Here is a 243,793-nt window from a genome sequence, read left to right as displayed (position 1 = left end):
AATATTAAACAATAAAGGAGACAACGGACATCCTTGTCTAACTCCCCTCTGTAAGTCAAAACATTCTGAAAAATTATCCTATATAATAAAAGGCTAACTCGCGCATGCGCAGTCCTATTTTCGTGTTCCGTGCGCTGTAGGTCTGTGGCCGAAGGAGTGCGCATGCGCACGAATACGTCACCACCCGATCGCCTCCACAAGCCGGACCGCAGCCAGACGACGTTATCCGTTTCTCCTGTCGCCGCCGCCGATCTCCGTTTCTCCTTTGCCGCCCACCCCCTTCTCTTCCCGCGGGTCCGAATGGCGATTCCAGCAGCGTGTACATCAGTCTCCACACGCTGCTTCGGGCCCTTCTACTGCCCTGATTTGCTCTGCCGCGTCTCTGATGATGTCATCAGGGACTTGCCAGAGTAAATCAGGGCAGAAGGGCCCGAAGCAGCGTGTGGAGACTGATAAAAGCGCTGCTGGAATCACCACCTTTGTAGTCCGGCCCGCGGGAAGGGGAAGGGGAAGGGACAGGGGCGGGTAGAGGAAACGCTAATGCTGCTGCACAGGGAACTGGGGGGGGGGGAGGGAAATGGAGGGGAAGGGAATGCTGCTTTGGACGGACAGACAGACAGAGAGAGGAAGGGAAACACAAAGAAAATAAGAAATACACAGGGGCAGGTGCTCAGGGAACTGGTGTGGGGGGAGGGAAATGGAGGGGGATGGAATGCTGCTTTGGACAGACAGAGAGAGGAAGGGAAACACAAAGAAAATAAGAAAGACACAGGGGCAGGTGCACAGGGAACTGGTGTGGGGGGAGGGGGATGGAATGCTGCTTTGGACAGACAGACAGAGGGAGGAAGGGAGACAGAAAGGAAAGAAGAAAGACACAGAGTCAGGGAGATACACAGAAAGACAGACAGGCAAAGGGGGCCAGGGACAGAGACAGACAGAAAGGACAGCGGGAGCCGCGTCAGGAGGGGTGCGGGATGCGGCAGTGGGAACTTTTCCAATGGGTGCAACTGGGCAGCTGTCGGGAACCTCTGATCAGGGGCAGAGCAAGGTAAGAGTATCATAGGGATAAGAAGGAGGAGGGAGGATAAAAAAGGAAGGGATGCCTACTGCTGGACAGGGGGAGAAGGAAAGAGATGCTGATGGACAGGGGAGGTGAAGAAAAAATAACGGAGGACTAATGTTGGACAGGGGGAGAAGGAAAGAGGTGCTGCTGGACAGGGGGGAGGTAAAACAAAGGGAGAAGGGCTGCTGCTGCATAAGGAGAGCAGTGAAGGGGTGGTGGTGGACAGCCAAGGAAAAAGAAAGGCAGAAAGAAAGAAAGCGGCTAAGGAGAGAGAGAGAAAAAAAGACAGACACACACACATATGTTCTAGCACCCGTTAATCTAACGGGCTTAAAGACTAGTTATTAATATACAGTTTAGCAAAAGAGGAGCTATACAAGGCCTGAATCATTTGTACAAATCCTGAACCAATTCCAAACCAGTTCATTGTCTGGTACATAAATGTCCATTCCACACGATCAAAAGCTTTCTCTGCATCAAGTGACACAGAGAAAGCTGGATCTTTTAAGGTTTTTGATAAGTTTAACATATGAAACGCCAGTCTGGTATTATTAGAAGAATGCCTTTGAGCTACAAATCATGTCTGATGCATTCCAATAATATACGGGAGTGCCTTGGCCAATCTCAAAGCAAGAGTTTTTGCCAATAATTTCCCATCCACATTAATCAATGAAATAGGCTGTAGTTTGAGACCAAAGTAGGATCTTTATTTGGCTTAGGCAATACTATAGTTAAAGATTCCGCCATAGTACCTGTAATACAACCATTATTTAGTTGGTCTTGATATAAATTTAATAATTGGGGTAGTAATGTGGTTTGAAATGATTTATAAAACTCAAAAGTGAAACCATCTCCACCTGGAGCGGATCCAACTCTAAGAAATTTCAATGCTGTCTGTATTTTCTTCAATGTAATCGGTTTTTCAAGAGATTCTTTTATATGATCAGGAATTTTAGGTCGATTGGCTGGTGAGGTAAATGCTCTGACACTCACAGAATTCCTATGAGCATTTACCTCGCCGACCCACAGTAGAAACCTCTACCGCACCTTTGTAAAAGGGAGCCTAAGAGCTCCTTTTACAAAGCCGCGCTAGCGGGGTTAACGTGAGTGACTTTTCATCACGCGCTAACCCCCGCGCTGGCCAAAAACTACCGCCTGCTCAAGAGGAGGTGATAGCGGCTAGCGTGTCCGGCGGTTTAGCGCGTGCTATTATGCGCATTAAACCGCTAGCGCGCCTTTGTAAAAGGAGCCCTAAGCGTTGAGTGAAAAAATTTTTCTCGATTTGTTTTAGTATTCAAGCAATTTTATTGATGAACAACACTATAAGATAAAAAAGTACAGCTCAGCAAAATTCAAATGACCGAAACAGAAATAACAGCATTGAGCCAAAGAATGTGCTAAATAAGTGAAACTGTAACCAACATATTTTACATACACATAAACTCCATACCACATCACCACCACAAAACCCCTCAACAAACCCACAACCCAAACCCATTCTCTCAGCCCACAAGCAATACACCAAAGGTTCTCTGATTTGTTTCAAATGTACTACTATATAACTTCATAATATGTCTTCTAGTCTCTTTATATTAATGAAATTATAAACAATTGATTTCCATTTACCTGTTCAGATCCACTCAGGATTTTAGAGACCTCTGACATATCTCCCTTCAGTAGTCTCTTCTCCAAACCGAAGAACCTCAACTTCCCTAGTCCTTCCTTATATGACAGTTGTTCCAGCCCCTTAATCATTTTGGTCACATTTATCAGTAACTTTTATAAATTTACTATATTTTACTCATTACAGTAGATATTTATAAAATTGTCTTAGAGAAATGGTACTCATATACCTTGCAGGCAATGAATGGATCAGGTTTTCAGGATATCCTTAATGAATGTATGAGATGGATGTGCAGACCTCCATTGTATGCAAAATTCTGTTATGCATATTCATGAAGGATATCCTGACAACCTGCTCAGTGAGTGGCCTTCAAGGACTGAGAGGGAGATTCTCAAAACTCACTAGTAAAATCCGGTGAGTTGATGTAGTGATGGGCGATTCTCAGCATAATAGCATGCAAATTATATGCACACTATTTGTGCGGAAAATTGCTGGTAAAGAGCGAGAGGAACTGTGCCTGGCGCTTGCTAGAAAAGCATAGGAGGGGCCTTAGGCATCTGGGAACGGGAAGGCCTGTCATTGTGAAGAGGCAGGGCTGCCGGACAGAGGGAGTAGACATCCTTTCAGCTGGCCTTTGTCATAGAGGTATGGGATGCAGGGGTTGTCAGGGGAGTAGTGGACTCTGCCGATGGGAGTGAGTGAGCATCCCTCCTGCAGGAGTGTCAGCGGGACTGTCAGGGGGGAAGACAGGGAACTCTGGTGGTGGGAAAAGTGGGCATCCCACCTTCTGGAAGTGTTGGGGAGCTGTCAGAGGGGTGGGGGACCCTGGTGGTGGGAGGGAGTGGGCATCCCTCATATGGGAAATGTTGGGGGTTGTCAGGGACCCCAGCGGTGGGAGGGAGGAAATGGTATCCATCCTGCCATCCTTTGATTTTGGAGTCTTTTTTTTTTTTTTTGTGAGGGGGGGGGTCTGAGCTGTCAAGCCTTACTTTCCTGTACTAACAGAAGCCAATCAGCACACACACGCTGACTGGAAAGTAAGGCAATGACAGCTCAGACACTGCAGGAAAATTTTGCCTGCAAATGTGCCACAACGAGGTTAGGGAATCACCTGGTGATGATAGAGAATCGCTCGGAGTGCTCCTTTAAATATTAATGAGTCAATTTTAATACCATTTTAATATTAATGGCCTCATTGTACTACATTTGCATAGCAGAGTTGGAAACTGCTAGGAATCTTGGAAAAGGCTGTTCTGATAAACAGGCGGTAAAATACTGGTTGGAACCAGTTTAGTGACCATTGTTAAGGGCACAGTAAGTTTTGAGAATCTGGCCCTGAGGCTGAATATTTTATTTATTTATTTAAGGCCCTCTTTTGCTAAGCCACAGTAAAAGTTTCTACCACGGCATGGGGCGCTAAATGCTCCAATGCTGTTCGATGCTCATAGGGATTATGTGAGCAGCATCAGGACATTTATTGGTCTGGGCAGTGGTAGAAACCTGTACTATGGCTTATTAAAAGGTGTGTGTGTGTGTGGGGCGGGGGGAGGGGGGTGTAAAGTTATTTATATACAGCCTATCAATGGAAATTGTCTAAGTGGTTTATATTCAGGTACTCGAGCATTTTTCTTTAACTGATCTAGTGGACTCACAATCTATCCAATGTACCTGGGGGGCGATGGAAGATTGAGTGATTTGCCCATGGTCACAAGGAGCAGCATGGGGCTTGAACCTACAACCTCAGGGTGTTGAGGCTGTAGCTCTAATCACTAGGCATTCAGAAAATATAATGCATATTTTAAGCATTATGAAGTTAATTTTCTAAAACTGTGCCTATTTAATACAGATTTCACAAGCCTTTTTTATGGTAGTATTGCAAGTCTACCAAGAGCTTATAGCATTCATTTTAATACATGGAACTGCTAGGGGAAGGAGTGAGAGGAGATTGTTCCTACTGTCTTCCTTTTGCTGGGCCTTGAGCATCTGCACGTGCTCAAGATTTCTAGTCTCACTGTCTCTGAGATTCTCGGAGATCTCCGAGAATCTCGGAGAGAGTGAGACTAGAAGGCCTTAAGCATGCGCAGATGCTCAAAGCCCAGCAAAAGGAAGACGGCAGATCTTCGGGCACCGGCACTGGCATGTCCTTTGCGTTGGTGCTGGTGCCATATGGGGGTAAGCCAATGTGTTTGGGTGGGTGGGTGCGTGGGGGATGCCAAATCATGGCGGGGGGGGAGGGGGGGACGCAAACGGGGAGGATGCCGTATTGCGGGGGGGATGTGGAGCAGTGCCGGTGGCCTTGGGGGGGTTAAGGTGGAGCAGCGCCGCTGGCCTTGGGGGGTGGGGTTGGGTTGGAACGCATCAAGCGAATTTCCCTTTCTTCCTATGGGGAAACTCGCTTTGATATACGAGTAACTTGGTTTACGAGCATGCTTCTGGAACAAATTATGCTCGTAAACCAAGGTTCCATTGTACTTCATATTTTGCTTTAATTATTTTTAACAATGAAATGATAATTTGGCTTTTTTTTTTTTTGTAAAGCCGTAAACTGTACTATTCAATGTGTCATGAGCATGAACATTTATCTGTTAGGTGTGTCACAACAGAAGAAAGGTTGAGACCCACTGGGATAGAATGGTAAACATTGGAGTCAATTCGTTCATTTTAAGGTCAAAGAGGAGCAAGGTCTTCTAAGTGCCTGAATAACGATAGTCTATCCTTGAGAAATGTCCCATTGAAAAGTGTGGTAAATAAGCATACTCGGTTGGAGGAGGGTGGGCTTTCTCACATATGGATGGAGATTTCATGTTCCTTAATCATCAAACTTATTTATTTGGATTTATTAACGGCCTTTTCATGAAGAGAATCACCCAAAGTGGTTTATAATTTATTGAACAGTAATCAGGTAATCTTAAGTATTTTCCCTATCTGATCCAGCAGGCTCAAAATCTAATTGTGATATCTGGGACAATGAAGGGTTAAGTGACTTGCCCAGAGTCAGAAGGAGTAGGCTGGGATTGTACTCACAACCTCAGAGTGCTGAGGCAGCAGCTCTAACCATTAGGCTGCCCCACCACTCCACTCCACCTGCAAGCTAAGGAGCCCTTTTAAAAAGGTGCACTAAATCCCACACAGCCCATTAAATACTCTCAAATTTAATTTTTTGCTGGTTTTACAATTTTATAATTTCAATTATAATGTGCCGTGAAAAACATTTGCTCCGTTTAGTGTGCTGGAGCTAAAAAAGTTTGAGAGACACTAATCTAGGAATTAGATCAAGGCCACATAAAAACTGGCTCAACTCTTTCTAAACCAACTCTTTCTAAAACCATGGAGTTCTAGGTTTATAAATGCTGGCACTCCTAACACCACTCTATTCTTCAGCTACAACCAAAATCCCTCCCTATCTCTGAAGTCTTACCAAATTCATCTTTAAAAAGTCATGCTTTTTAACTTTCCAAAACATAAATGATTATTCTCCTCCAAAAAATGGGATACATTTTTTATGAGGTTGTAAAAGCATGAATTAGCAAGCCCAAAGTATTAATATACATGTTAGTACTGAGGCCAGAGGGTTGAGAACATGTTTTCTTTGCCCCTTAAGTTTTTTTTTGTATATATATTTTTTTAATATTCTTTATTCATTTTCAAAATTACATTAAATGTAAAATATATTCATTCACAGTAACAATAAATATATCACTTATAAACAATCATTGATACATTATATACATTTTTATCCCTTCCCCTTTCCCATCCCTCCCATCCATATCTTCCATTATTATATAATATATGTAATAATAAAAATACCCCCCTCCCTATATCCTGAACTGATAATCAATTTTTTTTGTATTTTATGTCACAAGAAATTATACAGAGGTGTATCATAAAACCGTTTTATAGCAAGTTGTATTCTATAGGTGACAGTATGTTATACTGATATGAGAAGATTCTGTCGGAACCATTCGACATATTCTATTTTTACACCATAAACTTGGAGAAGAAGCATGCATAATTCGTATGCTTGAATATCCAAAGTGACTACTGAGGTGCTGCAGTATATTGAAATGGTATGCAAAGTGATAGCTAATCATATTTCATTTGCTTGCTCAAGGTATTCTCCTATTATGTACTTATGAGACGAGCTCATTGGATAGGATGTGTATTTCTTTTCCATGTATAATAAACCATATATACTAGTAAAATAATGAATGTGGATGAATAATAAAGTTTTGCTGCAGAGTCTTATGGGTAATGGATTACTAGTTCATAAATCAGCTGACGTTTAAATTTTACACGTTTCATTGTTCTACCTGTGCTTATTAGATCCTCCAGTAAACAATGTGACAGTGTAATGCTGTTCCAAACATTACTCTAATAAAAGATGACACAACACTGAAAGTTCTAAGATTGATGAGTAATTAGTTAATGAACATATTCCCATCTATCAGTAAAGAGGAAGATAAGAAATCTGTTTTCTAATTCCATGATGCTAGAAAATGCTGATTATATGTGTGCTGACAGCTGAATGAAAATAGTGCTTTGTGATGCAAGAGTGTTGTAATTATTAGAGGGTAGTTAAATTTATGGTTGCCTTCTATGTCAACTAAATCTTTTCTATGCCATGCACTGTCAAATGAAAATTAATTTCAGAATGGAATGTTTTTTCCTATACCAGTGTTATTGCAAAGCTTTTGACTTGTATATAGATTTCTTTTACAATGTCTTGGTTAGGTACAGAATAAAAACAGGTATGGCAGTGATTTAAACATTTACGGGTCAATATTCAGCCACCACAGCTTTTTTTTTTTTTTTTTTTAATGCTAGCTGTGGTGAACAAAAACATTTGGGATATTTAGTGCCATTAACAGGATCCCATGCTGACTATCTGGATAAGGGGGTGTGCACCAGAGCTTATTCGGTCAGTGGCAATATTCAGTCTGCTATCTGGATAACATGCCTTCTATCTATCCTAAATTATCAATGTAATTTATCTGCATAATGCTGAGTAGGGTAGAACAGGTAAACTTGGGATTATACATCATCCATTGTATCATGCTTCCCCACAGATCTTACAAGAATTTTTTCAGATCTATAAACCGAGAAGAGAGCTTACAGATGTAAATGGGATGAAATTAAGGGCTCCTTTTACTAAGCTGTGATAGCGTTTTAAGCACACGCAGCATTTTAGCACACTCTAAACCCGCGCTACGTGGCTAGAACTAACGCCAGCTCAATGCTGGCATTAGTGTCTAGTGCGTGCGGCAATTCAGCACGCATTAAGTGCGTGCTAAAACCGCTATCACAGCTTTGTAAAAGGTGCCCTAACTTTGGAGGGAAGAATGTCAACTATGCATGCTAGAATCGGAGCATCAATGATATCTGTGGCTGGCGTACAACAATGAAATGCCTTGTCTGGTATCCTGCAGTTTTGTATGGAGAGGATGAATTTTATGAAAATGCTGAAAACTCAATTGTTTGATAATGCCTTCTTATGCTAAGATGTGCTTCAGTTGATTATCGCCTTCTAGAATTTTTCTGACATCGAAGGATGATTTAAAGCTTGTTTGTACTTCTGAACTGATCGAATTTGTGCTCTATCCCTATTATAATAATAATAATAATAATTTTATTTCTTATATACCGCTATACCATAAGTTCAAAGCGGTTTACAACAAGATTCACGCAGTGAGAGTATGCGATGATTAATGATGTTGTCTTGACATGTCTATGTGATAATTGGAGGGAAACAAGATTCTATGTTTGTCATATGGAAACCGCTTAGTTGTATGCAGTATATAAAGTTTTTAATAAATAAATTGTTGATTCTTTCAAAAAGTACTAAGACTTAGGGGACACTCAATGAAGTCACATTGCAATTCTTTTAAACCACATAGGAGAAAATATTTTTTTGCTCAGGGCCGGATTCTATAAACGGTGGCGGTATCAGCGGCTGCCAATCGTGTGTCAATCGTGCATCGGCACCATTTATAGAATTACGGCTGTTTTTAAAACAGGCGCCTTAAATGTAGGCCAGCATTTTACAGGCCTACATTTAAGGTGACTGTCTTGCACCTATGGAAGCATATGGGGCTGCCTAAGGCCACTTCTGGTGTAAATCACACCCATGCCAGCCTCAGGCATGCCTAGACGTACGAATGGCATGCCTAGGTGTACAAATGGCACCTTCAACATAAGCGCTGTTCACTGCATCAAATTTTTTTTTTTTTTTAAATCTGTGTTCTGATTGGTTAGTTAGACGGCAGTAGGATGCCGTTACTAGAATCTGGGCCTCAATGAATAGTTAAGTTTGGAAGTTGTTACCAGAAGATATGATAATAGTGGTTAGCATATCTGGGTTTAAAAAAGGTTTGGACAAGTTTCTGGAGGGAAAAAACTCAGTCTGTTATTGCAGTGGTGTACCTAGCATATGTGAACCAACACTTTCAATTGTCGACTGCTGTGTTGTTAGGACATTAAAAGATAACGTTTTGCTGAAACACAGAAAAACGTTGGTAAGCCATCTCCTTTGGACTCAACAGAAGCGGTTGTTTCCGCTCTTCTAAGACTGATCGGTCGGGTCACACCCTGATGCAGCTAGTCGGTGAAACGCTGGCCTCCGTCGGTGTGCCGATCAGTTTAAGATAAGTGGCTTTATTCCTCTATCTTTATTATTACACAAGTGAAGCATAAGTTCTTTGCTCGCACCATTCATTTTTGAAGGTTTTGCCTGTGAGGTTACCGTCTAACCACCTTGAATTCCACGTTTTGTGGTGGTGGGAGGGCCTTTTCTGAGGCTTTTTCCTTCTTTTTGATTGAATAGCGAGGTGACACCTGCTTCACTGTGTTTCAGCAAAACGTTATCTTTTAATGTCCTAACAACACAGCAGTCGACAATTGAAAGTGTTGGTTCACATACATTGGTTTTTCAATATATCTGTGTCTTCATAGTACCTAGCATATGTGACACCCGGGGCCCATCATTTTTTGACACCCCCCTATCTGTACGAAAAACATGATTTTTAGTAACAAGTCACATGTCACACATGAGTACCTAGGAAAAGGCAGCATCTTACATACTGCAGTGAGCAGTACAACATCAATACACCCATTGTAAAACTAAACAAGCCAAAATAGTACAGATCAATCCTGCAGTCAATCCTAACAAAAAACCATGTCTTTTGAACACACAGAAAACAGAAAACACCTTCGCCTAGTATGGAATATGTAATCACAAACTAACCCCTCCCTCTTTTACAAAACTGTAGTGTGGATTTTAGTCACAGTGGTAACAGCTCTGACGCTCATAGAATTCTGAGCATCAGAGCTGCTACCACCACGGCTGGCACTAAAAAACGCTCCACAGTTTTGTAAAAGGAGGGGATAAAATAGAAATACATAGACAAAGGTTAAATTGAACCAGTAAGAAGCTGGACTCTGCATACAGTGCACAATAGAAATAGTGACACATGTCTCCTAAAGCAATAAATAAATAGAAAATTTTTTTCTACTTTTGTCTTCTGTGGTTTCTGCTTTCCTCGTCTTCTTGTAACTCTCTTCTTTCCATCCACTGTCTGCCGTCTCTCTTTCCCTATATGGCATCTTCTCTCCTTCTATGCCCCTTCCAGAAACTGTATGCCTCCCCCTTCCATCTCTCCTTTCACCCCCATTGGTCTGGCATCTCTTTCCTCTCCTTCCCTCTCCCACACTCCTCTGCAATCCCTTTCCCTTTTTTCCCTTTCAATTTATTTTCTGCATCTGTCTAGATTACGTTCTTACTACCCTCTCATCAATGTCCTTTTTTACTGTGTACCTAAAGCTTGCCACCTCTTTCCCTCATCCCTCCAGTGTTTCCCTAACTCAATCCTTTTCTCCCCATCATGTGCCCTCCCTTTATTTATCCCCTCTTTCCATCATGTACCCTCTTTCTTCAACTCTTCCATCTAGTACCTTCTCTCTATGTCCACTTCCATCCAGCGTCTGCTCCCCTCTTTCTCTCCTCCCATTTCCTTCCTGCATTTACTCCCTTATCTCTCCCATCTGCACTTCCATCCAGCATGGGCTCCCCACTACCATCCAATGTCTGCTCTTTCTCTCGCCATCCACCCCTCTTCAATCAGCATCTTTCCCTCCAATATCCTTCCCTCTTATGTCTCTCCCCTTTCTCTGTACATCAATTCTATCAGCACCACCTTTCCATACCACCTTGCCCCCTTTCTTTCCCTCCACCACTCTTCCATTCCAGCAATCTTGCTCCTTTCTCTCTCTTCATTCAGCAAGGATGACTGTAGCTGCCAGTCCACCCCACTCCGACGTACTTGCTCTGGAGTGGACTCAGCAGCCTCATGCTGGAAGGGCCTGTGATGACTCGTCTGCTCCAGAAGAAGTAAGTTACGTCGGAGGGGATGGACCTGGCAGACGCAGGGAGTTGTGGCAAAGTCCCGCAATGACTGCGTCTGCCGGGTCCACCCCTTCCGACGTAACTTACTTCTTCCGGAGCAGAGCCGGCAGATGAGTCATCACGGGACCTTCCTGCACCTCAGTGCAGCTGCCGACTCTGCTGCAGAAAAAGTAAGTCAGAGGTAACGTAACCATTTATTTTTTTCATCAAAAGGGGACATCTATTAATTGACTGTGTATCCTTTCTTTCATTTCTTTCTTTCTGCACTCAGGCCCAACAATTGTCACTTTCTAGTGCCCCCAGTGCCTCCTTTGTGCCCACAGTGCCCCATCTTGTGTCCTTAGTGCCCCCTTCTCTTGTCCATAGTGCCCCCAGTACCTCAAATCTGATATATTCTAATGACAAAATAGAAATAAAATTATTTTTTTCTACCTTTTGTTGTTTCTGGTTTCTGCTTTTATCTTCTTTTCACTCTTTTCCTTCCAGCGTCTGCCCTGTGTCTTCAGTCCAGCATCTGCCTGTTCCATCCACTGTCTGCCCCTTCCAGAAACTGTCTGTCTCCTCCTGCCATCTCTCCTCTAGACCCCCACTTTGGTCTGGCATCCATCATCTTCTCTCTGTTCCCTCATGGTCTGACATCTTTTTCCTTTCATCTCTTTTTCCCTCCCCCCCGTGTTTTTTAGCATCTCTCTCTTCTCATTTCCTCCGCTCAGATCTGATATCTCTGCCTCCTTCTCCATTCTCTGGCATCTCTCTCTTCCCTTCTTTAGTCTTCCTTCTTTATTTTCTGCCTCCGTCTAAATTAAATTCTTTTTTACTATGCAGTCCTCAGTTTCCCTCTTTTCACTATGTCTATCCACAGCATTCCACCCCTTTCCTTCACCCCTCCACTATCTCACTAACTCTATCTTCTTAACCCATCCAGCATATGTCCTTTTTCTTTATCTCTCCTTCCAACCAGTATGTGTTCTCTTTTTCCACTTCCATTCAGCATTTGCTCTCCCTTCTCCCCACTTCCATCATATTCCCTCTTCTCTCTCCTCACTTCCATAATCTGTCCCTTCTCCCTCCCCTTTCTCTCCACTTCCATCATCTGCCCCTTCTCCCCACTTCCATCATCTGCCCCTTCTCTCAATCTCTCCATCCACCACAGGCCCATCTTTCTCCCTTCCTCACCTTTCCAATTTTGGCAACAAGATCCGAACCCCCCTCACGGATGACACTTAAGATCGGCAATGGGCCTCCTTCTACCCCCAGCATCAACAGAACTTCAGATTGGCAACGTGGTACTCAGTCAAAAGCGGAAACAGGAAGCTGAATCAGAGGGAAGCTTTTACGAGAATGACACAGGGAAAAACTCTGTCCCCGTCACTGCACCGTCCCCTTCACCGCTCTGTTACCACCATTCCCTTGACCGCCCCATCACCGTCCCCGCAGCATCCATATAAGTTTCAGTACTGCAATATTTAGCTTATTCCTTCCTTATAAATCAAAGTTCTGGCTGCTGAACTGGAGAAAGAGATGTTCAGCTGGCAGGACTTTGTTTATAAATTTTTATCAACACAACTAATATACTACTTTATCCTGAAGCAAAAAAGAAAAGAAAAAGAAATATAATTTTTTTTCTACCTTTATTGTCTGGTTTCTGCTTTCCTCATGTTTTCATTCAATTCCTACCATCCACTGTCTTTCTTCTCTCTGCGTCTTCCATTTGTTCTGTTACTGTGCCTCTCCCTTTCTCCCCCCTTCCAAATTGGTCTGGCACCCATCTTCTTCCCTCCTCTCCCCCCTCATAGTCTGGCATCTCTGTCTTCTTCCCTTCCAGCATCTTCTCCCCACTCTGTGTTCCCCATTTCTCTTCAGCGTCTTCTCCCCACTCTGTCATCCCCATTTCCCTTCAGCGTCTTCTTCCCCTTTGTCTTCCCCATGTGCTTTCAGCGTCCTTCTCCCCCTCTGTCTTCCCCATGTGCTTTCAGCGTCCTTCTCCCCCTCTGTCTTCCCCATGTGCTTTCAGCGTCCTTCTCCCCCTCTGTCTTCCCCATGTGCTTTCATCGTCCTTCTCCCCCTCTGTCTTCCCCATGTGCTTTCAGCGTCCTTTTCCCCCTCTGTCTTCCCCATGTGCTTTCAGCGTCCTTCTCCCCCTCTGTTTTACCCATTTCCCTTCAGCGTCTTTTCCTCTCTACCCCACCTTTCCTCCCTTTCTCTCTCCCTACCCCTTACCTTCGTGGCGCTTTCACCCCCCCCCATCAGGCCCGGGCCGACAAACCTCCCTGCCCTGTGGCTGGCGGTCTAAACTGTCTTCATACGGCAGCCGCAGTGTTGTAGTTGCATATGGCTGCCGTAAAGGTTGTTTCTGATTCAACTTCCGGTTGCATCAGAGACGACCTTTACGGCACCCATATACAACAATCGCTGCCTGGCTGCCCGGAACGTCCTGTCCGACGTTAGAATTGACGTCGGGCAGCGAGAGTTGGTCGGCCCCGTGGAGATCTTGGGCTGTTCCCGATGGCGCCAGCAGCAGCCTATTCCTCGGCGGCGGTGGCATGGGGGAGGGCAGGAAGGAAGAAAGAAAGAAGGGGGGGGGGGCAGGGAGCCAGAAGGAACAAAGAAAGAAGGGGGGGACAGAGAGCCAGAAGGAAAAAAGAAAGAAGGGGGGGTGACAAGGAGCCAGAAACAAAGCAAAAAATGGGACAAGGAATCAGAAAAAGACAGACATAGAAAAAGAAAGAAAAAGTTGGGGGAGGGAATGAGGTCTGGAGGAGAGGAAGCATACAGGAGGCTGAAAGAAGAGAAGAAATATTGGATGCACAGTCAGAAGAATAAAGTGCAACCAGAGACTGATGAAATTACCAAACAAAGGTAGGAAAATGATTTTATTTTCAATTTAGTAATAGAAATGTGCCAGTTTTGAGAAAGAAAAGATATTAAACTTTAAATGTGAGTGCTGCAGAAAAAATAGAGTACTTGGAGGGCCGCAGAAAAAATAGTTAATGTCTTATTAAAGAAATGACAATTTTGCATAAGGTAAAACTCTTAAAGGAAAGTTTTATAAACTATAAAGAGTTTAACCTCATGCAAAATTGTCATTTCTTTAATAAGACATTAACTATTTTTTTCTGCGGCCCTCCAAGTACCTACAAATCCAAAATGTGGCCCCGCAAAGGGTTTGAGTTTGAACCCACTGCAGTATACTATCTTTAATATTAGACATAGCAGTGCTCTGTAAACTACCTACAGATTTATCTAATTTCTCTAACTTATTTCCTAGCCCTGCTATATGACTTTCATGCTCATTCATTTTTATAGTTGTCTGAGAAAAATTGGCACAATTTCAAAATAGTAGTTTGTAATGAAGACTCAATTCTATTAACAATTAACCATACATCATTTAAAGCAGTGGTCTCAAACTCCAACCCTTTGCAGGGCCACATTTTAGATTTGTCGGTACTTGGAGGGCCTCAGAAAAAATAGTTAATGTCTTATTAAAGAAATGACAATTTTGCATGAGGTTTATAGTTTATAAATCTTTCCTTTTGGCTAAGTCTTAATAATAATATTGTAATTTATAGCTACAGAGACATATGATCAAGAAACTGTTTTATTGTACTTTTGTGATTATGATAAACATACCGAGGGCTCAAAATAGTGCCTGGCGGGCCGCATGTGGCCCCCGGGCCACATGTTTGAGACCACTGATTTAAAGTGATATCTTTATCTTTAGGGAGAACATTTGGATTTGGCTCCGTAACCATTTGTATAGGAGTCAAGCTTTTTGTTCCCGTCACTCAAATTTGTTCTAAAACATTAAGTCCAGCTGTATCAAGAAATTGTGACGAAGAGGCTACATTCTCAGTCTTAGAGGATGTCTCTACACTTCCAAGAAGATATAATGGCTGGGGTGGTGGTAATGGTTCCCCAGAGGAGAGGAAAGCAGACTGTGTATCTAAAGTTACCTGGTCTTCCACCGGTGGTAAAGTCAAAGCCATAAGATGACGATCCATAGGACCTATATCTGGAACTAAAGAAGTAATTTTCGCTTTTCTTTTACCCATGGTAGAAGGAAGAGATAGTGGCCTGCTCCCGACTCCTCATGGGCTCAAAAGGGGCCCCTTTGGGCACGTCCCTTTGGACTAGTGACCGCGGGCCACATACCGCAGCTCCCTGTTCTTTTTATGAGGCCCCAAAGGACCCCACCTGGAAGCACTGGGTGCCAGGTTGCTGCGAGGGCTGCCTGCTCCGATGTTGTAAGTAGTGCTGCTGGCAGCACTGGCTGGTCAGGCTGTCTGTCACCATTTATGGATTTAAATAGTAGATAGTAGAATTTAAATAGTATTTTTGCTTGAATTGGGAGCCAGTGTGAGTCAAGGTATGCCTCGGTGATGTGGTTGTGTTTTCTTAGTGAATAGATTAGTCTCAGGGCTGTGTTTGTATTGTTTTTAATTGTTTTATCATTGTTGTAGAGCAGGGGAGATAGAGGATGTTGCAGTATCAAGGAGACCTAGGACTAGGGACTGGACCATGAGCTGGAATTGTTTTCGGTCGAAGAATTTTCAAACTTGCCTTAGGTTTCTCATGACCGCGGATGATTTCTGTATTGTTTTTTTGATTTGTGGTTGCATGGTGCAGTACTCAGTATCTTTCTAGGACAATTTGAAAATAATTGCTAACTTTGCAGGCATTTTGAGGGTATACTGTATACCTCATGTGAACATTCCTAGATAGATAACCAATGTGATTTCTTTTTGAAAATTCACAAATGTAAAGCAGTTGTATACCCCTTTTTTTCATGCTATTTGTATGGATGCTGGGAGGGAGAGGGAGGCAAAATAAAAATAAAAAAATCAAATATTTTTGAATGTTTTCCTCCAACATGCCTACAAATCACCATTTTGTAAATACATGCTGTTGTTTGAAACAAAATAGAAATGTCAACAAGGTAGAGAAACAATTGGCCTCTTAGAAAGCCATGCTAGCAGCTGCGCTGCGCTAACAGCCCCGAAGCCCATAGAGATTTTAAGGGCTTCGGGGCTGTTGCTGCGCGGCAGCAGCTAGTGCGGCTTTGTAAAAGAGGCCGAATGTGTTTTTTGGTGAATTGATTATACTTAAAATAAGAATATTCACATGATCTATAATTAAGAAAATGGCCAAAGGTCTGAGAAAAAAAGTCAGTTGAAGATAAATAAGAACACCACTTGAATCAAGCAAATAAGACCATTCCATCAACATAAGATCCTTTTATATGGAAGGATGCCCCTTTGCATAGTTCCAGATGGGTGCAGAGGGGCCTGCTCACACCCAGGATCATTAGACTATCAGGTAGATCTTGGGGAGGGACGCAGGTTGGTGGGGCAGGGAAGAATCAGACTCTATGGTGGTTGGACCTTATATGTTTTTGGTCTGGGAAGGGTGAATCAAAGGAGATGTGACCTCAGGAGGAAGGGGAACCTTGAGGAAAGATCTGAATTGGAATGAGCTCAGAGGGGTAGGAGTGACCCAAACTGGAGTGACCTCAAGAAGAGATTGGAACAAGAGGATGTCAGGGGAATTTAGAGACTTCATGGTGAATCAGAACAGAGGGATGACTAGGGGAAGGGGTTGTACCACCATGGCAGAATTTTATATAATTGTTTCAGATCCATGCTGTACTGTCTTACATGTTGTGGCAGATGATGTGGGTCAGCTGAAATCTGGTATAAATACCATCAACTCATGGCATTTACATGCAAAAATGGTGCTATTCTATAGCAGTGCAACCTTTCAGCATTACCTGACCCACCCATGCCCCTCTTTGGTCACGCCCCCTTTTGAGTTGCATGCAATGGGATTTAGGCACCCAGTGTTATTTAAATAGTGTGCAGGCAGGTGTACATGCAAAAATAAATTTGTGCCAATTTAACTTCAAAATTTGCTAAAGTCAATGGCTCACTAACCAATTTGTTTATGTGCACATTGTATATCCGTGCAGAAATTTGGGTGCCACATATAAAATCTGGAGTATGATTATCTGCTGGCCAAACGTTGACTGAGAATATGTGACTAGCTTGAGTCAGTAATGACTAGGCCTAACTCTCCTCCTCTTCCATCTCAGGAACCAGAACTCTTCCTGGTCACTATACAAGATATGATATATTTCTGAATATTTACAATAACTTTTTATGAAAGAGGATATGGACAATGAAATATACTTTCTCTTCTCTTTTGCAGAAGGCAATGCAGACCCTTTCTCTGTCCTACTGTCCTTGTAAACAAATGGTTTTCTCTGACTCTGTCTATACAAGCAAGACCAAATGAGCTCTCTGTCTGCAAGCAAGAAAGAACCATCTCCAATGCCTCAAATATAGCATACTGACCAATATAACACGGAAGAGGACATCGGGACATATGAATTCACTGATCCAATGTATAAAATAAAATTAAAACAATAATTTCTCTTGATGCATATTCTCTTTGCAAAGATGCGTAGAGAAAAAATATATATCTATGTATGTATGTTGACGGCTGAGTACTGTAATCATATCTAAACTATAATTGCATTGAAATAAAATTGCTCTGCACCTTAAAGAAAAACAGCTTATTGTTTTCTTAACTTTCTGATTGCATTGCATTCATAAATCTACTACAGTACAGGCTCACAATGAAGGTTACTGCATATTACTCAATCAATATATATTAAATCTTTTCATTGTATGAATTTAATTTATTTTAAACTATTTATATTATGAAATGGAACAAAGTGGAGGCTGGAGGATATAGTTGAGTACCCAATGGTTAGAGCAGCCAATTATGAACCCAAACAAAGATCCTAAGGTTGCAGGATCAAGTCCCACTATAGTTAATTTTTTTTTTTTTTTAAGAGAGAGAACAATTGTGAACCCTCCAAAGACAGAAAAGTACATACTTCCTTTATACATCCAGTATATACTACTTAATCAGAGCACCCTTCTGTCACCTGGGCATGCCAAGTACCACGTATAAATATGGATGTTCATCTTTTGACTGGGATATCCCTTTCCCTTCTGCAACACTGGACAACAAAGTTTTTGCTTCTTCAACACTTTCGGGTGTATCTTACAGATTTTTGGCTGCTGATCATGAAAATCACATACTGTTTTAACAAAAAGAACATTTTTATAATTTCTTGTTATACTTTCAAGTTAATGCAATTAATTCTTAGCCTAATTCTTAATATAACCCCATTGTTCATGTTATACCTTCCTGGATAAAGTGTGGGCATGTCCAGGCGTACATTCAGGGCAGGTTGCATAACGTCCATGAAAACAATGCAGCATGCTTGCATCAGGTGATGGAAATGATGCATGAAATGTAATGATGCATGGAATGCATGAAATGATGCATGGAATCAGGTGATGGAATGATGCACATTCATGGAATTGATACAGCAGATTGCATAACGTCCATGGAAATGATGGGCATGCTTGTACATGGGCTTGATGGATGCTGTCTGAAAAGGCTATATAAAAACATATGAAAACATGGAACTGCTGTTAAAGCATATCCAGTACACAAAGAACAACTCGAACATCTGCGATGATCTTAAAGTACTGTGCTACTTGGAATGCAGCTTGGATATGCATTACATTCAAAAGAACTGGCCACTCTATAAGAATTTGGTTCCAGGACAGAAAAATGTGGTACATGAACCACTTGTTGACCCAACAAAGATATGTTTGCCTCCTCTTCACATAAATCTTGGACTGATGAAAAATTTTGTAAAAGTGATGAACAAGGAAGGCAAAGGTTTTCTGCATCTAAGATGTTTCCAAGAATAGATAAAGGTAGGCATTTTTGTCGGTCCACAGATCAGACACGTCATCAATGATTAGAGATTTGAAGATCTGTTAGTCAGGCCAGAGAAAATTGCCTGGAAAGCATTCAAGGATGTCGTAGAGAATTTTCTAGGCAGTTACCAAGTTTCCAAGTTTATTAAAATTTTACTACCTCACACTTTGGGAAAACCATCAGGGCAGCTTACAATCTAAAATATACTAATGTGCATACATTAGACACAATAAAATCATATTTGAAACATAACGGATGGACATGACATAAAGCACAGGGGGAGGAACTACATAATATAAAAGAAAAAGAAAGAGAGGGGGAGGGGATACATTAGTGAGCATCAAATTATATTCAACTGGTTGACAAATTTCTTAGAGCATACAAAACCATGAAGTGCAACATGCCACTGAAGATGCACTTTCTACATTCACACTTGGACTTCTTCCTTGCAAATCTTGGTGCAGTCAGTGACGAATATGGTTAAAGGTTTCACCAGGACATTGCCACTATGGAAAAAAGATATCAGGGCAACTGAAATCCATCAATGTTGGACACTACAGCGAGATGCACTGGACACTGAGTACAAATGAAAATCAGCACGGTGAACTATCACATCATTTCAGAAACTTTGTGCATTAAAATATGTTATAGTCAATTAAAGATGCCATCGTGTTTTTCAAAATTCCTACATGATATAGTCAGTGGAAAATTATATTTGTGTTTATTTTGAAGGGGTCTATCATAATCACCAGTTTGTTTTATGGAAGCAAAACCTTTGGAAAAATTTGTTGTCCAGTGATCAAGTTTTCAAGTTTTATTTAAAATTTGATTGATCACTTAACAAAATTCTAAGTGATTAATATGATTAAAAGAATATTACAATATTCAAGGGGATCCAACTGGCAGAGTTGGTTGTCCAACTTTAGCCCTCTGTACTCCCAACAAAACACCCAGACTATCTCTTCTTGCCATTTGGAAATACAGCAGTTTTAGACATCCATATTCTGTCTTTGGACATCCACACTTATTTCAGAATTGACTGTTTTAGAATTTTGTTGTACCGGCAACATTTAACAATTAGATATGAGGTTCAAAACTGAAATGAAAATACGTCTATAAACCCACCTAAATTGGTACTTGGACGATCAGAAAGACAGGTCCGTCCCAGTATTGATAATCAAATATGGTTTTAGACATATCTAAAACCAGCTTAGGCTTTTTGACTGTCACAGCACAGTGGCAGAACTGTGGTATTTGGACTCTTCAATAAGGGACTCTCAATAGATGTCCTTTTCTGAATTGCAAACCTATTACAAACTGCCTCTGCATCAACAGTATCGCTGGATACAACTAAGACACTGCCTGAAAGCTCTTTTCCTGGATATAGGACACTTAAAACATACCCCTGACTTGCCTTCACAGACATCATTAATCAATAAGAATCACAAAGGAGAAAATCTTCAACTTCCTCATTAACAAGTATGATGAGTGCTTGGCACGGTGATTTGGGAGTTTCAATAGAGGAAGAGTGTGGAAGAGGTCTGGAAAAACATGTTTAGATCTGCCCGTTTTGGCAGTGTTCTCCAATCTCTATTCTTCCTTCCACATAGAACATAATAGGAAGGGAGAGAGAAATGTACTTCAGGGAAGTTATAGAATGGAATTGGAATGAGACTCCTAGTCAAGCTTTCTAATTATCAAATGCATCATTAAAAAGAAAGCTTTTTAATTTGCTTTTAAATTTATCCAAATTGAGTTCTTCCCTTAAATAAATAGGGAGGGAATTCCATGTTTGAGGGGCTGTGACAGAAAAGATGACATACCACCGTGTGTTAATAATTTTAAGTGAGGGAATAACTAGTAAATGTTGATCATTAGACCTCAATAATCTAGTTGAGGTATAGGGAATCAGTAATTTATGAATAAAGCCGGAGTTTTGTATAGCAAAGATTTGAAAGTAAGCAGATTTAGTTTATATATTATACGGTGCATGACTGGGAGCTAGTGCACTTTCTTAAGAAGAGTCACATGATCAAATTTCTTAGCTTTCATTATAAGTTTAATTGAAGCATTTTGGATGATCTGTAGATGTCTGATTTCATTTTGGGCTATTCCCTTGAATAGGGCATTACAATAATCATTTCTGAGTGGAGTTTCTTGTGGAGTTTTTTTATGCCAATGAGAAAAAAGTTAGCAGCTTGAAATCTTCTTTGATTACTGCGTTAATGAACTATTTATTGAGGCTTTTTCTCCACTTGTTAGAATTAAATGTGGATCTCTGGGAACCCACCCACCTCTGGTGAGTAACATTTTGTGATTTTTGATACCAAAAATTGTATTCCATAAAGCCTTCAAAAGTTTTTTGTTGTTATAAATGGAGCTAAACTTTGAGGTACTGTATAAATATCCTGCTTCACATCTCTGTAATGTTTAATCATTGGTTGCTTAACTTTAAAATGAAACAGTCTGTACCAAGGCACCAATGTAATTATCTATTCATTTTTTTAGAAAGAAAATATAGCTATGAAAGAGCAGTGATGAAAGGGTTGAATGTTGGGGATCCTTACAGTTCGGTTCTCTCTAATCAGTTTCAGATTTCTTCTCTTTCCTTTTAAAAAGGTTGAAGCATTGTCTCATGATGTTCTAGGTGTTAGATTAAAATAGAAAAAAAAATCAATGGTATAAAAAATGAATGCTAGATTTAAGAGGACAAGACTTTTGTCTGTACCTTGGCTCTTATTTCATTTTTGTGCATATAATCCATGGATTGCTGGCAAAGTAGTCTCTTTTCTGTACCTCAGGAGAAAACCCAACCTACATGAATCCAAAACATATCATAGTTTATTTAAGTTTTGATTAAACGCTTATCCAAAAGTACAAAGCATTGTACAAAGTATTTAAAAATAACTGGGAGATGAACATTTTTAAAATATTGGACATACACAACTAAATAGCTGGGAGACGGACATTTTTAAATTAATTAGACATACAAGAACTAATTATTAGAAACACACGAACTAAACAAACATACTTATGACTTGAAAACAATGGGAAAAGAGGGAAGAACGACAATTTTATAGAAAGAATACATAAAAGGAAAATGCAACAGGAAAAGGCAAAAAGTTAAAAATAGCTGGAGTAGATACGTGTATAAAAATCAGTTATAAGCATCTTTAAAAAGCAAGCATTTTAGGCTGCTTTTGAATTTCTGCAAGTTCCGTTCAGCTCTAAGGTATAGAGGGAGAGAATTCCAAATTAAAGGGGTGGTGACTGAAAAAAATGAGGGTACGACGAGTACCAATTATCTTTAGGGATGGGACATTAAGGGAATGCTGTGAGGTTGATCTTAAGGTTCTGGGAGGGTCATAGGGGATCAGTAGTCTATCTATGAATGTCGGGGCATTAGTTTGCATGGTTTTAAAGGTCAAGAGGGCGATTTTATAAGTAATTCTATTTAGAACAGGAAAACAAAGGGGTGATGTGTTTTGTATAAGTTGAAGACGTTTTATATCTTTTAGACATATCCCTTCATCAAGGGCTCCTTTTACTAAGTTGCGCTAGTGTTTTTAGTGCATGCTGCCAATTAGCGCCCGCTAAACCCCACACTATGCATAAAAACTAATGCCAGCTCAGCGGTGGTGTTAGTGTCTAGCGTGCGCGGCAATTTAGTGCGCACAAAAAAAACGCTAGCAAAGCTTAGTAAAAGGAGCCCCAAGTGTCTGACAAAAATGATTACAACTTGCTCTATAGATTTTCCTAAAAAATGAAAGTTTAGATAGGGCAGTAATTTTCTATGATGTACAGATTCAAGTTTGGTTTCTTTAGATCTGTTGAGTGCTGTGTCACAAAGGACCACATTCAATCATTTCCATCTCTGGATTAGCTGCTGGTGTGCGCAGGGCAAATATAGCGAGTTCATTTTTGGCTAATTTGTGCCTATGGCCTGATTTTTGGACTTTTTTCAATTTTTTTTCACAAATTCATTTTAATTAAAAACATGTAAAAGGTTAACATGCATTACATTGATTTTGCATACATTATTTTTTAAGGCACACTACTGAATATAAAGTATACTAACACACTATCCAGTATGAGCTAAACCCTCTCCCTAAAAAGCATTTCCTTCCCTACCAGCTCAAGAAACAAGCACAGATAATCTGTTGACTGAGAGATTATTCTTTATGGATAGATGGTTTATAGCTGCAGCATAAATTAAATATACAAGGAAATTTAACAGAGGCATCAAACTCAACAGCATCTTAATTAGCTGCTATAGCTCAATTACTGGGAAATGGCCAATATCTTGGCAGAAGCACATAGCTCACATGACCAATGCTATCGTTTATGTCTCATGATAGCAACATCCTGCTCGCAGGCATAAAGCGCAAAGGCTGCCTTATTTTTCCATTGCAAATGCACTGGGACAAACAACCGTGTAAGCCTTGCTGTTGACATTGTCTGGCATTCTCCTCTTTGACTGCCATGACAAGTAACTTGTTTGTGAATTTTCACTCCTGTGTGAAAAAGCAGGACTGGACCACTCTTCAACTTCAACCAAACTGTGATGAAAATAGGTTTAGTAGGGCTACAGCACCCGACACTTGCATATTATCTTGCCACCATTCATTCCAAACGTTTCTTTTTCTACTACTACTATTACTACTACTGAGAGTAGCAAGCAACGGTCCTGGTTCTTAAAGAGCATAAGAACAAAGCTAAGTACTCTAAGCTCTATGAGGTTTAAAAGTTTACAGCACGTATGCACTTTTTGAAATGGCACCTTTAAGCCTAGTGCACTTTTGCACTAGTGTACTTTCTGTTGGTCCAGAGTCTCTCAAATGAACTGTGAGGTTTAAATAGTCTGTATTATGAATGAATTACATAGTCCCTTTAGTATCAAACAGTATTAAATAGCAGTTTTAATGAAAATTATTGAAGAAATAAAATTTATACTTAATGTTAGAAAAAAAGGTAGGGAGGATGGGTTCAAGCCAGTGATGTGAATGTGAGTAAGAGAAAAGAAATGTCTTTCTCTTTGAAAGAACCCTGAAGGGGTAAAAATCTAATACTCAATATTCTGAGGCTTGTCCCCATCTATAAACAGAGAAAAAAAAGAGAAAAGAAATTATATCCAGTGTCATTTTGGTTTATTTTAGTGGTTCTATATATTGTATTTAATTGATAGGTAACTATCAAGTTTTTTTCTACTTTTGTTTTTGTGTGCCTCATGAGAATGTCGGAGCTTGAATATTATGATGGACTCGACACGATCGTGCCACAGGAGTCTTCTTGTAAATCAAATCGTACAATATCCACAGACTATTCAACACATTCCTCTCCTTGTTGAACTAAACATATACTGCTGACTGCAGCGCAAATGAACAGCATCTGCTGCTATCCGCAGTCAGCAGTTTATGTTTAGTTCACCAAGGAGAGGAATGTGTTGAACAGTCTGTGGATATTGTACGATTTGATTTACAAGAAGACTCCTGTGGCAGGCCCTTGTGGGCCGAAACACGATCGTGTCGAGTCCATCATAATAAAAGAGACTGAAAACCAATTAGTCACCTTTGTTGTTTTGTTTGATGTTCCCTAGGGCTTCCCATTGTCTCCAATCTTATTTAACATCTACATGAGTACTTTGAAATACCATGACTTGAATATTCGGGAAACTCTATTAACTAATGCTGATAACATCTTCATATTACTTGAGGTTGACCCAGATCTTGTTAATCTAACACCCAATATTATCCATTGCATTGCTAAGCTTCGGTCCTGGGCGATGATGGCCCAGATGAAATTGAATGCCGCTAAGACCAAACTTTTATGGATCGGTCCAAAGTTAGATTCTCTTTCCTCAGCTGTGACCTTAGACTCAGAAGAATCTCTGAAAATTGAGTTTTCCTCGCTAATATTGCATATTGTTATTGATTCATCTCTTACATTTAAGGATCAACTAAATTCTCTTGTTAAAAAAGTGTTTCTTTAGTCTTCGTATCCTGAGAAGAGTGAGTGCGCTCTTTCATCAGCAACACTTCTGGTTCAGTCAATTATTTTATCAAGGTTGGATTATTGCAACTCAATGTATTTGGGTCTCTCAAAGATCAGTCTGCAGAGACTTCAATTGATATAGAGTACCGCTGCTAAGCTCATTTTTGGTAAGAGTAAATTCGATTACGTAACCCCATTGCTCAAGGAATTACATTGGCTTCCAGTGTATCTTAGAATTCAATTTAAGTGCATTTGTATTGCATTTAATATTCTCTTTGGCATTTTTATTACTTTGGTTCCTTTAGATTGGAATATACACAGATCTTATCTCGCTAGGAGTTCAGATAAATTAAAGCTTACATTTCCTTCCCTTAGAAGTAAAAATAGAACTTTCAAGAGATTCAGCCACTCTTTCATTTTCAAACTAACTGAGCTCTGGAATGATTTACCGCTTTCACTTATAAGTCTAGGCCCCTTTATTTTATTTTGGAAAGCTCTGAAAACTTTCTTGTTTACTAAACACTTTGGAAACTAAGACCCTCTTCTATCAAACTGCGATAGCAGTTTTTAGCATGGGGAGCTGCAATGAATGGCCCGCACTGCTCCCATAGGAACTCAATGAGCATCAGGAGCAGCGCGGGCCATTCAGTGCAGCTCCCTGCGCTAAAAACTACTATCGCAGTTTGATAGAAGAGGGCTTAAGCAATTTTAGATTACATTCTTCTTTTATACATTACTGTAAACCGAGTCGAGCACCTTTTTGGTTGAAGACCTGGTCTATAAAATTAAGTTTTAGTTTAGTTTAGGGCAATTTTTATAAGGATGCTGATGTCAACAAAAAGGGGCCAATCCTGACATTTTGTCAAGATTTCTTTGAGTGTGAAAGGTGTTTTAAAGCTATGAAAATTATTTTTACGCGATTTTAATGGTGTGGCATTGTGGCTGAATCCTCTAATTCTATTGGGTGATCTGCAGTTATTTTCCGATGCATTTGGTTCTGTGGGATTTAGGATTTATTTTGCAGGGTCATGGTGTGCAGAGGTTTGAGAAGAGTTGGATGAGCAATTTAGGCTCTCTGGAATTATTTCCTATTTGGATTACTTTTACAGTATGTTGTGAAGCGAAAGATTGAGGGTGGTTATTAGATTAGATAAGATGGCTATTGTTTTGCAATTAATAGGTAGATGGTGCATTGTAATTTGAGTGTTAAGAATACCCATTTTGTAATGTATGTATTTAAATGTAATGCTTTGGATGGGTTTGGAAGGCTTACCATTCAATATAAGGGGGTTATGGTAAGATGTGGACATGGACTTTTTATGTGAAGTTCACTGCAGTGCCTCCTAAGTGCCCCCACTGCTCTGCAGGGATATCTGTTTGGCCAGTCTATTAAAATGCTGGCACTTCCTGCACCTCAATGGCTTCATTTGTGAATTTTTATTTTGGATGTATTTTTTTCCCCAAAAATGGTTCAGAAAGATAGACACACTGAGGGCAAACATATCTAGGAAATGGTCATTTTTGGAAAAAAAGATAGACCTTTTCCTGATTTGAAAATGATCATGTTTACCAAAGAATTTTTGGATGTTTTCCACAAAATATGTTTGGGGTGGGACTAGGGAGGGCCCAAAATTCCGATGTCCAATAGGGATAATTGAAGGTGAAGAAATATCAAATTCTAAAAAGGAGGACATTTTTATCTAGACCAGTGATTCCCAACCCTGTCCTGGAGGAACACCAGGCCAATCGGGTTTTCAGGCTAGCCCTAATGAATATGCATGAGAGAGATTTGCATATGATGGAAGTGATAGGCATGCAAATTTGCTTCATGCATATTCATTAGGGCTAGCCTGAAAACCCAATTGGCCTGGTGTTCCTCCAGGACAGGGTTGGGAACCACTGATCTAGACCTATTTCAGTCATGTCCAGGGTATGGATGGAGTTGGGCCAGAAGAAGGCTACTAAAATGTGTGTGGACTTCGTGATAAGGCGTATGGGGACAGACTTAAGGATCTCAGTCTGTATACTTTGGAGGAAAGGTGGGAGAGGGGAGATATGATAGAGTCGTTTAAATACCTACGTAATATAAATGCGCATGAGTCGAATCTCTTTCATTTGAAGGGAAACTCTACAGTGAGAGGGCATAAGATGAAGTTAAGAGGTGATAGACTCTGGAGTAATCTGAGGAAATACTTTTTTACGGAAAGGGTGGTAGATGCATGGAACAGTCTCCTAGAAGAGGTGGTGGAAACAGAGACTGTGTCTGAATTCAAGAGGGCCTGGGATAGGCACGTGGGATCTCTCAGAGAGAGAAAGAGATAATGGTTACTGTGGATGGGAAGACTAGATGGGCTTTATCTGCCATTATGTTTCCATGTTTCTATACAAAAATGCTCTAATAGAGCAGCTGACCACTGGAGGGATTAAGGAATGACCCCTCATGAATCACCCAATGGTTGCTATCTCCCTATCTCTCCCCTGAAAGTGAAACCCAAAGGAATACCAGGAGTTTTGATAGCATCAGGTATTATGGGCATTCTAAAGGAAACAGAAAACACATATGAAGAGTAGCTAGTGGTCAGTACAGTGGACTGTAAATTAAAAGACCCAAGTTCAAATCCTACTTCAGCATTCTTTTTTTTTTAACTTCTGAGCACTCCAGAAACACAGATGTACCTATTGTATCTAAATATTTATGACACCTGCAAACTTGAAGGCTGTTGAAGTGGTGTATCTCCAAGTACAGTATTTCCCTGTCTTTGGAGGACTCACCATTTAAAATAACAGAGTTGTAGAGGGATTTGAACCCAGGTGCCCTGGTTTACAGTCCATGCTCTGACCAGTAGGCTGTCCTTCTGTTCTGCAAGAACATCTGTGTAGCCATTTTTGGAAAAAATGCTGCCAGACAGATGTCCTTGTGCCTGTTTTTTGGTATTCATAATCTATATGTTTCAGTTTTTGAAATTGCAAGTCATGTTGGGCCTTCGCACATATTTGAACAGGAAACCCCGACATATTTCCTGTTCAGCAATGGCTGTGAAAAGGACTTTTTTTCTGGATGTTATGAGCAGTAAGTCCCAATTCTGAGTTAGACATTCTTTCAAAACATCTTCTTCATGTTACTATGTTTTTCTTTTTCTATTACTGTTGTGGTATATAAAGATATAAGGCTTACCTCATTTTCCTTATCTTTTCATCTATTTTTTTAGTAAATGACAGTTAAATACATCAAAATGCATTATGAAGAATGTATACAAAGCCAGTAGCATAGTAAGGGGGTGGCAGAGGGGCGCCGGTACCTCTCCATCCCTTTGCCACAATTGCACCCTCCTTTCCTCTTCCCCACCCCTATTTCCACCCCCACCTTTTTAAATCTTTGATAGAATGAACAACTTTTCCAGCCTGCTGCTTGCACCGGCCTGGCTCCCCTCTGAAATCACTTCCGGGTCATGGGGCCAGGAAGCAATGTCAGAGGGAAAGCCAACGCCAGCATGAGCAGCAATCTGGAGAAGCTGCTTGCGCAGATGACAATTTAAAGAGTTACGGGGAAAGGGAGGGCACGGGTATGTGTGTGTACCACTGACCCGGGCACCTCCTACCCTTGCTACACCTCTGTAAAAAGCAAATAATTTTAAGTGCAAAGGAAGTTCTAAAACAAAGAAGTCATAATAAGAGGACTCAGTTACTAAAAACATTAATATGGGGCTCTTTTTAAAATTAATTAATCATTAGCAGCTTTTTGTATATGCCATAGTTCATTTCACCTTTTACAGAAACCCGATTTCTTATTATGGGTGCTGAATTTTATTGCCGTGTCCTCCATGGCAGCTGTGCAGTTTGGGCTCATAAATATGTAAATGTTCCCAGGATGATGTTTGCGCTAGCAGGATTACAACTGCAGAGACTTAAGTAGATAATGATGTTTCTGCTCCTGCTGTCATAACAAATGTCAGCAAACCGCATTACAAAGTCTCCCCCAAATATCTATCTGTTTGTCTGTCTATTTATCTTTACAATGTTAGTGGTATAGCAGGTGACTTACATTAAATTTTAAAGCACTGCTTCCAGTTAATAGGTATTTAGTATATTTCAAAGAAAATCTAATTCACAGTACCAAAGTAAAAATTATTTCCTGACATAAATTATTCAGAAACTTGACTTTTTGCCAAAGATAATGGAGGATAAAAACAGATGAAGAATTTCTACCACTGAAGCTATAAATGTATATAGTGTTATTGTCACCCTAAATGAGTGACCTGTATTCAGAAATTTTACTGTTTTACCCATACTATGAGCTGCCTTTTATTATTGCAATTCAAAACTTTAATCATACATACAACTGCTACGTGAAGCAGAACTTCCTGGCATTTGTCCTGGGCTTGTCCCCCCTCAGCTTCAGTCCATGACCTCTTGTCCTGGTCACATTTGAGTTATTTACGATATCAAATATGACCAGGACAAGAGGTCATGGACTGAAGCTGAGGGGGGACAAGCCCCAGATAAATGCCAGGAAGTTCTGCTTCACGCAGCGAGTGGTGGACACCTGGAACGCTCTCCCGGTGGAGGTTACTGTGGAACCCACCGTTCTAAGATTTAAGGGCAAGTTAGATGCACATCTCCTCGAAAGATGCATAGAAGGATATGGGTGACTAAGTTTTCGCCAAGTTACACCTGGCTGGGCCTCCGTGTGAGCGGATCGCCGGACTTGATGGACCTAAGGTCTGATCCGGAGATGGCAGTTCTTATGTACACATTTCAGAACAGCAGCCACAATAGGCACTTGGGTCCATATTCTGTACATGGCGCCGTAAGCTTGGTGCCAGTAGGCGCTTACATTGTACCTGCTGATGCCTAACTTAATTGCTTTAATTGGCATTAATTGGCAAAGTAATTCACCAAACCACAAAAAAAAAATGAATTAATTAAAATCTCATTAAAGTAGGCGCCGGGAGGTTAGGGGCGGAGATGACCTTACGTGCCACTCCCAAATTCTCCCAAAAACTTAGGCGCGGGTAATATAAGCCTTTAAAACCCTGGCCTACATTACGGCCCCTAAGTTTTTTCTTAGGCGCCAGTAGCCGTGATTCTACTAACGGCCCTTAAGCATGACTGACATGCGGCTGGTGCCATTTTTCTAGGCGCCAGTCGATTTAGGTGCCGTTAACAGAATCCGGACCTTAGGAAGCAATTCTGTAACTGGGTGCTTCCAATTAGACACTCGAAGAGCACAAGTTAGGAGCCTATTCTATAACAGAAGGTAGGTGCCTACTTTCAATTATAGAATACTAGTGTAACCAGTGCTTAACATTTACATGCTTCTACTTACACTAGGCATAGAGCTGATGTAAGTATGCGTGCCTATGTGCAGCAGGTGTGTGAGTAATTTAGGCTCAAATTCTGTATATGGCATCCTAAGTTGCATACACAAATTGGTGCATATAGCAGATTTGTGGGCAACTTGTTTCACAAACCAATCTGCGCCAATAATTGGCATTAAACAACAAATAATTGTTGCAGTGTGGCACTAATTAGAAATTATATATGCAAAACTTTAGAGGCATATTCTGTACAATAGTGCATGAATCTCCAATGAGTGGCCAGGGGTGGAGCATGGATGGAACATTGGCATCCCTAAAAGTGCACTGTTATAGAATATGAATCTTTAAACAGCGTTTAATCCAAGAGAAAGAATAACAAAATAGGTAACTAATAGAAAAATACTTCCCCCTCCTCTTCTCAACCCTCCTACCTCCCCCTCCCTCTCCTCCTTCTGTCTTCCCCCCTTCTCCTAATCCTTCCTCTCTTGATGACGCCTTGAGCCTGAATAGGTATGTGTGACGCACAAATAACAGATTAGGTGCAAAATTGCATAGATCATAAAAATTATGTTTAAATATATATATAAAGGTCCTCAGTATTCACTAATCTCAAATCAGGACAAGCCTGCAATATTTTCCTGATTTGAGAGTAGTGAATACTGAGGACCTTTATATATATATTTACACATAATTTTTGTGATCTATGCAATTTTGCACCTTGACTCCCCAGTAGCAATAATATAATATAGAAAGTATTTTTCTATTAGTTAATAGAATATGAATCAGCACACAATTTAGGTACAGGTATTTAGGCCTGATTTTCCTTAGCTTAAATGCTATGCCATGTAAGGCCACTAACCACGATTCTATATATAGCAGATGCCGTTTATAGAATCACAAGTGATATACAATAAAACCTTGGTTTGCACACATAATTCGTTCCAGAAGCATACTTGTAATCCAAAGCACTCGTATATCTAATCTAATCTAATCTTTGGTTTATATACCGGGTCATCTCCCAGTGGAGCTCAACTCGGTTCACATATAATTAAGACTAGAGTACATAGCAGAAAACATAGGAGAAGGAATAACTAATTAAAAACTAAAGTACATAAGAAAAATAACTATTATCATTTCATTGAGGCTGTAGTTAAACCATTTAAAAATTGCGAGAACAACAAAGCGAATTTCCCCATAGGAAATAATGGAAACTTGGACGATTCGTTCCCCAATCCAAAAACTTTAATACAAAATACAGTATATATTTATCCTGTTATGGTTTACCTTTTCTAACAATGCTGCATGGTAGATATTTATTTTGATTCTGGACCATCCTTTTTCCTTTTACAATGCTACAGGGTCAAAACTAGTTGGGACTTTTATAATAAAGATCATTTACACAGATGGAAGTTTGCCGGTTCGTTTGACATCTCATCTGTCTCTCTTTCGTACATTTAAATTTAGGTGCAGCCATTTGCACCAGGGAAACCGTGGTGCAAATGCCTGTACCTAAATTTATAACAATCTATGGCAACAGTGTATGCTCTTCCAGTCACCGCATGTTCAGTATAATAATCAAATATAGTCGGGGCTGGATAAATTCCTCTTATATCCTCAATGCTCCTTGATTTTATAGGAAGCCTCAGCCCCACCACTCCACCGCTGTATTATCTTATAACCGCGGGAAGAATTATGTGGTGCCTCATCATTGGCTGTCCCTTCAAGTATTTATAACGTGTCGTTGTGCCAGTTTTGATCCCATACGAAATAAATACAGGATAAATATCTTGTCTATATATATATATATATATATAAATGTAAAGTACTTAAATACTTAGCTCCATATCAGCCAAAAACCTGGGAGTCTGACCCAACATGTTTCGCTCACAAAGAGCTGTATCAAGGGTCTCCCTAAACAATAAACAAGTGTAAAGAGAAGAAAGTTGTAAACACAAACATTTCTGTCCAACTAACCCCCCTATATGCAAACTCAACCTCTATTATCTCATATCTCAGACTCACCGAGGTTGCTGCCGTCATCCGACTCCACTTTTCTTCAGTTGTAAGAGAAAGATGGCGGCGGCCTTCTTGCCCGGATTTAAATACCTCCCACCAACTTAATGAACATACACGCCCCCTGGGTCCCATTCGCTCGAAAATCAGCCAATCACAGTCGTCCATTCGATCTCACAGTTCAAGCCCCTAGGTTCTACTGTATCAAGGGTAAAAATATAGCGTTGTTCAATATTTTTACCCTTGGTACAGTAGAACCTAGGGGCTTGAACTGTGAGATCGAATGGACGACTGTGATTGGCTGATTTTCGAGCGAATGGGACCCAGGGGGCGTGTATGTTCATTAAGTTGGTGGGAGGTATTTAAATCCGGGGAAGAAGGCCACCGCCATCTTTCTCTTACAACTGAAGATAAGTGGAGTCGGATGACGGCAGCAACCTCGGTGAGTCTGAGATATGAGATAATAAGTGTTGAGTTTGCATATAGGGGGGTTAGTTGGACAGAAATGTTTGTGTTTACAACTTTCTTCTCTTTACACTTGTTTATTGTTTAGGGAGACCCTTGATATAGCTCTTTGTAAGCGAAACATGTCGGGTCAGACTCCCAGGTTTTTGGCTGATATGGAGCTAAGTATTTAAGTACTTTACATTTATATATATATATATATATATATATATATATATATATATATATATATATACAGACAAGATATTTATCCTGTATTTATTTCGTATGGGATCAAAACTGGCACAACGACACGTTATAAATACTTGAAGGGACAGCCAATGATGAGGCACCACATAATTCTTCCCGCGGTTATAAGATAATACAGCGGTGGAGTGGTGGGGCTGAGGCTTCCTATAAAATCAAGGAGCATTGAGGATATAAGAGGAATTTATCCAGCCCCGACTATATTTGATTATTATACTGTACCTAAATTTAGACATGGATGCCCTTATTCCATAATTACAGATGTAACAAAGTATCACCCCTGATCTATCCATGACTTGTCCATTTCCACATCCCCTTTCTTGACTTGCACCTAAATTTATGCATGTAAATTGTAATTGATTTTAATTAGCACCAATAATTGCTTGATAAAAAGTAAATTATTGGCCCTAATTGGCTTGTTCAATTAAATTGTGTGTACAGTTTGGGTACATGACCCAAATTGCATGTGCAATTTGTAGTGCTTTTTATAGAATTCAGGGGTTAGAGTGTGCTATGGATTTTGAATTGTAGATTTTAGGTGGGCAGTTATTAGCGTGGGCTACTGTAAAGTTAGGTTATTTTACCCCTAAGTGGTTTATTTTAGCACAGGCCTCATTGCATAAAATGGGACCCTGTGGTATAATACCCAACTTAACAGTAGTTCATGTTTATAATAGCTCCCATTAAGACTTACCTTTTGCCAAAACTGTGCTCAAGGCAAGTAACAATTAGGTATCCCCATGATTTCCTTGCCAAAATTGGCTTATAGTCTAAGTTGTACTTGTAATAACAGAAGGTTAAATGACTTGCTCAAGATTGCAAGACATATCAGAGGGAAATGCCTGGCTTCTCTGCTTTTTAGGTTGCAACACAAATGCTCCTCCACAATACTGAAACTTGCAATATTTCTTTAAACATATAAAACTCATCTCGTCAAAATGGTATTCCAGGAGAAGATCCAGCAAAGCACTAAAGCAATTATATGACTCACTTCAATTACTCATCAATCATTCTATATACTCACTATTTGTGTAAATTTCTCAACATTTTAGCCAATTAAGTATATCCTGTTTCCTTTAACTAATATGAGCCATATTAAATAAATCTATATTTTTATATTAGCATTTTCATGCTACGGTTTATGGAAAGCTATTTCCTAGTATTTGATATTTATAGTAAACTAGTCTTTAAGCCCGTTACATTAACGGGTGCTAGAGTAGATGTCTGTCTGGGTATTTATTTCTTTGTCTTTCTCTCCTTGCATGCTGCCTGTCTGTGAATCTCCCTGTGTCCTTAGTGCCCTCAGTGCCTCCTTCCTATGTCCTTAGTGCCCCTTCCTATGTCCATAGTACCCCCAGTGCCCCTTTCTATGTCCTTAGTGCTCCCAGTGCCTCCTTCCTCCCCTCACCCCCCTCCGATGCCAGCCTGCCTGCCTCACATCCCCCTTCCATTGCCCCCCCCCGATGGCAGCCTGCCTGCCTCCCATCCCCCGAGCAGCATATTTCCATGGAAACCACCCCACCGCCCCGATGCCAGCCTGCCTGCCACTGAAACCCCCCCACCCCCCTCCGATGCCAGCCTGCCTCCCATTCCCCTTCCTTTGAACCCCCCATGCCAGCCTGCCTGCCTCCCATCCCCCTGAGCAGCATGTTTCCATGGAAACAACCCCACCCCCCCAATGCCAGCCTGCCTGCCTTCCATTGAAACCCCCCCACCCCCTCCGTTGCCTGCATCCTCCTTCCATTGAAACCCCCCCCCATGCCAGTCTGCCTGCCTGCTTGCAGCATGTTTCCATGAACCCCCCCCCCCACCCCCCTCCGATGCAAACAACCGTGCTTTATTGTTCAGGTCAGTACTATAAACTACGATTTGTTTTAGCACACAGCCTCTAGAGTATCAGGAGAACCACAAACACAGACTAAGATCTGGGCTTATGTGTTTTAGGCAGAGTTTTTATTGTAGACTCTGTCATTGGAGGAGGGGGATTGCAACTTCACATACACGCATAGCTGGGCTCAAAGAAAACAGTTATTTTGCTTTTACCTCTCTCCCTCTGTGAAATCAACGTATCTTCTAGTTTTCTACGTTTCTGCACAAACAAAGCAGAACTTTCCTCCCTTAAAAACGAAACCCTCCTCTAATTCTTTTCCATTCCTCTGGCAACTCCCTGCATCAATCCCCCAGGTGTCCTTCAATCAGGAAATAACACCCCATTGGTCCTGGGGCAGGAAGTAAATTTGCATCAAAATTGCAGCCTGCTCTCCTTTTTTCCTCGCAGGTTCAAATTTAGATAACTTTGTTGGCAAGACAATTTCACAAAGTTTTGCTGGATTTATACTGAGCTTTTCCTGCTCATCGTGAGAGGTCTGTGATTCTCTCTGTTAGTTTTCCAATTCTTCAAAGACAGCTTCAGTTCACATTAACCCTATTGCTACTGAAAATGAATTAAACCCACATTAGGAATTGCAGAGGACTGAAGAATTTGAACTTTTACCTACATTTTTTAAATGCTAGTAAAAGGAGCAAGCAAATTTGTAGAAGACCCGAAGCGCTAAGAGGAGCGGCAGCAGGAGGGAGGAGTCGTTGGCGCAGGCGCCCTGAGGACTGACACAGAAGCACACCTCACGCCACCAGGACTCACGATCGTTCAACAGCGCATGCGCGCTCTAGGGTTTTATTATTATAGATGTTCAGTGAAACTAATTAAACAAGTTCTTCAGTAGACTACAGTATTTCATTAAATAAAGTACCTGGAAGACTGAGCTTCACTTGGAGAAGTAGGGTGAGTGAGCTGCAGGGGAGGAGGAAGAATAGTTACAGAGACAGTGCCTTAGCAACTTTCAGTCCTGCCTTTCCCTGTAGCCTGTTGTGTGGCTAAGCTTCCTTAAGAATAAGAGCATAAGAATAGCTTTACAGGATCAGACCAATGGTCCATCTAGCCCAGCATCCTGTCTTCGCAGATGCCAATTCAAGTCACAAGTACCTGGCAAATATCCAAATAGTAGCAGCATTCCATTCTACTGTCCAATGTCTGTCTCTACAACAAACTATGGACTTTTCCTTCAGGAATTTGTCCAAACCTTTTTAAAAACTGGCTGCATATCAGGAATTTGTCCAAACCTTTTTTAAAATTGGCTGCATTAACCGCTCTTATATCCTCGGTAAACGCATTCCAGAGCTTAACAATCCTCAGAGTGAAAAATTATTTCCTCCTATTGGTTTTAAAAGTATTACTCTGTAACTTCATTGAGTGCCCCCTAGTCTTTGTAAATATTGATGCAGTAAAAAATCAATCCACTTATATCCGTTCTACACCACTCAGGATTTTGTAGACTTTAATCATATCTCCCCTTAGCTAATGGATATAGCACACCAACACCTCAGCAAAGGGAACAGGATACTACTTATCCAACTAGATCTTTCAGCAGCTTTCGACCTAGTGGATCACAACATACTACTCCAGATACTAGACGCCATAGGGATCACAGGTTTGGTACTCAACTGGTTCCAAGGCTTTCTAAAAACTAGAACTTATAAAGTAAAGACAAAAGACCACATATCTGACCCTTGGTCAAACCCCTGTGGAGTACCACAAGGATCTCCATTATCACCCATACTTTTCAACCTCTACGTATCCTCACTGGGCACCACTCTAGACTCCCTAAATATAGTCTCATTCAGCTACGCAGACGACATAACAATCCTTCTCCCCTTCAATACCCAAGACCCCAACTCATCAGGACGACTGAAAATAACTCTGGAAACGGTAGAAACATGGATGACCAACCACAAACTGAAACTGAACACTGATAAAACCAAATTCCTGCTGCTAGAAAAAGACAAAGAACCTACCTTAACTGATCTGACGACAAATGCAATCACATACCCAATACAACCAGCACTCAAAATCCTGGGAGTAACAATAGACAGGAGATGCACAATGCAGACTCATACTAACAAAACCATCCAAAAAGCCTTCTACACCATGCGCAACCTGCGAAAAATAAGAAAATTCTTTGACAAAATTCAATACAGGATCTTAGTCCAATCACTTGTACTAGGACTTGTAGACTACTGCAACAGCCTTTATCTACCCTGCCCCGCTTACATGACCAAACAATTACAGACAGTACAGAACACAGCACTCAGACTTATCTACTCGCTAGGAAAATACGATCACATCACTAATGCCTATCTCGACTCACACTGGCTACCGATACAAGCAAGAACTCAATTCAAACTATACTGTTTATTATTCAAAGCACTAAACGGAACAGCACCTCTCTACCTAAACAGCCGCCTAACCCGAAACCTCTCAACTAGAGTAAGGAGAACCCAGACTCCATTCACCTACCCCTCACTCAAAGGCACAAAACGCAAAAAGCTATATGACAACCTACTTGCTACACAGGCCGCGAAAATTGACCCCACCATATCCAAGCTGCTGACCACAACTACGGACTACAAAGCGTTTCGAAAAGATATAAAAACCATACTATTCAAAAAACACATCCCAATATTATAATCTACCATCATCTTCTCTCCCTTCATAACCTACTGCAACTCACAACCAACTGCAACTTCGTCCCCATAGGCAACATCTAATCTAGCTGCATCGGGCGTAAAGCCAATTCATATCTAGAAACACAGTCTCCCCAAATACCGAAAAAATCAGATATAGCAACCTAGGAACAGACGATTTTTGGTAACATAAGATTATGCGTTGTAATATTATGTAAATTAACATAAGGTTATGCGTAGTAATATAACATAAGGTTATGCTTTGTAATATCATGTAATGTAAGTTATGCAATGTACTGGAATAATAAGGTAAAATAACATAAAATAACTCTACGTAAAGTCTTGTAAAGTTATGTAAGATAAATTATGTAAGATAAATTATGTAAACTTAATGCAAGTTATGCAAGCACGGTAAGGATAATGTAAAGTAACACAAAGTAACTCCACGTAAAGTTATGTAAAGTTATGTACGTAAAGTTATGTAAAGTTATGTACGAAAAGTTAAGTAAAGTTAGGTTTGCAAAGTTTGTAAAGTTATACAAATAATTGTATTGTCATCGCCTGGAAATGTCCAGCCATCTTCTAATGTAATCCGCTTAGAACCGCAAGGCACAAGCAGAATAGAAATCACTAATGTAATGTAATGTAATGTAATGTAATGTAATGTAAGCTGTCTGACCAATGGGCTGTAAAAGAAGGCGGGAGCAGCTGCTATATAAACAGTGCTTTATCAACATTCAGTCCTGCTTTTCCCTGCAGTCTATTGGTTGGCTAAGGTGACCGGTCACTTGAGTCTCTTCCAGTTACCTTAGCCTCTCTTAGCTCACAGAAAAATGATGTCAGCATGTTCAGAAATGTTTGAAACTTGCTTTTACGCTTGTACTATACATTTGTCTCTCTTTGCAAGAACTAACAATAGTCTCCCATCATACTGGGATTAAACTTTCCCTGATATCTGCTTTCCATTACCTTGCTATCTTGATGAAATCTTTCCCCATGCTTATCGCTGACATCACCAAGATTGGGTAGGAAGAAGTCGAGGTGAGAATGTAAGAAGTGCATTTTAAGTGACATTCTGGCACCCATTAGCTGATATGCTATCAGCATATTCTCCACAAGCTCATCATAATTCTTTGATCTGTAATTACCAAGAAAATTCTGAACAACCAGCACGAATGCTGTTAATTCAGAATAGCAGACAGTGCAACACACATGAGTTGCCTACGCTTTATTTTGGTCACCAACTTTACAGCCAAAATAATGCTTGTATGCACTTTGAAGTCTGCTGGACAGATTCTTTCGCTGATCTTGTGCAAAAAAATTTCTACAGATATAACAGAAATTATCAGGATGGTTAACAAACACAACCTTGTCTGTTCATAATAATTATAATATCTTAGACATAAACAAACAAAATATAAAAATTCACAGGTAGAAAAAGCAGTACAATCACTTTTTAGTATAAACCAGTGGTTCCCAAACCTGTCCTGGAGGACCCCCAGGCCAGTCGGGTTTTCAAGATAGCCCTAATGAATATGCATGACAGAAATTTGCATATAATGGAGATGCCAGGAATGCAGATCTGCTCCATGCATATTCATTAGAGCTTTTTTGAAAACCCGACTGGCCTGGGGGTCCTCCAGGACAGGTTTGGGAACCACTGTTATAAACTTTCAAATTACTGGTATATGTGATTGATGAGCTGTCGTAAAATGCAATATTGTGTTACAGAAACAGTAAACTACCGACGCTTCACGGTAGCAATATTGACGAAAATGATAGAAACACAAACTGATGCATAACCTAAAAACAGGATGTGATAGACAAAAACTGTTTTCAGATTTAGAGTCAGCATGTGGCATTTAAGGTACAGGTGACATGCTTGTTGACCAGTGTTATCATACAATTATTTTTATTGTTTTTTTGACCACCACCCTCTGAAGTCTTCCACTCAGCCAATCATTGCATGGGTGCAGTTTATGATTAGCTTTTGAATGTAACTCCTTCTTCCTCAGATCAGAAATAAGCAAATGTTGGCAAAATTAGCATACAGTATATAAAGGAAACATGAAAGCATTTCAGTGATAGTTGGAGACAAAGAGGTGTCAAAGCAATTTGAATTTCTTTGTAGTGGGAAAGTTAGTTATGGTCTTTGTTAAGTAGGAGACAGAGAGATGACAAAGCAGTTTATGTTTCTTTGTAGTGGGAAAGAAAGCCGAGGTACTTGTTGAGTCCTGTCTGGTAGGTATCAAAATATTTTATCATTTTGATTTCAAAAGCCTTATGTTATATGATTGTCTTAAAATTTCCTTTTAGTATTCTCTTCATAAAATTTTTGGGGCAGTGGTCAGTTTTTCCAAAGTGCTGTCCAACAGAGGTGACATTCTGATTGGCATAGTAATTTTTAATATATCTTTGTAAGTTGATCCTAGTCTTTAGCATCTGGCCTGTTTCACCAATGTAGCAACCTTCTTCGCACTTTTTGCATTGAATGATTTATACCACTTTGGAAGATGAGCACGTGAAGGATCCCTTTATGTTGAGTGACCATGGAATCCTTTGAGATGTTCTTGCACATTTTTCAGCTTGCCACACCGCAAGGATGTGTGCCATTCTCTTCTTTGAGGGTTTGTGTAGGGAGTTTGCTTACCAGTTTCTGTTTCAGATTAGGTGATGTAAGGCTAGCACAAGTAGAGCTGGGAATATTTCTTTTAGTAATTCATCTTCTTGGAGTAGTGGTTATAGTTCTCTTATAATTTTTCTTAGTTTTTCCAGCTCTGGATTGTATGTCACTACCAAAAGGGTCTTTTCTGTCATTTTCTTGTCCTTGTAGTTCAATAGGTTTTCACTGGGCATTTTAAGGGATGAGGCAATATTCTTGGAGATTATTTTGGGGTTGAAAATAATGTCTTGGAAGAATTTGAAGAGTTAGACATTACACATGAATAATAAGCTTTTATTGCTGCTCTCAGCTAGGAGTTATACGTTCTACATTCCCTACAGTTTCACAAAGTTGATGGGGATCATTGTTTATGCCATAGGCATTCTGCAATCCTTAGTTGCCTTTTAAGAAGATGAAACCCTGCATGGAGCCATCTATTTTTATTGCCATGAGATTGAGAATATGAATGTTTAGGGGCTATATTATCTAGAGTATCAAGTAAGACTGAGTCCCAGCAAGATGACTGATCCTTAAGAGACCAATAAAAAAAAAGTCAGAAGGGAAAAAAGAAAACAGAGGTGGCAAGATGAAATATCAATATTGCTAAGATGTCTAAGTACCTATGTACCTCGGGGTGATGAATCAGTGAATGTTGAATCAGTAGAAAATGGACAGTGATAGTGTATTGTAAAGGACATTAAGAAATGATTAGACCAAAGTACAGAATCATACGAAAATAAAGACCAAGTCACAGAGTTCAAAGTTGGGGGGCAGAACTAAGTCTACACAGTTCCTGCACAATATTCAATTCCTTGACTAGATTATTCCATGTACTGTCATGCATCATAATGCACTGCCATGCTCTATTATGTGCTGCCTTACCACGCTTTGTAATATCAGGCACTAAAATATACTGTCAAGCTCTATTAGTTATCGCAATGTCATACCAAACTCATAACATCACCACCCCATGCTGTATAAGTTCTTGTTCTGTCATATCCTAGTAAGCATTGCCATGCTTTTGAGTGCTATCATGCTCCCCTATCTATTGTCCTATCAGGTCATGATCTAAAATGTACTGTCATGCTCTATATTATAAGAACATAAGAACTGCCATACTTGGACAGACCAAAGGTCCATCAAGCCCAGTATCCTGTTTCCAACAGTGGCTAACACAGGTCCCAAGTACTTAGTTAGATCCCAAGCTGCTTTTCCTAGGAATAAACAGTGGATTTCTCCAAGCCATCTTAATAAGGACCTATGGACTTCTCTTTTAGGAAATTATTCAAACCTTTTTTAAACCCTGTTATGGTTTATTATGTATGTAAACTAGTAACCCATCTGAGCTCTTCTGGGAGAATGGGTTATAAATAGATTAAATAAATAGACTAAGAAATAAATAGACTAAGAAAAGGATTTGCCCTAGAATCATAAGGATTATTCATAAGGACATTAAAATCTCCTAAAATAAGGGGTTGGAAAATTTTGAAACCATGTTAGCTAAAGTCTAGCATAGATTGTCCCATCTTTTTGGCAGATAGAGCTTGAGGGTAGTAAAGTAAAAGCATATGTAGGGGAATTGGAAAAGCAATTTTTAAGAGCAAGAGTTCTGAAAAGAAAAAACTTGTGTCTAATAACTCAATGAGAATCTATCAGAACAGATAAAAGCTAAGCAATCACCCCTACGAACTAAGCAAAAAGCAGAAAACACAGTATAATTTGGGGGAAGACAGGCATACAGATGGGAGTCCTCGCCTGATTTAACCTAAGTTTCAGTCAGACATAAAAATCAAAATTCTGTAAGGATAAAAGGTTGTAGATATAAGGGGATTTGGATCTAATAAATCTACGATTATGTAATTAAATCCCATTTAAGAGGATGTGAATAACATGAGGAGAACCTAGTAATAGTGCAAGAGACCAAACTAAGGAAAAGAGCACAGGGGAAAAATCCTTCTTACAATGGAGAATCAAAGAACAAACAGTGAAGGTGACCTCTGTATTCAATGAATTTTTGATTTAAAGGCTCGACACGTATGTGTTTCAGTCTAACCTAATACTTTACCAATTCCCCAAAACAACCTCATCTACTCTGTATCTCCTCTAGAAATTACTAGATATCTTCTACATGTAATACCTTTGTTGTAATTCTTTTGTAATCCGCCTTGAACCGCAAGGCAATGGCGGAATAGAAATCTCTAATGTAATGTAATGTAACCGGTCTGCATCAGGAGTCTGCAGATAAATACATATATAAAAGTACTTAAATCATGTACAACTTTAAAAAACTAATAAATACAAATAAAACATTTTTTAAAAACAGTCACCAGAATAATGTTACTCATGACCAGCAAAGGTATTGTGACCTCATGCTAAAGTGCAAATAATGCATAACATCAAGTTTCAAGTTTATTAAAAAAATTTTGATCGAATCGCAATTTCAAGAAATTCAAAGCGATGTACAATAAAAATGGGGAATACAGACAAAACGATTAATAACATTGGCATAGACGATCACAACTAGTAAGCTACTAATTAAACAGGAGGGAGGTGCAGGGGAACTACAATTAGAATAAGAAAGATAACAATAAAAGGTCAAAACATGACAGGAAGAAATGATAAACAAAGCCTCGTATGAATCCTATGTGTCGAATGCATCTTTATACAAAAAGCTTTTTAATAAACCTTTGAATCTATCTAATGACTGCTCTTCCCTCAGTTGTTTCGGCAGTGAGTTCTAGGTTTGAGGGGCTGTAAATGAAAAGATAGTATCCCTTTGAGTATTTATGTTCAAATCTGTTTTATTATGCAAGAACAACAGAAAGTACAACAGTAGGAAAAAAACATGTTATATGATGTCACCCAACCATATCCGCGGAGGACTGGACTCTGATGTCCCCCACGAGCGAACCCCACCCCCACCCCACGGAGAGAACACCCCCCCCCACCCCACCCACCCACCCCCAATGAACATACAACTCTCAGGCAGGGAACAGCATTGAGACAGAAAGGCACTGACTCACAAATGGAGTCTATTCAATATGCGGCTGCGACTTTCAGGGGTTAAAATGTTCAAATACGGAGTCCATGTGTGAACAAAGTCTCTGCTCCGGCGACGGGACAAACAAGCTAAGCGGGCTGCATCTTAGAGATGGGATGGACAAAAGATTTTTGTCCTCAGATCTTAATTCTCTTAAGGGCACATAAGGAATTAATAGAGGAGATTTACAAAATAGTACTTTATAGTTAGTAAGGCTGTTTTGAATGTAATTCAATGATTTATTGGTAACCAATGAGCATTCTTTAAAAGGGGTGTAAAATAAATGAAATGCAAAGACTAAACAAACAATTATGAAACGATTGTGAAAAACAGATGATCATTAAAAGACAATACTACAAGTATAACAACCTGATGATTGCTTATGATTATATTGCATACATGTGTTAAGGCTAAATAAACTAAATATGCAACCAAAGTAATATCAGTCACCATTATTGCACATCTGTTTGTTTACAAAACCTGTGTTTCCCATTATTGTTATTATTGATTGTGTAAATGTTTTAAGTAAAAATCATACCTTGATAACTGATGGATTTAATTCAATAACCCACTGACATCTTATGAGGTTGAACAATCTGTAAAGTAGCAAATGATGGGTCAAAGAATGTATCAGAGATCATAACAATTTAAAAGGACAAAGAAAAAAGAAAAGAAGAAAAATGGAAAAAGACAAAGACAAAAGAGAAAAGAAGAAAAAAAGAAAAAGAGGGGGGGGAGAAAAAGGATAAAGAAAAAAGTTGGGGGGAGGGGGGAAGAAGGGAGAGGGGAGGGGAAGCGGAGGGGAAAGAGAGGGAGGGTTGGGAGAGGGGAGGGGGAAGGGGGAATGGGAGGAGAAGGAGGGAGGAAAGAAAAGGGGGGTCTGCACTTTTCTTTGTTGTTACCTAGCTCCCTTGTTGCATCCTTGATTCTTCTCCAAACTTGGTCTGCACGTTTTTCATTGTTGCCTAGTTCTCTTGTTGTATCCTTGATTCTTCTCCACAGAAGCCTTCTCAACCTTGTATCTAGTTCTAGCTTTGTAGCAATTTCATGCCCTCTTGTTACTTTTTCCCTGAGAAAGACAATACTATTGCCGAAACTCTGATCCAAGTTGGGACTTTTTTCTGGGTATATCCTGATATATATGTTTAAGTACTTTGGTTGGAACATTTGTTTATTTGAACTAATTTTAATAAATGTAACTGTTGGGTGGCTTTAGACATCTCACTTGCCTCATCAAGTACTCCACCGCTGCTCCTAAAATTATGAAGCTATTCTGCAAAATGCACAGTAGGTGTTTGCTTGTAATACAATTGCTCTTATACCAAATACAGTACTTTTTTTGGCAGAAGTATAAACAGTCAATAAGATCTATACATGATATTGCAGCTAAAATCATTATTTTTTTTTCTTTAGGATAGAATAAAGAAGTATACACACATCAGAGTTATTTGTGTAACTAGTGAAATCTGCACAATATTTTCTGTGGGGTTTTTTTTTTAGTTAGATCTTTGAACAACCTTTCATACCACTGATCATAAGATATTGCTCAAAAGACCACTGAGGACTCTCTGGGATAGCCGAATTGATGGCAAATTAACTAAGCTGCAGGAAATTTTCAAAATTACTCCAAATGCTCTCTGTGCAGTACCATAATGTTTGATATCATTTGCAGTTATATTCCTTGAATATATAAGGTTACTCAGAGAATCAATTAGACCTTTTGGGGGTAAGTTTATAAATCTTGAGCATTAAGTAGTAATAATAATAGCAAAAATAATAACTGTATTTATAATCTGCCCATACCTTATAGTTCAGAATAGCTCACAATATGTCTAAGAAAACTGGAACATATCCAGGAATTATAAAGATCTAAAATAGAAGAAACAATTTATCCTCAATGCCTACAAATTTATATAATATCACTCTAAGGGCTAGATTCACTAACCTTGCGATCCGTGTCCAATCTGTGGGCTATTGGAGGCAGGCCGACCGATTCACCAACCATCTTCATGCAAATGGGGGTGATCGGAGGCACACCCCCATCTGACAACACAAATCGTTGGTTAGCGATCCCGACGCATGCTCAGACCATCTACTTTGCCTGTAGATGGTCTGCGCATGCGTTTGCTGTCTGATTTTTTTGTGGGAGTTTATAATTTTTTACTCGCCCCCGACTTTCCTCCAAAGTCCCTGCCTTCCTTCTCCTTCTTGCCTCTGGTGCTGTTCTAATCCTGTGCACAGATCATCTTACTTTTAACTTTTTATAGCGAGCCCGTGGTTTTAATCCGCTTTAAACCCACGGGTTAAAACCACGGGCTTGCAGTGCAGGGGAAGGCCGGGGCAGAAGCAGAACAGCGCTGTGCGGCAACTCGTAACTCCAGAGTTGGGGAGGCAGAGAGCAGGTAGAGGCCGAGAGAAGGAGGGCCGAAGGAGGCACAGAGAGAGTCGGGGAGTCAGAGAGCAGGTCATGGCAGAGAGCAGGAGAGCCAGGGGAGGCAGAGAGAGAGTCGGGAAGGCAGAGAGCGGGTTTATTTCAGGGCTGCAGGGCTGGCAGGACAGTTGGAATGGAGGTGAGCGACTGGTCCCCAGCAGTCGCTTCTTGTTGATTGGCCAGCCTAATCGGTGTTCATGATTTTTGTTTAGTGAATCGCGTCCCTGCCTACTTTGCATGCCATTTCCTCTTATTTGCATGCACGGATTGGAATCGGATCGGTACACAGGTTAGTGAATCGGGTCAGAGGGAAATCGGGTCGCAAAGGGCTCACAAACCGATCGGTACACGATTGGTTTGCTTAGTGAATCTAGCCCCAAAAGAACAAACTTCATAAATAAATAGGCTTTGATATTCCTACAAAACATCCGGTAAGACAAAGAAAATTGAATTATGATAATAATCCCATTGCTTAGTTAAGCTGCCTGATAAGATAGTAATTGATCAAAAGGTTTTGATCTTTTCATGCCTTTAGGTGAAGAATAACAGAAAAAAAGTATTTGATTTCCTTGAAACACGATCTTCCCTTTTTAAAATGAACTGATTATGAAAATAAATTGGAACTAGCCCAAGTAGAACTTTATAAAGCAGGGGTTTCCAATCTTTTGGCTTCCCTGGGCCGCATTGACCAAAAAAAATGTTTCTGGGGCTGCGCAAATGCTGCAGCAAGATAGAGGAGGGAGCCGGCAAGATGGTAAACACCTGGGGGCAGCAGAGGAAAACACTGCATTGCCCGCGACCGGGGCCACACAAAATACTTCATGGGGCCGCACAAAATACTGTTATAAAGGAAGCAATAAAATTTAAAAATTATTCTCATTTAACAGGTAGCCAATGAGATTGTAAGAAGTAAAGAGATATGTACTATCTGATTTCTTTAATAAGTAAATCAGACATAAAGCCAGGACAGATAGGGAAATGCTTGAAGTCCTGGGCCCGATCCTATTCAACATCTTTATAAGAGACTTGGCAGAAGGGCTGCGAGGTAAAATAACATTATTCGCCGATGACGCCAAACTAAGCAATGTAGAGGGCAAAAGCACAACAGACGTAAATTCAATGTCCGACAACATGATGCACGACCTACTCCTACTGGAGCGCTGGTCTAGGTCCTGGCAACTCAGCTTCAATGCCAAAAAATGCAAAGTCATGCACCTGGGCATCCAAAATCCATGCAAGACTTACACCCTTAATGGCGAGATCCTAACAAGAACTGAAGCAGAACGAGACTTAGGGGTGATCGTCAGTGAGAACATGAAGACTGCCAATCAAGTGGAGCAAGCTTCATCCAAGGCAAGGCAAATCATAGGTTGCATACGCAGGAGTCATTATGCCATTGTATAGATCCATGGTGAGGCCCCACCTGGAATACTGTGTGCAATTCTGGAGGCCGCATTACCGTAAGGATGTGCTGAGACTGGAGTCGGTCCAGAGAAAGGCCACCCGGTTGGTCTCGGGATTCAAGGATCTCCCGTACGAAGAACGGCTGGATAAGTTGCAGCTGTACTCACTCGAGGAACGCAGAGAGAGGGGTGACATGATCGAGACATTCAAGTATCTCACGGGCCGCATCGAGGTGGATGAAGATATCTTCTTTTTCAAGGGTCCCGCAGCAACAAGGGGCATCCATGGAAAATCAGGGGCGGGAAACTGCACGGGGACACCAGGAAATTCTTTTTCACTGAAAGGGTGGTTGATTGCTGGGATAGTCTTCCACTTCAGGTTATTGAGGCCAGCAGCGAGCCTGATTTTAAGGCCAAATGGGATAGACATGTGGGATCTATTCACAGAGAAAGGTAGGGGAGGGTCATTGGGGTGGACAGACTAGATGGGCCGTGGCCCTTATCTGCCGTCTATTTCTATGTTTCTATGTTACCTGTATGTAAACCGCTTTGAGTGTGCCTGTAAAACTACAAAAAGGTGGTATACAAGTCTCAATCCCTTTCTCTTTCCCAAAGTCTATTCTGAACTGTCTGTAATGCTAGGGTTATTATTAAAGAACACCCTAGATAAGCAATATTATATAGTAGTCAATCTGACTTAGAATTATTGATTGTACCAAAATCTTAAACTGAATTAAATTAAAATATTTACGAATACTTCTGTTTCCTATGAAAAATCTTTCTTGTTAAATAATGTAACTTATGTTCCAATTTTAATATACTAGCCCCCTCCTTTATAAAGCCATGCTAGCATTTTTAGCACCAGCCTTGGCGGTAACAGCTCAGATGCTTATAGGAATTCTATGAGCATTGGATCTTTTACCACGGAGGTGGTATATAAATAAAAGCCTAATATAGTAATAGATGATTTCACCTTATATACCATGTAATTTTAATTTAATTTATTCAATTTTTCTATACCGTTCTCCCAGGGGAGTTCAGAATGGTTTACATGAATTTATTCAGGTACTCAATCATTTTCCCTGTCTGTCCCGTTGGGCTCACAATCTACCTAATGTACCTGGGGCAATGGGGGGATTAAGTGACTTGCCCAGGGTCACAAGGAGCAGCGTGGGTTTGAACCCACAACCCCAGGGTGCTGAGGCTGTAGCTTTAACCACTGCGCCACACACTCCCTCATCTATTCATGTAGTTAACATGAATAGATGAGGGAAGATCAAAAAAGTTATTTTATCAGAATTCAGTTTCAAATGTTATGTTTATACAAGGGGCTGTTGAAAAGTTCTCAGCCCAACCAACAAAGTTGGGACAGTCTCCATCAAGAGCTATACACTAAGGGCTCCTTTTAAGAAGGTGCACTAGCGTTTTTAGCGCGCACTACACTGCTCCATGCGCTACACGGAAAATACTAATGCCAGCTCTATGGAGGCGCTAGCGTCTAGTGTGCACTAAGCATGTGCTAAAAACGCTAGCGCACCTTCGTAAAAGGAACCCTAAGAGGCCGATTCTATAAACAGGCATCCTGATTGTAGGCAGCAGTAGGCATCCTATCGCCGTCTGGCAGCCTATCAGGATGCATGTTTGTTTTTTAAAAACCCCTAGGCAGGCTGCCTACACTGTAGATATTTGTTGTGGATCCTCAGTGAAAAACAGTAAAAAAAAAAAAAAATGTACATAGTCAATGGAACTTGTATACTGCTTTTTTTGTGGTTTGTGAAAGCAGTTTACGTAGATACAGGTACTATTTTGTATCTGGGGCATTGGAAAATTAAGTCACAAGAAGCAGTGCTGGGATTTGGTCCTACAACCTCAGGGTGCTGAAGTAGCAGTTCTATGCCTAAGCTACTCCTCACCTCCAGATTCAAGATATATAGAAACATAGAACATAGAAAGATGACGGCAGAAAAGGGCTATAGCCCATCAAGTCTGCCCACTCTACTGACCCACCCCATTAAGTCTGAGTGCTAGTGACCTAGTTCCTTAACTCGACCCTCGTAGGGATCCCACTTGGATGTCCCATTTATTCTTAAAGTCAAGCACGCTGGTGGCCTTGATCACCTGCATTAGAAGCTTGTTCCTGTGATCTACTACCCTTTCTGTGAAGAAATACTTCCTGGTGTCACCATTAAATTTCCTTCCTCTGAGTTTGAGCGGGTGCCCCCTTGTGACCGAGGGTCCTTTGGGAAAGAAGATGTCATCTTCCACCTCAACACGTCCTGTGATGTATTTGAATGTCTCAATCATGTCCCCCCTTTCCCTTTATTGGTTAGTCCAATAAAAGTGTATTATTTCTTTCTTTATGTTTCTACATACTACAGTTATTAGAACAAACTGAGCTATTCTCCTCACAATTACATTCCTCCTATCCCAGTCCTGACTTGTTACATTCTATTAGCTCACAGTTACAATCTACCGTATTTTCACGCAAATAACACGCACCCGTATAAAACGCGCACACGTGTATAGCGCGCAGAAATCACGATGATAAGCACAAAAACTTTGGTATAACGCGCTCACGATTATACCGCGCATGCTGCCCGACTCTCCGTTCACCCCCCTGACTTCCGTGCTCTGCCCCGCCTCTCCGTGCGCTGTCCCGACTCTCCGTTCACCCCCCCTGACTTCCGTGCACTGCCCCGCCTCTCCGTGCGCTGTCCCGACTCTCCGTTCACCCCCCTGACTTCCGTGCACTGCCCTGACTTTCCGTGCGCTGTCCCGACTCTCCGTTCACCCCCCTGACTTCCGTGCACTGCCCCGCCTCTCCGTGCGCTGTCCCGACTCTCCGTTCACTCCCCCCTGACTTCCATGCACTGCCCTGACTTTCCGTGCGCTGTCCCGACTCTCCGTTCACCCCCCCTGACTTCCGTGCACTGCCCTGACTTTCCGTGCGCTGTCCCGACTCTCCGTTCACCCCCCTGACTTCCGTGCACTGCCCCGCCTCTCCGTGCGCTGTCCCGACTCTCCGTTCACCCCCCCCCGACGTCCGATTCATCCCCCCCCCCGGCAGGACCATTCGCACCCCCACCCCGAAGGACCGCCGACTCCCCGACAATATCGGGCCAGGAGGGAGCCCAAACCCTCCTGGCCACGGCGACCCCCTACCCCCACCCCGCACTACATTACGGGCAGGAGGGATCCCAGGCCCTCCTGCCCTCGACGCAAACCCCCCTCCCCCCCAACGACCGCCCTCCCCAAGAACCTCCGACCGCTCCCCCAGCCGACCCGCGACCCCCCCTGGCGACCCCCACGACCCCCCCACCCCCCTTCCCCGTACCTTTGGTAGTTGGGCCAGAAGGGAGCCCAAACCCTCCTGGCCACGGCGACCCCCTAACCCCACCCCGCACTACATTACGGGCAGGAGGGATCCCAGGCCCTCCTGCCCTCGACGCAAACCCCCCTCCCCCCCAACGACCGCCCCCCCCAAGAACCTCCGACCGCTCCCCCAGCCGACCCGCGACCCCCCTGGCGACCCCCACGACCTCCCACCCCCCTTCCCCGTACCTTTGGTAGTTGGCCGGACAGACGGGAGCCAAACCCGCCTGTCCGGCAGGCAGCCAACGAAGGAATGAGGCCGGATTGGCCCATCCGTCCTAAAGCTCCGCCTACTGGTGGGGCCTAAGGCGCGTGGGCCAATCAGAATAGGCCCTGGAGCCTTAGGTCCCACCTGGGGGCGCGGCCTGAGGCACATGGGCCCAACCCGACCATGTGCCTCAGGCCGCGCCCCCAGGTGGGACCTAAGGCTCCAGGGCCTATTCTGATTGGCCCACGCGCCTTAGGCCCCACCAGTAGGCGGAGCTTTAGGACGGATGGGCCAATCCGGCCTCATTCCTTCGTTGGCTGCCTGCCGGACAGGCGGGTTTGGCTCCCGTCTGTCCGGCCAACTTCCAAAGGTACGGGGAAGGGGGGTGGGGGGGTCGTGGGGGTCGGCCAGGGGGGTCGCGGGTCGGCTGGGGGGGCGGTCGGAGGTTCTTGGGGGGGGGACGGTCGTTGGGGGGGAGGGGGGTTTGCGTCGAGGGCAGGAGGGCCTGGGATCCCTCCTGCCCGTAATGTAGTGCGGGGTGGGGTTAGGGGGTCGCCGTGGCCAGGAGGGTTTGGGCTCCCTTCTGGCCCGATATTGTCGGGAAGTCGGCGGTCCTTCGGGGTGGGGGTGCGAGTGGTCCTGCCGGGGGGGGGGGGGATGTATCGGACGTCGGGGAGTCGGCCGGGCAAGAGGGCTTGGGCTCCCTCTTGCTCCGATCGTGGATGCGGGTGCGGGTGGGAGCGCGTGCGAGTGGTCGTTCGGGGTGGGGGTGCGAGTGGTCCTGATGGGGGGGTGAATCGGGCGTCGGGCGGGGTGGGAACTATGTTTTAAAACTTTCGTATACCGCGCTCACGCATATAACGCGCGAGGGGTATGCGCGGTAGGTAAAAACGCGTATAACGCGCGCGTTATATGCGTGAAAATACGGTAATCACTGCCTCCTATCAGTTTGCATTTCTGGACCTCCTTCTCTTTATCTTCTTTTACAATTTTATCACACACTTTCTCTTCAATAAGGATTACTACTTGTTCTGCCCCCACTTTATATGAACTTAAATCCCCAGAGGGCTTTGCTTCTCTCAGAGAGCTAGGCTGCATCTACAGAGTTTAAGCCCACCTTATTCTTCAGTTTGAGAGGGAACAGATGACATATTTATAGACCACATGGCTGTATGAGAACCTGAGTTTAGCATTGTTCTCCCACCAGGTTTTCTGCTTTTATTTCTAATGATCTAACATAGTTTAGTTTTATATCTATATCTGGAGAACAGTGTTATTTCCACAAGATATAGACACACTCCCAGCTCCCTTTTTGAATAGGAGGAGCTGGTAGAGTAAGAAGATTCTGTGACAAAGTTGAATTGCCTTAAAGTCATCAATTGAAAGTGTTTATTCTTTGTTTTATGTTATTAAAAAAGAACTTGTTCAAGAACTACAGAGTCTGGCTGATAACACTAAGATTACAGAAATAAGGGTTAACTTAATAAGAGCCTCATACAATTGCCAATATAACTCAGAGTGAGTTCAATAGTGTTTAGCCATTCTGACGAGTCCTGAGGAGATTTCAGTGAAGAAATCTATAAAATTGTACGTTATAAGAAGTTGTATTGCATTGTATTGTATTGCTTATTTTTCCAGCAATACCTCATTCTATTAATTTACAGCCTCTTCAAAATTGTTTACAGAAGGTTGTTTGGTCAACAGATGCTAACAAACTAGTGTTAAATATATTCAAGACTACTGTGTGTTGGCTTTTTAGGCATCTAATTTCTCCAGCTTCTCCTATTTTTCTTTGGGATTTTCCAATTCAACCAGTCAAAACATTTAAGTATTTGGGGTTTTACTTTGATTCTGAACTATCATTTAAACAACAGGTCTCTTCAGTAGTACAGATATGCTTTCAGGTCCTTAGATGTCTTTGAAATGTAAGACATTTATTTGACTTTAATCACTTCATTCTCTCATTGATTTTTACATGTCTAGATTACTGTAATATTGTCTTTGCAGATATACCTCAATATCAGATATGACTTTTGTGGAAATCTCAAAATACGTTAGGTTGTTATGTAAAGTAATGCTTATGTTCCACCAACTCCCTCTAAAAAAGACCCCCAAATGGATTATACTGTAGATTACAAATAATTAAGCTATGAAAGAGTTAATAATAGATGGATCATAACAAATATGATGGACCATTAGCCTGACACAGTAAGGCTATTCTTATGTTCTTATGTATAATTGTAGTAATTTAGTTGAAAATGTTGAAAATGCAACATAATTTTTGAACCAGAAAAATGTCTATATTTTGTTTCAGAAATTGCTATTTTACAGATTTTTTGTGCTTAATTTGTATTTCTTTAGGTACCATAAAAAAAGACCTAGAGAAAAATACTGATTTAAGTGGTCACAGCTAAATTATATATGCATATTTATACTATATGATGAAGCCCTTTGGCCAACAGTGACTACAGCTGCCATGTTGTGTTAGGGGTCCCAGCTAGTAGTCTTGTAGATCAAGAGTGGGAGGACTTTATCACTACGAAAAAACTCAGAGATAGTCAACTTCCATCTTCTAGTTTAACTGCAATAGTCCACTGTACCCTCAGTTATCTCTAAAATCTCTTGATCAGGACTTCCCTCCATTCTGCACTCTTTCTGTGGATCAGGAATGAATTCCTTTACTTCTAGAGCCTTCTATGTCAACAGGAAATAAGTATAAGTAGAGAGTTTGAAGAATATGCAAATTAGGCCAAACCCAGCCCATGTGCCTAAGGCCCCGCCTACTGGAGGAGCCTAAGGCTACTGGGCTGATTCCGGTTGGCCCAGGTACCTCAGGTCCCACCTGTGGCCGCCTGGGCCAATCAGGCCCTAAGGCCAGCCATTCGAGGGATGGCTGGCTTGCCGGACGTACAGGCTTGGGACCCGTCTGTCTGGCCAATGTGTTTCAGGTATGGGGGGGTGTCGTAGGTGGGGGTGGGGGATAGGGTGGTCGCCTGGGCAAGAGGGGTTGGGCTCCCTCCTGCCCGATCTTGTAGGGGGGGGAACGCGTGGCCAGGAGGGCTTGGGCTCCCTCCTGGCCAGATCGTAATCAGCGGGGAGGGGGGGTTGCGGATTGGCAGGGCCAGGAGGGCTTGGGCTCTCTCCTGGCCCCGATCGTAATCAGCGGGGGGGAGGGGTGGTGTCACAGATCGGCAGGGCTTGGCCTCTCTCCTGGCCCGATCGTTGTCAGTGGGGCCAGGAGGGCTTGGGCTCTCTCCTGGCCTGATGTTGTATGTGTGTGTGTGGGGGGGGGAGGGGGGGGGAGGGGGGTAGATTCTGTAACCGATGTTGTTTTTGACAGACACCGGTTACAGAATCCAGCTTTATAGGTGAAGGACTGGATCCTCCTTCACCTAAAAGCTCTATTGTTGGGCGTTTGGGACTTAGGCTGTTTTTGGTTGATTATATGTTGTTAGTGTAGACATAGTGGTGGTCTGGGCATTTAAACAACTGAAGGTAGAGGCAGGCCATTATAAAAAAAACCCTCCTTTTGGATGTTTTTTTTGAGAATGGACATTTTCCCTACTTCTACTTTCAATGTTTAAGGCCTTAGGACAAAAGGGGACTTAGATGTTTTTTTTTATTATGCCCCTCCATGCCTTTTTGTTTTATAGTAGGGACGCAGTTGAACAGTCATCACTCCTTTGATAGGACAACACTCTACTTGACCTTACGGTCTCAGTTCCAAAATAAAAATATCAGTATTCACTTAGGGGTCCTTTTACTAAGGCACACTGGCCGTTTTAGCCCGCGCTACATATTAACATGCGCTAAATGCTAATGCATTCATTATATTTGATGGACGTGTAAGTGTTTAGCGTGTACTAATATTTAGCGTGCGCTAAAATGGTTAGCGCTCCTTAGTAAAAGGACTCCTTAACGCTTAGTCCAAAAACAGATTAACAACTCCCCCACATGATAATATATTAAGGTATATGCGTCTTCATTTGCCCCAGCTTTGGGCTCCTGCTTAGGGGTTTGTGCCCCATGATTCTTAGCCTGATCTATTTATCTGTTGTGGCTAGAAACTGTTCTCTTCCCCATGCTTCTCACTCTGCCTGCCTGTTTTCTGGGGAGAGCTTTTATGAGGCCCTTTATGGGCAATGTTTTCTGTGGGTAGGGCTACCAGATTATATGATCATAAAATACGGAGCCGTGGCCCCACTCCCCAAACCTGCCAAGTTCCACCCAGCCCCTCCCTGTTCTGCCCAAATCACACTCTGTTCCACCCCAACTCCACCCCCTCTTCTCATGCTTGAAGCTGCATCAGGAGGACATTTGCGCATGCACAGATGTGATGAGATGATATCACATGCATGTGCGCATGCGTGTGACATTACCGCATTGCATGCGCAAATACCCTCCCGATGCGGACAAAGTGCCTGATTTTGAAAAGCCATCTGGATACCTGGACAGCCCTCTAAAAAGAGGACATGTATGGGTAAATCCGGTTGTGTGGCAACCTTACCTCTGGGGCTAGCAAGATTTCCCTGCTCTCATTCATCTAGACCAGTGGTCTCAAACTCAAACCCTTTGCAGGGCCACATTTTGGATTTGATAGTACTTGGAGGGCCTCAGGAAAAAATAGTTAATGTCTTATTAAAGAAATGACAATTTTGCACGAGGTAAAACTCTTTATAGTTTATAAATCTTTCCTTTTGGCTAAATCTTAATAATAATATTGTCATTTATAGCTAAAGAGACATATGATCAAGAAACTGTTTTATTTTACTTTTGTGATTATGATAAACATACCAAGGGCCTCAAAATAATACCTGGCGGGCCGCATGTGGCCCCTGGACTGCGAGTTTGAGACCACTGATCTAGACTCTTCCTCTCAGAGCTCTTTTAGTTGGTGGGCTAGCTTTCCCTATTTCTTTCTCCCCTTTCTGGATTCTTAGAGGCAACAAATGTAGCCCTGAGTCTCATGGGAGTTGTAGTTTCCATCCATCACCTATGTACTTTGTTTTCATACATGGTCAGTGTCCAGAGCTCTCCCTGTGGTCTTTTCCTGACCTGAAACAACCTGGGCCTATTACCTAAGTAATCAGGGAGCCAGAGCCCTCCCTTGTGGCATCCCATGGAGAGGGCTCAATTTGTGGAGGTTTACAGGAGTTTCTGCCCTCACCTTGGCTCACTATATTCTCTGTGCTGGTGTAAGGTCATATGGGACATATAGGAGCAAATTCTATAAATGGCGTCCCAATTTTAGGCAGCCTATGCTGCCTAAAAGCCAATCGAGATGCACATGAAAAAAAAAAACCTCCAGAGACTGGCCTCCAGGAAACAAGTGAGGTGCGAAGGGCCACATAACCTTGCTAGGCATAGGCATAGGCATAGGCATGGTTTCACCCGGAAGTGGCCGCTGAGCTGACCGGCAAGGGAACCTCCCTGCCACGATCAGTTTAGCGGCTGTGGCAGGGACCATTCCCCACAAACACTATTAGCAGCAGGGATGCCCAGTTCCTCTGCCGAGATCCCCAAAGTCAGTCCCCCACCTTTGAATGTCTGCGGCAGGAGGAGTGCCCAATTCCTCCTATTGCCACCCTGCTGACACATCCTCCGGTAGGATGGATGCCCAGTCCCTCCTGCTGGAACTCCACTCCACTGTAAAGACTGCGGCAGGAGTGATGCCCAATCTCTACTGCTGGAACCCCCCCCCCCCAAAAGTTTGCTCCCAACCCCCCCAGGACCCCCTCAGACCTCCCCTCTAACCTTGAATTGTTGGACGGATGGCACCTTCCTGCATCCGGCTGGTAGGCCCGACTCTACTGCAATGGTAGACCTGCCCCTTCCTGGTGCATCATGGGATGCACCAGGGAGTGGCCTAAGGGCCTGATTGGCCCAGGCACTTAAGACTCCTCCTATAGGAATTGGGCACTTCTCCTGCCACGGACATTCGGGGGTGGGTGGAGGCTGGGTTTGGGGGTCCTGGCAGGTGGGAATGGGCATCCCTCCTGCCGGTAGTCTTTGCATAGGGGATGGGTCATGGTTGCTAAACTGACTGTGGCAGGGAAATCCCTTGCTGCCATCAGTTCAGTGGCATAGAGATTCTCTAACCCAGGGGTGCCAAAATGGTCGATCGATTCGCGTTGCCTTTGCAATCTTTTTCTCCCTGCTGCTTCCCCAAGCCAGGCATGGCACGTACAAATGTCGGACTCACAAAACTTCACCTTTGAAGCCAATTCTGACATCAGAGAGGAAGTTCTGGGCCAGCCAATCGCTGCCTGGCTGGCCTGGAACTTCCTCCCCGATGTTAGAATTGATGTCGGAGGTGAAATCTTGTGGGCCCGGCACTTGTGCGCGCCAGGCCTGGCTCGGGGAAGCAGCAGGAAGAAATTGCGTTGGTGGCTTGGGGTTGGGGGTAGGGAAAGAATCGGGGAAGTGGAGAAATCGGCACGATGGCTTGGGGGGGCAGGGGGAGAGAAAAAGAAAGGCAGAAATAAAGAGGGGGAGCCAGGGGGAGAGAGAAAGAAAGGCAGAAATAAAGAGGGGGGAGGGCCAGGGGGAGAGAGAAAGAAAGACAGAAAGAAAAAAATATTGGCTTTACAGAAGAAGGACGTGCAACCAGAGACTCATGAAATCACCAGACAAAAAGGAAGGAAAAATGATTTTATTTTCAATTTAGTGATCAAAATGTGTCCGTTTTAAGAATTTATATCTGCTTTCTATATTTTGCACTATGGCCTCCTTTTATTAAACTGCAATAGCGGTTTTTAGCACAGGGAGCCTATGAACATCGAGAGCAGCGCAGGGCATTCAGCGCAGCTTCCTGTGCGAAAAACCGCTATCACGGTGTAGTAAAAGGGGAGGGGGTATATTTGTCTATTTTTGTATAGTTGTTACTTAGGTGACATTGCATATTTTAAAATCATCTGCCTTGACCTCTGAAAGAAATCCTGAATACAAATGATAATTAACATTTTCTCTGCGTACAGTGTGCTTTGTGTTTTTTTAAATTTTATTGTTAGTAGGTCATTTTGACTTGGTCATTTTAAAAGTAGCTCGCAAGCCAAAAAAGTGTGGGCACCCCTACTCTAACCGGTGCTTGTAATATGGGTGCCGGTTAGAGTGGTGGTTAGGCGGTTTAGGATGATTCAGTATAGGGCACCCGTGTGCAATTCTCAAAAACTGCTTAGGTGGCTTCTGTGAACAGGTGCCGTATTCTGAATCTGGGCCATAGTTCTCCCGCCTTTTAAAAGAAAATTCCCTTTCACAGTCTGAAACGGTCCTGGACCTGCCACAACTGCTACATTAGTATTCTGTAAAAGAAAGTAGGCCACTATCAGAGATCAATGATTCATGGCTTAAGGTTTCGATATTCTATCATCAGACTGTGAATTGGGGAAAGTGGAGACACTCTTTATCTTGGTTTGAAAGAATGTCTTAGTTCCGAGCATTATAGCTCCCATCTAGCCCATGTGAAGCAGCAAATGTTAAATTTTTCAGTATGCCAGCATGAGATTAGCAATTTAATTTTTGAAAGATATAGCCTACAGTAGGTGCACTGTTCCTGTTTCACAGTGCTGTGACAGCTGCTGGAACTATTGATCTGATCTTGGGAATAACGACAGACCATTTGAATGTGTCAACTCCAAACGATGTTGCTGAAACTATTACTGCCATTGTAAAAAGAGCTTCCAAATTATTTTCTACTAATTCATGTATACACATTATGGAAACAGCTAGCCTAAATAGATGAATGAATGAACAAACGAAAATAGATTCCTAACAAGTCACCATCTTAGCTTTGATTAGGGATAACCTTCATACATAACAAATTACTGACTTTCAAAAACCATATAAGTCAGTACAAGATTTCCTAACTTCCCAAAATCCCCAAACATTAGAAAATACTTCCATTGCCTAACAGACCCCCCTCCCACCCCCCAAGATCCCCCCCCCCCCAATCATTAAAAGCGAGAGAGATCTACTAAGGCTGGCCTGCCATTCAACAGTCAGAACTTCATAGGTCTTTGAAGGGCTCTTTAAAAGGATCTACCCTAATGATCACATTTCTAGTGTTTTTATTCTTATATCAGGAAATGCATTTTGGAGATTATTGCAACACAAAAGCGAATTATTCATGGGTCAGAAAATCTGAATTTTCCCTAATCTTTTTCAAGTTACTCCTAATAAAGGAAAAGATTTTCTTTCTATATGCCTAGAAGCTTTTGCTGAGCTTTTCCTCATGCAATAACATGGGATATGGCATTGGCATTTCTTATATCATTACAAAAGAATGCAGATTTATCCAAGGCTAATCTAAAATGATTGCAGACACTTCAGAATACCACAGCTCACTTCCTGTGTAAAACTAGCTGTCATGATCATGTCTCTCCATTATTACATTCTCTTCATTGGTTACCTGTACACTCCTAGATCCAGTTTAAAATTTTGACTCTGGCCTTTAATGCATGTCGTGAAAGCACTTCTCCCTATTTAGCTAAACTAATACTTTATGTTCCAAATAGATATTTACACTCTCTCAATGTCTGTTGATTAGTTCTTCTGCTCTTAAATAGGTCTATTGGGAAACCACTAGAGGCTGGGCTTTTTTCTTTCTGGATCCATTTATGTGGAATAATTTGCCTTTGATCTTACAGTTTGAGGCTTCCTTTGACAAATTTAAAACAGGTCTAAAAACATAATCCCCCCTCCTTTACAAAGCTGTGTTAGCGGCTGCCGCATGGTAATGGCCTCAAAACCCCTTAAATCCCTATGGGCTTTCGGGCAGTTACCGCAGTGGCCCACAGTAAATGGATTTGTAAAAGAGGCCCATATTTATTTTGGGGGCATTTGAGAATGAATAGTGCTGATGGATGAATGGCAGTAATTCAGACATGAATGTTATGCTTACCTTTCTATGTGTGTGTTCTTTCCTATATGATTATGGAATTCTTTTCTTGATTTTAGTTGATATTTTATCATTGTAAATTGCCAAGACTTGGAAACCCAATTTGTGTGATTAATTAAGTTCAGAATAAATATAAACATCTCCGGGTTGTCCGGGTCTCACTGAGTCTGGGTAGTTAGAACCAATGTTTCAGCCATCATTTTGTGGTTTTCTTCAGGGCATGATGGCTGAATGTCAGTTCTACCTACCCAGCCATGGTGAGACCTGGACAACTGCAACAATCATGACTCCAGTCGCAGAAGCCTAAGAGAACATCTATATTATATATTGGCCTTCTTAGGAAAATTATTAGCAGTCTCCAAGTTCTTCAGAGCATGACTGCCTGTATTGTATTGGGCAGAAGTAGATATATTGTCAACCTAGCATTTCCTTCCATGTCCAGCAACTTGTGCTCAAGGTTTTCTCTATATGAGGGGGTGCTGAAAAGTTCTCATCCCAACCAACCAACTTCCTAAATTCTGAGTTATTTTGCTACTGTAGCTGAAAAGAGTATTTTATTTCGTTAAGTACCAATTTGCAGAAACAAAATTCTATGTTTTGACTTGGTTTCAGATCATTGATTGAACTTTATCCACATCATGCTCTTCTTGGTTGGGCTGAGAACTTTTCAGCCCTACCCCCCCCCCCCCCTCTCGTAGCAGGGGACATTCAGGGCACCAGCCTTAAAAAGCACCAAAATCCCCAGCCACTAATGTCACTGCCAGTATCTCACCTGGTGCAATGTTTAAGCATTTCTGTCTCATCCCTCCCAACAGATTTGGCTTTTCTGGCCTCTCTCTCCCCCCTACATGCCAGTCACTCCCTCCTCTTCCACTCCTTGCTCTTTGTCATTAACATCAATCAACAGCTAATTAAGTTATTAATTTACACACACAGTTGACATAATGCTATAACTTATGTGTGCCACCTTGTGTGTTAAGTATATAATTATGCATACTGGTTTATAGAATTATGAGGCATATGGAAAGTGCTGGTCAGAAATCCATTTCAGCAGCCTGACATTATAAAATAGGACAAATTTCTATATATGGTACCGAAAATTGATACCAAAAATTGAGCGCTAGGCTCCAAGGCGCTCTTAGTTGGGCACCATTTATAGAATATCACTTAGCTCTAGGAGCCATGCCTAACTTTTAGGCGTGAGGATTTAAACCAACTTGAAACCAGGTATAAATCCTCACACCTAAATTAGGTGTGGATAGGGTGCATTCTATAATAGTGTGCCCAATTTCTTGGAACACCTATGACCTGCCTGTGTCTATCCCATGGCCACGCCTTTTTCTGAGATCCACACATTAGAATTTGTGCATTCATTTCATGGAATATACTTAGTAAGGCATGCATAAATTCTAATTATTGCCAATTAGCTTTGATAATTGAATATTATTGCCCTAGTTATTGGTGCTAATTGGTTGATTATTCAATTAAATTGTACATAAAAATTGGGCAGTGCACCCAGATTTCCAAGTGCAATTTTGAGCACCATAAATAGATTCTGGGAGATAGTGAAGAGGTGAAGGGAGAGTGAAGAAAAGACCATAAAACTATTCGGAAAATGGCAACATTCAGCTGGTATCCAGATAGAGTATACATTCCGAATAGACCTATTAAATTGCAAATCTAAATAAAATGAATAGCAGCAGTGGCACTGACTGCATGATATGTATATTTAGTGCCACTGTCTATATGTATTTCTGTGCTGAAAATGTGCATAATAATTTAAACATCAGTGCCAGCATTTGCAGTATTATAGGGGGCATTTGATAGGACGTTTAAGTCTGAGTTTGGACGTTTTGGAAAAGATGTCCCTGAAATCCAATAGAGAAAATGTTCATTTTCAAAACAGCAAGACATCTATGTTTTTTTTAAATGACCTATCTAGATCTTTTGGCCCTTAGTATATCTTTTTTGGCCATTTTCGAATACAAAGATGCCCACTTGAAAAACGCACAAAAACAAGCTATTGGGATGTTCAAGCAGCCAATGTTCTTAGCAAACTGGACGCAGACAGCTGAGCACAGCAGAGCAGTGCAGAGGGGCAGTCTATGGGGTACTGCAGTGAATGTCACATCAAAAAGTCCCAAGTACACATGTCACTGTAATCCGCTTATAACTTATAGTAAGCCATACAAAATTCTACCCAAAATTCACTGTACCCACCTGTACAGCAGCCCTTTTACCTACAAGTGTCATGTTTATGTAGGTATAGTACGTTTTGGGTGGTTTTTGGAGGGCTCACCATACAATATAAGAAGGTTACAGTGATATGTTTACTTGTACCTTGGACCTTTTATGCGACGTTCACTGCAGTACCCATTAGAGTGCCCATCTGCTCTGCTGTTCTTGGCTGCTTGTGTGGCCATTTTAAGCTATGGGTGGTGGGAGGGAATCAGTGACCACTGGGGGAGTAAGGGGGTCACGCCTTAATCCATCCAGTAGTCATGTGGTCAGTTTGGATATCTTTTTGACCCTTATTCATTTTTAAAACAGGTCTAGCCCAAATGTTTAAATGGTGTCCTGGGCATTTTGTTAAAAGTTTGATAATCCCTGCAGAATGTCCAAGTCCTAAGCCCACCGAAAACATGCCTATAACACTTCCCCTCAAGAATTTGATGAACTGGAGACAAAATGACCAGAAAGATCTCTAGAAAGTTGATTTTGAAAATGGCCACTTAGACGTTTTGACTAATAAGATGTCCAAGTGCTGGTTTATGCTGTGTTTTGGACATCTATCTTTTTTGGAAATAAGCCCCATAGTCACTGCTGCCCCTTAATAACATCACATCCTTAGAGTTTAATTGCGTAGAATGACAATAAAATGCTTTCTGAGGAGATATCATTAAAAGACTACATAGATTCAGAACACAAGATAAAAATAGCAACTGCCAAATTATCAGCTCCAGGCCAAGGCCCAGAAATGTATCATCTCTGAAATGGCTTCTGAGAAGAGAAATATTTAGAGAAAATCAGAGAATTAAGCATAATTCTGATACTGTTAGATAAAGTTTCTTTTTCCATAATAAAGTAATTAGAATGATATTAAAATCTTTTGCAAGAATCATGGAAAACATTGGCAAATCTAATAATGTATTTCTTGATCCTTGAATGTTGAAAGAACTTCTTGATGCTAGAGTGGTTATTTCTAAACCCCTTTCCTCATGGGAAGGTGTGTCTCACTGGTACCCAGAGGTTATGAGATCAAATCCCAGTGCTGCTCTTGTGACCCTAGGCAAGTCACTTAATCCTCCAGTGCCTACCACTTTGAAATGTCAAAGCTACAAAAATGTGGCGTACAAGTCCCCATTCCCATATAAGGGAATTTTCAAGCTGTCCTTATTGGGACAATTTCCATTGCTAACTTTTACCTGTGAATGATTAATAATTTTCAAAGCAATAATATAAATGCATTTTTACTTTGAATCTGGCCATGATTACAAAGTATCTCTAGATGTTGCACCTGCATTTTTTCTGAATATTTATTTTCGGGGAAAATAACACTTGTGGTGGCTAATTTTATAAAAGTGTACCTATGTGAAAAATCCAAAAAGAAGCCTGTCTTACAACCATTTTATAAAGGCAACATAGGAACTTATCTCCTTGATTCTATCTATAGTGCCCTGATTTGTATGCGGGCCTCAGAGGCATGTACAAACTACTTGAATAATGAGCTCAATAACATCAATAATTTTGTGCTTACACAATCAATTGTTCGGATTAATTGTCAACCGTTAAAAATGTGTGTGCATTTTGCTGCATGCTGTTCTGTATGGTACCTAACTCCCATATTCTGTAGCTCAAAAGGGGGTAGGCCATGGGAGAGGCATGGGCATGTCAAGGAATTTCCAAAATGTTATTTGCTTAGTTATAGAATATTGCCTCAGTGTCCTTGACTTGAGTGCCAGCATTTACATCAGGTTTCAGCACTTAAAGGTTTAGGCATGGGAATTGGCACTTAGCGTGATTCTACATGTGTCCTTTATAGAATTAGGCCTTGCTTCCATGATAACACTTTTCTGCACCCAAATATCAGTATGGAAATAGCCCACAATGCTAGGCACCATATTTAGAATTCCCTAGCTAGTGCCTGATCTGGCATTGCATGTGGCACAGTGCCTGTGTAGAAGCAGATACACTTATTGCTCCTTAATTTTTGAAGTTTAGTAAATATGCTCCTTAGTAGCATTTTCTACAAGAAATTTTCCAAATGGATAGAATACAAGAAGACAAATCAATTTCCATTATAAGAGGAAACACCAACTAGTAAGACAAGGTCTGAGTTGTAAAACTGTTCTCCTACACTACTGAGATATTCTAGCCAGCTCAGGAAAAATGATTATCCTTTGGCTATAAAAAGGAACATTTTTATGCTTAAAGAACAATTTCAAATTAGACATGTTCTCTGATTTATTATGAAAGTTAACAAGTAATGTGGAATGAAATGATATGAGGGGGGCCGCTGAAAAGTTCTCAGCCCAACCAAAAAGAGAATGATGTGGAGCCATGAAACTTACAAGTTAATGATGTGGAGCCATGAAACTTACAAGTTATTCCACACTTTTCTTGACACTTTTTGTTTCATTTCACATCATTGAATTGAAAATTGTCAAGTAAAGTGTGGAATAACTTGTAAGTTTCATGGCTCCACATCATTCTTTTCTTGGTTGGGCTGAGAACTTTTCAGCGTTCCTTCGAATGATATTACATCGTGAGAAGACTGAAAATAGATGGCTCTAAAATGTTAACTGAATTAAGGTGATTTAAGCTCCTCCCCCTCCCTCTCCCTTACTTGGTTCCAATTTTATCTGTTCTGATTAAATGATAAATGTTTATCACAGTCAAAGTCTCTGAATGAGGAAAGTCTAATATCTCACTCAAATATTTCTGCAGTACCTTAAGAGGAAAATAGAAAAACTTCCTTAGACCCAACAAACTAAAGACAAAAATTCTCTCGTTTGGCGACTATGGAGCACTGCCAAATACCAATCTACCGCTGGTGACAGGAGAAAAGGTAAGGATCAAGAACATTTCAAAGATACTAGGGGCTGTTTTTACTAAGCTGCATTGCTGCGTGCACCAGACGCTAACGCCAACATTGAGCTGGCATTAGTTCTTGGCATGGGGTTAGCGTGCGTGGCAATGCAGCGCGTGCTAAAAACTCATGCGATTAAGAGCAATAAGATCCATTTTAACTCAGACCAGTATCAGAATAGTTGTGCAAGCAGTATCATTCCCATACCTATTCTACTCTAACTCCTTATATTATTGCATTACTGAAAAATAATTTAAGAGGCTACAATTGCTACAAAATACAGTGACTAGACCTATCTTTTGAGTAAGGAAATTTGAAAAAGCTAGTTCATTGTTAGCAGATCTATACTGACTTCCAATGAAAAGAGTTCAATTTAAGATTGCTTGTATAGTTTACAAGGCAATTTATGGAGAGAACTCAAACAAACTAATATCAGTTATTAAGCTCATGCATTCCTCTCACACCTCTAGAACAATGCTGCACCTTAAAGTGACATTACAGAATCCAAGCCAGAGGGCCCCTTTTACAAAGCCGCTACCATGGCTTTGTAAAAGGGACTGAAAGAGTGCACATTACTAGGGAGAGAGTCACAACCAAATATTTCAAGCTCTTCAAACACAAACTTGTTCCAAACATGGGGCTAGATTCGGTTTGCGACCCCTTTGCGATCAGATTTCCCTCCTGTGTTATTCACTAACCTCTCCTGCGATCCGCTTCGAATCCGTGCATGCAAATGAAGTGAAACGCATGCAAAGTAGGCAGGGACGCAATTCACAACACAAATTTCGCAATCCGACTGGGCTGGCTGATCAACTGAAGAAGCGACTGCTGGGGACCAGTCGAAAACGTCTTTCCGACTCTGGAAGCCCTGCTGTCTGCCCTGCTCTGCAATCTCTCCTGCCTACTCTGCCCTGAATTGCTGCCCTGCTCTGCCCAGATCTCTTGTCTCCTGCCTGCTCGGCCCGAATATCGCCTTGCTCTGTCCCGCCCTGCGAGCCCGTGGTTTTAACCCGTGAGCTTTAAGAAGGTTAAAACAACGGGCTCAATTAAAAAAATAAAAACTAAATCTATGCCGGGCCCGGCTTTCTCTGCTAGTACACCAGTTTTACATTCCCCTTCCCTCTGCCCTAGATAAAAAGAAAGAAAAAAAAAAACTCGGCCGGCCCGGAGGTCCAGCGCATGCGCAGACCATCTACAGATGGTCTGCGCATGCACTGGAATCGCTATAGAGCAATCCGGGCAGGCAGATGGGGACGTTCCTCTGATCGCCCCCATCTGCACATTGGTGTTTAGAGAATTCATCAGACCTGCCCAGATCGGGCCCAATTGGGCAGGTTCGTGAATCTAGCCCATGGTCTTTAGTCACACATACCCCCTGTTTTACTAAGGTGCGCTAACTGATTAGCGCGCGCTAAACACTAACTCGTCCATAGACTAACATGCACATGTTAGCGTTTAGCACGCACTAATTGGTTAGTGCACCTTAGTAAAACAGGGCCATAGTCTTTCTTAACCAAAAGTATCTAACATGCATCATCTGTCTGTATTCATCAGTTTGACGATGGTGCAGGAACAGTGGCAGTCTTTGTAAAGATTTTTTCCAGTGTCATCTAATTAATAAAGGTTTCTGTTTCAGTAGTCTCTCTTTGATCGAATAGAGTACCATAATTTCATGCTCACTGATAAATGCAAATTGTTCCATGCCAGCAATTAGCAATTAAAACATATTTTGTCAGAGTAGTATTTAATGAACTCTTGCCATAAATGCAAGTTGTTCCATGCCAGCAATTAACTGGTCACACATTTTCATCATATCATCTGTAGGGATTTTTTCTCCGGTTTTCACAAGGTCTTCATCATCACTACTATCCTCAAGTTTTTCTTTAATACCATTTCAGCAATCTTACCATCACTGAAGGAATGCACAAGTGCCTCTTTGTCAATATATTCAGCACTTCATCAATATCGACTGCCTCTAACTTATTAACATTTTCTGATGATAGACTTCTGACATAAGCAATGAGGTTTGATATCATCACTGACATGGAAACCTTCAAAGTCTTCCTCTACAGGTTCATATTCATCAAACATAGTTGATGGCCAAAGTTTTTACCTAGCATTTTTTAATGCTGATTTGGTTACATCTTTCCAGGCACTGGGAAGTGCATAAATGACATCCTTAAGACTGAACTCCTTGAGAAAGTCTTGAATTGTTATGCCTCAGGCCCCGCCCATAGGAGGGGCCTTAGGAGCCTGGGCCATTCAGGCCTTAGGCTTACCGGGGATGGGCCGAAAAGGGGCAGGCCTGCCTCATTTCAATGGAGGTGAGCCTGCCAGCTGGATGGTAAGAAAACACATCTGTCTGGCCAATTTTGAAAGGTTAGTGGGGGAGTCCTGAGGGGGTATGAGGAAGAATCAGGAGTAAGACCTTCATGAGAATGAAGGTGAAGACCCATATGAGACCCCAAAAGTTATATTTGTAAGAGAAACACTGTACTTATGAATTCAAGTTTCTGAACAATCAGCAAGAAAGAATATGCTCTGTAAGAGATTCATCTTTGCCCCAGAAAGCTGGCAAGCATCTTCTGACTATTACAACATTGGTTATCTGCTGACAGTAACAGCCTTGGACATTTTGAGACTTTTCAAGAAGACAAGTCCAAACGAGAAGATAAACTCAAGCAACAGTACAGGACAAGATGTCCTACCAAAATGTTATCTGAACTGCTAACGAAGAACATTCATGCTCAGGAAGGGAGGGGGCTTACTTTCAGAAATTATTGAAATTAGTATTAAGAATGCATTGTCAGGGAAATAGAAAGGTCAGATTTGACAGTGGGTGATATCATGCTTCAAAATTGCTCCGAGATAAATATGCAGACTATACAATCAATAGATATGACAGATGTGTCAACCCAATAGAAAGTGAGTATGTAATCTGTAACTAGGCTAGTCAACTAAATTAAAGTATATAAGTAGTATACTGGCTGGTCTAAGCTTCAGGATGGATTCATGACAGGAGATGGCCATTCTGTGTATGTTATCCATTGGCTCAATGTGCTGTACTTTGTTGTTTCATGAAATCTGACTTTTGTCTATTGCAAATAAACATATTTATTTACAGCAATTGGGTTGTTGCGAGGTCGAAAAGGTTTGCAGCCACCTTCTCATTTGGTGACCCAAGCCCTTTGTCTGTCCAGATCCGACTGGTGTGACGTGAGCGGAGGTTTATACTATTGGTTTCTCAGGAGCAGGCTGGTGGGACTCCAGAAGCACTTGTAGGAATCTATTTTGACTTTTGCTTCTCTGTATTGTAGGACAATACGTCTAGGGATCATAGTGTGCATTTCTTTTTGTGCTAGCTTTGTATGATAAGTTTGACGTTATGGTCCTTGAGACTTTTCTATGTTAGAATTTGTGCCCATGAATTCTTTAGTGCTTTGATGCTGTTATTGCTCAGTTCAGGGGCACTGAGCTTGTCTCCTGTTCTTTTGTGGTTTACAATACAGAAAGAAATTGCAAGGGAGTTCTGTGAGGGAGTATCGTATGGATGCTGGAGAGGGGGTGTCCAGAGGGGGGACATCTTGTGGCAGGAGGGGTTGGGCACCCTCCTGCCAGTGATCATGTGTGTGGGGATCTTCATCCAGCAGGAGGGGTTGGGCACCCTTCTGTTGGCAATCATCAGAGGTGGGGGTGGGTCTTCTGGGCAGGAGGGATTGGGCATCCCTCCTGCCTCGTTCGGGGGGGGGGGGGGGGAGACAGTGAGCATGGTTAATTGGACACCAGCGCACTCATAAAGCTGCAGACCAATTAAGCTGCTAGCTTCCACTCAAGGTGTGCAAAATAACAAAAACATGGAAATGACGCATAACGCAAGATTCACCAAAATAATTTTATTGCTTTTATTTTTCCATCATGGAACTCAAAAGACCAGTTGCATTAGCGGGAGGTCGTTATAGTTGCCATAATGCTGGCCTTCTGATAACGAACTCAACCCGCTACTTTGAAACTCCCCAATATATACCTTCAGTCCAGTGTGACATCATTGGCCATGGGCAAACCAAAAACAGAGGTGGTCTTTAAATTCAGACAAAGAAAATTCCTTTACATGTTTAAAAGTTTCAGAAATCATATTTTTTTTGTTTACATTCATTTCTGAATATACATTAACATTTTATTACATATCCAATATTCTTTTTGTCCTTTTCAAAAAGGTATATTAAGAGAACCTGCATTTGTTAAGTGCTGAGATATTCTCAGCCCTTCCTGTCAGCCTTAGAGAAAAAGGAGAAGGAGGGGCTGTTTCCCCCTCTCCCTGAGCTGACAGCTTCATGTTACACCTACACAGCCCTAAGCGTGGGCTTCCAATGCCCCCCTTCCTATGCTTGAGACTGGAACAGCAGTCTCTGACTAATTATTTCCAGATGCTGTGTTCAGGAATTTTCCTTAGTATGCTTTTTATAAACCATTTCATTTTAAGTACCCCTTCTTTTACAAATCCATTCATATCACCACATATTCAGGGGCCTCTTCATTCATTCAGACCATGTATTTCATTCATATTTAATGCATATTATATCTCAGTTTAGAATATGAAATCTAATATACTTTGCCTAACCAGCCGAAGGCACATTTGGTATCAATTAGAACCATGAGACTAGAAGCGGGAAATCCCTGAACAAAGACAGGGAAAAAGGCTGAACACAAAATGGAGTAAAACCAAGCAGAAGATACAGAAACACAGAGAACCCAAAATGGAGTCACCACCTCAAGATGGAGGTCAGGTACATCCTGATTTCCTTCATGATCTAGCCTAATAGCAAAGTACATAAAAATAATATTATTATGCTTTTCCTTAATATTAATCTGTAGTGTGTTTTTCTGGCCCTGGCTACATCCATATTCAGATTTTTATTCACCAATTTTTCGTACGCTTCTATTGGGTATGGCCTTAACTAACACATATGCTTGTATCTAATAGGGTTACCCAGAATCATACGAAAAGCAGGCACTTTTGTAAAAATTCCACAAAATACTGCACTATCATGTCCTGACGTCCATTTCATTACCGTCCCATAGACATCACCCTCTACTGGCCACGAGCCACTACTGCTCAACAGGCAGCCATGGTTGCTATACCTATCATGGCAAGGAGTATAGCGGCCGCGTCTATTTACAATGTAAGCCAGCACTTTGCTGGCCTACACTGTACGAGTCTCCCACTGGCCTAGGGAGATGCATAGGGCCACCTACGTTTGCCTAAGGCTACCGCCTAGACTTAGGAGAGCTTAGGCAGGCTTTTGAGCTTCCCTAGGCTCCCAGAGGTACCTTCAATATAGGTGGCTTGCCTGGGAAGCATTATTTTAAAAAACGTGCATCCCGATTGGCTGATTAGACAGCTGTAGGATGCCTACAGCTGCCTACAATTGGGATGCAGTTTGCAGAATCAGGGCCTGTTTTTCTGATTACCCATGCTTTCTTGTTAGCATAATAGCCCACAGGTAGATAATGTATACCCTTGAAACATTGTGAATGTTGGCTTTTTCCAATCACTGCCAATTTTAATTTGTGTGTACTGTGACCAGTCAGGCTCCGGGCCTGTGAAAGCTGGGAGAAAGGGTGGAAAAAGGCCCAAAAAGGGGATTGCCAAGGCCAGATCCCAGTACCAACCTGACCTGCTGAGGGAGCCACAGACCCAGAATGGGGGGACAAGGAAACCCTACACAGTCACTATCATCTATAAAAGAATTGCTATGGACATAGATTTTAAACCTATTCCTAGGAATAGGGAGCAAGGCTAGTGCCCTAGTGTCTACCTGGGGAGCCAGAGAGAGGCCCAGGTTAGAGCAGGCTCAGTCAGGGCAGGGTGTGGCTCCCCTCATGAAAAGCCTGTGGATCTGACTAGGGTGTTAGGGAAGCTAGGGAGGAAGCACAGGTCTCTCCCTCAGGAAGAGGTTGTAGGCTCAAGTGAGGGTAATGCCTTAGACTTGATGGAAGTGGAAGAATCTGGGTCCACTCCAGAGTTTGCAGCACCAGACCAAGAGAAGCCGATGGAGCTTCAGGGAGAGCTGTTTTCTGAAGAATTGTTGGCAGCACCTTAACTGATGGAGGTGGGTTTGGCTGCCATTTGCAAGGACTGACTGGAGAACTGTGAGTTTTTGCTTTTGCCTATTTTTACTGAGTATGCTTTTGTTTGCCTTTTTCATGGAATGCCAAAACTGTGGGGTTTTTTTGCTGTTTTTGTTCTCAGCCCAAGCTTATAAAAAGAGGTAGTCTGGAGTCAAATGTAGCCCCTCTGGGAGTAAAGTATAGAGCGTGGAGGTGGGCTACTCCTGAGAAGGCTCACTGGTGGGTATTAACAGTTTCATAAAACTCATTATGTACTACAGGTATCCTCTTTCTCTAGGAAAGAGAATATAATAATTAGTTCTTGATAAAAAAAAAAAAAAAAGAAGAGAAAGATCCCAAAACAATTCAGTACAATGAGAAATTACTTGCTCTCTATTCTATATTAATCACCATCAGTGGTTTAAAAGCTCTATGGCAACCTTTATACCCAAAAGAAATGCATGATACTTGCCTTCATTGAAGCTACCTTTCACCCCTTACAGAGATTTAGACATATTTTGTCAGAGTGATATTTAATGAACTCTTGCTTGTTATATAAAAATGAACTCTATTTCTAAAGAGTCCTTTCTATAAAAAAAAAAAAAAAAGAGAAAGATCTATGTGTGCTCTGAAAAAATAGCAAAGATTTCAGGTTGTTTAGTCCATGGATATAACATAGAGTTATTTAAATTCATGTAATGTGCTTTAAACACTAGGAAAAATGGAATATAAATACAATTTAAATAAATAATAAATTAAAGTTGTATCTGTAAATATCATGACATTTAAATGCATAACACTGTGGAAGTTCAGTTCTAATCTATAACCATGCCCTTAGAAATGTTGCCTGTTCTTGCATACAAAATTATCTCCATAATGATTCTGCATGTATATTTTATGACTGATAAATATAAACATTGGCAGATAGTAAGGTCCGGATTTTATAAACAGCACTGGTATTGGCAGCTGACTAAAAACGGCCACCGATCACGTGTCAATCATGCATCGGCACCATTGATAGAATCACAGCTGTTTTTAAGACAGGTACCTTAAATGTAGGCCAGCATTTTACAGGCCTACATTTAAAGCACCTGTCTTACGCCTAGGGTTGCCTAAGGACACTTCTGGTGTAAATCAAGTCCACGTCATCCTTAAGACTTCTGTAGGTGTGTGAATGGCGCCTTCAATGTAGATGGTGTTCGCCGCATCAAATATTTTTAAAATGGTGTGTCCCGAATGGTTAGACGGCGGCAGAATATCTATCATTGCCTAATTTTGGAACACCGTTACTAGAATCTGGGCCTATATGGCTATTTTGGGCACACAAGGGATCAGATTCTATAAATGGCACCCTAGTTAGCACCACTAGGCACCCGAATTGAGGCTGCCTAGCAACGCGCAACTAGAATTTGTCCTGTCCTGGTTTGTCTCCTACCTTTCCCAACCCACCTTTAGTGTATGTGTTGGTGAGTCCTCTTCTGCTGCTACCCCACTAGTGGTTGGTGTACCCCAAGGTTCTGCCTTAGGTCCTCTTCTCTTCTTTCTCTACACCTCTTCCCTTGGTGTCCTGATCTCCTCCCATGGCTTTCAGTATCACCTATATGATGATGACTCCAAGATCTACCTCTCTACACCTGAAATTTCACCTAAAGTCCAAGAAAAAGTCTCTGCTTGCTTGGCTGACATTGCTGCCTGGATGTCCAGCCATCATCTAAAACTAAATATGTCCAAGACTGAGCTGCTACTCTTTCCTCCAAAACCCTACTATCTCTTCAATATCCCCAAAATTTGCCCCTTCCTCTCTGAGTACACTACCCAGACCCTTGTTCAAGCTCTCATAACCTCACACTTAGATTACTGCAATCTACTCCTAACTGCCTCTTCCCCTTGCAATCTGTGGAAAATTCTGCTGTGCAACTCATCTTCTCTCAACCTTGCTATGCTAATGTCACCCTTCTTAAGTTACTTCACTGGCTCCCTATCTGCCATCGCATATAATTCAAGATCTTATTGTTGACCTACAAGTGTGTTCATTCTACTGCCCCTCAATATCTCTCCTCGCTTCTCTCTCCTTATACACCTCCTAGAGAACACCGTTCCTCAGATAAGTCACTCAGTGTTACCCTTATCCTCCACTGCCAATTACAGACTTTGTTCCTTTCATTTAGCTGACCCCTATGCCTGGAATAAATTACCTGAGTTTGTCCATCAAGCCCCTTCCCTTGTTTAAAAGAAGACTGAAATCCCACCTTTTTTTGATATAGCTTTCAATCCTTAACCCTACTCCTCTGCCTTCCAACCCAGCCCGCTGATTAACCGTTTCCCCTTAACTGTATCCATGACATCCTGTTTGTTTGTCTGTCTTGCTTGTTTAGATTGTAAGCTCTTTCAAGCAGGGACTATTTTCTTACTCCTTTGTGATTCTGTGCAGTGCTGCATGCATCTGGTAGCGCTGTAGAAATAATTAATAGTAGTAGTAGTAAAATCCACATTTATCCTAAATTAGTTCAATTAGCTTAAATGGCGTGGTAATTGATTGTGCCATTGAAGTTAATTGAATAAGCAATTTAAAAACACCTAAAAGTTAGGCATAGTTTTCAGTGCTGCGCCTACCAACGTCTAAGTGGAGGTGCCTTCCAATACCTAATGAGGCCTTCCTGAAAAATAGGCATGGCTAGGGGCGGATAATAGGCATGGTTAAGTTAAGCATCACTAGGCATCTGAGTTAGGTGCTAGTAAATTAGGACCTGTAAAACCCGGCTTAATATACAGTTACCTACCTCTAGGATGTCTTGCAATGCTTAAGTATGCTTAGGCATCGCTAGGTGGGATTCTATAAACAGCAGTGAGCAGCGCTTACAATATAGGTGCACTTCGGCGGAGTTTATGGAATTTGGCCACGGTGTATGATAGGGGGCATATAACAAATTTGAAAAACATACCTAATTTATCAAAGTAACCTACACATACATGTGCCTTTTAAAAAATAATCCCAGAACTAGCACCCTAGCACAAATGGACTTGCACAAAGTTATATCTGCTCCACTGTAATCTATGGGGCTCATAATCAAAAAATATAAATGTCTAAAAAGCATCCTTAACTAGCACTTGGACATCTTAGTCACCAGAACGTCCAAGTACTGATAATCGAACTTCGAGTCAAAAATCAAACTTTTTCTAATGCCGCTATATCTTTTTTTGAGATAAGGAGACCAGAACTAAACGCAACAATCAAGATGAGGTCGCACCACTGAGCACTACAAAGGCATTATAACATTCTTAGCAAAAATAAATTACTGAATGTTTTTTCTCCTTCCAATGAGCAACCAACGGGGCAGACTCCTGCCCCATATGAATCTGAGTTTTGTGTTCCGTCAATCTAAGGTTCATTGGTCTTGTTGTTACGTAGTAAAATAGTAGATGATGGCAGATAAAGACCCAAATGATCCAGCTAATCTGCCCAACCTGATTCAATCTACAAATTTGTTGTTGTTTTTTTTCTTCTTCTTAGCTATTTCTGGGCAAGAATCCAAAGCTTTGCCCGGTACTGTTCTTAGGTTCTAACTACTGAAATCTCTGTCAAAGCTCACTCCAGTCCATCTACACATATAAAGACACAGACCGTGCAAGTCTGCCCAGTACTGGCCTTAGTTCTTCAATATTTACTATTATTTTCTGATTATAGATCCTCACAGGTAACAAGACATTCCAATGTTTATGAATAATTTGAATAATAGTCAATGATAAACTTGTATGAGGTAAGATAAATATTAATAGGTCTTCTGTTTGTTTTTACTGATAAATTCAACAATAGTTCTTTTTTCCAATAAATTTTATTGATTTTTAGATATTACAAGAAAAAAGTATAGAATAATTATAGTAACTTTTAACCATCAAAAACAGTTGTACATAAACATGAATGCTTATTAGGGTAATAGAATAACAAAACAAGCTGTATTAAAGATTTAAGGATTAAATAATGAATAGATCATTTATATTGTATTATGTTTATTGCAGAAGTTGTCTATAAGTGCCCATACTCTATTAAAATGTAATAATGTATGTTTTTTTTTAATAGCGATGACTTCATAATTACGTATGGAACATATGTAACTCCACCATCCTGTGAAGCTGAGTTTTGTATTATCTTTCCAGTTACATATGATTAAATGAGTAACAATAGCAAGTAGGATATTGAAAGGTTTTGTTTGATGATCTAGAATGGTAATGTCAGGGTTGGAAGAACGTAAAATGAGAATTTTATATGTAAATGGAATAGATTTATCTAAATCTAATATGAATAATTGTAGATTAGAGCAATGAAATAAAAGTTGAGCTAATGTAACAGGCTTGGGCTTTAAAATCCTCCATGGTAGTATAGTAACTGTTTGGAACAAGGAAGAGTTGGGTAACTGATCAATGCTTATGTATATGAAGAAAATAATAAGATTCCATGTGCACCATTCCAGTCATTATAGATAAGATATACTGGGAAAAGTAATGTTTATGATGATTTACTCCTCTCTCCCCTTTTTTTTTTTACAAAACCACAGAAGCAGTTTTTATTGCAGGCCAGCGCTCTGAATGCTCTGTGCTGCTCCTGACACTCATAGAATTCCTGTGAGCGTCGGGAGCAGCACAGAGCATTAAGCGCGCTGGCTGACACTAAAAAACACTTCTGCAGTTTTGTAAAGGGGGGAGGGTTGTTTTTAATTATTTAACTTCCCCACAATACTACAGAATTATCCCCCTCTTTTACTAAGGTGCGCTAGCTGATTTAGCGTGCGCTAAATATTAGTGCACGCTAAATACTAACGCATCCAAAGAATATACTGGGCACGTTAGCTAAATCGGCTAGCGTGCCTTAGAAAAAGGACCCCTATATGCAGTATTTTATAAAGTATGCATGTAAAAGGAGCCCTGTATTTAGTCCTTTTTGGTACATACTATTTGTAATTAAATGAATGGTAAATTAATTTTTAGAGTTTACATTGATATATTCACTAGTATTGGTTATACCAGCCATATAGTATTTTTTTTATTTCAGCAGTGTTGAGGACTGACCAGTTAATCTACTGTAGAAAATCATTTTTTCCCAACTGCTTTCTTCCAACAGAATGTTGAAAAACTGTTTTGGAGAGTAATTTGAAATATTTGAAAATAAAATAAGCATCTCTTTGATTGAGATACAATGTCTGGGGATGCCATTTCATGCAAGAATCACTAGAAAAACACCTTCTTGGTTAGTATTACATTTTCTACATTAAAAGGTACAGTGTACTTCTTAAACATAGCTAGTTATGTTGATTTTCTCGCGATAGCATGGACTAAACACTCATATTTTACTTTTTATCTTGATATGTTTAAAACACTTTCTCCATTTACGTTTCTGCCTCTTTTTTGAATAAATGATTTTTCAGATCATATAGGGCAAAGAATATCTGGACCTGAACTTGATAACATTCAGAGGATTATGTCCCTTCAGTAGGCTAATTCATCATTCCTTACAAATTAGAGTTTATTGGATACTTATTTATTTAATTTTCTATACTGTTCTTGCAGGGAAGCTCAGAACGATTTACATGAATTTATTCAGGTACTCAAGCATTTTCCCCCTGTCTGTCCTGGTGGGCTCACAATCTATCTAATGTACCTGGGGCAATGGGGGGATTAAGTGACTTGCCCATGGTCAGAAGGAGCAACGTGGGTTTGAACCCACAACTTCAGAGTGCTGAGGCTGTAACCACTGCACCACACTCTAAGTAGAGTGGTAAGCTCTTACCCCCACATTATTTACCAAATAATTGCTAAGGTGCAAACATTTTACAATTGCCTTTTGCTAGGTGTTAAATAAGGATAGCAGGGAAAAACAAAACAAAACATTGTTATATAGTTTCCTGTATTGCTTGAAAGTTTTTTTGCTTTTATGATTTTGTTTTATTTCACTTGTTTCAGGGCAGTTTTTGTTAATTGAGGTAGCTGCTCTCCACTTGTGGCAAACCATCCCGACCTTCCTGATCACAACCCAAACCCCCAGTAACATCCTATGCCTGCTAAAAGCATCACTTGAGCCCTCCCTAGTACCAGAATTAAGAAAAGTATTATCTCCATCCCCCACCAAAGAGGCAATCATTCCTCTGGCACCCACCAGAGATATCAGTGGTATAGTGTCAGGGCAGGAATATACCCTTTCACTACCTGTCTCATTGCATTCTAGTACCTTGGACAGGAACACCAGGAGCTTGAGTTTAAGAAGTATCACACACTAGGGATGGGCTATTGTTTGAAATGAATGTCATCCATAGATAATAGTGTACACTGTACTAAACTAAACTAAAACTTAAGTTTATAGAACAGGTCATCTCAATGGAAAATGGAGCTCGACTCAGTTAACAATCATGAACTAATAATAACAACAATAGTGTTAAAGATTAAATAAACCGAGAAGAAGAAAATAAACTGAAAGAAAAAAAAAAAAACCCGATAAAGAAAGTTCAGAGAAGCGAGATGTTAGATACTTAGAGAATATTAATGTTTTCAATATTCTACGGAATATTTGAAAATAATTTAAGTCTCTTATTACAAGTGGAATTACATTCCAAATCTCCATTAGTTTGAACATATAGGAATTCACCAGTCACGCAGTGCACACTCCTTACACATAGGGTCAGATTCTACATATGTTGCCTAAAAAAATCAGCACCGAGCAGTGCAGTGCTAAGCATGATTCTATAAAAGTTAGACTTGCTGTATAGAATCACGCTTAGCACTGCCTAAGCAGCATTGGATGTCACTAGGTATCTTAGCGTTTAGCACTGTATTTATACCAGGGTTTTCTTGGTCTAAATGTGTGCGCCTAAGTTAGGTTGTTAGAAAGGTTTGGACAATTTCCTGGAGAAAATGTCCATAGTCTGTTATTGAGACAGACGCGGGGGAAGCCACCGCTTGCCCTGGATCGGTAGCATAGAATGTTGCTGCTCTTTTGGTTTTGGCCAGATTCTAGTGATCTGGATTGGCCACCGGGAGAACGGGCTACTGGGCTTGATGGACTATTGGTCTGACCCAGTGAGGCTATTCTTATGTTCTCATGTGTATGTATGGGTGCCTAAGTACAACAAGACCACACCCAGCTTACAGTTTTCTCTAAATTGCACACATAAATGGAAGCCCCGTCCATGTGCTGCCTGTGTTTCACACCTGTGTAAATCTCCCTTGCAAATATGCCCCATGCAAGTCAAGTGTAGAATCGCACTTAGCAACTCTGCTGGCAATTTTATGGGTTAATGCACACTTACATGCATATGTGCTAGTAGTCTAGCATTTATGTCTACAAAGGGCATGGAATTGCAGGCGCCTAGATCAGGGGTAGGCAATTCCGGTCCTTGAGAGACAGGTCAGGTTTTCAGGATCTCAACCATGAATATGTATGAGATGGATTTGCATGCACTGCCTCCTTGAGATGCAAATCTATCTCGTTCATATTTATTGTGGATATCCTGAAAACCTGACCTGGCTCCAGCGCTCCAGGACCAGAATTGCCTACCCCTGGCTTAGATGATAGAATTGCTCTTAATGTGGATAAGTACCTTAACTGCAAATATTAAGAGGTGCTATTCTGAAAATTCTTACAGATCAATTCAGCATTAACTACCTATTGCTGGGTCACAGCAAAAGCAGAATTTTGGGTATTCCATCCAACTGTACTAGAAAGTGGCTAAATATTGCTCTTATCCGTAGAGCTAGTGATAGTCACTGATGCATATGGTTATACAGTGCCCCTTGCCATCCAGATAGCAGTTCTGATATATTGAATAGATTTAAACACTACAGTCATTGCATTAAAGACACAACAAATGCAGCACTGAATATTAGCCTGGCGGATTTCAATTTCTTTTGTGTTTGTTGTAGATTTAATGAGTGTATGTATAAAAACACAAAACCATTACCCGATAGCCTCAAAACTGGGAGCACCCCAATTTATTTATTAGGGCACTGTGACATTTTGCTAAGAGTTCTGCATCCTTTTCTATCTGAAGGATTTCTTGTGAAAGTTTTAATGCCTGCAACACCATCAGCACAAATGACTTTTGTGCAGCATAAAATCTGCTTTGTAAAAATTCATAGCTTTACTGCTTTATGAACCAAATGTCTTAGACATCTGACTTTTGGACCATTAACTCTTTTAAATGCTAGTTTTTAGATTCCTAAACATCATGAGCTGCTAAATATTCAGTTGGCATCATCATTTGTAGCTAGTACGAAGTGGCAATAAGCAGTTTCAGTCCTTTGTACTCAGCACTTTTTCAGGATAATCAATCAATCATAGTTTAAGAGTGTTTTAAGACAATATTGAGAGAAAGCATTGGGACATTAAGTGATGATGTACACAAGGTCACATAGTACGCAATATTGATGAAAATTCTACAGTACAATAAATCGATTGTATACTTACAGTCTAACACAATGGCACATTTTCCCTTCCTCCACACATGCCTACATGGGGAGATTTAGGGCCTGATTCTGTAAGTGGTGCATTAAAAATAAAAAAATTGGTGTCGATCAGAACGGTGCTTAGCATGATTCTATAAAAAGGCACACACTCTTTTATAGAATCGTACTTAACAGCTGAATGTGCCACTAACATTTAGGCACATTAATTTAGGCCAGGAAAAACTAGGCCAAAAGACCTGCACCTGTGTGTAGATTGGACATATTCAATAACACTTTTTGGAATGCCCACAATTCGCCCAAGCTCTTTTCCTGGTCACGCCCCCTTTTGAGATTCAGGTCTTGGTGGAGGGTGGAATTGGTGAGTAAGTTGTTCATTGGAGAGCTCTGAAGAAGCCGACCATTGGGAACAGGCAGAGACTAAAGATTGAGGGAATATGGGGATGCAGGGGGGAATGAGTGGTGCCTGAGCATGCCCAGAGGGGTCCCAGAACCACAAATGCTCAGAGAGAAAAAAAATCTCTCTGAACTATTGGAGAGCTTATCTGATGAATGGAATATTACCCATATGTGTTCGACTCATCCTGCTTGTTCTAGGAGAACAGTAATATAAAAGAAACAACAAAGGTGCTCAATAACTTTATTGCATTAATCAAGACTTTACACGTATGTGTTTGGGCCACTATGGCCTGCCTCAGGAGTCTGAATCTTGAACTTATGGTAAAAACAAATATCAGCTATATTTATTTGACTTATTGTTGTAGCACTAAATAAATGAGAATAAAAAAATAATAATGTGTCCGTTGGTCAAAGTAGAGTATCAGCCACTGGAAACCATACCAAAGTAGAGTATCAGCCAAGTAGAGTATAAGCCAAGAAAACCATACCAAAGGATAGGACTGCCAAGAGGTCTTGGGCTGCAGATCGCAGGGATCAGGAGACTAAACAAGAAGGAGTATAAACTTGAGGACTGAATCTGATGACAGAGAATATTCTTTGTAAAATACTGGGAATATGTTTGTGGAAACCATGAGTGGAGTGACACGATCAAACTTCTTACAGCTATGTAGGAGCTTGACAGCAGCATTCTGTAGTGCTATGGTGGGGCAAAAACAACACTTATGTGTTTCTTCCCTGTCACCTCCTGAGTTTAAAATGGCATATCTGACTTTTAATGTCACTCCTGATGTTGTTACCATTTATGTTCTTCTATACTATAATCATTGTAGTTATTCCCGGTTTCCATCTTGTACCGGGCATCTGCCAATATGTTACTATATTACTATGTCCTAGTCCATGTTAATGTCTGCTCTAACACACTGTGGAGCTCATAATCGAAACAGAAAAACATATAAAAACCAGCCTAAAACAGCACTTGGACGATCAGTAACATAAGTCATCCAAGTGCTGATAATCAAACTGGGTTTTAGATGTATGTAAAAATGACCTAGGCCTTCACAGTGCTGCTGAACGACCAGAGCTAAAAGGGGCATTTCAGGAGAAGTGTCGAGGGCGGGATTTGGGCGGGATGTGGGCCGTCCTAGACTTATTTGTACTGCATGTATAACCAAAAGTTTTACAACACAGCCAAGACGGAACTTGGACGTTGTGACTTAGGCCATCTAAAACCAGGTCTAAGTCACAAGAAGGCATCCAAAGTGACCAGATAAGCACTGCAGACACAAAGTACAGACCCCCACACACTGCCCCAGTAATCACTAACCCCCCACCCCCATAAAAAAAACGTAATAACAACTTTGCATATCTGCCTCCAGAACATCAGCACCTGGCAGCATGGCATAGGAAAGCCTAGTAGAGCTTCACAGAGGTGGCTTAAGTGTTCTTGGGGGTGGGTTAGTGAACCATGGAGAGGAGGACCCAGGCCCATAAGCCACTGTAATCACTGCATTCATGGAGAAACGTGCACCCCCCAAAAAAAACCCCCAAACCCTTTTGTATTGCCATATAAGTGGCTCCTGCAGCCATAAGGGCTATTGGAGTAGTAGATAGGTGGGTCTAGTAGATTCTGGGGGTGTTTTGGGGAGCTCACCATGACTTAGATTCCTCAACAGAGCTCTTGCTTTCTAAGCAAGTCAACAGAACGGCTGGCTAGGTAACATCATCATGCACTCTTCATCCTACCTTAACTTCAGAAAACTAGTCCAAACCAACCTGTTTAACCGATTTGTAACCTAGAACTCTTAAAGCCTTACCCCAGTATTGTACTTGCATGTCTCCTGGTATTGTACTTACATGCGACTCTTACTCTGTCTCTCTTCCTCCCCACAAATATTCATGTATTCAAAGACTTCATTGTTATTTTTTTTTTTCACTGACTGTCCAGCTCTTCTTATTGTAAACCGCCTCAAACTACTTTGGCGGTATATAAAAATAAAATTATTATTATTATTATAAGGGAGCTGTTGTGAGATGTTTATGTGGCACCCTTTTTGTGAAGTTCACAGCAGTGCCCGTAAGGTGCTCCACTACTCTGTTGCCATATCCGGGTGTCCAGTCCCTTACTTTTCTGGCTCCTTCCATGCCCAAGAGGTCTTTTTCTAAGTGTTTTTGAGTTGGATGAATTTTTGGTCGAAAATGGGGTATAAAGATGGATGACTTAGTGGTCTGGTGATCAGACGCTGGACGTACAGTTGGACGATTTTTGAAAAAATGCTAGACATATTTTTTGAAAATGCCTTGTAACTTAGGCCAAATCGGACTTAGACGTTTCTTTTGATTATGCCCCTCCACATGTCTTTTCCCCTTTTTTTTAAATTGTAAATTGCTTAGAAGCTTGATAAGCGGTCAAATCAAATTTTAAATAAAACTTGAAACTCTCAAATTACTGAGAAGTCACGGTGAAGGAATATAAACTGGTGCTTTAGAAGCAATTTTTTAAAAAAATTGTTACATTCATTTCTAAAATGAGATTTGAGTTTGTAAAGTACTATGTTAAAAAAATCTAAACTCATATATTCAGATTGCAATTTGGACTTTACTCTATGTGAATGGAAAAAGAAAAACAGATGATTCTTTAAATATAAAACTTGGCAGCCCTAGACAACTATATAAAAAGTCATTGGTCACTCTTGGTGAGTTCTGAACCTCAGAAGCATGAAAACAATCAAGATAATAGAGAGACTGTTTATTACCTACAATGTCTCTGTTCATTAATTCTGGCATCTGCACTTCTTAACTTTTGTACTACTGATCTTCCTCAAACTGTGTTCAAAGAAATTATCTGTCTTCTAGAACTCAGAATGTGAATAAAAAAGCTATTGTTTTCAATGCACATGAAGGGCAATTCTATAATCTAGATGCCTGCATTTATTTGCCCCTGCGCATGTAAATGTCTAGAATTTTGTACACTTAACACATGAAATGCCAGCATGGTGACAAAACACCACTATATGGCATACCTAACTTATATAGCCTGCAAATGAAAGAATGCACATAGATGGATCATGGACATAGTTCCCATTTTTTATATGCGTAACTTATAGACTACTATTAGTTATATGCCACCCTGATGCAGTAAGGTACCCAGGCTTACACAGCTCTATGCTTGGTGTAACTGTGAGTACATATTGGTTCGGCCTGTTGATGCTGCATTATGCTAGTATTCTGTGCCACAGAGGTTGGCAGTTGTGGTCTTCGAGTGCCGCAACCAAGTTGGGTTTTCAAGATTTACTTAATGAATATGCATGGCATATTTTTGTATACAGTGGAAGCAGTGCATGCAAATCAATATTATGCATATTGATTTGGGAAATCTTGAAAATCCAACTGGGTTGTTGCCCTTGAGGACTGTGGTTGCCAGTGGCATGGGGGGGGGGGGCGGACTGCCCCAGGCGCCGTCTTGGTGGGGGCGTCAGCACCTCTCGGCCCCCCCATGCTACACTCATGCCCTCCCTTCCCCACCCCCCAGTACCTCTTTAAAATCTTCGCCAGTGCGAGCAACTACTCTATCCTGCTGCTCACGCTGGCCTGGCTCCCTCTGACATCACTTCTGGGTCACAGGGCCAAGAAGTGATGTCAGAGGGAAAGCCAATGCCAGGGTGAGCAGCAGGCTGGAGAAGCTGCTTATGCTGACGAAGATGTAAAGAGGTATGGGGGTGGAAAGGAAGGGCGCAAGTGTGGCATATTAGAGCTGAAGGAGCGAGAGGGGGCACAGAAGGAGAGGGGGTAGAGGAGAGCCACTGGTGGTTACCTACCCCTGCTATAAGAACATAAGAATTGCCGCTGCTGGGTCAGACCAGTGGTCCATTGTGCCCAGCAGTCCACACCCGCGGTGGCCTCTAGGTCAAAGACCAGTGCCCTAACTGAGACCAGCCCTACCTGCATACGTTCCAGTTCAGCAGGAACTTGTCTAACTTTGTCTTGAATCCCTGGAGGGTGTTTTCCCCTACGACAGCCTCCGGAAGAGCGTTCCAGTTTTCCACCACTCTCTGGGTGAAAAAGAACTTCCTTATGTTTGTACAGAATCTATGCCCTCTCGTTCTCTCTACCTTGGAGAGAGTGAACAACCTGTCTTTATCTACTAAGTCTATTCCCTTCATTATCTTGAATGTTTCGATCATATCCTTTCTCAGTCTCCTGTTTTCAAGGGAGAAGAGGCCCAGTTTCTCTAATCTCTCTCTTTACAGTCCTTACCCAGATACTAACGCTGAATCTCTGGGTATGAAGAAGCCATCAGAGGTTTTCCAGGTACCACTGATATAAATTTTCAGTGGTCAGATAAGAATCTCAACAAGTTAGGATGACGATTGTCGAAACAGTGCAAACATTTAAGGGTAAATTCTATAAGAAGCGCCCATAAATTAGGCACTGATGTAGGCACTTTTCAGCACGATTTAAGTAAAATTGGGTGCTGTTTAATGAATCATGCTGAGCGGCACCTATTTTGGAGGTACCCAATAAATAGGCCAGCTCTGGGCACAACTAAAAGTTGGGCGCCTATATGAGTGCTTAAGCTTGTTTAAGAGCAGTGATTCTGCAACAAGGCACCTAACACGTAGCCACGCCCACGCCTAACATGCATAGCACCTATTTTTTTTAAGGCCGTCTAAATTTTTAGAGGCGCCTTATTGCAGAATCGCTCTTTCTTGCTAGGTGCCTAAGTTTAAAATATTGCTGATTAAAAAGCTTAATTGAGCTTGTTAACCAATTTAGTTAGACACCTGTCTAGGTGGGTGCCTCTGAAATAGGTGCCTAACAGGCGCCGGTTACAGAATTTGGGCTTTAATACTGGTACTTAGGTAACTATCTAGTTGGCTGAATTTTGATGGTACCTGGATGATTTTTAGCTTTACCTTGGCTCTAACCCAGACTACCCTGGCATAACCCAGATAGTACCAGGGCAGTCATTCAAGATTTTCAGTTGCAATTTTCGGACAAAGTTACTTTTATAACAGTGCTCCTATGCAGAGCTAATAAACATGTGTTTCAAATGACATAACAGGGGTAGGAAAAAGCCTCAAAATGTAAGTGGCATTAGTAGACAAGGGTCACATTCACTTCAATCATTGGATCAAAGAGCCTCCCTCAGATTTTTAAAATATCAAATCAACAATAAAGACCCTCTTTTATTAAGCTCCAGTAGAGATTTCTATCATGGCCCAGGGCACTAATGCCCAAATTCTGTAACGTTATCACACTTATCTGAAAAAGTAATCTTCATAGTGCTGGGCAATAGAAGCAGGAAAAACCTCAATAGGCGTTGAAGCTGGATAATTAATGCTCATTTCCCTGACAAAGCTTTTTGCAAAACAGGGAGCCCTGTTGGAAATCGTGGTGACAATGTGCAGGTGGTGGGGACTCAGTGGCCTCTTTGCACTTTGCTCATGCTCCACTTTGTGGGTTTTTCTTGCTTCTATTGCCCAGCACTATGAAGACTACTTTTTCAGATAAGTGTGATAACGTTTTGATATTTATATTTATGTAACAGTGATTGAATTAAGAAGAGTAAATTTTCCCACTTATCTTTGGAGTTTTTTGACCGAGGATGTGTCTTCCTGTTTCAATGACTGTATATTGAGGCAGGTTTGTCTATGTGGGAGTTGTATTTTTTTTGAAGATACTCCTATTAGACACTGAGATCTTTTCTCCAATTTTGAGTATGATGGGGTTTGAAGGTATTGATGTATGTAGTGCTGGGTAGATTATTGGATGTATACTTTTGAAGATACTATATTAACATCCTCTCTTGTTCTTTGTGCTTTTTCTATTCATATTAGACATCATAAGAACATAAGAATAGCTGTAAGGATTAGCGACTGCCCAAAATGTAAGGTTTTGGAGGGGTAATGTTGAAACAAACAAGCCCCAGTGATATAATGTGGTAGCCTTACACACCGCCTGGTCCCGGACTCAATACCCTCGTAGAAGATTCCGTGGGAAGTGAAATCAAATGACAAGCACAGCCAAGAGTGATTGCATAAAGAATATATTATATAGAAATAGCTTACAGATATATAGAAAGAAATAGAAATAAGCTTTGCAAATACATTGTGGATTCAGAGACTGCTTGTGTGTGTGTGTGTGTATGAGAGAGAGAGAGGACAGTTTACCTGCAATATAGTCAAGATGAAAGAGAAAGGGAGGGGGCAGGGGGTTGGTCCAGGCTTCAGGTTCTAGAGAGCGAGTGGTCTAGAGCACTGTTCTTCAACCGCCGGTCCGCAGATCGTGCTGGAACGCAGGAAATTTCTGCCAGTCCGCAGAGGGCTGACAAGATTGCTGCTGCTGCTGCTAAACCCGACAGGAAATCTTCTTTCCGACGTCAATTCTGACGTCGGAGAGGACGTTCTGGGCCAGCCAATCGCTACCTGGCTGGCCCAAAACGTCCTCTCCGACGTCAGAATTGATGTCGGAAAGAAGATTTCCTGTCTGGTTTAGGCAGCAGCTGCAGGGCGGTAAGAGCAGGGGAAAGGAAGGAGGGAGGCTTGTTTTTTTTTTTTTTTTGCCGGCAAGGAGGGAAAGGAGGTAGTCAGGCAAGCAGGCTGGCTTTGGCCAGGGAGGGAGGGAGAGAGGTAGAACAGGCAGACAGACTGGCTTCGGGGATGGGACAAAGTGTGGGAAGGCAGTGAGAGGGGACATAGGAAGGAGGCACTGGGGGCACTAAAGACAGGAAGGAGCACTAAGGACATGGGAAGGAGGCACTGGGGGCACTAAAGACATAGGAAGGGGCACCAAGGACATGGGAAGGAGGCATGGGGGCATTAAGGACATGGGAATGAGGCACTGGGGGCACTAAGGACATGGGAAGGAGGCACTGGGGGTACTAAAGGCATGGGAAGGAGGCACTGGGGGCACTAAAGACATAGGAAGGGGCACTAAGGACTTGGGAAGGAAGCACTGGTGGCACTAAAGACATGGGAAGGAAAGAGGGAGGGAATAGAAAGGGACAATTGTTGGGCCTGAGTGCAGAAAGAAAGAAATGAAAGGATACACAGACAGAAGGAAACGCAACCAGAGACTTATGAAATCACCAGACAGCAAAGGTAGGAAAAATAATTTTATTTTCAATTTAGTGATCAAAACGTGTCAGTTTTGAGAATTTATATCTGCTGTTTATATTTTGCACTATATTTGTCTATTTTTCTATAGTTACTGAGGTGACTGAGCGGAAACGAGGTTTTTTAATTTTAGTCCTAGTAGTATGCCGGTCCACAAAATAATTCTTTTATTTCTGCTGGTCCACGGGTATAAAAAGGTTGAAAAACACTGGTCTAGAGAGAGAGGGGGGGGGGGGGGGTTGCAGAGAGGAGGCTTTTATAGGTTTGAATCTTATTCTAAAAATACAAACTATTGTTTTTCCCAGTATCTTTCTGTTTATAATTTGTAAATTGCTTGAAACAATGGTTAGTTTAATTGATAAGGAAGGTGTAACACTTACAGGAAAGGTAGATGGGATTAGTTTCGGGCTTCTTTGCACCATTCAAGTAGCCTATCTTCTTGATAAACAATCCAGTATGGCCTGATGCTTAATGCATGTGAATTCTGTGCAGGAACATTTAGCTGGGGCTAGTGTTCATCTTAAGTACCAGACCACATCTTTAGAATCTTAGGTCTGTTAATCACTGATACTTTAGTGGTAATTTTCTGAGGCTGTCTGCACTGACATGCCCCAAGATCAGATATGAACGATATGATCTCCCATAGGCCAATGGTCCATCATGCCCAATAGCCTGTTCTCAAGGTGGCAAATCCAGGTCACTAGTACCTGGACAAAACCCAAAGAGTAGCAACATTTCATGCTACCGATCCAGGGCAAGCAGAGGATTCCCTCACGTCTTAATAACTATGGTCTTTTCCTCAGGGAATTTGTCAAAACCAGCTATGCTATCCGTTTTTACCACAACCTCTGGCAATGCGTTCCAGAGCTTAACTATTCTCTGAGTGAAAAAAAATTTCCTCCTATTGATTTTAAAAGTATCTCCCTGTAACTTCATCGAGTGTCCCCTAGTCTTTGTAATTTTTGACAGAGCGAAAAATCGATCCATTTGTACCCATTCTACTCCACTCAGGATTTTGTACACTTCAATCATATCTCCCCTCAGCCTTCTCAGATAAAACTCCTAAGCAGGAAAAGAACCTGACCAAGACTGCAATTAAAATCAATCCCTGAAATAACTGTCTCAGCAAACTAGTTTGTACGTCATGGGGGTAGAAGCCCAGACTCTATGAACCTCTCCTTCTACCATTATACATTCAATTACTCTGATTAAATTAGCTGGACAAATTTCCATGGTAGAAATTTGCTCCTGTTTCCATTTTAATTTCAAAGTGCATAGAGATAATGAATAAAATAGAAATAAAGAAACAATAAAAGGATAATATAATAATACCTATAGGAAGCTAAAATTCCCATGATATTTTTATTTAAATGTGATTCTATAACCTGCTCATTTTGGTTCAGAGAATAGTGCAGACCATTATTCCGTGATAGTGAATATATTTTTGGGATTGTTCCCTCTGTGTGTGTGTGGTTGATATCAACTTTTAAGAATACATCACCTATCTGAATATTGCCCTTATTATTGCCAACTCTTTCTCCTTGCATGTATTGCTTAAGTTTGCAAGACTAATATTTTTAGGATGTAAATGATGGCTGGCACATTTTTTTGTATAACCATAATGCTTCATAATTTTATCTTGTAAATGAATTCCTAAAAAATGAAGGTCAAACTCAAATAAGCATGCCTTCTCCCACATAGTTAGAAATGAGGTTCATTCCTGTCATGATATGTGCAAAACTAATTCATTTGTAGAATGGCCCGAGACAACTATTTTAAATCTTTAATTGTCTATGAATAGTTTGACTCAACAGTGTTTCAATAGAGTTAAGATCAATCTAATTTTAATCTAGCTGCAGGGCGTTTTTTTTTTTTTTAACTAATGGGTTTTATTGCTTATATTTTTAAATGTATTTGATATACATACTACCCTTCCTTTTAAACAATCACAAAGCAGTTAACAAAACAATAAAAACACAGTTAAGAGGATAAGAAAAAGAACTCCATTATTAACAGAAAAGGAAAGGGGAGAGTAGTCTAATAGAATAGAATGTAGCACTAGTAGACTCTTACAGAAGCCAAAACAGTGTAGTTTAATCAGGCAAGAGAAGCTCCATGGTTAAACCCATGAAGGCTGTCCTGGGAGATGAAATTCAGCAGCACTTAACTGGAGAATACTGATGAATGCCTACTCTGACTGCCAGGGCAGTCTCTGGTTTATGTTGAGATGGGCAGACTGAATATTTTGTGGGTCGATAATTTGTAGACTCCTGAGGCAGGCCATTTGGGCCGAAACATGTGCATGTCGAGTCATCGCATTAATAAAGCAGAGTATTGAAATAATCAAGTACACTGTTGTTTTTGGACATATCCACTCTTTGCCTGTTATTGTCCCATGGAGATGACTCTCCTGGTTTTGTTTGCTACATTGACTTTGGGGTCACCATGTCATTTGGTCCTTGGGACAATGTACTGAGTTATACAGAGAAATGTCTACAGAGACTTCTACAAGATATTCCTGAAGCTGATGTATAGGCATCCCATACAGAAACAATTTTTGATAAATGGACTGATGTTATAGATCTTAAAATGAGTATAATACAAAATGAGTTACATTATGCCACGATTTTGCAGTACTGTAGAGTTAAAAGGAACCCAAGAGGTCTTAGAATCATGAAGGAACCTCGCCTCTATCTAGATGATGAATCTTTTTTTCATGACTTATATTGAGATGGTCCAGGAGCAGGAGCAGTCAGGGTGAAGATAAGAGTTATCTGGGCACTTCCTATATTCAGTGATAGTGCATAGCAAAAAAGCTATCCTAAGTTAACTGGGTAGCTATTTGGAAAAGAAGATGAAGGAGAACCTGAGAGAAACATAAACACATAAGAATAGCCTTACTGGGTCAGACCAATGGTCCATCAAGCCCAGTATTCCGTTCTCATGGTGGCCAATCCAGGTCACTAGTATAGGGGTTGTTCCTTCTTCTCACACCTGGAGTTAGGCATCTATGATGTCACAAAGCCTGAACCATCTTTTGCAAGAAGAGAAAAGAAGAAATCATCTTTGCTGCCTGCCTGGTACATTCTGGACTTGTTTACAAGAACTCTTTGTTTCTTCAGTCAAGGACATCTGCCCGGCTCAGCTCCTGAGAAAGTTGTAGGAGGAATTAGCTTCCATGATTGGTATGTGTCTCTCTCTTATCTACTGAGGCATCTCTCTGGAAGGCTGGTACACGACGATATAGAATGGCTACTAATTGGTGAAAGACTACTCATTGGGATTGTTGCCGGATTGGTCAGAGGGAGGTCATCTGATGAGAACTAAGTAGAAGGAGCCTAATTATGATTATTCTGTGCTGAGGTGTAAGGGAGCTTGCATCTTAACATAGTTTTCTCTGCACACCTTCTATTACATTACATTATATTACATTACAGATTTCTATTCCGCCATTACCTTTCGGTTCAAAGCGGATTACAAAAAGAGTTATGGAAGAAGGATTACAATGTTAGATCAGAGAAGGTTTGCAAGAGAGGGAAAAGTAGGATCTGGAGTTAGGGAGGGGATGGTAAGAGGGGGGTTAAGCTTTATCATGGTATTAAGCTTTATTAAGGGATTTCTTGAAGAGTATAGTTTTTATTTCCTTCTGAACATCTTGTAGTCTGGGGTTGTTGTCAATAGGTTGGAGACTTGGTTGTCTATCTTCGCTGCCTGAGTGGCCAGTAGTCCGTTTGTATAGTTTTTTTCCGTTTTACTTCTTTGATTGGGGGGTAAGTGAATGGGGTATGTGTTTTTCTATGCCTGGTAGAGGTGGTTTGGATGAGGCGGTCGTTTAGGTAGGTTGGGATGTCTCCATTTATAGTTTTAAATAGTATACAGTAGAATTTAAATTGTATTCTTTCCTGGATTGGAAGCCAATGAGAATTGATGAATGCCTCAGTAATGTGATCATGTTTTTTCAATGAATAGACGAGTCTCAGAGCTGTATTCTGAATTGTCTGTAGTTGTTTAATCATTATTGCAGGGCAGGGGAGGTAGAGAATGTTGCAATAGTCTAGGATACTTAGGATTAGAGATTGTACTAGGAGCTGAAATTGTGTTTTTTCAAAGAATTTTCGGACTTGTCTAAGGTTTCTCATAACTACGAAAGATTTCTGTATTGTTTTATTAATTTGTGGTTGCATGGTGCAGCCTTTGTCAATAGTACATACCTAGAAGTTTTAGGAGTGGTTTGCAAAGGGTAGTTGATAGAGTTGATTTCTAAGTTGGTTATGTTGGATTTTGTTATTTTCTAGGAGGATGAATTTAGTTTTCTATAATAATAAAATCTGATAAGTTACCTCTTGTGACTTAGCTCTCTGACTGAGAGTGAAGAAAGAAAAAAAGAACTGCTTTGAAACAGATCTGGTTTTACCTCACATAAGGAAATTGTGAATAAACTAATTTACAGCTTTTCCAATGGACTTACAGACTGTTCTTAATTAGAAGAATTTTCACATCTGCTAAGCGGAGGAAAGGACGAGTTCTCATCTCCCTGTTTTGAGGAGGTACGACCTTCAAGTGGTGAGAATAAGGAATTATCTATCTTATCAAGCTGGGTCAGATAAAATTCTATTGTCCATGGATAAGGTTATTTGGGGTCCCATGGGTGATAAGCTATTTTTAGGGTTGCTGCTATTCAGAATTATTATTATAAGGGAATTACTTAGTGTGTAAAATAGTAATTTGCTCAATTATTTAGGGATTATTGATTGTAATAATTATGTATTGAGATATATGTATGTACAGAGACATTGTGAAGAATAATTAGTTATTATTTACTGCTGGCCTTGTGAATTATATTTTTCTATTTCTATAATAAAATATTCATATAGTCCTGGTCTTTATTCTTAGTATAAAACTGGCAAAATAACGAACCTGTGATAAGGAGTTTATGGTTTCCCCTAGAACACTAGAGATATGCATGTAACTTGTTTATGTAGCACTAATGAGTTAGACCCATAAATCTACCTACACTAGTACAAAGACAATTTGGCACCACAAGCAGAGCTTAAATCCTCTTTGAGGGTGTAACGTCTGCCACTAGAAACACATCCTTCAGAAAATCCAAGAGCTATTATGGCTTATAGTTGGGCCTAATTCCAGAAATTACCAGAAGCCTTGACATGAGCCCCTGACAGCTACTGGCACCATAAAATCTGCTAAACTAAAAATCCCCTTTGAAATTTTCTGTTCCAAGCAGGTGCAGGAAACTCAAACAGGAAAAATATGAGGTCAAAAGTGTAACTTTAATTACCAGGACTGCAGGTAGCTGAAAAAAATAAAAGTACAGCACTAATAATGAGCTTTTGCAAAACTGTCAGCTAAGGAAAAATCTGCAAGCTATCACTGGAAATGAAACTGATTGGTTTGGAAATAGCCAAGAGCAAAATATATACAGAAATAACTGTATATTTTCTCTTGCTGTTACAATTACTTTTTGGTGGGTGAATCTTCTTATGATTCAATAAATATGAATGTGAGGCTGCTATAATTATTACTACTATTTATCATTTCATTTCTATAGCGTTGAAAGGCATACACAGCACTGTACATGTAACATTCAATAGACTCTCCCTGCTCAGAAAAGCTTACATTATGATTTCATTTGATTTAATATACACATATAAACTAAACCAAACTAAACCTTAAGTTTATATACCACATCCTCTCCATAATTATAGAGCTCAGCATGGTTTACAAAAGCTTAATATAAGGAAAGAACAGCATAATGGGGTTGGAGGATGAGGATAGGGGAAGAGAGCCTTGATTTTTGTGAATAGCCTAGTTTTTAGATGCTTTCTGAACAGTTGGAAGGAGCCCAGATTCCTTAGTGAGGCAGAAAGGTTATTCCAAAGCCCTGTGATTCTAAAGAAGAGAGATTTCCCTAATTTTTCCGCATAGAGGATACCTTTTAGCGAGGGGAAGGATAGTTTAAATTTCTGGGTGGACCTGATGGTATCAGAACTCAAGGAGTTCCAAGATAGTGGAATTAGGGGAGGGAGGATGTCGTGTAAGATCTTAAAAGCTAGGTAGGCACATTTAAAATGAACCCTGGAAATTACTGGAAGCCAGTGAAGTTTGGACAGAAGTGGGGAAACATGATCAATTTGCTTTTTTGCGAAGATCAGCTTGGCTGCAGTGTTCTGAATTCGCTGAAGTCTTTGAGAGACTTTTTGTTGGTTAGACTTAAATAGATGGAGTTACAGTAGTCTAATCTGGAGAGGGATGATAGATTGTACAAGGATGGCAAAATGTTGGTGGAAGCAGGTTCTCACTTTCCTTAGCATGTGGAGGCTAAAAAAGCATGACTTTACCAAGGAGTTGAGATAGTCATTGAAGGAAAGAGAAGAGTCAATAATTATGTCTAGAACTTTGCTTGAGAACTCAAGCTGCAGTGTGGCACCAGAAGGCAGTGAGATGAGGGTGGGTAGCTGTTCTAATTTTGGGCCGAGCCAGAGTAGTTTCATTTTGGACTCGTTCAGTTTTATTTGTACTGTGAGGGACCAGGAATGGAGTTTCATTATGCATGCTATTATGTTCTCAGAGAGGTTGGGTAAGGTTCGAGTCTCTCTCGAGAAGGATGAGGATGTCATCAGCATATGTGTAGTGTTTCAAGGGAAGATGATGGAAGAGTTTCAGGAAAGACATATAGATGTTGAAGAGAATAGGGGATAAAGGTGATCCCTGTGGGACTCCGCAAGGTTGTTTCCAAGGAGAGTGACGTGGGTGCTATTTGTGTTACAGTGTAGGAGTGAATTGTAAGAATTTCGAGAACCACTCTAAAACTGTGGAGTCAATTCCTATCTCAGAAAGTTTATAAATTAGAATATCGTGGTGGGGACAACATCAAAAGCTGCAGAAAGATCGAATTGTAATAGGACAGCAAACTTATTACGAGAATGTAGTTTGTCGCACCTTTGAAATTAATGATGCCACATATTACTGATAAAATTTGGGTCTTCTTTAAAAATTCACACACAACAACCATTTGCCGTCTAGTTATTTCTCTATTTTTATTTGTAATCTGTATATAGAATTCTTCTTACTTATATTACCCTCATATTGTGTTGTTCCTAGTAGATATACCTGTTAATATTGTTTCATTAATGATATTTTGTGCAATATTTGTTATTGTATCTTTCCCCTTTAGTTATTTCTCTGTATAAAGAAGATCTGATCCCCTATTAGTAGTTGCACGAGAATATCAGGGTTGCCATTTTGGAGCTGGCAAAGGACTGGGTAGGAGACACTGAGCATCGCTTCTGCCCAAAGAGCCCAAGAGTAACCCTCGTAGCCCTGGAAGATCCTACCCTGACCCACCAGTGACAAAAATATGGTGAGGGAGGGGAGTCATGGATGGGGAGGGGCTTCAAACTGAAGATGGGGGCTTGAGTCAGGGGGACTTGAGGCTTGAGTCATGGGGGTCTCTGATCTAGTGGTCTGGGAGCATGAGGCTGCGGCTTTGTGGCTCAATGCTCCCAGATGATAAAATAAACCCAGTTAAAAGCTAGGGTTATTTTACCATGGTTTTGGGCCCTAACACAAATCGCATTAGGATATTTGCATAATAATGAAATGCAAAACACACATTTGCATATTTTACTTCTCATTTCTATCTAATCCATGGCAAAGTATTTATTGTCATAGTATCTTAGGTCAGGCAGCTTTAGGGTCTTTTAAGTTGCGTTAAGGCTCAATTAATGTGACTTAAGGCCCTAATACTGCTTAATGAATTCCCTTTAAGTCTCTATAAACACTAATTTGCAAGATGTAGGAAAGCTTTATATCACAACAATATACAGAGTGGAGGAGTAGTCTAATGGTTAATGCAGTGGGCTGAGAGCCTGGGGAACTACATTCAATTCCCTCTGCAACCCAATTGTTAGTGCAATGGGCCAAGAACCTGGAGAGTTATAGTAGATTCAATTTCCACTGCAGCTCCTTGTGACCCTGGATAAGTCACGTAACCCTCCATTGCCCCAGGTACAGAACTTGGATTGTGAGCCCACAAGGGACAGAAATAGTACCTACATATAGTATATGTAAACCACTTTGATCGTATCTACAAAAAGGCAGTATAACAAGTCTATGACATATAACAAAATTCTAAATTCAAGTTGCAATCCTTCTATAAGAAAAGCATAGGACCTAAAGCAAGAATCACATTGGCAAATGGAACTGCTATAACATGGAATTTAAAACTGTCATAGTCTGAGATTTTTCAGTAGATATGATGGCCTACCATTATTTCAGTAATAATCTTATCTACACATGGGTAATGTCTAATATTCTTTTGCGGATCTGAACAATAAATGAAGCACAAACTCTGCTATTTAAATTATACATAGTATCTTAGCTTTTTTTGTATGTGCATGCTTTCATGTACATTAACCCTCTAATTCTGTATGTAATTCTAAATGTAAGTACGATTTGTGCATTAAGATTATAGAATAATAGCCCTTGTGTGATGAATGTAATATTCGTATATGTAAGTGTGATGTGCATGCACAGTGGTATTCTAGCATGTGACTGAACTGGTCACATAGAGAGGCATTTACAATAGGATGTCTAAGTCTAAGTTTGGATGTTTTGGGAAAGATGTCCAGAAATCTAGTAGGGAAAATGTTAATTTTCAAAACTGCAAGACATCTATCTTTTTGTTTTGAAAATTACCTATCCAGACATTTTGACCATTAGTATGTCTATTTTTTGACCATTTGTAAATACAAAAAACATCTAAATAAAAAATGCACAAAAACAAGCTATTGGGATGTTCAAGCAACCAGCATTCTTAGCAAACTGTCCATAGGCAGCTGAGCACCGCAAGCAGAGCAGAGGGGCATTCTAAGAGGTACTGCAGTGAATGTCACATAGAAAGTCTAAGGTACCCCTGTCACTATAACCTGCTTATATTGTATGGTGAGCACTCCAAAACCCACCTAAAACTTACTGTACCCACCTGTACACCACAACAATAGCCCTTATGCCTGCAGGTGTCATCTTTATGTAGGTACAGTAGGTTTTGGAAGGCTCACCATACAAGTTATAGTGATATGTGTAAGCAAGTTATAGTGGCACGTGTACCTGAGACGTTTTATATGACATTCACTGCAGTACCCCTTAGAGTGCCCCTCTGCTCTGCTTACTGTCCTCAGCTGTCTGTGTAGCTATCTGAAGCTGTAATATAGGCTGGAATGTATTTTTTTTTCACATCTCTGGATGGTGAGAGGGGATCAGTGACCACTGGGGGAGTAAGAGGGGGGTCATGCCTTAATCACTCCAGTGATCAACTGGTCAATTTGGGCATCTTTTTGACCTTTATCCGTTCTTAAAACAGGTCTAGCTCCAAACATCTAGATGATGACTTGGATGTTTTGTTAAAAGTCCTAACCTGCCCAAAACACACTTCTAACATGCCTCCTTAAGATTTAGACACACTGGAGACAAAACAACTAGAAAGGCATCTGGAAAGTCAGTTTTGAAAATGCCCACTTAGATGTTTTGACTAGTAAGACATCCAAGTGCCAGTTTTTGCTGTCTTTTGGACCTCTATCTTTTTTGAAAATGAGCCCCATAGCATAGCAGGGGGCATTTCCAAGAAGAGGGGTCATGGGTGGGTCCACACTTACATAGTTTCAAGTTTCAAGTTTATTTAGCATTTGATGAATCGCTTATATAAGATTTCTAAGCGATGTACAGTTTAAAAGCCACCAGGTGGTGGTCTCACATACAATTTGAACGAATTAATCGTAAGACAAACAATTTACATCAATTGGCATTATAACAGTTGAATTAAGGACAAACATGAGTGAGTAGGAAAGGAGGGGAAAGTTACAGTATCATTATCTGTTGAAGTTTACATAAAAGGGAAAACACAATAAGGAGTAAAGGGGATTAGTGAGTTTAATAGTCACAACAGAATGTAAAAAATTAAGGTGTGCCATATTACGTATCAAACGCGTCTTGAAATAGAAAGGTTTTTAAAATTTTCTTAAAGGATAAAAGATCTTTTTCCATTCTAATATAGTTTGGAAGGGAATTCCATAATGTAGGGACCTTAACGGAAAATATATCATTTCTTCTTGTGCCTATAATTTTCAATGGAGCGGAATTGATAATAAGTTTGAGTAGGATGATCTTAACGAGCGAGAGGCATTATATGGGATAATCATTTTTGACATAAATTGCGGTTCATTGAAATTAGTGTTTTTCTATACCAAAAATATAATTTTTAAAGGTAATTCGGTGGAAATGGGAAGCCAATGTGATTTAATCATTAATGGTGTGACATGATCATATTTTTTTCGCTTTATGGATTAATTTTATTGCAGTATTTTGAATTAACTGAAGTCGCCTTTTTTTCTTTCTGAGTTATATTGATTAGAGAGAATTACAATAATCATTTTTGGATATGATCAAAGAGTGGACCAGAATATTGATCGATTTTAGAGTCTAGGAAAGTAGAAATAGATCGGATAAGACGTGGTCTATGAAAGCATGATTTAACTATTTCACTGATATGATTGTGAATGATAAGTCTTCGTACAACTATAACCTCCAAGGATTTTCAGTTTAGGTACAGATTCCAGAGGGGTGTTGTCTAGAATAAATGGTGAGATTGGTATTAAGTTTCTTTTCCAGGTGAAAATCATGGTTTTAGATTTTTGAATATTCAGTGCCAGCTTGTTACAACTTAGCCAGTTTTTTATTGATTCTAGTTTTTCATTAATGGCTTTTATTTCTTCATCTTTTTCTGGGTTGAAGGGATGTAAGAGTTGAATATCGTCTGCGTAGGAAAAAGATGTAAAGCCTAGTGATTGCGAGATGGTAAGAAGAGGTGATAGAAAAATGTTAAATAAAAGAGGTGACAGTATTGAGCCTTGCGGCACTCCATAGGTTGAGGTGTAATTTGAAGAATAGACGTCATTAAATTTGACTCGGGAGGAACGGTCTGATAGGAAGGAAGTTAACCAGTTTAGAACTTGACCACCTATGCCTAATGATTTCATCCGATTTAATAAGAGTTCGTGGTCAATTGTATCGAATGCGGCAGATAAATCTAATGAGAAAAGGGCTACAGATTTGTGGTTATGCAATAAGGTACAGCATTTACGCTTGCCCTTTTAAATGGTATAAGTGATTACCCCTAAATGTTGGTGTGCAAATACCATCTGATGCTCTATTCTGTATGGAATCTGGGCACCCAAGTGCCTTTATAGAATTCACACTCAGTGCAGTACATTTTGGCACCCAGATTTGGTTGGCCCTTATACAAGTACCCCTGGATTCTCTCCATTTTTTGATCGAAAACTTCATGAGAGTGACTTAATATTTATTAAAGTTAAAATTTTAAAATACAGTAAAACCTTGGTTTGCGAGCATAATTTGTTCCAGAAGCATGCTCGTAATCCAAAGCACTCATATATCAAAGTGAATTTCCCCATAGGAAATAATGGAAACTCAGATGATTCGTTCCACAACCCAAAAACTTGAATACCAAAATACAAGACCTTGCTCATTTAGAACAGTCACTTACACTCCTGCAGCGTCAGAGAAGAACTATCGGACTCAGTTGTTGATAATTGTGATGCGTGTATAATACTTTATAGACTCGTATTGCAAGACTTTGCTCATTTTGAACAGTCACTACACTCTTGCAGTGTCAGAGAGAGAAGAACTATCGGCTCAGTTGTGATGATGTGATGCGTGTATACTGCATATACTCATATCGCAAGACCTTACTTGTTTAGAACAGTCATTACACTTGCAGCGTCAGAGAGAGAAGAACCATTGGCTCAGTTGTGATGTGTGTATACTGTATGTACTTGTATTGCAGACATTGCTTATATATCAAGTTTAAAATTTAATCAAATGTTTTGCTTGTCTTGCAAAACACTTCAAACCAAGTTACATGCGCTAATGCTAAGAAGACATTTTATTCCTATGGACTTCTTAGCATTTAACGTGTGTTAACAATTAGCATTAGTTAAATGCTAAGAAGTCCAAAGGAATAAAATGGGCTTAGCATTAGCACAAGTTTGACTTGCTAATCAGTTTATGGAAAATGAAGGCATGTTTTTGGTGCAATAAAATATCTGTTCTACAGATGATAGATGCACTTGCTGAAGATGAGGTCAGCTGAGTGTGCATGATGGTAGTAAAATCCTGGCTTTTATAGCAGGTTGACTAAATAAATGTGCTTTTGCAGATAACCTTTGTTTGCATTACAAGGTATAATAAAATGATTTCTGGTATGCACATATTTTTTATGGCTCTTTTGCCAGAATGACAGAAACTTATTTGTTATTCAGACCATTTTTTTCTCATTAAGAATATAGGTCTCTCGCAAATGTTATTTGCAACAAAATTTCCCCAAAATAATCTTCATTTGCCTTCTTTGTCTAATAGTGATGATGCAAAGATTAAACAGGTTAGTGGACAAACGACCTGTTCTAATAATGAGACAAGAATGATTACAGGTCATTATTCTGAATAAACACTTATCATTCATTTTGCCATTTTGCTGTATGAAATAATGCAGGGAGATGTTTCTGCAGAATCATATGCAGGGTTTAATTTACCAATAATAATATTTTTATCTCACAGGGTGAATAGTGGGAGTTATTTGGGACATTAGTAAATTAAGTATCAATTTGATACAATTGACAATTGAACTGTGTTTGTGGCTTAATTAGGAATGAATGGGCTCCGGATGGAAAACTTGAGATAGGACCCCCTTATAACACCATTGCTCCTAAAGTAACGGGGACTAAGAGGGTGGGGGGGGGGGGAAATACACATTTCCTACAGCTGATATACTGTATAACAATAAATTTTAAAAAATACCTTTTTCTACCTTTGCTCAGTGAGTATTGCTTTGGTCCTAGTATCTCTCATCTGCTTTTTCCTTAAGTTTAAAGTTTATTATAGATTTGATATATCACCTTATCATTTATTTCAAGGTATTTGTACAATCTAAAATAAGGTAAAAAACAAGTAATACAATTAACATTAACTTAACAAAAGACTACAGGGCTCCTTTTACGAAGGTGCCGGTAGGGCTTTAACGCGCGGAATAGCACGTGCTACTTGCCACGCGTGCTAGACCTTAACACCAGCATTGAGCTGGCGTTAGTTCTAAAACGCTAGCACACCTTTAGTAAAAGGAGCCCAATAGTACACGGACTGGACAACAGGTACGAATGGAAAGAGGGGAAGAACTACAATGGGTTAATAGGATAAGTGAGGTACAAAGGGAAAAACAAAAGGACGGGTTCAAAAGCAAATAAGTCCAATATTAAATGAATTAGTAAAAGATATAAGTTTTAAAAACCTTAAAAGGACACTCAACTTGAAAGCATCTTTAAATAAGGAATGTTTTTAACTCTCTCCAGGGTTGCCTCTCCTTTTGATATTTCTTCTCTACGTCCCACCAACCATTTTTGTTATGCGTCTCTATCTGTCTTGTCCAGCAACCCCCTTCTATGTCTGTGTTTCTGTCTCTATGCTTCTTTTAGAGCAGAGGTGTCAAACTCAATCACATTAAGGGGCCGGAATCTAAAACATAGGCTAAGTTGTGTGACAAATTTTTTATTAAGATACTTAGGGGTCCTTTTATTTAAGGTACGCTAAGTGATTTAATGTGCGCTAAATTCACACCTTAATAAGGGACTTTCCCTCTCTCTTTTAAGTCCTAGTTACATAAGAACATAAGATAGTTGCCTCCACTGGGTCAGACCAGAGCGTCCATCGCGCCCAAGCGGTCCGCTCCCGCGGCGGCCCATCAGGCCTATGACCTGGTGAAGTGGTCCCTGGACTATTCCTATAACTACCTCTACTTCTATCTGTACCCCTCAATCCCCTTATCCTTTAGGAACCTATCTAACCTTCCTTGAACCCCTGTAGCATGCTCTGGCCTATCACAACCTCCGGAAGCGCGTTCCATGTGTCCACCACTTATTGGGTAAAAAGAATCTTCCTAGCGTTTGTTCTAAACCTGTCCCCTTTCAATTTCTCCGAGCGCCCCCCTTGTACTTGTGGTTCCCCACAGCCTGAAGAATCTGTCCCTGTCTATTTTCTCTATGCCCTTCAGGATTTTGAAGGGCATAGTTCACGCTTGCTGTCTAACACCCAGCTCTGGCAGGATACATATTTCAAATCTGACATATTATAATCACAAACAGAAAATAAAATTATTTTTTCTACCTTTTGTTGTCTGGTCATTAATTGAAGTCATGTTGGTCCCAGGCTCTGGTTGTCTTCTGATAACTCGCTTGCCAGGGTTTTCTGCCCATTTGTTGTTTTGTTCTTTCTCCGTGCTAACCATCCATCTTCCATCTCTGTCCTTCCCCTTCTGTTTCCCTTCCCTCCCCCAGAGGTCTGGTATCTTTCCTTTTTTCATCTCCATCCCCATTAGCTGCATCAATGGACCCCACCATCCCCAGATCTACCATCTCTCCTTTACTCAACTTACCCTTTCATCCAGCATCTTTCCCTCCTTCCCCACCCACCCCAGGGTCCACCATCTCTCCCTTTCTCTTCCCAACTACCCTCCTATCCAGTATCTCTTTCTATCCCTCCACACCATCTCTTCTGCCCAACTTCTCTCCCTTTCTGTTTCTTCCCTCTCTCCATCACATTGTCCACCATCTCTCTCCCTCTCCTCTGTTTTAGACCCATTATTTCTTCCCTACCCCCCCCACCATCAGTCCGACATATGCACGTCTGTTTGGACCCCTCCTTCCCATGTACTTCTATACCAGGGCCCACTGTTGTCTCACCCCCCCCCAAGGCCTGCATGTTTTCCCCCTTCTTCTTCCTGGTCTCACCTTCGAGATTTGGCCTGCCGTTCCTTCCCTCCCTCTATCCCGGCTTCCCGATCTCATCTTCATAGCAGCCTGCCGAGGATCGCCAGTTGGCTGTAGCGATCCTAGCAGGCTGCCTCGGCCTCCGCAGCACATTCCATTTGCCGTGGTCCTGCCCCTCTGATGTACAGGACCGCAGCAAAGGGAACATGCTGCTGAGGCTACGGCAGCCTACTAGGATCGCTACAGCCGACCGGCTCTTGCCTCCGGTCCTTCTGCTGATGGGGGAGGGAAGAGAAGAGAGAATAGTTGAACATAGGTGCTTGGAGCAGAAAGGAAAGAGATGGTGTACAAGGGGAAAGGAACAAAGAAGAAGAATTGTTGGACATGATGGTGGTGGAGAGGAGGGAGAAATATTGGTTTCTTTTCAAGCAAGGAACAAAAAAACAACCCAAAACCACTACACCTTCTATTGGCTAAGTTACAGTTTTTTGGTTCCTTGCTTGAGAATAAACCAATGTGATATATAGAACTGGAACTGTGTTGGTGGAGTTTTTTTTAAGACCCATGATGCTGAACTGAGGTCTTTTTACTCTACAAATCTTTTCTTACAAGGTATTGTGAAAAGTTGGAGGAGCTAAATAGTGGTGCTAGTGCCTCTGTTATCATTTGAGCACATCTATCTTTGATCTTGTGATTTCAATGATCCCAACATTGACTGGATGAATATTAAATCAGGGAGTGCTAGGGACATAAAATTCATGGACATTCATCATAAATGACTGCTTCTTGGAGCAACTAGTCCAGCAACCAACAAGAGGGGGAGCTATTTTAGATTTGGTCCTTAGTGGAATGCAGGATATAGTATAGGAGGTAACTGTGTTGGGTCCACTTGGAAACAGTTGTTATAACGTGATCAAATTTGAGCTGATATCTAAAGAAATCTACTGTAGTGGGACTTAATTTCTGAAAGAGTGCCTATGATAAAATTAGGAAAATGGTTAAAAAGAAGCTAAAAGGATCAGTGGCAAAGGTTAAGACTATAAACCATGTGTGGATATTACTTAAAAATACCATTGTGGAGGCCCAGACCAGATGTATTCCACATATTAACAAAGATGGAAAGAAGATGAAATGAGAGCTGGCATGGTTAAAAGGAGATGTGAAAGGCTATTAGACTCACAAATCATCCTTCAAAGAATGTAAAAAGGATCCAAATGAAGAAAATAAGAAGAAACATAAGTATTGGCAAGTTAGATTCAAAACATTGATAAAGAAAAGCTAAAAAAATAATATGAAGAGAAACTTGCCAAAGAGGCAAAAATCATAGTTATAGTATTTTTAGGTACATCAGAAGCAGAAACCCTGTGAGGGAATCTGTGGGACCATTGGATGATCAAGTAGCAAAAGGGGCGCTCAAGAAGGATAAGTCCATTGCAGAGAGACTGAATGAATTCTTTGCTTCAGTCTTTACGGAAGAGAATGCAAGAGATCTACCTGATCTGGAAATGTTTTTCAAGGGTGATGATGTGGAGGAACTGAAACAAATATCGGTGAACCTGGAAGATGTTCTAAGTCAAACTGACAAATTAAAGAGTGATAAATCACCTGGAATGGATGGTATACATCTCAGGGTAATGAAAGAACTCAAATATGAAATTACTGACCTGCTATTAGTGATCTGTAACCTGTTGCTAAAATCATCTGAAGTACCTGAAGATTGGAAAGTGGCTAATATTATGCTGATTTTTTTAAAAGTTTTTCAGGAGAGATCCGGAAAATTACAGACCAGTAAGCCTGACTTCAGTGCTGGGCAAACAAATTCCACATGAGAGGCTCCTGAGAAAATTAAAGAGTCATGGAATAGGAGACAATGTTCAGTTGTGGATTAAGAATTGGTTATTGGATAGAAAACAGAGGGTAGGGTTAAATGGCCATTTTTCTGGAGTGCGACAAGGATCTGTTCTGGGACTAGTGTTGTTTGGCTTATTTGGAATGATGAGTGAGGTGATTATATTTGCAGATGACAAACTTTTCAAAGTTGTTAAAATGCATGCAGACTGTGAAAAATTGAAACACTGGGCATCCAAATGGCAGATGACATTTAATGTGGACAAATGAAAAGTGATGCACATTGGGAAGAATGACCCCAATTATAGTTACCAGATGCTAGGTTCCATCTTGGGTGTCATTGTAGACAATACACTGAAACCATCTGCCCAATGTGCTGTGGTGGACAAAAAAGCAAATAAGATGCTAGGAATTATTAGGAAAGGGATGGTAAACAAGACTAAGAATGCTATAATGCCCCTGATTTGCTCCATGGTGCAACATCACCTTGAGTATTCAGTTCTGGTCCCCTTATCTCAAAAAATTTAATGGAACTAAGAAAGGTTCAAAGAAGAGTGACCAAGATGATGGAACTCCTCATATGAGGAAAGACTAAAGAGGTTAGGGCTCTTCAGCTTGGAAAAGAGGCAGATGAGGGGAGATATGATTGAAGTCTACAAAATCCTGAGTGGTGTAGAATGGGTACAAGTGGATAAGTTTTTTACTCCATCAAAAATTACAATTCCTGTGGGCTTCGGTTCATTTGCTGTGCCAGGAATTGTTACTGTGGCTTTGCAAAAGGGGGCCTAAATTGTGGGAAGCTAAACAGCACTTTTCTTTTGTCTTCTGTACTTTTTGAATGGCAAATGCTAAAAACAGAATCACAGTAAACTAAAATATATATATAGTAGTAAGATTTTATCACTGATCACAAGTTGTTTAAAAATATATATATTTAAACAACTTGTGATCAGTGATAAAATCTTACTACTTCAGCTGAAAAGAACTGAAATGAATGATTTTGGAATAAAAGATTCTGGTTATGGTGTAGCAAACAGAAACATGACAGACTTCTTATTCCACTTACTTTACTGAAAAAATGTTATCTATTTGTAAGTGAGATGGGTTGTTAACATGTCTGGTGGGTTTTTTTTTTTTTCTTTTGCTTAGAGATAGACATTTATTGATTTCTATCAGTCTTTGGGTTCTTAATCATACTTTTTTTTTCTTCTTCAGGAAAGACACTTTATATTATTTATTTCTTAAACCCTAGAAAGACCTTTTTTTGTCTTCTTCACCCCCCCCCAAATCTTTCTGAACATTCTTTCTTTCTTTACTATAGAAAGACTCATTTATTTAAATTTTCCTTGAAGTAGTAACATGACATGTATACCCCACTTTTCTATAATAGTCTCTGCTCAGGTTTCTACTGCATAAGATCTCTTAAATCAATTTGGTTGTAAGCTCACAAACATTTTTTTAATGTTAAAATATTTAGGATTTATTGATGCATTGGGGAGATTATACTCAAGATTGAAGAATATGTTACTATTTCCGGCACAATTTTTAGCTTGTGGAGATCATCAATTTTTAAGGCACTGACCCTTATAAGCAGAATATGACCCAGATAATCAATGCTGGACTTAGTCCAAACATCAGCACTGAATATTCAGGGCTTGCCTGGCTGCCTCAATTTATCTGTATGCTGGCCAATATTCAGATTGGTTTTACAGAGTTCTTACTAGTTGATCAGATTTTTTGACTTATGGGACTAGGTTTGATTCTCATCACAGCTCCTTGTGAGCTCACTAGGTACAGAGAAAGTACTTACATATGAGAAATGCCCCCCCCCCCCGAACACTCCCTCTCCCCCGGCAGTGGGAGAGATGCCCACTTTTTCCCGTCACCAAGCAATGGTTCCTAGCATTTAGTGCACACTAGTTCAGTAGGCACATGTTACAGTAAGCTTTAGTGAAAGGGCCCCTAAATTTGTTTCCATCACATCTTCAGAGCGGGCATTCCAGGCATACACCACCCTTTTGCAAATAAATAGCTAAGAGATTCTTTTACTAAAGGGAGTTAAGACTAAAATGCGATTAGCCTGTGCCAACAGGCTACCACAGAAACATGTTAAAATGTTTTATGGATTTTGCCTGTTGATGCATGCTAACCTATGTATTACTGATTTTTGAAATATATTTTTTAGAGTACTATACTTGTTTTGGGCAAGAACTGTGTTATCCAGTTATGCAAAGTTAACGCTGGAGCACTTATTGCCTCCTGACTCTATGCAAGCACCATATGCTAATGACAACATTTGCAATCAGCCTGCAATAGAAAAGCCTATAAGTGCTTTGCAAAATATGGGCTTAGCAAGCAGTAAAATACTGTTACCATATGTTAAACCTAGATTTGAATACGATTTTCAATCTGCTAAGTAATTGCATAAAACAGGGGGCTTGAAATCCAGTTCTCAAGGTCTACAACTCAGCCTGGTTTTCAGGATTTCCACAAAGAATATGTATGAGGCAAGGTCTGAATATCGGTCGGTGCCCAGTGAACTTCTAGGTTGGCGGACATATCCAAATATTCAGTACCTGGAGCTACGCTGGCTGGAAGGACTTACCAACTTCTTACCACTATGGACTGAATACTGGGCTCATAGGGGCTTATTCTATAAACGGCACCTAAAAGAAAGGTGCCAGCTGCGTGTCAATCAGGCTTAGGTGCTGTTTACAGAATCACGTCAAGTGGCGCCTATGTAAAAATTTAGGTGCCTGAAATGTAGGTGAGGGTTTTAAAGTCCTAAATTTCAGTTGCCTAAGTTATTGCAGAATCACGCTTAGTGGCACCTAACTCACAATCTGCCCTTAGAAACATCCACTTTGACATTAGGCACTGTTAAGTGCATTGCGATAGGTGCCTATCTTTTATAAAATTGAATAGGCACCTATCACACAATTACATTTTATAACATTGCATTACATTACATTAGTGATTTCTATTCTGCCATTACCTTGCGGTTCAAGGCAGATTACATTATTACAGTTTACAGTATTACATATTACATATGAGGTATTAGGTCAATTGGAGATACATAAGAAGTAGTCTGGAAATTTACTAAGATGGCAAGGATCAGGGAGTGTTGCAGGTGGTGCGCATTTGGTTGTGTTAGTTTAGTTTAATGTATTTTTTTGAATAGTAGGGTTTTTGTTTCTTTTTTGAAGGTTTTGAAGTCTGTGGTCATGATTAGTAGGTTGGAGAGTTGGTGGTCCAGTTTTGCAGCTCTAGTAGCTAGGAGGTTGTCATATAGTTTCTTTCGTTTGATGTTTTTTGTCAGCGGGTACGTGAATGGTATGTGGGCTCTCCTGTGTCTGGTTGAGGAGGATTGATTTAGTTGATTATTCCAGTATTCTGGGCTGTCTCTGTTTATGGCTTTAAATAGTAGGCAGTAGAATTTGAAGAATACTCTCGCTTGAAATGGGAGCCAGTGTGTTTCGAGGTAAGCCTCTGTGATATGGTCGTATTTCTTCAGCGAGTAGATAAGTCTAAGGGCTGTGTTTTGTATTGTTTGAAGTTTTATCATATTTGATGGGCATGGGAGATATAGTATGTTGCAGTAGTCTATTAGTCCTAGGACTAGGGATTGTACCACGAGTCGAAATTGTTTTCTGTCGAAGAATTTTCAAACTTGCTTTAGGTTTCTCATAACTGCAAATGATTTTTTTTATTGTTTTGTTGATTTGTGGCTACATGGTACAGCGTCTGTCTATCAGCACTCCCAGGAGTTTTAAAGTGGGTTGAATGGGGTATGAGATAGAGTTTATGACTAGGTTTGTTATGGTTGTGGTTTTGCTGTTTTCTAGTAGAATGAAGTTTGTTTTGTCAGGATTTAGTTTTGTAACCAATTATTGAGGCTGCTAAGGATATTTTGCCAATTAAGTTAGGGGCCTAAGAGATGCATAACTTTAGGCACTTTTTATAGAATCAGTCCCATAGAGGGGCATTTACAACAGGACATCTAAGTATGAGTTTGGATGTCTTGGGAAAGATGTCCAGAAATCCAGTAGAGAAAATATCCATTCTGAAAAAAACAAGACATCTAGTTTTTTTTTAATGACCTATCTAGACGTTTTGGTCCTTAATACATCTATCTTTTTTGGCCATTCTCTAATAAAAAGGTCCACATGAAAAATGCTAAAATCCAGTTTTTTCAGACGTGCTAGTAGCCAGCATTCTTAGCAAAATGATCACAGAGAGCTGAGCATAACAGAGGAGCACTCTAGGGGGTACTGCAGTGAATGTCACATTTCAAAGTCCCAGAAAAGGACACCAGAAAATTCAAGACAGGGATAAAGACTATCCTTTTCTAAGACTACTTCAACTGAAACTGTGAGCAGATAGAGGGAGGAAGCAACATAGTGGAAAATAACAAGCTCCCCCCTTCCACTAGGAACACTATAGAGGACAGGAGATGCTATGTTACATATAATAGATCTTCATCTCCAGAAACATTTAAGGTACGAAGAATATAATAATGTTGTACATAGTAGATTTTCTTCCCAGAAACATATAAAGTATGATGGATATAGTAAATGGACATTAGTATAACAGTAAACTGTAATCCTATGCATTACATGGCATCCCTGCCAAGCAACTGGAGGCTGACAACAATCACAGTGGAATCCATCTGAATCTGTATTTAAAATCCTTTGCAGATGCCTGTGAAAACTGCTCTAAATTGACCCCACAGTCATTAGTAGCAGTATAGAAGCTTCCAATAAAGATAAATATGCTCCATGAAGACCAAGTGATTTTTTTTCATTGTCTGGTGACTGGAGATGAGACTTGGGTCCATCACAAAGATCCTGAGTCCAAAATGGAGTCAATGCAATGGAAGCACAAGTCATCCCCCACCCTATAAAACTTCAAGACAGAAAAATCTGCAGGCGAAGTCATGGCAACTGTCTTTTGGGATGATGAAGGACTTTTGCTTCTGAGGTTCATGTCACACAAGACAACCATAACCGGGAAGAGTTATGCCAACACAATGATTGCTTTGTGGCAGCTATTCAAGGAGAAAGGACAAGGAACACTCACAGCAGGCATGTTGCTTCTTCATGACAATGTGCTGGTGCACATGTCACGACAATCACAGGCTGCCATCTGAGAATGTGGGTTTCAGCAGCTGAATCATCCACCCTACAGGCCTGACTTGGCTCCCTCAGATTATTTCCTGTTATGAGTTTGAAGATATAATCTGAGAGATTTCCTGTTATGAGTTTTGAAGAAATCTCCCTATGGGCAGCAGTTTTCAAATGATGAAGACGTCAAGGAATCTGTGACATCCTGGTTTGAAGTTTTGACAGAAGAATTCTTTTCAAAGGGGTTAAAGTCATTGCAAGAAAAGTGGATGAAGTGTATGGAGTTATCAGGGGACTATACTGAAAAATGAAACAAACATTTTTTTTTTAAACTCTTTTCTATCCTACTGAGGTAGATAAATTATTGAATGCCTTTTGTAGATACTTAACAGGTGGCATATATATCCGTTGGCTAGGAGTGAAAAAAATATGTTCTGGAATCCACTACTTCCAATGATGAGTTTATTTTTGCTATGCTTATTTGCAAACCATGGTATTTCCCCTTATTTAAGATTAATATGGCCTGATATTTTTATTTAATTAAAACATTTCTATTCCCCTCCATGCCTAAGGAGATTACAATAAAACACACATATCTTATCACATCAATAAAACATAAATACATCACAAACATTACAAAACTACTACAGAACTGTTAGCTGCCAGAATATCCTTTAAGCAAGAAAATACAAATTTACATTTCAAAGAATCTGCTAGAAAGATCATCCATTCTAATAAAATGCTTTTAAAAAACAAGAGTTTTTAGCAGCATTTTAAATGATTTCAAATTATTGCATAATCTTAAACCTCATAAAGCATTCTATAACTGTTGACCAGCCACCAAAATAACTGCAGACCATTTTATCTAGTTGTGAGTGGAAAGAAGCTAGAATGATGAAAATGGTGAATAAGCTTAAGAGCAGAATTGGGAAATTTTCATATTTGTGCATTTTCTGAGAGGTTTGATAGTAGTTCATGATCATAGCAGATTGTCCTATTTTGTATTGCTCTGACAGTATTCATTCATATGATATTAGAATGGATATTAAATGCATGTCAAGATATATTCAAGATCATTGTGGGCAATCTGGAATCCCAGCTGTAGGGCAAAATAGTCACTGTCTTCACATTTGGTGGATATTTAAAAAAAATATGCCCCTCAGCTAAGATGATTTTGTGTCAGTCAGATTCTTTGAGTCAGACCACAGAGCAGGGATTCTCAAATCAGTCCTTGAAACTAAACTAAGGGCTCCTTTTACTAAGCTGCGCTAGTGGTTTTAGCGCATGCTTAGCGTGCACTGCATTACTGCACGCACTAGACGCTAATGCCACCATTGAGCTGGCGTTAGTTTTTGGTGCATAGCGCAGGGGGAAGCGTACGCTAATCTGCAGAGTGCTAAAAACGCTAGTGCACCTTAGTAAAAGAGGGGGTAAATCTTGGACTTATATACCAAGTCATTACTGAGAAACAAGGCTTGACGCGGTTAACAATAATTGTATTTATTTCAATATATTTATTAATTTTGCACTAGAAAAAACAGAACACTCAAGGTTACATAGTGTACAAAATAATGCATGAATGCCAATACTCTCCCACACTTCACTATTTACCTGAGCTCCCCCCCACCCCACTCCTAAAACAACAAGAAAAACAGAAAGCAAGAAGCATATTCCATTCCAGTGTAATCTATCTAAAGGAAAAAATCAAACATTCAACAAATGACTACGAGCTCTGGATGTCAAAGTATGCCAAAAGAGTTCCCAACAAATGCTAAAGGCTCGTCCCAAAGCTGTATCCAAAGATGAAAACTGTAAACATTCCATAGAGGCCTGTTGTAACATCAACATGCGCCAATGGGAGAGTCTGGGAGAATCCAATGAGATCTAACAATGAAGAATCACTTTTTTCCCTCAACAAAACTGAGTGTTCCAAAAAACTCTGGAACCCCTTCGGAGCAGAGCGCGGAAGAGGGTCCAAAGTAAACAACATTACTGGGTGAAAAACAAATTTGTAATTCCACATAGCCTGGATATGGCGACATACAAGCTGCCAGAAAGTTTGTACAGGACAATAATTGTATTGAAAAGAAAGAAATAACCTCATGGAAATGTATCTGCTAGAAAATGCTGAAACAGAGTAGTTTTCAGGATTTTTCAATAGGATCTTATTTGAGAAGGTAGGCCATTTCAAATTGCTGTTAGTAAATAGGGGAAAGAATGAACAATTTTACTGATAGATCTGATACCTTTAACAGTGAGAAAAGAGAGTTTAAATGAATGGATAGTTCTGCATCTTGAAGATCTCGAAGAATTTAAAGCTAGAGGGACCAGGGAATGAAAGATACAAAGTAAGATTTGTAAAATTATGTGCACACATTTAAACTGACCTCTCAATCGAAAAGGAAGCCAATGTAAACTCCTTAACAGAGGTGACACTTGGTCATACTTTGTTTTACTAAAGATCAATCTTGTGGTATTATTTTGAATTAGCTGGAGTCTTTTTTCATTTCCTTTACTCAAACCCACATAAATGGAATTATAGTAGTCATACCAAGACAGTCAGATTTCAGGACATCCACAATAAAAAGGCATTAGATTTTCATGCAATGGAGGCAGTTCATGCAAATGTATTTAATACATATTCATTATGAATACCTTGAAAACCTGATTGGTTTGGTGTATCGCAAGGAATTGGTTGACAACCCCTACTTAAAAAGTAGAATCCTGTAACTATGCACAGTTTGTACAGAGTAGGGACATTTGGGTAAGTTCAGCATTATATCAAAAGTTGAGGGGAAAGATATAGGAACTGCAGGGTAGAACTATCTCATTTTAATCAATTAATTATTGTTACAGTTGAAATGCTTGTGTTTGTTAGTTCAGCTATTTAATAAACCTATGAGCTTTATTGTTGACGTCTGCGAACCTTGAAAAAGTCTGAGTGCCAATGTTGGATGATGCAACTGGTATAATTAGTTATCCTGAAAAGTCTTCCTATTATGAATTTGCACAACAGTATATTAAAATGCCTATACCATCACTTAATGCCTTAAAAGATCAACCAAGTTTGCCTATTATACTTAAGGTGACCATACGTCCCGTTTAGAATGGGACTGTCCCATTTTTAGATCCTCTGTCCCGTTGCACTATATTTGTCTATTTTTCTATAGTTACTGAGGTGACATTGCATATTTTAAAGTCATCTGCCTTGACATCTTTTAACCCCCCCAAATATAAATGATAATTAACATTTTCTCTGTGTACAGTGTGCTTTGTGGGATTTTTAATTTTATAGTTACCATTATGAATCAATAAGATATTATGTGTACATGAAAAATGAATGGGAGAAATTGGGGGCGGGTTTGGAGGTGGGGCTAGGGTGGGATTGGGGGCAGGACTGACAATTAATAGATGTCCCGTTTTGATGAAAAAAATAAGTGGGGGTTCAAGGACTTGAAGCTTCAAGTTGGTATAAGATTTTATGCTCATACCTACATAAGAAACCGCTTTCTAGACTTCAGTCTATGTGGTCCAGAGAATTACAAAGTTCTGTTCCATCTGAAAACTGGAAGAAAATATGCACTCAAAGGCTTCTGCATATTAAGACAAACTCTGTACTTTGTGCTCCATAGAACATTGTGGAGCCCGGTCAAGTTACAAAAATTGGATGCTAATAAATCCAATGCATGTTGGAGCTGCAAGAAAAAAGTAGGTACACTTGACCATCTTTTGTTTTACTGTCCACTGGTTCAAACATTCTGGCAGGAAGTGTGGAACAAAATACAAAACATATTGGAAGTTTGAATACCTCTTTCTTATGGTATGGTGATTTGTGGAGCATGTGCAACATCAACAACCTTACTGACAGTAAATAAAAACAAATTGTTCTTGATATTATCTAGAGTGGCAATACAGTCAATAATTAAGAATTGGAAGGATTTTACGTTGTTATATTTTCATTTTATGGTGGGAAACTGCGTGTCTCTTCCATAGGTATGAAGTTAATTTAGCTGAAAGATTTGGAAATATGGCCTCATTTAAGGAAATTTGGAGCCCTTTAGAGGGTTTCGTTAATCAGTGTGTGTGATAGAATGATTGATCTGCCAGACAATTGGGAGGGAGATAGGGTGGGGGTTTGGGATAGGAAGGGAGGGATGGGAAGCAAATGAGATGCTTCTGTTAAGAATTGTCTAATGTATGTTTACATATGTTTATAATATATTTGTGTGTTGCATTTCTTTGTAAGATGTTAAAAATTTAATAAAAGACTGAATTTAAAAAAATGCCTATACCAATACCACCACTCAGAGATCATCTTCACACACCATATATCTCCATTTCGTCTTAATGCCCACCTACGCTAAACAAAAGCAATGCAAAGTCTTCACTTGTGCAATTCTCTTTAGCTTCAACAAACACATCCCCTGAACACTGTGGTCAGAGTTGACTTCAAACACTGACCACAGAGTTTAAAGTTTACCTGGATATTCAGTGCTGAGCCATATACAGATACTGGCACTGCATATCCGGGTTTAAGGTAGCCGTTGGAAATTATCCAATACTGCCAATATTCAATGATCGGATTCAGATACCTGTCTTGACAAATTAGGATAGCTATTTTGCTGTTCTAATTTCCTCAGGTAGATATCCAGATGTCAGTGCTGAATATTAACTGTTCCCCAGATAACTTCCACAGTTCTGCCTTGGCTCCACCCCCCACCTCCTGGACAACCCTACCACCATCCAGATAGTGCTGAGATGTTTAGGAAAGATTTTTAGTGGCATTTTCTGTACAAGGCTCCATTGAGTGGCATTTATCTGGGTAGGAGCTGCTTCTACCCTGAGAAGTGCCACTGAATATATCAACCCCCCACAGAATTTTAGAATCACTACACATGCAGCTTCAAATGATTTTGTAACTGTTTTGTATATCTTTTCTCTATTTCTCTTTCTCTTCTAGTACATAAGAATCATTTCTATTATCCAGAAATATCAATATCCAGAATGGCATTGATCTGATTAAAATAGCTTTCATTGTGCAATAGTATTATTTTCAAGCCTACTTCTCTATGAACTCTCACGAATACTATTAACTAGTGGTTTCATTTTTTTAAAAAATTTATTTAAATACCACTTATATCCTAAGTGGTTTACATTCAGGTATTTCATATTTCCCTATCTGTCCCGGTGAGCTCAAACTCTATCTAGTGTCCCTGGGGCAATGAGGGGATTAAGTGACTTGCCCAGAGTCTCAAGGAGCAGTGAGGGATTTGAACCCACAACCTCAGGATGCTAAGGCTGTAGCTCCAACCACTGCAGCCACACACTCCCCACTTATACAAACATCGCTATTGACTTAATAAAACTGAGATGAGCAGACACAAGGTGTTCTTTCAGTGATTTTGCAGAATGAAATTAGCAGTATATCAAGCATGTCACTTGTCCAACTCCTTCCTGACTGGGTTGGTGAAGTCTGCTTCTCTGTTGCATCCTGCCTTTAGAGCACAATGATAGCATCTTGTATTTGAAAAAGGAACACAAAAACTCTGGTACTGCAGAACATTAAACCTTAATGATATCTTAGCCTACATCTAATAAAGTGGACTCTTAATACGGTGCTGCCAGCACCTATGCTATTTTTCCTATTATAATCTACAATGGATACCATATAGACATTTGCAACATCAGTTCTGAATTCATAATGCAATCAGGAGTGGATTAGACCAAGAGGCAGAAAATGATACGTATGTGACAACACTCCAACAACATGAATTGTTGAAAGGTTATCAGCATGCTAACTTAATAGTGTAGCATTGAAAAAGTCAACCCTTAAAGTAAAGGCCATATTAGTATATATCAGGGTTGACAACTGCTTGGAAATCTAGAGCTGGCAAAAACAAATAAAAAGGAAAATATCCAATTTGCCTGTAGAGTTCATAAATTAGTTTACTTATTTGTAACTCTTATCGACTGTCACTTCTCTTCTACATCTTCAGGTGGAAAGCAAGAGCTACCACTAAGCCATGAATCCTTTCTTTCTCTGCCAACAATGGTATATGGGAGGGAGACAAAAGTCATACATAGAGACCATTTTAAGAGACTATTCTGCCAGGTAGACTAACCAGACAATCCAATAAGTATGTGTTCAGTTATTGGAGGTTATGGCAGCATGGATTAATGGTTGGTTACAAGTGCTCACAAAATGTGACATGCATAGGTTACAGGTAAACATCAAAGCACCTTATTTATGTAAACATAGAAACATAGAAATTGACGGCAGAAAAGGGCCATAGCCCATTGAGTCTGCCCATACCAATGACCCACTCCCTGATTCTTACTCCCCTATAGATCCCACATGAATATCCCATTTTCTCTTAAAATCTGACACGCTGTTGGCCTCAATCACCTGCTGAGGCAGCTCGTTCCAATGATCAACCACCCTTTCGGTGAAGAAGTACTTCCTAGCATCACCTTGAAATTTCCCTCCCCTGATTTTCAGCGAGTGTCCTCTAGTTGCCGTGGGCCCTGTAAGACTGAAGATATCATCTTTCACCTCTATACGCCCCGTGATATATTTAAAGGTCTCAATCATGTCCCCCCTCTCTCTTCGCTCCTCCAGTGAGTACATCCGCAGTTTTTTTAACCTTTCTTCATACGTGAGATTCCTGAGCCCCAAGACCATCCTGGTAGCCATTCGCTGAACCGACTCAACTCTCAACACATCTTTCCGGTAGTGTGGTCTCCAGAATTGAACACAATACTTAAGATGAGGTCTCACCATGGATCTGTACAGTGGCATTATAACTTCAGGTTTTCTGCTGACAAAACCCCTACGGATGCAGCCCATCATTTGTCTTGCCTTGGACGAAGCCTTCTCCACATGATTGGCAGCCTTCTTATCATTGCTAATGATCACTTCTAAATCACGTTCCACCGTGGTCCTGGACAAGGTTTCACCATTTAGTGTGTAAGTTCTGTGTGGATTTTTTTTGCCTAGGTGCATTACTTTACATTTTTTAGCATTGAAGCCTAACTGCCAAATTGATGACCACTGTTCTAGCTGCCGTAGGTCCTGCGTCATAAAGTCAGGCACACTGCTTTTGTCTACTATGTTGCATAGTTTGGCGTCGTCAGCAAACAGTGATACCTTTCCTCTAAGCCCTTGGGTCAAATCTCCTATGAATAAATTGAACAGAATCGGCCCTAAGACGGAGCCCTGAGGTACTCCACTCGTCACTGCTGACGTTTTGGAGCGGGTACCGTTCACCATCACCCTCTGAAGCCTACCATCTAGCCAATCCCTTACCCATTTAGTGAAAGTATCCCCTAATTCCATTGATTTTAGTTTGTACACCAAGGGAAATAGTCATAGTTTCAATAGCGCATTTGACATGATTCCACACTTGAATGTGCAATAAGCTTTCTCAGGCAGAATTGTACAGTAGCTCTAATTGCCTGTCCCTGGCATAAGTTCACAGTTCCTACAGCCAAGGGATAATTATCAAGTATATTTAGTGCTTGCACATGGTTCCCCACTCCCTCGATCATGTCAATATGCACTCACATTGGTACACAACCCTACTCTATAGCATAAATGTTGGAGAGAGACCCATGCAACATGATCCTTATCTAGTCTTCTATAGCCCTGCCCTCTACAAAATGACTATTTCTTTATTGCGCTTTATGGCTTCTCTAGACGTACCACTGCTAGACGCACGCAGCATTGTACACTAAACATGTAAGAGACAATCCCTGCTCAATAGAGCTTGCATTCTAATTAAAACAGACAAACAGCACAAATAAGGGTTAGGAAATTTCTCAAAGAGAAACATGGACCCATCACAGGCCTCTCCCCGGGCCCACCTCAAACCCCGCTGGTCCAGTGATGAGTCAGGGAAAGAGTGACATAACAAAAAGTCTAATAAAAATAGCAATAAAATATGTGCAGCAGTGTGGATCAAAACTAATCTCATCTATTTTAAAATGTCACCCTCCTTGTTATGGACAGATCCCATACTTCCAGTATTTCCATTATCAACAGTGAGATCATTTGCATTTTCCAGATCTAGCTTACACTATTTGTCCACAGTTGTTCATTGCCTTTTATGTCTTTGATTTCTCTTATAATTGTAATGATTTTAGCATACATATATGTCTTTTTATTTCTGTTTTTAATATTTGCATCCATAGTTATAAATCTGGTCTATTTATATGCTTTATTTTCTGTGTATTTTAAATTATGCATGTTGGATGATGTTCAGTCCATTTTAATATTTTTCCAGTATTTACAAGCTTTTGTTTATATGCTTTTTGAATATGATTGTTGTTATTATATATAAACATATTTATAAGTTATGTCTTTATTTCTGTTTAGTGTCCATTCATCTCCTGATGAAGACATCTATGGATATCGAAACTGGGATCCTATTTGGGACATTCTAGGTATTCCTAGATTTAGCCTACTTTCACATCACAGGTTTTGGATCTCTTCAAGTGACTTAATATCCAATATGGACATTAGGATATAGACTTTGTTTTTAGTTTTTATTATTTGTGCAATAAAGTAACTGAACGGTTGAATATCTGACATCTCATTTGTCTCTTTCCATTGTACTTTTGTGCTATTTTTGAGGCAAAATCCTTCTTTCCCTTGTTTGTCTTTTCCACTGTCTACCATCTCTCTCTCTCCTCCCTCTCTCTCTATCTCTCTCCCTCCCTCTCTCTCTCCCTCTTCTCTCTCTCTCTCTCTCCCTGGGTCAAACCTCTCTATTCCCCTCCATGTAGCATCTCTCCTTTCCTCCCCTCCATTGTCATGTGCAACATCTCTCTCTCTCCCCCTCTCTCCCTCTCCCTGGGTCAAACCTCTCTATTCCCCTCCATGTAGCATCTCTCCTTTCCTCCCCTCCATTATCATATGCAACATTTCTTTCTCTCTCTCCATGCACTATCTCTCCCTGCTCTCCACCCTATGTCCAACATTTCTCCTTTCTTCTACATGCATGTCTCCCTCCCCTCCACCATATTTAGGACTTCTCCCTCTCACCCCTTTGTATGTTGCATCTCCCTTCCTCTTCTTCAGCCCATGTCTAACAATTCTTCCTCTCTCTTCTCTCCCCCCATGTGTAGCAGCTTTCTATCCCTCCTTCCTATCCCCCTGTCCAGCAGTTTTTCATCCCTCCCAGTCCCCTGTGCAGCACTTCTGGACCCAACCAAACACTCCATCCCATCCCACCATATCCAGAAACTGCTGCTGATTATTGCTGTCTGGCCTAAATAATTGTGGGTGGTCAGGGGTGGTACAGGGGGTGGTATTAGGGAGGAGCCAGTGGTCATATGAGTGCCAACAATATTGAGGACCTGTCCTAATTTGGCTGAAATAGCTATATGGTTCCTAGCACTTGAGGACGAATAGGGAATAAGACCGTCATAAGAATGAAGGTGAAGACCCCTATGAGACCCCCAGAGGATATTTTTAAGAGAGACATTTTGCTATTGAATTCAAGTTTCTGAACAATCATATCTATCCCTGTCAGCAAGAGACAAAAAGCCTATGTAAAAGGTTCAACCTTGTTCTAATAACTGGCAAAATCTGCTGACTGTATATTTCAGGAGTTTCCAAAAAGACAAACCCAAACAACAAGATAAACTCAAGCACTAGTACTGCGGGACAAGATGTCCTACCGAAAGTTATCAGAAATGCTGACAAAACAACAATCAAGCTCAGGAAGGAGGGGGCCTACTCTCAGAAATTATTGAACTTAGTATTAAGAATGCATTGTCAGGGAAAATAGAGAGGCATGTCGGATTTGACACTAGGTGACATCATTCTTCAATGTGGCTCCATGATAAGTATGTAGACCATACAACCAATAGAAATGATGAATGTGACAAACCAATGGAAAGTGAGTATGTAATTTGTAACTAGATGGTACTGTAAGCTACTGAACTGAAGTTTAAAAGTGGCATACCGGCTGACTTAATTTTAGGATGGATTCATAACAATAGCAAGCCACTTTGTATGTTATCCATTAGCTCAATGTGCTGTGATTTGTTGTTCCATGTAAACTGACTTTTGTCTATTACAAACAAACCTATATTATATACAGCAATTGGGTTGTTGCGAGGTAAGGTTTATGAATAGGTCTGCAGCTACCTTCTCATTTGGGACCCACATAACTTTCCTGTATTACTTCAAATCCCCCACCAAGTTCACCAAAACTGTTTGCATCCCTTCCCCCTCCCATCCCATTTCACTAAGCAGAACTCCCCCCCACCCCCAGAACATTCCTCCACCCTCAAATCCTCCCCAAGTCTAGATAGCCCCCTCCCCTCTCTCCAGGCCTTCCTGTATCTCTGATAGTCCAGTGGGGGCGATAGGGGCTGGAGCAAAACCAATTTGCTGCTATCCCTTGTACTCAGCTCACAATGCAGAAACATTTAATACTTACTATTTAGGATACAGTAAGTGGTCCTGCACTAACTCAAGATAGTCAGTTATAATGCTGTTTGTGCAAAGCATTCTGTGTCCATGCCTATTTTCTAGCCATGTCCTTCTCAGTTTTGTCCCTTCCAAAAAATGGCTTTTGATACACGACTTATTGCACGCTAATTGTAAATATGTCATGTTGACTGTTAATGCGTTTGTGCCAAATTGTGCATTAGCAGCCTAATGAACTTTAGTACAGTATTATCATACCAACTATAAGAAAGGGTTATTATTTTTTTTTAAAACCAAAACAACGCTACCTTTCCAGGAGATCTTAGAACATTAAGCCTTGATTAATTAAGATTTTCTTTCATTCTAGTACGTGGGGAGGAGCTTAGTAAATGATAAGGATATTTCATTTTACACTGCTGAAAATATAATCAAAACTTCAAACTATCTGGTTAAAATGATTCTTTGTTAAACTTAGGTAATATTGCTGACAGTAGTTATAGCCTAGTATCTAAAGGCCTCCTTTGGGTTAAATTTCAATAATGTTTTTGCATCTTCAGCCTCCTTTCTACTGTTTCCATACCAGCAATCACACTGATCTCTGGTTCATACATTTTCTTGCTTCCTATAATTTTATCTTCTCAGTCCTTCTGTTGCCTAAATTTAAAGAAGCATTTCTACAAGAAAGAATTCCCTTAGTCCCCATCAATCCTATCCTTATCTACCACCATGTTCTTTAGCCACGTGTTTTAGCCTTTCATATTCCTTTGGATCACAATGTAGAGATAACCTGAAGGCAATCAACAGAAGATTGAAGCAGATGAGTTCTGCCTCCCTTTCATCCTAATGACCCGACCACAGTTCTTGTAATTTTTCCTGTGACTTTCATAGATAGGTGTTTTATATCCTAAAACGTATTAAAGCTGGCATGGTAATGCATATTACCTGCTGGTTCTAACACCAGCATTATATCAGACTTTAACACCGACACAAAAAGTGATAACAGATTCAGTAGTTTTACCATGGCCTCATTAAAGGCAGAGCAACCAAAGCAACACTGCTGCATTAGAAAGCACAGGTTTTGCTTCACTAACCAGCCCAAAATAAAATACTGGGTAGCTCAGGGGATCTACCTCGCCGTTGCATAACCTTCATTCTATAAACTAGTAGCTAAATATAGGCATCAATCACATACCATGTTATAGAATATTAGCATTTACGTATACAATTGATGCCAATTGGCAGTTACACATGTAAGTGCTAGTTGCTTGTGACAGCATGGATCAACAGCCAGGTATTTAGACCTCAGAAATACAGCCACCACTTCTAATACTACTGATACAAACACTATTTATCACTTATATAGCGCTGAAAAGTGTACGCAGCACTGTACATTTTGGCATGTAATAGATGGTCCCTGCTCAGAACAGCTTACAATCTAACCTGAACAGATAGACAAGGAGTTAAGAGTGAGGAGTTAGGAGTGAGGAGTTAGGAGATGAAGGCAGTCTCAAAGAGGTGGGCTTTTAGCTGGGCTTTGAACATTGTCAGAGACAGAGCCCTTAGGGATTCAGGCAGCTTGTTCCAAGCATATGACGCAGCAAGGAAGAAGGGATGGAGTCTGGAGTTGGTTATGTAGGGGTGATTCCTGCTTCACCTAATGCTAGACCTCAGACTCATGTCAAGCAAGTCATGAACCATCTTTTCTGCCTGAAGCATTCTGAATGTGTTTACAAGAACTGTGTGTGCAGTCAAGGACATGTGCTCATCCCAATGTCTCCATCTCCAATGTGAACATGGAGGAGTTATGAACTATGCTTTGTACTCTTTATCATCTGTGGTGTATACCAAGGCCTCTGCACAAGAAGAAGACTATTCATTCTTGCTGTTCTGCTTTGATTGGTCCTGGAGGGTCATCTGACATGATCTAAGGATTTTAGGTGCTTTCTCAGAGACAGACAATTTTGGATTAGGGTGAATTCGGATCTAAACTTGTGTTTCTCCTACTTTGCACCATTTTACAATAAGAACTGATAAAAGGTTCCCTCTTGTGACCAGCTCTTGGAGAGGGAAGACGCAGAACTGTCTTTTGGACATATCTGAAAGTGCTTTGGTTTACAGCACAAAAAGGAACTCTGACAAATATATATTACAGCTGCACCAGTGATAAAAGACCTTATCTGACTGGACGACGATCTACAACCTGCTAGAAGCTGAAGAAAGAGAAATTCCATCTCTCGGATTCGCTGAAGCTCTACCAGTGGTGAGACCGGAATTATCTTTTGCAGTCGCTGAGTTAGATAGAATCATGTTTGCCTGTGGACAGGAACGTTAGGTCCCCTTTGGTGATAAGCTCTAATAAATTGCTGCTAACTTATCAGGAATTAATATTGTAAGGAAGTATACATTTTGTGTGTAAGAATAGTCATATTTACTAATTTACTTAGGGCTCCTTTTACTAAGATGCGCTAGTGTTTTTTGTGAGCAAACCACACGCTAAATGAAAAATACTAACGCAAGCTCTATGGAGGCATTAGCATTTAGCACGCGTGGCATTGTAGCGTGCGCTAAAACTACTAGCGCACCTTAGTGATTACTGTGTACTAATTGTGTGTTGAATTTTTAAAAAATCGTCGTAACATTGGCCACCCTCCAGTCTTCTGGTACTGCACATGATTTTAGTGACAGGTTACAGATCACTAACAGCAGGTCAGCAATTTCATGTTTGAGTTCTTTTAGTACCCCGGGATGTATACCATCCAGTCCAGGTGATTTATCACTTTTTAACTTGTCAATTTGGCTTAGTACATCTTCCAGATTCACAGAGAATTATTTCAGTTCCTCCGCATCATCACACTTGAAAACCATTTCTGGATCAAGTAGATCTTTTACATCTTCGTAAAGACTGAAGCAAAGAATTTATTCATTCTTTCCACTATGACCTTATCCTCCTTGACTGCACCACAGGCTCATTAAGCATTCCTATTCACTTTAGGGTTCCAAAGAAAATTCTCCTACCTCAATACCTCAGGGCTTTATATTATCCCCTTCTTTGTTTAATATCTGTTTGAGGGCTTTGGGGAACATATTTAGCCAGTTAGGTCTGTTTTTATATTTTTATGCAGATGATTTTTTTTTTATTGTGTCCTGTGAGAGGCAGATTCATGTGACATTGACCTTTCTGAAGGATATGATAGAAGAATTAAGTAATTGGATTCATTCTAATTTCTTGAAGTTGAATAAATTAAAAACAAAGATACTTTGGTTCAGATCCTAGTAAAGAACTGATCTTGATGTCTGGTGAATTGCTTAAGATAGATAATACTGCTAAAGTGCTGGGATTTATTATTGATTCCAATCTGACCTTAAAACATCAGGTTAATGCTTTGATTTAAAAAATATATATATATTTTTTTATCTAAGACAACTTAGAGCGATAAGATCTGCATTGTCTCCCATTAGTTTCTGTACTATTGCTCAGGCCATATTATTTTCTTGTTTAGACTACTGTAATTCTCTTTATAAAGAATTATATCTGAAAAATTGTATAACAGACTGAAGCTGCTGAAAAATACAGTTGCAAAATAGTTTTTTTGTTCTAGCAGGTTTGAGAGGATTACTCCATTATTGCAGGATCTTTATTGGCTTCTAGTGGAAAAAAGGGCCTAATTCATAAGGCTATGCATAGTAATAGTTCTTTTGGATTAATTCATATGTTGAATATTTCTATTTCTTGTATTCACACTCATAAACCACAATATTACAGGTTAAATTTCCCTTCAGTTGTAAATGTTCAATGTTTTGGCCTCTTTGAGCTACCTTTTGTTTATTTAGGTCCTAAGATTTTGAACAATCTGCCTTTTCATTTGAAGCAGATCAGTTCTTATTTTCAGTTTTGTAAGAAACTGAAAATGCATCTTTTCAAAGGGATTTAAATGCTGTGATAAAAATATGGTTTTAATTTTACCAGGCTGAAAGACGTGTCTGTTATCCATAAAGAATCTTGGCTGATATTGTAGGCTATAAGAAATAGAATAGACATCCAAAAAACAGCACTTGGAAGTCTTACTAGTCAAGTGAGCATTGTCAAAACAGACTTTTTAGATGTCTTTCTGGTTGTTTTGTCTCCAGTGCATCTAAGCTTAGGGCAGACTTAAAACATGGATGTTCTGCAGGCACAATCAAACCTTTAACAAAACATACAGGGCTTTTTTTTTAGACGTTTGGAGAGAGACCTGTTTTAAAAGCGTCTACATGCTAAAAAGGTGCCCAAACTGGCCAGATGACCACTGGAGGGATTAATGCATGACCCTCTCTTCACCACCACCACCACCCACAGGAGGGGCCTAAGGCTACTTGGCTGATTACGGTTGGTCCAGGCGCCTCAGGCCCTACCTGTGGGCGGGGTTTGAGCCACCTGGGCCAATCAGGGGGATGGCTGGCCTGCCGGACGGATGGGCTTGGGACCCGTCTGTCCGGCCAAAGTTTTTTTTGGGTCGGCGAGTGGGGGGAGGTTTTCGGCAGGCCTATTGGGGGTTTGGGGGTGGTCGTGGGGGGGTTGCGTCGGGGCAGGAGGGCTTGGGCTCCCTCCTAGCTGATCTTTTAGGGGGGGGGGGTTGCGTGGCCAGGAGGGCTTGGGCTCCCTCCTGGCCCGATTGTAATCAGTGGGGGGAGAAGGGGTTCGCGGATCACTGGGGCAAGAGGGCTTGGGCTCCCTCTTGCCCCGATCATAATCGGCGGGGAGAGGTGTCGCAGATCGGCAGGGCCAGGAGGGCTTGGGCTCTCTTCTGGCCCAATCATTGTCGGCAGGGTCAGGAGGGCTTGGGCTCTCTCCTGGCCTGATCGGATCGTAGGGAGGGGTGGATCGCAACAGGAGAGATGCCTCATCTCTCCTGCCGCTTTAGTTATCCCAAATGCCGCATTTGGCGGCACTTCGTGGTATCGCTATTATGGCAGGGGAGATGAGGCATCTCTCCTGCCCCGATGATTGCAGTGGGGGGTGGGTAGGTCGCCAGGCTGCTGAGCTGATAGCACCAGCGGCCATCAGCTCAGCGGCCCCTTTTTCGGCACTTATACCTGTTTTGACTTGGTCTAAGTCAAAACGTATAAGTGCCGACTAGGCAACCTGCCTAAACTTTTGGTTATACCTGCTGTACGCCTAGGTCGATCCACCTCCTGCCCTTTCCCCTCCTCTAAAAATGCCTCTTTAAGCTCTATGCATTTAGAGGCAGGGGAAAGGCCTAAGCTGATTTTAGATACGTCTAAAACCAGCTTTGATTATGGGTACTTGGACGATCAAGGCAGGCGTTAGCAGCTAGCACGGCCGGCGGTTTAACGCACGCTATTACGCGCATTAAACCACTTGCGCGGCTTGATAAAAGGAGCCCTTAGTCACAAACTGTAAGCTTGCTTATGAGCACACTCCAGATGGAACACCTTTGCAGAGGGGACAGAAAACCGTCTCTCTTGTTATGAATGTAAAAATCACTTTGGAGAGTATACTGTACTGTATACAGTAGGTAACTTCTCTAACATATAATTTGGAATATCATGAAAGACCTTAAAAGCCATGACCAAGGCTTTAGAAATGCATCTTTTTTTTTAACTGGGAGCCAATGTGCTCTAATTAAAGCAAAAGAGACATGGTCAAAAGGACAAAGATTTTTAAAAGTCTCACTGTAGCATTTTGTATCCTCTGCAATCAACATATTTCTTTATCTGCTATCTTTACAAACAAACCATTGCAGTAATCCATACGCGATAATACAAATGCGTACAACAATTGCGCAAAGTCAGAAAAATTGCAATCGATGTTAAGTAGTAAAAGGTAGTAGACACTACTTGTGAAAAGTGATAGGATAAGGCCAGCATCTAGCACAATACCCAAACTGTGAACTTGGTCTTTGGTTGCCAAAGTAAATTATTTACCTTCACACTACCAAGAAAAGGTTTACCATGGGTTACCTCCATTTTTCTGTATAGTACCTGCCCCTGTGACTCCTGCTGTGCAATGGAACCCAAGTATTACTCATAAATGGGGAAAACATTTACCACAGCTATCCCTCTACCTTGCAAGAGGCTCTAAATTTCCTCCCTGTGACTTGCTACTATTTAGGATCTTGCCAGATATTCATGAATTGGCCACTGTTAGAAACAGAGTACTGTGCTAGATGGAGCTATGGTCGGATCCAGTACAGCAATTCTTATACTTTTGTTCTTTTAATGCGACTCACTACAGTGCTCATGAACCTCTAGATAAATGAATTAATTTCAGTGACTATCAAGTTGTTGAAAGAGTTTGCATAAGATTTTCATACATAAGGCAAGTCGGAGGAAGCTTTTTCAGACCTGTGATTGATTATTTGCATAGAAATATGCTAGTATTAAGCATATTTTAGGTCTTGTTTCTCCTATATATTACATATCTAAATGCTGTGAAATAGTTTGGTGGCTGTGTTAGTCCACTATTCAAGGTAATATGTAGAAATAAAACAAAAACAATACCTTTTTTTATTGGTGTAGTTTATGATTAGCTTTTGAAGGTAACTCCTTCTTCCTCAGATCAAAAAGGAAGAAAGGGTTACCTTCGAAAGCTAATCATAAATTACATTAATCCCCCCACTCCTTTTACAAAACCACAAAAGCGGTTTTTAGTGCAGGCCGGCACGCTGAATGCTCTGCGCTGTTCCCAACACTCATAGAGCTCCTATGAGCATTGAGAGCAGCGCAGAGCATTCAGTGTGCTAAAAACTGCTTCTCTGGTTTTGTAAAAGGGGGGTAAGTTATACCAATAAAAAAGGTATTTTTTACCCTTATGTTTTGTTTTATATCTGAATGATGTACTCTTGTGGTTTGTTGGGAATACCTCCTGCCGCTTTCATTCGGAGAGGGGGTGTGTGTGTTCCAGGCAGGAGGGACTGGGCATCCCTCCTGCCACGTTCGTTAATGGGGGTGGGGGGACTGTCGGCCACTAAACTTATCGTGGCAGGGAGATCCCTTGCCACAATAAGCGTAGTGACCATGTCTACTACAACCCGATTCTCTAACCAGTGTCTGTAACATGGACGTCGGTTAGAGAATTGGGTTCACTGTGGGTGGGCTTAGGCCCGATTCTATATAGGATGCCCGTTGGCTTCTGAGACTGGGCGTTCTAAACAGAATCCGGGCCTAAATGATCTGTGCTACTTTGATGGTCATAAAGTTTCTATGAGTGTCGGAGCAGTGCACAACATTCAGTGAGCTGGCCGGCACCAAAAACTGCTTGTATATTTTTTTTAGAACCAATTATTTCTTAAGTGTAATATTTTCTCTGTTTATAGGGCTGAGTATTAGAAAATATTAATATAATAAGTGGTAAATATATTCAGGTCTATATTTATTCATAGTGGTCAGCAGGTTCTTTTAAACACTTTCTGTAGTATATGAAAAGCATATATATTCAGTGGCACTAAAGGGCTCCTTTTACAAAGGCATGCTAGCGGTTTTAGCGTGCACTTAGCGCGCAATAAAATGCCGCTACGGCCTCCTTTTAAGCAGGTGGTAATTTTTCGGCTAGCACGCGCTAAAAACACTAGGGCACCTTAGTAAAAGGAGCTCTAAATATATATATAGATCACTGAAAAGCAACAGCTTTTAATTTAATGTAATTTAAAATTCATATTTAAAATCCAATCTATACCCAGCACAGGGATTTAGTACAATGCATGCAAATAATATCACACAAACAAGATAGTAAAATACAAATATATATAGTGGTGATATCCAGCCACTATGGTGTTCTATGGCTGGCATAAACATTAATGTCTGAATGCCACTTGCAAGCATGCAATTTACGCGCTTAATGCCAGCCCCGCCCTGTTCTGCCTATGTCCCTTCTCTGGGAATGTCCACATAATAATTTTGTGTTGAGCCATTTTTGTGCATAGATGTACAATAGTGCTTATGTGTGCCACTGCCAGTTATGCACTTAAGTGTGTGGTTATCCACATAAATGCCAGTATGCTTTGAAGGAAAATGTGAAAGAGGTGCTTGAATTTGGGTGCCCTGTTATAGAATGAGGGGGTATCTGTACAAGCTCTTAAGACTTACCCTCTATAGATGCACTCATATTCTTGCATTCACAGCCATCATTCATACGCACATCAATAAATCTGCGAAAAACAAACAAACCCAACAATCAAAATTAAAATAAAACATGCAGTGGAGGAGTAGCCTAATGGTTAGCACAGTGGGTGGGGAGCCATGATTGTTTCTATTGTGTCCTTGTTACCCTGTGTAAGTCATCTAACTCTCCATTGCCCCAGGTACAAAGACTTATTGTGAGCCTACTAGGGACAGAGAAGGCACCTATATGTACTACTACTACTTATAAATTTCTATAGCGCTGATAGGCATATGCAGCGCTATACAACAGCATATTTAAGAGATGGTCCCTGTTCAGTAGAGCTTACAATCTAAATTAATAGACATCAGGACAAGTAGGGGCTTAGGGAGTTTCTCAACTGCTTTGGTTGCACCATAGAAAGGTGATATTAAGAATATTTTATTTATTAAAAATTTATATACCGCTTATACTCTAAGTATAAAGTATTTATTAATATAAAAGTATTATTATTTTTTCCCTTTCTCAGTGGAAGTTTGTGAAACACAGCACTGGGTGAATGGTTTTGAAAGACTCAGAGGGGAGTTCCTACTCTTCCTCAAGCATGTCTTGGAGAAGTTGAAAGAGAAAATAAAGGCCAGTGACTCAAGATACTAATTTTAGCAATATTAGCAATCAGCTGGTGCAAAGCATAAAAAGCATAAAAATAGTAACATACTGCATGCGAATACTTTCTAGGATACGGCCAATGTTATCTGTTGCAGATTTCTGGACAGTGATACAGAGCCTTGTTATCACAAAACTGGACTTCTGTAATGCCTTGATATTGGGATTGACGAAGTAAAAAATGCAGGTGTTGCAGAATTCAGCTGCAAGAATGATCACCGGAGTATCTCGATATCAACATATATCCCCAGTGTTGAAACAACTACATTGGTTTCCTGTAGCATTTTGCATTGAATATAAAATCTTGATGATTCTACATCAAGAAATTTATGGAAAGGTGCCTTGGTACCTAAGAAAACAAAAAAAAACCTCTGTGCCTTGGTACCTAATACAAGTTATATGAAAATATTTACTATTTCGTTCTCTGAGACCCGAATCTACTGTAAAGTTGGGTTTGTTTTCAAGCAATCGTCACAAGGATTTTCTGCTTGATTTTCCCTATTTATCTCTATTGAAGTTTGGCATCACTTTTGTGAGTTGACACTACGCCAATTTTTATTGGCGTTGAAGGCTCTTAAGACTCCTGATGCAGGCCCATTGGCCGAAACATGTACATGTCGAGTCATTGAATCGTTGGATGAACTTTTATGTTATTGGATGAATAAAGGCTTTGTCACCATCAAATGAGTTGGAGGATACTTTTATTTGTGCACATCATTCTGGTTTGGACAATTCCATTCTGTCTTTGGTGTACATTACAAAAAAACATGGAGGGCAGCAATCTCAGTAATGGAATAAATTAAATGGGTCATTGAGACTGTGCCAAGATCTGAAGAGTTTAAAAATATCTCTGAAAACTCACCTTTTTGTTAAGGATTTTTCAGCTGACAGCTTTCTGATGATGTTAAAACTGTATGTAACAGATTTGGGGTAATAATAAATTATTTAAATTAACTTGGAGTTCATTGACAAATTTTGTTAAAGTCAATTAGCTAGATTATTCTCCTGATTTCTCATTTGAGTTACACATCCAGGGAGGGTGGGTGGGTAGGCAGAGGGGTATTATATTTTGAGGTCATCATTAATCAATAAGTTCAAAATAAGTTCACTGAAGTAATGCATTTTGTTTTTGTTCTCCTATTGGGATGGGCGGGGGAAATGTTTTTGAAGAAATTGAAAATGCAATTTTGAAGTTAATTATATGTATTTGTATATTTTAATGCATTGTTCTTGAATGAAAAATCAATAAATAATTTTTTTTTAAAAAAGAAACTGTATGAATGATTAACTTTTTAATGAGTTTATGGTACTGTCTTTTCTACTTTGTATGTCATTTGTAATCTGCTTAGGTGGTTAAGCGGAATAGAAATGTTTAAAATATATAAATATACAGGCATAGCTGCACCTCCTATAGGGAACTTCACTTGAATTAACACTTCACTGAGAATAACCAGCCCTACCCAACCAATTGTTTCCCTCTTTTCTCTTTTCCCTTTTTTTTTCTTCTTAATGTACGATGTACTCCCCCCCTCTCCTATTATTTTCATGTTAGTTAAGTACTGTCCGTGAATACCCCTTATATTTTTATTTTTTTTAAATGGTTTTAATATATTTATTTTTATTATCAATTTTATTGTAAACCATTTAGATATGTTTGATTGACGGTATATCAATAAACTTGAAACACTACAGATAATGGAATGAATGCATACATGAATCAAGGGATGGCATGATATGTTTTTAGATACCAAGTAATGAGGACAAAACTGTATTAAACGGATTTTTTCACTAGACCTCAAACACCCAAGATAATACTTTAAATTTCCATTCGTACCCTTACTGGGGTTGTGTTTTCATCATTGGTCTTAGCAAGTAGCATGTACAACAAAATCCTTTAATCTTTTATATGGATTAATTTTCCTCCGGCTCTGCATAAATATAAAGTGCATAGAGTTCTGTAAAGGAAAGGCACTTATCTTTATGCCCGATGGCTGCCCAACCGTTTCACTCCTAAGTTTCGTCAGGGGCTATAACTCCTTTAATATAGACACCATTATCTACAGAAAAAAACATAAATCCCTCCAAAGGCCTGACCCCTCTTATGTTTTTTCTGTAGATGATGGTGTCTGTATCAAAGGAGGCATAGCCCCCGATGAAACTAGGCAATTTAAAGTGGTATGGACAGAAAGCATTGTTTTATTTTCTTTGACTATATGTTGGCTTTACATGGTCTATGTGTTGATAATTTCACTACTGATTCCCACAAAACTAATATAATTATTTCAGAGTAAACAAATGAGGTAGTATGGATATTGGCAAAATGGCAAGCACTTTTGTCTTCTAGACCTTAAATAGAGTAATACTGACCTCACAGTCTCCATATGATCAATGCAATATTTCTTATTTTTTCGATAGGAGGCTATCATCCAAATGACACTGTGGGCACCTTTAACTAAGCTGCGATAGCGGTTTTAGTGCGCACTGCAGATTAGCGCGCCAAACCCCGCGCTAGGTGGAAAAACTAATGCCAGCTCAATGGAGGCGTTGCATCTAGCACATGGGGCATTGTAGCATGTGCTAAGCGCGTGCTAAAACCGCTAGTGCAGCTTAGTAAAAGGAGCCCTGTATATTTTCAACAATAAGTATCATGTATAGATGGCTCAGACTAAGATGGATTTGAAATGCTGATTACTGTATAAACGTGTTACCATCTTTTTCACCATTACTAAGGGCTCCTTTTACTAAGCTGTGTTAGGGTTTTAACGTGCGGAGTAGCGTGCGCTACAGTGCCACACACGCTAGACGCTAACGCCAGCATTGAGCGTGGGGTTAGCGTGCGCTGAAAACGCTAGCGCACCTTAGTAAAAGGAGCCCTAAGCTTCTGGTGCAGGTTTGAATACTAAACCTTTAAATTCAACAGCTTACCTGGAGAGCTACTGGCTTCAAAATGGGTGAATGAATTACTTTTCACTTACCTACAGAATATGAGTACGATCTGAATTTGTTCAAACAAAGGCTTATGTTTATATCATTCATGTGAATGAAATGAGAAACTTAATAGGTATGAGGCAAATCCTTACAGTATTTTGTTTTTTTAAATAATTCTTTATTAATTTTTAAAATAAAGACAAAGTGCAATAAAATATACAAACCAATAGTACAATAAAACAGCACTTTTATCTAACAGAAATTATAAAAGTATATTTCCCCCTCCCCTTCCCGCCACCCGCCCTCCCTGGATGTGTGTGAACCTCCTTTTAGAAATATTATATTGAAATTTCTTTTAAAATGTGGCTAGGAATGATCAGATAGATTTTTACTATACCTGATATAGATATTCCATTTCACTGTTATTGACATAAAAATAATAAAATAATATAAAAGCACAATGGTCAGCAATATCCAAGTACATCTCAAGCTAATACTCAAGAAAGTTTAAATTAGGCAATTAGCAAGCTGCCTCAGGTTCATAAAGTCTTATTAATTTCATTTCAAATCTTGTTATATGACAGCAACCATTTCATGCTCATATAAAATGTATCTAAATGGCATTGGAATTGCTAACAGCAATACTCACAGTCAAGGTCGTACAGAGCAGAAAAGGCATCAGCTAAATTTTCTGAAACTGCAGTCTTGAAAACTGACAAGATACTAAAGTAAGTTTCTATGTTTCCAATAGAGAGTTGTAGGCCTTTTAAAAAATGTTTTCCAATGTATAAAATATTGGAAAGAATTATATAAAATGGATTCATGCCTGCAGACAAAAAATTACTATCTAAGAAAGGACCAGAAATTTACCAAATTTGGCATGCAATTTACCAATTTGGGCTTTTATAAAGCTGCGGTAGAGGTTTCCACTGTAAGCTGATGAGGTAAATGCTCCAACGCTCATAGATTTCCTGTCAGCATCGGAGCATTTACGTCGCTAGCCTGCAGTAGAAAACTCTACCACAGCTTTTTAATAGCATCCCTAAATATCTCGTATACTTTTGGAAACTAAAATGCAAAGACTAAAAAAGTTCAGTTTATTTTAGATTTCTTTTGGGGTCCCCCTCTTCCCCAGTTTTTGAGCATTTCAAAAATTTGTTCCATACATTCACTTCAATCATTTTTAATGAATGTTAAAAAGTGCAAATCAATTGTATATGTGTTAATGTATAAGTTGTTGTTTTAGATGCCATCGACTCATGTTCGAGTCCTAGCAACTTGATGAATTGCGGATCTAAAAAAAAAAATTGGTTTTGTGCTAGTCTGGAAAGGTCCTCCAGCGTCATCCCCGTGGTTGTTTTCAACGTGTCCAGCCATCTGATTGCAATGTATAAGTTAGCATGTGTTAAAATGATTTTGCATATATCAGATTTTAAGTCGTATGGAAAGGGGAATTCCCACATGTGGACAAATGGAATTATCATACTACGTTTTGTACAAAATGCTCTACCAAACATAGAACTCTTATAAAATATAAGTAGAGCTGCATCTAAGCACCTCTATAACTAGAAGGAACAGTTACTTTACAGAGCTGCATATGGGGATGTGGGAGCAGCTTTGTAACATTGCTGCTTTTTCAGGAACCTGTCTCCTGTGGCATCTGTCCCCCCTGTAGTATCAAACACCCCCTCGCATTGCAGGATACTTCAATGTATACAGCTCTAACTATGGCAGCAACCCCCCAGCAGAAGACCCCCATGAATTCTTCTCCTCCATAGTATCCTGCTGCTGTAGCAACCCTCCCTGACAGAAGACATTTGTTGAACTTCCCTGATATAAATACCCTGATCTCCTATGTGGTGGGCAAGCACACACCATATACTACCTACCTTCTTGAGTCTCAAACCCCCACCCCTGACCCACTCCTCAGTACTATTGAGGGCTCTCTGGGGTCTAGATGGTAGGATTGATATCCACTCATTCCTGCCTTAATGATGCTGGCCTCAAAATGGCCACTAAGATCCTTATCAGTATTATTGTGGTCTTACCTCTAGGGGGTCAGGATTTCTTATGTGGGCAAAATGAACAACACCAAGATGCCTAGCAGTAACATTGTGGTCTTCTAATTGGCCATTTTGAGGGATGACATCATTGAAGTGCGAGCAAGTGGCATTACTTCTAGCCCATTAGACTCCAAGGATCACTTGAGATGCCCAGACAATGGGTTGAGGGGTGGAGCTGCATTTAGAGAAAATATTTGACCCTTCTGTCCTTGGGAGATGCCACAAGCTACTTCATGAGATTGGATGTCAAAGGTGTTGTGTGGGGAGAGTGGGCATTGGGGGTACTCAGTTGGGAGGTCCAAATGTCACCATTTATCTCTTACAGCAGGCTCCTAGACATGCCTTGAAGCAGGTATAAGTAACAACATCTTTCTCTCTCTCTCTCTCTCTCTCTCTCTCTCTCTCAATAGAGACATGGATTCCCTTTGTGAAATGAGGAATGTACATTTGTATTGTATGCCTATCCAAAATACTCCCTCCCCTTGCCCTGTCCATGCTCCCTTGTAATTTAGATAAAGGAAAATCCTCACATGAGAATGGCATCTGTTCTGAAATGGCATTTAAACATTTAGGCCTCAACAGATGTTTAAATAATACTATTTACACATGGGGTACTTCTAAAAGAAGGACATTAACAGACAGAATTTGTGTTAACAAAAATACATTCTGGAGAACTGAGATTCTGGAAAAGTCACCTTTGCTTTTATGAAAAATATTTATAGACTGTAGGATACTGATGTGCTCAGTTTCAAAATCACCCTTTTCTTCCTGCAGCGTAGGTATTTAAATATCTCTATCATATCTCCACTCTCCTGCCTTTCCTCCAAAGAATACATATTGAGATCTTTAAGTCTGTCCCCATACACCTTCCTCTGGACCAACTCCATCCTGTTTATATCTTTTTGAAGGGTTGGTCTCCAGAAATGTACACACTATTCTAAATGAGGTTTCACCAGAATCGTATATAGAGGCACTAATACCTCCTTTTTCCTACTGTCTACACATCTCCCTTTACACCCTAGCATCTTCCTAGCTTTTATTGTTGCCTTTTCAACCTGTTTGGCACCTTTAGATCATCCATCACATACTATCACACCCAAGTCCTGCTTCTCTTTTGTGCACAAATGTTCTTCACCCCCTAAACTGTTCTGTTCCCTTGGGTTTTTGCAGCCCAAATGTATGACCTTCCATTTCTTAGCATTAAATCTTAGCACTTACAAGTGTAAGCTCTCAGGGCCTGATTTTGTATAGGACGCCTGGTCTCAGCAGCCACCTAAGCAGCTTTTGAGAATTGCACATGGGTGTCCTATATAGAATTGCATCTGTCCGTTATAGAATCGCATCTGTCCTAACGGACAGACGCCTAACCCCACTTAACTACCATGATTCTCTAACCGGTACATGTCAAAGACGCCGTTTAGAGAATCGCATTGCCACTGTGCTGATTCCGGCACGGGAATCTTCCTGCTGCAATCAGCTTAGAGGCAGTGGAAGGAACCCCTGAACCCCCCCATCTGCAGCAGGAGGAATGCCCAATCCCTCCTGCTGCAAACCCCTAAAGAATCCCTGGCAGTAGGGATGCCTACACCCTTCTTCCAGAACCCCCTCTAACATCCCCAGCAGGAAGGATTCCCAATCCCTCCTGCTGGATCCTCCCCCAACATCGCCAGCAGGAGGGATGCCCATGAACCCCCACCCTGCAAAGCCTACCTGGACCCCCCCTATCTTTAACAAGAAGGCCAACAGGAGGGATGCCTACTCCCTCGGGCCGGTAGACCCACCTCTTCAGAATGGTGGGCCTTCCCCTTCCCGGAGCATCCTAATTGGCCCAGATGCCTAAGATCCTTCCCATAGGAGAGGCTTTTTAGGCCTTTCCAGTGCATTCTGGGATGCACTGGGAGTGGCCTATGATTCCGATTAGCCAGATACCTAAAACTACTCCCTTGGGAGTGGCCTAAGGCTCCTCCCCGGTACATCCCTGAATGCACCAGGAAGGGGCCTGCCAGCCTTCCTCTGGCCAGACCTTCTATTTATAAGGTAGGGGGCAGTTGGGAGGGGTGATGGACCCATTTTAGGGTGATCGCTGGTTGGGTGGGGTTCAGTGGGCAGAGGGTGATCACCAGGTTGTTGGGGGCTGGTTGGTCTCCGGGTTGGGGAGGTATTTCAGGGGTTGGGGTTGGGTCCGGGTTGGGGAGGTGTTCTGGCAGGAAGGAGTGGGCATCCCTCCTGCCTATTGTGGTAGGGTGGGCAACTCCTCCTGCCGCAGCTTTGAGATTTCTTTGCTGCAATCAGCATAGCGGCCATGCTTATTTGAAATGTAGACCAGCTTTTTGTTGGCCTACATTTCAGGCACCTATTGCGGCCTCAGGGAGATGCTTAGGGCTGCCTAAGCTTGCCCAAGACCACTTCCTGGCAAAACCACAGCCACGCCTAGCCTTGGGCAAGCTTAAGCGTCCCTACGCTTCTTCTTCAACCGCGACAGATGCCTACGGTGCCATGTGTGACTGCTCCATAGATATGTGTTAATATTCTAAATCAGCAGATCCTTTCTAAAATAGTATTGGATCTGGACATGTCTCAGTGTCTGTTTGTTCTATGTAAAATTGTCCTTTCTGTGTGTTAACACCATTAATGCATGAGAATGGAGCAGCACATGCTAGTAATTGTAGCTCATTGTTAGAATATTTCTGGTGTCTCCCTTGCAATTTTTTTTTTTGTTTGTTTGTTTTGGTTAACATATTTTCCCCAGTGAATATATTCTGAAGCATGATATTTAAAAACGTCTATATTATCTCCATATATTTCAGTCAAATTTTTAAAAAAATAATTAAAAAAATTGGTTGACAGGACTAAGCCCAACTCTTTCAAGTCTAATCTGAAATCTTGAAAAAGAACATTTACTGTTTGACTAATAGTTATGTTGCTATTGCTTTGTACAATGTGTCTGATTATAGTCTTGCTAGAAGGCAGCTCTTCTTTAAGTGGTTTGAACTCTATTTATAAAATTGTATTGCAAAAGAAAATTGTCAATCAAATTGTTCTATTTTAAAAAAATTTCATGCCATTTTGAGATGGTAGTTGGTGTGTTCTGCATTGAAGAACACATTTTCTTCAGCAAAAAACTGTTTAGTTATAAAAACAATATTCAAAACACCTTCTACTATTACTTAGGGCTCCTTTTACTAAGGTATACTAGCGTTTTTAGCGCACGTAGCAGATTAGCGTGCGCTAACCCCATGCTACACGGCTAGAACTAACGCCAGCTCAATGTTGGTGTTAGCGTCTAGCGCACATGGCATTGTAGTGCGCGCTATTCCGTGCGTTAAAGCCCTAACGCAGCTTAGTAAAAGGAGCCCTTAGATCAGGGCTGCCCAAGTCTGGTCCTCGAGATCTACTGGCAGGCCAGGTTTTCAGGAAATCCACAATGAACATGCATGATAGAGATTTGCATACTAAGTGCAGGCAAATCTCTTTCTCATGCATATTCATTGTGGATATCCTGAAAACCTGGCCTGCCAGTAGATCTCGAGGACCGGACTTGGGCATCCCTGCCTTAGATTCCATAACTGGTCTTTAAACATGATTTTATTCTAATTGTTCAATGGATATTGTTTTAGATTTTGTATTTGCTTGCATCATGTATTATTAAATAGAATGTTCAGTGATTATTACAGGTAGACTGGAACATCACTGAGTTTTTAGTGCAGAGAGCCGCACTGAATGGCCCGCGCTGCTTCCGACACTCAGAGGAACTCTATGAGTGTCGGGAGCAGCGCGGGCCATTCAGCGCGGCTTCCCGCACTAGAAACTGCTAGCGCAGTTTAATAGAAGAGGCCCTTTGTTTTCTAGCAATACATCTGTTTCATTGTTTAAACATTCTGGATTGTTAGTGTCAATTTTTAAAATATATTTCTCAGGGCCCATTTTAGATAGACTATTGAAATCTGAATTAATTGAAAACGCTGGAAGGGAGAGGGGTTTTTATTCTTTCTATATTGTTACTGATTATTAATATATGTATGTATATTGTTTGCACTTTTTGTTAGCTTTGAAAACTTAATAAAGATTAAAAAAAAAAAAGAAATCTGAATTGATATGTTCAAGTTTGGGCAAGTCATTTCCCATAGTATTTCAGACAAGGATCTGCCAATCAGGGCCTGTGTTAAGGTAGGGCAGACAGGGAACCTTTTTCCTCAGCACACCCGATATAGGTGGCCAGCAGCTTTCCTCTCGCTCGCTAACCTACTTTAACCGCTGCCGGCAGCGATTGAAGGGAGCTGCTCCGGGGCCTCAGTCTTCCGCATGACATGTCCTGCCTACACAGAATAGTTAGTTGCATCTGAAAAAGCAGGATGCATCACAGGGAAGGCTGAGGCTGTGGGGAAGCTCCTTTCAATCACTGCAATGTCTCTGTCGGCAACGATTGATGTAGGTTAGAGCAGTGGTTCCTAACAAGTGGATCCTGTCCTAGATTGCTGCCAATTGCAACAGTCCACTGATTCCTACAAGCAGACTCTCAACCTTTGGCTAAGCTGTGCTCAGCTCCGCCTCCGAGGAAGCAGGAAGTTGCATTGAGGAGGTAAGAAGTCTCCCTGTAGGAACTGCTGGGCTGCTGCTACCAGCAGCGATCCAGGACTGAATGGAAGAGGTGGTTCTGGCTCAGGGGAAGAAGTCAGGAGGGCTGCTTGGCAGAACTGGTTGCTTCGGCAAGTGAGGAATGGATGGAGGGGGAGTTCAAGGCACAGGACCACTATCGCTGCCTCAGGGGTGGAGGGAGGGCTGGAGATCACTGTTACATATCAGAGAACAAGTAATAAGAAGGCACATACATGATAGGTGCTGCCACTTGTCAATCATATTTAGGCACCATTTAAAGAATCATGGCTAGCGGTGCCTATCACAAAACTTAGGCACCAGAAATTTAGGCCAGGGTTTTATTGTGCTACACTGCAGAAGTCTATATTCTTTTGAGAATTGCCTAGCAGCACCTACGGCAGACATGGGCAACTCCAGTCCTCGAGGGCCAGAATCCAATCGGGTTTTCAGGATTTCCTCAATGAATATGCATTGAAGGCAGTGCATGCAAATAGATCTCATGGATATTCATTGGGGAAATCCTGAAAACCCAACTAGATTCCAGCCCTCGAGGACCGGAGTTGCCCATGTCTGACCTAAGGCCATCTCTGTCCCTAACCATGTCTACTTTGACCTTAGGCACCGCTATGCACCTTGCTGCAAATAAGATTTTTATGTCCACTTTTTTAAACAAATTTTTAATTGATTTTTAAGGTGCTGTCAACTACTGCACCGATTAAAACCAATTGAAGTAATTAAGTTAGGTGTCGGTAGGTCGCCTACCACTGAATAACTTACGGCACCATTTACAGAATCAGGCCCTGAATGAAAAGCCTAATATCAAATGCAAATTAATTCCAAAACTCCCTACACTAATAAAGATCATGCAACTGTTACTTGTAGGACAGGTTTATCTTGAAGAAAAACTTGAGTAGATCTGAAAGACTATAAGATCATGAGAACATAAGTGTCGCCATACTGGGACAATCAAAATGTCCGTCAAGCCCAGTATCCTGTTTCAACAGTGGCCAATCTAGGTCACAAGTACCTAGTAAAATCCTACAAGAATAAAACATATCTGTTGTTTTCATACGGGATCAAGCATTTGCATGGAAGTCTACAGAAAAAAGTAGCTCCAATTGTTACAATTCTATGTTTCAGCTGAGGTAAATGTCTTCTATTTATTTATTCATTCATTCATTCATTCAGTTTTATATCCCATCCTCCCAGAAAGCTCAGTACGGGTTACAAGTTAACATACATAGATCGCACATATGAAAAGTATGAAACTCAAGTTTGCTTAGCTACAGTATATAAATAATATCAGTTTATCACAAAAGGGAGCTCTTATGAAAATATAGCTTCAAATATCCTTCATAATAGCTTCAGACTGCAATGTCACCAATAAAGTGGCACATATGGATATAACTTCCTGAGAAGATTCTAAAATTTGAGATATGTCCAAGCTGTCAGGAGAAGAAATTTGATCTATACATCCCTCTTCTCCAGAAACCCTAGAATCTCTAGGTATATAATAAATATTCTTTACTAAGCTGCGCTAGCACATAGAAACAAAGAATATGACAGCAGAACAGGGCCTTCGGCCCAACAAGTCTGCCCACTCAAATAACCCTCCCCCCTAAGTTCTTCTTTGAAGTGAACCCACATGTTGATCCCACTTGTTCTTAAAGTCAGTCACGTTATTGGCCTCAACTATCTGAAGTGGAAGATCATTCCAATGGTCAACTACCCTTTCGGTGAAGAAGTACTTCCTAGTGTCACCATGAAATCTCCCGCCCCTGATTTTTAGAGGATGCCCTCTTGTCGCTGTAGGTCCTATAAGGAAAAAGATGTCTTCTTCCACCTCAATACGGCCAGTAACGTATTTGAACGTCTTTATCATGTCACCCCTCTCTCTGCATCCTCGAGAGAATATAGCTGCAACTTACCAAGACGTTCTTTATATGGGACATCTTTGAGTCCTGAGATCATCCTGGTGGCCAACCATTGAACCGATACTATTCTCAGCACATCCTTCTGATAATGTGGCCTCCAAAATTGCACACAGTATTCCAGATGTGGTCTCACCATCGACCTGTATAGCAGCATTACCACTTCAGGCTTACGGCTGACAAAACTTCTCCGGATGCAACCCAGAATTTCTCTAGCCTTGGATGAGGCTTTCTTCACTTGATTGGCTGTCTTCATATCTTCACTAATGATTACTCCCAGATCCTGTTCTGCAACAGTTCTAGTTAAGGCCTCACCATTCAGAGTGTAGGTCCTGCATGGGTTTCTGCTACCAAGGTGCATAACTTTACACTTCTAGGCATTAAAATTCAGCTGCCAAATAATAGACCAGTGCTCCAGTAAAAGTATGTCTTGCGTCATAGTGTCGGGCACGGTACCTCCGCCCACTATGTTGCATAATTTAGCACGCGCTACAATGCTACGCACGCTAGACGCTAACACCTCCATTGTGCTGTCGTTAGTTTTTCTGCATAGCACGGGAGTTAGCACGTGCTAATCTGAAGCGCACGCTACAACTGCTAGCGCAGCTTAGTAAAAGGAGCCTCGAGAGTATGCCAACTTGGGAATATTGCAGATCATCCCTGAAGTATATTTCAAAAGTTCAAGAGGAGCTAAATACTGTGTAAGAGGAAAATTTAGAAATCTAAGATATTTTTTAGCTTGATAGATGTTCTCCACTGTTTCAATTTTGACATGAGTAGATAAATTTTCTTTAATATTTAAAGCAACAGCAGTCTGTTATGCTGTAACTGAAGAATCAGTCTTTTGTGCTATTTACTCTCAGCCATCTTGTTCTCAAATTCAATCATTTTAATCACATAAGAACATAAGAACATAAGAACTGCCATCTCCGGATCAGACCTTCGGTCCATCAAGTCCGGTGATCCGCACACGCGGAGGCCCTGCCAGGTGTACACCTGGCGTAATTTATAGTCCACCATATCTTTATATGCCTCTCTTAAGGAGATATGCATCTAGTTTGCTCTTGAAGCCTAGGACGGTCGATTCCGCAATAATCTCCTCTGGGAGGGCATTCCAGGTGTCAACCACTCTCTGAGTGAAGCAGAACTTCCTGACATTAGTCCTGAACCTGTCTCCCCTTAGCTTCATTACATGTCCTCTAGTCCGTGTCAAATTGGACAATGTAAATAATCTTCTCTGCTCTATTTTGTCGATTCCTTTCAGTATTTTGAAGGTCTCGATCATATCCCCACGCAGTCTCCTTTTCTCAAGGGAGAACAATCCTAGTGTTATAAGTCTATCCTCGTATTCCAGTTTCTCCATACCCTTTACCAGTTTTGTTGCTCGTCTCTGCACCCTCTCCAGCAGTTTTATATCCTTCTTTAGGTAGGGAGACCAATGTTGGACGCAGTATTCCAAGTGTGGTCTGACCATTGCCCTATAAAGCGGCATTATAACTTTCTCCGATCTACTCGAGATTCCTTTCTTTATCATGCCCAACATTCTATTTGCCTTCTTTGCCGCTGCCGCGCATTGTGCCGACGGCTTCAGGGTCCTATCTATCAGTACACCCAGGTCCTTTTCTTGTTCACTCTTCCCCAGAGTTGCACCTGACATTGTATACTCGTATTCCTTATTTTTATTGCCTAAATGCATTACCTTGCATTTCTCCACATTGAACTTCATCTGCCATTTCTCCGCCCATGTTTCTAACCGACACAAGTCGCTCTGGAGTTCCTCTCTATCCTCCTGCGATCTGATTGCCCGGCATAGTTTAACCACCTGACATACTTGTATATCTTATAGTTTAACCACCTGACATACTTGTATATCTTATAATGTAACTGTATTGTCCTGAGAGGTAGCTCTCTTATCAAATGGCAGTGATACCATTTAGACAACTGTAGGTAATGGAGCCCTATGTAACGCTGTGAAAGCTAAGGTCCATTCGTTCTTATTTTGAACCTTATCCATTTCAACTATTGTTTGTTAATGATTGTTTTGTAGTGTGGCCTTGCAAGTATTTTGTGTTTTTGTATTTTTATATTATGTATGGAATGTGATCTGCCTTGTATAAGGGTAGAATATAAATAATAAATAATAAACTATAAACTATTGGTGCAATCTCTTTTATTAAGGGCTCCTTTTACAAAGCCACGCTAGGGCCTTAACGCACGGAATAGCACGCACTAGATTGCCGCACGCGCTAGCCGCTACTGCCTCCTTTTGAGCAGGCAGTAGATTTCCGGCTAGCACACGCTATAGCGTGCGCTAATCCAGTGCATGTGATAAAACTGCTAGCGCGGCTTTGTAAAAGGACCCCTAAGTATCCTTGATTATTGCAATATAATATACTTAGCGGCTTCCTATAAAAAATTTCTAAAAGTTACAAATTATTCAAAATTCTTCAGTGTGTCTGATTTTCTGAATAAATTTGATGATTTTTTCTGGGGGTTTTTTGCCAGAAAATATATTGGCTCCTAATACAGATCAGGGCATTATTCAAATTGGGATATGTTTGTTATAAAAGTTCATGTTTGGTTTAGTTACTTCTTACTTAAAAGCTCATCTTCCATTTTCTTTACCAAAACAATCTTTATGGAATATTACTTTCTTGCAAGTGGCAAAATGGAATTCTATAATTTGACCGTTAATTTCACTATCATTCTCATATATTGATTAGCGATTAGCGCTCGTGTGCTGCGCTCTGCGCCAAGCTCGAGGTGCTTAGGAATAATGGCACTCACACATATATTACCAGTTCAATATTATAATTTATTTATTAATGTTAATCTTACATATCTCAGAAATCGTATGTGTGATGGAGTCCCATCAGGTGTGAAATTTGCATCTCTCCTGATGGTCTCTCCGAGTCTATACTGGTCCGTTCCTTTTATATTTTTCACAAGGCAGTATGACATCACACTTGTCAACCAATCCATTAACAGAGGCTGTCCTTAGATTTAAACAAAGAACTTCCTTCACATAGTTTTTCACACTCAAAAGCAAAGTTTTTAAAATCATATTTTTGTTTACATTAATTTCTGAATATGCATACACATTTTATTACATATCCAAAGAAACTTTGAATCCAAAACTGCTTTCGGTGTCAGACAAAAACTTGCTTTGGAAAACTGACAGTTTCAAGTTTCACTGACACATACAGAGAAGACCCAGATCCCTTCCTATGCTGGAGACTAGTACAGTGTCTCTGATTCTAACTTAACAATTTCCAGATGTTGCCTCAGGATTTCTCCTTAAAGTTTCTTGCATCTTATATATATATATATATATATATATATATATATCCTATATAATAAAACCCTAGCCACGCATGCGCACTCTTAACTGCGTGCTTCCATGATCTGTAGGTCTGTGGCCGCAGGAGTGCGCATGTGTGCGTGTATGGATCGGCCAGGTAACAGCTGTGACTCCCCCCTCCCCCCTCCCCACCTCCCCACCGCTGTCAACCCTAGGCACACCACTAACACGCGGCAGAGGAAATTAGGCCAGTAGAAGACCCAAAGCAGTGTGTTTAGTGTGCCTGGGATCCTGCTGGAGCTGCCAGGTTTGTTAGCCATCTAGCGGTGGGAGGGTCGGTTGGGAGGGTCAACGGGGGTTTCTGTTGTGCCGGGTAGGGTCAGTGGGGGGGGGGGGAAGTCACGGCATGTTAGTGGTGTGCCTAAGGTCAGGGGGGAGGGGGGAGTCACGGCGTGTTAGTGGCGTGCCTAGGGTCAGCGCGGGGGGGGGGGTTAAAAACACGCTGCTCAGGGGTTGGGAGGCAGGCAGGCAGACTGGCATCGGGGTGTGGGGTGGGGGGGAGGTTCAGTGGAAGGGGGATGGGAGGCAGGCAGGCTGGCATCGGAGAGGGGGTGTGGGGTTCAATGGAAGGCAGGCAGGCAGGATGACATCGGGGAGGGGGTTTCCATGGAAACATGCTGCTCAGGGGGATGGGAGGCAGGCAGGCAGGCTGGCATGGGGGGGTTTCAATGGAAGGGGGAAGGGAGGCAGGCAGGGAGGCTGGCATCAGAGGGGGGTGGGGGTTTCATGGAAACATGCTGTGGCCAGGCAGGCAGACTGGCATCAGGGGGGTGTTTCAATGGAAGGGGGATGCAGGCAACGGAGGGAGTGGGGGGGGGTTCAATGGAAGGCAGGCAGGCAGGCAGGCTGGCATCGGGGGGTGGGGTGGTTTCCTTGGAAACATGCTGCTCAGGGGGATGGGAGGCAGGCAGGCAGGCTGACATCAGGGGGGTTCAATGGAAGTTAATGGGAGGCAGGCAGGCAGGCTGGCAGCAGAGGGGGAGGTGGGGGGTTTCAATGGCAGGCAGGCTGGCATCGGAGGGGATGGGGGGTTTTCAATGGCAGGCAGGCAGGCTGGCATCGGGGGGTGGGGTAGTTTCCATGGAAACATGCTGTTCAGGGGGATGGGAGGTAGGCAGGCTGGTATCGGGAGGGGTTTCAATGGAAGGGGGATGGGAGACAGTCAGGCAGGCTGACATCAGAGGGGGGTGAGGGGAGGAAGGAGGCACTGGGGCACTAAGAACATAGAAAAGGGCACTGAGGGCACTATGGACATAGGAAGGGGCACTAAGGACATAGGAAGGAGGTACTGAGGGCACTAAGGACACAGGGAGATTCACAGACAGAAAAAATGACAGACAGACAGCGTGCAAGGAGAGAGAGACAGAAAAAAAATACCAGACAGACATCTACTCTAGCACCCGTTAATGTAACAGGCTTAAAGACTAGTATATATATAAAACCTTTAAATATAAGTACAAATCATTTTCACACATCATTCATAGCATCCATCATTCATTCGGGGCCCCATTCATACATCCAACACAGTATATTGCATTCATACTTAATACAAGAAGGCTTTCTCTGTTATACCCCATTGGAATGTGAAATCAAGCTACCCAGCTCAAGCACATCTGTTATCAATTAGACCATAAAGCTCAAGGCGGGTAAATCTGAACAAAGAAAACAGAAAGACAGAACCCAAAATGGAGTCATTAGAGTATTTTACCTGATTTCCTCTATGATTCTGGCCCACCTAACACCTCACACAAAGTGAATTCCCCTTTTCCTATGCTATATATCGGTTTCCTGATCTTTTGTTTATTATCCTGACTTTTTCAAAGTTTTAAATGTGTTTGTATGTATATAAGACCCTCTGATCAAGACTAGGAAGGTCTCTGTCACGCCCTGCTAACGCTTCTGCGTAGTATGTGCCAACCCAGGCCTATTCATATATGCATTTTAGCAAATTCAGAAAATGAATTTTTGAATGGTTTTGATTGTAAATTCAACAATTAATATACTGGTTTTATCTCTTGGAGATCGCCTAGGACTGTGTATCTATGATTCATAAAAACTCGTATGTTATATTATTTATTACTTGCTCCAAAGAGAAAACAGATCCTACTGAATTTACAACCTACTGAAAGTATGCTGATGAAAAATTTGCCAGATTGAGGAGTAGTTTCTTTTGCCTGAGGATAAAGAAGCAGCTGTTAGTAGAATATTACTCATGGTTCCTGAAGTTCTTGCACTCATTTGAGGCTGAACATGTTGGTCTATAGGTCCTTTAATGGTGGACACAACCACCTTAGCCCTTCTGTTCCCCATCTAGAATTGAGGATCATTTCCTACTTCTGGATCCTCAAGGCTGCAAAGGAGCTCAAAAGGAATGTGCTCTTTTGGCCCTGCTCCTTTAGACATATGCCCACTAGCATGCATCCACAGGTCACATACTGTGGTGCTTACTGGTTTAAATGCAGTCTCAAAGGACCAAATGTGACATCACCTGTTCAGCTGATAGAATCTGGGAAGCTGTCTTCAATCAGTAGTCCAGCAAACTCACAGGTAATATTCATAAGCAGCAACAATTTCTTCAAATCACAACAAAAGCTGGTTTAAATGTAGTTTCTAGGAACTGGATATGAGGTCACTTGCTTAGCTGATGAAATCTATGAAGTTGCCTGTCAATCAATGTTATAGCAAATTCACAGATGATGCTCTAAAGTAGCAACAGTCTCCTCCCTAACTGAATTGACACATGGAGGATCATTTTTGAGAGGACATCTAAGTTCAACTTTGGAAGTTTCCCTCATGACGTTCTAAGCTAGAGACAGACAAATGGCCATTTTTAAATTCTACAGTACCACAAAACATCCAATTTTTTTTTAAATCACTTAGGCTACTTAAAACACCTGTGTGATGCTGTACTAGGATTTCCCATACCAGGTGTTGCTGTTCTAGATACAGGTATGTAGAGTTTCATTCAGATTTTTTAGGGTGGGAGGGGGGTCAGTGACCATTAGGGGAATGCTCTCCCTTAGCATGACACAAACATTTATGATTTTATCCTGTTGGCATCTGTCTGATGTTTTAATGACATTGTGATACTTATTGTTTTCAACAATAATAAAACTTTGACATTTTGACTCCTGTACGTCCAGGACTTGGTTCCACTATTTTGTTCTCAATCAATTGACTTCTGTGGTAACAAGGTCCATTGCTGTAGGAGGCAGGACCGACTTTGGGGCGTAGACTACCCCACAGTGTTTTTCTTTGTTCAGAGGGGTCATAACTTTATCCATCCAGTGGTCATCTGTTAGGTTTGGGTACCTTTTTGGCACATAGATGCTTTTAAAATAGGTCTAGCTCACAACATCTAAGTTCTGTCCTGGACATCTTGGGAAAGGTTCAATTATTACTGCAACATGCCCAATGCCAGTCCAGAACATACCTCCAACATGTCCCTTTTAGTTTTGGATGTACAGTGGATAGGACGCCTTGCAAGATGTCCAGAAAGATAGTTTTGGAAATCGGCATTTGGATATCCTGGCGATTAGGACATCCAAGTGCCAATTTATGCCTGTAACAATGAAAGCTCACCCTAAGTTCTTTTCTGTTTCTAATATTTCTGAATTCTTTAGAGGTTCAGTTGACAATTTCCATCTTGACATTATATCCAAGTGGAGGGGCATTTTCGATAAAATGTCCAAAGTCGCAGGCAGAGAAATGGCCATTTTCAAAACCGGCAAAACTGCTAGACAGCCAAATTTTTTTGAAACTCACCTCATAGATGTCTTGACTGCTAGGACATCAAACCTTAGGATCTCCAACTTTGTTAGCCAATTTTGACCACAAAAATGTCCATGTTCAAGGCATTCAAATACAGATCATTTGGTCATGGGAGGGCCCAACGTTGTAATGGGCTGGCTACATAGACATGCCAACAAAACAGTAAGGCATCTTAGAGGGCTGCTGTGAATTTCACATAAAGGGTGCCAGAAGTATATCTCATCATAACTCCCTTCTAATTTATGCTGAGTTCTCCAAAACTCTCCTAAATCCTATTATACCCACCTATCTACTACCCCAATAGCTCTTATAGCTGCAGGTGGCACCTATACTGTACTGTATAGCAGTACAGTAGGATTTTGATGGCCTCACACTTTCCACTAGAAATGTACTAATTATAGTGGATTATGGGAATGCACATACCTCACAAATTCCTTTTTTGTCCCAGTGTCAGAACAGTAGTATCCAGACACTCAAACACATTGGAAACAGTGGTAACTTATCTAACTATAAACTTTTATGCAAAGTACAAAACACTTACAGAGAAAATTCCCTTTTATAGTAATGGAGATGAAACACATATTTTATCTCTGATGAACTGACTGGAATACAGCATATCTGTTAACAGGATATACAAGGACTTTAGTATTCCATCCCTTTCACTTAACATCTTTCATTTACTTCTATTTTCAATTATGTGAACAGTAATGAGGGAAAAAAGTTATTTTATGAGAGAAAAAAGTGAAATTCTTAACAGCAGCATTGTGAGATCATCTGTAGACATCACTTCTAAATACTTATGGCATCAATAGTTATCCATGGAAATAATTCAGAATGGAAAATTGAATAGGAATTATTAATTTTGAGCAATCACTGTAGCAAGATGAGCAGAATTTATGTTTAAAGTGATTTTAGCTTTATTCTTAACTCATTTTTCAATCTTTCTTTATATAAGAACTGCTAAGATTTATTTTCTCTTTAGACTTTATACATTTCTATAAGTTCTAAATGTTTATATTTGTATCGTCAGTCCTCTAGTGTACTTTTTCTTTCAATACCCACTTTAGACAAATTCTTAGTTCAAACATTAATCATTTTCTTTCTAGAAAAGGAAAAAGCACCTGCAGTACCTCAATTCCAGATGTCTTGCATGGTTCAGGATGCTTATAAGGAATACGGATTAGATATATTTGCATAAGTGAAATCAGTTCATACAAATACATCTTGGTGATAATTCTATACAATGAAACACTCCATTTTGGCATCCTGATAACATAGTGTGAAGGCCTAATCTATGAGTACATAGATTCATGGGTACCCAAATGTCTTTATTGAATACTAGCAACCATTTGGGTGCCCGATTTTAGTGTACATATGTGTACCTACATTTATACCTGTCATAGATCTGACTTAAATGGGGGCACCTACAAATGTAGCAATAATGTAAGTATTATCTGGCATTCCCTACCCGCTCATTTAAGAGAAGAGGAAATGGCCATTTTCAAAACCGGCAAAACTGCTAGACAGACAAATTTTTTTGAAAATCACCTCATAGATGTCTTGACTGCTAGGACATCAAACCTTAGGATCTCCAACTTTATTAGCCAATTTTGATCACAAAAATGTCCATGTTCAAAGCATTCAAATACAGAACACCTGGAACACTACATGTAACACCACAAGGCTATCCACTAGACCTAGAGTTATGCCATAATCTGTAAAACTAAGATATATACTTAAACAACTCAAAAAGAACCAGGACATTACACATAGCCACATACAGATATATATTGTAAATGGTCAAAGTAAGAGTAAGAAGAGCAGAGAGGGAGAGAGGGAGAGATGCCAAGAAGAAGGAAATGGTCGGGGGGAGGGATAGAGAGAGGGAAGGGAGAGGGGGCAGAGGAGAGGTGAGGGAAAAATGTGGAAGCTGAAGTAAGGGTGAGAGAGGGCAGAGAACAAAACAGTATGAATAGAAATATTCTCTGATCACGAACTATTAAGAAAACCTCCTGCATCAACCACTCCTTTCTTTAGCAGATCACAAATGATAATTGTTGTCTGTGCTTGAATTACTTATAACAAGTATAATAGTAGACATCTACTTGTCATGATAAAGGCAAATAATTACATTCCAAAATACATTGTACATGCCCAATTTTTTTTATTTTTTTTAAATAATAGTATATATACAATAGAGATAATGCTAGGGATGTGCATTCATCATCATGCTTTATTTTGTTAGCACATATAAAAAACTTACTGGTCAATATTCAAAATGATTTAACTGTCCAGAAATGGCTGCTGACTGGTTAAATCAGTTATTTGAGGCTATCTGCTAATTTTCAGTAACAGAGGTTATTGCTGTAGAAATTAGCAGTTAGGCACATTTATAGAATCAGGGTATAACTCATAGGCATTGTTAGGCACTATTGTCCATCATCTTCTAGGCACCGTTTACAGAATCACACCTAGTGGTGCCTAGGCAATCTTAGTCACTTGTAGGCCTTGAATCCTTAGGCATACTGCCATTTAGGTCAGCGTTTTCTTGGTTTAAATGAGTGCACCCAAGTCAAATCACACCCAAAATGCGCCCAGAATCCACCCCAACCAAGCCTACTTGATGGTAGGAGCCTATCAGTCAATATTTTTTTAAATGGATTTTTGATTGGTTTTAATAGTGCTTTCAATTATCAGTGCCAGTTAAGCCAATTAAGGTAATTAAGTTAGGCACCTAGATCGGCTAGGCGTGTTGATCTAGGCACTTAACTTTAGGTGGCTTTTATAGAATCAGGGCCTTAGGGCTGGATTTTGTATACAGTTCTGTTATTGGTGGTCGCCTAAAAAATGGTCTTCGATCACTTATCAGTCATGCAATGTCACCATTTACAGAATTGCGGCTTTCGTCAAATGTAGGCATTGGAAATTTAGGCCAGGGTTTTAAAGGCTTACATTTCAGTTACTTATCTATGATGATAATCGGGTCTATGGAGTCACCTTAGAATGCCTAAGGTCATTTCTGGTGTTAACCACACCTATGTTGACTTTAGGTGTTCTAAGGCGTCTCCGTAGACATGATGAAGGCACCTACATGTTATTAAAACAATTTTTAAATCTTTTTTTAATGGCTTTACCAATTAAGTTAGGTGCCTAACTTAAAGCACCATTTATAGAATATGGGCCTTTGTGCCTAAGTGAAAACTAGCTATTTTGGGGGGCATTCTGGGTACATTGGGCTTGTTAAATGCTGATATACAGCACATTAAATGGAACCACATAAAACACAGACTTATCTTTACGTGACAACCACTGTTCCCTCTAAGCTGAGCAGGAGTCCTCTGTCTACAGTCCTGCCAGTAGAGGATGCTATTTCACTATTACATTTTCAATAGTGAGGGACAGGCAAGCTCTGCAGGATTCCAGGGAACCTGCCTGCCCCTAGCAATTGAAAACACAATACCGAAGCACCACCCCCTACTGGCAGCAATTCATTTGGAGGACTCCTGCTCAGCATAGAAGGAACAGTGGTGGCAATCCATTACCACTTAAGTTCTGAATATAAAATTAAGAAGCCATATGCTAGCCAGCAGTGCATAAATTATATTCAGTGCTCAAGCCTGGATATGGCCAAACATTGAATATCTGGGAATAGCGCCAGCAGCAGTCAGCAAACCTCGCTGTTGCCGGCTGAATATTTACCCCCTAGTGTCTCTAAATTGATTTAACTAGCATCAACCTTTGAATTAAGGCATGCTAAATTGATTTGCACAGGTTGAATAGTCCAGTGTGTATTTAAACATTATTTACAAAAAATCTAAAAATGAACCCAAAATATTTTTTGTGCACATCTCAAGATAACATTGAACTGTAGACATGTTGAGGACATATTTATGAGATATATACATACTCAGTGGCATAGTAAAGGTAGGAGGCACCTAGGGTACTGGTGCCCCCCACCACCCACACTCTCCTCTCCCCACTCGTGCTATCCCTCTTCACCCGTACCTCTAAATCTTCACCAGTGTGAGTAGCTTCTCCTGCATGCTCCTTGAGCCAGCGTTGGATTTCCCTCTGACGTCACTTCCTGGCCCTGTGACCCAGAAGTGATTCAGAGGGAACCAGGCTGGCGCAAGCAAAGATCTACAGAGGTGCGGGGTGGGGGGAGGAATAGCGTGAGCATGGCGTGGTATGGTGGGACGGCATGAAGAGATGCTGGTGCCCCCAATGACATGGCACCCGGGGCGGTCCGCACCCCCTGCCTTACCCTTAATGCACCACAGTGCATACTACAAATTTGATAAACTCAGTACATGCATACATCAAAGATGAATGTGCCACTTTTATACAACAGACCCGTCTTTTGTGATGAGAATGGATGGATGGATTTATGCTGGAGAGTTGTTTGTGAATCAGGTCTGATATTATATACTAGTATATGACAGGGCAGAAACTGAAAGGGGTTCCTGAAGCTTATTGACATGCTGTGCCTCCTTCATCTTTGGGCAGGCTTGAGTAGGGTTACTAGACATGCGGATTTACCCGGATATGTCCTCTTTTCAGAGGAGTATCTGGGTGTCTTGACGGCTTTTCAAAACCCGGCACTATTCCTGGTCCTTGTCAGTCTAAGGCATTTCAAATAGGCAATCACCAAATGTAAAGACCTGCTAGAGCAGAAGGATCTCAAAGGAATATAATTAACGAAGGGTTGGTAGACTAGACCAACTGCTCTAAGACCCTAAAAGCTAGACAAATAATTTTAAATCTTATCCTTCAGCTTACAGGAAACCATTGTAACATACAAAGAAGTGGAGTAATGCTGTCCAATTGTTCACTCTGGGCCTGATTTTATAAATGATGTCTAGGTTAGGCACCACTAGGTGCCATAATCAAGAATGCCTAGTAATGCCTAACCAAATTAGTGTGCTAATTTTTAAAAATTGGCTTAATTGACATGGTAATCGACCACACCATTAAAAACCAATAATAAAAAAAGTTAATTAGGGTTGTGCACAGAATCCTGTGTAGTTCTTAGTGATGCCTAAGTTGAGGCACCTGCCAGCATCTAGTGACGCCTACCTGAAAAGTAGGCATGGCTAGCGGCAGAGAATAGGCATGGTTGACTTAGGCATCACTAGATATCCATGTTAGGCACCAGTAAATTAGGCTAGGAAAACCCTGGCCTAATATATTGGTGCCTACCACAAGGAAGGTTTCATCGTCATTGTAGACAATATGATGATTCCTTCTGCCCAATGTGTGGCGGCGGCCAAAAAAGCAAACAAGATGCTAGAAATTATTTAAAAAAGGGATGGTTAACAAGACTAAAGATATTATAATGTCTCTGTATCGCTCTATGCTGTGACTTCACCTGGAGTATTGTGTTCAGTTCTGGTTCCTTTATTTCAAGAAAGATATAGCAGCACTAGAAAAGGTTCAAAGAAGAGCAACCAAGGTGATAAAGGGGATGGAACTCCTCTCATATGTGGAAAGACTAAAAAGGTTAGGGCTCTTCAGCTTGGAAAAGAGACGGCTAAGGGGAGATATGATCGAAGTCTACAAAATCCTGAGTGGAGTAGAACGGATACAAGTGGATCGATTTTTCACTCCGTCAAAAATTACAAAGACTAGGAGGATACTAGATGAAACTGCAGGGAAATACTTTTAAAGACAATAGGAGGAAATTTTTTTTCACTCTGAGAATAGTTAAGCTCTGGAATGCGTTGCCAGAGGTTTTGGTAAAAGCAGATAGAGTAGCTGGTTTTAAGAAAGGTTTGGACAAATTGCAGGAGGAAAAGTTCATAGTTATTATGACATGGGGTAGCCTCTGCTTACCCTGGATCGGTAACATGGAATGTTGCTACTCTTTGGATTTTGACCAGGTACTAGGGACCTGGATTGGCCACCGTGAGAAGGGGCTACTGGGCTTGATAGACCATTGGTCTGACCCAGGATGGCTATTCTTATGTTTCTTAGTAATGCCCAAGCATATCTAGGCACTGCTAAGTGTGATTCATTAAGTGCCACATAGGCCCTGTTTTATTAAGGTGCGCTAATCAATTTAGTGCACGCTAAATGCTAACGCGTGCATGTTAGTCTATGAACGTGTTAATGTTTAACGCGTGCTAATTTGATTAGCATGCGCTAATTGGTTAGCGCACCTTAGTAAAAGAGGGGGAAAGTGGTTGATAATTGCACCAGCTGGCACTTACAAGTTAGACACTGTTTATAGAATCCTTTTAATAGTTAATATTCAGGGGCAATGTTAGGAAATTCTACTTTACGGAGAGGGTGGTGGATGCCTGGAATGCGCTCCCGAGAGAGTGGTGGAGAGTAAAACTGTGACTGAGTTCAAAGAAGCGTGGGATGAACACAGAAGATTTAGAATCAGAAAATAATATTAAAGATTGAACTAGGCCAGTTACTGGGCAGACTTGTACGGTCTGTGTCTGTGCATGGCCGTTTGGAGGAGGATGGGCAGGGGAGGGCTTCAATGGCTGGGAGGGTGTAGATGGGCTGGAGTAAGTCTTAACAGAGATTTCGGCAGTTGGAACCCAAGCACAGTACTGGGTAAAGCTTTGGATTCTCGCCCAGAAATAGCTAAGAAGAAAAAAAAAAATAAAAATAAAAAATAAAAATAAAAATAATTTAAATTGAATCAGATTGGGCAGACTGGATGGACCATTCGGGTCTTTATCTGCCGTCATCTACTATGAATGATATATCAAGGATCTAAATAAATGCTATTGACCTGGTAAGTCAGATCTTTACAGTGAGCTCTGCAACAACACTGAAAATGAGGTAAACAGAATCCTGGAAGTTTTAGAGGATACTATGTGCTAAAAGTTCCTTTGTTGTATAAGTAGGTTTATTAAAAAAAAGAAAACTGCATAATTCTAAAAGGGAAAAATGAGTGCTTACATGTTTGAAGAATTTTAAGTGTGTTGGCCTTGCGTATTAGCTTAATGAATATATAATGGTACTTAACCAAGGTAATTAGCAATGGTTATGTTGCCAATGTATTTATGAAAAACAGCAGTACCTTAAGGTATTTTATGACATATTTTACTTATTTTCATAATTTAATCATGAATGAATCGATATTGGAATAAGCCGTCCAATAACTATTTACAGTTCCCTGCCAAGAAAACAAACCAAATCAACAGAAGGCCTCCCTTGGGTAGTTTGTGTCACTCAAGTGGGAAGGGTAAATAATACATGGAATAGTTGCATCTGTTCATATTAAAATGTTATTATCCATAATTGCATGTGTGACATGCTGAACTAATTGGTCTGGAGGAAAAGATTGTTGTCAGTATTAGTAAACAGCTTCTAGTAAGCACTGATTGACCCTTAACCATTTGAATTTGCTCCTAGGCAGTTTTTTTCCCCATTATTGACACTATTTTATAAATTTTATAGCATTTGCATGCTCCCTTCAGTACTTACATTTATTTTATTTATATACTACTTATAGTCTAAGTGATTTACATCCAGGTACTCAAGCATTTTTCCCTATCTGTCCCAATGGGCTTGCGCTTTATCTAATATACCTAGGAAAATGGAGGATTAAGTGACTTGCCCTGGGTCACAAGGAGAAGTGGGGAATTTGAACCCACAACTTCAGGGTGCTGAGACTGTAGCTCTAACCACTGTGCCACACACTCCCCAATGAAGAGCAAATCCAGAAGCAGACTGTGTTTAAATGGTTGCTTTAATAGTACATTGGTTGCACTTTGAGTTTTTACTGGACTATACTGGGGTCTGTATTTAAATGGCAGTTATTCTATATGCTTCATATGTAAGTGGGCTTATGGTCTGCCTCTGGGCTGCTTATGCCCCACCCATCTGCACATCCTCCTTCCAAGAACAAGGAACTGGCGTGGCTCACTGTAGTGGTGAAAGAAATGATCAGAGACAAGAAGACTCCGTTTAAGGAATGGAAAAGGTCAAAAATGGACAAAAACTGGAAAAAGCACATACAACATCAAAGCACATGCCATAAGGTGGTAAGAGGGGCCAAAAGAGACTACAAGGAAAAAATAGCCGAGGAGGCAAAAACCCTCAAGCCGTTCTTTTGATATATTAAGGGGAAACAACCCATGAAGGAAGCGGTGGGGCCGTTGGATGACCATGGAATAAAGGGAGTGCTAAAGGAGAACAAAGCCATTGCCGACAAACTGAACACATTTTTTGCATCTATATTTACTGAAGAGGATATACACAACATATATCCAGGAAACGAAGATGGGAAACTGACTGGGTTGACGGTCAATCTAGAAGAGGTATGCAGGCAGATTGATAAGCTTAAAAACGATAAATCCCCTGGACTGGATGACATCCATCCAAGGGTAATCAAGGAATTGAAAGGGGTTATAGCTGAACTGCTTCAACTAATAACCAATCTGTCGATCAAATCAGGAAGGATTCCGGAAGACTGGAAAGTGGCGAATGTTACGCCGATCTTCAAGAAAGGATCGAGGGGAGATCCGGGAAACTACAGACCAGTGAGTCTGACCTCAGTACGAGGAAAGATGGTAGAGGTGCTGATAAAGGACCACATAATTGACCACCTTGACAGGCACAATCTGATGAGGACCAGCTAGCATGGCTTCAGCAAAGGAAGATCTTACTTGACGAATTTGCTACACTTCTTTGAGGGAGTTAACAGACAGATAGACAAGGGTGACCCAGTTGACATTATAAAAGGCTGTGGCATGATGGTTGCTATAGGTACAGTTGAGATGCATTGTTGATATTGGGATTGCAGCCTTTCAGAGACATTCTATGGCAGGTGAGGGAGTGAGTGTATTTGAAAATGTTATTGAATAAATGCATTATAAAATTAGGAATAAATAAGTCTATAATTGGCTAAACTGAATAAATTCCCAGGGGGGACTGTTTGGCCTTGACAAAAATATAGATATAAACTAATTAAAAGTATTCATGGACCTCAGTATGAGCTCTCGGAATGTAAACGAGAGATTTTGAGCTCAGGCAGCAACTCATGGGTGACCAGCACCAGACTGAAGTCTAAATAAGCACTCCCTCGTACATCATTTGGTCTTAAATGTGCAAATCACGCAGATGAATAAATTGCTGAAAGGATCAAAGTCAAACAGTCACACCTGGAAAAATATATAACTTAAAACTATATAAACTCCCAAGAATCTACCTTATGAATATAATAAAGTGCCAAAGTGCAATTAAATACAAAATGCTGTTGGTGATACAACCTGAAGGATTTAATAGAAAGTACACTCTAAAATGAAAAATAAATAATAAATAATAAAAAAAACTCTCAAAGTTTCTTAGTATCTTACAAGATAAATTAACGATGTCACATAAATCAACTATGAATCTTAATAAATAAGTTAATGGTATCATATTAGTGACCTATAAATGCATAAAATACTTAAACACAAATTCATAAAAATGGTGAGAAGATCAAAACACAAAAATATAAAAACATCCTATGAAACATTTAAGTATGTTCTAATAATTCATAAATAGTTTATAAATTCCTCAAAGTCATTCATGATACTTATAACAATCCATCTTTTTAAGAGCAATTCATAATGTTACTTCATTTGTAGAACATTAATCGCAATACGCTATCTTATATAAGAACTGCTACCACTCAAGGAGTACTTGATAATTCAATTTGAGAAAAAAAAGGGTACTGCCACTTGACAGAGTTCTGTTTCGTCATCTTCGTCAGGAGCGGGAAGTACTTAGGTTGCATTAGGTTGCATGCGACAGAAGATTATTTCAAACTGTCGACTCCGAATTCCGTAGCGTGAGAAAATTAAAGCTATTGCTGCGGAAGAGTTGAAAATGATTGCAATGGCATCTCAGGAGTGTAAGAATGCCTTGGAGAATCGGCGAGAACAGCGTACTGAATAACGTGATGACGTCAAAAAGACGTACAACGTTGGGGCGTACCAAAATCTTGAAAGGGAACGTCACAACCAACTAAAAAAGAAAACTCAACAGAAACGAAAAAAGGGGGACTGAAAAACACCACAGGATTATACTCTTTTTGTGCTCATACTTATAAAATTAGGAACAGATACACTTATTATAACTTCTTATGGAAGAGTACTACTCTCAGAAACTGATGTTAGTGCTTTTTTTAAGAGGTCCTTTTTAAGAGGGCACTAAGCCCTTAACATGCGATTAATGCGCAGAAACAGGCTACCACATGACTGTTAAAGGGTTTGTGATAATTTGCCTGTTTTCAGGTGTTAAACTGCTAATGACCCCTCTTGACTCTTATACTTCTAGGTTTCTTACTTTAATATCCATATTCAGACTTCAGCTGTGCTCTACTACTCCAATGCATCAGAATGGTCACTGCCTTGATGTTTTATTCTACAACTGCTCTATCGTCAATTTCTCAATCTCAGTTCTTTCCCTCTCTGACAATCATCTGATAACTTTCACAATTCATCACCCTCCCCCTCCAGACCTGATCAATCTCCACCAATACATTTAAAAATCTTCAGGCTATTGACCCTTGCACAATCTCCACCGCTGTCTCACCCCTGCTCTCAACCACTATGGTATACAAGTCTGTCCTTTAGGCTGTCTCTTCCTATAATACCATTCTCTCCTCTGCTCTAGATACCTCGTTCTTCCCATTTCATATTCTATAAGTTGTGCCAAACCCCAGCCCTAGCTGACCTCTAAAATCCACTACTTATGTTTCTGCTGAACATCTTTGGCTCAAATCCTGTACTCATGCTGACTTCATACATTTCAAATTCCTGCTCTTTCATTTGCCAACAAGTCTTCCATCTCTCTTGGCTCCAACCCTCACCATCTCATCGCTACACTGAGCTCTCTACTCAAGGTGCCCTCACCGCTAATCCTCCTCTTCGCTTTCTCCCCAGACTATGGCTGAGTACTTCTACAACAAGGTTCACAAGATTAACCTTGAGTTCTCACCTCTCCTCTCCTTCTTCCAGTTCATTGTCAACTTTCCTTCAACCCTGCCACCTTTTCTTCCTTTTTTTTTTTTTTTTTTAAATCATTAAAGAGGAAAGTCACTTCATTTACTCCCTTTTCACTTCTGCATACAGTTCACACTCATGGTATTGACTTACAAGTGAATTTACTCTGGAGCTCCTCGGTATCTATAATCTCTCCTTATACTCCTTCCTTGGAACTCTGTTCATTGGGTAAGTCTCTCTTATCTGTACACTTCTCTACTGCCAACTTCAGACTTCATCCCTTCAATTTTGCTGCACTGTATGCCTGGAATAAGACTACCTGAGTCAGTAGGTCAAGCTCCATCTCTGGTAGTATTCAAATCTAGGCTAAAAGCCCACTTTTTGAGATTGCTTTTAATTCCTAACTCCCACTCAGTTGTAAAGTACCCATGCCTGTTTTATCTTTCCTTCTGTGAAAAATTTCCTAACCCTTATTTGTCCTTTCTGTTTTAATTAGATTATAAGCTCTATTGAGCAGGGAAAAGTCCATGGTCTGCTATTGAGAGAGACATGGGGGAAGCCATTGCTTGCCCTGGATTGGTAGCATGGAATGTTGTTACTATTTAGGTTTTTGCCAGGTACTTGTGACCTGGATTGACCACTGGGCTAGATGGACCACTGGGCTAGATGGACCATTGGTCTGACCCAGTAAGGCTATTCTTATGCTCTTATGATCATCTCTTACATGTTTAATGTACTGTACAGTGCTGCATAGCGACATTATAGAAATAAGTAGTACTAGTAGTAATATATTACTGCATTTTTCAGATTTTTTTTCCCTGAGGGGGCATGAGATAGGCAGAGAGTGAGCATGGAAGCATTATCCGGTCAACACATTACTTTCCAGCTTACGTACTGCTTACTAACCAGCTAAATAGGAGGCAGTAAATTGACCTTCATTAATTCACAGCAGGAACATTAATCCAGAACCAGGAATAAAAATAGTGGGAATGCCTCAAAAGGTGCTGAATAAATCCAGCATTAAATCACAGTAACTACAAATTTTAGTGCAGTTTAATAAAAGGGTCTCTAAATGTTCTTGGTTAATGCTTTAATGGACATTAGCATATGTTAAGTGCCATGTGACCCATAGGTATAAAATAGGACATGCAGCATTTAGTATTTGTAAAAGGGCACCATAGTGATTTTGGAAATAAAAAAATGAGCCTGTTTCTATTATGTTTAACTGTTTTTTAAATTTTTAGAAAAAAAAACAAAAAACCCAACTAACATAAAGTGCAGACAAAATACATAATAATAATATCACCTCAGCACTTTTATACTATGTAAGTACAAACAAAGCAAGAAGAAAGAAATCCCTCCCTCCCTCCCTTTAACTGGAAGTGTATAAGAAATGAAGTATGGTAAGAATTAATAAACATCATACCTTCTAATTTACAAAAGCAAATTTCCTTGAATTTTCAGATTTCACCCTTTTGTCCTGCCAGTATTTTCTCAAATTTATAGTATATACATAGGGCTCCTTTTATTAGGGCGTTAGGGCTTTAACTCATGGAAAAGCGCACGCTACATTGCCGTGTGTGCTAGATCTTAACGCCAGCATTGAGCTGATGTTAGTTCTAGAAGTGTAACATGCAGTATAGCGTGCGGTAATTTCCTGTGTGCGCTAAAAACGCTAGTGCACTTTAGTAAAATGAGCCCATGGGGTTTCCCACCAGAATGGTACATTTAATCTATCCCATTGCTTCCAATTCCTTATTATCATTTACAATGTGACTCCGGTCATAATCAGGAGGAGTTTATCCATTTGTTTTTTAAATGGACTCTTCTTCATTATTGAAGTTCCAAAGGACATGGCGGTACTTGAGAGAGTCCAGAGAAGAGCAACTAAGCTAATAAAGGGTATGGGGGACCTCTCATATACTGACAGACTGAAAAAGCTGGGGCTTTTTTCGCTGGAAAAGCGACGACTTAGAGGAGACATGATAGAAAACTTCAAGATTATGAAGGGCATAGAAAAAGTAGATAGGGACAGATTTTTCACACTATGGGGAACCACAAGCACAAGGGGACACTCAGAGAAATTGAAAGGGGAGAGGTTTAGAACAAACGCCAGGAAATTCTTTTTCACCCAGAGGGTGGTGGATACATGGAACACGCTACCAGAGGATGTGATAAACAGAAGCACGCTACAGGGCTTCAAAGAAGGTCTGGACAGGTACCTGGAGGACAAAGGGATAGAGGGGTACAGATAAGAGTAGAGGTAAGGTTATAGGGATAGGATTAGAGGTAAATTATAAAATTAGTCAGAGACCACCGCTCAGGCAGTGGGCCTGATGGGCCGCCGCGGGAGCGGACCGCTGGGCGAGATGGACTTCTGGTCTGCCCCAACGGAGGCAACTTCTTATGTTCTTAAATAATATTATTCTGTAAGACAATGAGCCTATTTTGATGGGACTACTAAAACAATGATCCAGAAGGATTAGGGTGAGTGTGTGTGTGTGTGGGGGGGGGGGGGGGGAAGGGGTAGTAATAGCCTAATTCTCATTTTTGAAGTGATACTTTAGTCAGTTAAGAGACAGAAGAGGGTAGAACCTGTGCTAAGACAAGTGGCCAAAAAGCAGTTTAGGGCCTGGCTTAAAAAGACACGATTTAGAAAATTGCCTTGTCAGAGTTATTGCTGTTATTGACTAAGGAGAGCTGTCTGTAAACATTTTAAAGTGAAGCCATGAATTTTTTTTAGTTGCTGTGTGTGAGCTGCGAAAAATATCCTAAATCAAGGTAGGCATGTACAAATGACAAAAACAATTCTGAGTAGCTGCACACCTACTGCTCCAGGAATATATGAATTAATGATTAAGCAAAAAGTTCAAATGAACAGAACTGTCTTCAAATTGAAAAGTAAGGCACAGAAGGCTGAGAATATCACAAGTGACATATTTATCTAAGAGCAATAAACAGAGAAAGAGCCTTAAAAGGTTCATTTTTAAAATAATTAGCAAGGTTAAAGAAAAATCTGACAGGGAAATGCCTCAGTAGAAAGGCACTCATTCTGATTTTGGGATTTCATAATCTGTCAGTTGTTAGACTGACATTTTGGCTGCATTTAGCTTAAAAATCAATATAGGATTTTACCTGGGAAGCTTCTGCTGGATGGGATTGTCAGTGGAATGTCTGCAGAGTGCTAGAAATCCAGACACTGATAGACAAGTGTAGTGCTAAAAGAAGAGATGTTCTAAATTCAAAATAATTTTTTATACTGAGCTTTACTTGACTCCTGAGACAGAAAGTGCCTCTGGTTATTACAAAGTACCACAGAAGGTAATTTCAGCTTTGGATAGAGTCCTGAGATGGTTATGACAAAAGAAAAAGTTAGGGAAAAAAATCCCTGCTGTGGCCTGAAAGCAGGGTGAGTAAGAATATGAATATATTAAAGAATGGAAATTTAGTTACGAACACGTGATGTTATTATATTATCTAGATTTCCATGTCCACTTTAGAAGTTCCTGTGGATGACGCATAGCTATTAAACGAGAGGCACTGCACATTGCAGAAGATGGATTGTGTAAAGGGAATTAAACTGTCTTTTTGAATTTTTCAAGGCAGAATGCCAGTGAAATAAGAGGTTGGCAATCAATAGTGAGGGAATGTACCCCAGCACTGGATACAGTACAGCCTTATAAAACCAGCAACACCAGCGCCTACACTGAAACTATTAAACTGATCTCAACATATTATTTATTTAATTCATTTTCTATCCCATCCTTCCCAATGAGCTCAGAACGGGTTACAGGATAACATACCCAAGATACAGTCAGATGGGTTACATTTTGTCATATATACAATACAATGTGATTATCATACATTTTGCCATATTTGCAGTTCAATGTGTTTATTCTGACCACTGTAATCTGTACAGAGAATCTTCTTCCAATAGGCAATAGGCAGGGGATCAGGTGAAGAGGTAAGTTTTAATTGCTTTCCTAAAGTTCAGGAGTCCTTAAAGGGATCTGATTTGTGGGGGTAGTTGATTCCAGTAGCTTGGCAAGAAATTTGAGTAGGATCGTCTGGCAGTCTGTAGTTGAAAGACACGACCAGGGGGAATTTGGAGGCGTGTTTCCTCCTGGGAGCAGAATAGTGTGTTTGGCATGTATGGCGGAAACTTGACTGACATGTAGCTTGGCAGTATGCTGTGTAGGGATTTGTATGCTAGCATCAAGCCCTTAAAGACACAGCATTTGGTTATAGGTAGCCAGTGTGCTGATGATAAGAGCTTCGGAGACAGTCGTGGGCCTGAAGGCTTTTTAGAAGTCTGATTGCCGCATTTTGTACACATTGGAGACGCTGTATATTCTTTGCTTTGTGGCCATTGAATAGTGTATTGCAATAGTCCATGTGAGAGAGGACGAAGGCATAGAAAAGTTGGGTGAAGTCAGATTCCGAGAAGTAGTTCCTTATTTTGCTGGAGTTGTTGTAAAATGAGGTAGAGACCACCTGAGAAAGATGATTAGATAGCGATAGGTTGGAGTCAAGGAGTGCCTGATTTTAAGACAAAATGGGATCGTCACGTGGGATCTCTTCACAGAGAAAGGTAGGGGAGGGTTATTGGGGTGGGCAGACTTGATGGGCCGTGGCCCTTATCTGCCGTCTATTTCTATATTTCTATATTTACTAAGCTGCATGCTTGATCCTTTGCAATTATGGTGGTTGATTCCCAGAAGATGGAGGGGCGTTAACACTGAAGGACTGATTCAATATATAGCACCCAAAAAATTCAGCACTGACTAGAACGGTGCTTAGCATAATTCTATAAAAAGTACATGTACCTTATAGAATTGTGTTAGTGCATTACATACATTTTAGGAAAGCAACTAAAAAAAATTCATGGCTTCACTTTAAAATGTTTACAGACAGCTCTCCTTAGTCAATAACAGCAATAACTCTGACAAGGCAATTTTCTAAATCGTGTCTTTTTAAGCCAGCCCTAAACTGCTTTTTGGCCACTTGTCTTAGCACAGGTTCTACCCTCTTCTCTCTCTTAGGCCAAGGAAAACAAGGCCTAAATCCCTGCATCTAACGTGTGTGTATCTGGTATATTCTATAAGTGTACCTAACTTTTAGAAATGTCCATGAGCCACCCATACCCCCATCCTGGCTCTCTTTTCAAATTCTAGCGCTAGAACTGGCACGTATCTTTTATAGAATTAAGCTAAGTTGTGCATGTACCTTAATTAGTGCCAATTAGCATCAATTACAAGGCATTGCCAATTATTAGCATCGATTGGGCTTGTTAAACATTTGTGTGCACAAATTAGCCGTGCACATTGATGTGTGTGCACAATGTAAGGCAACGTAAGGCACCATATACAGAATTTTGGGGTTAGAGTGCAAAATTGCATGCAAGATATAGAATACTGCAAGCACATGCTTAATTAATACTGACTGGATCGCCGTTGGCCGATTGTGGACCAGTGATTGATGCGCTACCATGTTTGCATGCAAATGATTTGCATGGAGGTGCAAATCATTTGCATGCAAACCTGACAGATCAGTCGCTCAGTGAGTGATTGACACATGTGCAGAGCCCTAACAGCAGTGACAGGGGAAGCATTTGAGGCACCAAAATGAGTATTGGCCAGCGTAATTGGCTACATTTAGAGTTAATAAGTACTAATTGGCACTGATTTATAGTTATGCATTTAATCAGTATTTGTATATTCCTCAAGATGGGCCTTCAGATTACAGAGCCAGACAAGGTTGCAAAGGTAAAACAAAACTCTTTATTAACTCAAAAAGCCAAGGCATGTTACTTCCCAGGTACAGAAAATGAAGGGTAAAGTCTCTTTAGATTCAAAGGAAATCTGAACATAGGCCTGTGGCTGAAAGACTTTTTCAGTATTCCAACATTGGTCTGGCTCCACAGGTATTCAGATTATTATGAGTTTGTTTTACCTCAGCCAGATTAGGGTAGCTATACATAGGCAGTGAAGGTATATGCTGTGAAACTTCTTTTTTCTTCCCTGGGCTTCCTTAACCTAACTCTGGACCCTCCTTTTATACTTCCTGGCAGCTATCTTCCTGGCTTCACCCCTCCATGACACTTCTTTGGGTGGGACTATGGGGCTTGAGGTGGTCCTGACTCTGTGAGGGAGAACTTTTAGGGGAAAGGGGCAGTGTCCTATATACAGTGAGGCCCGGATTCTCTATAAGGCGCCAGTATCGGCGGTTGCCTAAAAGGCAGTCACCAATTGTGTGTCAGTCATGCAAAGGCACCCTATAGAAAATCAAGTTTTCTTTATTTTTTATATACCATTTATCAGACAGGCATCTAAACGGTTTACAATAAAATGAGATTTAAAAATAAAATGTCAAAATAAAAAAATATATCAGAAACTAAAAAGTACGGGGGCATAATCACGCCTCTGCAAAAGATAGGCACCAAGGTTTTCTGGGCCTACATTTCTGGTGCCTATCTTTGCCATGAATTACACCTTTGTAGGCACTTTAGGCTCCCTAACACCATTTCCAGCGTTAGGCAAGCCCATGGTGGCATTACGCATGTTCTACCCCCCATGTTATGTGGGCATTTGCTCAGTTTCTTGTATAAGAACTAGTTAAGTGTTTGTAATAGATGTATAAGTAATATGTACTCTGTGGACTTAAATTCCTAGAGGGCTTTGCTTTTCTTGAGAGCTAAGCTGCTTCCACAGAGCATAAGCCCGCCTCCTTCTTCTCCAGTCTGGGAGAGAGCAGTGGCCATATTGCAGAGCACATGGCTAAATGAGAACCTGTGTGTAGCATTATTCTCCCACCCTTTAGTTCTAATGACCTAACACAGCTTACGTTTTTATCTGTCTGGAGAATGATGTCTTCTCCACAAGGTGGACACTCCCAGTTTAACTCTGAACTGCTACTATTAATGATTTCTATAGCGCTACCAGACAAAAGCAGCGCTGTACAGAGTCACAAAGAAGAAATCAGTCCCTTCTCAAAAGAGATATGCTGTCAAAAGTTCAGATGGTTATCAAGAATGACTCTGAGAATTTTTAGAGACTTTGCTATATGAATAGGAAGATCAGCAAGTAAAGATACTGTATATCTGAGTTATGAGAAAACATTTATTGGTTATTTTACTAAGTTGTGCTAAAAAGTGGACTGCAGTATCAGTAGTGCAGAGCTTTCCTGTGCTGTGAGGCCACTTTTAACTCAGTCTTAAAATGGCCTCACTTCCTATTGCTCTATTAATGACCAGGTGCTAATTTCCTAATTAGTGTCTAGCCTTTACCGACATCTATTTACTAAGTGGTATGGGCTTCCGTGCTATTAGTATTACAATTATAGTCCCTGCTCGAAGAAGGTTACAATCTAAACAGACAAGACAGACAAACAGGATGCTAATCACATGTTAACAGGTTAGTGAGGGCACGTCTACTCTCTGTCCCCATACACCCCACCAGCGCTATAAAACATTTTCTATTTTTTTAGCGCAGTGGTATCATGTAACAAACACAAAACTACTGCGGGATGTCTCAGTGTGCCCTGCGGTAGTGGATTTTAACCTGCAATAAGCACACATTAGTGCTTACTGTGTCTTAGTAAAAGAGCAGCTTAGGCTTTGCTTTTGTCAGCATTAAGCTTTAATTAAACTAAACTAAACCTTAAGTTTATATACCGCATCATCTCCATGGATGTGGAGCTCAGCATGGTTTACAACAGTGGTCTCAAACTCACGGCCTGGGGGCCACATGCGGCCCGCCAGATACTATTGTGCGGCCCGCAGTCTGTACTAGTGCTGCCCGCTCTTTGTAGTGTCCTCCGGCTTCCCCCCTGGCCTCACACTCTTACCTTCAGATAATTACCGCACCCTGCAGAGAGGACTGCTGGTGCTGTAGCGATCGTTGCAGGCTGCTGTTGTCCTCAGCAGCACGTTCCCTCTGCTGCGATCCTGCAGGCTACTTGCGGAGGCCGATGGCAGCCTGCAAGGAACGCTACAGCACCGGTGATCGACTCTGCAGGCTGCGGTAATTAGCTGAAACTAAGACCGGAAGGCCAGGGGGAAGATGGAGGACGCTGCAAAGAGAGGGGAACATGCAGGCCTTCAGGGAGGGGGGGGGGGGGGGCGAGAAGTTTATAAACTATAAAGAGTTTTACCTCATGCAAAATTGTCATTTCTTTAATAAGATATTAACTATTTTTTCTGCGGCCCTCCAAGTACCTACAAATCCAAAATGTGGCCCTGCAAAGGGTTTGAGTTTGAGACCACTGGTTTACAAGAACTTAAAATATAGGAAGAGAAGGAAAAAAAAGGTTTACATGAACTTATAAAGAAGAGAAGAGTAAGGGGGGATAGAATTGCATTTTAGTGAAAAGCCAGGTTTTCAGTTGCTTGCGGAATAATTGGAGGGAGCCCAGGTTCTGCAGCGGGGTAGTAAGGTCGTTCCAAAGACCTGTGATTCTGAAGAAAAGGGATTTTCCCAGTTTGCCTGCATAGCAAATACCGTGTAGAGAGGGGAAGGATAGTTTATACCTTTGTGGCGGGTCTGGTAAAGTCAGGACTCGAGGAGTTATAAGATAGTGAGATTAAGGGAGGAAGGATGCCGTGAATGATCTTAAAAGCCAGGCAGGAGCATTTGAAATGGATTCTGGAAATCACTGGGAACCAGTGAGGTTTGGCTAGGAGTGGGTCTGGAAAGCATCTGTGCATGTGTGGGTGTGGCACAATGATGTCACATGCATGCGTGTGACATCACCGTGTCTCATGCACAGATGCTTTCTAAACACGGCCCTGAGCTCAAAGCTTTTCAAAACCCAAAGTGCCAGGTTTTGAAAAGCCATCCAGACGCTTGGACAGTCCTCTAAAAAGAGGACATGTCCAGGTAAATCCAGATATCTGGTAACCCTAGACATAATTGACATCATGATTTTTATGATGGTGGCAGAAATTTCATTGGGATACCAGGAAGTACTTCTTCACAGAAAGAGTGGTGGACCATTGGAAAGAACTCCCGGAGAAAGTGATCACGGCCAGCAGCATACAAGATTTTAAGAAAAAATGGGATGCCCACGTCGGATCTCTACGAGGGCAGTGTAGAGGTGATGCCACCTGTGAGTGACTCCTTGGGGAGTAGTTTGGGGAAGGTTAATAGAGTGGGCAGACTTGATGGGCTATGGCCCTTTTCTGCCGTCATCTTCTATGTTTCTAAGAGACACCTAGAAGAATGCTTTCCCAGACCACTGCTCTTCTTTAGCATACTTTGCTACCATGGAAGTAATTCTGTATGCAGTAGAGAATGACACGGGGACAAATTTGTCCCCGTCCACACAGAGTCTATCTACATTCCCATCCTGTCCCTATGAGTTCTGTCCCTGTTTCTGCCCCATCCCTGCGAGCTCTGTCCTCATCTGCACAAGCCTTAAAACACTTAAGTGTTTGAGCTTGTGCAAAAGAGGACAGAGCTTGCAGGGATGGGGTAGTGGCAGGGATAGAACTCATAGGGACAAGACGGAGACGGAAATAGATCCTGTGTGGATGGGGACAAATTTGTCCTCATGTCATTCTATACCGCATACAGAATTAATTCCATTGCAGTTCATTAGCAAGCATTTGAATGCAAAGATTAGCACAAGAGATTACTTCCAGTTTAGATTTTTTTTTAAATGTGCTTTGATCCATACCACATTGGAAGTAACTGTAGAGTACAAAAAAAATGCATGGTAAACTGAGAGTAATTTACTGCACTAAGAATAATGCACTGTGTTACATTAGGCCTTATCTTGATTTTCTAAATTGCCTGCATCTTTATTCCTAACAGAGGTATAGGTGCCAGATCTGTTTAAAAACCCTTCATCTTCCCATTTATCTCAGTCATTTTGAAAACATGAAAAATTTTGAACTCCTTTCCTAAATAGTGTTTTTGGCTTTTTATTCTGTTTTCCATTGAAGCACAGAATAGTATGATGTTCTTCTTCTTAGGTGCCATTGACTCATGCTCAAGTCCTAGCGACTTGATGAATTATAGATCTAAAAAGAAATCTGTTTTGTACTAGCCCAGTAAGGCCGTCCAGCATCATCCCCATGGTTGTTTTCAGCATGTTTAGCCATCTGATTGCAGGTCACCCTCTTTGCTTGATTCTTTTGATCTTTCCAAACATGATGTCCTTCTCCAATGGTCTTTCTCTTCTGACAGTATGACTAAAATAAGAGAGTTATAACTTTATCATTTGGACTTCTAGTGACATAACTGGTTTGATCTCTTCCAGAATCAATTTGTTAGTTCTTCTGGCAGTCCATGGCATGCATAAAATCCTTTTCCAACACCAAAGCTCAAATGAATCAGTCTTCTTTCTGTCTTGTTGTCATAGTATCCAGCTTTCACATCCATAACTGACCACTGAGAAAAGGAGTACATGGATAAGTCTGATCTTCATTTGGAGTATTATTTCCTTGTCTTTGAACACTTTGTCAAGAGTCTTCATTGAAGAGTAACCAAGTGCTATTCTGCAGAGTATTTCCTTGTTCATGGTCTTTGTCTTGTTTATGGTCAGTTCTAATCCCATATATTAGTTTTGGCTTTGACGTTTCTCAGTAGATACAGCATGTCTTCTTTGCTGTTCGTGATGAGCGTTGTATCATCTGCATAGCACAGGTTGTTTATATATAAGGGGTGCTAATGATTAGCATGTGCTAAATGCTAAGATGCCCGTTATATTTCTATGAGCATCTTAGCATTTAGCTAATGTTAGCATGCACTTAATTGGTTAGCACCCCTTGATGAATTCACCCCTAAATGTTTAAATAATTGCAAAGTATTTTGAAACTATGCAAGGAGGGAGGGGGGTCCTGCTTTATTCTGGGCACCATATATGTTCTTTTTATTGATCTTCCTCTAGATGTGATTATCGTCTTTGCTTTCCTGTTTGCTTGTGGATTAATTTTGTGCATTTTAGTATTTTTGTTCTATTATTAAATATTTTTGTAATATTTTGTTTTAAAAACCCCCCTAAATCTCAACAGTTACCTTTTTTGATATAAATTTTATGAAAAGCAAGTAAATAAAATACTCATCGCAGATAACCCCTCAGTCCTTTTGGGCTGCACTGTGGTAACTCCTGTAGGTGCTGCAAACTTTTCCCAACTTTCATTGGCTCTCATTCCAGCCATGTAACACCTCTTCACCCCACCCACCCTGCACTGGATCATCTTCTCTGCTTCTCCACCCCCTATCCTACATCATATCCCTTTTCGAACCATATCCCGTGATGATCCCCTGATTAGTAACATCTCATCCTGACTCTCATTTCTCACTCCCTTTCCTGCAACATCCCACTGACCCCATGGTAAGCAGTATGGTTCAGTCCTTTCTCCTCCTACTCAACTGAAGATTTATATCCTCCATTGGGAGGTTTTATAGACAATGAAGGAAACAAAGTCCCCGTACTCATAGATTCACAATATTAATGACTTTTCATTATAAGTTATAGAATGACCTAATCCTAGAAATATTTTTTTTTTAAATGAAGCCTGATCTAATAACCAATATTCTTTCTTAGTTTGAAACACTTTGTTATTGCCTGAAAGCTTAAATCAAAGGAGGTTTTGATTTTTTTTAATAACATATCCAACTTTAATGATAATGAAATGCTGTCTTTCAAAAGGTCAATACTATATACTAGAGTACCACAAAAGAACATAATACAGATTTTTAATCTTCCATATGAAAAATGTCTCTGTTCCCAGGAAATCATTTTTTTTAAAGTTCTTTATATATTAGGTATGGAAAAGAGATGTAGGAATGCATGCTTTATCTCAAAGGACCATGGTGGCATTATCTGCACCTAACATCTTATTTAAATCTCTACTGAGACCCAAACCAATTTCTAGGAAATAATCTCTCTCTGGTATTTGGACCTGTTTTAGACACTTCATTATCTTCTTTCTGACTCAAACTCCATGAACAGTTTAAAGGAAGTAGAGAAAAGCTGTACCTCTTTTTGATGCGATCTATCAAACTTAGCAGGGGTTGAAATCAACAACATCCCCAAAGTAACCAGTAACTGTGGTAACCATGATGAATGTCTTACTATCTTGTCCCAAAGCTCAAACATAAATAGGGTCAATCTTTTGACAGATGTGTGAATGTATTTCACCAGCACATCTCCTGTTTACTGAAACATTTTTATTTTATAGTGCACTATTGTCAAATGGTGGGTCTGATTTACAAAGGGTTATTTTCCTATTTGCATCAGCGAGGAAAAGCTTTGTAAATGAGATCTATGAAACAATCTGAAAAAAAAAATGTTGAATTGTGTTCTTTTTTTAAACTTTATTTAGTTCTTTATGTCAACAAAAAGTGCAATACAGTTTATATACAAATAATGGTAATCAACCAATACTTATAATCAATCAGTATCTATACAAAAGATAAAAATTCCCTCCTCCATCCATCATTTCATTGACAAGTAGGTGCTGTAAACTATCCCCAACTTTCATTGACTTCCATCCCTGTCATGTAATACCTCTCTACCCCACCCATCCTGCCCTGAATCGCCTCTTCCATTTCCTCACTCCCAATCCTAGCCAATATCCCCTTCACTGATCTGTTTAGTAACATCTCACCTTTTGCCTCTCATATCTCACCCACCTCCTTCCCTGCAACTCCTCTCTCTAGCTCCTTCTCACTCACAAGTCTCCTGACTTTTTTCTCTCTTTCTTAATTTAGTATCAATGCTTATCTTCTGCTCTTTCAGTCATAGAAGTACATAACACAATACAACTAAGGGCTAGATTCACTAAGGGCATGGATCGGATCCGATCCGTGTTTGGGGGGGTTGTTTCACAAATTGCCCTCATGCAAATGAGAGCTATCGGAATCACACCCCCAACCGAGCGCCCGGAGCGCTCTATAGCGATCCCGACGCATGCACAGACCATCTGTAGTTGGTTTGCGCATGCTTAAAGAGCGACCTTTTTTTGTTTGTTTTTACTCTCTGTGCCCAGCAAAGCACTACTATTTTTTTCTTTGCAAGCCCGTGGTTTTAACACGCTTTAAAACCGCAGGTTAAAACCACGGGCTTGCACTGTGGAGAAGGGCAGGAGAGATTCGGGGCTTGCAGAGAAGCAGGATCGTCGGAAACGATATGAGCGACTGATCCTCAGCAGTCACTTGTTTTTGGATTGGTCAGCTCAGTCGGTGTCCCTCTTTTATTTTTAGTGAATTGCTGCTTGCCCCTCATTTGCATGCGCGGATCGGAGGATGATTGGGACAGAGGTTAGTGAATTGGGTCAGAGGGAAATCGGGTCACAAATGGATCGCTAAATGGTCAGAAGTTAATCGGTGGGCTTAGTGAATCTAGCCCTAAATTTTTCTTTCATCCACACAATCCTTGGCCTGTGACATCTCCTCTTTCACCCCACCCGGTCTCCCTTTGCCTGACAACAGCTCTTTCTCTCTCTCCTTTTACACACCATCTTATTTGAAACTGTGGAATGATGTAAGATTGTTTGTTTGTGTGTGTGTGTGTGTATGTATGTGAAAAGAATGGCCTAAGAAAGTAAAAGAATTGAAAAAGGTGTAGAGGGTTAAAAGACAAGTAATTTCCTTTTTCATGTATCCCTGACAGTCTTAAGTGCATTCTATTTAACTTCTTTCTGCTTATAACAGTGAATTTTGCTCCATAATGAGATGTTTCTATATTCATTTTCTTTATTGATTTATATGGAGTTGAGATATGGTTGGATCTTTATATAACAGATATTTTTGTAAAAGCTCCTAAATTTTTGAAGAATAAAGATCAGTTTAATAAAAAATTTATAAGCCAGAGGAAAAATGGATATTGTCTCTGGCAAAATGTGATGGAGAATTTAAAGGATGATGAAAATAACATAAACACAATGGCTAAAGACTGGAATTGATTAATTCTAACAACTTTACACAAGGTTGCACCGTTTAAAGAAAGGAAAATTAAGAGGCAAAATGTTTCTCTATGGTTTAGGCTCCCTTTTATCAAGTGTTTTAGCGTGGCCATTTCTAATCTGGGCAATTTCTCTTGGAAGTTTATTGAGGACAGGTTCCTGAAGCAGGATTATTTCCAAAACGGAATCAGCTGAACCATCTATGTTTCCTGGAGTACAGCTTCTGCAATTGGACACCTTGGGAAACTCATTTGGGGAGCTCCTGCTTTTGCAGGCCGTCCACTTAAGTTAAGTCTTTTTACTGCTTTTTGGATAGACTGTGCAGTTATTCTACCTTGTTGTCAGTTAATGTGTTACTGCAACTTCATATTATTTTGTATGATTTATCACGAGTGTTTTTGTGCACTGTTATTTTGATTCACTACACACGAGTAAGATTCTATGATGGTGTGGTGTGCTGAGTTGGTACCTGCGCATGGATTGAAGGATTGAACGGCTTCCGTTCACTTGACTGACCAATCCACACTGAGATCTTCTTTTTCAAAAAATTCTCTTTATTACTGATATTAGTGTTACATACACATATATATTTATTGTTGCAGTATACATTTTTCTGCCTCAAGCTAGTATTATCTAGAACTTTTTTTGTCCACCATAGGAATTGAATGAGCATTGGAGCATTTACCACAGCTTGATTCAATAACTTACCAAATCTGTTTCAACAATACATTCTCAATCACTCACAAACCATATCAGGAGTACTTTAGGGATCTATTATCTTGCCTCTGTTATTCAATATCTTTCTTAGACTTTTGCTCACGATCATCCAAAATCATGGAGGCATCCCACTCTGTTATATGCCAATGACATTCAGATTTTCTATCATTGTTTGGACTTTGCAGCTTCCTCGCAATGGCTCAAAACAAATCTATTTGCTTTAAACATCTCAAAATGTAAATGCATCTGTTTCCCAAACTCAATTGCTCATTTATCTCCTCCACTGAGCATTGCTGGTTATACTTCAAACTTCTTGGACAATCTCAAGATTCTAGGCTTCATATGAGATAATCAACTTATCTTTCAGTCTCAAGTTAATGCAGTAGACCTCTTCTTCTTTTTTCGCATTACATAAAATCAGATTAGTACAATCGCTCTTACCTTGTGAACTTTTGCACCTGCTGACACACTCGCTAGTAATTTCGGTGAGACTACTGCAATTCTCTATATACAGAACTTCCTTTGTCCTTACTCAAAAGATTATGCAACTAATTCAATCAACAGCAGTCAAACTTTTCTATTCCACACACTTTCGATCAAGTAACACCCCTAATCAAGAAAGAACATTGGCTCCCTCTATCAGGCTGTATCAAATTTAAATTACTTATATTTGTCTACAAATCCTTCTTGCAGTCAGCTCCTCTTTATTTGAAAAAACTTATTATACCCTATCATCTTAACCGCTGCCTCTGTTCAAAAGATAATTTTGCTTGCCCTACCTCCCCCTTCAGAAATACATATTTCTTCCTCTAGTCTCTCTGCTTTCCATTATGTTGGTCCAAAATTATGGAACAAACTCCCTCTTCATATCAAGAATCTCCCTATATTACAGGAATTAAAAAAGGCATTTAAGACACATCTTTTCATACAATCCATTTCTGCATAACATCTTTTATCCTCTATTCTCCCTTAAATTTCATGTAAATGACTCAGGTTTTTTTAAAAGGGGAAAGTCTGGTTTTTTTTGCTTTTATATCTTTTGTTAATTTACAAATGATGGTACAAATGTCTCCCTCTCCCCCTTTTTACAAAAGCATGGAAGAGGTTTTTTTTAAAAAATAAATCTTTATTGATTTTATTAAGCACTAGCTGATGCCCCGGCGTTGCACGGGTATTTAATTATAGCAATAACACTGTAAATGGATTCAAATAAAGATACTTTATAATGGTAAATGAAATTATTTTTTTACAGCTTAATAAAAAGTACAATATTCAAATTATAATGTGAAATATTTGACAAAATGAATACAATACAACTAACGCAAAACGTGATTATAAACAACATTTTTAGTTTCACCTCCTGGAGCAAGAACATATAAATTCTTGGGTGAACCCAGCCTTGAGCAAGCAACATAGAGTTGTGGGCTGCGAGACCCCCAGAACATATCACCCCAGGTAGTGAGGGATCTGCATACCAAGTTTCGTTCAAATCGGTCAAGCCGTTTTTGAATTACTGTGAGAATGGCAGCTTTTACATTTTTTCCATTGACATGAATGGGTGAAATCTGATTTCTGTTTGTAGCTCCGCCCATGTGTGCAGGTGGGCCGCGAGACCCCCAGAACATATCATCCCAGGTAGTGAGGGATCTGCATACCAAGTTTCGTTCAAATCGGTCAAGCCGTTTTTGAATTACTGTGAGAATGGCAGCTTTTTACATTTTTTCCATTGACATGAATGGGTGAAATCTGATTTTATGTTTGTAGCTCCGCCCACATGTGCAGGTGGGCCGCGAGACCCCCAGAATGTATCACCCCAGGTAGTGAGGGATCTGCATACCAAGTTTCGTTCAAATCAGTCAAGCCGTTTTTGAATTACAGTGAGAATGGCAGCTTTTTACATTTTTTCCATTGACATGAATGGGTGAAATCAGATTTTCTGTTTGTAGCTCCGCCCACATGTGCAGGTGGGCCGCGAGACCCCCAGAACATATCACCCCAGGTAGTGAGGGATCTGCATACCAAGTTTCGTTCAAATCGGTCAAGCCGTTTTTGAATTACTGTGAGAATGGCAGCTTTTTACATTTTTTCCATTGACATGAATGGGTGAAATCTGATTTTATGTTTGTAGCTCCGCCCACGTGTGCAGGTGGGCCGCGAGACTCCCAGAACATATCACCCCAGGCAGTGAGGGATCTGCATACCAAGTTTCGTTCAAATCAGTCAAGCCGTTTTTGAATTACAGTGAGAATGGCAGCTTTTTACATTTTTTCCATTGACATGAATGGGTGAAATCCGATTTTATGTTTGTAGCTCCGCCCACGTGTGCAGGTGGGCCGCGAGACCCCCAGAATGTATCACCCCAGGTAGTGAGGGATCTGCATACCAAGTTTCGTTCAAATCGGTCAAGCCGTTTTTGCGTGATCGCGGCACATACACACATACATACACACATACATACCTCCGATTTTATATATATAGATATAAAAAATGCAACACATATATTCAAAAATTCAATAAACAGCACTTACATATTTGCAAATTACTGAAACAATTTACCCATCCCTCCCCCTCTTTCTGGATGCATGTGAAACTAAGATAAAATCTGGTAGGTGAATATTAATCATTAAGGTGTTTAAAAAAATGACTCCGATGGACTCCAAATTTCTTTAAAATTCCTAATTTTCCCGCTCCGCTAACATTCTTTCATAATGGTAATATAAACAAATTGTTTCCCACCAAAAAGTAAAATTCAGTCTATCCCAATTTTTCTAATTTCTGGTGATTAGTTGTAAGGCCACCTCAGTCATTATAAGAAGAAGCCAATCTTTATTTTTGTCAATTGGACTTTTAGGTTTCAACGATATTCCAAATAAAATCACATCATATGACAATGGGATAAAGACACCTAAAACAAAATTAATTTTACCCCAAATTGATTTCCAGAAATTAACGGCCTCATTTACAAAGCCGCGCTAGCGCTGCCGCGTGGCAACAGCCCCGAAACCCTATAAATCTCTATGGGCTTCGGGGCCATTAGCGCAGCACAGCTGCTAGTGTGGCTTTGTAAAAGAGGCCGTATCAACAGACAATAAAATAAAAGATGATCCAATGTCCCCACTTCAAGATGAGAGTGCCAACATCTATTCGATTTTGTGTTAGCCAGTTTTTGAAGTCTGACTGGATTCCAAAATAGTCTATATAATAGAAAAAACAAAGTTTGTCGCATAGATGGTGAAGCTGTGCAACACATCCTCCGAGTCCAAATCCGTGGCCATTGAGTAGTAGAAATGTTTTGTTGTGTTTCCATACACCAGATATCTCTTAAGCTTGTTCTTGGTTGTTTTGAGAGGTACTCATATATTAATTTATACCATTTGGAGGCTTGATGTCCTTGAACATCCACTTGGAAACATATGACTGGCAGACTATGCTGACTTACTAAAGAGCGCCATTCAGGGAACTCTTTCTGAATGGCTTGTTTTAATTGCAACTCTTTATAACCTTGAGTTCTTGGAATATTAAACGATTAAGAACATAAGAACATAAGAAGTTGCCTCCGCTGAGGCAGACCCTAGGTCCATCCTGCTCAGCGGTCCGCTCCCGCGGCGGCCCATCAGGCCCATTTCCTGAGCAATGGTCTATACCTATCTATACCCCTCAATCCCTTTTTCTTCTAGGAATCTATCCAAACCTTCTTTGAAACCATTTAATGTTTTCTTGTCTACAACAGCCTCTGGAAGCGCGTTCCATGTATCCACCACCCTCTGAGTGAAAAAGAACTTCCCAGCGTTTGTTCTAAACCTGTCCCCTTTCAATTTCTCCGAGTGCCCCCTTGTACTTGTGGCGCCCCTTAATTTGAAAAATCTGTCCCTGTCTACTTTTTCTATGCCCTTCAGGATCTTGAAGGTTTCTATCATGTCTCCTCTAAGTCTTCGCTTCTCCAGGGAGAAAAGTCCCAACTGCTTCAATCTTTCGGTATATGGAAGTTTTTCCATTCCCTTTATCAGTCTAGTTGCTCTTCTTTGTACTCCCTCAAGTACCGCCATGTCTTTCTTGAGGTACGGCGACCAGTACTGGACGCAGTACTCCAGGTGCGGCCGCACCATTGCACGATATAGCGGCATGATGACTTCTTTCGTCCTGGTTGTAATACCCTTCTTAATGATACCCAACATTCTGTTTGCTTTCCTTGCTGGATTTGAAGTAAAAGACACCAATTTATCGTCCCGTATTACATCATTTCATGTTCGAATGCCTGCCTTTAGCCAATGTTTCCATAGGATTTTAGAATTGCCTATCATTATCTTGGTATTCAGCCATAGGATTAACATTTTGTTTTTTTGTATTGGGACTGGAGTTAAATAAGCTATAAATTTTAGCATTGTCCAAGTTGAATGAAAAATCATATTATTTTTATAAATTCTAGGAAGCTTGATGCTCAAAACATGGCTACGATGAAGTGGAAAATATAACTTCAATATCATATAATCCACTCTATTGGGGGAGTCTAGAATAAACACAAATTTAATGTATTTATTTATTTGTCCATATATCTATCTTGTTATTTCAGGAAAAATGCCTCAGAGTTTGGAGCTCTACACCAAGTTTTATCATAGACTGACACTGTTGGTGTAGAGTCCATCAGTTTGCTCCATCATTCAATCATTGGCCAAAAAGCCAGATTCTGTATATTTTTTATTTTTGTTTTGTATTTTTTTCGTTTTATAGCTTTCAATAAATTAAAAAGATTATTCTTGGTTATTTAAGACCTTGTTTCGAAACTTCACTACGTTTATAAACTTGTGCAATAGACCACCCCAACGATTTGAAAAATACAACAGGTGATTACTTATCTTTAGCACTCTCTTTTCTCATATGTGCCATCTATTAAACAGCCAGAGTCAAAACCGGAGCACACAGAGACCCAGCATTAGATTAATTCTGGGCTCCTTTTACAAAGCCACTGTAGAGATTTCTACTGCAACTAGCTGAGATAAATGCTCTGGTGCTCATAGGAATTCTATGGAAGTACTTCCTGGGTAGGTTCTTTATCTGTATGAAATTTTAATAGTACTTGTGCTTCATCTTTCATTATACTGTATATGATTATTTCTCCATGTTCATTGCTTTGTGAAAACCATTCATCCAATACACGTTTTTCTAAATCAGGGGTGCCCAGACTTTTTGGGCTTGCGAGCTACTTTTAAAATGATCAAGTCAAAATGATCTACCAGCAATAAAATTAAAAAAAACACAAAGAACACTGTATGCAGAGAAAATGTTAATTATCATTCCTATTCTGGGGTTCTTTTTGAAAGAGGTCAAGGCAGATGACTCTATGCACTGTCACCTTAGTAACAACTATACAAAAATAGACAAATATACCCCCTCCCTTTTTACTAAACCACAATAGCAGTTTTTAGTGCAGGGAGCTGCGCTGAATGCCCCACGCTGCTCTCAATGCTCATAGGCTCCCTACGCTAAAAACCGCTATTGCGGTTTAGTAAAAAGGGGCCATAGTACAAAATATAGACAGCAGATATAAATTCTCAAAATGTACACATTTTGATCACTAAATTGAAAATAAAATCATTTTTCCTACCTTTGTTGTCTGGTGATTTCATGAGTCTCTGGTTGCACTTTATTCTTCTGACTGCGCATCCAATATTTATTCCCTTCTTTCAGCCTGCTGTATGCTTCCAGACCTCATTCCCTCTGCCAACTTTTTCTTCCACTCTTCCTGCCCCCCCCTCCCCTTTCTTTCTTTCTGTCTCTCTGTCCCCCTTTCTTTCTGTCTATCTATCTTTCTTTCTCCATGCCCCCTTTCTTTCTGTCTTCCTGTCTCCCCCTTTCTTTCTGTCTTTCTTTCTTTGTCTCCCTGCCCCTCTTTCTTTCTGTCTTTCTCTCTCCTTTCTCCCTTTCTTTCTGTCTCTCTGCCTGCTCCCAAGCCACTGCCGCCGCCATCGGGGAACAGGCCTCCAAACCGCCGCCACCATCGGGGTACAAGCCTCCAAACCACCACCTCCCTTCCTCCCCCTAGGAACCACAAACACTACCTGTCACAAACTGCTGCATGGAACGGGAGTTTTCTGCATGTATTTCCAAGGACGGTCCCCCCTGAGGACATCAATGAAGCGAAGAGGCGTTCGATCGGTTCTCTCCTCCCCCCCGAATCCTTCCTTCCTCCCTCTTCTACCCTCCACACTGCGGTCTCCGAGGGTGCTTGAGACTGATACCCCGGAGCTCGCACTCTCTGCCGCTTCCTGCTCCCCAGTTCCCCTCACTTGACGCAACTTCCTACTTCCGGTGGGGCGGCCCGTGGCAGAGGGGACAGCTCCAGTGCTGGCCTGGGAATCCCTGAGTGAAGGTAGGACAGAGGGGGGAGTGGGAGGGGGAGGGAGGCTGACTTACTGACTGGCGCCGTTCCGTGCAGGTAGTGAGTGGAGCTGCTGGGCGCGCGAGGACCGCCAGGATGGTTCGGGTCCATCTGGCTCTTGGGAAGCAAGTAGAATGTGAAGGCAACGCGATCGACTTGTGTTGCCTTCGTGATCTACCGGTCGATCGCGATCGACCTTTTGGGCACCCCCATTCTAAATGATCACAGATGCCACATTTTAAATGAAGCTCTTATAATACCATAAGTATCACTTTAGTTGCAGATTAATTCTGTGAAGAATTCTTGATCATTTACAACTTGGATATAAAAGATGCAAACTTCATGTAGACGACCCAGCATGTCATGGGCTACACTCCATGGGCTACATAGTCTTTGTTTATAGCAAAAGCAATAATGCCTTTATTCTTCAATAAACATCAAAAGAAAACACCCGAGCTTCTGCCTAAGTCCACGGAGCAGGAGACAGGCTCCCATAGGTAGCCAACACTCTGTCAGATAAAACATACAACATAGTTCCTTTTTATAAAACTATAATATTCTTCTTGGCAATTTTGTACAGTTCCTAAAGGTGGTATGATTTCCACCCTCTGCCAAGAAACCTGGGCTTTGCACTAACTCCGTTCTTTTTCTTCATCAGGCCCTTCTTCTCGGCCTCCAAAAACTAATACAGCATACAAAAATACAGTTCATTTAAGTCCACTGGCATTGCCTGGGTTAGAATAGGCAGTTCCCAATTCCAGGGAGTAGGGGAAGGAGAATTGCTGAATCCACAATTGTGAATTTATTTTTAACAAGCAACCCACAAAAACAAATTAAAAAAAACCCCAACCCAAGATCTTCAGTGGAATCTGCCTCACAATTCCAAACTCCTACTGTGGCCTCTAGTGTGATTAAACACCAAAAAAGGAAAAAACAAACAGTTTGAACCACTAGTCAAGCTGTGTCCTTCTGAGCAATGCTCTGTAATTAACACCTGTACACAGATTCTATGTTTTCTCCTTCTCTTCCTTTTCAAAGAAGAAGGTAAAACATTTTTTTTTCATAAACTTTGAGACTTTTGACTTCAGCCTAAACACTCTTAAGGCTGGCTTCACATTGAGGCAATAAAATTACCACTTCATCACAGCTATACTTTTGCGGTAACCCTTTTCCCATAACAGAGAATCCAAATGGAAAGTCACTGGCAAGCCAATGCTAGACTTATGTCCATGGGCTCAGGTGCTTCAGACTCAGGCGGGCTTAAGCATCAGTATGCGTCTCCTTAGATGCAAGAGACACACCTTAAATGTAGGCCTGCAAAATGCTGGCCTGCATTTAAGGCATCTGACTAGGAGTGTAGACATGATTCTGAATAAGACGATGCATGATTGACATGCAATCGGCGGCTACATTTCTAGATGGCTGCCAATATTGGCATCCTATACAGAATCAAGCCCTAAGAGTGTGTTAGAGAAGCTTTATGCCTTTCATATCACCAGCTATATTCTCCTGCTGTCAGCTTGGAATGGGTGGCTCTGAACTGAGGGGGGGGGGAGGGGAGGGGAGTAAAAATTGCCCTGCTAGAGATTCTCGTGTAAAAAGACCAGTCCATCTTTTTTTAATAAGGGAAATTGTCTGTGGCCCTGGCCTTTTCCCCATGTTTCCCATTCCAGTATTGCTGTGATATCCTCACTCATTCTTTCTACTCCTGTTAAACTGACATTCCCTTGGGAGGGTAAAATTAGAAATGTAATATGTCTGAAAATGACTATGGATTATTTGATACAGTTTGGGGCAAGATAGCTGAGCCTTGGCAGCACAGGATGAAGGGGTGGGGTGCTAAGGTGGATCAATACCAATCATTTTAAGATTGCTCAATTCACTAGGCTTCAGTGTGGCAACAGGCTGGCAGCTCTGACTATACAATGTACATGTCTGGGTGTAGAGCGCTGGTAATCCTGCTTGAACAGGGCTGACTGCCCTGGAAAGACTGGTCCTTGATCTCCCTCAGTAAAGTCACAGTCTTGCTTATTTGGGTAGACTAGTGATCTGCGAGCCGCATGTGACTCTTTAGCCACTTGAGTGCAGCTCGCGGCTCAGCTAGCTAGAGCAGGGGTACCCAACCTGCTTCCCTTCCCCATAAAAAGGATGCTGAAGTGCTGGGCCGACTAACCTCCACCACCTGATGTCAATTCTGACGTCAGAGAGGAAGTTCTGGTCTAGCCAATTGCTGCCTGGCTAGCCTGGAACTTCCTCTCTGACGTTGGAATTGACGTCGGATGGGGAAGGTTAGTCGGCCTGGTGCTTCAGTGTCCTCTTTACGGGGAAGAGAAGCAGGGAGAGATCAGAACTCAGCGGCAGCCTGTTCCCCGATGGCTGCGGTGGTGGTGGCAGCCTATTCCCCAGCAGCGGTGGCGGCCTGTTACCCTGCGGCAGTGGTGGCCTATTCCCAATGGCGGTGGCTTGAAGGAGGGCAGGGAAAGAGAAAGAAAGGTGAGGAGGGCCAGGGAGATAGAAAGAAAGAAGCGAGACAGGAGACAGACAGAAAGGGGGCATGGAGAGAGAAAGAAAGAAAGGGGGTACAGAGAGAGAGAGAGAAAGACAGACATACAGAAAGTAAGGGAGCATGGAGAGAGAAAGAAAGAAGGGGGCAGAGTGAAAGAAAGAAAAAGTTGGGGGAAGGAATGAGGTCTGGAGGAGAGGAAGCATACAGGAGGCTGAAAGAAGGGAAGAAATATTGGATGCACAGTCAGAAGAATAAAGTGCAACCAGAGACTGATGAAATTACCAGACAACAAAGGTAGGACAAATGATTATATTTTCAATTCAGTGATCAAAATGTGTCCGTTTTGAGAATTTATATCTGCTGTCTATATTTTGCACTATGACCCCCTTTTACTAAACCGCAATAGTGGTTTTTAGCAGGGAGCCTATGTGCATCGAGAGTAGCACAGGGCATTCAGCGCAGCGGTTTAGTAAAAAGGGAGATGGTATATTTGTCTATTTTTGTATAGTTGTTACTAAGGTGACATTGCATAAATTCATCTGCCTTGACCTCTTTGAAAACCCGCGGAATATAAATGATAATTAACATTTACTCAGTTTTTTAAAAATTTTATTGTTGGTAGATCATTTTGACTTGGCCATGAAGGTAAAGGGAAGGGAGGGAAGGGAGCTGCTGAAAGACATCTAGTAATCCTTGCAGTCTTGACTGTGCAGGGAATTATTTTTGTAAAATCATGTTTTGTTATGTGACTGGCATTATTTAGACTTTAATTTCTATGAATTAATAGAATGAAAATGGTATAAAATTGCTTGCTTGTTTTTATGTGCATGCGCTGAAGGGAAGTGGAGAGAGAGAGTGGGCTGAGGACACTGAAGGGAAATGGGAAAGAGAGAGTAGGGAGAAGACGCTGATTTATAAATTGACAATTATACAGAATATTGTTTCTTTTTATACTATAATATAATAAGTTCAGTATAAAACTATTTGAGGTTTATGTGGATGGGATCAGATGGTTTGCAGGGACGGGGCAGGGACGGAGCCAATTTTTTCCCCGTGTCATTCTCTAGGCTCTGCCATGAATTGATTTTGACTATGTGCGGGCGAGCGGGGTGTCAGTCAGGTTGACGTAGCCATCGTAGCACAAGCAGGCGCGGGGTATGGCTCTCAAAAGAAATCTTAATTGTTGTACTGCTGATCTTTGGCTCTTTTGACTAATGAGTTTGCCTACCACTGGGGTAGACAGGTCAAGAGATACCCCCCTCCTATTCTGGTATATGGATGAATGCTATTAGATTACAAAAGTCCATTCAGAAAAATAAAATTTACTAAGCAATGATGCAGCACTGATAGCACTTGAGACAAGATTCAGAATCTAGTCACAGCTGACAATTTTCAGGCAGAATTCCTTCACAGCAGCTGGGCTTATGCATATGGTAATGTTCAAAGCTACTTTGACAGAGGGAGTTCCTTACTATAAGCCTTTAAAGGTCAAAAGGCTTCCTCTAAAAAGGATATTGATAACATTTTCCTATGGCAGCCTAATGCATTAAAACTGGTTAAAAGTAATGACTCTTATGCTAATTCTTTGATTTATTTAACCAAAGAAGAACATGCATATTCTTACATGGCAATGCCTGTTTTTAAATCAATCACAAACATTCATTTACGCAAGGGAATTTCCTTATGGGCTTAAAAATATTTATTTCACACTAGTCATAGAATTCAAATATTGAAAAGGCACATTTATCAGGGGGTGCAAAAAGAGTGATGGTGCTTATAACCTGTAAATCTCTCTCTAATACACTATAAATTGAATGGTTCGTAACTATTACTAGATTGGGGAAATATCTAGAATTTCCCTGTCTCAGTTTAGATAAAAGCCCATCCCTAATCTCTTCTTTGACTGGGTAACAAAGAAGCTGGATATAGGGGAGTCCCTGGACATCGTGTACCTAGACTTCAGCAAAGCGTTTGATAGCGTCCCACACCGCAGGTTATTGAGCAAGATGGGTTAGAAGGGATTGGGTGAAACATTAACTGCATGGGTTAGGGACTGGCTTACAGGAAGACTTCAGAGGGTGGTGGTAAACGGTACCCCCTCCGATACGACGGAGGTGATCAGCGGAGTACCACAGGGCTCAGTTTTGGGCCCGATCCTCTTTAACATCTTCGTAAGAGAGTTGACTGAGGGGCTTTGAGGTAAAATTACGTTATTCGCCGATGATGCCAAACTATGCAACGTAGTAGGCAAAAGCACAACAGACAAAAGCACAGTGCCCGACAATAGCTCAGTGCCCGACAGTATGACGCAGGACCTACTCCTGCTGGAACATTGGTCAGAGACTTGGTTTCAATGCCAAAAAATGCAAGGTCATGCACCTTGGCGGGAAAAATCCATGCAGGACTTACACCCTGAATGGTGAGATCCTAGCAAGGACTGTAGCAGAACACGACTTAGGGGTGATCATTAGGAAACACATGAAGTCTGCCAATCAAGTGGAGAAAGCTTCATTCAGGGCCAGACAAATCATGGGCTGTATCTGTAGAAGATTCGTCAACCGTAAGCCTGAGGTGATAATGCCACTGTATAGATCCATGGTAAGACTCCATCTGGAATATTGTGTACAATTCTGGAGACAGCATTACCAAAAAGATGTGCTGAGAATTGAGTCGGTTCAGCGTATGGCCATCAGGATGGTCGCAGGACTCAAGGACCTTCCGTATAAGGAACGGCTGGGCAAGTTGCAGCTATACTCACTTGAGGAACGCAAGAGAGAGGAGACATGATCGAGACGTTCAAATATGTCACGGGCCGTATCAAGGCAGAAGAAGATCTCTTTTTTCTTAAAGGACCCACAGCAACCAGAGGGCATCCGTTGAGAAGCAGGGGAGGGAAATTCCATGGTGACACCAGAAAATATTTATTCACCGAAAGGCTGGTTGATCGCTGGAATAATCTTCTGCAACAGGTAATTGAGGCCAGCAGCGTGCCAGACTTTAAGAAAAGATGGGATTGGCATGTGGGATCACTTCATGGGCAAATTTAGGGGGTGGGTCATTAGAGTGGGCAGACTAGATGGGCCGTGGCCCTTTTCTGCCGTCATTTTCTATGTTTCAATGTTTCTATGTTTCTAGTTCAGACATGCATAGTCGCAAGTTCAGCCTTATTCCTGAAACTCCATAATCTCTTTATACTTTGTATTTTCTTCTGAAGAGTTAGTTAAGAAATGCAGAATATTGCATATTCCTTAAAATGAAGCATAGAAATGTTAACTTTATTACATGACATTACCGTTTTGCTTAAGAAGATTACATGCCTATAATGGGGTTAAGGGTATTTATAGCAGGGGCAGAATAATTAAGTTGAGTGGACTAGAAGCACGTTTAGCTATTTTGAGATCATGTAAGTTAACTTTTATGGTACATGCATTGATCCTTTAGCTGACTAAACCTAGCTGCACAAGAATCGCTAGCACGGCTTTGTAAAGGGAGTCCTATATCAGAAACAGTAATGTGGAACTATTTGTTTTCATTTTCAGGAAGCATTGTTTGCAGCGCATCCAAATTCAGTTGGATTGAAATAAGACTGTCTATCTATTTAGGTGCTTCCTAAAGGAATATAACATAAAACCTGACCTTTGTGTTCTCTATATAAATCTGGTTTCTGCATTTGAAATATCGAGTCTGTAAAAAAATGTACAAGCAAAGCTATTGTGCACTGAAAATAGAATGTGATTTATGACAAAGACCACTAAACAATTTTGTATCAGCCCTCTTAACTGACTCCATCCTATTTATATCTTTTTGAAGGTGTGGTCTCCAAAATTGCACAGTATTCCAAATGGGACCTTACCAGAGACTTATACAATGACATTATCACCTCCCTTTTCCTACTATTTTTCTCCTTAAGCACCCACACATCTTCCTGGCTTTTACCACTGCCTTTTCTATCTATTTTGCCAACCTAAGATCATCATATTTTTTTTTACCAAATATATCCAAATGCTGCAAAAGATACTTCAAAAAACGTTGATACAAACAGCTATTGACAATGGATCAGAACAGAATGGCACAACTGTATCACACCTCATTCATCTGGTAGCAATAAACTTAAATTAAATATTAATAAGTGTGACGTGTTCTCAGTGTGGGGGAGTAAGCTTAAGGAGTTGCAAAAATGTCAACTCTCCAGCACTTAACAGCAAAGGCTGATTAAGTGAGAGATTTAGCTTACTTCACAACGGCATAAAATTCATAGGGCACGTAAGTTTGCATATAAATCAAACAATGATAAAATAAACATTCATGAATAAACTTTTTTAACCAAAATGTGATTAGTTCAATTAACCAGTATAGCACTCTGTAATAGTCAAGCGTCCTCAGCGTATACATGAAAAAAGTTCAAGAGCACTTAGCTTACATCTCCAAACGGTTTAGCATAGTATTGATGGAAGCTACACCAATTTTGGTAGACCTCATTAAAGTGGTTTGACCAGGCTTGGTTTCAGGGACTCAAAGTGCCCCTTCTTGGGAACCCGTAGCTAAACTGCTATACTGACAAAGGATGCTGCCGTTGATATGAGCAAATGCCCTAACAGGATGGAGCCTCAGCTTCATTTTATCAGGTCTTGTTTTATCTAAAAAGGTATCCAAGCATAATCACCCCCTAATACAACTGGTTCAGATGCAACAATATCTGCCTGGGAGATTAAACATCTCTAAAAGTCTGGATCATCCACAACCGGTACAGAAATGGATCCAGACCTGACCTCTCGCCAGGACTGCCTGGATGCTTAATAACTGGCTATTCTTCAACAAATCTATCGCTTAACCACAGATAAAGTTAGTCTTTGTGTGAGTACTTCAAAAATCCACCATTTTGTCTCCCCATACCCTATGGAATTATTTATTTATTCAATTTTCTATACTGTTCTCCCAGGGGAGCTCAAAATGTTTTAAATGAATTTATTCAGGTACTTAAGCATTTTCCCCTGTCTGTCCTAGTGTGCTCACAATCTACCTAATGTACCTGGGGCAATGGGGGGGGGGGGGGGATTAAGTGACTTGCCTAGGATCACAGGGAGCAGTGTGGGTTTGAACCCACAATTTCTGGGTATGGAAGCTGTAGCTTTAACCACTGCACCATACACTCCCCATATCCCATACCAGTCCTTGATTCCATACATTATCTCAGATTGATCCTGGACTCACAACTGACATTTCATTCCTATATCTCATCCATTATTAAATCCTGCTTTTTCTCAATGTTACTCATCTGTTCCCTCTAAAGCAGGGTTCTCAAAGTCCCTCCTTGAGGGCCGCAATCCAGTTGGGTTTTCAGGATTTTCCCAATGAATATGCATAAGATCTATGTGCATGCACTGCTTTCAATGCATATTCATTGGGGAAATCCTGAAAACCCGACTGGATTGCGGCCCTCAAGGAGGGACTTTGAGAACCCTGCTCTAAAGCTACATTGATGATACCACTTGTGCAAGCCTTTTCTACTCTCCAGTTGCAACTCGTCTCAACTATTGCAATATTGTCTTCTCTGTCCTCCCTATCAGCTCCTTGAAGCACCTTCAAACTATCCACTATCAGGATTCTTTCTCATGCCCATTGCCATAATCATGTCACCTCTCTTCTTGTACAATACCACTAGTTCCCCATTTCATTTCGTATCCAGCAAAAAATCTTGACTCTAACACACAAGTTATTGTGTCTTAGCTCTCCTATTTACCTTTCCTCTTTAATTACTCCTTACACCTCTTGTTGTGCCCTTTGTTCTGCAAACTCTCCCCCCATCTTCTGCTCTCATCTTGAATCAACCAGTTATTCTGTCTTTATCTGCCAAGTTCCTATACTTTGGAACTCATTTCTTCTTGAACTTTGTGCTGAATCCTCCTATCCCAAATTCTGCTCTGCCTTGAAAACTTACCTTTTTCTCTTACTTTTCCCTCTAGGCTCCTCGGCTAGTTCAAATACCCATTGGAACAGTAGGATGATCTTTATCTTTACCAAGATAAGAACATAAGAGTTGCCATACTGTAACAGACCAAAGGTCCAATAAGCCCAGTATCCTGTTTCCAACAGTGGCCAACCCAGGTCACAAGTACCTGGCAAGATCCCAAAAGAGTAAAACAGATTTTATGCTGGTTCTTATCTTAATAATGGCTTATAAACTTTTCTTATAGAAAATTGTCTAAACCTTTTTTAAACCCTGCTAAACTAATTGCTTTCTCCATATTCTCTAGCAATGAATTCCAGAGTTTAATTACACGATGAGTGAAGAAATATTTTCTCTGTTTTTAAATCTACTACTTAGTAGCTTTATTGCCCCCTGGTCCTAGTATTTTTGAAAGAGTAAACAAGTGATCCACATTTAACCCACTCAGTATTTTATAGACTTCTATCATATCTCCCCTGAACTATCTCTTCTCTTCCTTTTCATCCCTTTTATAATTTTCATCACCCTTCTCTATACCTTTTATAATTTTGCTATATCTTTTATTTTAGATGCAGGGACCAGAATTACATACAGTATTTGAGGTGCCTTCTCATCTTTTATTTTCATTCCTGTCCTAATTCCTAACATTCCATTTTTCTAGACGCCACCGCACACTGAGCTGAAGGTTTCCACGTATCCTCAACAATGATACCTAGATCCTTTTCCTGGGCAAAGACTCCTAATGTGGAACCCTGCATCACACTGATATAGCTTGGGTTCCTCCTTACCACATAAATCACTTTGCACTTGCTCACATTAAAAATCCTCTGTCATGTTGAAGCTCAGTCTTGCAAGGTCCTCTTGCAATGCAACAACTTTGAACAACTTTGTGTCATCAGCAAATTTAATTGTCTCACTAGTTATTCCCAGCTCTAGATCATTGATAAATATGTTGAAAAGCAGTGGTCCCAGCACAGACCACTGGGGAACCCCACTATTTATCCAATGTTGTATGCCTCTCAGTCATGAAATTTTCAAAAATAACTGATACGAAAAACTATTCGTGAAGAAACCTTTCTAACTCAATATCTTTATGTATTAACTTTCACACTTTAAGTCAGAGACAAAGGTTAATAAGAAATTCTCTTGTGGCCTGGCCTATAGGAGGAAAAAGCCTCAGATCCCCATTTGCCGCCAGTGAATGAACTTATACAAGCTATACTAGAAAGGGAAGCTACGTCATCGGCTTCAAAAAAACCTCCTAGTTAAACAGTGTCTAGCGTGCAAAATCTAAACAAAACTTTTGACAAGTATTTAATACTGCTTATTCAACTTCTTCTTAAATATTGGCTCTGACTTAAAGTGTGAAACTTACCCCCTCTTTTACTAAGGTGTGCTAGCGTTTTTAGTGTGCGCTGCATTGTCGCGTGCGCTAACCCCCTGCTACGCGCCATGAACTAACACCAGCTCAATGATGGCAGTAGTGTCTAGCACGTGCGGCAATGCAGCATGCGCTAAGCACGCACTAAAACCGCTAGCGCAGCTTAATAAAAGGAGCCTTTAATACATAAAGATATTGAGATAGGAAGGGTTCTTCATGAATGGTTTTTCATATCAGTTATTTTTGAAAATTTCTTGACTGAGAGGTATACATCATTGGATATAATTTGTTCTCTCGGGATCCTGCATATTACAACTGTGAACCACACTATTTATCCTTCTGTATTGAGAATATTGACCATTTAACTCTCTCTGTTTTCTATTTTTTAACCAGTTCTTAATCCATGATAGGATATTACCTCTTATCCAACTACTTTCTAATTTCCTCAGAAGTCTTTCATGAGATACTTTGTCAAATGTCTTTTGAAAATCCAGATACACAATATCAACCGGCTCACCTTTATCCATATGTTTATTCACCTCTTTGAAGAAATGTAGTAGATTGGCGAGGCACAATTTCCCTTGACTAAATCCATTTGTCTCATTAATCTATACTCTCATCTATTCTCTGTAGTTTTGATCTTTATAATAGTCTCTACCATTTTGCCTGGCACCAATGTCACTCAACTCTGGAACCCTTTTTAAAAATTGGTGTTGCACTAGCCATCCTCCAGTCCTCTGGTATCATGCTGGATTTTAAAGATAAATTATTAATTATTAACAATAGCTCTGCAAGTTCATTTTTCAATATTATCAGCACTTTGGGATATATACCATCAGGTTCAGGCAATTTGCCAGATTGCCCCGTTACATCTTCCAGTGTTGGATAGTTGTTTTAGTTTTTCTGACTCAACACAGAATACCATTTCAGGGACTGGTAACTCCTCAGTGAAGACCAAAACAAATAATTAATTCAACTTCTCCATTATGGCCTTGTCTTCCTTGAGTGCTCCTTTTTACCTCTTGATCATTTTGTAGTACAACTGGTTCTTTTCCTGTCTTTGTGCTTTTAAGATACCTAAAAAAGATTTCTACTATATGTTTTTGCCTGCAATGCAATCTTCTTTTCAAGGTCTCTTGTTGCCTTCCTTATCAGCGACTTGCATTTGACTTGCCATTCTTTATGCTGTTTCCTATTAATTTTAGTTGGATCTTTTATATACTTTCTGAAGGATTTTCATTTATCTATAATAGCTTCCTTCACCTCACTTGTTAACCACACTAGCTGCCATTTGATCTTCCTTCCACCTTATTTATACATGGAACATATTCAATCTAGGCTTCCAGGATGGTATTTTTGAAGAAAATACCCATGCCTTACATAATTTTTTTTACCTTTGCAGCTGCTTCTCTAAGTTGGGTGTTGTTTTGTGAGGGTTTTTTTTTACCATTCTTCTCATGTTATCAATCTCCTTTTTTCAAAGATTTGATTGATAGATTCAGAAAGTTTTCTGGATATAAAATAAATTGGAGTAAATCAGAGGTTCTTCTGCTAAACATACACTGTCCAAAAGGATTATTTGACACATTCCCTTTTCTTTGGAAGGAAGAGGGTATAAAATATTTAGGTATTTGGATTCAGAAAACGTTGGAAGAGATGATGAAAGTAAATGAAAGCTTCCTATTGCTGAAGGTCACAGAAATGTGTGAGCAATGGAACCCATTACATCTGTCTTGGTGGGGGAGAGTACAAATGGTTAAGATGATGATTTTGCCTGTGGTTTGCTACCAAATGGAAATGTTGCCAGTGTTTTTTCAGGGGTCCTTTTATAAAAAATTAAATAGTATTCTTACTAAATTTATTTGGCTGGGTGAAACTGCTCAAATTGCTTTAGTATCTTTACAAAAACCAATTGTGGTGGGTGGGGTAAATTTTCCCAATTTTTATAAGTATCATCAGGCCTATATATTGTGTCAGGGTATATATTGGATCCTCCCTGAGCTCATGGAAAATCTTCCCGATTGGTTGTAATTAGAGTGGCAACTTATGTCCCTATTACGACTGTTTCATGTGTTGAGTATCAAGTTGCCCAGATGGGTTAAGAACAATAATATTTTATTGGACACCTGGAAAACTTTGAAATTTATTAATAAATTAACAGATGTTCCAGTAGAGGAATCCACTTATCAATCCTTGTGGTTAAACTCCAAGATTCAACTAGGTGGATCTGGGATCACCTGGAAGCACTGGATGCAGGCAGGCATATGTACACTAGATGATGTTCTATCAAATGGGAAAATGCTTGATTTTTCACAACTGCAACAAACATTTGGTATTGCAAAGTCTCAAAATTATAAGTGGTTGCAGTTCAAGGAAGCCATTCAGAAGGGGTTTCCTGATTGGCAAAATTAAAAAAAATTATTACAGCTTGCAGGTCCTATGCTTCTACACAGATTCGTTAGGACATCAGGCTGCCCGGTGGTATAAATTAATATCTGATTTCTTGAATAAAAAAACAAAAAATGGTCTTAGAGACATTTGGAGCATTGAGATTAAGCAGTATATTTCTACATCTTGATGGCCACAAATTTGGACTTGGAGGATGAGATGTACAGCATCAGCATCTATGAGACAAACATTGTTTTTTTCTGTTACATAGATCTTTTTGAACCCCTGTTAGGTTACACAAGTTAGACAGTTCTAAATCTAATAGATGCTGGCACTGTCATCTGGACATAGGGACTCTGGATCATCTGTTGTTCTATTGCCCTTTGATACTTAACTTTTGGAGGTCAATATAGGGTAAGATTGACAATATATTGGAATCATCAATTCCATTGATGTATGAGATGGTCATATGTGGACTGTTATTACATGTTAAACCCCCTATGGATCGATATAAATGCTGTTTTTTCTTGTCATGACTGGGATAGCCATGCAGATGGTAACCCGAAATTGGAAAAACTATGACTGCCTAAATTTCCCTTTCTGGTGGGCAAATTTATGCTACAGCTATAGATATGAAAAAATGAATGCCGATAGTTTGGGGCACAGTAATTTATTTAGATTGATTTGGGGCCCGTTGACATCATATATTACTTCATTATAGTAGGTCTTTCATTATGAGTCAGTTTTTGTTTATTTTTGTACACATCCAGGGAAAGGGGTGGGGGGTGGGATTTCTGTCCTAATTTTGACCTTTGAGTATTTACATTTGGGGTGGATGGGAGGATGGGAGGGCATTATTAATTAGAATAGGGTAAGGCTATTGGAAAAATCTATGTTTCTGTGTTGTATTGAATAATCACTGGGTGGGTGGGAGAAAATGGTTTGGTTATGTATATTTGTAAGTTGAATGTGCTTTTGTTGACTAATTGTATGTTATTCATCTGTATATTGCACTATTGCAGTTTGGAAAATCAACAAAGATTTTTTTTTTTAAATAAAGTTAAATGCTATTGCATTGGCTGTGTGTACTTACTCCAGAGATTCTATCAAATCTCATCATGTTATGTTCACTTTTATCAACTGGCCCCCCATCATCAATTCAAGTGCTCCACTAAGAACTAGGTCTAGAATTGCTTCACCTCTTGTCGATTCCTGAATCAACTGAGCTCCATAAAGCAGTCCTTGATTTTATCAAGGAATTTTATCTCCCTAGCATGCCCTGTTACCCTGATATTGATTGAGTAAATATAATTGAAATCACCTATTATTTTACCCAGTTTTTTTTAGCCTCCCTAATTTTTGATAATATTTCAGCATCTGTCTGTTCAAGAGGACTGCAGTACACTCCTATCACTAACCTTTCCCCCTTTAAATATGGAATTTCTACCCATAGGGATACCAAGGTTATCACTGTTGCTCCTCTCTGCCCTTTTTTTTATTCTATATCTTTCTTCTGATTTTGATGCAGTTCTTTTCCGCTTTACCAGTTTGTATTGTGTTCTGCCTTGTTTCTTTGAAAGATGGTATATCAAGTATGAATCAATATAAACATATTAATACAGGTTTTAACTTTCGTCCATTTGCCTTCTCCATCTGATTTAAGTTGCAGCAGTTGGAATGTAATATATACAAGGTGTTTACTGACAATTTTCAACAAGACAAAAACCTATACCCCACAAGGCACCCATAAAAGCTAAGCTCCCATGCAATTTTGTACAACAGATTGACAAATATCCAACACACCCTAAATCCTTTGAAAATTTGGCAAATGACAACGTTTCATTGCAGCTAACTCCTCATACTTCCATACCATACAAAAACCATTCCACCAGGCACAATATGCTGAAGTGCTAACCCCATCAGCTTTACTCAATATAGTAAGCAAGGCCACAGAACGCAAAATAACAAGCTTATAAATAAGTGGAACATGAAATTTAAAGGTAGCGTCAACTCTTCCCCACACAGACTCCCAAAACAACTGCATGCAAGGACAGGTAAACATTTGCAGCAGAATAGTATACATCTTGCACCTAACTGTGTTTCACTGTTTGAGATTTTATATAATTAGATGGGTTTCTTGTAATAACACAATAGAAGGTTTTAAGGTAACAAGATAAATAAGAATACTTTTCCTCTTAATAGGATTATTAAGGCCATTGACATTAAGGGCTCCTTTTATCAAGCCGCGCTAGCGGTTTAACGCACGTAATAGCACGCATTAAACCGTCGGCTGCGCTAGCTACTACTGCCTCCTCTTGAGCAGGCGGTAGTTTTTGGCCAGCGCAGGGGTTAGCGCGTGATGAAAAGTCACGCACGTTAACCCCGCTAGTGCGGCTTGATAAAAGGAGCCCTAAGTAAAATGACATTCAATGCCATAGAAACAATAAAATAATAATATAATCAAAGGTACCCTAAGCATCAAATTAACACCTTAATGTGCAGAAAAGTAGCTCCCAATGGAATAAGATAAATCAACAAACATAGCGGCTCATTTTGAAAAGACAAAAATGTCCCAAAAATGGCATTACATGACCACTCTGCTACAATGCTTGTCGCTTCTACGTCCCAAAAGCATCTTTGTGTACATTTTTCTTTTAGACATTATGTTTTCGAAAATGATCCTAAAAGATAGATGTACTAAGCTCCATAACGTCCAGGAAAAAGGTAATTTTCAAAACAAATGGTTGCATTAACATGAAAATTCAATGTTCATTTACCTCCAGGCTCATAGTAGGTGCTGAACATCCCCGGTATTGAACAAACTCCTTCATTGTGTCCAGTCTTTGAATTTTTTTTTTCTGTAGACATCTAGTTGAGGGTCAGAGGGTAAGTGATAAGGAAAAAAATAATCCATAAGAGAGAAATGTTTAATTTAGTGACTTGATGGGGGAGAGGGGGGACCCACATTGGTCCTGTGGGAGATCCTGCAAAATGCATCTGCAATATTACAATATGCAGAGAATATGTTGATTTTGCCCTTTGATCATGCATGTCCAGGGTGGGTGGGTGGGAGGGAGGGTTGGAAAATATTTTTAATTCTTTAATTTGAGTGCAATTTTTTATATAAGTATGGGGGGGTGATATATCTTTTTGTCATAGATTACAATTTTGGTTGAATTTAAGTGCTTTTATAGTGTAATATGATTGTATAATTTGTTGCACTTATTTATGGCTTCAAAATGAATAAAGCTATATATTGTGACAAACCCAGCACCAGCACTAGTCCGGTCCCTGATAGGATCGGATGCAGAAGAGCAGACCAGATTGATTCTGGCACTCACCTTGAGGCTGACCTCCCTTGCCCCCATAACCAAAGAGATAGTGAACTGGAACAGAGGCAGGCAGATTGGCAACAGCAGCCTCCTGGCTTTAGAGCAGCTAGAGAAGCCACGAGGAAGGTAGCTGCAGTAGAAAAGCCTAGGCAGAGAAAAACTGCTGTAGAGCCAAAACCCATCCCCCGCTACAGGCTGAAGGGGATTGGCTCTGATCTGTTTAAAAGCAGGCTGAGTCAAGCAGGAGGGGGAGGAGCGAGTGACCAGGGCGAGTCACTCCCACAGCTCAAGGCAGGTGAAGAGCTGTGGAACAGAGCAGGAGAGGAAAACGTGCTGGATTATCCCATGCAGGATTTGGAGGAAATCCTGCCTACTTCAAACTACCAGGTTCTAGATTGTGTGGAAGGCATGGAGATAGAACTGGCTGGCCCTATGTTAGAAAGCCAGACGGAAGGTATGGAAGTTGCATGAAAGAATGCAGCAACTGAGAAACCATTAGTGGTTTGTGTTTCTTTCTTTCTTTTGCTGATGTTTGGTTTGTTTCTGCTGTGCAAACTATGCCTGCAGAAGTTAAGATATGTTTGAACTTTATAAGTATTTTGAGAGTAAGAATAATACTTGCTTCAAACTGAGGAATGGATTTAAAAGCAAGTTTATGAACCTGAAGCTCAAACTGACATAGTTAAGTTTGGTTTTTTGGAACTTTAGAAATCCTGCTGTGACTCCCGTTCTTGAAGCTAATTAGATTATCTGTCTCAGCTGTGTGATTTTGCCTGCATGTGTGAGCTGAGAGAAAAGCTGAACTGTTACCAGAGTTTGCTGTGGCTATGTTTGCCTAAGGAGTTTTGATTTATTTTGAATTTGCAGTAAAGCTTTATTTTTGCAAATCTACTATTTTTGTTGAATGACCTGCAAAAGTGATGTTTGTTTTCTGTTGCATACTTTTGACCTGTGGGTCAGAATAAACAACTTATTCTTTCCTAAAGAACTTGTGTTGGCTGGTGATATGGTGAAACCTTGTTACTTACCTTGCATCTCTTAGGCCCAGGCAATTGCCCAGGGCCACCTGAAAAAGTCCTGAAGGTACCCCTGGTTGTAGGGGACACGCCAGAATCCCTGTGTTTGTCACCCGGCAGCCCTACTCTGCGGAGGGTTGGTGACAATATATATATATATATATATATATATATATATATATATATATATATATATATATATATATATATATATATATATATATATATATATAAAACCAATATGCAAACACAGGTATCTTATTAATGATATCTCTTAAGTGTCAGGAGTCACATTTATGGGTTTTGTAATTGTTATACGCCAAAATAAAGTGAGATTCTTTTTTCAATATATCTTTGTAGAATCAAAATTGATATTTAAAATTACATACATAAGCCTAAAATCTTTTGGTGGCCCCTGGAGCTTTCTCATGTTCAGTTTGCTGTCCTTTACATGAAAAAGATGGGAGACCACAGACCTAAGTGCTACAAATACACATGTAACTGACAGCATTCTATAACTCACACTCCTAAGTTTGAGCTCTGGAGCGTAGAGGAATAGCTTAGTGGTTAGTGTAGGGTTCTTAGAACCTGGAGAACTGATTAACTACTGCAGCTCCTTGGAACTCTGGGCAAGTCACTTAACTGTCCATTGTTCCAGGTACAAAATAAGTACTTGTATATAATATGTAAACTGCTTTGATTGTATCCACAAAAAGGCAGTATATCAAGTCCCATCCCCCTTTCCCTTTGCCCCTTTGTAAGCCCTCCTTGCAAATATGTGTTATCTAAATTATTTATTTATTTTTAGCAGTTCTATATCCATGTATAAATGCCCTTAATCTTAATATTTATATAATCAGCATTAAATGTTAGTGCCATTGATACAGAATTACCCTTAAGTGACTTGCCTAGGGTCCCAAGGAGCATCAGGGGTATGTTAACCCTAGCTTCCCAGGTTCTCTAACCTCTAGCTTACTCCTCCACTCTGTCCAGCATTGGTAGCACTTTTGAAATACTAAGTAATAGCAGTACTGGTAATAGTTATATTCTATTTCTGAAATTTTGCAGGCATTCTTTTGCCCAACAGAATGGTTGGCTGGGTAACATCATTAAGCACGCCTCATCTTATCTTAACTTTAGAAAACTAGTTAAAACAAACCTGTTCGTGACCAAGAACTCTGTATATGGCCGTTTGGTGGAGCATGGGCTGGGGAGGGCTTCAGTGGCTGGGAGGATGTAGATGGGCTGGAGTAGGTTTAAACGGAGATTTTAGCAGTTGGAACCCAAGCACAGTACCGGGTAAAGCTTTGGATTCTTGCCCAGAAATAGCTAAGAAGAAAAAATTAAAAAAATTTAAATTGAATCAGGTTGGGCAGACTGGATGGACCATTCGGGTCTTTATCTGCTGTCATCTACTATGTTACTATGTTATGTACTCTTCCTACATGTACTCAATGCCTCTACTCTGTGTCTCACTCTGACTCACTCCCACTCAACTTGTATCCGCCCTTCTCCACTTGTACTTGACGACATCATTGTAATTATTTTTGCTGATTGTCCAGCTTGTTGTAAACCACCTTGAACTACCATGGCTTTGGCGGTATATAAGAATAAAATTATTATTATTATTTTAGTAGTATAACCATTGCAGCAAAATCTATATAACAGTTTGTAATGAACATCATAATTATGTAAATCAGTTCATTGCTTATGTCTATGTAGCAAAATAATGCACATTTAAATGAGAGAATGACAATACAGAGTCCTTGTGGCAAGAAAACTAACTACGCCTTAGGGAAATATTGTTCAGTTAGTTTGCAGAAATGGTTGCATTAACATGAGAAAGCAATGTGCATTTACCTCCCAAGCTTATAGAAGCTGGCTATGTGGGTAGCAGTGGGTGCTGAACATCTCCAGTATTGAGCAAACTCCTTCATTGTGTCCAGGGAGGGGTAATTATTATTTTGTTTGGCATCTCTGATCATCTTGAAAGTTAAAACCTTTTTTGCAGAAGATCCACTATTACCTGATATCTAGTGAAATTTAGCAGAGGAGCATAGTCACTTCCCTGGTCCCTGAAGTCACATCTCCCCAGTCTGACTCCATCACCTCTTGTGCTAAATATTTTGCTTCTCAATTCCAGCTCCAAGCAAATATGAAGCCAGACTTTTCTCTTAAATTCTATCTTCTTGTTCTCCACTAGTCTCTTTCTCCTCTATCCTTATCTTCACTGGTCTCACCCCCTTTCTGCAATTCCTTCCTTCTCTCCAGATATCCATGTGTCTCTCACTCTCCCCCACCAGGCCCCCCCTCTTTGTCTCTCTCTCTCTTTAGATTTTATAAATGAAATCTAATGTAATAGCTCCATACAGTTAAATTAGTGGTCTTGAGCTTGTCCCCTTTACAAGTTTCAAGTTTATTAAAATTTTTGATTAATTGTCTATCATGGTTTCTTGGTGATGTACAAAAAAGGGAATATAACAATCATCGTTAAAAATAAAAAATAAAACTTGTGACATGGACAATGACGGACTTATAAAAACACAAAATGGACAAGGTGGAACTCTAATAAATTCAGAAAAGTAAACATAAAGAGGTTGAGCCAAAAGGAAGAGGAAGAAGGGGGTGGTTGATCGAGCTTATGGCTCAGGCCACGAAACAGAGTTAAAATGGTTTAACTAGATTGAAAAAACCAGGAGGGTGATCATAGCTCAAAATGCAGTTTTGAAAAAAAAATTTTAGGTTGCAAAAAGCAGTTTTTCTTTTATTTATATTAGCCACATAAACAGTGAGATAAAAGCAGAATACTTACTTTGCAATGCAAGGAGTGGATTGATTGCATTTAATCCCTAAAGGAAATGTCAGCGCTGTTAGAGCAGAGTCAGATAAGGTTGTTCAAAGTGCAGCTACAGGTCCAGGTGATCGATGCCCGTAGCTATGCTCACTGTAGGGCTCTATCAATATCATTAAATTAAATTGCTTCATCACACCTTTGATACATGAAGGGTCTGTAGACTGAATAGTTTTGATACATCTAAAACTGAAAGAGAGGTAAAGCTTATGGAACCTGAATGAATAGAATAATTCTCTCCTTTATCTTCCTTGTCTTTTAGTACACCATCACTGCAGAAGATGTATTGTTTTTCATACTTGAGGAAGAAAAAAGGCACAGTCCATATCCCGACAAGCTTCATCTTTCTCAATTTTAATAACCACAATATGCTTTGCATGCTAATGAGCAAATGTGATTGTATTAAATGCCTATATTAAATGCATTGAATAGTTGTTAGGATTATAGCAAACATTTGTTGCCTGTTTGGCATATAAACATTTTTTTAAGGAAAATTTTCTGTGATCGTTTTTACTTAAAAATGGGTCTTTGTACTACATATCTGAAAGATTTCAATACTAAGTAGTAAGTATATTCTTGAAGAGATAAAGGAGAGAGAGTATGAGAGAAACATGTATTAATACCCCATGGGGTCCTTTTATCAAGCTGCGGTAGGGGTTTAACACGTGGAATACCACGTGTTAAACCACCTGCTGCGCTAGCCGCTAACGCCTGCATTGAGTAGGCGTTAGTTTTTTAGCCTGCCGCGGGGGCTAATGCGTGATAAAATTTCCGACACGCTAACCCCGCTAGCGAAGCTTGATAAAAGGACCCCCAAATCTATTAATGCACAAGAAGCAAAGATTTTTCAGAGGAACAGAAATTCTAAAACAATAGCAACAACATTATCAATGGGTTATCTTTTAGATGCATTATTTTACTGTTATTTGCTGAAAAAATGGCTGAACACAGGACATTCCTCCCATGGGTCCAACATCTCTCCCTTTTGCCCAGCTCCCTCTTCATCCCTCAAGTTCTCCCATCCATAAGTCCAGCATCTCTCCCTCTTCTGCCTTCAGCTCCTACCTCTCCTGAGTTTAGCACCTATCTCTCTTCCTCCCTCAGCAGCCCCTTCATGAAACCAGCATTTCTCCCACAACAGTTTCCTCATGAGACCAGCACCTCTCTTTTCCTCTCTTGGCAACCCCCTCATGAGATCAGCACTGCTCCCTCTTTTTCCCTCAGCTCCCCTCAAGTTCTTTGAACCCGACTTCTTTAATGGCAGCAATAATGTGCTGCTACGCCAGCTCCAGATCTTTCCTTCTGCTGTATCCCATCCGTGTGATGCAACTTCCTGTTGACACAATGACAGGACATGACAGAGGGAAAGATAAGAACATAAAAACATAATAGCCATACTGAGTCAGACCAACAGTGGCCAATCTAGGTCATGAGCAGTAGCATAGCCAGCTGGCTGATTTTTGGGTGGGCTTGAGCCCAGGGCAGATCCACCCATGAGTAGTACAATTTGTGCCTGCACACGTGTGCCATCGAGCCCTCTCTGCCCCCACCTCTGAAGCTGGAGCTGTGGTGGGCAACAGGCAATGACTCACCCTTTGTCAGAGGAAGAGCCCTGGGACGCATAGAGGTGTGTCACTGCTGTAAGCAGGACTGGTGCTGCAGACTGGCCCTGGCATCACCACATACTCATACCATGACAGAGACTTGGTGGGCCTGAGCTGAGATTGAGCAGGCAAGACTTGCCTGTAGCTTTACCCCTGGTCACAAGTATCTGGCAGAATCCTAAATAGCAGCAAGATTCCATGCTACAATTTCCTGGGCAAGTAGTAGTTTCCCCCATGATTATCTCAGTGGCAGACTATAGACTTTTCTTCTAGGACTTGTCCAAACCTTTTTTAAACCCAGATGTGCTAACCACTGTAATCACATCCTCTGCCAATGAGTTCGAGAGCTTAACTATTTATGCGGAAAAATATTTCCTCCTATTTGTTTTAAAAGTATTAACAGGTAACATCATTGAGTGTCCTCTAGTCTTTTATACTTTTTGAAAGAGTAAAAAAATAATTCACTTTTATCTGTTCTATACCACTCAGGATTTTGTGGAACTCTATCATATCCCCCCTCAGTCATTTCTTTTCCAAGCTGAAGAGACCTAACCTCTTTAGCCTTTCCTCCTATGAGAAGAGTTCCATCCCCTTTATCATCTTGGTTGAACCATCACTAATTCCGCCGAGGCTCGTGTAATTTTTAAACTGGGATGTCTCTGTTATAAAGTTGCCTTTGGTTTAGCCCCGCTTTATCTAGCTAACTGATTTCATGTAGCATCAAATAAGAACAGCAGAAGATCACATGCCCTCTTCACCTTTTCATCTGTTAAGGGATGTTAAAGCAAGAAATATCTTGATAATATGCTTTCGTACCAAGCAGCCTTCCATGACAAAGGGCTCCTTTTATGAAGACGCATTAGGGCCTTAACGCACAGAATAGCGCAGCTAAAATGCTACGCACGCTAGCCGCTACTGTCTCCTCTTGAGCAGGTGGTAGTTTTTGGCTAGCGCATGCTATAGCACGCGCTAATCCGGTGCGTGCGCTAAAAACACTAGCACACCTTTGGAAAAGGAGCCCAAAGACTTTTGATTCTTGCTGATTACATCTTGTTCGTACGAACATTTCAGAAATCAGTTGAAAACCTTTCTCTTCAAATAATATCTGATTGATTAGACTTCATTATATTTTTTTCATTTCATTTTATAACTTTTGTAAACCACATTGAATTTATGGTTATGCAGTCTAGAAATCCGATGTTATATTATGTTATGATGTTGTTATTTTTTTTTTTTAAGTGTTCTAGGGGGGAACCAAGAAATTACAGAATGATAAACTGACTTCAATGCAGGGCAAAATAATGGAAACTATTTTAAAGAATAAAATTACTAAACTCATAGACAAACATGGTTTGGAGTCAGAGTCAGGTTGGAGTCAGCATGGATTCAGCCAATGTAAGATTTGTTCATTTTTTGAAGGCATGAATAAACATTTCCTATGCTCCAGCCAGTTTTTAATCCACGTGAGTATTTCACCCTCGATTCCATGGCTCGCAGTTTTCCGAAGTAGTAGTTCATGCGGAACCTTGTCAAACGCCTTCTGAAAATCCAGATATACAATGTTGACTGGGTCGCCCTTGCCTATCTGCCTGTTTACTCCCTTGAAGAAATGCAGCAAGTTCGTCAAACAAGATATGCCTTTGCTGAAACCGTGCTGGCTGGTCCTCATCAGACCGTGTCCGTCAAGGTAATCAATGATGCGGTCCTTTATCAGCGCCTCTAACATTTTTCCTGGTAGCGAGGTAACCTTTATTCTGCTATATAGTCCCTCATACTTGCAACCCCTTTGATATTTTCTTCTTAAGTATATAGATCTTAGGACATACTGTATTTTTTAGCTTCTGGGCATTCTTTTGGTATTCATCATAATATACTTATAACAAGTTAGGTGTTTTAAAATAAATTTTTTGTTCCATTGTAACCTATCTATTCTTAGATTTTCCTCTGGTTTTCCTTTTCTCATAGTTTTGGCTCAAACTAACTAAAAGTTTCACAACTCTTAATACATTTTCAAACTCTGTTTGACTATTTACTGATATGTTATATTCAGAATCACATTTCATATATCTGGTCACCACACTGACTTTAAACTGCAGATATGTACAAGACGTAGGCTAATTTTATTAATGACAAAAAATGATATGCAAAAAATAATAATATGCAAACCCTTTTACCAATTACCAATCAAGGGACCCGACACGGTCCGTGTTTCGGACACACCTTCGTCAGGGGTCCTAATTAGTACAAATATAACATAGAATTAATTATTAATAATGGGTAACATAAAATATAATAATAATAATACAATAATACATATGATAAATTAAAATATTAATTAAAAACAATCAAAGGGTATTACAGAAAATGGTATATTAACCAGATTTCATAAAAGGTGCCGCACATCCGTAAAGAAAGAAAGAAATAGAATGCAAAGAACAAAGATAAAATACAAAACATGCAAATTAAGTGACATTAATTGAACTAAAAAATTTTTTTAAAAATATATTATCATATATGAAAAAAGGCAAAGATGAACACACAAAAGAAAAGACCCGTAAAGGAAAACCACAATGTGAAAAAAGAAAAAGAATTGGAAAGAGAGTCAATATATTATAGAAAATAATATACATACCATGGTAAAGGTAGAGGGAGAAAACAAAAAAATCACAGAGAAACTGTATAAAGGCAGCTATAGAAGAAAATAAAAGAGCAAAATGATCATAGGCATATGAAATATTATACAAGTTGCAGATTAAAAAAATTTAATTAAACACATATCATAAGATAAAATTAAAAATGCCAAAAGCATATTAAAAATATAAAAGTCATACATAAAAGCCTTATACACAGAAATAGATTTGAATTAATAAAGGTGAACTAAAATGACAATGGATATAAATGGATAACAATAGGAAAAATAATAACAACAATGAACCTATTATAAAGCTTATATAAGGAACAGACAAAATAGATAATAAATATATATTAATACAACATCCAGCCTTAAATACAAACAGAAACAATCACCTTCATAAAAAAATGATGCAAGAAGCCAAATGAGTCAGATATGGAGCTAGCATACAAAGAGGAAAGGATTTTGAATTGAAAATTAGAAACAGTACAAATAAATAAATCTATTAAAAGATTAATCTGCAACTTGTATAATATTTCATATGCCTATGATCATTTTGCTCTTTTATTTTCTTCTATAGCTACCTTTATACAGTTTCTCTGTGATTTTTTTGTTTTCTCCCTCTACCTTTACCATGGTATGTATATTATTTTCTATAATATATTGACCCTCTTTCCAATTCTTTTTCTTTTTTCACATTGTGGTTTTCCTTTATGGGTCTTTTCTTTTGTGTGTTCATCTTTGCCTTTTTTCATATATGATAATATATTTTTAAAAAAATTTTTTAGTTCAATTAATGTCACTTAATTTGCATGTTTTGTATTTTATCTTTGTTCTTTGCATTCTATTTCTTTCTTTCTTTACGGATGTGCGGCACCTTTTATGAAATCTGGTTAATATACCATTTTCTGTAATACCCTTTGATTGTTTTTAATTAATATTTTAATTTATCATATGTATTATTGTATTATTATTATTATATTTTATGTTACCCATTATTAATAATTAATTCTATGTTATATTTGTACTAATTAGGACCCCTGACGAAGGTGTGTCCGAAACACGGACCGTGTCGGGTCCCTTGATTGGTAATTGGTAAAAGGGTTTGCATATTATTATTTTTTGCATATCATTTTTTGTCATTAATAAAATTAGCCTACGTCTTGTACATATCTGCAGTTTTGTTTTGTTTGCTTTCGGTTGTTTTTTCTGCAGTTTTAGGTTGGAACTCCTTTTTGTTCTTTTGCACCACACTGACTTTAGCATGATTCACATCATTATACATAATACAACCCTTATGTCTTCCTTTCCCTAAGAACTCCTGAGGAAGTATAGGCTGCAAAAACATGGACCACTCATCTGGATTTTGCTGCCTTATTCTTTATAGCATTTTTAATAAAGTGATTTTACGTATTTTGTACTCCTGCTCTCATCCTGGTGATTTGTGTGTTTTCCAATACTTGCATTTGTGGTTTGAATTTTTGGGTTTACCGCCCCTTTGTTTGTGGCAGGTAGATAAGAACATAAGAATTGCCGCTGCTGGGTCAGACCAGTGGTCCATTGTGCCCAGCAGTCCACTCACACGGCGGCCCTCTGGTCAAAGACCAGCACCCTAACTGAGACTAGCCCTACCTGCGTATGTTCTGGTTCAGCAGGAACTTGTCTAACTTTGTCTTGAATCCCTAGAGGGTGTTTTCCCCTATGACAGACTCCAGAAGAGCATTCCAGTTTTCTACCACTCTCTGGGTGAAGAAGAACTTCCTTACGTTCATATGGAATCTATCCCCTTTCAATTTTAGAGAGTGCTCTCTCGTTCTCCCTTGGAGAGGGTGAACAACCTGTCCTTATCTACTAAGTCTATTCCTTTCAGTACCTTGAATGTTTCAATCATGTCCCCTCTAAATCTCCTCTGTTCAAGGGAGAAGAGGCCCAGTTTCTCTAATCTTTTGCTGTACGGCAACTCCTCCAGCCCCTTAACCATCTCAGTCGCTCTTCTCTGGACCCTTTTGAGTAGTACTGTGTCCTTCTTCATGTACGGCGACCAGTGCTGGACGCAGTACTCCAGATGAGGGTGCACCATGGCCCGGTACAGCGGCATGATAATCTTTTTCGATCTGTTCGTGATCTCCTTCTTTATCATTCCTAGCATTCTGTTCGCATATTGCTTCTTCTTAAGTAAAGACTGAAGCAAAGAATTCATTCAGTCTCTTCAGTATGGCCTTGTCCTCCTGGAGTGCCTCTTTAGTTCTTTGATAATCTAGCTGTCCTCTGGATTCCCTCAAGGGCTTTTTGTTTCTGACGTGCCTGAAAAAGTTAGTACCATGAGTTTTTGCTTCTGTGGCAAGTTTCTTTTCATATTGTCTTTTAATCTTCTTTATCAATGCTTTGCCTCTATCTTGCTAGTAGTACTTATGTTGCTTCTTATTTTCTTCATTTGGATCCTTTTTCCATTTTCTGAAAGATGTTCTTTTGGCTCTAATAACCTCTTTCACATCACCTTTTAACACGCTGGTCATCGTTTGCTCTTCTTTCCATCTTTATTAATATGTGGAAAACATTTGGTCTAGGCTCTCAACATGGCATTTTTTTTAAACAATGTCTATTTCTGATCTAAAATCCTAACCTTTGAGGCTGATCTGTTTAGCTTCTTTTTAAAAATTTTCCTCATTTTATCATTGCCATCCTTTTGAAAATTAAATTCTGCTACAGTAGGTTTCCTTAGGGCTCCTTTTACTAAGGTGCGCTAGCGTTTTTAGCACACGTAGGAAATTACCGTGCGCTACACCGCACGCTATGCTTCTAGAACTAACGCTAGCTCAATGCTGGCGTTAAGGTCTAGCACGCACGGCAATGTAGCACACGCTATTCCACGCGTTAAAGCCCTAGCGCACCTTCGTAAAAGGATCCTTTAGTGACTTCACTCCAAACAGCTCAATGTGATCATGATATGACTGCTGTTTCCTGGCAGATCCAGAACCATTACCATTTCCTCTTGCACCAAACCCTAAATTCCATTAAGGACTAGATCTAAAATGGTTTCCTCTTTTGTCGGTTCCTGGGGCAGTTTCTCTAAGAAACAGTCATTTATTACACCTCTCTAGCACTCCCTGGATACTTCCTGCAAAAATAGACCAGGAGGGATCGAGCTAGGGATAAGTGGAGAGCTAAAAGACCTTTCAAGTGCAAGAAATTATTCTAGGTATGAAGTACATAAGTATACATACAATAGCATGTACTTTTATGTAATGCACATGTAGGTGGACAGTGGATTGAGTCTTTATAAAACACATGTCTTTGTGCACATTTTATATGCCAAGGTTTACAGCTGCTCTCAAGCAAGCAGAAATGTCTGTAGCTTCAATCTAGCTGCAATATCTATTAGTTTACCTCTAGTGTTTTAAAAAGACCCCTGCTTTTCCTTGAAAATTAGGCAACTTGTATCATCCACAAGCATTACATGGTGTGGAGTAGGGTAGATCTAAAATATTTTATTCTTCATTTGCGTCCAATTTGCCCTATTTTGTCTCTTTCACAATTTTGAAAAAAACACTTATTTTTATTTATTTGCCTTTCTGTATAGCTATTTGTCTTGGTTCAGAGCTAGTCAGATATTAAGTACCATAGTAATATTTTTTATTGTATCACCTTCACATAATTTTCAGAATCCTGGCTCTATATACCAAGATTTTTATAATCTTTTAATAATCATCATGACACCAATACCATCCCTTCTATAATAATCCAGTAAAAAGGACTAAAGGTCACGCTCTGCAATTTTAAACTGTTTCCTAATAGTGCACACACTGAACCATCATGCATGCATGAATAGTATGTGAATACATGCACTGTTGAGAACGTGTGCACTCTTACCAACATTGTTCCTGTAACAAAAAAATTCCAATCCCCTCCCCCAAAACAAAACAAATATTGCTGGAAATGACATGAGATGTGGTAGACATAATAGAAGATCACACAACCCCCTTCTTTTACTAAGGCACGCTAGACGATTTAGCGCGTGCTAAATGCTAACGTATCCTTAGAATATAATGGACGAGTTAGCATTTAGCGCGCACTAAATCGGCTAGAGCGTCTTAACAGAAGGACCCCAATATCTTTTGGCAAAGTTTTATTCACTACACTAAAAGCACAAGGCAAGTCCGACACTGGCTGTGTTTCTCCTATTCAAGGGCTATGACTAGAAGAGCTAGCACATTTCCACAATAAATTGTAATAAAATGCATAAGCCACAAAAAAGTATGGCCAGTGCTGGGCCTGCCTTGTGCTTTTTTGGTGTAGTGAATGAAACTTTGGCAAGAGATATTTTGTGATCTGGAATCATCATTTCCTCTATACTGGTATAGGTTCTTGTGGCTCATAAGAACATAAGAATAGCCTTACTGGGTCCATCATGCCCAGTAACCCATTCTCATGGTGGCCAATCCAGGTCACTATTACCTGGCAAAAAACCCAAGGAGTAGCAATATTCCATGCTACCGATCCAGGGCAAGTATTGGCTTCCCCTATGTCTTTCTCAATAACAGACTATGGACTTTTCCTCCAGGAAATTATCCAAATCTTTCTTAAAACCAGCTATGCTATCCGCTCTTACCATAACCTGTGGCAATGCATTCCAGAGCTTAATTATTCTCTGAGTGAATTTTTTTAAATTCTCCTATTAATTTTAAAAGTATTTCCTTGTAACTTCATCGAGTGTCCTCCTAGTCTTTGTAATTTTTGACGGAGTAAAAAAATCGATCCACTTGTATCCATTCCACTCCACTCAGGATTTTGTAAACTTCAATCCTATCTCTCCTCAGCCATCTCTTTTCCAAACTGAATAGTCCTAACCTTTTTAGTCTTTCCTCAGAAGAGAGGAGTTCCATCCCATTTGTCATCTTGGTCTCTCATTTGCCCTGTTTCCTTGAAATGACACAATATGAACATTTTTGAAGTGTCATATGTCTGGGTATATGGGCTATTTCAAAATTTCCCATGATTAAAATTACTTGTCAAGTCAATGCTCCAGCGCAGTGTTCCCCAACCTTATCCTGGAGGACCACCAGGTCAATCGGGTTTTCAGGCTAGCCCTAATTAATATGCATGGAGCATATTTGCATGCCTGTCACTTCCATTATATGCAAATGTATCTCATGCATATTCATTAGGGCTATCCTAAAAACCCGATTGGCATGGTAGTCCTCCAGGACAGGGTTGGTGGACCACTGCTCTAGCAGTAGTACAGTAGAGTGGTCTCTTATTTGGTAGGGCAGTCCTACAGGTGCTGTGGTAGCCATGTCAAATCCATCTGTACAACTACTTGCTGATAGTTTTGAGCATGTCAGGACTTATTGGTTTGCTTTGCAGTTGTTCCCCCAGAAAACACCACCTCAGATGATTGCTTATCCCACCTTAAGGTTAAGTCAGACCTATCCTGATTTCCTTCCTGACTTCAAAGTTGTGTATGAACACCATAGAGATTAAATAAATATAACTCTTGTTATTATGGTCTGACTGCTTGATCTTTTCTGATCTCGTGAAGAAGCCGTGCGAAACGGGTCCCGTTAAGATCTGGAATTAGAGATTGAACCCTCTTTCCACAGCTAAGGGCTCCTTTTACTAAGCTGCAATAGCGTTTCTAGCGCACGCAGCATTTTAGCACGCGCTAGACCCACGCTACGCGGCTAGAACTAATGCCAGCTCAATGTTGGCATTGGCATCTAGCGCACGTGCCAATTCAGCGCACACTAAGCGCGCGCTAAAACTGCTATCGCAGCTTTGTAAAAGATGCCCTAAGTTTTCAGTTTCTTGCTTTTTGAAAATGGATATATAAGCACATATTTAATATTTATTCATGGAGGAGGTAGTTTGACCGTTGATTATAAGACGTCCCATGGAGCAGATTAGCTCTATAATGAGTTTGGACTGAAAATTACTGAGGTCTTTCATTCCCCTTATATGAGTATTACAATGGTAACAATCAAATAGTTTAATCAGTCAATGTATTTATATATATATTGAATGAATGAAAATATTTTTAAATAATTTTATACACCCTCTCCACATTTTTGGGATTTTTTTTTGTGTTGTCTTTGCTGACTTCTTTTGTGGAATGTATTGTCTACATTATTGTTTTTTGACTACTTGATCTCCATGGTTGAATGATTTGTGGTTTCTGAGAGATTGTCCATCTTCTGATCTACAGGACCTTTGTTTTTACCTGTTTTCTGCAAATATATCTGAAGCACTAAGTGCAGTGATCCTTATTCATCTCTTCATGGTTTCCATTTAGCCAGAATGCATTGCCATTACTCGTGAAAAGCATGAGCTGACTACTGAACAATGAAACAAATTGAGCGATTTAGACTTTTTTCTTTTCTTTTCTTAAAGAGCTAATGAATGTTTGAATAGTGAACGCTCTTTTGTACTTTAAGATTCTATTGAGGTAATCGAACTGTCACTAATTTATGATTAGTTTGTTACCTCGCCTGTTCCTCAAAAGTAGCTCTTCTGTCTTTATATTAGGTATGCTAATCGAAACAAATGCGTCAGTTCCCGGCAAGCTAAGAAAAATAAGGCAATCTTGACAAGAAAATAGTGTTCAGATATACTTTAATGATCAAATGTTTGCATACCGCATTAAAATTTGTTAGTTTGTTGCTGAGTAACATGTTTTTTAGTGAGAACACAGCCTAGAAGCTAATGATGGATCTGGTAGAGATATAAAATATCAGCAGACATTTTTGTACAGAAAGAAAAATAGAATGATGAAATCACAAAGCATTTCTTTTTGGGGTTTTTTTTAAATTATGAAAAAGCAAATTATACAATTGTACATAGTATTGTATACAAACAAAATACATTTTATTCCATCTGCTTAGGTTAGTGTGCCCCTTAATTTTACCCCCTCCCTCCCCCTACAGATTTAGGCAAAGTACACAAAATGAGCCAAGGTAATGACTCTTGCAACCTCAACTCTTAATGATTTGCCAATAGATATATATTATCCCACCCCTTCTTCCCCTTCCCCAATCTCAAGGAAACTCACAGTAGTTGTAAGGGCTCAGATGAACTCTGCAATATGTTCAGAATTTGACTTCCCGCCGTGGGTGGGAGATGATCCCTAAATATGATTCCCATATTTTCCTGAAGGCTATAATGTCTGCAACGGGAGAGATAAGGTGCAAGGCAGAAGATGTTGGACTCTTGAAGAAAGAGAAAGAAATGTTTGAATGGGGAGGGCAGAAAGAAGGGAATGAGAATTGGCACATTTAGGAGAAGGTCGAGAAAGCAGAGAGTGAAAAAGACTCAAGGAGGGAGAGGGAAATATATTGGTTGGAAGAGGGAATGCAGCAGGCCGAGAGGAAGAAATGTTGGATTGGTGGATGGAAAAGAAGGGAGAAATGTTGGATTGGGAGGGTGGCCAGAAAGGAGGAAGGGAGGGGAGATGTTGGACTGCAGGGGGCAGAAAGGAGGAAGGGAGGGAAAATGTTATACTGAGAGGTAGGAGAGATGACTCAAGGAAGGTAGAGATATCAGATTCCAGAGAAGGGTAATGGAAAGAGGGAGATGTCAGACCACTGGAAGGGGAAGGAAAGAGAGATGCCAGACCATGGAATGGAAGGAAAGGAGGGTGGAGATAGATGTCAGGCTGTGGAAAAGAGAGGAGAGAGATGCTAGACTGCAGGAATGGGGAAAGGGAAGGAGAAAGATGTTGGACCATGGGAAGGGGAAAAGGAGAGAGGGATGCCAGACCATGGGAGAGATGCCAAGCTGTAGGAAGGAGAGGAGAAAATTGCCAGAATGAGGAAGGCAGAGATGTTAGACCACAGGAGAGGGAGAGAGAGGGATGAGATGGTGCACAGGAATGGAGGGAAAGGGTACAGAAAGAGAGGAAATGGTGCACAGGGATGAAGGGGAAGGGAAGAGAGAGGGAAAATGGTGCACAGCGATAGGTGTGGAAGGGAAGAGAGAGAGAAGAAGAAATGTTTCTTATGGATAGATGGGAATAGAGGAGAAGAAAGAAGGAGGAGATGTTACACATGGATCAATGGGAAGGGAAGACATGGAAAAGTAGATAGATTTTGAGAAGAAAGCAATAAAATGGAAAAAAATTGAATGTTAAAATTAATGCCAAAGATGGATATAGCTTCGTTAGAAAAACATACAGGGACTCATATGTAAATACTAGTCAGTAAAATGAATATAATAATAGGTAAGAGACTGACTGTAATGGTACTATATACCAGTGGGGAGAGAGCAAATGACTCCTAAAAACGCTCAGAAAAGTGAAACTCTGAAGGGGAGGTGGATGCCTTCCCTTGGGACAAGAGTTTACCGTCCAGTCATTGCATTTACTTTGTAGAACTTCACTTTCTGACCACTGGTAAAAACTGTAATTTGTTTAAATGTTTTGTTAAATCGACAAAAATTGTTCAAAGATGTTATGCACAAAAAGACTCTTGCTCATTGGAAAAGTGATACCATACACTTATCTGTGCAAGCTTTGAGGTTTGTGGTTGTAAGGGCTCTTGGGGGTCTCAACGCGGCCCCGTTTCGAATATTCTGCTTCAGGAGACCCGATACTACACACTGTTAAACCTCTGTTATAACCACATTTCTTTCCAAGAGATGATCTAAAATCACAAATAAATGTTTTATAAATACCACACACACCGCAAAAGAATTCAAATATAGTGCGATGTGGGGAAATTGTACTGCCTTTTGGCAAAATAGGAGAAGGAAGAAAGCACAGCAAAACTCACATACCGTTTATCAACTTCAAAGATTTCAAACGACGGAGACCGCTGCTCAACCCACCAATTTTATACTACAGTGGGGAGGAGGGGTGACCTCCGACGAAACGTGATGACGTCATGACGTCAAAAAGGTTATGAATGTAAGTGAATCACTGTCAATATAAATAAAGACTATTGAAAAAAGAAAAAATTGAAGAAAAACCAATACTGTTGTTAAAAGTTGAAAAACCAATATTATTATTGAAAATTTTTTTTACTAATAAAGTCTTTGTTCAAGAGATATGATGAGAACTAAAAACTAAAAAATGAAAACTGTCACAGGAAAGCTACCCACTCGATCTCATTGTTCAGTCCATTGGGGTGAAGGGTGTTCAACTCAAAGATCCACCTTTGTTCTTTACGCCAGAGAAGTTTAGATATGTCACCCCCTCTGGTGATGTTTACTGTATCTAACACTGAAAATTTCAGGTCAGCAATCTCGTGTCGCTGTTGAGTCCAATGCTGCACAAGAGGAGCTTCAAGTATGCCCGAATTGATTCTACTGATGTGCTCACCTATCCTGGTTTTGACACTTCGAATTGTGCAGCCCACATACCTCAGCCCACAGGGGCATTGTATTATATATACAACTTGTTTAGTGTTACAGTCTGAAGCAGATAAAGTAAATCTCCTTTTGGTGGAGAAGTTCATATGTTGTAAAGACACACTATACTGGCACAGTTTTTATACCCTTCTCAAGAGACTACTATCAGCATAAGGGGGCATACCGCATGTGGGCATTGTAAAATGTGCCAGTATAGTGTGTCTTTACAACATATGAACTTCTCCACCAAAAGGAGATTTACTTTATCTGCTTCAGACTGTAACACTAAACAAGTTGTATATATAATACAATGCCCCTGTGGGCTGAGGTATGTGGGCTGCACAATTCGAAGTGTCAAAACCAGGATAGGTGAGCACATCAGTAGAATCAATTCGGGCATACTTGAAGCTCCTCTTGTGCAGCATTGGACTCAACAGCGACACGAGATTGCTGACCTGAAATTTTCAGTGTTAGATACAGTAAACATCACCAGAGGGGGTGACATATCTAAACTTCTCTGGCGTAAAGAACAAAGGTGGATCTTTGAGTTGAACACCCTTCACCCCAATGGACTGAACAATGAGATCGAGTGGGTAGCTTTCCTGTGACAGTTTTCATTTTTTAGTTTTTAGTTCTCATCATATCTCTTGAACAAAGACTTTATTAGTAAAAATTTTTTTCAATAATAATATTGGTTTTTCAACTTTTAACAACAGTATTGGTTTTTCTTCAATTTTTTCTTTTTTCAATAGTCTTTATTTATATTGACAGTGATTCACTTACATTCATAACCTTTTTGACGTCATGACGTCATCACGTTTCGTCGGAGGTCACCCCTCCTCCCCACTGTAGTATAAAATTGGTGGGTTGAGCAGCGGTCTCCGTCGTTTGAAATCTTTGAAGTTGATAAACGGTATGTGAGTTTTGCTGTGCTTTCTTCCTTCTCCTATTTTGCCAAAAGGCAGTACAATTTCCCCACATCGCACTATATTTGAATTCTTTTGCGGTGTGTGTGGTATTTATAAAACATTTATTTGTGATTTTAGATCATCTCTTGGAAAGAAATGTGGTTATAACAGAGGTTTAACAGTGTGTAGTATCGGGTCTCCTGAAGCAGAATATTCGAAACGGGGCCGCGTTGAGACCCCCAAGAACCCTTACAACCACAAACCTCAAAGCTTGCACAGATAAGTGTATGGTATCACTTTTCCAATGAGCAAGAGTCTTTTTGTGCATAACATCTTTGAACAATTTTTGTCGATTTAACAAAACATTTAAACAAATTACAGTTTTTACCAGTGGTCAGAAAGTGAAGTTCTACAAAGTAAATGCAATGACTGGACGGTAAACTCTTGTCCCAAGGGAAGGCATCCACCTTCCCTTCAGAGTTTCACTTTTCTGAGCGTTTTTAGGAGTCATTTGCTCTCTCCCCACTGGTATATAGTACCATTACAGTCAGTCTCTTACCTATTATTAAAGATGGATATAGGGCAGAAAGTAAAGAAGGAGAGAAAAAAGCAAATGGATAAGAAGGCCCTGGTAACACAGTTTAAGAGTACAGACAAAAGAAAGTGCAACCAGAGACAGTGAACAGGTGATTAGGAAAATAAAATCACAAGACAACAAAGGTAGGGGGAAATGATTTTATTTTCAATTTAGTGATTGAAATGTGTCAGTTTTGAGACTTAATATCTGCTGTTTATATTTTGCACTGTTCAGAAATAAATTAATTTCTTTATATTGCTCTGGTGTTGTACTGCATGTAGAGTCTGGCATCTTAGGGTTTCACTTGTGATCCTGTATTTGCATAGGGGTTATCTGTGTTCTGCATGTATGATCAAGGCCAGGTGTTCTGGCAGAAATAAATGTTGAGAAGCATAAAGTGTGCTTTGTTTAGTCTACCATTATGTATTGCTAATAAGATTATATTGTGTGTATATATGAAAAATGGCATTACAATTAGTGCTATTATAATGGAGCAGTTTCAGGGGTGGAGCTCGGGTGAGATTTGAGGGCGGAGCTTTTCCCCCCACCAAACAAAAAAGTGTTCCACTGCTTATAGGCATCACACGTGAGTTCTCATGTTGAACAGTTTTTTTTTGTTTTTTTTATGGAGCATTTGCAGAATTTCCACTTTGTGGCTGAAATTCAGGATCTTAAATATCACCACCCTCAGTCTACTGGGGAGATCTCGTTTCTGCCCCAGCCTTTGGGCCCACTTGATACAAAACTGCCCTGCTGTATTGGTACACATAAGTTGTAGAGTAGACATCAGCCAGGATTCTATACAAGTTTACAGGTTTCTATCCATTTCCATTTCAGGGAGGCTTACTAATTGAAGGTTATTTAATCATGCTCTATTTTCAAGAACATGTTACTTTTTAAGTTGCTTTTGATTTTCCATAATTTTTTGGATGCTGTCTTCCACTGTGTTTATGTGGTGTTGCATATCATAAGCCCTTTAGTAATTGCAGTAAAATGCTGGTCTGTGCCTTCCAGCTTATCCAAAATCTGCTACAGCTGATTACTAATCAAATGTTCTAGCACTGCTTGATCATCAGATATCACCTCCTTTGCCAATTCTGAGCTTGGGGATGGCAAGGTGGGAGATGATGCGATCGCCATTTTGTCTTCACAGCCTGGCCTTTCTTCACAATCCTTTTGAGGAGGTTTTACAGCCATTCAATTTATTTTCTGGGGGCATTAGCCTCAGGACTGGCGCTTACTAGAGTCTTTCCGATGTTGGGAGCTGCCGATAAGTTGCTGAGAAACGTGGATTTGTCAAGAGCTACACGTAGATTTGTCCAGACTGCTTCACAGCTCCATGGCTCCATCAGAAGTTCACAATGTTTTCTTTTAAAGCACAGGAGGCAGGTATCAAAAAATATATATTTTTATATAGTATTAAATGAGATATAGACTTTTAGAAATCAATTATGTCTTGGGCAGCCATTTAAATCTGTACATTATGACTACATGTAGATTATAATGGTTTAATATATATACATTTTTTGCAAGCTCACTTTGGTGTAAAGATGACAGCACATAAATATGTTAGAAAAATCTGTTTTAAAAAGCGGATGCCTTGCTACAGGAAGCTTGGCAACAGGCCAACAGGGGCTCTAGGGGCTTGGTTAATTTTAAGGTAAAACAGGGGTTGTTGTATAGGCAGAGCCCAGGGGAGGTACCCCATGTTAAGAGGAAGCAACTGATGGTTCCACAGGGATTTTGTAAGGTTATATTGCAGACTGCCCATGATCACCCCCTTTCCCGACATAAAGGGACTGAGGCTACGGCGATACAGATACTGAGAAGATTCTTTTGGCCAGAGGTGTCTCAGGACGTAGACAATTTTTGTAAATCCTGTCCCATTTGCCAGAAGCTATCCCTGAGCAAGCCTGCCCGTGCCCCGCTCATCTCTATACCCAAAGTAGAGGAGCCATTAACTCGGTTGGCAATGGATATTGTAGGACACTTGGAGAGGACTTCCCGGGAGCATAGCTTTATCCTGGTAATCATGGATGTGGCCACAAGATATCCGTGGGCCTTCCCACTGTGGAGAACATCTTCAGCTGCCCTCATGAGGGAGTTGTTAGGATTGTTTTGCACAGTGGGTTTTCCGCGTGAGGTCCTAACCGACCGTGGGAGTAATTTCCTTTCAAAGGAGATGGAAAGGTTCTGGCAGGGGTTTGGTATCCGGCATATAAAAACCTCCGCCTACCACCCCCAGGCCAATGGAATGGTTGAACGTTTCAACCAGACACTTAAACAGATGTTGAAGAAGGTCCTTGAACAGGACAAGAAAGATTGGGACCTTGTTGTGCCCCTGGTGCTGTTTCAAGACTCCCTGGGTGTAAGCCCTTTCAAAATGCTATATGGCAGGGCTCCTAGGGGGATACTGTAAAGGATCACTGGGGTGCACATGGGGGGGGGGGGAGGAGAATGTAATATCCTATTTGGCCCAATTGAGGAAAAGGTTGGCTCATGTAGCCAAAGTGGGTAAAAATAATCTGGAATGGAGTCAGAAAAGGCAGAAAGTGTACTATGATAAAAAGGCCAGGGCCTGACACCTGAAGGTCGGTGATAAGGTAGTGATTTTAGTACCCTCTGACCCACATAAATTCCTAGCTGAATGGAAAGGCCCCGCCACTATTGTGGAAAAACTAAATCAAGTGGACTATCGGGTCAAGGACGAAAGAAATAGAGTCCAGACATACCACATCAATCTCTTGAAGCCATGGAGGGACAGGGAGACTTTGGCCCTGATGGCGGAACAGAGACTGGATGATGACCTGGGTCCCCAGGTTGCTGATTTAGCCCAAGAGGAGGGGGTCAACATAGGGACGGAACTATCTGATAGGCAGGTTGGGCAGTTGGAAACTTTAGTGCAAGAATTCAAGGATGTGTTTTCTCCGATACCCGGTCGCACTGAGGTAGTTGTGCATGATATAATCACTACCCCGGGAAAAGTAGTCAGGGTGAAACCCTATAGGTTATCCGAGGGGAGGAAAGAATAGGTGCAAGATCTAGTTAATGAAATGCTGGCCCTGGAGGTAATTGAACCGTCACAGAGTCAATGGTGCAGTCCCATTGTTATAGTGCCTAAAGCTGATGGCACCCCCAGGTTTTGCATAGACTTTCGGCAATGAAGTCTCGCAATTTGACGCCTTTCCTATGCCCCGGGTGGATGACCTATTGGATCGGCTGGGGCAAGCTCAGTATCTCTCCACCTTGGACCTTACAAAGGGATATTGGCAGATTCCCCTGTCTCCCAGGGCCAAACCTAAGACCGCCTTCAGTACCCCGCATGGCTTGTACCAATTTAAGTGGATGCCATTTGGACTCCATGGTGCTGCTGAGACATGCCAACGCGGAGTCTCCACCAGTATGCAGAGGCCTACTTGGATGATATAATCATATTCTCCCCAAGTTGGACTCAGCATCTGGAGCATGTGACAGCGATTCTAGAATCACTGAGGAAAGCAGGTTTCACAATTAACCCAAAGAAATGTTATTTGGGACAGAGAGAGGTAAAATACTAGGTTAAGCGGAGGGGAGAGGTCAGGTCAAACCTCTGATAAATAAGGTACAGTGTGTGAAGGACTATCCCTCACCAAGAACCAAAAAGCAACTTCGGGGTTTTCTGGGTCTCATTGGTTACTATAAAAGGTTCATACCGGCGTTTGCTACGAGGGCAGCCCCCCTCACGGATATGTTAAAGAAGGACAGTCCAGATACTCTCCGGTGGGAGGACACGGGAAGATGGGCTATGGAGGACCTTAAGGAGGCCTTATGTACAAACCCGGTGCTAAGGTCTATCGACTTTACTAAGCCTCTCATTTTGCAAACAGATGCTTCGAGTAGTGGGTTAGGAGCAATACTCAGCCAGGAGGTGCAGGGGGTTGAACATCCGATTCTATACCCGAGTCGTAAACTATACCCCAATGAGAGAAACTATGCAACCGTCGAATTAGAATGTTTAGAAGCCAAGTGGGCAATGCAGGCCCTTGAGCATTACTTACAAAAGCGTGAGTTCACCCTTGTCACGGACCACGCTGCTCTGAAATGGCTCAATACCATGAGGAATAATAATGCTCGGCTTTCTCGTTGGTATTTGCCCTTCAGACCTTTAGGTTTAAGGTACTGCATTGACCAGGGTGGCTAAATACAAATGTTGATAGTCTGTCCAGGATGCAGGACAACCCAGAGATAGATTTAAAATGCAAAGACAGCCAGCATTTAAAGGTGGGGGTATGTCACAAACCTGGCACCGGAGTTAGGTTTGGGACAGAGAAGGGACAAAAGCCCCTAACTGTTAGGAGAGCAGATCAGTGCAGCAGCTCTCCTACAAGCTGATCCCAGAGCTCTGTCATTGGTAAGGGTGCCCAAGAACAAGAGGCCTGGGAGGAGGGGAAACCAGAGGAGATAATAAGGTTCTCTAAACCTAGAGTAGCTCCTGTTAAAACACACCATAGGAGACAAGCTCCTAGCCAGCCCAGCCCCACCTGCTCAAGCTAATTGAAAAACAGCAGAAAGCTCAGAACCAGGCTGCCCAACACCCATTCAGAGTAGGGCGTGGCTCTCTGAAGGCTAGCCAAATAGAGCAGAGCAAGCTGAGTAAAGTCAGTCTTGATCCAGCTCTAGAAGGAGACTCGTGGCCAGATGCTTCTAGGTTCCAGGCTGAAAATGAAATTGAAATGAGAGACCTGGATGAGCCATCTCTGCCAAGTCTGCTTGATGGTGTGCAAACCGAAGAACCTATGGACATTACCTGGGAGCCTGAGGAAACCGCTATGGAAGAAAGCTAAGTTTCTCCTGGTGTTTTTTGGTACTGCATTGTGTTTTGGGACTTGTGCTAACTTTGTGTGAGTGGTGAGCATTTTCAAAACTCACTACTGAAGAACTCTCCTGAATTGAGGAAGGACTGTGAACTGTGTTTCTGACTGGGGTTTTTTTTTTTTTTTTTTTCTCATGATAAAGGAAGTTTTTGCTACTGATTGTTGTTAGTGGGAGTTGTGGGGTCTGAATCCACAAAAGATCCTGGGTTGGGATTGTGGGGCCATTTTTTGGCAGTAGTTTTTGAAGTGGATTCAGCAACTCCCCACCCCCGCCAGCTTACCTGAACTGGCAGGGGAGAGCCTGTCCAATTCCAGGCTAACACAGTGTGCTGGAAGAAGCAAATCGACTTACAATTACCAATTATGGTTTTCCCTATCTGTGACTAAGAACCAGTTAAGACTATTAGGGATATACTCTGAAGAGAGGGTTGCTCAGATCTTGGCTGACTTAGGCGCCATTTCTTCTGAGCTGTGTTTTGTTTTGAACGTGTTATTTTGAATTTGGAACAGTGGCTACAGTGTTGGTTTCAGCGCTACTGTTAAATAAAGCACTTCTATTTTTGTTGGAAACTCAGCTAACTTGTTTTCTTTTTTATATTAGCTGATTTTGTGACCACTAGCAGGGTTTTTCACCTGAGAAAGGTACGCCTGGATTTTATGTCTTGCGCACGGCTCGGTAGCCATTCTGACCAGCCAGTACCGGGAGTGCGACAGTGTAAAGATTGTTGTTTTATACATGGAAAAGGCCTCTTATAAATTACTCTATATATGCATCTCTGCAATTTCGCTTGGTGACTAGATATAAACATATAGGGATCCATCTCTAAAGCATATTAACACAATAAGATCAAATAACTTTGCAGTGACTGCGCCATCACTTTGTAATTCTATTCTTAATTACATTCGTGAGAAAGTATCTCTGCTTCATTTGAAAACAAAGCTAAAAACATTTCTGTTTCCTTCCCCTCCCTGTCGTTTTTTCCTTAATTGTTCTCTTTTTAAAAATATTATAGTTCCTCCCCTTTTTTCATTTGTTTCTGTCCATCATTGTCTGAATATATTATGTAGAATCTATTTGTCAAATGTTCACCCCTATTTTATATGACGAAAGCTGTATTTTTATTGTACACCACTCAGAAGTCTGATTGAGCAGTATAAGAAATTTTAAATAAACTTGAAACTTGATTCTATAAATGGTGCCTAAATCAGCAGGTGTCTTGAAAAAAAGATGGCAGACGCGTGTCAGTCACGCTTAGGCACCATTTACAGAATTGCACCTTACCGCACCTACTGCAAAACTTAGACGTCTGTATTGATTTTCAAACTTTGACAGTGCAATACAATTAATTGAACATAAAATACTGCATAAAATGCACTATTAACTACACAAGTAATACATAAAACAATCATTTTCTCCCACCTTCCTCCCAATTATTAATACAATATGACATATGATGTGATTACAATATTATAATTAAGTAATTTTAATCCTCAAAATACATTTCCCTCCCCCCACCCACCTACCCTGGATGTGTAAGGAAATCTAAGAAAAGGAGAGATATGACCCTTATTGCGAGGTAACAAATGTAGTCAATGGGCTCCATACATTATTAAATGAACTACTAAACCCCATACATTCCGCATTCATACTCTCATATTTATATGTGGTATACACATTTGCCCACCAAAATGTGTAATTTATTCTGTCGTGGCTCTTCTAGTTATGTGTGACCATTTGGATGGCTATTCCTGTCATGATCAAGAAAAGACGGCTTTTATATTTATCCAAAGTAGGCTTAACGTGCAGTAACGTTTTTAGAATTGTCCCCTTATTGCATGTCAATCACACTTCGGTGCCCATTATAGAATCATGCTTTGCGATGCCTTACTTAAAATGTAGGTGGCTTTAATGTAGGCCAGGATTTTAAAGGCCTACCTCATAGGCGCCTAAGTCCTTTAGAGCAGTGTTTTTCAACCGCTGTTCCGCGGCACACTAGTGTGCCGCGAGATGTTGCCTGGTGTGCCGCAGGGCCGCCATCAGGGCAGTACTACCAGTCCTGCATTCAGGGGCCCGGAGCTGACAGGGGGCCCGAGGCAGGGGAGCCAGTAGCTCGCCAAGGCAAAGTGAGTCGATCACCCAGGACTCACTTTGTCTTGGCGATCTAATCTATCGAGCCGATAAGTCTTCTTCTCCCCGACGTCAATTCTGCAGTCGGAGAGGAAGTTCGGGCCAGCCAATCGCTGCCTGGCTGGGCGGAACTTCCTCTCCGATTGCAGAATTGACGTCAGGGAGAGCATGCGTCGGCGTCGGCTTTGGGGCCTGTTATCCATTGGTGGGTCCTGTTCCCCGATGGCAGCGGCAGTGGCAGTGGCTTGGGGAACGGCAGGGAGAAAGAAAGAAAGGGGGCAGGCAGGGAAACAGAAGGAAAGAAGAGAAACAGAAAAAAAGAAAGAAAGGTCAGGGAGAGAGGAAGAAAAAGTTGGGGGAGGGAATGAGGTGTGGAGGAGAGAAAGCATACAGGCTGATAGAAGGGAAGAAAGATTGGATGCACAGTCAGAAGAAGAAAGTGCAACCAGAAATCACCAGACAAGGTAGGAAAAATGATTTTATTTTAAATTTAGCAAAGTGGAGGCAGTGTTACCACAGTTTTCAAAGGAATTTGCCCAAATAACTTAATAGTTAACTGGGTAAATTCCCAGAGATGAAAACTTCCCTTCACTTACTATGCACAGTTCTGAATTTATATCTGCTGTCTATATTTTACAATATGGTCACCTTTTACTAAACCGCAATAGTGGTTTTTAGCGCAGGGAGCCTATGAGCGTCAAGAGCAGCGCTGGGCATTCAGCGCAGCTCCCTGCGCTAAAAACTGCTATTGTGGTTTAATAAAAAGGATGGGGGGTATATTTGTCTATTTTCGTATGCTATAAAAACCAAATACAGAGAGAGACTGAGAGCTGTTGACGAAGAGCTACGTGTGTGTCTTTCTTCGATTCCAGCCAGAATATCAGCTTTGTGTTCAGCCAAACAGGCCCAGGTTTCGCACTGAATAAAGTATTTTATAATTTTTCACTATTCTGTTTACTTAATATTTCATAATAAAGTAATTATAAAATACTTTCTTTGTGTTTATTTGATTCCTATTCAAGAGAATTACTTTATATATAGTCAATATAGGCACAGAGTTAAATTTTTTAACATTTTCTAATGGTGGTGTGCCTCGTGATTTTTTTCATGGCCTTTGCCCAAAAAAGGTTGAAAAACACTGCTTTAGAGAATCATACCTAGTGCCGCATAAGTCTTCCTTCACCCTTAAACTCACCTACAAAAGAACATAAGATATTGAGTACCACCCGGTCGCCTTCTCTGTTTTCTTTGTTTACCCATGGACATGCCATATTTTAAATTTGGGTATACAACAGGATTAGCTTATTGCTTAGAGAACCAGAACTTCCGCTCACTGCTATTCTATCCTCACTCCCCCTCTATTGATTGGCCTTCCCTTTCTCCACCCTTCCCTCCCACCCTTTTTGTACCGGCTTCGGCCGATTTGGCCGCTCTCCTCCCTATATGGAATCGGAGCTTGTTCTTTACTTAGAGAACCAGATCATTTTGATAACTGTGAACACGGATGCTGAAACCTGCTTTAAATTGTGACAGAAGATATCAATGTATGCTGGTGAATTGAAAGTTAAAACATGGGCAAAGAGGAAAGCTAATAGCATAGTTGTCTTTATGTAACAGTCTTCATCACTCTAGAGTTCAAGAAAGTAGTTCATTCTGTACTATACTCATATTCCATCATGTGCTACTGTAGGTAGAAGTCAGGAGCCAGAACAAAAGATGAAACTGGAGGAGTGTGAAGTGCAGGGACAATGGAGCTACAAGCTGCAGGCTTTTAAAAGCACAGCCACCTTATTGTGAACTGATTGTCTGGGAGACTGCAGTTGGATCATTTGACAACCTTACCTAATTGGCAGAATATAAATAGGCCTTTGCGTGGAATACAAAGTAAATATACGATAAGAGTATTTACAGTAATATGTAATTAGAGAATGTGAGTGCCTCTGAAACAGAATGACCAGGTATGTTTAATAGGATTTATGCATGACAGAAAGAATTTGTAAGCCTGCGTAACAGATTGACTATTTAAAACTGCCCTATGGCAAAGCTTGGTGGGTCTAGCTATAGCTTGTTAAAATGATTTACGACCAATCAACAAGAATCAATTTTCGTGCTCGTTATAATACCTTTTCATTGGAAGTTTAGCTGCTTAAATCCCTGCAATGTGAAAAGATAGAATTATTACTGAATAAGTCAAAAATCCAAGACAATATATTTCTGTTTACTGTATTCACACTACGACATTCATTTGACAGACAGAATAGATTAAAAATAACCTTTCAAGTTATTTTTCATGTAAATGCTCACTTTAAAATTCATCTTATGTATAAAGGGTCAGAAGATCTTAATTCAATTTAAGGACTCCTTTTGCAAAACTGTGTTAAGCTTTTTTATCGCCAGCCATGGTGGTATTAACTCCAATACTCATAGAATTCCTATGAGTGTTGGAGCTAATACCGCCATGACTGGTAATAAAAAAAGCCTAACACAGCTTCGTAAAAAGGGATGGGGGCAAGTAAATTGATTTTCCTCTTTATATTTTAAATGCTATTTTCAACAGGAAGTAAATAAAATATTTGAACAATAGTTCATATTGCTCACACAACTGGGCAATTTGTGTACTTATTTTAAGCTAACTGCAAAATCTCCCAATATGAGCAAGTAAATGCACTATTAGAGTTAATTCATTTTTATTAATATTTGGACAATATTAATAAAAAATCTGAATTCAATATGGGGCTCATAATAAAAAAAATCCAAACGTCTAAAAAGTGGCCTAAATAAGTACTTGGACGTTCAAAAAGCCTGATCGTCTAAGAACCCATAACCAACCCCCCTCCCCCCTCTCCCCTCCCCCACTAAGATCTGGTCAGGAGGGATCCCAGGCCCTCCTGCCCTGACAAAGCTCCACCACAACCGCCCCCTCCAAACCCCTGACACCCCCCATACCTGTAAACAAGTTGGCCGGCCGGACGGGTCCCAAACCCGTCCGGCAGGCCAGCCATCCTCAGAATGGTGGGCCTTAGGGCCTGATTGGCCTAGGCACTTCAAACCTCGCCCATGTGAGCTTTTAATTAGAATATTCAGTGAAAAACTTCCGATAGGGGGTGAAAATATTCTTGTTATAAAGTCTCTACTGCTGGGTAATATCCAAGTGCTCTCAAAAATAAATGTAATAGTCCCACGAACCCAAAAACAAAATAAAAAAAAACACCAAAGCAAAATCAATCGCAAATGATTTTGCTTTGGTGATTTTTTGTTTTTTGGTTCATGGGACTATTACATTTATTTTTGAGAGCACTTGGATATTTTTAGATGTCAAGTAAGCAAGGTTGCCATACACAGTTGATCCAGTCTTGAGTTTACCCCCATTGCATGCAGGGACTTGTAGTCTTGCTTTTCATAGGGAATACAATGAGGAACTGAGAACTACAAATCCCTGCATCCAATAGGGTAAACTCATGACTGGATCAATCTACTTCCCTACCAAGTGATCAAATGGGAGTATATAATTCAAACATTAATTTCACTATCATTCTCTTACATGCATTTTAGAAGATTAATGAAAACTTTGTTTAGTAAATTCGGAAAATGATTATTGTATGGTTTTAATTGATTGTAAATTCAACAGTTAATGTGCAGGTTTTATCTTTTGTAAATTGCATAAGACCACGAGGTATCTTCAATTCATAAATAAAGTTTTATGTTATATTAGAATATGTAGAATATGTGGATGTGTAGACAGTTGTCAGGGATGCTGTCTTTTCGGGGAGAAGGGGGTATGGCAGGGTGTTATCTCATGGCATTCTTTTCCCCTTTTTATTTTTGGATTTGTAAACCTCTGTTTATGATTATAGCATATTTATGATTGTAGCATATTAAATTGAATAAATCTGCACTTATCTTCAAAGGTGGTCCCATTTTTGTAAAAAAAGTATCCCCAATATATCTGCATCAGGACATGAAGAAATTAATTGCACCACTCATTCAAAGTATACCCCATAAATCTTCATTGCTACCGAAGGAAGCATGTTATAAAAATGCTTTCGCCATTTTCTTTTCAGTAGTAATGAAGATTTATGGGGTGTATTTTGAATGAGTGCTGCAATTAAACAAAAGGATTTCTCCACATTAATAGAGACATTTGTAAACATCCTGGGGTGCTTGCAGGCCTGCAGATATATTGTACTCCTGTCTGGAACCTGCAAGCCCATTTTCAAAGGGAAAGCCATGGAGACTTTTCCTTTCAAAATACAGATAGCAGAGGAACAGCAGGTACTTGGTACTCCTGTCTATTTGTACCTGAAGAAATAGTGGACCTTCACTCATATTTGCAGAATCACCAATACCTTGTCTTATCAATCCCTCTGCAATTCCCCCACCTGAGCAAAGTTCATTGATGCACTTTGTTGTCCAGTTTGTCTGTTTTGACTAGATTGTAAGCTATTATGAGAAGGAACTGTCTGTTCTGTGTTTTATGTACAGTAGAGAATGACACGGGTACACATTTTTCCCGTCCCCGCAGGAACTCAATTTCCTCGTCCCTGTGAGTTTTGTTGCTGTCCCTACCCCCATTCCTGTAAGCTCTGCCTTAACCGCACAAGCCTCAAATATTTATGATTTTAAAGTGTTTGAGGCTTGTGGAGATGAGAAAAGAGCTTGCAGAAATGGGGCAGGGACAGGAAAATAACTTGCCAGACAGGACGGGAAAATGAGTTCCCTCAGGGATGGGGAAAAATTTGTCCCCATGCCATTCTCTAATGTATAGCTCTGTGTATGTCTAGAAGAGTATAGAAATGATTACCGTAGTAGTAGTAGTATGAGCTGTATGACATTTGCAGGCTTTATTCACTGCTTGAGCTCCAACTGATGTCTCACTACATGTATACCCAGGTCAGAGATATAGTTTTTACCAGTTTGGTGAAGTTTGGACTATTACACCTACTGATACCCATTTGCTCCCAAAGCAGCCCCATTGATGAAATATAGCCATGCTGGTTGTGTATGTATAAAATCAGGGAGCTAAAGTAGTGAATAAAGCCTGCACATTTCATATAGTCTGTTCTTTTTCTTGATACCCATATTGGATCTTGCAAACTGTTTGCCTTGCTGTTTTCTTACACATAAATCAAATGTCAAGCTTGCCTTTTGCTGAATTGGATTAATACAGACTTTGGTGATGGACCTATTTGCTATACATATTGCCTTCAATGTAAAAGGCAGCTGGATGACCAAGACTGATGAGCTGAACTTTAGGTTGCATCCTCTGCCACAGAACATTGCAGCTTTCATTTTCAACTTGTAATCCCCCTTTGTTATAGTATAGCTAGGTGATGCCTAGCATAAATCTGGGATGGTGGGAACAGGGGCACAACCTCTTATTGCTTTGTAAAGAAACCATAGCCAGGACTAGGATTTACCCTAGGAAACTGAGCAAGCAGCATCAGACTTTAAATCCACATTGGGATCTCAATATCCCCATCCCGTCTCCGCGAGTTCTATTCCTGTCTCATTCTTGCAAGCTCTGCCTTAGCCACACAAGCCTCAAGTCCAAAACGAATTAATCAATTTGTGTGGGTTGGTGGTTAAAGACACTATAGAAAGGGATACAAAAAAAGCTTATACTTACAGCATAATGGCAGATGAAACATGTGACATTTCTGGAAAGGAGCAGTTGTCAGTCGGTGATTTATTTTTTTTGATGAGGAAAAGATGGCCATCCGCAAGGACTTTCTCAGGTTTGTCAAATTGGATGCAATGGATGCTCAAACTATGGTGACCGAAATAGACAAATTTCTGAAAAGTGAAGGTTTCGATTCAAATAAGTGTGTTGGACAGGATTACAATGAATGTTCAACCATGACAGGAAATATTAGTGGTGTTCAGAAGATCTTGCTAAATAAACATTTAAAAAATCCCAATTTTTTTTTCATTGTCCAGTAACAAATTGAATTTGGTTGTCTGCGGTTTAAACTGTGTACAAGAAATCCAAACACACAATTGTCACAGTAAAGGATGTGATAAACTTTTTTTGTGAATCTGTTGTGCAAAGAAAGTAAGTACCCAACATTCCAGCCAGAAGTACAAAAGTACTGGCATTCAAAAAACTTTTTGTAAGTTGGAAAAGCTGTCAAAAGAAGGTACTGTGAATACCCGCGCCCGGATAAGGTTTTCTTTTATGTTTAAAAGAATGAAATCTGTTCACAGTTGCCCGAGGTTTCTCTGTTAAACTTGAATCCAGTGGGAGAGTTCACAAAGAAAAGGGGAAAGCTAGTTTGAAACAATTGCTAACCAGCTAACACTCCTGAGTTTGATGTTATAATATACTGTTACTAGTTTTTTAGCCCGTTACATTAATGGGTGCTAGAATAGATGTCTAGACTTAGGCATTTCTTTCTCTTTTTCTGTATGTGTGTCTTTCTTTCTTTCTCCCTGCCCCCCTTTCTTTCTGTCTTTTCTTTCTGTCTCTTCCCCCTGTCCAGCAGTAGCCCTTCTCCTTTCCTTTTACCTCCCCTCTGTCCAGCAGAACCCCTTTCCTGCTCCCCTGTCCAGCAGTAGCCCTTTTCTCTCTGTCCAGCAGTACCCCTTCCCTGCTCCCCCTGTCCATCAGTAGCCCTTCTCCCTTTTTTTTACCTACCAATATTCCCATTTCCCCTTTTACCTTTCCTATTTCCACCTTTTTCACCCCATCCAGCATCATTAGAGTACCTGTTGCATTGTTGGTGTTCCAGTGTCTCCTCTGCCTTGGGTCTGAGCCGACTATTGTGGGCCAGGATTGCCAGGGGTGCCCTGTGGGACAGGCAGGGGCAAGGGTCAGCAGAGGTGGGGGAGTTCTGGGTGGCAGCGTGAGTTCACTCTGGTCTGGGGCCTCTGCCGAGTCGCGGGGAGCTGGTGTCTGCTCCCATTCCCTCTTCCACAGCCGCCACCACCAACATGTCCGCCCAGGCGAGCCACAGTGCTTTCTTCTGTGTGCAGCGCGCAGGCGTCGCATCGCGTGGCGGTGACGTCCAGGCCTCACACTGCCACGTCTCTCCTGGGCCGCGACGGAGAGGGCAGGGGGTGCTAGCGGCCGGCAGCCGCCACTCTGCACTGCCTTTTGCCTCAAGCTGCCGCGGCCTCCTCCCAGCAGCCGCCGCTCCGCACTGCCTTTGCACTGCTTTGCTGCAGCAGCGTCTAAAGAAACTTTGGCCGGTAGGGCCGTATTGTGAGGTGGAGAGCAAGGAAGCTTGTCTGGCGCGCATGCGCACTTGTGCCGCCACATCCCGACAGAAAAGGGATCAGGGAACACGCAGCGCGAGTGCGCTTAGCATTTTATTATTAAGATAAAATAATATTGACACAGTATATATATTAGATTAAAATTGGTAAGTTGTTTTATTATTGCATTTTAAGATGCTTAAAAGCATAAATAGTAATAAATAACTTTTTTAAAATTTAGTTGTATAATGAATGGTATTCGACCAAAAAATAGCATTTAGGGGCAGATTCTATAAAGGACGTCTAAAAGTTACGCGTCGTTTAGCCGTCCAGGTGCAGAATGCTGAGCATGATTCTATAATGCATAGATGCACTATAAAGAATTGCGTTCAGTAGCACTGAGTGAGCCTAAGGGCTCCTTTTACTAAGGTGCACTAGTGTTTTTAGCGTGCGCTAAAGATTATAACGCGCTAACCCCGCACTACATAAAAAATACTAATACAGCTCTATGGAGGCGTTAGCGTGTAGCATGTGGGGCAATGTAGCACGTGCAAAGTGCGCATTAAAATCACTAGTGCATCTTAGTAAAAGGAGCCCTAAGCGCGTGTATATCGTTAGATGTCCTTTGCAGAATCACATTTAGCCATTACATAGACGTCCTAATAACGTCTATAATGTCATCATGTGTTAGTGTTTTGACATAATTAGAACAGTGATTTTATGCTGTTTTTTACATTAAAATTGTATGCAATAAAATGCTGGTACCACTATTATATTTTATTTATTTACATACCACTTAAATCCTATGTGGTATTTAAATTTGGTTACTTTATCATATTTCTCTTCTGTTCTGGTTGCCCAGGGTCATAAGGAGCAGTGGGAGATTTGAACCAATAATGTCAGGGTGCTAAAGCTATAGCTCTAACCATTGCTACAACGTCAATCACGCACTGACAATTCCATGCATGATAATCGCGCATGGGACAATCACGAGCAATGCAATTGCATCTTGCACCACACACACTCGGATAGTACATTGCATGTCAATTCCAAAGCCAAGCTTATACCCTGTTGATATACAAGCAGTCATTTCTCTAGGATAAATATCAAACATGTATCTTCGACACTTGTCCAGTTCCTCTTTTGGACTCTATGTTCCTCTATCAAAGCACATGAAAAATAAATAAACAAATATATCTACATATCTATATATATTGCATACTAAATCCTCAATTTTTTGGTCTACTTTTGAATGCGAGTTGGGCACTAGATAGGCTTGAATTAGTTGGATGCGACTTAGGCGTCCTTGAGAAGGAAGAGGATAGAATGTGGATCTGGCCAGGAACAGGTCATTGGAGACTTTAGCAAGGACAGTTTCTGTAAAATGTAGAAGGTGAAAGCCTGATTGAAGTGGGTCACAAATAGCTTGAAAAGAAAGAAAGTCAGCATCTATGAGACAAACATGTTTTTTTCTGTTACATAGAGCGTTACGGACCCCTGTTTGGTTACAAAAATTGGATAGCTCTAAGTCTAATAGATGTTGGCATTGTCATCTCGAAGCAGGGACTTTAGAGCATTTATTGTTCTATTGTACATTTATTATGACCTTTTGGAAATCAATTTGGGACCAAATTAATTGTTTATTAGACAATCCAGTGGCATTGTCATATGTGTTGTTTGGTATGGTAATGAGAGAAAAAAGTCAAATTTCTTCAAATAATAACAAATTATTATTTATAATGACTGGGGTTGCCATTCAACAAATTACGTACAATTGGAAAAACTGGAGTAGACTAAACTATAATTTTTGGTGGAATTCCCTATGTCATATATATAAAATGGAAAGATATATTGCAATACAGCGAGGGTGTTTTAGAAAATTTCAAGATGGTGGGAGATATTAACAAAATATTGCAATGATTAAATGATTCTTTTTTTTTTTTATTAAGTATTTTCAATATATTACATCCATTTAAACATAATAAGATATGGATTTCAAAGAAAATTATACATCATCCAAAATCAAAATAACCACTTAAGGTGAATATCCATCTAGCCCACTCTCAAGAATTGATCCCAACCCGGGCTACTTTGTTAATTACTTGTGTAAACAAAATAGATAAAACTTTAATTTTGAAGTTATATTTCCAAAATAGAGAGGCAAAATTTTGTGGAGATAAGGTCTTAATGTTTCCTGATATGGCAAAGGCTACTCAATATAGGAGGAAAGCATTTTTGGCTTTGCGACCTAAAGTTCTTGAAATTGATTAAATGATTCTTTTCCCTTGATTTACAGGTTCAATTACGAGGGGGGATAATTTTATTATTTTATTAATGTATATTGTACATGGTATTTGATTATATAATAGGAAGGGTTGGGGAGGGTGGTGTTAATAGCATTTTATGTGTACTCTTGATGACTATTGATATATTTATGATCTATTTGTTATATTATATTGATGCACTTATTGTATGTTTAAAAATGAATAAAGAATTAAAAAAGAAAAGAAAAGAAAGAAAGTCAAGACAACAGCAGTGAACAGCACGTTCAAGTAGCATGGATAAGAAAGGAAGAAGCGAGATAGGGCGATAGTTGGAAGGGCAGGTAGGGTTTAGTGAAAGTTTTTTGAGGAGTGGTGTAACCACGGCATGTTTGAAGGCATCAGGAACAGTTGCAGTAGAAAGTGAAAGATTGAGAATATGACAGAAAGTAGGAATGCTGAGTAGATGTGTGGGACTCGGATTAGAGGAACAGGTAATGAGTTTGGAGGAGGAAAGAAAATATGAAATTTTGTCTTCAGTGATTTCAGAAAAAAAAAAAAGAAAGTGGTAGGGTTTGAAGGAATTTGACAGAATAGATGGGAAAAAGGAGAGGTGGGGTGACCTGGTTGAGCACTCAAGGGGAGTGTGTGGTGCAGTGGTTAAAAGCTACAGCCTCAACACCCTGGGGTTGTAGGTTCAAACCCATGCTTCTCCTTGTGACCCTGGGCAAGTCGCTTAATTCCAGCAACTGAAATCCTCACTGCTCGGATTCAACACTGGGATGGCAATAAGGCCATCCTGGTGTTGAATCTGAGCAGTGAGGATTTCAGTTGCTGTGGTTATTTCCATTTGTTCTCACTTTTTCATCTTCTGCACCTTTTAGTGTTTACCAAGTCACTTAATTCCCCCACTGCCCCAGGTATATTAGATACATTGTGAGCCCGCCAGGACAGACAGGGAAAAATGCTTGAGTACCTGAATAAATTCATGTAAACCGTTCTGGGCTCCTTTGGGAGAACGGTATAGAAAAATGAATAGATAAAGAAAGAAAGAAAATAAAGAATCTTGTGAATCTTGTCATGGAAGTACTCAGTCATAGTCTGGGGAGAAAGCAAAGGGGAGGAATGGAGTTGAGGGTACCTTGAGCAGAGAGTTCAGTGTGGCACAGAGACAGCGAGGGTTGGAGCCAAGATAGTTAGTCAAATGGGTGTAGTAGTCTTGTTTGATAAGTGAAAGAGCAGACTGGAAGGAGGTCAGTAGGAATCTGAAATTCAGGAAGTCAGCATGAGTATGGGATTTGAGCCATAGACATTCAGCAGATTGGGAACAGGAATGTAAGCAACAGATTTTAGAATTCAGTCAGGACTGAACTTTGGCACGCCTTACAGAACATGGAGTAATAAGAGCGAGAGTATCTGGAGCAAATAGTTTTATAGGAAGAGACAGCTTAATTGACAGAATTACATAACATAGTGGTTGAAAGGAGATATGAAACAGTGGTGGAGAAAGTGCAAGGGTCAGTAAACTGAAGATTCCTAAATAAATTTATGGAGATTGTCTGGGTTGGGGGTGGGGGTGGAGGGTGATGAATTGTGAGAGCTATCAGGTGATGATCAGGGGGGAAGGACTGAGGTAGATAAATTAATGATTGAGCAGTTGGAGTGGAGGACAAATCAAGGTAGTGGACATTCTGGTGCGTGGGAGTAGTGGAACACACCTGAAGATTGAATGAGGATGTTAAAGTGAGAAATGTAGAGGCATAAGAATCAGAGGGGTCATTAGCATGAATGTTAAAATCACCGAAAATGAGGGAAGGAGATAAAGGTTCATGAAAGAAGGAAAGCCAGGAGTCAAAGTCAGTGAGAAAGGAAGAAAGTGACTTATCAGGGGGTTGATAAATGACTGCTACTCAGAAAGCTAGAGGAGCGAATAGACAGATAGAATGGACTGAAGGAAGAAAAGCAGTGATATTGAAGTCGACAAAGAGATTGAAATCTACAATAAGATAAGAGTAACAGCCCAACACTACCTCCACGACCAACTGGTGAGGTGTATGGGAGAAATGATAACCTCCATGCCAAAGGGCAGCAACTGAAGCAGATTCTTCAGGGCAGAGCTAGGTATCAGTTGCTGCAAATAGATGGAGAGTACAAGAGATAAAAAGGTCATGGATGTAAGCAAGCTTGTTGGAGATGGAGTGGACAAGGCACATGAGAAAGGCAGAAAAGAAGAGGAGATAAGAGGAACTGAAATAAGATTAGAGACATTATGGTGTGACCTGAATGAGTAGAGTGAGAATTGGAAGACCAGTATTAGGATTGATATCCCCAGCAGAGAGCAAAAGAAGGAGCAAGAGTACAGAAAAGAGTAGTGCCGCAGATGAGAAGCACTCAAACAGAATGGAGATGGTTGAATTAGAGGACGAAAATGTTGAAGCTTCAGAGCAGAGAAGAAGATAGAAGACAAAAGGCAAGGTGAGGTGATGAATTCAGAAGGTGGGCAATATGGTCTTGAAGAATGCAGAGGTTTGAGATGAATAAAGAGATAAGGAAAAGTCAGTATCAAGAGAAGAAAGTGTGCTAGAGCAATGAAAATAGAAAAGAAACAGAGCAGAGACCCTGAATAGATCGGGGCGGACCTGCAAGTCACCCCAGAGAATATTGGGAAGAAAATGCAAATGGACTGCAAGTCCTCCTCAGCACCTGAGAATTGGCCGGTGAGAGCCCCAGACACCTGGAGTCACCCTAGAGAATGCTTGGGGTGGGGGAGTGGGGGTGGATATGCATAAGTCTTGCAAAACTTCCTCAGCACCAGTAGGCATTTTTTCTGTTTCTGGAGGACTCATAATAATAATAATAAGTTAAAGTGGGATTTGAACTAAGATTGCCCATATTAAAGCTGTCATACAGCTTAGTACCCCTTTTTAGTTTTCGGAGGAGAGGGAGTAAGCAGCAAAAAGGTGTCATGTCTTAATCCCTCCAGTGATCAGTTGCTCAATAAGAACACCTTTTTACATCCTGGATATGATTGAAACAGGTCTAACATAGACCATCCTTCTTTAGGCTCAGATATTTCTAACCATTCAATACCGTTAGACATCCTGATTTTGGGCCCTCCCTAGATCTACTACTAGGGCCCTCCCTAGATCTACTATTATTTCTATAGCGCTACCAGTCGCATGCAGCGCTGTACCCAACACATGCCCACAATACTCTCCCCCTTGCTACTTGAATATACTTCAGAACTGGATATCCTTTTCTGCCTTTGCAAAAATCAGGATTTGGACATTTCAAGCAAATAGGCAGCCGTATTCTTCAAAAATAAACTATAGACTAGAAATCTGTGTTCTGTTAGGCATGGGCCTAAAATATGAGGGAAAAATGTTAACAGAAATAAATCATGAGAAGCAATATATGAGTATATCACACAAATTTCAGATGCCAGATTTGATTTAAGGAATATTTTGGCAAATATTGCGCAGTATAAAGCTTATGAAAACATTTAAACCAAAGTGTATGCACAATGTTCCAATTATATTTCTTGTTGAATATGAAGGAAAGAACAAGAATACAGAATCATACATAATTATGTAAAACATAAAAATAAAACAAATAATACAATATTACAGATTTTATATTAACATAATGCAGTCCTGTATCCAGTTCTCCTGTCTCAAAGGGCAAAAAATGGAATTCTCAACCACCTCCAAAATAGTAATAAAAACAATTTTACAAAAGAATACTGTTTCAAAGCCTCCTAGTCACTATTGGAAAAGGTACCAGAGGTACAATCTCTTTTGGATTGTCTCCTCTGAGGTGATGTACTGGCGATGACTTTCACAGTGGGTCATTTAAAAAATTTTTTTTTTTTTTTTTAATCCTTCCTGCTCATTAGCAACAACATCAGAGCATGGAACTAAATGCTGGCAAACATATTTTGCAAGAAATAGACTCACTGATGACAGAATATCTAAGCTGGTAGCAGTAAGTGCAACCCTATTAGAGAGTAGTAGAATAAGCTATGTGTCATACTGAGGTATCGCACAAATCAGAACTAGAAGATCGCGAGTAAACAAATTGTGTTCCTGAAAGTAGTTTCAGAATTAATTTCTGAGAATTAATCAAAATTTCCAGATGTTCAGAACTCTGAACACTTGTTAATTAACCATATAATGAAATTTCAAATTTTTTTTTTCTGGTGCCATTTTAAAATGTCAGTAATGAAATTTAAGTTAATTTATTCTATAAAATTAAAATTAATGAGGACAAAAGCTATTTTATACGATTTGTTTACCTCACAGAAACAGTTTTAACCAGGGGTCTATGTTGAACATATGGTTCTCCAGGTGTTTTCAGTTATGACAATATGTTGCCATAACCCATGACCCATTTTGCATAAGTTTATTTTATGCCTATTCATTTTTATAGCATGCTTTTGATATAAATAGTTGCATGCTTTAGATTTTAAAAGACACAACTATTAGGCAGAACCAGTCTATGGGTTCTGAGAGTGATGACTGAATGTTGAGTACACCTGTGAAGAGTTAACACACTTTCAAGAGCAAAGTGAAAAAATGCGTATACTCAATATTAATGAAGTGGGTAACCTCAGTGTGGAGGGTCAGCGAAGGGAGAATTTCTCCAGCGCTTCACACAACAAGGCAAAGGCAAACATACCCCTGCCTGCACATCATCATCGGGTACCTCACGTGTGCTTAAATCAAAATATGTGATAAACCACAGTGAAATAACTAATAACACACAGGTATTAGTTATTTCACTGTGACCTGTGTGTTATTAGTTATTTCACTGTGAACCTGTGTGTTATTAGTTATTTCACTGTTATTAGTTATTTCACTGTGACCTGTGTGTTATTAGTTATTTCACTATTATTAGTTATTTCACTGTGAACCTGTGTGTTATTAGTTATTTCACTGTTATTAGTTATTTCACTGTGACCTGTGTGTTATTAGTTATTTCACTATTATTAGTTATTTCACTGTGAACCTGTGTGTTATTAGTTATTTCACTGTGGTTTATCACATATTTTGATTTAAGCACACGTGAGGTACCCGATGATGATGTGCAGGCAGGGGTATGTTTGCCTTTGCCTTGTTGTGTGAAGCGCTGGAGAAATTCTCCCTTCGCTGACCCTCCACACTGAGGTTACCCACTTCATTAATATTGAGTATGCACATTTTTCACTTTGCTCTTGAAAGTGTGTTAACTCTTCACAGGTGTACTCAACATTCAGTCATCACTCTCAGAACCCAAAGACTGGTTCTGCCTAATAGTTGTGTCTTTTAAAGTATCCGTGGCAGTTTTTTTTTTTTTGGAGTTGTGTACTGTATGCTTTAGATTTTAAGCAAAAATATTTAATAGATGAATGAATATGAGGTGCTGCTGTAAAGTTCTCAGCCCACCAAGAAGAGAATGATATGGAGCCATGAAACTTACAAGTTATTCCACACTTTTCTGGACACTTTTCGTTTCAATGAATGAAAATGAAACAATGAATAAAATGAAACAATGAATGAAATGAAACAAAGAGTGTCCAGAAAAGTGTGGAATAACTTGGCTCCATATCATTCTCTTCTTGGCTGGGCTGAGAATTTTCAGCGCCCCCTTATAAGACAAGCTGTTTAAATCCAAACTAACAAAAAAATATTAATGTCTGTTTAAATCACATTCATCTCTTTAAAAAAAAAAAAAAAAAATTGAACTGAAAAAACTAACTTAATCTCCAAAATATATTTTTAATTCCTATACATTCTATTTTCTGTCCATAGGATAAATGCTACACAAACTACAAATGTTAACATACAGGTGCATTAGATATAAGGGGCTGCTGGAAAGTTCTCAACCCAACCAAGAAGAGAATGATATGGAGCCATGAAACTTACAAGTTATTCCACACTTTTCTTGACACTTCGTTTCAATGATATGAAATGGAAAAAAGTGCTCCTTTTACAAAGCCACATTAGCGGTTTAACGTGCGTAATAGCGCACGCTAATTTGCCGTCCGCGCTAGCCGGCGGTAGCTTTTCGGCTAGCGTGGGGGTTAGCGCGCGCTAAAAATGTGCGTGCGATAAAGCCGCTAACACGGCTTCGTAAATGGAGCCCAAAGTGCCAAGAAAAGTATGGAATAACTTGTAAGTTTCATGGCTCCCTGGCTCTTCTTGGTTGGCTTAGAACTTTTCAGTGGCCCCCGTGTATATCCAGCAGAATTGTGTTTCTCTATTACAATTAAAACCCATTTTTTCTAGGATGTCTGGGTTAGAAAAGGGACATTCGGTTAGGATGCTGATCATTTGGAGAAGATTTTAGAAAAGACTTGCGGAAAATGAATCTCCTTGTAAAATATGTGTAAGGCTGCATGAGCACAACATGGAACATATGGTGGAAACAGCCATTATAGAAAAGAACATGCTCAAAAAAAAGCAGCAAAATGCAGGGTTATTAATTTAAAGTATTTCTATTTCCCGCTATTTACCATTCTAGATGGATGTACACAATAATACACCTCTGACTATAAAAATATGCAATATCTATAATCTTAAATACCCCCCTCCTTTACAAAGCCAGCTGCTGCAGTAACAGTTCTGATGCTCATAGAATTCCTATGAGTGTCTGAGCTGTTACGACCGTGGCTGGCGCTAAAAACACTTGTGTGGCTTTGTAAAAGGAGAGGGTAAGTTACGTCTTTACATAAATTTAAAAGGAACTCAAGCACTCATTGTTCATCTCTGAAGGTCTGTGTATTAGCCCTGGCAGAATTCGATGCAGAAAAAAATTTGAAAATTCTGCATTCAATATTTTAAAATTCTGTAAAATTCTGCAATGTTTATTTGTAGAATTTTGCTTAGGAATTCCCCCATCATAAGGCCTTAAATCACTTCCTGACATTTCCTTTCTCAGCCTCCTCAATTCCCTCTCACTCCAACTACAGATATGCAAGCTAGACATCATGGGGCTCATAATCGAAAGAGAAAAACGTCCAAAAACCGGCCTAAGTCGGCACTTGGACGAACATTTCTCAAAAAAGTTCAAGCGCCGAAAACAAAAACGCATTTTGGATGTATTTCTAAACGACCTAGGCCTTCATAGTGCCGCTCAATGTCGAAGCTAAACGGGGTGGTTCGGGAGGCGTGTCGAGGGCGGGAGTTGGGCGGGACATGGGCTGGCTTAGACTTAGTCGTACAGCATTTATAACCGAAAATTTTACAACAGAGTCTAGACGGAACTTGGACGTTGTGACTTAGACCATGTAAAACATGGTCTAAGTCACAAAAACCCACCTAAACTCACCAGATAAGCACTTCAAACACATAACACAGACCCCCACACACTACCCCAGTGATCACCAACCCCCCCACCCCCATAAAAATTTTATTCACAACTTTAAATTTCAGCCTCCAGACCATTATCACCTGGCCGCCTGGCATAGAAAAGCCTAGTTGTCCAGCCCAGAGGTAGCTTAAGTCGTTTTGGGGGTGAGTTAGGGATCCATAGAGAAGAGGACCCATGCCCATAAGCCCCTGTAATCACTACATTGATACTTAAACATGTGCACTCCCCTATACACCCCCAAAACCCTTTTTTACTGGCATATAAATGACTCCTGCAGCCATAAGGACTATTGGGGTGGTAGATAAGTGGGTATATGGGATTCTGAAGGTGGTCTGGGGGCTCACCATGACCTATAAGGGAGCTGTAGTGAGGAGATGCCACCTTTTTTGTGAAGTTCACAGCAGTGCTCTATAAGGTACCCCACTATTTAGGTGGCATGTCTGGGTTTTCAATCCATCACTTTGCAGACCCCTCCCACGTCCAACAGGACTTGTTCTAGGCATTTTGGACTTGGACAGAAAGTTGGACAGAAATGTGGTATAAAGATGGATGATTTAGCGGCTTGGACGATCAGATTGGCAGGATGTATAATTAGACGATTTTCGAAAGTAATAAAAATTTGGACGTCTCTTTCGAAAATGTGTCTTAGGCTCTTTTTAACTTTGGACGACTTGCAAGATATACGTAAACGGACTTAGACGCCCCTTTCAATTATGCCCCTCTAAGGGTATTGATATGTTAGTGCTTATTTGCCCATATTCACAGTGGGTTGGAGTACTTCCTATCCAAACTACTACCACTGCTGCTGCTTATCATTTCTGTTACAGTGCTAGATGTGCACATTAAACATTCAGGAGACAGTCCCTGCTCGGAAGAGCTTACAATCTAGTCAAACAGGACAAGTAGGGGGTAAGGGAGTTTCTCAGAGAGGTAATAATAGAACAGACATGGTTCTTTTACAAGCAAAAGTGCTATCATAGTAGCAAACATTTTATTCTCTGCATTCTTATTTTTCAGCTTTGGAAGCTGTGAATGCTGAAATTAAGGCTCAACTTGAGGGTCAATAGCGGAATCTGCCAGCTCCAGTATATCGCTATGTGGGTTTACAAGTGAATATGCACCTGAGAGCACTGGACTGCATCTTTTTTTCATAGCGGTCAAGCTAACAGACCTTAATTGGTTTATCCACATTTTTGATATCAGGCCAGCACCTACCTCAAAGAATGTAGATGTAGAACTATAATGCTATTCTAAACTTAAACAGCAATTCAATTAAAAGATATAATTCATCTTGTTCACATTTCAGATTTGCAGCATGCACTTTGTGAGAGCTAGACAGTAAAAAAATGTTGTTAACTAATCATATGAAAGCAGCTTTGATAGCAGCAGCAATATTCACCATTGTGTACTGGATATATGAAGTAGTTATTTTACTATAGAAAAAAAGTGGGTTTCATAGTATAAACCACAAAGGAACACATAAGCACAAAGGGCCTTCAAGTTCCGGGTAATCCTACTTTAACGAAGGACCCAACATGGGTCATGTTTCAGTGTCTCCACCTGCGTCAGGGGTCAGAAAGCCATGTAGCTCAGTATAAAACATTTAAAAAACCTGAAATCACAATGAAGAAAACAATTGCCCAAACTGGTGGAAAAAAAACACACTCAGACTAAGAGTTGATCTGATGCCACAGAGAGTGATGCTACACATATGGGTTCTGCTGTGCAATTCAATTTTTTTGAAGTATGATGGGGAACTTCCTGAATAAAACAAAGAGGCAACATGAAGCAAAGGTTTTCTGGTTGCTCACTCCCGCTGCCTATCCCTGAGGTTAAGTAACACAGGATCTTGCTACTTTCAGGTACTTGTTATCTGGTTTGGCCACAATTTGAAACAGGATAATAAGCCAGGTGGACCCTCGGTCTGACCCAATAGAGCAACTTTTATGTTCTTATGCTTGTTCAGTGGGTTCCAGAGTAGAAGTCTGCACGGGAATGGGGATTGCGGGAATCCCGCGGGTCCCGTGGGACTTCCGCAGAGATTCCCCCCAGGTCTACGGGACTCCCACAGGGATCCCCCCAGGTCTACGGGACTCCCACAGGGATCCCCCCCATGCTCACCGGATTCTTGCGGGGATGGAACCGGGGTTCCTGAAGTCTGGAAAGAGAATTAATTAGTAGAAAATAGACAACAGCAGAAACTGGGATCAAGATGATGGAAGAACAAAATGTCCCACCAGCTACAGAAAGGGAGATGTTCATTTAGAGGAGGGCTAAGCTCAAAGTGGGAGGCCCAGCCCCCTCTCATGGCCACCAATTGTGTTTAGTACAAAATGAAGTACTTGCTGAGTTTGTTTTGGGGTTTCCAGTTCAGTTTTGGCACATTTTTCTTATGCAATCATTGTCCTGAAAAGTGCCTCTCTCAATTCTGCTTTAAATTATTTTGATGTTGTATTGTTTGATTCTTTACTCATTGCTGCATTAAAAACCATTTGTGGATCTTGGAAGAACCTCTCACAAGTTACCTATGCCAGATGGTGGAACCAGATTTGTTTGCTCTACAGATATGAGCTTTATATTGCCAAAAAATCCAACTCTTTTATTTCTATTAACAAGAAATGGTCGACCCTACAGTCAGATGACCTAATGTCTATTCTAATTCTTTCCGGTGATATATGCATCTCTTATTTCTGTTCACTGTTATTTGTTTATATTGTATTTTATTGTTGGTTTAAATAAACTAAGACTTAAAAAAAAAAAAAAAAAATCAAAACTGTCAGAAGTAATTGCTGCTTTTTATGGGGGGGACGGGCGGGGACAGAGGAGATTCCTTATGGGGATGGGCGGTATGGAGGGAATTCTGGCAGGGACGGGTGGAGAATGGAGGGGATTCTGGTGGGGACGAACAGGGATGGTCAGGACACTGGTGGGGACGGGCGGGATTTCTGTCCCCACGCAACTCTCTATTCCAGAGCCTGCTTTTGTTTTTGTATTTTTCTTTTGGAGATACTCAGCTTATTTGTATGTTAATCAACCTTGTTTAAAAGCTTTCCTGCCTATCAATAAAATGTCTAATCAGCTTACAATCTAAAACAGAGTATAGTATAAAAACAATGAGGAAGAATATTAAAAATGACAAGATAGACGAAGAGAAAGAGGTTAGAACTACAGGTTGTTGTTTTTTTTAAGTATACAGTATGTTTGTGTGTTGGGGGATGGGGAGGGAAGAATAACACATAGGGGATAGGCTCTGCACCTGTACCTTATATCTGGTACATTCTGTAATGGGGAAGTCAGCTGTATGCATCTGTATGATAGAAGGTTTTTAGATCAGTTTTAAATTGTTGCATGGACGATTGAAATCTGAGGTGCTGTGCTATTTTATTCCAGTGTTTCAGGACCTTAGACAGAAAAGAGAGAACATCAAATAGTGTCATACACAATTTCTTGGAAGGAAGGACAAGCAAGACAGTTTTGTTGGAATAATCTAAGTGATCTTAATGCTCACTATTTAAGAAGTAATAGATGATGGTGTGGAATTTTATTTCAGAGTCTAGCTAAATGGCACAGAGAGTTCAATATTAATGTTACTTTGCCATATTGGGCACAGGATAAGGAATGAATCAAGACATGGGAGAAAAAAAAAGTGTAAATCAATGATCCATTAAAAAAAAAAAAAGTTATTTCCCTCAGAGAGCTAAAAAAAAAATCAGAGTTTTTACGACAAAGGTAAAAATGGCCCTAGCATATAGAAATGACCTGTATTTACTGTATATAAATAAATGGTATCAAACAGTGAAACCTATGCCACAAATGTGCTGAAACACTAATTTGAGTACTCTCAAAAGCCCCCCTAAACACTGACAAATATAAAGTCTAATTATAAATGAGTGGTCAGGATATAAAAGCAATCTCTAAAAGGTGAGTATGAGATTTATGGTTGGAAATGGAGCATGACGCACCGACTTGTTTTAAGTAAGCAGCGTATCAAGAGTGGGGTCAGTTATTAGCAATGGAGGAAACAATTAGATTGACTATCAGAGGAATGGAATTCAGGAGAACGAGTTTAGGGAGAGAGAGAGAGAGAGAGAGAAGAAGCAATCAGGAGTTTCAGAGTGAATGCTTTTGTAAGTGAGCAATATAAGTTTGAGCTGTAAATGACCGTTCATTGGCTTCCAATTACGCCAAGGTAGACGTTACAGTATTAATCATGACTGTCGAAATTTTGAAAGCGATCACTCTGTCCTATTGGTCTAGCATACCAATATATTCCCAATCAATCCTTACATCAGGAACTTTGCTTGGCATTACAGCTAGCTCATACCTTTAAACTGTTGTATATGGAAGCAGATAAGGAGCCAGTGTAATGACTTTTAGAGAGGGGGTTACATGGTTATAGCAACATTGAAGGAAGATAAGTTGTGCAGCTGCATTTTGAACAGATTGCACTGGGGAAAGATAATTCTGCAGGAGACCTATGAGGAATAGGTTATAGTAGCATAATGGGAATTGATGAGAGAGTAGATGAGTATTTTAGTATTATGGTCAGAAAGGAAGGGACACCTCTTAGTAATGTTGAAAAGAAAAAGAAATGCCATGTTTTAGCAATATTTTTGATTTGTGCAGAGAAGGGGGAAAGAGGCATGGAAGATCACCCCAATGTTGCATGCCAGGGGAACCAGAAGGATGAGGCAGAAAAAAAAGGAAAGACATACTTGATAACTGTGTGCAATTCTAGTTGCCGTAATCTCAAAAAAGAGATAGCAGAATTAGAAAAGGTACAAAAAAGGACAACGAAAATAATAAAAGGGATGGGACGATTTCCCTGTGAGGAAAAGCTAAAGTAGCTAGGGCTCCTCAGCTTGGAAAATAGACAGTTCAGGAGTGATATGATAGAGGTCTATAAAATACTGAGTGGAGTGGAAAGGGTAGATGTGAATCACTTGTTTGCTCTTTCCAAAAATATTAGGACTAGGGGGCATGCGATGAAGCTACTAAGTAATAGATTTAAAACAAGCCTTAGAAAATATTTCTTTATATAACGTGTAATTATACGTGAAATTCATTGCTGGAGAATGTGGTGAAATCAGTTAGCTTAGCAGGGTTTAAAAAAAGCTTAGATAATTTCCTAAAAGAGAAGTCTATAGGCCATTATTGAGATGACTTGGGGAAATCCACTGCTTATTCCTAGGATAAGCAGCATAAAATCTGTTTTACTGCTTTGGATCTAGCTAGGTACTTGGGACCTGAGTTGGCCACTGTTGGAAACAGGCTCTGTTCTGGAAGTCATGATTTAGTATTGCCATTAGTGTCTTGTATCTGCTACGAGTTAATGTGGGTGCACTTACCGCCTCCTATTTAGTGCGTGCTAATGCAAATGTACTAGCTAGTTAATGTATCCATGCTGGTTGTCTGTCTACTATTCCCTTTGAGCTGAGTGGGTGTCCTCCAACAGCATTGTTGCCATTGAGTGGTGATGCTTCAATGTTGTGTTTTCAGTCACTAGGGACAGGCAGGTTCTTTGGAGCTTGCCTGTCTCTCACTATTAAAAATGTGATACCACAACAGTACTACCCGCTGGCAGGGCTGTAGGTGAAGGATTCTCACTCAGCTTAGAGCAGTGGTCTCAAACTCAAACCCTTTGTAGGACCACATTTTGGATTTGTAGGTACTTGAAGGGCCTCAGAAAAATTAGTTAATGTCTTATTAAAGAAATGACAATTTTGCATGAGGTAAAACTCTTTATAGTTTATAAATCTTTCCTTTTGGCTAAGTCTTAATAATAATATTGTAATTTATAACTAAAGAAACATATGATCAAGAAACTTTTATTTTACTTTTGTGATTATGATAAACATACCGAAGGCATCAAAATAGTACCTGGTGGGCTGCATGTGGCCCCCGGGCCGCGAGTTTGAGAGCACTGTCTTAGAGGGAACAGTGTCCAAAACCATGAAAAAAATAATTTAACAAATAGCTAAGGTGAGGTTTAGCATGCACAAACATGCAAAATACCGCAAAATATTTTTATGCATTTCTCATGCTAAGCACACACTAGGTCTTAATGGCTTTTAGTAAAAGGGCCCCTAGGTTTGAGATGGATAAACTAATATAATAATTACCTTAGACAATCTATCTGCAAGTATTTTTGCCTAGATCTTTACAATCATAATTTACTGTAATAATGGAATGAGGCTATTACTTTTTGCATATAACAGATCACAAACAAATTTCTCTAATAACACAATTATAGCCTCCTTAAAAATGCTAATTCTTTGTTTTTCATGCACAAAGCCAGAATATAATTGGAGCAACTAGGGTAAAAATCCATAGGTAAACTAGCCCCTCCTGGTGCTTTCCATGATTTTAATGAATTAACAGATTTCATTACCTCCTGGGCTACAGGTTGGTTTAATTGACAAAGATCCAACTCTTCCAAGGTAGGTTCAGCAAAATCATCTAAGAAACTCTATCTAAATCTGAGCCTGTATAACCTTTCTCCGATAAAAGATAAAGTTTTGCACATTACTCAAGATAATGGTCAGCACTTTATTGCAGCCTGGGTTGGAGACATTGACATTCTTTTGACATTAGATCATACCAGCTGGTCAGAAATGGATTTTTAGCACCAAATGGTATTTTATAATGCCCCTGAAGCAGCCCTAGGTGAAATATGGCCATGTTGGGTATCTGTTTTTAACAACCTGGAGCAAGGAAAATGAATAAAGTTAAGTTTTAATCTTCTCATGGGCTTGCTGTTCTCATTTACTCATACAGGTTGTGCAAGAAATATTCCTCAGCTCAAGATGTAATTTTCTGACTAAACGTATCATCCTGCATTGAAGATTCATTAAATTTCTAAATCTTTTATGGTAATTTAGGATCTCCCACATCCAAAGGGATGTAATACAAGTATGATCAGAAATATATAATGGTTCAGTTGTGGCAGTAATAATTACAGAAGACAGTTATTTTGGAATAAACAAGTAATCCAACTGTGAGTAGGACTTATGGGAAATGAAACAAAAAGATAATCTAGGTCATCTGAATGCACAAGACAACAGATATCTAAGATGTTTCAATACCAGTTTGCCTTAAGAATTTTAGCTTTAATAGAGTATCCAGAGGAAAGTTCATGTCACCCTCAAATAATAAAATATTTAACCCTTGTTAATGCGGTATGATGTCTAATATCATAAAAAAATTAGACTGATTAATATTTACCCACAGGAGGAGCTTAAGGCTACTGGGTCGATTTCGGTTGGCCCAGGCGCCTCAGGCCCCACC

The 243,793-nt window shown here is 40.3% G+C and overlaps 2 long non-coding RNA genes across 2 annotated transcripts; one reads left to right on the top strand and one right to left on the bottom strand.

The window, feature by feature from the left end:
- Window positions 1-21,442: 21,442 nt before the first annotated feature.
- On the bottom strand, window positions 21,443-35,446 carry LOC117358806. Its single transcript, XR_004539096.1, has 3 exons — window positions 34,962-35,446; window positions 21,614-21,699; window positions 21,443-21,528 (listed from the first exon to the last, which is right to left on the bottom strand). It is a non-coding gene; the product is annotated as an uncharacterized LOC117358806 (long non-coding RNA).
- Window positions 35,447-35,582: 136 nt separating this feature from the next.
- LOC117359229 lies at window positions 35,583-116,906 on the top strand. Its single transcript, XR_004539191.1, has 4 exons — window positions 35,583-35,700; window positions 64,399-64,519; window positions 75,765-75,890; window positions 116,805-116,906. It is a non-coding gene; the product is annotated as an uncharacterized LOC117359229 (long non-coding RNA).
- Window positions 116,907-243,793: the final 126,887 nt, after the last annotated feature.

This window comes from Geotrypetes seraphini, chromosome 4 (assembly GCF_902459505.1).
Source record: "Geotrypetes seraphini chromosome 4, aGeoSer1.1, whole genome shotgun sequence".
NCBI lineage: Eukaryota > Metazoa > Chordata > Amphibia > Gymnophiona > Dermophiidae > Geotrypetes > Geotrypetes seraphini.
Note: the sequence above shows the minus strand (reverse complement) of the source record. Positions and strands in the feature narration are given on the sequence as shown.